General features: G+C 45.6%; 5 protein-coding genes across 11 annotated transcripts in view; 4 read left to right on the top strand and 1 right to left on the bottom strand.

Moving 5' to 3' along the window:
- LOC144096957 (uncharacterized) overlaps nucleotides 1-52,339 on the bottom strand; it is a 52,463-nt gene extending 124 nt beyond the window's left edge. The window contains exons 1-17 of the mRNA XM_077629764.1: nucleotides 52,185-52,339; nucleotides 41,893-42,184; nucleotides 40,966-41,093; nucleotides 38,738-38,844; nucleotides 36,680-36,981; nucleotides 35,889-36,001; nucleotides 31,531-31,792; nucleotides 29,666-29,853; nucleotides 27,309-27,493; nucleotides 11,471-11,760; nucleotides 9,485-9,612; nucleotides 8,343-8,449; nucleotides 7,337-7,638; nucleotides 3,755-3,867; nucleotides 3,317-3,578; nucleotides 2,254-2,441; nucleotides 1-82 (exon numbers count right to left, since the gene is read on the bottom strand). The exon at nucleotides 1-82 is cut by the window's left edge and continues 124 nt beyond it. Coding sequence (XP_077485890.1) covers nucleotides 1-82; nucleotides 2,254-2,441; nucleotides 3,317-3,578; nucleotides 3,755-3,867; nucleotides 7,337-7,638; nucleotides 8,343-8,449; nucleotides 9,485-9,612; nucleotides 11,471-11,760; nucleotides 27,309-27,493; nucleotides 29,666-29,853; nucleotides 31,531-31,792; nucleotides 35,889-36,001; nucleotides 36,680-36,981; nucleotides 38,738-38,844; nucleotides 40,966-41,093; nucleotides 41,893-42,110 — 2,975 coding nt within the window. The 5' untranslated portion in view covers nucleotides 42,111-42,184; nucleotides 52,185-52,339. The remainder of the gene's footprint in view (nucleotides 83-2,253; nucleotides 2,442-3,316; nucleotides 3,579-3,754; nucleotides 3,868-7,336; nucleotides 7,639-8,342; nucleotides 8,450-9,484; nucleotides 9,613-11,470; nucleotides 11,761-27,308; nucleotides 27,494-29,665; nucleotides 29,854-31,530; nucleotides 31,793-35,888; nucleotides 36,002-36,679; nucleotides 36,982-38,737; nucleotides 38,845-40,965; nucleotides 41,094-41,892; nucleotides 42,185-52,184) is intronic.
- Nucleotides 52,340-68,742: 16,403 nt separating this feature from the next.
- LOC144098512 (uncharacterized) lies at nucleotides 68,743-109,299 on the top strand. Of its 7 annotated transcripts, none has more exons than XM_077631211.1 (24): nucleotides 68,766-68,927; nucleotides 73,502-73,749; nucleotides 74,748-74,916; nucleotides 76,601-76,708; nucleotides 78,040-78,153; nucleotides 78,671-78,856; nucleotides 79,823-79,966; nucleotides 82,221-82,361; nucleotides 85,374-85,538; nucleotides 86,460-86,603; nucleotides 87,744-87,896; nucleotides 89,736-89,882; nucleotides 91,250-91,450; nucleotides 93,995-94,120; nucleotides 94,317-94,457; nucleotides 96,551-96,736; nucleotides 98,172-98,312; nucleotides 99,797-99,922; nucleotides 100,010-100,141; nucleotides 101,207-101,329; nucleotides 101,846-101,977; nucleotides 104,391-104,520; nucleotides 106,390-106,602; nucleotides 108,052-109,299. In XM_077631211.1, exons 1-24 carry the CDS (start codon nucleotides 68,873-68,875, stop codon nucleotides 108,254-108,256), a joined length of 3,630 nt encoding a protein of 1,209 aa, XP_077487337.1. In that variant the 5' UTR covers nucleotides 68,766-68,872; the 3' UTR covers nucleotides 108,257-109,299. The 7 variants fall into 7 exon arrangements, with proteins under 7 accessions (XP_077487339.1, XP_077487337.1, XP_077487338.1 ...); XM_077631212.1 differs by having other exon boundaries at nucleotides 68,767-68,927; nucleotides 76,604-76,708; XM_077631213.1 differs by lacking the exon at nucleotides 76,601-76,708 and having other exon boundaries at nucleotides 68,743-68,927.
- Nucleotides 109,300-112,730: 3,431 nt separating this feature from the next.
- Nucleotides 112,731-148,783, top strand: LOC144096954 (uncharacterized). The gene is made up of 34 exons (XM_077629761.1): nucleotides 112,731-112,916; nucleotides 114,105-114,123; nucleotides 115,257-115,384; nucleotides 115,838-115,867; nucleotides 116,066-116,119; nucleotides 116,200-116,241; nucleotides 119,104-119,250; nucleotides 119,877-120,094; nucleotides 120,712-120,824; nucleotides 122,041-122,314; nucleotides 123,192-123,438; nucleotides 124,595-124,633; nucleotides 124,866-124,913; nucleotides 125,515-125,652; nucleotides 126,989-127,197; nucleotides 127,967-128,079; nucleotides 130,075-130,192; nucleotides 132,467-132,619; nucleotides 133,155-133,268; nucleotides 134,320-134,446; nucleotides 135,668-135,709; nucleotides 135,781-135,915; nucleotides 140,624-140,847; nucleotides 141,148-141,257; nucleotides 141,961-142,066; nucleotides 143,379-143,522; nucleotides 144,717-144,833; nucleotides 145,150-145,279; nucleotides 146,112-146,174; nucleotides 146,919-146,951; nucleotides 147,027-147,071; nucleotides 147,496-147,537; nucleotides 147,692-147,823; nucleotides 148,749-148,783. The coding sequence occupies exons 1-34, from the start codon at nucleotides 112,871-112,873 to the stop codon at nucleotides 148,781-148,783; spliced, it is 3,735 nt and encodes a 1,244-aa protein (XP_077485887.1). The 5' UTR covers nucleotides 112,731-112,870.
- On the top strand, nucleotides 147,493-172,007 carry LOC144098511 (uncharacterized). The gene is made up of 27 exons (XM_077631210.1): nucleotides 147,493-147,537; nucleotides 147,692-147,823; nucleotides 148,912-149,117; nucleotides 150,364-150,473; nucleotides 151,777-151,903; nucleotides 153,041-153,184; nucleotides 154,618-154,734; nucleotides 156,285-156,411; nucleotides 156,863-156,892; nucleotides 157,048-157,083; nucleotides 157,160-157,204; nucleotides 157,976-158,107; nucleotides 158,688-158,914; nucleotides 160,741-160,832; nucleotides 160,950-161,058; nucleotides 162,278-162,421; nucleotides 163,278-163,548; nucleotides 163,689-163,745; nucleotides 164,620-164,745; nucleotides 165,402-165,625; nucleotides 166,251-166,348; nucleotides 167,296-167,398; nucleotides 168,658-168,813; nucleotides 169,548-169,661; nucleotides 170,284-170,416; nucleotides 171,252-171,296; nucleotides 171,882-172,007. The coding sequence occupies exons 3-27, from the start codon at nucleotides 149,097-149,099 to the stop codon at nucleotides 171,890-171,892; spliced, it is 2,799 nt and encodes a 932-aa protein (XP_077487336.1). The 5' UTR covers nucleotides 147,493-147,537; nucleotides 147,692-147,823; nucleotides 148,912-149,096; the 3' UTR covers nucleotides 171,893-172,007.
- A 4,952-nt stretch (nucleotides 172,008-176,959) lies between these two features.
- Nucleotides 176,960-249,831, top strand: LOC144098509 (uncharacterized). The gene is made up of 67 exons (XM_077631209.1): nucleotides 176,960-177,084; nucleotides 177,753-177,774; nucleotides 178,527-178,711; nucleotides 179,505-179,564; nucleotides 181,598-181,714; nucleotides 181,835-181,996; nucleotides 185,026-185,255; nucleotides 186,518-186,630; nucleotides 188,136-188,250; nucleotides 188,614-188,763; nucleotides 190,117-190,239; nucleotides 190,993-191,119; nucleotides 191,868-191,897; nucleotides 192,579-192,656; nucleotides 193,560-193,694; nucleotides 194,825-195,021; nucleotides 199,300-199,412; nucleotides 199,701-199,818; nucleotides 200,549-200,698; nucleotides 200,986-201,099; nucleotides 201,168-201,294; nucleotides 201,802-201,849; nucleotides 203,035-203,106; nucleotides 205,341-205,469; nucleotides 206,146-206,369; nucleotides 206,640-206,749; nucleotides 206,807-206,918; nucleotides 208,594-208,731; nucleotides 209,616-209,732; nucleotides 210,805-210,922; nucleotides 211,805-211,882; nucleotides 211,951-211,986; nucleotides 212,106-212,159; nucleotides 214,141-214,272; nucleotides 215,300-215,505; nucleotides 217,546-217,655; nucleotides 218,062-218,179; nucleotides 218,816-218,956; nucleotides 219,042-219,158; nucleotides 219,554-219,686; nucleotides 220,116-220,151; nucleotides 220,284-220,316; nucleotides 220,631-220,780; nucleotides 221,714-221,913; nucleotides 223,531-223,637; nucleotides 225,471-225,579; nucleotides 225,673-225,837; nucleotides 227,253-227,366; nucleotides 227,923-228,052; nucleotides 228,124-228,165; nucleotides 228,409-228,456; nucleotides 228,545-228,673; nucleotides 231,680-231,891; nucleotides 235,138-235,238; nucleotides 235,424-235,520; nucleotides 236,809-236,967; nucleotides 237,151-237,264; nucleotides 237,431-237,560; nucleotides 238,062-238,088; nucleotides 238,148-238,186; nucleotides 239,963-240,094; nucleotides 241,209-241,429; nucleotides 243,026-243,111; nucleotides 243,876-243,984; nucleotides 244,809-244,967; nucleotides 245,023-245,136; nucleotides 249,659-249,831. The coding sequence occupies exons 1-67, from the start codon at nucleotides 177,057-177,059 to the stop codon at nucleotides 249,797-249,799; spliced, it is 7,791 nt and encodes a 2,596-aa protein (XP_077487335.1). The 5' UTR covers nucleotides 176,960-177,056; the 3' UTR covers nucleotides 249,800-249,831.
- Nucleotides 249,832-251,253: the final 1,422 nt, after the last annotated feature.

Genomic DNA, 251,253 nt, shown 5'->3' with positions numbered 1-251,253 from the left:
ACGTCGAAGTTCTGCAGGATAGTTGTGAAGTAGATGAACTGTTCTATGTCGGCTATCACCACTCCAGGGCACGCGCGCTTGCCTGCAAACGTCACCAAACCCACGGCTGAGAGAGGGAGCGCTAGAACAGCGAAAAGACTAACGCGGGTTTGTGTGGTGTACATAATGGCTTTGGATTGTATCTGCAGCGTTATCAGAAGTGGGTGCCATGAGATTTGCAAAAAGGACGCGACGCACTTGTGAACCTCCCAGGCTTACGTGGGTGAAGTAATAAGCAATCAACAGAGCAGAAATAGCGCCCAGGCTGCGTGGCATCGTTTGGCGGTCGTACTACTGGTTTGGTTTCGTTTATAGGGTTTAACGTCCCAAAGCGACTCAGGCTGAGGGACGCCGTAGTGGAGGGCTCCAGAAATTTCGACCACCTGGGGTTCTTTAACGTGCGCTGACATCGCACAGTACACGGGCCTCTGGAATTTCGCCTCCATTGAAATGCGATCACCGCGGCCGGGATAGAACCCGCGTCTTTCGGGTCAGCAGCCGAGCACCGTTACCATTGAGCCACCGCGGGGGCGGTGGACGTACTACTAACATTACTTTCGCCCATTGTGGACATATCTTATTTTTATAGGCCACGTCCAACTAATGGCCATGTTCACGCCTTGTGGGCGCGATGAACGTATTCTGCCTTTTCCACCTCCGCTAGTTTACTTCCTCTATCCCCTTCCCCATATGCAAGACAGCCTACTGGACATCATGTCTGGTTGAACTCTCTGCTTTTTCCCAAACGTTTTTTTCTGTATATATGTACTGTCCATTCTGCATGCGCGCAGGCCACAATGGTTTCTGCAGTGTGCGGGAAGAGTCCACTATGAGCACAGGTGATTTCCACGCACGGCATAAACACGTACCACGCAAACTATTCCTTTCCACTTTGCCTGTCCCCTTCATCCAGTGCGCCCCTTTCTACCACATGCCAAACGGCTAAATATATGCCATGAAACTCCCTAAGCGCTGGCAAGCACTTCTCTTGAGTGAATTACACGCCAGTACTTTTGTTGCAAATTCACGGTTCTATTTTGCTTTCTTTTAAAACGATAGCGTTAGAGGTCCAGTCCGACGAAAAATCCGGGGGTGTACAAAATTCTCATTGGTCGACAGGGCAATGACGTCGCAACCACATGACCTCGGGAGGGTAAATCCAACACCCAGCAACGATCACACCTTCCGCCAGTGACGACGTCACTTCAGAATTCCTCATTGGTTGGTCTACAGGGTCGTGACGTCATGCCACCACCATTACGTAGTGCCATTGAAGAAAGAAAAGCAATTGCGCTGATAAGAAAAATGGTTGGGCCGGGACTCCCACCGGTGCGAAGCTGGCCGCGCTGCCATTTGACACCTGAGGAACGTTCGCTCAGTGCGATAGCTTAGCGGCTTTATGCGACCACTTCATACCGCATAGCAGCGCTATCGCATTACGCTCCTAAGACTACTCCAGCGTCCACAGAAATTTTAATGCGACAGCATTAGAGCAGACTTTCTGAGGTAAAGCCGTGCGTGTTGCCACAAAAATTCAGAATTGGTGATTATGGTGATTATGGATTTTTATGGTGCAAGAGTATCTATCGCCAAAGAACGCCATGGCACAAGGTATTTTTCCACTTCTCAAGGTGGGGTCAGAGACCCATCTCCCAAGCTTTTCACCCTAAATAAGCCGAGCACCAGACCAGGGGAAAGCTCGTACCCCTTTGTATCACCGGGGGTACCCGGCTGCACTGGGAATCGAACCCCGCACCTGCCGCATGCGAGGCGGGTGCTCAACCACTTGGCCACCGCTGCGGTATACAAATTCAGAATTGGTCGATAGGGTTGTGCCGCCACATTCGAGTTGTGGAATGTAAACGACTAAACATTGAGGTAAATTGCGACATAGGATGTAAATTAAATTAATTACGCTGAAAAGAAAATTGGGGTAATTAGTTGGGAATCAACAACGACCGTTGTGTTGCGAGTGGAGGCGGTGCCCATAGGCCATTGAGGCAGGTTCATTCTACTTAGTTAAAGGGATAACTTGTCTGTTTTGTGATGTATCACGTGGCTCAGTGTGCCTACTGTATTATGCTAATTAATGCGTGTAAATAAAATACCAATAATTAAGAAAGTAGCAAATAATCATTAACGCTGTCGCGTCATAGCCTAAAGGCGGAGTTTAAGTGTGCCCTAATTTTTAAAAAAGTTTCTTGGTATTATTACCGTATGAGAAGGGAATAAACCTCTCCGGCTTCCGGGGTCGTGTGCCGTCGTCCGCGAGGAAGCGCTCGGGCCGGAAGACTTCCGGGTCTCCCCAGAAGGATGCGTCATGGAAGATGGACCAGTGCGAGCTGATCACGATGCTGCCGCGAGGAATGACGTAGTTGCCCACCTTCACGTCGGCAGTCGCACTGGGGTCAAGAAAGGTCCCGGTTTGATTCGCGATAACTTCGTAGACTGTGCGCGCAGGTAGAGACAAGCTAGAAAAAGCTGAGGTGTTAACGATGTACTGGTAAGTCTGATCAAACGACGCAAAGTCCAAGGAACCGTTTGGTGCAGCACTGACGCTAATAATTTTTTCTCGCATTCTGCACCTGCGACTCTTGTGAATGATTGTGCTGTCCAATAACACGTAGCAAGGGGTGAACACCCACTATTATCACTAAACCCAGGCGTTGGTTTTCTTATTTGAATTTTTGGTTTCTGTCATTCTGCTTGACTCCGGTCACTGGTAAGCGCGTTGTAAAGGCCACCGTTTTCTTGGCATTTCGTTCGGCAGAAGGGTTCGATGATTAACCTATAGTCGACGTTATTTCCTCCGACATCAACGGATAATAGGTGGCCGCGCTCTCGAAGACAATGCATTGAAGTTCTTACGTAGCTGTGGCATATGTTGGTTTGTCCGCAACTATTTGGTTATTTGCACCAACTCAGGCGGAACGGTAGATAACGAAACCATCGCTATTGTCGCATGGTAGGCTGCCAATGGCGGAATTAAAGCCGTGTTGATTTGCAGGTGAAGCGCGAGGCACTTTTTTTTTCTTTATTTGGTCGCCGAGGCCAGGAAGCTGGATTAAGAAAAGCGACCAACTTGGAAGCCTGATCACAGCGCCCCTATTGCTGCACAGTTATTTAGAAGGTCACTACATGGGGTACCAGTCAGTACACCTGGACTACCTATGGCACATAGACTGCCGAATTGGTGCATTTATTAAAATACGCGGTCAAAGACGTGTGCGCTATCTACGCAGGGTTTGACGAGTGTACAAAGATGGAACCGACTCACCACCGCATCACATTGAGTGGAAGGCCAGGCTTGTAGCGCATCGACTCCCAGATGAAGGCTTGCGTGTACGGCAAGCGATTTCGGTCGCTCCACGACACGTGCGATTTCCGGCCGTCTTCGAGCACCGCGTCGATCTCGGCCTGGACGCGACGCTGAAGGTGGGGCTTGAGCGCGCACATGAGCAGCAGCCACTCGATGGAGGAGCGCACCGTCTCACTTCCGGCACCAAAGAAGGTCGACACGTTGCCCCGCAGAAGGTTGCCTGCGAAGGTGATTCACTGTGTTAGACAGCATTGTTCCGCGTACGCGTGTTGCTGAACACTGAACACTGAGACAGTGTGTGTAGGACAAGGTAGTAAATTTATGTTTAAAGAAGAAGTGCTCTTTGGTCTGGTTATTGTTTAAAGACAACAAATGTAATTGTGCTTGAAGACTCACGCGTAAAGGTGTTCCTGCGTCCGTTTTTCTGCTTCATCTCGCTGAGGAAGCTGTCGATGTAGTCTCGTACCACGCCGTCCTGGTACGTTTTCAGGAGCATGCTGATTTTGGAACTGGAACATATAATTAAGTGAAAGACGGATAATTTAGACGCTCGGAGGACTGCTTCGTTCAAAGAGAAGCTCCTGAGTTTGTAGAGCTGTAGTTTCCTCATTAGCTGCAGTAGCCAACAACGCGCAAGAGCCAACAACGAGCTCGTGCAAGCCAAGTACCTCAAAGGGGCTGATGTCACCGTGAAAGGATAAATATATTCTCTATTTTTGCCTTTCATGTTACGCACTTATATAAACTTTCAACCAGTTAAAACCCGTAGGTTCAGGGCAATTTTTTAGAAGTGGCTATTCCCTTCTAAGCACCACATCTGCGTTGAAATGCGTTGTATTACTGAAAATACCTTCACCTTGAAAGAACCAGATTATTCGATCGAAATTTGAATGCCCATTCTTGAACTAGACTCTGGAAATGCTGAGGCATTGAAAAACGAAGAATTCAGAAGAGGTTCATGTGACCACAAAATAGTATTGCGCTTTCTGCACGTGGTACGCTGTGTCCCGCTAAGTACGTGACGACAATTCACCTTCCTGCTCTCTCGCGGCATTTTTGCACGCATGTGCCTCGCTGTCTTTAGTGCGGAAGGCTGCATCACCATTATCATGAGCGGCTTAAATGGAAACAGTAACTCTGTGATACGCTTGTCGCTTGGATTATCCGTAACCCGCGCCATAGATATGCGTAACGACCAGAATGACAGAAGGTCGTAACCTCCCATTGCATGCGTAAAATAATCCCGACTGTGCTTAAAGCAGCGCAAAAACTGAGGCAGACGGAAGAACTTATTCTATTTCTTTTGACTCTCCCCATCTCAACTATTCCTAAAGAGCACTGCGCACGCCTTTGACGCTCACAACTTGCATTGATAACAAAGTGCATATACCTCCCATTAGCTCGTGCTCTCTTTCGCACATCCAAAGGCTTTCTGCTTCGTTCATTCGGTCGAATTGCGCTTTACGGACGAAATTTTGCACCACTGCCTGCCTAATTATTGTCAATCGTACCCAGGAAATTCAATACAGAACTGGCGTCTCTTCCAGTGACCTTCAATGAGCCGTGTCCTTCGTCAGCCGCAGCCATCCATTCCTATCGAATTTCCCAAACTGACTATCATGCCAATCATACTTATGATTGACGGTCATATCACAGTCCTCTAAATGTCGAAGCGGGACCGCTGCAAAGGCAGCCCTGAAATTCGCATTTTGTGTAGGAGTATCCGAATATTCGAAATTTTCGAATAGCGAATTGAAGTAATTGAATTTGATTCGTCGAACGAATCAAACAGTGCATGTTCAAAATTGTTTGAAACGAATTGAACATATTGTGAAGTTTTCGAATACTTTTAGAATTGACGCGCAGTTGGAATAAGACACGCTGTAATTTTTTTCGGTGGCTGCTTCAAAAACACTGCCCACTCCAACTTCGCGTAGCATGTTGCCGCGATCAGTCTGCCTGAGGTGGAGGGTCCAGCGCCGCAACATGGTCCATTTGAGTCATAGCTTTCATTATGATCATGCACGGACTCCAAGATAGAACGGCGTGCCAGTGCTCAGACAAGTTGAGGAAACACTATTTTGATTTCACAAAATAAAAATGAGAGAGAGAGAGATGCCCGATTTTGGAGGTCATGGCTCATACGCAGCACTTGCCCCCATCGTCTACTGAGATGAGGCGCTAAATTATTCGCTGTTATCATCAGTAGCAAATGGTAATTTTTTGACACGTGCAGTCAATTCCGGATATATGGAACCCGGATATATCAAATTATTATGAATATTGTTAGTGTAAAGCAGACAATTTTTCTTTGATGCCCCAGCGGCCAGTGCCGACGAAGGAGAAAAAGCAGACGGAAGACGATGATGACGAAGATCAGTTTGGCGCTCACGAACGCTTGGCTGCTGAGCTGCGCTGGGCTAACAAAGATTGTGGCCGTCTACATTTAATCCTTGATTTGCGTCTTTACGTTACAGAGAAGACGATGACGAAACCGGCAGTGGCGAGGGATGGAGCACTCGCGCTAGGAACGCATCCATTAAACCGTACTTTATTGAGCCATCATGTCAACCTGTTCTTTCACTTGCCAGCCCGTAACAATATCGAAATGTCGAAACATCGCCTGAAAAAAATCTTAAGCAAAAGTATAGCTCTACTGAACGCGTTTATTGAATTCCCGCCAACGAGAGAGGTGAGTAAATCGAACGGCGCACCAGGCCCCTGCAAGTGGCGCTTCTCCTAACAGCATCCTGCGACTACTACTCGCGCTCGGAGATGGGTTGGCAGCACCGTCTTAGGCACTTACCGGCTGATTAGGCTGAAGTGTCAGGCAGCACTAGCCGCATGAAGACACCGCAAAGCTGCGTGACGTGAGGGGTGTGGCGCGTGACTGAAATAGCATTCGGCCTCGCGACTCCATTTTTCGCGCGACACTGCTGCCTTGCAAAAAGCCAATGTTTGGTACACCGGTGCTACGCGGTGAAGCTAGCATAGCAAACAGGAGGCTACCGGCGGATTTAATCAAGCCTGCTTCACTCGCTTTGCTGGCGAAGCCACTGCAGAAAGCAACTGCTTTTTAGTCTTACCGAATCATATATGATATTTATATTGTATTGGTAACACGATTAGGCCTCTTATGTCATACGGCGGCTGGTCCCAAAACAAAGTATGCGATGGCCAGCGGGAGGCACTTCGTTATAAAAAGTGCATCCCTATCATTGGTGGACCCCATCCTTGCTTGCAGATTCCAACCAATCTTATATTGTCTTATTTTGAATTGCGACACCCATGCACAGACGAAGCCGAACACGCAGGAGACAAAGACAATGACGTAGAGGCGGCTCGTGCTCGAACTCGGCAAGCGGACTTAGCTGTCATCAGTCGCAAGTTGTGCCCTCAAAAAACCGCCTTCTTGTAACAATGTATTATATTATCGAAATATCGAACTAGTTCGCGATCCCTTTGGATTTCGGTAGATTCAGTATCTGCTGTATAGCATGGCGATCACAGGTGTTATCTGACCTAGTGCTGCATGCCTATTTGTAGAGATTATTGTTGCGTATTTTATCAGCTATATTTAAAACTCCATAATTTAGAGTGCCATACCGCAGTGCCGCCGGTAGCGATTTGCTCTTTCGCAGAGACTTTGTTTTGTGGGAATATTTGCTGAGGTCACGAATGTAAGAAAATATAGATATTCAATTCCTATTTGATTCGGTTCCATCACTATTCGATTTGTGTTCGGTTCGCTTTATAGCAGCACACTTCGGATTGTATTCGGCGGCAAAGCCACACTGTTCGTATTCGATTCGTTTTCGAAAGAGTGCCATACGCACACCCCTAATTGTAAGTCATAAAAATACCGAGTTCGTGTGTCCCGAGATCTGTTATAGGGGCATGCCGTGGGACATCATTCTCCGGACGGGCATATCTTACGTTATTTCTCATATTCAGTGACTCAATGACGCAACGACTCACTCTGCGAATTCCTCTCTGCGGGCCAGGGCATCCTTCAGCTTGTAACAGGCACCCACATGGAAAAATACAAGCAATTTGCGGAGCCAGAGAAAGAAGTTGAAGACTGACACTTGGGCTGCGAGTGCCGGGATGACCTCGATCAGCTTGTCCAGGTAGATGCGCTCTGGGTCATCGTACTCGAAGCGCCGGCCGAACACCAGCGCCGAGATGATGTTGGACATGCTGGGCGTGAGCAAGACAGTGGGCACCACGGGCTTGCCCCGGAGGGACATCAGCTCGCGCATCAAGTGTGACACTTCCTCCTGCGTGGATGGTATTGTGCGCTTGAAATTCTTTCAGCTCCCATTCTCCACAAACTCAGGCGAATATGTTCCGGAAATCGTGGCGAATCTGAAGCTGAAGACTAGAAGGAACATAAAGCCGAACTTATCCGAAACATTGCGAGGCTTTCAGTCCGAATGGTATCTTAACAGTAATATAGCCATAAAAAATCTTCACTATAGTACAGCCCCGAATGAAATTTAACCCAGAGGTGGTGCAGAGAGAGGTGCTTTGTTTCCTGCTGGCTTAGACCTCTTGTCCATAACCGCAGCCTCCTACGCAACATGTTCTACGCTACATGTAGCCCTGCCCACTGGGCTAAGAAAAAAACGTAGTTTATTACCTCCGATATAACGAACCTTAAAATGCCTCCCCAGATGTAACAAGGCTTTCGTATGTTAACCAAAGATATAGTGAACCTAAGGCATATGCCACCTCGGATATAACTAACTTTCGTGCCCGGACCTCGAATGTAACGAACTTGTGTGTTGACCATAGATATTACGAACCAAAGCGAACCACTTTGTATATAACAAACTTTAGTGTGTCAACTTCGGATATAACAAACGCTCAGCTGCTAATGTATTCAAACGATCTAGCAAGCTCCACCTAAGAGTTTTATTTTCACTATAACAAATAAGCTATTATTGCCACTGGATTCTGATTAAAGACGTATAAAGCTCACGTGTATATGATTCTCCATTGCTGGTGTAGCCACGCCTAGGTTTTTGAAAGCCTTGAGCGCGAACCGCCGCTGTTCCTTCCACAGTGGTCCATTCAGCAGGAGCAGGCCTGCACGAAGACTGAATGAGTGAGAGGCCGTTTGATGGAAAATATTAAAGATATTTGCGCGGTTCCCGCCAGATTGAACGCTCGCGCAAATCTGCGTGGCTTTCCCAGGAGAATTGCAGAGAGCATATGCTGCCGAAAGAGTGCTAAAAAAATGGTCTGTGCTGGCTTGAAGCCCGAATTAATTTTCATTTATTTTTTGTTTTCATATAGTTTTAATTTCTGTATACCCAGAGCCTGGAAGACGGGAAGGAACAGGCAATTATTGTTTCTCGCGTAAATGCAAATGTGAAACACAAAAAAGTAAAACAGCAGACCAATTCAACATTTAAAGAGGTAAACAAATAATACGTAAGGCCACTGGAAGGAAATTCGTCATACTACTCCGACTCACCACTCAGTTTATACTGAGGAGATCCCTTATAAGCTGTTCATGCAAGAAGATCCCGTTCAAGGGGTAGTTGCCATCTGCCCTCAATTTTAAATCGGCAGCCCGTAAGTGAATGAGTGTTTTGAGTGAAAGTCATCGCATGTTCCAACCGCAAAATTAAATTTCCGTGCACGGGAACAAAAAGAAATGCTCCTAAAGGGGGAAGGAAAGAACACTCCTAGAACACGTGCGGGACCATCATCTTATAGCCATACAGGATCATTGTCAGATGTGAGTAGTAATTCAAGTACTATTCTGTTGTGGAGATCATCGTGTTTTCCTACTGCTGATGACTTGCAGCTTTGTGTCGATGAAAAGTTATCGTTATTCACGTTCCCGCTGAATGTAGCCGTTAGCACCAATATTTTTTTGTTCAAAATATATTTCGCATGCATGTTAACGGCAGCTACATGTTATCAGTATACGTAAGGAAATTCTGTTAACACCCTCCTAACACCTTTGCTATCAATGATGGCAGACTACGAAAGCATACAAGTATCTACACTTTATTGAACTGCACCCCGATGAACCTGCCTGCTGCTGGTGTTTTGCTGGGAACATGTGGGAGAGTTCCCTCCTGTTCCGACGCTGATCACACTTACACTTACTTTGTGATTGCTCGTCGACGTAGAAGGGGAATTCTTCTGGCCTATTGAGCAACGCGTCTTGAGTGAAAGCTTCCTTTACGGAGCCGAAGTCGCACAGGAACACCACGTACCGTCTTCCCAGGTTAAACCTGCTCATAAATACATAGTTAGAAGTTAGAGCACAGGTGGAGCGGTAGGTCAGGGTACAGATAGAAGATATGTTCGAGTAAATGATGAAGCTTTACCTGCACTTATAGTTTTACGCACTAGTGTAGGCACTGAAGTTAGACGTTAAAGACGTTGATGATTGACTACTGTGCTCACAACGACGTGTCCTGCAACCGCTTGAAATAAATATATGTTAGTTCAGCTGCATATATTAGCGTACCAAAAACTCTCAGCATATAGGAGTTGAACAGGCATCACGCCGATGGGCGATTAATTTCCACTCACAGTTCTTGAGTTTATTATGAGCACTCATGTACGCTGTAGAGATGTGCATAACCGGCACTAGACAGTGTCTCTAAATTGTATGTGTGTTCGCCCGGAGGGCGCTTGCATGCCATGACATGAGTCTCTCAATGACGCCTTCAGCAGTTGTGCCTGTTTCTTTCCCGCCACCTCTGGCCTGCCAGGTAGTAGTACAGGTGTTCTTTGCTGAGGAGATGAATTTCAAAGCATGATCAATGAGTTAGACAGGCCGAGCATAACGGCGGGCATAGAAATTAACGTGCAGAAAACCAAAGTAATGTTCAACAGCCTAGTAAGGGAACAGCAGTTCCCAGTTGGCAGCGAGGTGCTATAAATGGTAAAGGAATACTACTTAGGGCAGGCAGTGACCGCTGTTCCGGATCATGAGAGGGAAATAACTAGAAAAATAAGAATGGGGGGAAGCGCATATGGTCCGTTCTCTAAGATCATGAATAGCAGTGTACTAATATCCCTCAAGAGAAAAGTATACAACAGCTCTACCTCACCACTACTCACCTACGGGGCAGAATAGTGGAGGCTGACGAAAAGGGTTCAGGTCAAGTTAAGAAGAACGCAGTGAGCTATGGAAAGAAAAATGATAGATGTAACGTTAAAAGACCGGAAGCGGGCAGAGTCTGTGAGGGAACAAGCGCGGGTTAATGACATCCTAGTTGAAATCAAGAGAAAAAAAAATGGGCTTGGGCAGGGCATGTAATATCAAGGCAAGATAACCGCTGGTCCTTAAGGGTAAAGAAGTGGATTCCAAGAGAAGGCAAGCGTAGCATGGGGCGGCAGTAGGTTAGGTGAGTGGATTAATTAAGTTAAGTTAGGTGGGTGGATCAAGAAATTTACGGGTATACGGTGGGCGCCGCTGGCAAAGGACAGGGTTAATTGAAGAGACATGGGAGAGGTCTTTGCCCTGCAGTGGGTATAGTCAGGCTGATGATGATGATGACGACAATGTGATTCCTAACGAAGTGCAGCTCCCAGGAGATTTTACGGAGCCCGTCCGCCTGGCCTCTAATGCCTCGGGCTATGGCACGGGCTGCCTCGTTACCTCTGGGAGGAGGGAGTAATGAGCAGGGTCTCAGCTAAGCTCGACAGGGTGAGGGTGGGCGTGGAGTGAGGACGCCATGATAGCGAGAGATGCAGAGAATATCCTACCTTTTGAGAAATTTCGAATGGCAGTTTTTTAGCCACTGATTATGTACTTGCTGCTAATGGAGGCGAGGGCCAAGGCAATGGCGGCCTGTTTAGCCTCCTGCGGCGCGGCAGTTCTGAGAGAGGTACAATTTTGTAATTTTAAGCAAACTGCTCCCAATTTTGCTGTGATGTTTGTTTCAACTATGTCTTGTACGTTCTGTTTCCAGCTTCACATTCACTATCAAAGATCAATGCTAACAATAACTTCGTTTTCTTGATCTCTATGTAGTCCATCTTGGATGAATCCGCAAAACTCAGATGCCGACACTTTGCACAGTAATGAACATGTGCTGCAAAGCTAGAAGTTTTCAAAGAAGACGAGCAAATACCCACCCGAACACGTTGCCGTACTTCTTCCTCAGGGCCTCGACGCCGCGGTGGTCCTTGGGCATGAAGGGAAGGTAGCCGAGCAGCGGTACACCGATGGGGCCAGGTGGGAGGTCCTTGCGAAGATTCCTCCTGAGCATGTTCCACAGGTACTGCAGCAGGAGTGCCCCTACTCCCGCCACCAGGCCCGCAGCGAGGCAACTCCAGAACACTGTCTGCATTGCTCCGTCCGCTGCCTTCTCGCAGCTGCTCCAGTGGCGCGATCTGCCGTACAAGAGGATCTGATGCCGCCCAGGCTGGAAAGCCGCAAGACGCGAAATGATCGGTGCGTGGAGCAAGCGGATTTTGGCGTGATGAGGTTCACTGGTCACTGACCAAGGTCAACGAAAAATGACGTTTCGGATTCCGGAGCCCTCCACTACGGCACCTCTCTCTTCCTTTCTTCCTTCACTCCCTCCAATATCCCTTCCCTTACGGCGCGGTTCAGGTGTCCAAGGATATATGAGACAGATACTGCGCCATTTCCTTTCCCCAAAAAACCAATTATTATTATTATTATTATTAAGCGCTACGGCTCCCTTGTTCACAATCTTAAACGCAGGTGCGTGGAGTAAGCAACAAGTCTTGCTGAGGTGCTTACAAAACGGCGTATTCCGGTGACGGCCGGTTGTCCATATTGATGGCGTGTTCTTGCTCACTTCTGTGTACAAAAATTTTACACAGCGCAGAAAAGTGCAAAATGCAAACGAGAGTGTTTTATGAGGAACGCAAAGGCAAAAAATCGTCGCACATTAAATGGACACCTAAGCCGCACCGCCAGCCACCGTCAGGGAGGTAATGAAGTGGAGTGTTAAAGGTGGCAGAGAGAAAGAGTCGCCGTATAGTTTATGTCGGAAGGTTCATTTTGACTGCCTGTGGTTCTTTAACATGCACTAACATCGCACAGCAGGCGGACAGTTCTGTTTTTGCCTTCATGAAGGGGTCAATGCTTTTGGTGTAGTGTGGTGTTTCTTCCGGTTGCGGCGCCTAGGGTTATTACTAGGCTTGACAAACCCACCGCAATGGCTCAGTGGTTACGGCGCTCGGCTGCTGAGCCGGAGTACTCGGGTGAAAACCCTGCCGACGCGGCTGTGTTTCGACGGAGGCGAAACGCATAAAGCGCCCGTGTGCTGTGCGTTATCAGTGCACGGTAAAAATCTCCAGGAGGTCGAAATTATTCTGAAGCGCTCCACCAGGGCACTTACTTCTCACTTTCTTCTGCGAATAGCGCATTCCCCCCTTCTCTCACGGCGTGTTTGAGCTCTTCGCCGTGAAGTGGAACAGTTACTGCGCCTTTTTCTTTCCTGGGAAACCACTTTTTTTCATGGTTTCACAACATGAAGACGGTCGCAAAAACCCAGAAAAGGGAAAAGGTACCAGCTAGCAAATAAAACCATAGGAGGAGAGCATGGCTGCAAAATTGGTACATGCGCTGCGTAAAGGCGCATGGCATTGACATCGGAAATATGGCTGTGGAAGCATAGCACAAATGCAGATAAATTTTGTACCATTCACTCTAATTAAGTTACTATAGAGCCTACCCATTACGTGTATATCGTGTCGAAGGTCAGAGATTGCCTGTTATTAGTTATTATGGCACACCGCAGAAATCGGTGACATCGCCAGTCCTCCTGAACGTCGCTTTGGCTGGCCTCCCACCGCGACTCGACGTCGTACTAGTGATAAATCGCGCGCTGTTCGCGGGCGACCTCACTTAGTAGGTCAACCGAGTGTGCCTGGGAGAGAAAATAAACAAACTCCAGAAAGCAACAAGCTGCTTTCAGCAGTACGTCAGGGAGTCCGGGTTGACCTGCTCCTCCGAGAAGTCTGAAGTCATCCGGATTCATTGCCGCAAATGCCACAAGCGAAGCCAACCCTTCAACATCACCATTTAGTCAGACCACCAGGCGAACTTCACGCTCCAGCGCCTTGCCGGAGCCACCAGCTACGGGACTAGGATGGAAGAGGGACTCAGAAAGAGACACCCTCTGCCTGAGCTCTGGTATTCAGCAAGGTCACGTATAGCTAACCCTACCACTATCGTACCCGGAGTGACATCGAGCAGACGGATGCCCTATTAACAAATGCCTATAACACGGCTCTCGACCTATCTACACGCCCCTCCACTCGGAAGTTGCTCCAATTAAGCATCCACAGTACCTTCGCCGAACACCAGGAGGGGCTCCTGATACTACCGATTGAGCACCTACTCCTCTCTGAAACGGGCAGGGCCCTGCTGACCAGGCTGGGCTATACTGACAGTATAAGAAAAAAATCAGGAAACGGGCATGATCCCAGATGTTTGGCTGCGTGGGACATTGAAAGATCCCCAATCGCAAGAGTACAGTTTCCTTGATAATATCATTGGAACAATGTACGCATTTCATATCAATCGATTCGCAGATGCAGTTGGCGGCGAATATACAAGCAGATTTTATAATCTCAAAATTCGCCTCACCTGCAGTAGCAAAGCAGACGTCAGTGTTGGCTCCGAAGTACCACTGGCAGCAACAGCTTACTAAATGAGGACGCCTAATGCAGTGTGACTGTAACTAGAGAGAGCCGCCTAGTGTCCCCTCGGGAGGCGCGCGAATGCCTAAAAACTACCGATGTTGACGCGGTTTCTGCAAGACGTTTTTTTTGTGGTTGTTTCGGGCTTTGCTGCCCGAAGAAAATAGCCTCGTTGAGATGCGCAGCCGGCCTGGAGAGATTGCTCTGTTTACGAGCTAGCTGCAGCAGCTAAGAAAGCATCAGTGGCGTCTCTAAATAGCCGCCAACTCCTGAACTCCTAACGGCGTGTCGAGAAATCGCGCCGCTGTCAACAGCTGCTGGCGCTTATCTCAGAGCCAACAGAGACGCGAAGCTGTTTCGTGGACAGTGCAGAAGGCGCGAAGCTGGCAACGCGTTATCAAGTCACGGAGGAGAGCGCTGTAGTTGCGGCGAACTCGAGCGCGTACAGCACATGGTTACGTGGTAATTTTCAAACTTCTCGGGTTTTAATTTTTAGAGAATAAAAAGGCTACCCTACGGCCATCTGGTCGAAAGCGACTGGGTCGTGCAATTTTCGTGGAGCTCGACGACTCTCCTATTTACTCTAGGCATTTAAAGGCGATTTTAACAGACTATTTTTTAAGTAAACGAATGATTCAAGAAGGCGGAGCGAGAAGGTTTCTGGCCGCCAATTTACATTGCTCTTAACGAAATTCATTTAATTTCAATTCAGCGGAACTTCTTTTTTTTTGCTTTAAAATTTTTCGCATTTTAGCTGGGACACCTCACCAGATAGTTGCCAAAAAATCAAACATTATTGGAAACAGGCACTAGCTTAAAACATGCAAAACTCGCGCAAGAAGTGAAAATAAGGGAAATACACTACTCGATTACGGAGTCGCCGCGGTGGCTGAGTGGTAATGGCGTTCGGCTGCTGGCCCGAAAGACGCGGGTTCGATCCCGGCTTCGGCGGTCACATTTCGATGGATGCGAAATGACAGAGGCTCGTTAACTGTGCGATGTCAGTGCACTTTAAAGAACCCCAGGTGGTCGAAATTTCTGGAGCCCTCCACTACGGCGTCCCTCTTAGCCTGAGTCGCTTCGGGACGTTAAACCCCCATACCCCAAACACCGTCTTCGTGGAGCCGCATACTCGGTAAAGTTTATCGCTGCTGCTTACTATTCTCTAGAAATTGCATTTGCTGCTAATTTCTATCAAAACACTGTTTCTTGGCTTTCGCAGCTCTTTTGTAATCTTTTATTTGCGCTCCTTCAGTGTCAACGAACTCGAATCAAAACAAGAATGAGAGAATTACAGCACTGTCAGGACCAAACGCACACCAGTCTTAAAAAGCTCAATTCATCCACACGCGTCATAAAATAAACCATTGCTGGACTCAACATCACGTATCTTACTATGTTTGCCTAATAAATCCTAGTCCCAGCAACTAATGCAGAGCCAGTTAGTTGAATTGTACGTCGCTTACATGCCTACCCTAGGACGGGCGCCGGAAAATTGATGCCCCTACCACCTCCGATCTCCTGCCACGAAAGTCGCTTCCTTTCTGTGGTGGTGTAGAGACCGGTCACAAACTTAACCAAAGCTGCAATTAAATTAATGTAGAAGCGTAACTACAAACTCACTCCAAGAAATCCAAATATCCTTCTGTAGTGCGTCAAAACGGTACTCGCTAAAACTTAGGCCACACCAGAAACACGAGAGCATGGCAGTCAAAGCAGATGCATGCAAACTCGTCGCGGAGCTCTTATCCGAAGTGGACCAACGATAAGGTCCTGATAGAACTTTCGCTTTTGGGTCATAACAACGAGCATTTAGGGGCGTGCGAATGCCCGAAGTTTTTGAATAGCGAATCGAATGCCCCCCTATTCGATTCGCTTAACGAATCCAATAGTAAATGACAAATTACTTGACGTAAATAAATTATGTACGCCAGCTTTAAAACACTTTTTAAAAACTGGCACGAAAGTTTGAGAACGGCACGCTTAGTTTACTTAGATAAGTGCTTCAAAAACAGCGGCCACTCTGACACCGCTATGAGTGCTGTCGCGAGCTTGCGCGCGGGATGGAGTGTTCAGCACCGTGACGAGGTCCATTCGCGTGGCGGAGTTGATAATGCCCACACGTAGCCTCCAAGGTTGGACTATGCGGCACGGTTCAGGCAGGTTTACCATATCCTGCCCTGATGCCCGATGTCTGGACCATGGCTCTATGTATAGCTCACACGCATCTAATCTGCTGTCATATGACGCCGGTTTATTCGCGTTCTTCGTAAACAGCAAATGGTTATTTTCGTATACGTACGACATGACAGTCGAAGAACTAATATACTCACTTTGTGTTGAATACATCACTTCGGCATCTTTGTCAGCTATCGTTATAACCTTATTTAAAGATTCTGCAGGCCGCGCATGTATACATGGCGCTCGTCTACTGAGCCGCAGTACCAGGGTTCGAGCCCGACCGCGCGGCGGCCACGTTTTGATGGAGGCGAAACACAAAATGCGCCCGCGTGCTGTGCGATGTCAGTGCACGTTAAAGATCCCCAGGTGGTCGAACTTATTCCGGAGACCTCCACAACGGCACCTCTTTCTTCCTTTCTTCTCTTAGTCCCTCTTTTATCCCTTCTCTTACGGCACAGTTGGGATGTCCACCAATATGAAACAGTTACTGCGTCATTTCCTTTTATGAAAACCTATTTTCAATTTTTTCACTTTTTAACAAACGACGTTGCCAGCCGTCAGGAGTCGCTCCTGGGAGCTGGAGTGTTTCTCGGGCTGCTGTGGGCATCGAGAAGGTCATAAAGCCTTTTCGTGTGCTTTCTTTCGTGAGTGAAGGCTGCTAATGAGATTTCACAGTCCAGCGATATTTGCAAGACACATGGAGCAAATTTATAGCTGCAGGTCACAATTTTCGGCCAACGGCGCGCACTCGTCTCCTAGGGTTGAATAAAAAAATTGGCAGTGGCTTAGCTCGGCTATGCCAGGATATACCTAGTGAGAAGTACGTTTCCCTGGCTGAGCTTGTTGAGGTCACTGTATGTTTAGCAATGAGAGACATTGGGCTCCATTTCGGCAGCTATGCGCCGTCTATAACGCTTGGCATTCTGGAATCTCCGTTTGGCAAGCCGTTCCTCTCTCTGTTCGGGCGTCCGCTGCTCTCTTCGCCTTCTTGCGCTCATTCTCTTTTTGTTGAGTAGCCAACTGCCAGGCGACAACCTCAGGATCGGAAGAGTTAATCTTATGTTGTTTATACCACCGTTTAGCAAAGTCTGGACTCTCCTTCTCTGCATCCATGTCAAACGTTGAGATACAGCCGCGCATTACATCTCCGCCTCTTATACACAATGCTGCACATGCGACGCGCGGTTCTGGTGATATAGCGGCGTGCGGCGATGCGGCGACGAAGCGTGCGGCGCACCTGTTGGGTCTCTTTGGCTGCCATGGTATCAGCGCATGCGCACAACTGTTCGTGACGCCACGCGCGGCTCCGACGGTGGAGCGGGCGCGCGGCCGCGGCGACGGCGAAGCGCACGGCGCACCCTGCTACTCCTCTCCGGTTGCCATGGTAACGGCGCATGCGCACAACTAGCGTCTCCCGGCCACCGCGAAATGCTTGACTGGTAGCCTAGTGTAGCTCGCGGTGCAAAAAGAAACTCCTACCCCCGCCGATCTGGACCCGGCAGGTATTCAACACGCGGCGTCAATATACCAATGCAGAACAGTGCAGGAAGCGCGTTCCTCCGGGTTGGTGGTTGACGGCCATACTTGCGCCTGCCGCCGCCAACATGACCGCCATGACCGACGAGATATACAGTGACTTGGGCACTCAAAGTTGACTACAGTCCAATGAAAAGTTTCATCAAGCTTGAAGTGTCGCTTTTTTTTAAAGAACGGGACCTAATCTTGGCTCGAAATGGCTTTGTTTTCTCAAAGAAGCGGAAGATAAATAGCACTGGAGTGGTGCAGAGCTTGTCTCGCAGTGCCCAAAGTTGCCTGTGCGCCTTTACAGCTGATGGTGATTGTGGACTTTTTGGCGCAAGGACGTATATGGCCACAGAGCGCCATTTTCGATCACAAGGTATTTTCGATTACTCAAGGTGGGGTCAAGACCCATTTTCTACTAAGCATTTCACCCCTCATGAGCTGAGCACCAGCCCAGGGGAAAGCTTGTGCCCATTGTATCACCGGTAGGTAGCCGGAGGCACTGGGAATCGAACCCCGCACCTCCCACATGCGAGGCGGAAGCACAACCTGCGGTGACCAAGAGCGGTGGGCTTTACAGCTGCTAACTTATGTAAATTTTATGACTTTTCGTGCTGATCCGCACGGCGATCTGTGCAGTGATTGTCGATTGTGCAGCTGCTGTGATTAACATTCCTGCATTTAGAAGAACTTTTTTGTTTCGCTAGATGGTGCATGTTGTAACCAAAGAACTGTAGCGCAACAAAGACGAACTCAAGAAAGGGGCACACAGGACTAGCGCTAAACTTCATCTAACTTTATTCACTCGCAGCGCCGCAAATATAAGAAAAAAACCAGAGCACGTGCTGATACCAGTTTACACACACCACTGTAAACAGAACCGTTCAAGATATGCCATCTCCGATTTGTATAGATTCACAGACGTACGGCTAACACAATAAACACCTCTCTTCCTTATATGAAATGCCTCCAGTATTCCCTTTCCCTAGTATCTTTGCTTTTACCTTAAATCTTTATCTCATGAAACCGTGGTTGGCACTTTATGCAGGACTGGCACATAGCCTGCGGCAAATGTTCTGCCGCTCGAGGGCACTCAAAACACTCAGCGCAGTGCTGAGGAAGATGTGCACCACTTAGGTCTTTCAGTGAGCGCGCGTGCTCACCTGCCCTTTCATTGATGCACCGCCCTGTTTGGCCCCCATAGACCTTCCCGCATGACAGCGGTATCTGGTAAACCACCCCGATGTAGCAATTCATGAACTTATTTGCATGTCTGACGCGGCAACCACTCTTGTCTTTGCTCGCAATGCGCGCGCAGAGCTGTACCAGCTTTGCGTGGGGCCCAGAAACCAACCGGCACGCCATGTTTGTCGCCCACTTTTTTCAAGTGGTGGGCTACCTTGTGCGCATACGGCGCTACCTCCGGTTTGAAAGCCGTTTCTCTGCTGACACATGGCTGCTGCAACTTGATGATTTTTATGTTCTGTAGGAGGGCTTCAGCAACTGCTGTCATGACTGTGCCTGGGAACCCTGCCGAAAGTAATCTTTCTACCTGCTTGTCATAGCTCCATTGCATAGTATGACAGCACGATTTCATGAGAACCGATTCAAGGCAAAGCTTGGCAATGGCGCGTTTCACAGTTTTCGACTGAGCCGAAGCATACGGTAGTAGCACCTTCTGTGCTCGCGGTGCATATTGCCAACATGCAAGACACTCACCCACAGTGATGTTTATTTCTAAAAACGGTCAAGAACCCCGCACAGGCCGTTCATGCGTGAACCTCAGTCCCCCTCCCATTTCTTTAAAGGTGTTTAACACAGTGCTCACAGCATCTGTTTACGTCAACTCATCCTGTTTTTTAAGAGCTGCCAGGAAATCGTCAACATACCCAAAAACTTTCAGAACCCGTTTCCCCGTTAAATTTAGTTCAACGGCGCGGTCAATAGATGTTAGAAAAATATTAGTAAGTACAGGCGCTACGCAGGAGCCAATGCAGATCTCTTGTCTTTTGCGATACAATTTGTTGCCTTAAGAGACAAACGTCACATTGAGGTAAAATTCAAGTATTTCTATAAAATTACCTATTGAAACTCATGAGGAGTTCTGAAATTGAACAGCACCGCTCTCTTCAATGGCAACTCTTACAGCTGCAAACAACTCACTGTGGGGCACAGAATAAAATAAATCTCCATCGACAGACAACACATAACCAATAAAAGCATTTCCTTCTAGAAAACTAATAACACCTTTTGAACTCTTAGTATGAAAAGGATCAAATCCAGGAAGAGGACTGGGGTGATTTTGCAGGTATCTGCTTACATTAAGCTGCCAAGTGTCCGTCTCGCTAACCACAGATCTAAAAAGCACTGACGGTGTATGCGTTTTTGCAGTAAAAAACACTGTAAGCGCATTATTTTTACTGTTCGTGACGCTACTCGCTAGTCTGTTCAATTTCAATTCCTTGCACATCTGGGCTGCCTTGCCTTTCACTCTTGTGGCAGTGGCTTTCACAAGAACAAAAGTTCTTCTGAACCATCTTTCAAAAGCTCAGGGCTATTTTGTATGTGACTTCTTGACTTCTTCTTCTCAGCTAGATGCCTTTGTCTCGATCATCATTGCGTCAACGTGCCGGGCAAGATACATTTCCTTTTGCCTTCGAAAGGACATCATACCTACGAAAGGGAGTGCACTTTTTGGTTACTTGCGGCCTCCGGTAGGTCTTCTGAAGCGGTTGTGCAGATTTTTGAAAGATCAGCTTTGGAGACAGATTAGAAGGTGCGAAGAGCATGTGCGCACAATGTGCTACATCATGGATTCGAGATGGCTAGCAGAGACCAAGCTCCAAGCAATTCGCCGCCTAATTGGAAGAATGACGGAGAATGGTGGGCCCAGACACTCAACCAAGTGATGCGGACCGCTGTGACGAAGAGCAAGACGCAGGAAAAGATACCGGTGACTATTGTGGGGGAAGTTGAACTTCCTAGCGAAGTAAACCAATTTTTGAGCAAAGGACCGAAGTTTAGCCATGAGCCGCATGTTGAAGCACATGAGTTCCTGGCCTTGAATAGACGTATAGCAGGAAAGACTTCTGAAGAAAACAAAGCAAGTGCCTACTGGATGAAGTTCATGCGTTAAGAAGATCTACGTGCAACAGTAGCAGAACGGCTAACAAGCATACTATGACGAAAGTAGTGTCCTACTTCAGGGAAAACAACCTCCAGCTTCTCCAAGCCAACAAGAAGGGCGGCTTTGTGGTGTTCACCGAGGAAGAGTTTGGAATCAGAACCGGTGAAGCTATTGCCAATAACTTTGTTCGTGTGAAAACCACTGCCACGAGAGTGAAAGGCAAGGCAGCCCAGATGTGCAAGGACTTGAAATTGGACAGACTAGTGAGTAGCATCACGAACAGTAAAAAGAATGCGCTTACAGTGTCTTTTACTGCGAAAACGCATAAACCGTCAGTGCCTTTTAGATCTGTGGTTAGCGAGACGGACACTTGGCAGCTTAATCTAAGCAGATACCTGCAAAATTACCTCAGTCATCTTCCTGTATTTGATCCTTTTCATACTAAGAGTTCAAAAGATATTATTAGTTTTCTAGAAGGAAATGATTTTATTGGTTATGTGTTGTCTGTCGATGTAGATTTATTTCATTCTGTGCCCCACAGTGAGTTGTTTGCAGCTGTAAGAGTTGCCATAGAAGAGAGTGGTGCTGTTCAATTTCAGAACCCCTCATGAGTTTCAATAGGTAATTTTATGGGGATACTTGAATTTTACCTCAGTGTGACGTTTGTCTCTTAAGGCAACAAATTTTATCGCAAAAGACAAGAGATCTTCATTGGATCCTGCGTAGCGCCTGTACTTACGAACATTTTTCTAACATGTATTGACCGCGCCCTTGAACTAAATTTAACGGGGAAGGGGGTTCTGAAAGTTTTTAGGTATGTTGACGATTTCCTGGTAGTTCTTAAAAAACAGGATGAGTTGACGTAAATAGAAGCTGTGAGCACTGTGTTAAATACCTTTAAAGAAATGGGAGGGGGACTGAGGTTCACGCATGAGCTGCCTGTGCGGGATTCTTTACAGTTTTTAGACATAAACATCACTGTGGGTGAGTGTCTTGCATGTTCGCAATATGCACCGCGAGCATAGAAGGTGCTACTACCGTATGCTTCTGCTCAGTCGAAAACTGTGAAACGCGCCATTGCCAAGCTTTGCCTTGAATCGGTTCTCATGAAATCGTGCTGTCATACTATGCAATGGAGCTATGACAAGCAGGTAGACAGATTACTTTCGGCAGGGTTCCCAGGCACAGTCATCACAGCGGTTGCTGAAGCCCCCTTACAGAAGATAAAAACCATCAAGTTACAGCAGCCATGTGTCAGCAGAGAAACGGCTGTCTAACCGGAGGTAGTGCCGTATGTGCACAAGGTAGCCCACCACTTGAAAAAAGTGGGCAACAAACATGGCGTGCCGGTTGCTTTCTGGGCCCCACGCAAAACTGACACAGCTCTGCGCACGCATTGCGAGCAAAGACAAGAGTGGTTGCCGCGTCAGACATACAAAGAAGTTCACGAATTGCTACATCGGGGTGGTTTACCAGATACCGCTGTTATGCGGGAAGGTCTACGTGGGCCAAACAGGGCGGTGCATCAATGAACGGGCAGGTGAGCACGCGCGCTAACTGAAAGACCTAAGTGGTGCACATCTTCCTCAGCACTGCGCTGAGTGTTCTGAGTGCCCTCGAGCGGCAAAACATTTGCCGCAGGCTAGGTGCCAGTCCTGAAAAAGTGCCAACCACGGTTTCATGAGATAAAGATTTTAGGTAAAAGCAAAGATACTACGGCAAGGGAATACTGGAGGCATTTCATATAAGGAAGAGAGGTGTTTATTGTGTTAGCCGTACGTCTGTGAATATATACAAATCGGAGATGGTATATCTTGAACGGTTCTGTTGATAGTAGTGTGTGTGAACTGGTATCTGTACGTGCTCTGGTTTTTTCCTTATATTTGCTGCGCTGCCAGTTAATAAAGGTAGATGAAGTTTAGCGCTAGTCCTGTGTGCCCCTTTCTTGTGCTAGTCTTGGTTGCGCTACAGTTCTTTGGTTACAACATTCGTGTAGTTTTTTAATATCATTATGTTGGAATATCTAGCAGAGTACGTTGTTGCCACCGATGCACAGCCAGCTCGTCTCGGTATCTGTAAGGAGCTCTTTTTTTTCGGGATCTGGACAGAGCCGAATCCTGCAAGCTTCCTTGAGGCGTTAGTATTTGGCCGTTAACAGTGAATACAGCATTAGTGAAGGTGATGTATTTAAAAACTGTATCAATGACGAGATATTCAGTGACTTGGGCACTCAAAGGTGATTACTATGCAAAGAAAAGTTTCTTCAAGCTTGGAATGTCGCTTTTAGGTCGGTTAACAGTGAATACAGCGTTAGTGAAGGAGATGTATTTACGAACTGTAGATGGCGATAGCAGATGTTAAGAAAGACTTGACAAAAACTGCATGAGCTCCACAGAATCTTTATTATCGACTATGGGCCTGTCAATGTACATGATAACTAGACTTACATGTATGATCTGGCTGTTTCATCACGCAGCTTGGATTGCCATCAAAGACTGACATCTAAACTCTGTGTGGAGTTTTCAACATTTCCATTCTGCAAGTTTGCTTTACTGCAACATTTAAAATTTTCATTTCAAGTGAAAGTGGGATCGCAGGGCTCAGATCGATGTACTGACGTCGATTTTCATTGAAGCTAGGACTATATGATATCGTCTATGAGAAAGCTGATTTTCGCCTTGACCTGAAGCGAGAATGGCAGCCGGCCTCGTACATCAGTGGAAGGCAAAACATGCTCTTATTAGAAAAAAGCAAAACGAGGCCTTTAGTTGCAGCTTAGTCATGTCAAGTTTCTTGATGTTTGTCTTTGTACAAGTTTGTCTACGCGACTGTGCTTTGCTGAATCAAGTTACTTTAGCAGAGGGTTTGAGTTTCAAGAGTCCGGTTGGTTATAGCTGGCATTGCTTTTATTTTTATTTGGAAGAAAAAGAGTCTGAAGCCGAATGATTCAAAAGAGTAGAAAGGGGTTGAATGGTTTAAATTTCCAGGAACTGTAGTCTTGCATCATCCATATGGGTGTTTTATATCTGCAGTCACCCGAATTTGAGACGGACTCCCTACTCAGCTGTGTGGTTGACGCTCGCTGTGACGTTTAGGAGAATGTGAATGATGACCACTTGTACAAGGACCAAAGTCGTGATGTAAATGAGCTTCCTATATTACATGGCAACTCTCGGCATTTCGTAAACCTTCTTGCCATTCATGGGCCCCGCTTTCTAACGAAAGCTTTGCGCTTAAAAGAAGATGGAGTACGAGGTAGTATAAAGAACAATGTCTTGAAAATCGGCTGCATGTGTGTCTGCTGCCAGAATGCAGCTTCATGCAACATTCTCGTTCGGTTTTCACTTCAAAGCTCAGAAGAGTTGGGACGAAAGTTCTCATTGTCCTAATGTTTGGAGGACTGTGGGCGTAATGTCGAGCTTTACGGCGGGGCCCGTACGCGAAAGCCGCGGCCTAGGGACATTTTAAAAGAACCTTAAGTGTCCGGTTAGTCTCATCACTGCGCTGTTCAGTGTAAGGACTTCACCTTGAGCATGCGAGCTAGAAAATTGAAAAAAAAAATAAACTAGAGCGTCCTTCCTACTTACCGGAGCACCATGTGAGTGGTGCGGAAACTTGAACTTCAATTTTTGTTTCCTAAAAATATAAACCCAGTGAAGAATATTAGAAATATTTTATTAACAACTTTTTTTTTTTAGATTAGTTTCACTTCCAGTAGCTGCTCGTCTGTGCTGAAAGTGACGTCACGTCAACCAATAACACATGCGCGATGGTGGTGGCAACGATGGTTTATGAGTGACCTGCCCACAACAAACAGTAACGTCTCAATGTATATCGTCCTAATGTCTCTGAGCGACGGCGAACGATTGTCAGCCTGGCTTTGTGGAAGCTTATTCGTTTCAATAATGAAAATGGATAACTGCATCGCACTGAAAGCCTCCAAACTGTCAGATATCGTGTTCGTGGTTGACACCAACTACGGGATGGCGATACGTCGCAGTGAAAAGCAAAATGACGAAAATCTGAGCGTGCATAGTTATGTTCGCGTTACCATTGTTCTCTGGCACGCTGCTCTCAATTTCACTCAGTTCGTGTCTTGGACGATGGACTAAAATCAAGTTATAAAGCAAGCTGTTTCCTGAAAAATATTCTTTAAACAATCTTGCGTTGCAATGCATTACTGGTGATCACGTATGTGGAAGTGTAAAAAAGAAGCTACAATAAAAATTTTGACATCTACACATCATGCTTTCATTGGCCAGGGGGAATAAAAGAAGGGAAACGAAGAAGTCACTGCAGATAAATTACAGAATAACGTACAGGCTCTAGAAAGAATCTTTTTCAAAATATTCGTAGGAGGCTTGCGTAATGCACTGTATTCTGCTTTTTCAACACGACTACGTGAAGACAGGAAAATACTTTAACTCAGCCGGCTATAGGTATTTGGGCCAAATAGCTATAAACCTTTCATATGTCTATCTATAGCCGTAGATACAGGCTGGTATATTTTTCTATAGAGAGCTAAAGAGAATGGTTCCAAAGCTATAGCGTTAGTGGCATAGATTTTTCAATAGCTAGCAATAAGCCCCTCTTTGGGTGCGTATAGACGTTCATAAAAAGCCATAGACGGACATAGCTTTTTTTATAGACGCTCATACGGCGTTTTTGTATGGGCTAGCACTACTGCCCTTCGTTCTAATTGTGCGTGCAAGCTCCTTACCTTTGTGTAAAATATGGAAAACAGCAAATTACTAAAACTTCATATTTAAATCCTGTTAAATGTGGAATATTCTATTTATTGCGGAGTTAAGTTTTCTAACTGTGTTTGGTGACATCATTTGTTTATATTTTATTGCAACTCTAGTGTCATTTGCGCTAGCGTGTAGAAAAAAAAACGAAGCGGACTGATGTCGTCACTTCCTGGGGCGTTCATTCATTCAAGCGTCATTCCCGTTCAAATTCTTTGCTTTTCAGCGGACAATGATATCAGTTATTTCTTACGGCAAGTCCTTGCTACAAATCGATGGCTGAGAGAGAGACGATCAACTAATTTGGAATGACTTAGCCATATTAACATTTCAAGCCTTGATATAAAATAAATAAGTTGGCCTAGAAATATTTACGCAATGCTTAGACGTGTTACAAGATAATGATTTATACAAAACAAATCTTTCTAAGCAATTGGACTATTAATAAACACATCGCATTTGAGGGATGATATAAACGCGTACATGCCAGATTATGCGCGGGCCCTATAAAACAGGAAAAACATTAGTAATGTTCATATTAAGTGCACACACAATATCGCACACACGATACAAGATTTGTACAAGAAAACGGGTCAATATGAAAGGAATGTACCTGCCTTAATTACTGTGTTTCCAATTTTTTCATATTTCATTCTTTTAATTTGTAGCTTTCATCCCCGTAGCTCGTAATCTGTGTATCAAAATCCAAGCAGCGCAATTAGCCATTTTTCAGGACCTACTAAATTTGCCTACGCGATCGGGCATCGGCTGTCGGCAGCATCCTATAATGCTTGCGCTGACCTGAGCGCCGTATTTGACTGCCACAGGTGCTACGACCACAACCAATCAGCGTGCCGTAGCCTGGCACGGGGACCTATTAGCTATTTTGAAACGGTAAAAGCGCAAAAAAAACACAAGAACCACCATGTAAAAAAAAGTATGGAAAGGACACTTATGCTCCGCCTTAAGGGTCACACGCGAGAATGTTAATGGGTTAATTTCCATGTACGCTGAACTGGTAATTCTCTATTTTACGTTCATAAATCGCTGGGAGTCCTCATACCGCTCCTGGAGCAGTGTTGCAGCTGTTAAGCGATGCTCACTGCCAGGCAGATGAATTTTTGATACGCGGCCACAAGTGGGGATTTGAGAACAAGTTTCTTCCCGAGGGACTTCTCGCGACCAGTCATTAATTTAACTGTCGCCTACCACGGTTGCTCACAATCTGGTGGGAAGGTTGATGTCATATGGTCACGTGACCAAGGTGGCCTACCTAGGTTGCCGGAGCGGCCGGAGTAAGCGGTTGCTAAGGCTGCGAAGCTTCAAGGGGTCACCAAACGCCGATGCCAACGCCGGGCAATTTTTTTCCGACACGGGCATGGTAACGCTCTGTCATTAAAAAAACAAAGAAAGCTGGAGTTCCCGCCTGTCGTGTTTCGTCTATGCAAGCAATAAAGTCCATCGTTTTTTGGCGCTGTTCTTTGAATCCCCGACTGGTACACTTCGCTATATCGATGCGAAATTTCACAACTGGCACAATGAAAATCAACTGTTCCGACTCGACTCTACGCACAGCACACGCTGCAGACTTGCATCTAACAGTTACAAAAAAGCACCATCAGTCGCACGTTAAGCACAATGCCACGTGTTGCTTCAGCGAGGCATGTTGAGTTGAGCTTGGGCTTTCAGACCAACAGCTCCAAATCTCTATTTATGCGCGCACTTCGCGTGGCCGGAAGAGTAGTTCCTGGGGCTTGGGACGAAGTGAGATGCCGAGCACTTCGTCCAGAACAAGGGCCGGACCGTCGGGCGGCGCTTCGACGGTGAAGTGCTGCAGGATGCTGGTGAAGTAGATGAACGTCTCCATGTTGGCGATCACTTCGCCAGGGCACGATCGCTTACCTGTAAAGCACGGGCAAGAAATCAGGCAGAGGCACTCATATTTGGCCAAACGATATGTGGGAGCACTTTCGGGCGTAATACGGCTTATTCCTGTTCCACATTAGCGTCGTTGTAATCTTTGGCTACGAATCAGTCTGTGTTGCGGGACACGCTAAGAAGCAGTCGCGGTACCTGCTTGTTTATTCGGCGCTCTGAACAACGAGGACATTTTCTCAGACAGGACCACAATTCATTCGATTCATTTCATTATCAAAAAAGGCCATATCACCGGCTGATGCAACAGTGGACGTGAAGGCACCGACGATAGGATTATATATCATCCAATATTTTGTTTTTAAAAGTTAACAGCATACTAAGCTAGATTTCACCAGCCCGAAGAATGAGGACCATAAGGCAAATCAGTTATGTTTATGGATAGAAAAATTAAGCACTTTATTAGCGGCTACAATCACAGCTACGCTTTCTGTCCCATAAGTGCATCCTGGAGCAGCATATAAGATTAGCACCCTTTCCGGAGTTGCGTACCGACCAGTTTGATCTTTAGCTTTTAAGCAACAGCGTAAGGGCCTCATCCTGCAGGAAAGCCGGCGTTGGCGTTGTTATTTTTGTTATTCAAAAATTGAAATGGGTCGAAAAGGTGGCTGTTTCATGTGGCCACAGCCACACCAGTGGCGCATCGGATCTTCAGCGATCGGAGCAACCGCAAGCAACCACGGGCACCGCGCCAAGCTCACGGGACGTCTGCCACCGTCATACAAACACAAGCGGACGACTACTGACGTTACAAGCGTCGCTTCTGAACCTGCTACGCAGCAAACCTGTCGCTGTATTCCTAGTAACCGCACCTATGTAGCCTAGAGCGCAATAAAATCTTAGTCACCGCTAGCAAAAGGAAGTCAGCTGATTAAGCCATCCTGCAAATAACAAGCACGATGCAGTGGCTACGTCACACGTAGCGCGGCGGAATTGAAAATTGATTAAAACATTAGAAAACTGGTGATTAGGAGCTCGAATGTAACATGACTCAAACGTCATTAGGACATGTAAGTACATAAAGTAAATTAATTGCGCTGAAAAACAATTTGGGGCAACCGGGAATTGAACCCCTTACCCTTGGCTTCCGTGTCAGACACGCTACCGGTAGACCCTGAATTCTTTTTTCTTTATTGTATAGGCCACTCATGCACGTTCGTACGGCTTGGTTAAACCGGACTATGTCGTGTGATATTCCACATAATGATTGTGATTGTGAAAGATAAAACAGTATCCGTGACTGCGTGGACAAGAGGAACTGCCTTCGCGTGTCATACGCTTAAAGAAGAGGCTAACTGTCCCTCCAACTTCTTGGTTTTGCGCTTGCGTTTATGTGTTGCGTTAGTGCTTGTAACTCAACAATCGCCTGTATCATCGCCCAACGAGCAGGAAGGCGACTCAAACACATACATTTAAACTCCGCGAATGTCGTCGCTTTCATAGCCAACAATGCAAAAATTGCATGGATTGCATTCGTAAATGACATATGTACAGGAAGTTTTCTGCTTTGATTTGTCGTTATTATATGTTATTGTACTAGCCGCCGCGGTTGCTCAGTGTATGGTGCTCGGCTGCTGACCCGAAAGGTGCGGGTTCGATCCCGGCTGCGGTGGTAGAATTTCGATGGAGTCGAAATTTTGCAGGCCCGTGTACTGTGCGATGTCAGTGCACGTTAAAGAACTCCTGGTGGTCGAAATTTCCGGAGCCCATCACTACGGCGTCCCTCATAGCCTGAGTCGTTTTGGGACGTTAAACACGTATAAACCTATAAACCCATTTTATCGTGCTGAGCCAGTTTCTTGAGCCTCAAGATCGAATGCCATAAGGCGAATAAATAGTGTTCGAGGATGCAAAAATTTAAGTTCTTACTATAGACTCAAAATGGGACAGTTTCGGATATGAACACCATGCGTCTCATTAAACGTGGCAAAGCATAAGCATATTAAACTTCGTAGCACCGACGATGATAACAGTGTACTATCACAAAGCCAACAACGTAGTAGCTAATGCATGTCTGAGGTGAATTTTCATTATTTATAAACGCTTTCTTAATAAAAGCAAAAAAAAAAAACATTGGTCTGCTGTTGCTTGCAGATTTTAGTCTCCGTATGATAATTATTAGTGGAGAGCTATAGATACCGTATGAGAAGGGGATGAACCGCTCCGGCTTCTGGGGGCGTGTCCCATCGTTGGCGAGGAACCTCTCGGGACGGAACACCTCCGGGTCTCCCCAGAATTCAGGGTCGTAGAAGATCGACCAGAGCGAGGCAATCACAACGCTGCCACGAGGGATGACGTAGCCGCCAACCTTCACATCCGAGGCAGCACTGCATACAAGAAAAGGAGAGTTAACTAGACAGAACCTCAGTGAACTCACGTGTTCACTCCAGTCGAGGACGATAAGGGCGAACATGAGCTGTGTATGCCTGCAGTGTTTACCTTTATCTTTTATTGCGAAAGCAATACTGCTCGAGGTTTCCGCTCTTGGCCGTCGTCCCAGAGAATCCACCATTGACCTTTAGCGTGACCTATGTGTGACGTCATACCAGCTGTGGAAAAGCGGGGTCCCAACTCGGCTCGTCGCGATCGTCCCAGCGAATCCTCCATGCTGCAGCTGCGCGCCGCTGCCGCGAGGGGCGCTCGCTCTACGTGACGTCATGCCAGCTGTGGAAAAGCGGCCCCCCAACTCGGCTCGTCGCAGTCGTCCCAGCGAATCCTCCACGGTATGTCGGATGATGTGTATAGGGTGAAGCTGCAACGATGTGCTGCAGCTAAGAAGCGGCGGCGTGCGGAAGAAACGGATGAAGAGCGGGAACAACGTTTAGCTAAACGGCATTCATATTATGCAGCCAGGCGAATGCGTTCAGCATCTCTTGATCTGGGTGCATCTACAAGTATTATGCATGCTCTCAATGCTGACGCGACTTTGGCAACACCTGATCGTTCGACAGCAAGCCTTATGGATGCTTTAAATGGCGACGAGACTGCATCTACACGTTCGATGAGCAGTATGGAACTCTACAACCTGAACAGAAGACAACGACGTGCTGAAGAAACGCCTGAACAGAGAGAGCAATGCCTTGCCAGGGAAAGAGAGCGAGATGCTGCTAGGAAAGCGAAGCTTAACTAGTCGAGGAGAAAGCGCCAAGCGGAAGAATCACCCGAAGCGAAAGTTCAACGATTGAAGAAGCGACGAGAGAAATCTCTTGCCAAGAGTTTCCCAATCCACTAGGCTTAACCAAGCTAAGCCTCAGTTTCTTTAACGACCTTCATTATTTCAGAGAAAAAATTTATACTTTCCTGGAGTGGCCCATTCGGGACGCTTGTAGATTTCAGTATTCTCATATTTGAATAATAAAATATTCTTCCCTGTCATTAGTTTCGTTGCGCTAAATCTCAAAGACGTATGTTGACGAACTAGTCCAATACGCCGTATTGTTGAAAAATTCGAGCGCACAGTATTCAAGCAAGTTTATTGGCTTCGCAACCCTATGCCTCCCGTGACTTTTTACGACCTCATGAAACAAAGGAAATCTGTTTATTGCCCCCAGATGCATGTGGCTTTAAATGTAAAAGGCACACGATGCCGGAAAAAAAGCCATGAAACATATCAATTCTCCGATACACCGTCCTACAAGTTCGCAGGGTTCAAGTGGTAGTATTTCGTGTTCTCGTCTGAAGACCACATTGGAAAACACCAGGAAAACCGGTGCGTCTACCATAACTTCGTGAATGAGTTCGCGCCATTCAACGTCACCATTTGGAGAAAATTGTACTTAACAACATGCAACGGCGCGAGTTAAACTTGGCCATGAATAATTCAGTGTGGCTAATTAGGGTATATGAGACGATAGGAATTGTGTGCCATTTTTCCCCAACAGTCGAGCACAGCTGTTTACTTGCATGCTGAGTTTGTACATATGCCACGCCGTGCCTGTTGTGCCAACCCAATAGAGATAGTAATTAGGAGCAGGAAGAAACCAAGAATGCAGTGGGACACTCACTATCGCATCAGGCTGAGCGGGTTGACCGGCTTGCAACGCATCGTCTCCCACATAAAGGCCTGCGTGTACGGCATCCGGTTGCGGTCGCTCCACGACACGTGCGAACTCTCGCCGCTCGCGAGCACCGCGTCGATCTCGGCGTGGATGCGGCGCTGCAGGTCGGGCTTCACGGCGCACATGAGCAGCAGCCACTCGATGGCGGCGCGCACCGTCTCGCTCCCGGCGCCGAAGAAGGACGCCACGTTGCCCTTGAGGAGGTTGCCTGCAGTGCGGAGAACGCACTCTAAGCCAGTATGAACTAAAAGTGCTACATGAGTCGGGTTCTTTTGTGGTCCGCGTTGATGCAGCTTTGCATCCCTGAAAAAGCAATCACTACTCCCTTGGGGACTGGCTGCAAAGGTACATCAGTCACAGTTAGTCTTGGCACAGACTGTCTCCTTAACGGGGTTAAAGTGGTGCAATCGATGCTGCTTTACTGGGTGACATTGTTTGGCTTAGAGTGTGGGCGTCACACTGCCGTATACTATGTGAATAGAAACAAGTGCATACGACCAATGCGATTGACGCGGCAGAGTATGCGTTAGCATTAGTGTTACGCCCTGACGGAACAGACGCTGCCGCTGACGGGTTCAGACCGTGCGGATGGGTGGCGCGATTTAGTCCGCCGGTCACCGTGTGACACACCGTACGCCCGCTCTCTACTCTCAGGATACAATGTAGCAATCACACTGTGACACGCGATACGCCCTCTCCACTCTACCCCATCCGCTACCTGTCACCTCACTCCTTCTTTTCCCCTTCACTCTCTCTCTCCCTCTCATCTCCTCTGAAAGTGAAGAGGGACATCTCCCTCTCTTTACTTAGCCACCCATCGCCTGCCACTCCCTATTCGTCTTCCCTCTTCTTCACCCTTTCATCTAAAAGTGCAGAGGGGAATTTCGTTCTTTCCACGTTGCCACCAGCCATCCAAGGCTTCAGACGTACGGAAGGACGGGCATATTTTTCCTACAGGAGGTTTCTAATGCTAACTGATGGAAAGTACACAACCGGGACGCAGGGAAGGAACTAACGGCAGAACACTTTTGTGCCGATCTTGCCTTACGTTCCGTCTATCATAGGGAAGTCATGATGACGTTATTCCTGACAACATAAAACAAAATGAACAAGGGGTTGTTGGAGGGGAGCTTCAGAACGTATTTCTACGTTTCCACAAGACGACTCATCGAAACACCCAGATGAAGACTAGTTCTCTCGTCGAAGCGTTGGCTAACAGACTGGGCATCCCCCTCAACCCTTGTTATTTCTTTGTGTTTCCTCTATGCAATTGTCTTGCCTTGATCATGCACCAACTTACCATAGACCTCAGCAGCTACCACTGAGACAGGGTCCACTATAGGACAAAGGGTTCTCCCCATAATCTCCTACAAACTATACCCTATCCCCTGCCTGCGCTTCCTATGCCAGCAGATTTTCTAATCTGCCTTCTTAATTCCGTTCGCCTTCCGTTGGAGTACACTCTGTTGCCCGAACGGTTCGTTGGTCATATTCATTAGAAGCACCGTGGGGTCCAAAATGCGTCGCTGCTCGCAAAAGTTTCCCTCGGTTGGCGGAAAGTGCCGTAATCAGACGGGAGCACTCCCATTGACTGGAGTGAAGTGACGTCACCAGGCAGGAGCGTTCCCATTGGCTGCAGTCTAGTTACGTCGCTGGATGGAAGCTACGCTACTTCCGGCAAAGGCACCAACACTGCTAATGCTATCGTAATGCCAACAAATAATTTAATTAATTTTTCCGGTGAATTTTTCTCCGCATTAAAAGTTTCACAAAGTCTGTTTACTGATCTAAGTTTACGCCAGGCTATCATTGACTCGAGTTGGTTCTCTAACCCAGGAAGTCTTCTTTTCTGTCTCTTAACGTTATCTCACCAATTATACAACATGTACAAAACACTACAAATCCTATTATTTTATTTTTTAAATAGGGCACCCGCAGTATAGACGCTTTACAGCGGCGTATCATGCCGGCTGCAATCATTGGTCACGTGAGCATGCCGCCATTACACGCCCCCTGACTGCTCGGTGCGCGCCTCGTCGCGACGGCTGCTGCGTCTGATGGTTCGGTTCCGACAGGAAGTGTTTCGGCTGATACGGTTGTAAAGGAGTGGGAAGACGACACTATGGTTTGTCCAAAGATTCGAAGGGCAAGTGAGAACCCTAATTTGATAGCTTATGTCGTGAAAACGTAATCGGACTTCATGTTGCGGAAAGCCGTTCAGTTCTCCGCCTCTTCGAGCCAACGGATGGATTGCCGGAATGCTTGTCTTTGCATCCGCGGACAGCTTTGGTGAATGTTTTTTTTATTGCTATTGTTTAAAACGGCAAGGTTTAATGCCCCAGCGGCAGCACCGGTCGTTGTCGTATTGTGTACATGCATGCAGACACCGCTCAAAAACGCCCACACGAACATAGTACGCATTTGTTTACAACCTGTTAAGAGTGCTTAAGAAACATCAAGTACTTTCTTTCTGCAGGTTATTCACAGAAAGGCGCCAAAAATAAATCGACACAAAATGTCAACTATCATGGTAGCAGTACCATGCATCAAGCAGCCTCCACGAGCTGTGGTGAAATCGTTTCGAAGGATTCCGCGATATAATTGTAATAACGCGCACACGGCAACGTGTTCACACGACACGAAGTTCGCAATGATGTCAGCCTCACATATAAAATTGTGGTACGCTTCACGCTCGATATGCGGAGATGATGCTCGAAGTCTCGTTGCTGGTAAGTAATCAGCTTCACCCTGAGCGCTGGCCTGTGGAGTCGCTTTTAGTGACTGTCCCTCATGGACCGCGCGGAAGTGACAGCCACCCAGCACAGCAGCCGTAATGCAAATGCTTTATTCCGAACATGGTCCACGAAAACCGCTCTACTTGAAGCGAAGTTGAACAGTAGCCACAAGGTGGCATGTAATACACGGACTTACGGTAAGCGTTGTCCGCTCGCACGGCTGTGCTCTGCGCAATCTGTATGCAATAGCGGTATGTAGGACCGTAAGTCGTCCTTCTTTTTTGTTTCTATTTCGGCCCCAGGCACTCCTGTTATTATAATGGCCGCACACCTTAACTTACGAGGAATGGGGTCTCGCTAGACACGCAGACGCAACTGCACAGCAAATGAAAGCACGAAGTGACGGTTTCAGTGGCGAAACAGCTTGTTCATGCGGCTATGTTGTCTGCTTACCCTCGCAGATTTTCCAGGATCGAAACCTTTCTCTCTATATTGGCTATCTAGCGCCGACGAATGTGTTTGTTGCATTCGCCCGTTCGGAAAGGGTGCGGAAAGGGTGCATGGCGAACGGACGCGAACAGAGGCAGTACGTCCTTGTGCAGTTTGGTTCCGTGAAGCTCTCAAACGATCGCTTCCCGCACCTTTAACTCTCTGTCGCAATTCTTGCAATCTACAACACAGCATGTATTTCCTCTGCCGTTCCCCATTTTCGCAGAAAGAACACTTTGGCAGCCACCCGCGATATTCCCATTACTGCGTCGAGGCATGCACGCCGGCGACTTGAGAGGCCCGTAATGGCGCCCTGTTCCGAGCGCGTCTGTGGCGACACCTGGTATCAAATGAAAGACCTGCACGCTGTAAACGGTCTATAAAGTACGGCGCCTAGAATCGAAGTAGGTTCCCATTTGGTACTAATTTTTTTTTTCTGACATGTGTCTGTAAGAGAAAGGGGTAAACTTAGTACCACAGGCAGTGTGCGTAAATTTGCATGGAACTGGCACATGTTCTCTTGGCAAAATTTTGTGTCTCTAAACTGTAACTTAATTACCCACCTAGGCTTCATCAATTTCTCTCCGCATCATGCGCTTGTATATAGTGTTGTGTTCGTGTTAAAGGGTCTATTCTGAAATTCCCTCAGTATGGCTGTTCATGATGATGATGATGATGATGATGGATTTTTATGGCGCAAGGGCAGCTATGGCCAAAGAGCGCCATGTCACAAGGTATTTTGCTTTTTCTCAAGGTGAGGTCAAAGACCCATTTTCCAAGCATTTCACCCTAAATAAGCCGAGCACCAGACCAGGGGAAAGCTTGTACCGATTGTATCACCGGTATGGCTGTTCAGATGCGCTTCCATGTATAATCTCATGTTTTCCATCATGCTCTCTCCCACGTCATTTACTTTTATTCACTACAGTAGCACTACGTGCCAGTCTTCTGCCCTAGTCGGACTAAGAAGAAACTAATACTAATATCTATTTTCGTAACGTAGGTCTGTTTTTGCCGATAGAGGAATGACTGGTTTTGATTATGATGGTTTCTGTGACTTATCTCAAGGTCTATACTCACGCGTAAATGTCCTGTTTCCACCATCTTGCTGCTTCATTTCGCTAAGAAAGCCGTCTATGTAATCCCGCACCAAGCCATCTTGATACGTGTCCTGGTGGAAATCGATCTTGGAGCTGAAAGAGAGAAAGACGACCGGTATGACTAAAGCTGGCTAGGGTTATATATCACAAGCGCAGAGGAAGATAGACAGCGCCTATGCTTGTAAATCAATTTTCCTTGACACTTCCCTCCTGAGTCTTGCGAGCAGACCTGCTTCACATAAAGCCTTATTGAAAAGTTACTATTCGATTTTAAAAAAAAAATCTGACATTAACGTTCTACGTGTGTTCACTTGAGTTGGTTTTATGCACGCTGTGCTTTAATTCTTGGCGTATGCGTCTCCCTCCTACCTGAAATGGCGGGGGGGGGGGGGGGGGGGGGGAGGAGTGCACCTTACCGGACAGGGTGTACTCTAAGCACACTGCATAAGCCGTAAGAAACTGCAGTCGAAACTCGTTATAACAAAACGGTTTATAACGAAATTATGCAAATAACGAAAGAATGACGATTCGCTGTGGAAGGTCGATTACCGAGGGCTATTACGAAGCTACGGTTATAACGAAGGAATCGCCGGGCCCCTTTAACTTCGTTATAACGAGATTCAACTGTATACTCTAGAAAGCGCATCACTGTTGGAGCGCTGGCGTAAATTACAATTCAGCAATTTTCTTAGCGAAATTAATGATAATAACATACTGGAAACACCTGCAGAGCTTGAAAACATGATCTGTAGGTCAATGTGCTCCACTTACTCGGCGAAATCTTCTCTGCGGACCAGGGCGTCCCTCAGCTGCTCGCAGGCACCCATGCGAAAGAACACGAACAATTTCCGAAGCCAGGGGAAGAAGTTGATGGCCGACACCTGGGCGGCCAGTGCGGGGATGACTTCGATCAGCTTGTCCAGGTAGATACGCTCGGGGTCGTCGTACTCGAAGCGCCGGCCGAACACCAGCGCCGAGATGATGTTGGACGTGCTGGGCGTCAGCACCGTCACGGGTACGATACGGCCGCTCTTAACGGACTCCAGCTCGTGGAGGAGGTACGAGAGTTCTTCCTGCAGTCGCGGTTGCATAGCAAGTTTTCGGGTTTCCACCGTTTTGAGACCTCATATGATGGCGTATATACAGGGAGTTTCACCTAAGACATTACACAATTTCTAAAAATAAGTTTTTTTTTAATTAGAAGAGCGCTTTTTTAGCACCGCATTGTCAGCAGTGTAGTACATCGGAATGCAGATAAGACGTGGTATCAGAGGCTGGCTAACTAATATTGAATAGTTGGCTTTTTACCGATTACTGTTAGGCTGCTTAATAATTAGAGGCGTGTAGCCTACCGTAATTAATATCCATATCATTTCTTTAGAATTTCGGAAACGCGGTTATTTTCGGCGTTGTGGGACAGCACATGTTGGCGATCTCGACGAGTTACGTTCACTGGAGAGGTTGCTTTGCCCGAATAGTTAAAAACTTAACTATTCATTATTAGTTGACCAGCCTGCAGTTAGCACGTCCTAGTTATATTTTAATTTACTACAGTGCTAAGAATGCTATGACAAAAATAATACGCTATTCTAACTCAAAAAGCCTATTTTTAAAAATTGTGTAAAGTCTTATGTGAAACACCTAGTAGTGTAACCAGCGATATTTTGCAGGAAGGGCTGCTGAGTTGTTAACTGTTTTAGGCATGCCGGAATCGCTGCTTCTCTTCATTGAGGGCTTTATTATGGTACATGTTATTTTTCTTTCACGACTTATCAATACAATGATGAGGAGCTAACCTTTTGCGCCTTTCTACATTCACCGAAAGCGCTGTTGTCTGTCCGAAGTTTGCGGACTTGACACAACTTAGCCTTTGCTGAACCACTGATAGGAAAAAGCATAACAAAGTGTGCGGCCTTCATCTCTAACGGCTACCAAGGAGGAAGGCTTTCCCTTGTGGCTAACTGACAACACTAGCAGCCTGAGCCTGCTTATTTATCTGAATGAAAATAGCCTCCACGATCTTCTATAGTATTTTCACTGCCCCATCTTATGCCACATGGGAAGTCCTCAAATAATAATAAAAAAAGTTTGAATGCATCGCTGAGCGCTTAGCGCGAAGTATTGGCAGTTCCTGAACCGCGCATTCCTCATGCATAAACGAAGACGTTGAACAACCGAGCTTAGGTGATGCTGAAAAAGCTTAGTTTACGGCACTGTTGCGGTGGCCGCACATACAACGCAGGCGCAGGTTGAGAACGGTGCTGCGGTTAGCCTGCGCTTCAAGTTTATTAAAGACAACAGCGCAGTGAGAGGGTTTTAGCACCAAGTATACCTTCTTACGCGCATGCGTCTGCGAATGACGAGTCCGCACATAGCGTAAAACTCAACTTTATCCTTACTCCGACTTCGGGCAAGGTTAAGCTTTAAAATGATTCGCTTTTATAGCAGATTAAGCTTTGAAGACGCCAGCTATGACTTCACATCCTGCATTATTCATTATCTCGCACATCCTCCTTTTCTTCCCTGAACCGGCTTAGCAGTAAGTTTGTACAGAATGTAAATAGGAGCAGCGAAGCTAGAAGCGCGCGAATGAGTATAGCAGAGATTTATTAGCGTTCTCAGCGCCTGCATTCGGGCTTTGAGCGTTAACACTCGCATTCCACTCAACGGCTGTCTACACTAGTACTATTTGCGGAACGTAAAGACACTCAGAATTGTGTTTCAGGGAACTGCTCAATTTTTGCTGCATCAGCTGCATCAAGTGATGTTCAGAAAGCGTTTATAGCGATGGTTGAGACAATGCTGTCTCGCTCTCTCGCTCTGACTCACGTGTATGTGCTTCTCCATGGCCGATGTGGCGATGCCTAGGTTCTTGAAAAGCTTCAGTGAAAACCGCCGCTGCTCTTTCCACAGCGGGCCATTCAGCACAATCAGACCTGCAAAAAGAAATATTTCAGAGAAAATATTGATTAGTTTTTATAACAGAGCCATTCGAGCCATTCCGGACATTCTAGCGGGGTTAGGAAGCGCGTTCCGTGAAGGTGTCGTTCCAGAAAGTATGAACATTAAGCACAAAGGAAGATTAAAGTTGCCTTTCATACTAATCTAAGACAGCATAAACTTCCCTATCGATATCTCAGTGCTGCGAGCACACACTAATTATAGCCAGTTTTAGCTGTGCGTGCGACACGGCTTAGCGTACGCAAGGAGTTTGCGGGGACGGTAGTGCGCATGCGCAGAACGCAAGCGCAAGCCCTGCGTCTTGCGTGCGTACGCTAGCCAGCGGACTTAGCGTTGCGGCGCTTGCGTGGCTTGGGTACGTTAACGTTGACAAGATGGCGGCGCCCAGCTCGCCCGCTACGGAATAAATATATGTCGCCGCTGGATTCTCCGACGCAATCGCTCGCTCAAATGGTAGCGGTTCGCTTCTATTTCGCCCAACCTTGCCCACACGTAGCGGTATAAGCGATAACTAGCCCCTGTTTTTCAGATAATTTGGCGGCTTTCAAGCTCCTAGGCCTAACCAAATGCAGTGTGTTTTCCTCGTAGCAACGACACCTGGCGAAACAGTTTTCTAGCTTTTAGTCACTTCTTACATTTTCTTCGGTTTGCATAGTTTTTCTTCATGGAACAAAAAAACGCCCCCAATGCACTCACCCTAGTTATCAGTAATAACGGATGAAATTTCCTTCAACCGAGCGTTGATGTGCTTCGACGTCTTGTCACTAGATGGTGCTACTGTTTAGCGTTCGATTGAGGGACGCTACGGCACGGCCAGCTAAAACTATACTTCGGAGCGTACAGCGTAACGCACGCAGCGCCGTAGCGTTTTGCGTACGCAAGCACTTGCGCACGCACAGCTAAAACTGTCTTATAATGTCCCGCATGCAACTCAAGCAGTCAAAACTCCTGCTAATTATATCGAACTTCCGATCTTTCTGCAAATAGACAGATATGATAGTTTAATTATATTTTCAGAATCTGTTTTCTAAGGCAATTAACGTATGGCTTCGCTGCAAGCAGCAGCCTTTGCAGCGTGTTACTTGGAAAGTACGAAAGGTGACGGATTAAAAGTATGCGCATATTTCGCTGGTTTTATGTGGAACTCTTGTAAGCGGCTATTCCTTTGCTGTTGTTAGTCCCTATATGAACTGTTCCTTCGTGACTAAGTAAATACATGCTATGATCCACACGTATAGCGCTAGTGCTTGTTACATTTTTCTAGTGCATAAGAAATATACTGCTGTACTAATTTGTCCTGTTATTATTTTAATTAGGCACTGTTTTAAGTTTAGCCACGTCTTCCGTCACTACACCTTCATCAAAAAACTTCCTCTGTACTGAAAAGTTGACGCAGTAAAAGTTTTTACGCATTCGTGAATTCATTCTTTCACAAGAAACAGAGCCAGGCGTCTTGCTTCCGGCGACAAACAGTGAGGTCGGTATGGTGACTCAGGTTATGACAAGCTACATTCCATGGCACGAAAAAGGAAAGCACAGGAAGGGCTAAAAATGTCTGTGAAAGGAGGAGAAAAGCGGAGAGAGTGCAGCGCAGAGAGAGAAAGAGAGAGTTTCTGCAAAGGCCAGAAACCGGAAAATGAAGAGTGTTGGTGAAAATTATTGACGGAAGGCTTTCTTTAGGGCCTTCAGAGTGTATACTTGTAACGTGAAAAGCAACAACGACCCTTATCGAGAGTCTGGTACTCCCTAGGCCTAGCCGCTATGCTCAGATAACCTCCTCAGACAAAGACTGATTGTCGAAGCGCACAAAACAGGCTACCGCTGTCTGCTGTCCTCGCGCAAATCGAGGGCAGAGGAGCGCAGCACGCGTTCTGTCAGGGACGCAGTCTAGACCGGCCGCAAGATAAACAAGGCGCGTATACTCGCGGCGATGTCACACTGAGCCTTGAGTGGCCCTTACGAAGTGTTCGTGCGAAAGCTGTTGCTAATGAAGGGGAATTGTTTGCATTGCAGCTTTCAAGCGCAAAGCTGCAGCAGCCCGTTGACAGTGTTTCCACACACATCTCAACTGACCCAACCCGTACCCTTTCGCTTACCTTGTGAATGCTCGTTGACTTTGAAGGGGAACTCCACGGGCCGATTGAGTAGCGAGTCCTGTGACAGGGCCTCCTTAACGGAGCAGAAGTCGCACAGGAACACCACGTAGCGGCAACCGAGGTGAACACTGCGCATATGCACCACTCTTACATGCGCTGACGCAAACAACGAAAGGAGGCAAGCACGTCCGCTACAGATGTCAGGCGTCAATCAGCGTTCAAGAATGAGGGGCTGAGTGAGTGCTTTACAGTAAATTCTGACTTCATTGTTACAGCAATGCGCCTTATCGCTGTCTCGAAGGAATTTACTGTTGTATCTTTTCGTTTGTAGTAAGCTCTTAATAAAAGCAGCAAAAACCTGGATAATTCTTTTCTTGAATTGAAAATATGTAGAGAGGAATAATGCAGCACCAATTAGCCCTGCAACATGTTTTACTAACCTGGATAAGTTTGCCGATTCAATGAAATTTGCCGGCGACAACACATCTGCACCATAAAAAGGCACACGAGGATGTTTCCGCTCTCCGTATCCATCGATATGTGGCCACTACGTCCAGGATAGAACCCGCGAGCTCGTTTTTGAAAACTGCCGCCATTGCAACTAAGCTACAGTGACGGGAATAGATTTTTCTGTCCCTATATTCTTTATGTCTATTAGAAAGGATAAATGCACATATGTTTCTTACCCTGTTCAAAGACAAATGCTTTCAAGAAATAAATCTTCGGCTGCACGGCTCAACAAAGGCGGCACTCTGAAAAAGGGACGACATGACCACCTTGCGAAGGTAGTTCTTACTGCGCTCAAACGAGGCAGTCGCAGGAACGTCACACAGATACAGGCTGTTGACTCATGTTCGGTACGTCGCGTTGTCTTTACAGTGCTACCATCGTTAAAAGCGTCAAAACGGACAATACACAATCACGTACCCGAACACGTTGCCGTACTTCTCCCTGAGAGCCTCCACGCCTCGATGGCCATCCTTGGGCATGAAGGGCAGGTAGCCGAGGAGTGGGAGGCCGAAGGGGCCGGGCGGGAGGTCTCTCCGCAGGCTCCTCTTGAGCATGTCCCACAGGTACTGCAGCAGGAGCACCCCGACTCCGGCTACCAAGCCCGTGACAATGCACTTCCAGAAGACACCCAACATGATGACACCACTGTCCAGTCCAGGATGTGGTGTATCTCAGTCTTTCACGGCGAGGCCCTTGGCCCTGTCAAGTGCTGAACACAGAGGGAGAGACGAGAAAAAAAGATTCTTTAGCATGACATTAAATCTATAAGGTGAGCAATTACTCATCAGCATCCACCAAAGTGCAGCCATGCACCTACAAAGAAAAGCTATATTTTCCTTAGCATCCGTATAGCCGCACTTGGGTGGGCGCTAATGAGTAATTGCTTCCTTATTGCAAATTTGCATCACCGTGAGGGACTCCCGTAAAACACGTAGGACTAACACAATGTCGAGTATTAATAAAGCAGAGATAGCCTTGATCTGCTTAAGAAAATATTCGTAGTATGCATGGTAGCTTGCATTGTGGAGTATGACAGTATGCCTACGAAATACAGTCGCTCTGAGCTTGACTTTGGGACTGGGATTGAATGTAGGTGTTTTGAAAGTGGAGGTAGCGCCAAAGTGTATTAGGACCATCATGACAGCCTGCAAAGTATTGGTAGTGGCGGCGGCAGGGGCTTTCCTAGATGTAGTGTATCTAGTGGTCACTGATAAGTGTTCGGACCCCCCGCCAGTATACAGGCTGTTTTACCTAAGACTTTACACAATTTTCAAAAATGGGATTTTTGAGTTAGAAGAGCGCTTTTTGCGTCGCAGCATTATCAGCTGTTTAATAGAATGAATAAGCTAACAAGGTGATTAACTAATATTGAATAGTTGACTTCTTAACTATTACGCTTGGGCTCCTTAATTATTGAGAGACATATAGCACACCGTAATTAATATCCATATCAGTTTTTAGAATTTCGACAGGCCGGTCACCCTCGGCGCTGTGGCCCAACAACACGGTGACAGCCCCAGTATTACGAGTCAGCGCCATCTCGCTGTACGAACGCTCTCATAAACAAAAAAAAAAGCTTTTAGTCGCAACGCGTGCAGCGATGAATGCCAGATCAGTCCATGCACTGTGATTACTGTTCGTTCGTCAAGCTGACAAAGAAAGAAAAGCGCCATGTTATCAACTGCGATCTGTTATCAACTTATCACACGGAACCGTAACGAAGCGAAATCAGTTGCATGCCGCCCATCGGCATCTAAGGAAGGAAGATCAGTGTGGCGCGCTTCAGGCTTCGAGTGTATGGAATATATTACCTGGAATATACTTTAAACCCGTTGTTTTTTATGCGAAGTTAAAAAAAAAACTATTGATCGTTACACAACAGCAGCTTCAGTTTTTCAATACCAAGTGCCCTAAACGAGAAATTGAAAAGTTAGCTAATGCAGATCAGTTAAATAAAGCAATAATAACAATGACTATAACAATAAATGTATAAGTGACTAGAAGCTTTATACATGGCAATTGAGTTGGTGTCACAGCTCTGTAAAAATAATTACCTAAAACGACGGTCTAATGAACTATCGCTATGAACTATCCAAAGACCATGGGGTGACTGTGCTCTGGCAGCCCCAGGTGGCCGAAATTTCCGGAGCCCTACACTACGGCGTCCCTCATAGCCTGAGTCGCTTTGGGACGTTAAACCCTATAAACCTGTGCTCGGGCAGCAACCGATTTTGACGATAACACAACTTGATCAATAAGGAAAGGCCTTTTCTTCTCTGGCAGAGACGAATAAGAACACTGAGCTAGCTTTTATCTTCGCGAAACCTCTGTGTAACACATCGAACGCAATACGGACGAGAGCAAAAACAGAACGATTATGGGAACCCTCGCTAACACATGCATCCGTAATTTCCGGTATATAGTCCGCGGGCTGTACATGTTTGAAGATCGTAATTTCACACTTTGCGTGCTCTATAGACGCTCATTTATTCATCTGCGCGTAACAAAACAGGACGGAGCATGGGGAGACACGACGACACACAAGCGCTTGTGCGTCATTGGGTGTCTCCGTTCCCCCTCCTCGTTTGCTTCGCGCTGCTGAAAAAAAAAATGATGCAACATCAGCTAGCCCATCAGCTTATCTTATTCAAATATGCAGGTGCGGACTATCAAACAGTTTTTTTTTCAATATCCCCCAAAATATCATGAAATGCCCAATGCAATTCTATCATGAAGATTTACGTTACCTGCGCTGCGCTTGTGTTGCCACCGCTTGGCTGTCCGGTTGCACGCGTGCTTGCTAGTACGAGTTGCTATCTGGATGTCGGAGAACACGAGCCTACGCAGATTTGTGCGAGTGGGTTGTGGAATCCTAGAAAGCGATCCACTTCCATGTTATCACCCCTGGCATCGCTAACGCTGGCTTGACGACGTCAGCGCCCGATAAAAAGAGCTTAGTGCAGAGGCACCCAAGACATAGCTAATGGATTACAGTGGCGGAAGAAAACAAGGCTGAGAACACAGGATGGGTGCCATTGTGTTTTGTTGACCTTGTTTTCGTGCGCCGTTGTGCACCATTAGCCATGCGTCTTCAACTAGTTCAAACCAAAGTCTTACCGAAGACAATCACGAGCCATCTTTCTGCGTGGAAGCTACATGTTTCGTGTTTTCACTGCGACAAAGCGAATCCAACAAATCAGCGCGTACGCACGCATTCGTATGCTTGGATTGCACGCCCGGGTTCCGCGTACTGTATACCGGACATTACGGCACTCTCGCGCTCCATTGCAGCACTGCGGATGTTGTCGACAATAACGCAGCGCGCCGGTGTGTTTGGACTGCCTGCTGTTGGAAACTATTCGCAGCTGAAGTGACTGCCCCTGACGGTGTCTGTACGCAACCTGCAGTGCCCAGGCGGCGCTGCAGCTGTTCTACTGCGCGATTAAAAACTGTTGCCGTCAGCCGCTTGGGTCGCGATAAACGCGAGAGCGCATTCCGAACAGTTAGAAGCACATGCTTGGCTCATGGCATTCCTTGCGTGGCTGTTCTCTACGTAGCCCAGTTAGCTGACGAACGCTGCGCGTGGCTTCGACAGGGTGCGGAAACTCACGGCCCTAAGGGCAGGCATGTGGTGTGGAAAAGAGCGCCTAAATAACTGACGGGAGGGTTAGCACTGAGTAATGCGAGATTCAACGACAGCTGTTGGAGTATTTTCATTTCGTTTCATACTGAGGTAAACAATGTCAGAGTGACAGGCATGCGTGTAAAGTTATACAGCAAATTTCCTCACCCCATTCACTACGACGTCCCTCCTAGCCTGAGTCGCTTCGGGACCTTAAACCTCCACAAACCTAAGCCATCTCTCACCTTCTATAGTCACTACCGCCGCGTTCTATCCCGTGGCAGTCAGCCGTTAACATTTGTCAGTGCTAGTCCTGCCGTGTTCTTCTCCGTCCCGTATTTTTTTCCCGCTGATATCTCTCAAAATGAATATACATCTGGCCAAACTTTCGGTTGTTTTGAACCACCCGTTGGTAACGCACTCTTTCACTCTGGCCATACCCTCCTCCTTCGAAGGTAACCACCTTCCAGGTGGTTCCTGTGGTAGCCACTACCCGGTTGCGCATTTCCCCACTATCCATATACCCTCTTCCTCCTTGCCTGTGGTTACCACCCTCCAGTTACGCCGAATACTACTACTACTACTACTACTACTACTACTACTACTACTACTACTACTACTACTACTACTACTACTACTACTACTATAATAATACTACTACTACTGCTACTACTACTGCTGCTGCTGCTGCTGCTACTACTACTACTACTACTACTACTACTACTACTACTACTACTACTACTACTACTACTACTACTACTACGACGACGACGACGACGCTGGAAACGGGCCACATCGATTCAAATATGCATGCTCCTTTCGGTAAGCTGCGGTACGACGCTACGGTTTCCACTGCAAACTTGATCAAAGGTTGCCTATTGCGATGTAGGCTTGCCGTTAGACATGGGTAGTCTTCTAGAAGCGCGCAGGACAGCTTCATTATGTGGTTATCCTGAAAGAAGCTGTAGGAAGCGACGGCCTCGGCCGTTAACCACAGCCCACTTGGTGCAAAGCGCAAGAGGGTGGTGTGCAAAGACGCTCGCGTTCGGAAGACAGCGCAGAAGCAGGAGCACAAAAAGCGTCCGTGTGAGGAAGCCGCTGCCGCCGCCTGATATTTGCCAGTAAATAAACTGCGCTGTGCTACGTGAGACAGCGCAGAAACTGTACATTGCTGAGCAGAAAACCGCTCTCAGCCAAGCTTATCCGCGTAGCGCTGTCAGGTAGCTCACGCTGATTAATGCGCTAAGCCACTAAGCTCAGCTCTGCCGATTTTCTGTCTCTCAACGATACAACAAATTTTTTTCCTTCTCATACGTCGCGCTGTCCTATACCACTAACTCGAACTTTTTAAGCAGCCAAGTATGACTGCCTTCGCAAGATTCGGAAGGGTCAGCCATAGGGCTGAACATTAAAACGATAAATCACGGACAAATATCACCCACTTGCCATCTGCTTCTGATAATTAAGGACCACTGTTAGAGTGAAGAAGGTTTGGGTGTTATCGCATTAGCAGCACTTCTTACCATCTGCTTCTGATAATTAAGGACCACTGTTAGAGTGAACAAAACTTGGGTGTTATCTCAGCGGGGCTCACACGCGCTGGCATCTGCTACTTCAGCAGTGCGTGATAATTAAGAAAGAACACATGTGACAAGGAGTCTACACCAGAGCCAATGGTTATTCCTATTTCTTCCTACGAATCAACATATCTGGTTGAACCTCAGCATCTTGTTTTTAGAGGCTCGTAAAGAAAGCGAAACGCTAACGGAGCGCCACACTGTGTAGTTATCGAGGCCGAGTAGTGACTACTCTTATAATCATCCAATGTTTGCACCAATATTCGATTGGCACAAACGGAGCGCATGGTTAAAATTTAGTCGAAAGCTTGATATTTTAGATTCGTTTGTAGTACATCATGGGCCCGAGTGCAGTTATACTGTTGCCTATTATGCTGATCATTGCACAGCTTAGAATCGGGGTTTCTTACTGGTCGGTTAGTCTTCAGACATTCTGACTTAAAAGGATGCATTAACTTACTGGTACATGCCAAATTTTTGTCCTGAAGTAACTTGCAAGGTTCCATTAACAGTGCTTGTGTGAGAGCATTGTGCGCAAAACAGCTAAAGAGGGGACGTGCACCACATGGCAAGTGTACTTTCTAATTAATTAATCTTTCAGGCATAAAATGAATACATTAATATTTAACATTGATCAACATCACAAATTAATTAGAAAAGAAAACATTGCTTCATGTTTTTCTTCATTTCTCTGATTGTTGGCTTTCTTCATGCATATCTACCTATAGTGTAAGCATTTATGGTATCTTGTTCGTTTTTTTTTGTGCTAACCTGTGTGATGCATCTCTTCAGTACCATGAATTTCTTACGTTGCCTTATGCATTATATTTGTTGCCTTCGCAATAACGACGCTGGTTGTGAGACAGCGCTCCTATGTGCAAGAATAAACCGTTCTTTCGTACTTGTCCGCTTGCGCTTATCTAACTATATAGAGGTCTAGCTTGGTTATGCCATCTATTCTAATCTTCCGTTTTCTTTTAACGTTCTATGATATACTGCAAACGTAGGGATGATCTCTAACCGTGTGATCAGTGTGGTTAATGCAAAATAATTTTATATGGCTCATCAGTAATGAAACGGGCGGCGTTTACCAGCAGCAGTGGACCGAAAACACCCCAGAGAGGTCATAATGGTCTCGCATGACGTCATCAGTAGACCATAAGATAGTGACGCCTACAGCAAAGAGAAGTAAAATTTCTTGCCAAGGTGCGGGGAACTGAACCAAGGAACTTCATACTACTAGGCGAGAACGCAACCCATAGGCCACAAAACAGCGTTGCTGCGTGCGAATAAAAGTGAGCCTTGTGTATGCGTTTCTTTACGACTGCATGCTAATGAGTAGGTGCGTCATTAGAAAGGAAGAAATCTTTAATTAAAACTAGCGACAGAGCTCACGACGAGACAATGCTTTCGTATTTGAAGCATGTGAGTAGACTTAAGTGCCCTTCGCATTTTTTTACTATTACACAGCTCTCCTGTATTCGTTAAAATTTCTCTCTCTCTGCCTCTCTCTCTCTCTCCGTAATTTTTTCTCTTTAAGGCAGCCAAGTTTATTCACAGCTTTTGGTTCGCACTGCTTCTCTGAAATATTTTTAATAATTTTCGTCTACGAGTAATATCAGTCGTGTAGTTCACGTTTTTATTAGGCCTAAAGAAATCTCCGCATACTGCGCAGAGCGACGCAGCTTCAGGGTCTTTACAAACGCACAACGTCTAGTTGCTTTTGCTTCGAGGGAAGCAGCTGGCTGACCTCCGCTCGTTGCGCAAGTGGGCAGTGTCCTCCGAGGGGCTATCTACAGGGACTGGCTTCCTGGATAACGTTCAAGGAAGCCAGCGCCGCGACCATTGTGTGCATTGCTGAATAGAGAACAATCATCGCGCTTGCAGAGAAAAGCGTGCCAAACGCCTGCATAGTAACAGGTCGCAGCTCAGAGTTGCTGCAAAGGCAAATACGGCCTGCTCCAGTTACGCTCGTTCTGCGCAAAAGAAGGCATGATAGCATCGCAGATACGGGCTCGTGTGACCTATCAGTTGAGTGCACTGATGTCGCCAGGTCACCTTAAAGCCGATCCCTTCTTCTCAGATTATTAATACACTCTCTTCTAGTATAATCATAACCATTATCATCCCGGCTAATTACACGAAGAGACAAGGGGCTTTTCTTTCACTCTGTGACAACAGACACAAATACCTTCTTCGTGAAATAAACACGGACGCAGAACAGTTGCCACCGATAAGCGTTCGGCATCGGGTGTCGCGCTTCGTGGAAAATAGAAGTCAATGAAGTGGTAGTTCTCCTGGCACTGGACGCCGCGGTGGCTCAGTGATTGTGGTACTCAGCCGCTGACCCGGAAGACGAGGCTTCGATCTCAGCCGCAGTGGCCGCGTTTTCGATGGAGGCGAAATGCTAGTGGCACATTTAGTGCGCAACGTTTGTGCATATTCAAGAACCCAAGGTGATAGAAATTATCCGGAGAAATCCACTACGGCGTCCCTGATTACCCGAGCCGCTATGGTACGTTGAACCCCATAAACCTTCTCGAACCCATTGCACTCACTGAGCTATTTTAGGGCTTTTTTTTTTCTTGAGTGACTGAAACACTGGGATCAACGGACTGGCTCGGACGAGTCAGCACTGGCGCCTGAGAACGCTGCGCACTTTGGGCGCTGAAGAGTTTTGTGTTATACTAGATTTATTTTTAGGCATTTCGTCTGTGTTACTGAACAGCGGGTGTCAGGTGCCCACGAACGCGAGCAGGGCGGCCAGTTGCGTCTAAAGTCCCAGCTCTAAGAGCAGGTGCACCGCACTCCCGGACGTCTACGCGCCCACCGGAAACAGTGCGCGTTTCCTCTGGCTAAGGGCAAGGCATGGAGGCGCACGGGGAAGTTGATCGTGAATCAGGGCCATAAGTGCCCAACTCGACACGTGGTGCAAAGCCCTGACTCCACGCTATTAAGGACTCGCAGGAAACACATCCCTTCCATGCGCGTCACCCGCCTAGACACAGTCGCTGCAGTATCAGATTTCCTTTTCTTTCCGTGATGGATTCAACAGCCCCACACAGCAGTTGGTCATCATCATCATCATCATCAGCCCTACTACACCCACTGCAGGGCAAAGGCCTCTCCCATGTCTCTCCAATTAACCCTATCCTTTGCCAGCTGCATCCACCCTTTGCCTGCAAACTTCTTAATCTCATCCGCCCATCTAACCTTCTGCCGCCCCCTGCTACGCTTACTTTCTCTTGGAACCCACTCCGTTACCCTTAAAGACCAGCGGTTATCTTGCCTTCGCATTACATGCCCTGCCCAAGCCCATTTCTTTCTCTTGATTTCGACTAGGATGTCATTAACCCGCGTTTGTTCCCTCACCCATTCTGCCCGCTTCCGATCTCTTAACGTTACACCTATCATTTTTCTTTCCATGGCTCGCTGCGTTGTCCTTAACTTCAGCTGAACTCTTTTCGTTAGCCTCCACGTTTCTGCCCCGTAGGTGAGTACCGGTAAGATCATGCTGTTGTACACTTTCCTCTTGAGGGAAATTGGTAAACTGCCACTCATGATCTGCGAGAATTTGCCATATGCGCTCCACCCCATTCTTATCCTTCTAGTTATCTCCCTCTCATGATCCAGATCAGCTGTCACTACCTGCCCTAAGTAGACGTATTCCGGCACCATTTCTAGGCTCTCGCTGCCAATTGTGAACTGTTGTTCCCTTGCTAGGCTGTTGAACATTACTGCAGTGGTGCATTGGCTGAAGCGTTCTGCTGCTAATTGATCCTGGCTGCGGCGCCTGCATTTAGACAGAGGGGAAATGCCATCGTATTTGTGTACTAAAAATCTAGGTACGCCTTATTGAAGAACCTGCAGACGGTCGTAATTAATCGGAAGCCCTGGTCGCACGCCACGTCTCACAGGTCGCAGTGCATTTTTGGGCACCTAAAAACGCATTAAACAATTGGAGATCAATCATTTGCGAGAGGTCTTTGCTAAGCTGCGTACATGACTTCCGTGTTGGAAGTGATGCTGAAGATCGATTTTACTTTTTTGCGTTCTCGCCTAAACAGCAAAGGCTCAGCGAGAAGCAGGTTGCCCCATAAGAAAAATGCGAAATTTTTATTTTACGATGTGGCTGAGGTATTACAGTTGCTTTCAGCGGCCAGGATCTGGGTTTTTGTGCACACAACTAAACCGCTTTGCTGCGTGTTGCTGCAGGCTTTGAAGCTCGCAGGGGCGGGTTCCTGGCCATACGTACGTAAATTTGCGACATTAACGATGTGCAGTTTTCTTACAGTCCTCCTGTAGAGGGACCACCGCGCAGGGCAGAGAATATATTATATGCTCTTTATTTTTTACTGTGATGAATCCACACAGCATGCTTGCACCTAGACATCCTTCCGAGAAGTTCTCCTTTTGTAGACAGAAAAAAAAAAAGAAACACGACTTCGCTTTTTCTGAAACAGTGATATGACACTGGGAGAGTAACATAGGTGAAGTTACATACTCGATTAAGCACGACTGAGCGACTAATTTAGCAACACAGTCGACAGGAACAAGTGATGCAACTACTTATCGCGCTTAATCTGTGCGCATTAGGTCTACGCAGGCGCCCAGAGTCTTCCTTGACGTAAGATCAGGGTTAAGCGGAAAGTAACTTTTTATTTTTTTCATATATTTGTGAACCGGGCGAGAGCTGCTGTAGTCCCCGCAGGGCACTCACTACACTGGGGTCTCCATCAAATCAGCAGAGAAGGCTTCGCTCAATAAATAAACATTTTTCATTCATTCATTACGCAGGCTATTTTACATATCTTAAATTCACGTGGCCATTTTTTTAGTCCACGCTGAGTTTGCACTTGACTCCGCTGAATAATTTGTTAGAGTCTCTTGGTGACAGACCCGAGCACATGAATCAGAATCAAGATTGACCTGGTAACGGATGCTTTGTGAGCGCTATGCTAATGCTGTCCACTCGACTCGCGACAACTACTCATTGAACATGAGTGTCTATTACTTATGAATATTTGCTTGCTATACAGTTCTTGTGGCAATAAAGCAGCTACTACCTACCTCGGCGCTTAACGGTTATTGCTTTCGGCAGCGGAGCTTTCGGTCGCGGGATCAGTTTTAGAGGTGAAACGCTAAAATGCCCGTGCGCTATGCAATGTGAGTGCACGTAAGATAACCACATGTAGTCGAAATTGTTCCTGATTCCTCCCCTACGGTGTCTCTTATTACACTGGGTCGTAACGTACTATACCATACCACACCGTACCGTACCATACCATAACTTACCATACCATACCGTGCCATACCATAACGTACCATACCATACCATACCATACCATACCGTACCATACAACACCATACCATACCTTACCATACCACACCGTACCATAGTAATTGGCTAGCAACTTGATTGCACACTGGTTAATAACTTCCGTAATATATTTTTTTCTCTCTAAAAATGTGCTCGTGGTCGCTACATCACATTGACACGGCTTGCTCACCGGTGCTGCTTGGTCCCAGTCTGCCCGAAGAATTAGTCTCGCGCAAGGTGGATCCGCTCGTCGGTCCAGACTCCGGCGGAGCGCAGCCGATGAGTGGTGGGCGACCGGAGCCCACACTGCCGCGTCGGAGACCGGTGCCAACGGGAAGTCCTTGGAGGTCCAGGAAGCCGACAGCGCCGCCTGCGATAGCGACACGTGCGCGCCTGTGTGCGGATAAGAATTACTGACGCGGAAGTCAGGCTGCCAGTCATTGGTCGACCACGAGACTGCGAGGTCAGGCAGGTGTAAACAGAAAATAGTAGTAAATAGAATAGTAGGCCGTTCGAAGCGCGCTCAGAGAAACGACGCTTAAATGCACGGCCGATTTGGGGCAGATTGGAGCAAAAAATAGATTTTTTTGAATAGAAATTGCATAGTGAGAAAATTCAGTTTGTAGTAACATTTACCGTAGTTAAGGAAGTTTTTGGAACCGCTTGCTGCGTTTAAATGTTGAATAGTCAAACGATTTATAGTTAATTGCTACCGTGAAAGACTCAAATTTAAACCTTAAGTCCTCAAAAATGTTTGGTTTCAATTTTGTGAAGTTTAACGTCCCAAAGCGACTCGGACTATGAGGGACGCCTTAGCAGAGAGCTCCGGTAAATTTAACCACCTGAGGTTCTTTAACGTGCACTGACATCGCACAGTACACGGGCCTCTAACATTTCGCCTTCATTGAAATGCGACAACAACAATAATAATAATAATAATAATAATAATAATAATAATAATAATAATAATAATAATAATAATAATAATAATAATAATAATAATAATAATAATAATAATAATAATAATAATAATAATAATAATAATAATAATAATAATAATAATAAGTTTGGGGGAAGCAAATGGCGCAGTATCTGTATAATACATCGGCGGACACCTGAACCGCGCCGTAAGGCAAGGGATAAAGGAGGGAATGAAAGAAGAAAGGAAGAAGGAGGTGCCGTAGTGGAGGGCTTCAGAATAATTTCGACCACCTGGTGATCGTTAACGTGCACTGACATCGCACAGCACACGGGAGACTGCCGCGGCAATTTTCACGATAATGAGGCTAATTTCAAGAGACGGAGGCAGACTGTGATAATGAATGAAGGAATTTGAAAAGAGCATTCGAAACCTAAAGACGGAAAAAGGCAGATGTCATTACCAGTCGATCATGTGCGCGTAAAGAAAGGTCAGCAGTGCACGCTTGCTAACTCATCGTTTCTACATCACTGGCTGACTTCCTCCTCCATTTCCGACTTTCTCGGCCCCCTTTTTTTCCCAAGCCGCAATAAAACACAAGAAAAATTGCACAAACACGGAGTGACATATTTCGGAAACAATTTGCCTACTTCACATAGAGACTCCATGTAACAGAATAACCCGGTTTCGACACTGCTGTAGCATGTTTCAAGCAATAATTTGCCGTAATAAAAAGCATGCGGCGCATCTCTTCTCGCCTTGTCAAAAAGCTGCTTCTGATGCAGTTATCAGACTAATGTATATTCAACAGCGAATTCTCAAGCTCTAGCAGTAAGATCGCAGCAGAACTAAATAAATACCTACTGTCGCTATATTGAAAGGAAAGACTGTACCTAAAGGAGCTACAAGATCATTTCTATCATTGCACATACAGGCGGCTTGGTATAGAAACATGCAATCCAAAATTGTAAATAAGGCTGGCAGTCAGTGTATTTGCATGCGACTCTAAGCGACCAGGTATTTCTTGCGGTGCAGTTTTGTCATCTATGCGGGAAATGAAAACCTAACCATGTTTTCTTTTTAAATTACATAGCGACATTGCGATCCGACGAAGGAAAAAATGGTGAAATAAGATTATTTGCATTCGCTTTGAACTTAAAATGAATAATAAACATCGAGATTTTTTTTACTGTCCACAATTTCAACCCAAAAGGGATGCGCCAATGTTCGAATGTCCGAATAGACGAAAATAAGTCGAAATACGAAAAGCTTCGCTGCATGCGCGAGTCGGGAAGCTGGTACGAACTTAAGAGTAAAAGAGTCTTGTGATCCCGAGTAGTCAGGATAGGGACGCTCTTCGTCTCTCAGATCTTTGGTTTGCGTATGTCTTCATCTTTTGGTAATCAGTCTGGCTCAGTTTCCTGCACGATGAACAACCAACTGGCCCTTGTTCTTGTGCTGTTCGAAAAGTGGCTGTTTTGTTTTTTGCTCTCTCAGTGACAGGTTGTCGATTGTTGAAAGAAAAAAAAAACCTTGGGTGAGAGCTTGGGAGCTGCTTCACCGGCCTTTCTTTCTTCCTAGTTTCCCTCCTTCTTCCGCTCACGGCACACATCCAGGCAGCGAGCTCATCATAGGCTCCGTATTTGCGTGCAGGTAAACGGGCCTCGCTGATAATGCCGACCGGCTTCGAGCGCACAGGTGCGTTTATTGGCATCCCCATTGCCTCACCTGTCGGGCTCGGGTCCAGGGACGCGGGGACGGCGGCTTCGCTTGAAAACGTCGCACCAAGGACGGTACGCTTTCCCACACTGCAGAGCCAAGTCCCGCGATCGGCATTTTATGACCGCTGCATTGTTTCTCTCCGGGACGAGCGCCCTGCATGAGGCTTGCTCTCACCGGGCTGCCGGCCAATTTTCTCCGTAGAAAGTGCTCTTATCTGGCCGAGGTTGTGCACACAGACAGGGTCTTTGACTCGCCACCGGGTGACTTTTATCTATCGCGGGAAGCGCCACTGCAGAGGCGACGGCTGTGAATGACACGAGCTAACGCGAGCCTTGCATTCGTAGTTAGGCTAAGTGCTGCCGTTGACTTAAAACACGTGCTCTAGGCGGAGAAAGGCTCGTGGACTAAGGATGCAGCAAAATGGTCTCACAGATGTCTCCGCCTAGTTTCTAGAGCTCATGTGATTACATCCTCGTGAGCGGGCACTCCTCGACCAGCATAAATTTGTCTTGAAATCATATCTTGATAAAATCTTGTTCTTAGTGATAAGCCGTTGAACACAGAGGTTTTGTAGTGAGCCAGGAAATAACTCTGTGATGTCTGCAAAACTTCCCTGAAGCAGTTATGGCCTAATTATCATAAGCTTACTGTTAAAACGGCTAAAACGGTTGTTAGAACAACGGTTAGATCAATGGTTGCTGGAACAATGGCTTAAGAATTCAATACCCCGTATGCGCCGTGGCAGGTAGAAGGAAAGTGACATTCAGGGAAAGTACCGGCGAAGGTCGAGTCGACATCGTCACAGGTGAAACTATCTTTTTCAAGATAACCTTGTTGTCATTCGCGAATTCCTTTTATATGCGCCTCTTGTTGCGACGTCCTGATAGCCCATGTTTTTCCTGGTACGCCTGTCATTGTTCCCGAGGCCTTGTCTTTCAGGGCGAGTTCCTGTGCCCTGTAATGTGACGTCATGATGCCACGGTGCTGCTGCCCCTTCAAAACAACCGGGAAAAGATGACGAGGCCCTTTAGAAACAGACAGGCTCACGTGTGGAGGTTTAGGCTAGCCTTATCGGAGCTACCCCAATTGCTTCGACCTCCCTTCTACTCTGAGACTCCCATAGTTTTGGTTTTTCACCTTGATTCAGGATCACATTTGGCACCCCATCATCGCAAATGTTGCTAGTTGAGCACCTCTCATCTGTGCTCGTGCGTGTTTCTCATCTCTATGAGCCACAAGTGTTGCAGTTTCTGCTGGTTTTTGTAGCCCCACTAATGCTTAGGTGCAGTCTTATGTGCAAATAAAGTGTCAGCCAGGATTGCGGATCTATTGAAGAATATTTCAACGTCGAACTGCGCACGTATTGAAGAATATTTCAACGTTGAACTGCGCACTTATTGAAAAATATTTAAACGCCGAACCGACCAAAGGTTGTCACTTGTTTACTGGGTGAAATGTCCTCTGTAATTTTTCTGCATCAGCTCGTTTTCCGTACTTCAACATGTTGTTCTCCCAGACACATTTCTTGCAGGCGCAGTAGACGTTACAAAGAAGGGGCAAAGAAGCACAGATTGCTAATAATTATTCTGTAAAATACATGACGGAGTAACCCGTTTACCGCCAAGAGAGAGAATACGGAAGGTGAGAATAACCGATATGGTAACATTTTGCACATCAATATGCAATGGCTAAAATGATGAGTTACATTAAATCAGAAGTAACGCCTATTGAATCACAATGCTATCTTTCATATTTTCCAGTCTTTCTTGAGCATCGAACACGAGAGCCTGGGAGGCAATATGCTTACAACTTTTTTATAGACCATAGTCTTTTATAGTAACAATGACCTGCATCAATTCGTGGTCCGAGCGAAAACTCTAATGGCCAGAAAAATACTAAGAATTCTTCAAAATATCTCTCCTAAACCATACCTGAAAGGAATCAATGACCACGCGCTTCCCCACTTTTCTATAGGAGTTAGCTAGGGTGGTAACGGATGTGCCCATTGTAAAATTCCGTAAAACGTTTTCCCCTTAGTTTTTCAAATTTTGCGCATGAATGTAAATTATGGTTAATAGTGACAGGTAGCCTTCTTTCGTTTTGACAGAATAAAGCTTTGTGTAAGGTTAGTTTGCCCAATGCGAAGACATCATGAAGTCGCTTTAATGAAACGTTTCTGGTTCCTGCCTGATTTGTATTCTCCTATGATAGGTTCTACAAGCAGTAGCTTAATATTGACTCCAATATTTCATTTAGGAATGTCATTAAGTTAAGAAGCCTGCTGTCACTTTTCTTTCAATGCAAGTACGCTGTTTACAGATGACACGTAACTCTGCAATGATGTTTTCTCGGCATTACGACGGATGTACAACGCTTTAGCTGTCATATTTTCAAGATTGAAAAGGTTCTCCTGTGTTGGGTGTCTACTATTGTTATATCTGTATCCTAAAATTTTCCTTCCAAGATACTTTGTGGTCCTGCCACACCCCATCTGTGAACCGGGGAATAGATAGGCACGCAGTGAAAGGATACAAAACGTGAAAATTTTATTCAGTTCATCTATGCTAAGATATTGTGAGGATATTTTGTATAAACTCACTTCAGCCCTAAAAAGTGCCGGGTCAGCTAAATGGAGCTTCCTAAGTCGCGATTTAGTAGGGATGACTACAGGTGAGGATGTCGAGGTGATTGTAATAGGCGAGTGATTGCTTCTTTGTGAATCGTCTAAAGCATGCCATTTAAAATCGGCGAAAAGATAGTGTGAACTTAGACATATCTATGCAGCTCATTTTTTCCTGCTCTCGAGGAGCAGTATATTTGTTCGCCTGCAGTCAGCAGGCAGACTAAATATTGCACAGATGAAAATCCTGTACAAACTGACCTCTTGTACCAGTTTTTTTAATTTTCCCCAAGACAAGCATGTGTGCTAAAATCTCCAGCTATCAAATACCGCTCCTATAGCTGCTATAAAAGGTAATCTAACTAATCGGGGATTACTTTGAGATGTGACTAGAGATATACCGAGCATACTGTAATGGTCCACGTAGACTGTTTTGCAGGTGGCGGAGTAGTAAGCTACATCCACCGGAGGGGTGCATAGCCCTGCCTCAGGCTCCCTGCGCAGGCCTGGGCAGGTGCCGAAAGCACGTGTGGTCCATAGACCATTGCACCACATGGAAGGAGTTCTTGTTTGCAATCAGTGAAAATGCGCCCTTGTTGAGTTCAAGTCATCTTCCCGCCTCTTAAAATACGATAATTTTTTTAGACTTCAGCGTTGTAACTAAAATATTTTCTATGGTGAACATGGCGTAAAATATGCAGGGTGCACCCCGTCACAATACCCCGGTCTGCAATGTGGGTGGTGGTGAAAACATTTATTAGGAAGGGACAGGAGGTATGTTTAGATCAGCCCGTAAGGGGCCGATCCTTGCAAGCACTAGGTCGAGGCACCTACTTTGGGACCCGCCCAGGCGCGCCCAACTGTGAATCCTCGTCGCTTTTGCATCTATTCTCGACGCCGAGATCGACTGTTGTCTTTCCTTCGCTACCGTTCTTTTTTGTGCTTGTTGAGCGGCCTTCGGCTCACATAATCAAATCACTGCTTCATCGCCGTACAAATCGTTCCGGAAGTCTGCAATCGCACCACAGGGAACATGGGCACTTGCATATAAAATGTCTCATTGTAACCGAGGTGTGCAGATGAGATATGCGTCTTTATCAACTTCTGCAGTCAAGCTATGGCACACCTTGATGTAGGCGCTGTAAAAGAGTGATAAGAAAAAGCAGACCTGGTAACGTTCGTTCTTACCGATAACGCAAGGAAATTCACAGTGTCTGATAAGATATAATCAGAGTTTCTCGGAAGCAAGCGGGCATAAGAAGTGATTGTTGCGCCCATTGAAAATTGGCTTTTGAAAGTAAATGTCCCAGTACTGTGTCACTTCTTGGTTCACACCTCAACCGTGCCGTGACGGAAGGGATGAAGGTAAGAGTGAAAAGAAGGGTGGGAAGAAAGAGAGAAAGGGGTGCCGTAGCGGAGGGGATAATGAAAATTTGTTCTGAGGAAAGGAAATGGCGCAGTAACTGTCTCAGATATCTCGGTGGACACCCGAACCACGCCGTAAGGAAGGGATGAAGGAGGAAGTGAAAGAAGAACGGAAGAAAGAGGTGCCGCAATGGAGGGCTCCGAAATTATTTCGACCACCCGGGGATCTTTAACGTGCACTGACATCGCACAGCACACGGGCGTCTCTTTGCGTTTCTCCTCCAACGAAACGCGGCCGCCGCAGCCTGGTTCGAAGCCTAGAGCTCTGGCTCAGTTGCCGAGCGTTCTAACCACTGAGCTAACACGGTGGGCATTTTTGCCAATCATTAATCGATGCAAGACAGAGGAGAAAGAGAAAGCGCTCGTTCGTTATGTTGGGACAATCCGCTGTTTTCAGAACTTTCCTGTAGCTGTCAGGGTTGACAACCCCTCGTCTCCCTTTCCACAACCCGACCCCCACCCTTAAGTGACCCAGTTCTGGTAGTCAAGAAAGTAGTTTCCTACTCTTGCCAAACACTGTTCTTCCTTCTGTCAGCCAAGTTATGGAAGTGGCTGTGACGTTGAATGCGGGCGCCACTCGGGCAAGGAAATAAAGAAAACAACAGCCATGCCTATTGACGCACGCTTAACTGAAGCCTTTACCTTTGCTGATTCTCACTTGCACACTCTAGAAGCGTCGTAGTACATGCCCATTCGAACTACCCTCTTAAATATAGCTCCAGAAAGGTTTTTATAGGTCAAGCATAATAGACTGGCTGATTCGACTCCTGAAACGCCGTGCATTATCCATTTGTTTTATTAGTGCTTTTATTTTATTTGCGTGGTTATGAAAAACCTTACGTGGAAACAAAAGTAAAGAAATAAACGACCTTTTTGTGAAATAAAATCATAAAGCTTGAGGAAGGTCGGAACGACACTAAAGGTGCAAGAGATAGCGCGTTTTGAGCCGAGCCACTATTCGCAAAGAAGATAGAATGCGCTGATGCTCCGGATATTCGTTTAATTCTGGTTGCGCATGCAAAATAACCTAAGAACAAAGCAGCAAATACCTCTCGAAGAACGCCTCCTAACCGCCGCGGCGGTTCAGTGGTTAGTGCGCTCGGCTACTGAGCCGGTGGTCTAGGGTTCGAACCAGACCGCGGCGGCCGCGTTACGATGGAGGCGAAACGCAAAGGCGCCGCCCGTGTGCAATGCGATGTCAGTGCACGCTAAATATCCCCTGGCGGTCAGAATTATTCTGGAGGTCTGCACTCCGGCACCACTTTCTTCCTTTCTTTTTTCACTCTCTCCTTTCTCTCTTCCTTTACGGCGTGGTTCGGGTGTCCACCGAGAGATGAGACAGTTACTACGCGATTTCCTTTCTTTTAAAAGCGTTTTTAGAATTTTCCAGTCATGCTAAACCGACCACCGTTTATTTGTAGTGAGAAAAGAATTTTGTGTAGTTACTACAGAGAAGTACTACAAACAGAAAAGTACAGAAAAATACTAGAAAACAACAGAAGTTGTCGTTGCGTCCAGACAACAAGACATTTTATGTTTTTGACACGGTTCTGAAAGTTTTTTTCACCTGGGTTGGGGTTGTTATCAGCACATAATCTCCCTTTTTCCTTTTTATCACCTCTCACCGCAGTCACACTGCTTCCTTGTCGCGGTAAGGGCGTTGCAAAGAGTAGAATTGTGATTGCGTCGTAATCAGCTCATGTAGCTGCACGAATGCCCTGGGGAGATGGCAGCTCTGCAGCACTTCTGCTATTATTACCGCGCAATATCGCCCCATTTTCGTCATGCTTCCAGTGAAGCTCTTATCGCCCCTTCTGTCGGGCCTTCTTTACAAGGATGTCAACTTCAGTTGCTCATGTGTGCAGTGCAAAGACAGACAAAATAGCGCTACGGCAGAACAAAATTATCTGCATGTTCAGGAAATTTCTGATTCTCTTATCTTTCCGAAAAGAACCGAGTGTTAGGTAGGTAAACTCTTTTATTGCGCCCAAAAACAGGGGACCAGTCAAAGGACCGGTTGCGCTGACTTAGAGGAGGTCGGCGGGGATCCTTTGGGATGCCGCGGCCTCCACCGCGCGCTGGATAAGCCAGCGTTGGTCTGCTGGCTTGGAAGTACACAGGAGAGACTCCCACGTCTCTGGGGTGTTTGCGTTGTCTCTGTTGTAATGTGGACATGTCCACACCATGTGTATGAGTGTGGCCGGAGTTGAGCAGTGTTTACACATGGGGGCTATCTGTTCCGGAAAGATCTTGCTGTATAAGAGGGGGTGTGGGAAGCTGCCAGTTTGTAGTTTGCGCCATTGGACGGCCTCGCGCCTTGTTAGATCGCGGTGTGCGGGAGGATATGTGCACCTTTGGAGTCTGTAGTGCTGGAGTATGTCCGTGTAAGTGGTGAGTAGAGATAGTGAAGCGCGTGGGATATTAGTGTCAGCGGAAGCAGGGTGGCTGATCATACTCTCGGCTCGGCAGCTGAGATCTCGAGCGAGTGTGTGTGCCTGTGCGTTTCCGCTGAGCGACTCGTGGGCTGGAGCCCAAAGAAGTAAGCGAGATGTGGAAGAGGGTGCTGTAGAACGTAGAATGTGTAACGCCTGGCAAGAGATACGGCCAGCATCGTAATTGCGAATAGCCTGTTGAGAGTCACTGATGACGACTTTGGTATTAGGGTCGGCTAGCGCGAGCGCAATGGCAACCTCCTCAGCTGCGGTGACTGTTTCTGTATTGCGAATGCTGCAGGCTGTGTACCAGCTGCGGTGAGGGGCGAGAGCTACCGCCACCATCGCTGGCCTCGATGGATGGTAAGAGGCGTCCGTATACGTGACGTCCGGACGTCCGCGGAAGCGTTTCTCGAACTGACGAGCCCGGTCGGCCCGTCTCTCGGCGTGGTGTTCCGGGTGCATCCGTTTGGGAATGGGAGGAATGCGGAGATTTAGGCGATATTCCGATGGAAGTTCAGCGTAACTTGGGGCCGATCTCGGCGGGGAGATCCCAACTTGCTGCAGTACCGCTCGGCCAGCGTGTGTGAGTGAGAGCCGCTCATACTGGGCGGTGAGGGTTGCTTCGATCAGTTCGCTCACGGTATTGGAGATTCCGAGAGCCATGAGCTTATGGGTAGCTGTGGACATGGGAAGACCTAGGGCCGTCTTGTATGCTTTTCGAAGTGACGCGTCTAGCCGTTCGCTTTCGGCACGAGTGAGACGTAAGTAGGGTCCAGAGTAGGTAATGCGGGAGCAGACGAAAGCTTGAACGAGGCGCAGGAGGTTGGACTCTCGCATGCCATGATGCTTGTTGGAGATTCGCTTAAGGAGGCGTCCGATCTGCACAACCGACTGGTCGATGCGTTGGATCGTGATGTTGTTGCTGCCGTTGGACTGTAGATGCAAGCCCAGGATCCTGATGTTGTCTGTTCGAGGAATCGGGTTTCCTTGCACCTGGAGGTTGATGTCCGGAAGTATCTTTGAAGGGCGTCGTCCCGGGGAAGGAATGATGATATACTCGGACTTTGTCGCCGAGCACGTGAGGCCAGTGTTACTCTCAAGGCTCGGTTACGAGGCGTGTAATTCAGAGTGTGTCGCGAAACCTAGTCTGCACTTCTGTTGCTGCCTGCTTCTATTAAAGCTAGAAATAACATTCATTTGATGTAAATGCTTTCATTTTCATAAAGATTGTTTTGAAGTTTACGCAAGTTATTATACGTTCGTGCTGACGCCCAGTTGTAAGTGTGGGGAAGAAGAGTTTGACGTTATCTATTAAATTACCTGCATGTTAAGCAATTTTCTGTTGTTACTGATTTATATACAGCGTTCCATCGGAGAGTTTATTGACGCATTGATAGTGATAAGCAATTACATAGTAATTTCTTGGAAATGGTAGAAGAGTGGCGTGTGCTATTGACCTTATATAGCCTTCATCGTGAATAAGCGCACTCTAGTAGATGTTGCTGTTTATTATTTGCCCTATTTTATTTTTATTGTACTTTTACTGCCTTTGTAATCCTTTTCATATTGGACTATGTTTTCTTCATATGCTTCCTCAGTCACTCCTTTCTAGAATGTTTTTGGGGTATGCCTAGGTTATAAAAGCAAATTAACACATGTAGTCAAAATCTGCAGCAAAAGTTTGGTCGCACATAAGCTGGCTTATTATGTCTGCAGTTATTCTCGTGACAGAGTTAAAACTCTTTCAAGTTACCGATAAGTCTGATGCAGTATAAATTTCCAATTTATATGTCCAGCAAGTTCTCTACTTTGTTCTTTGGGCACCTGGAGGGAACATCCAGCGCGCAAAAATTTAGGAGTTTCTGTAGTTACGAAGTACCTAAACAAGACCTATAGTGGTTTGAGAATCGGCCTCTCATGCTAGAGGTGCTGGGTTCGACTCTTCGTGCCACCGGCTACCCACCGGATTTGCATCAGCCACAAGCTTCCCCCAGCGCTCCGGTTTCCTGGGGTAAAATGCTTGGGAAAAGTGCAATGGACGAAAACTGTTTCCGCAGGTCATTCGTAACAAGATAATAGAGGTAATACTTTTGAGGTGATGGATAAGTACTTTGGACACTATTAACTTCGAACAGTAATTCAGCAATTTCATGGCTTTGTGCAAAGGTGCACCTTTGTAAAGGTGCAGGCAATGATGCAGCCTGCTCATCATATCCATTTTCGCTTATCACGCTGCGTTGGCACGATAGCTCTGGTCTTACGCGAGCGCCGCTGTGTCGAGACCAAGCGTTCGATGGCGTTCTGAAAACCGGCTTTTAGTAATTGCTCTTTAACAAATGGAGGGTGCGTCTATGGGTAGGAGGGGGGGGGGGGGGGTGTCATCATTGGTACTTCACGGTATATTTATAGCATCCTGTAAAAAGTAAGACAATGGCCAGCCAGCGACTTCCTTGCTAGCAAGAGTATGCAGCTTATGCCCGAATAATGCCTCCCATACCTTGCGACGCCATCGGCACGCAATTCCATGCCGTGAGTATAAATAGTCTTCCTTCGTGGGGTGAAGTGTTAAATGTCATTATCATAATCATTGCCAGCCCAACTACGCCCACTGCAGAACAATGGCCTCTCACTAACCTCCAATTAACCCCGTCTGGCACCGGCTGCGGCCAACTTATCCCCGCAAAGCTTCCTTATATCATCCACCCACCTAACTTTCTTCCGCTCCCTGTAACGCTTGCCTTCTCTTGGAATCCACTCTGTTGCCCTTAACGACCACCGGCTATCCTGCCTGCGCATTACATGGCCTGCTGAAGCCTGTCTCCTCTTCTTGATTTTGACTAGGATGTCATTAACCACGTTTGTTCCCTCACCCTCTCGGCTCTCTTCCTGTCCTCTCTTCCTGTCTTCCTGTACCTCTCTTCCTGTCCCTTCCTGTCCCTTTCCTTTCTAAACATCGTCGTGATGTACCCAATTAAAGTTCAAGCTTTTTCGTTAGCCTCCAAGCTTCTGTCCTATACGGAGTACATACTGGCAATATGCAACCATTACATACTTTCCTCTTGACAGATGCCGGATCTGTTGTCTAAAGCGCTTAATTATCTCTCTGAATGTCAGAGCATGCTGTTGCGCAGGCCACGACATCGCACAGCGTGCTGACACCAAAGGAGAGATAGCTTCCCAAAAGAGGGGACATACCTAAATGATCGGCGTGCTGCTGATTTAAGGAACAGCGGTTCGAAGCGGTACACGATCACGTGTTCACTCTAATATTTGCTTTGGCTGTACGTATACGGTGACGGTGCAAATATGCAGCGATAAAGAGCAGGCGACGCATTTTTCGTCCAAAGGAGAACAAGACAGGAGAATCAGTCGTGAAAGGTAACAAGTCTCGAGATGCAGTGGTAATTAAGGCCAAGCCCTGCGCTTCCCCAGGGGGGTGTGAAATTCTCCCGCGCAGCCCGTGTGCTGGTACAGAGTGGCCACGAATATGTCCTATGCATGGTTCCAGTGAAAACTCATGTGCAGGTGCGAATAGAAGCAAATGAATTTCCGTATTTGTGCGTTACCCAGTCAAAATGGGGAAGTATTGCATGTGCAATATACTGTTACTTCCTCGGTGTGCGTTCTCATGGCTGTATTTTTCTTAATTTCTTCAAAGAAAGTGGCCATCGACCACAGAACATTATGGCCCACACAGCTTATTGATGTCCTTACCGGTAAGTATAGGCAGATACAAAATAAAAGGCTACTCACTGTCCCCGTTCAGTCAGTGGTTGTTCCATGAGTATGAGTGAAGACCACCGGTTTTCCTTCGTTCTTGAGAGTTTTTCCGGTACATGGACAGTGCCCATGAGGCAGTTTCACTGTAAGTGTAGAAGCAACAACGGAATTCGTCCTCCTGAACGAACTGACTATTAATTCTTACATGTGCGTCACGAAAGCACTTCTCTGGGTTCTGCGGATTCGCAGAACGAGAATCCCGCGTCTGCAAAGCAGGCGCCTCTCTATCAACTCACGACCACGATATTTGTGAATTTTCTTTATTTGTAAATAGGCAGCAAATCACTGAATTACAGAAAATAATCTTCGCAATCGCGTTGTAATCAATTTCTTTGAAAGAGGGATTAACTTAAATGTTTCATCCTTCCCTACTCTATAGACGTTACCGAGTTTGCAAAGCTCTTTTTAGCGCTAACTTCGCTTGAGACATCTGGACGAGAACTACACCACTCAAGGACAGCACAGAATAAAAACAGGACACACGCACACTTGCAGATACATTTGAAAATTCAGTTTCAGGTATAGTATGCATCCTGACTTTTTCTCGATCCTTGTCTGAATTCGCGCTAGTCACGACGTTTTAGTTGCCGTTTTGGCTTGCTTTTCGCCAAACATCTACGTGAGTGCGACTGCACCATGTGAGCTTTGGTGTAGAAAGGGCTAGTTAGTATAAAAATGTTCCAGCGCGTCTATCTGCGAGTCCAACGACTCTGTCTAATGTCGAACACTTTGGGCGAAATGTCAAAAAGGCTTTGGAAATTCCTCAATTCTTTCGACTTTATTTCCAAGGTATGTTTGGTTTCCAGCTGAGGTGCTTGTCAGGAACGCTGCGCCAGCGCGTACAGGACGAGAAGCGTAGTACTCGCAGCGACAAGCTTTCGAGTGCCTGAAGGCGAACCACCGACACTGGCGGCATCTCGTAGCATACGCCGGAGACACATTCCTGCCCATCCTGCGACGGACGAGATAGGTGCCGGCGAACAGTGGCGGGAAGACTGCGCCGAGGATCCGTGTAACTAACACTTGTTGCCGTTCTATGCGAAGTTCTAGCCGACTACCCTTTAGTCAGACAACTCCGTCTTTTAGGTCCTCCACTGTCTAGCACATCGAATGCTCAATGATCCTTCCTTGATTCTTATAAAATGCGATGCGAGAGGGACTGAATACGTTTTTGCAACCTTCTTGAAACAACTCCGTTTTTTTCTTAACGCGGCAGCATTAATGTGCTGATCTTCACAAAATCTGTCCGTTTGGTATTGTGCGATGTTGCCACCCTTCAGGAGCTCTCCGGCCACTAGGCGCCCACGTTTCACCACGACCCATTTCCAACTTCCGGAATCCCACACCCACTCCTGAACAACCAACCTTAAACCGCCAGGTGCTTCACACACCATAAACCACCCACATTCACACGCCAGAAACGGGCCTGTTTTGCCACGTTTCGATCGTGGCTGCGGTTTCACACGCGTACAGACAACATGGCAGTTTGCTTATCTCGGCAACACAACATGGAGTGCAACAGCTGGGGCGCCTTTCGTGTTCGCCCTCAAAGCTTCCGCTTGAAAGAACAAAAAAAATAATAGGAAACCAGAGCAAAGAAGTTCGAGAATTTTGTTGCTCAGAATACGCGGAGCGGTTCTGTTGCGACACGCCAGAATTAGTTCTCCCGAGCAGCATGTACAAAGCGGGAAGCCGGACGATAAACTGCGAGAACACTCCGATGCACTGTAAGATAATGAAGAAGTCAAGAAGAACCTGAACAACTCTAACCGGCAGGTTTATTTGTTATCCAACCCTACAAACACCAAGAACCCGTGTTTGCTCTGCTTTTTCTAATACTTGTTTCTTTCAGGCGGCAGCTCTGAAGCCAAACTCAAAAGAAGCGCGAGCTCTCGCACGCCATGCCGGCTTGCTGAGACAAGCACAACGACACGTATTTCTGTCAGTCAGACACTGGCGAAAGACAAGACAAATCGAACTATCTTGTGAGTGGGAATCTATTGCTGCATTTCATTATTTCATTTTTATCTGATTGCAGGCTAAGCCCGCTCCAGCGGGCTTTTATTTACTTAGGCTTCATTTCATATACTTTTATCAGCGATAGCTATTTAGGTATCGCTCTGTAAGGTCGGGTTGTCGTTCATGCATGCCCTTACACTCCTTTATTGTGCATTCAGCCTGCAGAGCCGCAACACTCAAGGTCGACATGAGGCGTAAAATCCACTTATGCACCACAGAACCCCACACTCCTAATCCCCACACTCGCACCCGTTGACTTCTTATACTCTTTCCGGATACTCTTGCATTGTCAACGCGCCGCATTCCCTCATCAGCTTGTGTGTTAATACATGTATTATAGATGTATGAGTGACCGTGCTTGATGCATGCACGGCACACCCCTACCCTTTACCACAGGGTGAATATCCGGTCACTCGTCTACCCCACACACCATCTGTCCTTTAAATCCTCCCTTTTGTGGTAGCGGAGCATCGCTTAACAGCTGCGCCGGGAGTGGTATGAAGAATCCCCGTGACCTATGAATGGAAAGAAGAGACTGACTAATTCCGCATATAATGGCATGCCGGCAGAACATAGGCGGAGTGATATGCGAAGAAGACCACAGTTCGCTGAAGGGACTTATTAGCGCTATCGCCTCATACCCTTCAAACGGAGCTTAATTGTTCCTTCAAGTTTTTTGCGTCGTCACACAATCCCAATGCATCACATCTAGCATCACGACAGAGTGCACAGTGCATGTTGTTGGTAATATTTATTCTACTTTTCTCAAAACCCTCCCGCTCGTTTTTTTTTTTATCTGATTCCCGTGCCTTGTTACTTAGGGTTTGTTGATCTCTTTTGCTGTGAGCTTTCTTTTGTGCTGGCCAGGGATGCCAGGGACATACCTTTAGCTTTAGCCCCGTGCTTCGGAGTAGAGACAAGAGGAATAAAACTACATTTGCGATCTAAATATTTTCAGTCACTGAGAGACCGCCAGTGGCCGATTTTCTGACGAACGTATTAGCCAGCGTATAGTGAAAAAATGTCAAAGAACACCCTGCAACACTTAGAAAACTGCCCGATGATTGCATGCGTAGCCTGTGATGCTTGGCTCCGCCCTCGTAATTTCTAGAGGGCGAGAGGGCGACTGCACGGTCAGCGAGCAGCGTTTCAAGCACCATTTACAGCACTGCGGCAGTATTTCATGTCAACGTATACTGTGGGGACAACACGTGCAATGTTTGGTTGCAGGAAACAATATATATGATCATATCAATTTTCCTAGGGAAGTTGGAATGAAACGCTCAAATGACATGCCACTTTAATGGACATCTCCATAGCGATTTTCTCCTGCCTATGAATGAGCGCTTCCTGTTTGAGTTTGAAGAAAAGCACTTTTTTGTTATTCAGTAAGAATTCGGCTGACGTCATCATAAGGTCGTCGCCACAAAGAAGCCACCGGGGGCCCACACGTTCAGCACGTGCAGCGAGGAATGTACGCTTCGTGGCTCATTAGCATGACGTCACTACGAAGGCTCGCTCAATGGGCTTGCGTCTCGTTTTCACGGTGTCATTCACTCATCGCGCACCTGACATTGCGATAAATCCAGGTGAACTGGCGAGGGTTGCATAACGTCCGCGCCCTAGCGCGCCACATCGCCTACGCAGGACATTCCCTCCTCAGTTCGGGGGCGATAGCGCGAACGCCGACGGAGGAGTCAAAGCTCGCAGTCTTTCCTCAAGTGGGTCCGCAGCGGCGTTCCTCCTTCGAGGCGCTACGGCGGAGGCGGCGATGGTCAAAAAGACGGAGCGCTATCTGCCGAGACGGAGGCTCTTTATCGGGTGCCTCTTGTCCAAACGTTGACTGAGCGGCCCACATCTTGGCAGTGATAGCCGAAGTCTAGAAAGACAGGAACCTGGCAGTTCCAGTCGCATCACTGACGGACCACGGCCGACCCGCGGCTTGCGGATCGAAGATCATGCTCTGGTATGCGTCTCTCGCAGGCGCTTGCCTTCTCCTTCATCTCGTGGCCGGTAAGTCTGGTCGACGACGGCGCTTGGGTCGCGTGAGGAAAATGTGCGCTGCGCGAGGTAGATAACTTAAGAGCTGCACCTAGGTTTCTGCTGTTCTTCTGTGTTGTGCGAGAAACTCGGCGCGTGGCATCAGTTTTTGCGCTCAGTCCAAATGAGGCCACAGTGCACAAAACCGCGCCCCTTTTTCTTTTATCCTCCAGTTTATCACACTTGTCTGTGTGCGTTTCCTCTTTCTTATGGGGGTTCTTCAGTGACAAATTCTCTAGAAGGTGCTTCTCGATTTTCTTCTTTGGCCGTCAACCACGCCCATTGGAGAAAGGAAATTAATTGAGGAAATCATAGGCGCAGGACAAGACAGCACTGCAGGATTTGACAGTACAACCTCTACAGAAGAGCCCAAGTCTGAAGAAATATTGCTTAACAAATTTAGGTTTTGGCCCATTTGGTCCAGCATTTCAGAAATTAGAAGCGCAGGAAAAGGCAAGGAAAGAGAAAGGCTTGTCTAGACCTGTACAGTTCCTTGTCTTTTCCTTCGCTTTTAATTTGCGGAATTCTATGCCAACTGGCCCAACAGTCAACATTGTTAAGGAACTGCATTGAAAGGTTGTTCTAATGAGGAAGTTTCGTTTTCAAGTGCTTGTAACAGATTGATATCAATGACAATTTAATCAGCCACCTGCTGCATAGAACCATGCCTTACTTGTCTTACCTTTCGACTCGTATCGCAAGAACCGTTTTGATTTGTCTCCTGAAGGAAAATCTAGGAACGTTCCTTACAGGGTCACAGTTCACTAATAATATTCTTCTTCTCTGGGACCGGAAATGCGGGGCCAAAGCCAGTTCAGAACAGTCGCACCACCAGCTAAGATAACCAGGTGTCTGGCTACTCGCAGCCTAAGGATTGCTGAATATACGGCTCGTTACGTGATATATAATGGCCAACTCCAAGCTTGATGTGGAAGCTGGGCTGCTGATATATTCATTCACAGAAAGCTGAATGACTTTCGCTGTCAGTCATGTGGCTGCTTTAGGTATGCCCAAGTCGTAGTTACCCGGTAATTTAAAGCTTTAGACTGATTATTCTAACCAGTCTCACCTCAACTTGTATAACACGAGTACCTGTACAGAGAAAGTAACGTCGTGGAAATAAAAATTGGTTAACTGTCCCTCGTAATGGTTGTGAGGGCAGTATAACAAACTTTAAACGCACGCTACAAATCTAGTCCAAAGCCGCTGATTAACTACTGCTATGTTTCCCTGTCCCTATATTAATGACCTTAGGTAATGTATTCTTGACAAGTAACGGCCGAAGATAAGTGTGGCTGTCAGAGCATGGACCTGCACTCGTTAGATAGGTGTGAACTCCTGCGGAACAAAGCCTGTAGTCGTAAACGTCCCGGCTAACAGTATTGCGCAAGAAAATGCCCCCCCCCCCCCCCCCCCCCCCCGCTAACGAGCCGATGGACGACGCGGCATGTTATAGGAAGACGGCAAGGCCGAACGGAATAAAAAATATAAATTGTGCTCCCGAAAATATATACGCAGTCATGTTTCAAAAAACAATGGGATGACAAAGTCAGCAGGGTTATCAGTTTTGAAACTCGTAGATCTCTTTCATTTTTCGCTGGAGATAGCCCCTGCTAGCGCATACAGCCCTTGACTTGCCTCGAAGGCTACTCGTCGGTCGGAACGTGCGTGCGTACGTGCCACTGATAGCAGCCCCCTTTCCTTCTTTCTCTCTTAAACATGCAATCAGTAGGGTGAGGAATGGGGTAAAGCTGTAGTCTACGCCGAATTCGGGCTTCATCTAACTGTTTTGGATGACAGCTAGTGACGCATGACATGCGATACGCAATATGAGTAACACTTGTATACTTGATCGACGGCTGTGTGCATCATAATAGCATTGGTGTCGGCTACTGCATTAGTTGAAAGCAGATGATCATAGTTAAAAACTCTGACGGAGTAATTTTGCGGCTACAGGCTATAATGTGCGTGTCGTGGTTTTTTTTTTAATGCCAAGAGGTACAAACATAATTTGTCAGAGTGATGCTAAGTGACTTCAAAATGTACAGCGGGAAAGCGTTGTTGCGCAACAACCGCTGCGCTTTACAGAAGAAAATACAGTACAAGGATGAACTGATACTATGGACGATCCCAGTAAGAATTGATCCCGGCTCTTAATTTGGGTCATTATGTGTGCAAAAACCAGTTTCAAACTAGTTTTCGAAATTTATGCCATATAAGAGATCTTATCAAGGAATCGCATTTTAGTTGTACCCTGATGGGCAACTAAACTTCAATACGAGAGCTAAAGTAAATGAGAGCGTTCTAGTTTTTCTTTATTGCACATTTCACAACGTACACGAATACGGATTAAAGTGGTGCCGCCGGCGGTTAAGCGGGGATAACTTCTTTATTTTTGCAAGCCAGGCGTAAAAAAAAGAAATGAATGAATGAGTGAATGAATGAACGAAGCAATGAATGTATTAATGAATGAATGAATGAATGAATGAATGAATGAATGAATGAATGAATGAATGAATGAATTAACGTGTGCGCGCGTGCCTACAGTGCCCTAATACAACTATCAATCTAAACTTGAAGAGATCAAGACTATTGCTCAGACCAATATTTGTTTGCACTCAGTAATAAAAATAACGTTAATTAGACGTTTTTGCATACCAGAAACCTACTAACGTAGACGTATACCGGGTTACCGCCCCCTCCTGCTCATGCGCAGTGCCTCCCCCTGATGCCAACAATGTCACTGCGCATGCGTAGAAGGGATCCGGTAAACCGGTATAAGTCTCCGCTGGTACGTCTCCGGTATACTAAAAACGTCTATTACCCTTTGGGCCGCCACGGTGGCTGAGTGGTTATGACGCTCGGCTGCTGGCCCGTAAGACGCGGGTTCGATCCCGGCTGCGGCGGTCGAATTTCGATGGAGGCGAAATTCTAGAGGCCCGTGTACTGTGCGATGTCAGTGCACGTTAAAGAACCCCAGGTGGTCGAAATTTCCGGAGCCCTTCACTACGGCGTCTCTCATAGCCTGAGTCGCTTTGGAACATTAAACCCTCATAAACCAAAGTATATTATTTTTTGCGAGCATTATTTGTTTGCACAGGGAAAATATCCCTACTGATTTTCTTTTTACCTCTTGAATCCCCGCCGATCGATACAATCCCATCAGGTATTCAGTCGAATATTGAGTGTTTTTAACGGCTTGTCTTGAATGAACTTAAAATATGACGGCTGAGGAAATTTGTCCTCGCGGACTGTGTCATCGTTGAGAATGAGAGTGACATTTATTTTGAGGCGGTATAAGAGGCGCTTGATGAGACACTAGTACGAAATGTTTTTTTTTTTTGATCAGCAGGTGTGGGAAAAGTTCCCGCCATTTTTTCATGCGAGCGGCGCTCAAACGATCAGCTGTGCACGTGGCTTCTTCGACTCATACAATGCTGCTGCGAATATTGCAAATTAGGCGAATTGGTTCGACAGCCCTGTAAAAGGAGAGAGTGCGAAAATGGCAAAGGACAGGGAAGATAATATACCAGAAGCGCTGCGGTCTGTACTCAGTGCTCTATTTTTTGTCTTCAACGCGTTCCTAACTTTTACAACGCCAGCGGGCTGAAAGCTGAAAGGGCAGGCCTGGCGAATAACGAGGAAAGCACGCAATCAGTGGCTAACCAAGGGATTGCGTTGTTATTCTTTGAAGTGTGCTCATTAAGGTGCTTCGCTCTGCTCTCGCAAAAGGTCACTTGTTGACAGTGTCACTTAAATTTTATTCACACAACGCCGATCACTGATTCTAAAAATTCGCAACATTATCAACCCACCTACGTACACTGCAGGACGAAAACGTAGTATTTATCTCCAATTAATCCTATTCCGCGTCACCTACGGCCATCTTATCCCCACAAGCTTCCTAATCTTATTTCCGTACCTGCTTCGCTGCCGATTTTGCTGCGTTTGTCTTCTCTTGAAATTCACTCCGTTGTCAAACGTGCACTGACATCGCACAGCACACGAACGCTAAGGCGCCCGTGTGCTGTGCGATGTTGATGCACGTTAAAGATCCCCAGGTGGTCGAAATTATTCCGGAGCCCTCCACTACGGCACCTCCTCTTCCTTTCTTCTTTCACTCCCTCCTTTATCCCTTCCCTTACGGCGCGGTTCGGGTGTCCAACGATATATGAGACAGATACTGCGCCATTTTCTTTCCCAAAAACCAATTATTATTATTATTGTCATAAGTGACCTTTTCGTCGATTGCCTTTTCATCGCACACCGTGCTCTGCCCCTGTCCATTTCCTCTACTTAATTTCAGCTAGGATAGCCTTAACTCTAGTTTTCTTTCTCACCTGCTCTCTTCTCTTCATGTCTTGTAATATTAGCCCTGTCATTCTCTCATCTATAGCTCGCCGCGTTGTCGTGCATTTACTTTGAAGCCTTTTCATTGCGCTCTAGATTTTTTCAAGTGGAAATGCGAGCTATTGAAAGGAGTAGGCCGATGTGAGGGAAGCAGCAGAGTGCGTTTAAGCGCTACAAGCGCACCTCTGTCGCCGCAGGCAGCGCCGACATCGAGGAAGGCCTGAACACATGCTGCGAAGAAGGCAGCAACTGGGGCCAGGCCCAGTCGGGCTGCGACGGCCTCCCGCTGCCCCACCTGCCGACCACGCAGTCGTGCCGCATCGCCCAGGAGATCTGCTGCCGGTCGGCGCTGCGCGAGAGGCTGTGCGACTCGGGCAAGGCGGCCGCGCGGGGAGGCCGGCCGTGCCACGAGGCCAAGACCGAGTGCGCCGGCGACACCTACCGGGTACGGATAGATGCCCGCAGGCAGTGCGTTAACGACGCTTCGCCCTATTGGCGGGAAGAAAAAGAAGGGTGGCTTTATTAATGCCTAAGGCCTGATGAATGGTTAAGAAAAGAGAGAAAGAAAGAAAGAAAGGAAGAAAGAAAGAAAGAAAGAAAGAAAGAAAGGAATAAATAAATAAAGAAATAAATAAATAAATAAATAAATAAATAAATAAATAAAGAAAGAAAGAAAGAAAGAAAGAAAGAAAGAAAGAAAGAAAGAAAGAAAGAAAGAAAGAAAGAAAGATTTCACACGATTCCAGCTGTCTGTGTTTCACTTGGAGGCAGGTAAATACGGGACGTAAAGGGAAAGCAGGAGCGGGATGATTAAGGTGAGAATAAAACAGGTAAATACGAAGATTTATTCCAAAGGAGCAACAGTGCACCTTACAGACAGAGCCTACAGGACTTGCGTAAAAAAAGAAAACGCGAAGAGAACGGTGACTTTAAATGAAAGAGTTGCATGTGAGAACATCGTTCGTCCTGGTTTGGTTGCCTCTGTGCGCAGCAGTCTCCTTCAGTCATGTTTTACCAGCAAGCACATCAGCCACTTTTGAAGGACATCTCAAAATATTAAGGATCAATCTGCTGAATACTCCGCAGGGCGAAACAGCGTCAGTACAGCTCCACTACAACCAGACCAGTCCCGGCAAATTAAACAAAGCATAAAGGGATATAATGGGGAATGGAATTGTTTATCATTAAAATAGCGAAGCGTTCCTGGCACCGTGAACAACACAACCAAATCTTTACCGCCTGCCAAGCTTTGCATCAAGGGAAGAGCAGGTAATTGGTTAATGTTACAGCTAGCGGAGAAAAGGAGGGGGGGGGGGGGGGTACGTTCATAAAGGTGGCAGACTGTTGGTCACCCATAAGAAGAAACTGGGTTCTGATGCCACATACTCGCGGATTCCAAACGCCCGGTAATGTCTGACTACTGCGTAACACGCATGCGCGCAGGACTGCTGCGATGGCTGCCGCCTGGGTCTGGCAGCGGCCAAAGAAGGCGCACCGTGCAAGCCGCAGACGTTCTCGCTGGGCCTGCCCTGGGATGACGCTTTCTACCAGTGCTGCTCGGGCAGAGACGACCTGCCCGACGACCCTGCGCCACCGAACAACGAAAACGACGGTACGTGCTTCGGAACACATTGGGACGTTTAGGTAGTTCGCATCCCGGGTTCGAAAACATTATGCGTGAACGGCGCAGCGCTCAGCAAAAGGACGAAGTGAAAAAAATAGCTGTTTTGCGTTCCTCTAGCATGCTATCAGGCACAAAACACCCCTTTCAGAATAAAACTGTCTTTGGAAAAATCTACTGCAGCATAATTTCCGCTTGGCTATGTGAAACAGTAGCGTCTGCATTCGTAATGAAATGATATTTAAAAGTGCATATAAGCTCTAGATATCAGCATTAAGCATAGGCGAAAAAGAAGGTTGTTTAGTTGTGCAAGCGAATCCAGAGCTATATTTGACAGCATGATATGATGCCCAGGTCCAGCTCTGAAGAATAAAATGGATCAATTGGATTTTGAGCGAGACGCAAACGTTTGCAGCTTTGACGCGGAGTCGTTGCCCATTATTCACAATGCCCAATATCCAGGACCTCACAGAACTACTTCGCTTTCTACACGCCTAAACAGGACATATTTCGCTTTTTTTTCTTCCTGGAATGGCCGTCAATGCCCAGTGCTTGACAATTTAACTGAATGGAAAATCGAAAGCAGCATGAATTGCTGTAAGGCGAATGCATTGCTTTGGAAAACGTCACTACGAAACTTCTGTTTCCTGATAGTCATTGCGTTGTAATAGAAGTAAGAACATACCAAATAAAACGGCGGAACGCGTACACACCTGACATGCTAGTCTTCTACTTTGCCTATCCTCAGGAAGTAATATCTACCAGACATTCTGAACCTTTACTTTGCTCATCCCAAAGGAGTAATATCTACTCGACATGGTAGACCTTTACTTTGCCTATACTCAAGGAGTAATGTCTACCAGACATTCTGGACTTTTACATTGCCTATCCTCAAGGAGTAATATCTACCCGACATGATAGACCTTTGCTTTGCCTATCCTCAAGGAGTAATGTCTACCAGACATTCTGGACCTTTACATTGCCTATCCTCAAGGAGTAATATCTACCCGACATGGTAGACCTTTACTTTGCCTATCCTCAAGGAGTAATGTCTACCAGACATTCTGGACCTTTACTTTGCCTATCCTCAAGGAGTAATGTCTACCAGACATTCTGGACCTTTACATTGCCTATCCTCAAGGAGTAATATCTACCCGACATGGTAGACCTTTGCTTTGCCTATCCTCAAGGAGTAATGTCTACCAGGCATTTTGGACCTTTACTTTGCTCATCCCAAAGGAGTAATATCTACCCGACATGGTAGACCTTTACTTTGCCTATCCTCAAGGAGTAATGTCTACCAGACATTCTGGACCTTTACATTGCCTATCCTCAAGGAGTAATATCTACCCGACATGGTAGACCTTTGCTTTGCCTATCCTCAAGGAGTAATATCTGCCAGGCATTCTGAACCTTTACTTTGCTGATCCCAAATGAGTAATATCTACCCGACATGGTAGACCTTTACTTTGCCTATACTCAAGGAGTAATGTCTACCAGACATTCTGGACCTTTACATTGCCTATCCTCAAGGAGTAATATCTACCGACATTGTAGACCTTTACTTTGGGTAGATACTACTCCTCAAGGAGTAGTATCTACCCGACATAAACTAGACGTTTACTTTTCCTGTTCTCGAGAAGTCATGTCGGTTCCTGCGTTGTTTCTCGTCAAGTAGTGCCTCGGGAGCCGGTCGTCATGCCACCTGGCTTGCCGGCCTGTCCCGATGGTCACGAGCTGCACAACGACGGACGAACCTGCGTGCCCGTCAAGTCAGAAGAAAGTATGCATGACTTGCACCACCTCTCATCGTTTGTCTTGTGCCGTTTGCCTCTGCTGCGCAGCTTATCATTCTTGAGATAGGAAAGCACGAGCAGTCATTACGAACTAGGCGAATGTGTACCGCTCTTCACATCAACGATGTTTTCTAAACAACAAGAGTGTAGGATCCTTGCTGTTCTGCGTGGGAACAACAAAAAAATACAGTTGCCCCTCCGGTGATACGCGCTGGTTAACATGTCTCCCGCAAGATGGACATGAAAGCTTGAGCCAAGCCAGGACAGCGTGTAATTTTTTTTCGCGAATGTTTTCTTAACGTGTAATAAGCCGTATTGTCTTGTGTAAATAATTTGCAGCAGGCCGTAAAGGAAGAGATAAGGGAGGGAGTAAAAGAAGAAAGGAAGAAAGGGGTGCCGTAGTGGAGGGCTCTGGAATAATTTCGACCACCTGGGGATCTTTAACGTGCACTGACATCGCACAGCACACGGGCGCCTTAGCGTTTTTCCTCCATAAAAACGCAGCCGCCGCGGTCGGCTTCGAACCAGGGGGGTGTTCTGTGTTAATGAAACGGTTTATGTGCATTTTTTTCCTTGCAGCATACTCCCAGCTTATTTTTGGCTAATTCACCGTTCTTTTTGAAATAATTTATAATGTTAAATACTTTAAACATTAGTGTATGGGCTAACCAACCCAGCACAAAAGGACCTCGGGGCGCCCAAAAATTGTTTAAGCTACTAAAATGAAGCCAGGTAGGCGTCAGAGGCTCACCTTCAGTGTTGCTTCAGTACCTTTGCCAATTGCGAACAGCATGCGCCTTCTGTGTTATTATATCTGGGCGATGCCATCGGCAGCTTGTAGTAATATCGATGGGTGGCAAATATTTTTGACGTTTCTTTTTTTAATGTTTCACAGTGTAAGTTTTATGGCCTTCAGCAGATATCCCACAATGTTTCTAAATCAATTCCAGGTGCTATTCAGGCTCAGAGCCGTACCACCTTTCAAGCTTTAGGTTAAAACCACTTGGAAACTTCGCATCTTTATTGAACATTGCGCAGCTATTTCGCTCTCAACATTGAAGTTTACATATGGAATAAATATCATGTGACTGTTTTAGAAAACGTCCAGACTCTTGCATCTTTACAAGCGCCTTATACTTCATGGATATTTTCGAGAGACCTATATATGTCATCGCGTACTACACATTAGTATGCGGAAGGTACAAAAGTTTGTATGGGTTGTCCGCTCTTAATTCTTGGTTTTCAAGTGCTTTTGTTCCGTGACCTATATAATGTAAAGCATGCTACAAGGCGCGCAGTTTACGCACTGCCTCTGCAGGTGAATGCGAGGAGGACAACCCGTGCCAGCAGCTCTGCCGCATTGTGGGATCCGAGCAAGTCTGTGACTGCCACGAAGGGTTTCGCTTGGATGACAACGAGCTCAGCTGTACGGGTAAGGGCGATGCTGCAATTGCCTTGCGCAGTTTCAGCAATACTTTAGGCATCCAGCCTTTCAAGGCAGCCCTCGTGCTGTAAAAAGCGTATTTCAGGAATGAAAACTTCCTGAACATCGAAACTTCTCAAACATCGAAAGCATTTCTAGTTATGTTGTCTGGCGTGCATGACCGTGCGATAGCATCATATTTGTATAGTGAAGTGTAGTGCAGAATAAAGACCGCCTTCAGTGATCTTTTCCTTAGCGCAACTCTCAGTTCGGTTAGCATCCTATTTATGCAAATCCTGTCTCATCATATCCCAAAGCCGAGATGGTCCGGCACATCAGTATGAGATTCTTTCTTTCCAGTAGCTTATTTCGGCAGTTTTTGGTAGTGACAAACTACACTGCCGGAGGATTTCTTATGTACTACTATCGCCGCAATAAGAACATTCAGCACGCCGCTTAATGTGCCGACATCCAGGCTAGAGTACGCCGCTGGCTGTACACACACGGCTTTGTGTAACGCTCGCAGACATCGACGAATGCTCTGAGGGCAGCTCCAATTGCGACGAAAGCCGACAGCAATGCATGAACACGCCGGGTAGCTTCAAGTGCATCCCCAAGGCGACCAGCAACGTTGCCCTGCCCGGAAACGAAGGGGACGTGCCTCAATGTTACGCCGGTTTCAAGTACTACGCCGCCATCAGCGACTGCATAGGTATGCGAAGCAAAGTCTGGGCACTTATGTGCCAACAATATGCGCTGTGGTAGTGTACAGGTGCGGACAAAAGTAAACGGAGCACGCAGTTGCCTTCCATCGTATTTCGCACCTTGCCTAATCGAAATTATCACCTGTGTTTTGTGCGTGCTGCTAGTGAACGCTTGTGCGCGTTCTCATGCACAAGCGATAATTGTTTCTTTCCAACAGGGAAGGCTTGATTGCAGTCAGTACGGAATACCGTGCACCGTTTACTTATGTGCACATTTGTGCATTAGGCCACTCAAGGAATCAAATGTTGCACACGAATGTTCCGAACGGGCTTTTGTAGGCGCTGCTCATGTGACAGCTCAGGAATTAGTACTGTTAGTTATTGTTTATTATTAATTAATTACACATTATTGCGCCGCCCTTTACTGCGTAAAAACAAGCACTTATTATTGATTCTATTTCTCTTGAGTCTAAATTTAATAAGTCATTTCCACCGAAGGACTTCGTCTTCAATAACTTTTAATTGCATCTAATTGCTCGGGGACAGAAATGTATCGCCAGTGAGAGAAGATACGCAGCGGTGAGGATTGTATTCAAGCCGCACTACAGGGCAGGGAAGACAGTCGCATGACCAGGTAGCTCCTGAACTTAACGGTAGCTGTGATGCTCAAGCGGCTCTGCTTTTTCCTTACGCTCTTGGTTCGTTATGGCTCGTTGCGCGACATACCGAGTTTTGTGCACCGTTTTGATGCTAGCGCGCGTTAAATTTGACACTTGTTACTCACTCGCCTGTTATCACAAATATTTTTTGTGTCTTCAACGTTAAGCGGCGTTACTGTCGAAGCTCTTATCAATAACGGAGTGCGGAAGCCTCGTGAATCTTGGTTAATTCCGTTTACGAGTACTTCACGGTTAAAATTTCCCACCGCGCCGAAGTCATGTTTGACAGTGCAATTGCGGTCCCTCTTATACCAGACGTGGACGAGTGCTCGGAAGGGCTGGACGATTGCGTCCCGGAGAGCCAGACGTGCTTGAACACGCATGGCGGCTACCAGTGCCTCTCCAAGCAGAGCAAGCAGTGCCCCGACGGCTATGAGTGGAAGAACGACATGTGTTTCGGTGAGTGCAGGCGTGGGAGCGGACGGGGATTCGTGACACCGTCGCTTGAAGAATTGCATTGCGAGAATACCCAGCGCAGCAGTCGTGGAAAATATCGTGTGCTCAAGTGGCCAACTTCTTTTCAAAAGTCATTGGCTCCCTCCGCTACAGGAGAAAGGCGTTTCTCAGTGACCTACAGTCACCTTGTACCTGAATATCAGCTAATCACATCATTCCACTGGATTGTCTTCCAGCCTCCACTACGTTTCCCGTTCCTTATCATCACACTTGTGACCATGCTCCCTTCTTATGTTCTTGCCTTAGTTAGAATATCAACTAAAGTTTGTTGATTAACCAGACTGCCATTTATCTTCAGTTATGTTCCATCAGTAGTTTCCTTGTTGTGAAAGAACGCAGCGCAAATAAACGGGACAGGAGGACAGACACGCACGAGTGCTGTTGCGTGTCTGTTCTTTTGTCCCGTAAATCTTTGTCGTGTTCGTTCACAATGTTAAGTCCAGCAGTGTTAAGTCCGTTCCCATTTTATTTCTGCCTGCACCCCTCAAGAGAGCCTAAAAGATAGCTTAGTTTTGATGGCACAACAGTAAGAGCAGTGATGCATGAGCATGACGCTGTTTAGGTTCTTTACGCCTTGCTTATTTTAACTATTCACATGCTGCAGCTCGACAGAGGACAGTATAGGGTGCACTGTGCAAGAACTTTGAAAGGAGAAAGAAGTAAGGTATCCGTACTTATGACAGAACGAGAATCCAGTTCTTTATGTTGATAAACGTTTAAGTAGTTCAATTTACATTTCTAACCCCCTTTCTAGTGGATACATTTTTCGGTGTGGAATTAATTTAAACGACGAAGCCTAGTCTATAAAGCATCTACATGTAATTTCCACGTAGCATTGTTTAACCTTCGCTGTGACTATATGCTTGACGTCACTTGTTTGCTTTTGAAACTCATGCACTTGGCAATGCGTTGCGTCAGCATAAACAAGAGAAAGTGTGGTCTTAGCTAAAGCATCACCAGGGAGAAATGTCGCAGCAGCTTCGATTAAGCACCATCTATCTATTGCGTACTAGTTATGAAACGGGGCGCATGTAGCGAAGCACGTCGCAACAACAGCGCTTGGGTTTCGAGTTTATATGTCGAGCCAACCCCCGACATCGGGGCTAACCAATAGTTTATGTTCGAAGGTTTTTTAAAATTCAACGGACTTCCTTGTAATATACTGGTTACCCAAACAATCGATTTACATGATTGTTTAAACTTGCACGTGCTCAAAAAAATGTTTTCTTGATACTGCGCTTAGCGGCCGCGTCTTATCTTAGTTATAAATTTTTGACTTTTAGAATTAAAGGGAACGCCTTACATCCAGAACTGTGTGCTGTAACTAAGGGGTTCTATGTAGGTTACATGCCTAGAAAAAGGCGCCGTTGGGAACATCAGTGCCACTAAAGTTTGCAAAGAGTTGTTTTTTTTATATAGGCCAATAGCGTCTGCTTATCTTTTGTCATCACGATAAAATTTAATTTCAAGTTTGGCAAGGCGCCTGTTCTGCAGGCATGCTAAACAAAAACGCAACCGAACGCTCTAGATTTTTTGGCATTGTCTCACCATAGTTTATAGGCTGACACCACGGTAGGTTTATTCTTGCTTAAAAAAACAACAACAAATTATGAAAATAACCACATAATGCAAGTGGTATTTTTGGGGAGCTTAAGAGGCAGTTGGTGACCTCTTTCATAAAACAAAACACTTATGTTGCTCTCTTCTAATATTGACTACAAGCATACATTGCCGTCCTGCATGAAATTATTTATGTGCTTGCAGGAGAGAATGCACCGTTTTCGTAACCAACCACACGATGTCAGGGAGTATTTCACATGTTCGCAGCCCAAAAACACCAAAACAGATTATCTCACCAGCCGTTTTTTGCCTTACAGGGCCTATAATTGTCCAAGATTAGGAAAAGAGGGATCCACTACATGAGTATTAAACGAGCATACCTTCGCCCACGTAAACAACCAACAATATTAGCGGAGTCTGTTATGACACGGAGTGGTTGAAAGCCATTGTTTACAGTGCCATATATATATAGAAACGGTTTCTTTATAAGCATTCCGTGATCACTGCAGACAAGTCTGCAAAAAAAATTGCGCTTCAACTGATGGAACCCCTGCTTTATGCAGGAGCGTCATAGTAAACACAGATGAGGACATGCGTTTGCATGCCTGTATGTACGTGTGTGTGTATGTGTGTGTAGACGTAGACGAATGCGCCAAAGGCTTGGGCGCGTGCGAGGCCCAGCTCAAGGAAGAGTGCAAGAACACAGTGGGCGGCTACGTGTGCGACCCGATCTGTGACCAAGGCCTTCGCTACAACACCCTCTATGACAAGTGCCTCGGTAAGAGAACGGCCACGGCTGTGCTGACGCTACCTGCGGGCGTTTCTTGCCGACGTTGACACTTGCCTGGACGGTGGCGCGTGTTTCGTGCACGCAGTGATAACCGGGAGGGCGCACGCAGTCTAACTTCTTTGTTTTTATGCAAGGTCCATTGTGCTGATACCTCGGAAAACTAAGTGACGAGGCAATGTGACACGACGGACGTCAAGAGCTCCCGGGGAGCACGTCGACAATCTCTTGCGAATGACGAGTACTGGAGTCGATAGGTTACCCGTCGTTTGCATGCACTGAATTACACAGGCAATAGTTCCTCATTTAGTGCAATTACCCATTGGACGAATCACAGACCTATGGTAGTTAGTTCTGGTAGCGTCTTTTGAATGTTACCCCATGTTCGCAAGCAAAGAGATTAATGGTGAATTCCAATCGCAGGCCCGGAGCGGTCTGCACGCTCTGTGACAGAGCGCCTGAATCCGGCGCAGCGCGCGACCTGAAATTGCGATTGGAGTACACTTGCTCTGGCCAGAGCATGTAGGGCGCCGCTATCGCCGCTGAAAAAGAACGTCACGCAAACTTCCGGTCGGATCCGCCGATTTCGGCGGAGCAGCCCCGACTGCTCCACGGAGCAATCTCGGCTCGGCAACCGCTCCCTGTCTACGATTGGAAGACGCGATCCGTGCCTCAGATCTGCGTTTGGAATACAGTTGCTCCGAAAAGAGCAGGAAACGTTGCTCCAGAAGTGCTCCAACTCTGCGATTGGAAGTCACCATAAGAACTGTCAGGCTTTCTGCTAACCCTTGCCAGCTGCAAGCATAAGGCAGAAGATGCTTGAACTGAATTGGAGAGATAAAACTTCTTTAAAGACAAGACCTAGAACAAGAAAACTACGAAATTCAGAGCTAAAGACGAACTCGTGCACATATTGCACAGCGTTTACTTTAGGATTTGCTAGCTTTCGACTGAAGTGGTAGAGCCACTAAATATACGAGTTCTCGAGCTATTAAAGTTTACGTATAAGGCAGCAATAAAAAGCGAGTGCTCCCAAAATTTTTAACACTTAGATGTTTCGCTTAATTAACTTTTGCGGTCCGTATTAGCAAATGGGCACTTCACTGAACACTCAATTTTGCCTATAATATCAAGTGTACTTTGAAAAAAAAAAGTTCTTCGTTTGACGTCCGCGTACTTTTGTTCGCTGTTGCGTGTCATTTTTCAGAAAGGAGAACATGAAAACAGGAAATAAAACTTAAACAGAAGTTAAAATCATATATTCACTTTTGGCTAGCCCGGTCCAACTAACGTCCATAATAACAAACTACCAAAACGATGATGTCTCCTGGCCGTAATCTATCGCAAGCTTTAAGTTAAATTTACTGGCTGCTCAAATAAGATACTTGGCCTCATGACTTGCAAGCCAGTGTATTGACAAGACCAACACAGAAATTCGCCAAACGATTGTCACGGTTATGAGTGCAATGTGAAACATGTGCTTTTTCATCGCATAATCGCAACCTGTTCATGTCGCCTCTGCCGTAACTTTTCTTCCTTTATGTATTCTGCGCGACGAGCTTTATGCCAGTCAACATGATAGCCGGATGAACAATGTGCATTCGCTTCGAGGAAAACTGACGGTGCATGCCTAAAGTCAAATTTTGTGCACTTGCCACAAACACTGATACATTTTGTCTGTAAAATACAAAGATTGTTTCTTCAACAAGCATTTGAACCTTCAGTCTTTCTGCTTCATATTAAGCCCATAGTAAATGTCAGGTCATTCTTCGCCATCTGACTGCTCCGAGATGCGCGTTTATTTGGCGTTGTACGCGAAGCAGACAGCCATAGGATGGACGTACGATGACACACGGAAGGACATAGGACCTGGTATTTAAGTAACGCTACAAAAACGATACAGAAACAGATACACACAGAAGAAACGGGAGCTTCGCACACAGAGCTCACTGCTCACACTTCACGACTTTTCAAAGCCGGGGCCTGTCTACTACCTTCGACGAAGCCTGACCAAGAACCGCATAACAGCGTGCAACACGCTCTCAAATAACCAACTCCGAAACTGCTAGAAGGAAGTTTCTAGAAATTTCCAGACAGTTCTAGAAGCAGGGGGCGGCGCTGAAAGAGAGAGGAGGCGCCGCAGGACGTGTTAATCTGCGTCTCCCTACCCTCGTCTTCTCATAGGGGCTCGAGCCCTCTCGAACGCCTGTCCTCTCGCGCCGCTCAGCCAAGGTCGCAAGGAGAGGAGGGTCTGGGCCCTGCCCTCGGGAGCGCCTGTTGGAGCGCGCATCTTTGAGAGAGTTCCAGAAAAGTTTTTTTTCTTCTTTTCTTCGGAGCGCGCCCAACAAACGCCTAGCGTTAGCTATAGCGCCCTTACACCCATCTTCTGAGCAGTACATAACGTCATGAGTAATTTCACTTTAACCCAAGGCCTTACGCTCAGCCTGCTTGAAACAGACACAGAAACAAAAATAAAACGTGTAAGAGGTTGGCGCTGGTGAACACTGGCAAGGATAGGTTACACTACATATAAATATCCCCGAAAGGAGAAGATTGCACAGCCGTCGCAGTAGCTCAGTAGGTAGAGCACCGTACGCGAAATTCGGAGCACGTGGGTTTGAATCCCACGTGCGGCATGGGGTTATTTTCTTCTGCTTTCTTATCAATTATGTTTCAGCGATATAATTGCGCATTAATCTCCAGTTACTGACACCGTAAATTGAAAAAAAAAAACATCAACCATCACCTATGCTCCTTGGTTTCGGTGGATGTTTGCTTCCGTCATGTGTATACTGGAAAGGTATCCGGATTGAGTGGACACGAAAGACGCATGTTCAGTTGATCGCACAGTATTTTTCCTCGAAGCGTTTGCAATCAGCATAGTCGCAAGTGTTCGTAGCCCAAGCCTGCCTGGCATTTATGAGGAAATGTCGACCGGTATATCGCCAGAGTGTGCGGGTTCGCTGCCGTAGAGCTGACAGAGTGTCTCTCGTACGTCTCCAGACATCGACGAATGCCTGTACGGTAGCCACACGTGTGGCTCGGCAGCGCTCTGTGTGAACACGAACGGCGGTTTCCAGTGCAAGACGCCAACCACTCGGACAGCCGACCGGGACACCCAGTGCCCGCGCGGGTTCCGGTTCAACCCGCACGCTCGACAATGCCAAGGTGTGTTGACGTGCGCTCCAGCTGCTTAGTATAAACTTAGGTCTGTATCGTGCACTTGACATTCGTGGTGATTAGGTAGCGCAAACCACCAAAGAACGCAATGATGGCTGCACAACACAGCTCTTGTGTTAGGCAGTCGTTAGGACCATCGTTACTAGTTCATGTTGCAGAAATTACTATGCACCACCAAGTTGGTTTTAAAACCGTGTTTCACTTCATAGGCGTACCTGTCTAGAGGAAAGACAGAATAAAAGTATAGTAAACGTAAGTGAGAAGAAAGTGCAAGGGCATCAACTCTGTTATATCTCAGTCCGAAGCAAGCGCCCTCATTTTCTGCGTGAAAAAGAAACTCACCGGGTTACCGCAGGTTCTATTTCCCGCCCAGCTGCTTGTAGATTTGTAGCACTGCAGAGCGTTTTGTAAAGCTACTGAGGCTGATGAACGTTCTCCCATTTTCTCTTTCTCGCTTCTTCCCTTCATCGTCTTTCATCATCATTGTCCTCTTTTCATTGGTATCTTTCACTTTCTCTGTTAACACTTACACGTAAACAGACGACGTGCTTGTGAGGGAAAGCTTTTCAATGACGCGAAAAGCAGGACAGGTGGAGAAATAGCCACGCCATGGTCTGAAAGAACGACAGAGGACAGCGTGTGCTGGCTGTGACGAAGGAAAACATGTGACAGCCTGCGGAAATCTTCACACCAGTGTAACCGATTGCAAAACCTTCAGGAAAATTATCACAAATATGTGTACTCATGCCTGTTGGAAAGAAAAACAACTTCGCCTTTTCACCACAAATGGTTGGGCGCTTTGCGGATGATACCCTTAAGCCCTGTGTTCGAATTTTCTCTCTCTTCATGGCAGTAATGACAGCATATGCTTTCAATGTTCTTTTTTCTTTTCCTATCACTATGTCGCAGATGTGGACGAGTGTCGGGAAGGCACTCATAACTGCAGGCGGTCCACACAAAGGTGTGAGAACACCAATGGCGGTTACAGCTGTCGAGACAACATTCCCTGTCCATCAGGGTACCGCATGGACACATACACTCGCTCCTGCACCGGTAAGTGTACCGCAGTGTATTTCGTTAACGGCGAACTAATCTCGAAAAACTTTTAAGGCGACGTTATCGATTAACTTCTAAACAGTTTCTTTTCCCCTTCAGGAAAAAAAATTGACAACTAGAATCGACATGTGCATGCATTTTGCACAGTTTGTCTGAGTAACTCTTCATCGCAGTGCCCAAAGTGCCTTGAAGGCTCCAAATGCCCAAAATAAAGAGTTGGGCAAAAGCAATAATATTCCTCAGCAGTCAGCCTGATCTAAACCCTGAAAACAAATGCATATCGTTCCGACGTACAGCGACTGAATATGAACATTTCGCAAATCTACACGAACCGATGCAAGACTTCTGTATATTGCATACGCAACCAGCTGGAACTACTATAAGAAACCACGAAATTATAATCGGAGATTAAATAAATTGCTTTTGCCTAGTTAATCATCAAAACAATTGAGGGACGCAGGGGCCGTAATTGAGGGCCACAACAACAGCTGTACTGCGAGGAGTTGATAACTGTTTGGTGCGAAGAATAATCAGGACCGCCTCGTGAAGCCGTTCAATGCAAACATCTCAGGACCACGTTATGATCGCTGAAGAAGCAGCAGTGCGCTTCCAAATGCGACCGCCGGATTCACAGGCCATCTTTGACTTTGAGCACATGAGCATGGCGTATCCTGTCGCCGTGTTTTCCTGCCTTTTTATTCCCCTGTGTCTAGTTCATGTTGGGGAATCCCATTCGAACCTTGTAATGAGCAGCTCACCGAAGAGTATTGTTCTGTCTCTATTGACTTCACAGATGACGAGTAAATCTTATCAAGTCACTGTATAATCGGGAGAACAGAACGAAATTTTCAGTGCACTCGAAAATTGTTGCTATTAAGGTTGCTATTAAGGCCTACCAGACTCTTTCGTGCTGACTCATTAGACTAAGAACACGCGTAAGCGAATTTGTCCAAGCAGTATATTTCCTGTACTCGAATGCGTGCTTAATGGCCGGCTACTGAACTCCATTTGGGCGAATGCAAATGTTGCATGTTTAAGCGAAGAGAACTAATGTGAAAGAAAGAGAGAATGATGCGACAGACATGTCACTAAGTAAAGAGCACTCGTTGCATGAGGGTTTTAACTCTTGCGTTGCAGACATCGACGAGTGCGCTGAACGCCTGCACACGTGTCCTCAGAGGGGGACACGCTGTGTGAATACGCCGGGCAGCTACAGCTGCGCCAAGAAGTCACGTGTTCACTCCTGCCAACCCGGCTTCAGCTACGACCCGCAGATCAAAGGATGCAAAGGTGGCACTTCATTTCGCCGGCCAAGCGCGGCCAGACCCAAGCCTCGGTGCTTGTCTTGCGGGTTGGTCCGGGTGGCCCCCGCGGAGGTGACGGCGGCTGCAGCTCGGGCTTGGTGGTGCTTCTGAGCTTTTGGTACTGTGGGAGGTTTGGCTAGCAGGAAGGGCCTCTGCTGGAAGAACTGCTTTGGTGGGTCTCTGGCCGCGGGCGCGCCATTTTGCGCCAGGATGACCTAACTGCCATCTCGGTTTCGCCCCGCTAGCATCGCATGCGACTGCTACTCTGCCCCGCGGGGATTTCCTGCATGACCGGGTCACCACGCTGCAGCAACTTCCTCCCAGAATCTCCCTTTGCCGCATCGCTTTGGGAATGCGACTGGTGCCCTTCCTTCGGCGCCTGTGGCAGCAGTCGTATACGCAAGCAGGTGTCATCCGGTGAACGCCTGTGGTTAACGACGAAAGAACTCCAGGCTGCACAGTAGCGGTTAATTTCTCAACTGCACTATCCAAGACTAACGCAAGCCGGCGGTAATACTGTGCGCAGAAAACACAACCCACGAAACAAAATGCTCAAAACGACCTGCTTTTTTTGACATGCCATGATCTTGTCCTTTTGTCGTTTAACCTTGCCAGAAGCATATTAGAAAGCTCAAGGAACAACGGGTGGAGATGCATGCCACCACTGATGGCGCTGCCACTGCAGTCCTATTATTGGTTGACGACGTTAGACAAAGAGAATTCGAGCATGCGAAGCATGTGAAGCGCTGTTTTGGTTGTTTCCTTCGTGTTTAGCTTGTCACTTCTTTTTTGAAATTGACGCTTGTCACCCTTTTTAAATGACATGCTTCATTCATTTTATTATGCACTGTTTTACCAGAAATAGAGTAAATATAGAGTATAGTAAGAATATAACAAATATGGTAACACAGTATTTGATGTGCTCAGACATGTGAGTGAGTACAGAAAGCACGTTCGTGCAAAAAACCGTTGCGTACAACCACATTGCCGCTTGAAATATTGCGGCTGTTTCTAATGTTCCCATGCTCTTCTGCAAACATATATGCGAATTCTTTTTTTTTTATTTTGAGTAGCCACATCCCAATCTGTGGGTCTTTGAAACACAAAGTGCTCTTGAAAATTGATGATCAGGCTCTAGGAATGTAGTGGCGTCTTAATGTGATGACATCACAGCCTCACGAATACGTTTACATCCTACAGGTCGTCGTGTACCAGTTCTTGTCAAATAGTTATTCAAACTAGTGCTGTTTTATTTGGATTTCTTGGGCACACATAAAGCACTGCATCGAAGGAAAAGTGTTTCTTTATTATAACATCGAGGCGGGGCTGCTATCAGCCTCCCACGAGTTTTCCTATACAGCAAGAGTCCACAAGGCAAAAGAGGCCCTGCTCCATCTTGTAGAAGCGGTAACTTAGCTTTCCACCTGTTTGTACCCGCTTCACATTTTTAGGTGACGAGTATACAGGCGAACCTCGTTCTAACGAAGTAGTTTATAACGAAATATTTGTTATAACGAATGAATGACAATTCATCTTGGAAGCTCAGTCAACACGTGGCCCCTTCACCTCTGTTATAACGAGGTTCCGCTGTATTATACTTACGCAGGTAAGTGTGGCCTCTAAAATTTCTCACTTTATTTGCTTTACTGCGATGACAAAGAATGTTCTGACTTTGGTTCTGAAGATTTCGAAGAACTAGAAAAAGTCCTTTACGCTTTCATGGATCCGGTCTCCCTTCACTATCTTCCCCGGAAAGAGCTAACCCGTTAGTCGTTTGCGATTGCATCGCAGAAAGAAGAGAGCTTTGCCGCATTACCTTTCGCAGACATCAACGAGTGCACCGAAGGGCTGAGTAGCTGCGAACCGCACGAGACTTGCGTCAACGGAGTGGGTAGCTTCAGCTGCGTGCCGGCCGTGAATGGCGGCTGCTCACGCGGCTACCGAAGGGACTCAGAAACGGGCCGCTGTGAAGGCGAGTAGGCGCTCTTTCAGCGGGCTTCTTCCAAAGGCAGAGTCCGCGTTTACGATTGTGGCTTGATCATTCCTGTGACACACTCTCCGACATGAAACTTCTTTTACAGGAAGATGTATGATATAAGTCTTTCGAAAGACAACATGTCTGGAAGCCTGCACGTGGAACGATGATTTATTTATTTATTTATTTATTTATTTATTTATTTATTTCTTTATTTATTTATTTATTTAGAGCGCTCCCATTCGAAGCAGAGTTTGCCGGTGCATGCACTGGTTCCTGAATGATATATGTGGTAGTTATCAAAACAAGCGCCGCGAGCTCCACTGAAGGTTAACTTTCCTGTCTTTATCTAAATAAGCGGATGGTGGCTGAGCGCCATTAAAAGACGCGCTATAGCGTAGAAGTTTTCGTTAACGTTGACGTGTTTAACGAGTGACTGCCGCATGAAAAGCTAATCGGCTGAAGGTAGAAACTGTGCAGCAGGTTTTGTTTGTAATAAGGGAGTAATTACTCGTTGGCATCCACACAAGCGCACCCATGCGACTAAAAAAAAAAAACTTACCAGCTTAAACAAAAACCGGTAGTTACAGAAAAATTCGTCCCGGTTCGAATTACAAATCTACTCCACCTTGGGAGTGTCTCCTAAACATCTGACCGACCAGTTTTTGGGTTCTGCCAATGCTATGACTCGGTATGTGCGTTATTAGTTGCATTACTTTACAAGAAAGTACAATCCGGCAAGTCTTGGCGAAATGAAAGAGGCTGTACGGCTGGGCAATCCAGATTACTTCATCCAAAACTGCGTCTTCATTTGGACTCTTCACGGGAGTCTTCAGGGCACTTTTTGGGTGCAGTTAAACATTGGCCACACAGTCTTTCATTTTGTCAGTTTATCTCCTGATCTTCCAGAGTATGAAAGGTCCAGGAAAAGATTTACCTCCGACAACTGAAGAAGGTAGTTGTGCTAAGGAGTGCTCCTGTGAATAAGAAGGCGTTAAAAATCACGCATTTAAGATGGTAGACCACAACGATAAGCCCGCAGGACAGGGCTCGCAACATATGAAGTGACCTCACAACGAGGACCAGTCACAGTCTCTAGCAAAGGTGGACATCATGATTTACTGTTCCTTTTACTAGCTTGGATACTTTTTCCTTCTGTTTAGTGTATTCTAGAACCAGTGCATGATTTGTGTTCAGAATAGCTCACAAAGAAGAGGAGCATTATTTCAGTTCGCCTGGCCCTCTTTCATGCTTAAAATCCGCCGTGCGCTAAAAACAGGCTAAATTATACCTGTCTGCGCTGCGAGATGTAGTAGGGCAGGATGCTTACAGAGTCCCGATTGCCTCGCTTCCCGAACTTGCAGACATTGACGAGTGCGAGGAGTACGCGCACAGCTGTACGGGCCACCTGCAGTGCATCAACACGAGGGGCAGCTACCTGTGCGAGCACCGCCCCAACACCACGCACTCCAACCCTAACGGGTCCGTGATCAAGGGTGGAAATGGTGGTGGCACCACCTGCGGCTCCGGATACAGAGCCGACCCATACACGGGAGCCTGCAGAGGTCAGCATCACTTCGCCGCAGGCATCGCGTCGTCGATGTCATTTTCATCATTGTGATGTCATTTTCATCATTGGCATTTGCCAGACTTCATCCGAGAAAACTTTCTGTCGTAGAATACAGGTGCATGTGAATTATTACGCTGCTCTTTATCATTGTCGTCTTCATAATCGTCGCTATCAGCTGAGTTGGATCCACTGCACATGGAATGGAATGGAAAACTTTATTGCTCTGTATCTCAGAGAGATTGGCGGTGGGCCGGTGTCTTCATGTCGTGAGACCTGGCCGCTTCACAAGGTCGGCGCCCCTATTCCAGGGCACCACTGCACAACAAAGGCTTTTACTAATGAGCTCCAATTGTTTCTCTTCGCGCCAGCCTATTGCCTCACATTCCCAGCAAACTTTTTGGCCTCCTCGCTGCACAGGTCTTCCTTTCATCCTAGGTTTTTTTATCTTTGTATTCTTCTATTAGATCATCATTCGCTAGTTTTGCTTACTACATGCTTTGCCGATTTGCTGAATTTTTAACCTAAGTGTCGGGCACAAGGAAACAAGAGAAAAAGCTGCATTTACTTGCTTTCCTCCTCGTCCTCTGCTTGTGGGGCCTGACACTGAGGGTAGCGAAGGGTAAGGCGTGTGAGAACGTGTGGTGGAACACGCCTTTCAGTGGCGAACAATTGAGCATTTCTTTTATTTCTGAGGCCCAAAAGTTAGTGAGCAGCTCTTTTTTTTTTAAGATATATGCCGAGATATCCTTCAAATGCTTTTGTTCTGTATCTACATTGCTAAACACCTAAAATAATGTTACGGGAGTGCGTGCACAATGTAACATGCGTGGACCTCCACGAGACTTTCGTCAATTATTGCTTCTTTGCACTGTTCTTGTTGCTCAGGCGATTGCCGAAAAACATTGTATAGGTAGTTCCCATCCATTCTGTAATTTTGCTGATGCTGATGCGACCACTGCTGATGCTGTTCAGATAATAGTATCCTCGTGCATGTGGCTTCATTGTCGCCAAATAATGATGCTATTTTTCTGTTTTCCTGAAGAGCCATTTCTAAGCTGCGTTTGAATTGGTATTACGTTTACATATACGCTTTTTAATTAAACTCGTTTGCTCTGCATTCATACTGGCTGCTGCCTCTGCTTCCATCAGTGGCTTTCGCTACCTATTCACCTAATCTGAGCGCGAACGCACCTGCGGTAAAGCCGGGAGAATTTTTCTTTGATTTTCTCTGAGCCACGCAAAATCCAGTAAAGAGAGAGAGAAAAACTTCTATTATCGACAAACGTTGGAGAGAGGTCCACGGCAGATGAAGCCCTTAGTCCAGGGCTCCACTTGCCGTAGGCATCCTGAATGGCTCGCGGAATCAGGTCACGGTGGTCGTCCAGGGCTGTGCTAGACAGGGTGCCTTTCTACTGGGACAACGAGTAGCTGGGTATGGGGGTACTGAGAAAGGAGGCAGGTATTCCTACGTGGAATAGTAGGCGGTGGGATGTTAGCCACAAAAAGGCAATTTGAGGGGTGTAGGTAAGAGATGTGCCTGACAGCAAGATGAAGGAAAGTGTTAGTCTGTATTTGGCGTCAGAGGGCCGCTTCCTCCTGGCGGAGATTTCTGTGAGGTGGGGAGTACAATTTGCGGTACAGTCGGTAACGTTGGGGTATGTGCTAATAGGTGAGTGGGATGGGCTCCGGCTTCTAAGAGCTGGGATGGCCTTCCACTAGCGGCCGCAGGGTAAATTCTCGGGATGTCACATAAACTCACTCATTGCATCGTTGCCAGGGAGAGACACATGCCCAGGTGTCCAAGCAAGGTGGGTTTTTCCGGTTGTTACGGGCTTAGGTGTAATATTCTATGCGTGATAGGGGAAATACGTGCCTGTGTGTACCTGGGGCAGGCAGTTTGCAAGACAGTAATTGTATCTGTTAAATTATCCAGTTGCCATGTTCGTTTTGCGATGGCTATGGCACATTCTTCGGCATATGTGGTATTTCCAGTGCGTACTGTGGTTATGGTGACTGTGTCACCCTTCCAGTCAGCCACAGCCGCCGTCGCTATGATTGCCGTAAAATCTGTTGCGACGTCCGTGTATAGGGTTTGTTCAATGTTAAAACAGATACCGTAAAGGGATTTTACCCTTGCATTGCGTCTTCCATCGTGGAATTCGGGATACATGTTTGTCGGCACTGGGGTGACGGAGATGCTCACTATTCATCCCAGGGCGATGCCTTTACATTCACAGGATCCATGATTAGAGGTCGGGTAACCTAGTCGCTGCAGTACATATCTGCTCTTAGCGTTACGTTTGTCTTTCAATTTGATTTATTTTATGGGCTTGAATAAGGTCCTCGATTTCCTTGTGGAGACCTAATTGCAGGAGTCTGTGGCTTGGCTTGCAGAGTAGGCGGGTGTGCCGGCTGCCACTTTCGCTGCTATGCGGATGAGAATATGCAGTTGTTTGTATTCCACTGCTTGGGTTAGCGGATGGCAGAGGACCTAGATAGCGAATAGTGCATCGAGATAGCAGTGGGCTCATGCACGCAGACATCGACGAGTGCCTGGAAGGAGAGCCGTGCGCCAGCACCGAAGTGTGCCGGAACTTCCAAGGCGGCTACAACTGCACCTGCAACCATGGATACAAGCGCGACCATGTCTCGGGAACCTGCAAAGGCAAGAGCTCCTTTAATACGATCCCTTATTCTTCTTCTTCTTCTTCTCCTCAAGTATTATTGACCCGATCACTTCATCTTCTTAACGTTTTCCTGGCGTTCGGAAATGCCAGGAATCGGCATAAATCTGTACAGAGATCAGCTGCGGTGCGCAACTACGGTAAATGCTAGTGCTTTGTGTTGCGCATCCCCCACAGATGTGAACGAGTGCAATTCCGGCGGCCACAACTGCCAGATCGGGTTCCGTTGTGACAACACACCGGGGTCGTTCACCTGCGTCCGCATCTCGGGATGTGGCACCGGCTACACCGTAAATCACGCCACTGGACAATGCGAAGGTACGCGCATTCTCCTTCTTTTCATCGCACCCCGTGGAAATAAAAAAAAAAGCCTGGGCCGTACATATTCTGTATTAAAAAAAGAAACTGATGACGATGATTTGCTTAAGGCGCAGGGGCAGGTTGGCCAGAGAGCGCCATAGCAAAGTGTACTTTTTGTATGCACGAAATGAGTTCAAACACACTTCTTTCAAAAGTTTTCGCGGCTCTGGAGATCGAACCTCGCGCCTACTGCATACGAAGAAGATGATAAAATCACTTGACGACCGCAATGGTAAAAGGAAACATGGGATCACCTGTTGTGGCAGTTATACCGTTCCTATCAATAGCCGCCTCCGTAACTGTTGGAGAGGATCGTCCTTATCGTTGTGGATTGAACAGCGCGAACCTCTATAAAGAACAAGGAACGCAGAAGAGCGCAGACACAGAACTGACTTTTTTTTATTAAGAAAAGCAGATTTATGCAGAGGAGTGATGTGATTTTACAGAAGCCTGCCCATCTTGTAATGAGCAAAGATCCACAGTGAACAAATTCTGACAATCCCAGCTTCTCATCACACTTCTGAATCTGGCTGGGTTCATGTAGTCTAGCTCCAGGAGATTCGTACATCTGTGGAACTGTTCGCTAACGCATATTCAAGATATCTTTTGATGACGACAGGTGGCAATCCTCAGCTAACGTGCATTTTATGGTAACGACCGCTGCTGAAAAACGTCGTATGATGCAATAACCTCCAGAGGCTTCGCCATAGAAAGGTCATACAATTTGTATGACATTACTAGACATCTGTACGAAAAACGTATGATTTTGAAAAATTTAATGACATTTGTATGATAATTTTGAATGATTTTTACGATAATTGTATGATATTTGTATGACATACCTTATGAGTTTATTGCATCATTCAACTTTTTTCAGCAGGTGACACTTGCGAGTAGCACAACGTAGAGAGACCGTGCTTAGGGATGCTGCATGGTGAGGTAAACACAGCAGGACGTGTAGTTTGTCGTTCCTTCTTGTGTCCAGTTTTTGCGCTAAATTCACTTCATTAGCAGGAGGCGGCTAGCATCTAAACGCTCGCGCGGATTTCCTTAACTGTACCGATCCCACTCTTTCTGCCAAAGTCTCTTTGAGCATCGACTCCCTGTCCAAAGGTGTACATGATTGCTTAAGGTAACAACGTGACAAACAACTGTCAACACTACGAAAAGGACGCACTATGAAAATTGGCAACAGGTTGTAACGATGTGCCTGCCTGCTACGGTTCTGCAGATGCATGCCTCAAACGTGCCTTTTTCGACTCACCCATTTCACTCTGTTGGTACACCGTGCACAACAAGCAGTGTTGGATTGAACTCGGTGCAGCTGTCGTCTGTCTTGCCGTCTTTGTTGACCACAGTCTTCTCGTTTCATTTTCTTTTCTTCCCTCCGTCCCCTTACTCTGTTCCACGCCACCCCCCCCCCCCCCTCCAGCAAGACAGGCTGGGGAGGAGGGGCACGCTTACTGCACTCTTACTGACTTCGCATTCTGACTTTATTTTCATGGTACTCTCTTTCCTCCTTCATCTTACTATCCTCTTCTCCCTTTCCACCAGTGCAGGGTAGCAGGTAGCAAAACCGGTTTCTTCTTTCCGTTAGCCTCCATGTCTTTCCTTTTCCTCCTCCTCCCTCCTTATTTCCTTCTCTTTTCTCACCTTGAAGCCGCCGCGAGGTGGTTCAGTGGGGTAGGGGTAGGGTGGCCTGGTGTTTTGTGGCGTAAGCGTGCTTAGACATTTATTTTCGGCACTATTTCCATGCAATAAAGAAAAAAAGCCGCGAGGTGGCTCGGTGGTTATGGCGCTCGGCTGCTGACCCGAGAGACGCGGACTCGACTCCGGCCGCGGCGGTCGCATTTCGATGGAGGCGAAATTCTAGAGGCCAATGTACTGTGCGATGTCAGTGCACGTTGAAGAACCGCAGGCGGTCGAAATTCCCGGAGCCCTTCACTACGGCGTCCCTCATAGCCTGAGCCGCTTTGGGACGTTAAACCCCCGTAAACCAAACCGAACCAATCTTTTCTCACCTCGCTGTAACTGCGACCTTGTAACTGCAGACGACGATGAGTGCGTGCTGGGCATCCACAACTGCGGCGGCGACTTCGAGTGCCTCAACACTGAGGGCTCCTTCCGCTGCGTCCGGCGCACCTGTCCCCCGGGGAGCCGCCGGCAGGACGACGGCAGCTGCCTGGCCACCGAATGTCCGCCCGGACACAGGAGCGACAGCTTCGGACACTGCGCAGGTGGGACATACGCACGCGTAAGACCGCACCGTTGGCATTGAGCAGTTCAGCTGATCTAGGAGACAAGAGCTAAAACATTTAGAATTTTAACGCCGTTATACCGAGTAGATACGCGGAACCATTTCTTTAGCTTGATTCGCTCATGACTATCCCCTCACCTCTTTCGTTTCACTTCTTCAAACTGCCTGCTATTCTTTATTTCCGCTACCCCAGCTCAGGTGCCGCCGATTAGTGATGGCAGATGCCGGGGTGAGCAAACATCTTTTACCTTCCTTTTGTTATTTTAAATAAATAATCACTATATATTGCCTTGCTGGGTCGTCGGCACGTCTGGCGACGATATATGATACACCGGTTAAGATCTGATCGAGGTTAAGCTTATCTGATATGTTCGTGTCGAAAATGTGATGAAGACGACGATGTGCAATGCACAGCGCGAGAATGTGTAGCAGTTTAACATGTGCCATCGCTTATGAGGCAACAACAACACGAGGCGTCATCGTCTGCGGCAATAACATAGTGCTCTCGTGCAGCGCGCAGAAAAAGTAATTTGTTCGCGCCGCCGCGCGTTCTAATACCAGTCGAGCCAATGGTTATTTTAATAATTTATTTATTTAAGGCCAAGGCTTCAGCGATGGCCCGGCTTTTGCACCTTTGGTCGAGAAGTAGAGCTTTCGCTCTAAATATGTGATCGGTATACCTTGCCACTGAAAGAGAGAATAGAAGAAACGAGTTCTGGCTCATCGAGGAATTGCTTACGCGCGGTGTGAACAGTCACCCGCATATGCTTGAACGCGACGTGTGTTCTGCATGCACGCGAGGTTGACAACTTTGCAGACAGTGGTGCCGTAGCCCTATGAAAACTGAGATGCAGTGGCATTAAATTATGCTTGTTGCAAACTTAATGTGCTCATTTTCTGTGAGGTATAGAAGGCGCAGTTGAAAGAGCCCCAGTTTTTAACTGAATCTGGTCACACTGATCTATAAATACATGACATTGGCGAGAAGTTATTTGATGCTCCTTAATGAGATTCACCACAAAAAAACGCATTAATTAGGCCGGTTAACGATTACATCTTTCGAGTTTTTTTTTTCATTGTTCTTCATTTCCTCTTTTTGGCTGGGATAGGAATGTAGGAGTAATAATATGAACAGATAATTTTTTTTTCTTATACTGAGTCGCTTAGTGTGGCTTTTTTACCGTCGTACACTTGCATGCGCTCCTCAACAGGATCAGCAGACGAATTGGCTAGAGTTAAGTTTGATGTCATAGCTGGCTTTAAGAAATGCAGCAAAACAGTTTTGTCTAGAAAAAACTGCTATAAAATGCGCGTATAGTTGTACTAAGCTTATTTCTTTTTTGTACTATTTTTTATATTTTATATGTTGTTCAGCGTGATTTCTTTCGCCATCCCCTACCTTTGCCCATGCGCAGACATCAACGAGTGCATGCACAACCGCACCCTGTGCGGCCGCTATTACCGGTGCATCAACACCGTGGGCTCGTACCACTGCGAAAGCCTTCTCTCCTGCACTCCAGGTTACGAGCCGAGCCCCCAGGCGAACCAGTGCCTCGGTACGTCCCGCGATGTGGTTTCTGCCAGTGCAACGCTAGAACTGTTTGGTCATATCTATGCAGAAAATCTGCTTCGAAACTTGGCTGCTCCCTGGGACCACATCGTGGAGGTCACCTGAAGCAGGGGGGGAGGGGGGGGGGGGGGGGGCTAGCGCAGGAAAATATGAACTGTCGCTGCCTACGTCACTAACCGAAATGTATTGCTTGTTTCAAATTTTAATTTGTAGAGGGCGCGAAGAGGAGGAGACGCGACGCGCCGGCGCTGCGGTGGCCGCTGTATGTCAGTCACTCGTGATGCCTTCTACAACCGCGCAGCCAGTTGGTGGTAGCATGCAACCTCGCACTTCCTCGCTGCGGCACCAAACAAACGTCTAGCCACTCGGCGTTCTCTCTCTCTCGTTGCCTCCGAGCTCTCCCTTCGAGGTGGCGCTTCCTTTAGAGCGATAGCTCTATTCAGTGCAGAAATTCGAGTTTCAATTTGGGCTCTTCTAAGCCTCAAATGCCCTTCTGACTTAGCGATTCACAGCTACAGTCTTCAGACGAATGACGAAGGATGCTTTTGTTATGGCCTATGCCATGGTGTTCCCAAATTTGGCCCTGGTCATTACCAACATTGACCAACCCCACCCCCAAACTTTGGCCCACTCCCCCCTCCCAATTGGACCTTCTCGTATTTGGAACAAAATAGACAGTCAGGATAATGACTATAGCCAATACGATGGTGACTTCCCAATTTGACCCGGACCACTCTAAGATTTGGCCCACCCAAAGCCGGATTTGACCTTCTCGGATTTGGACCAAAATTGATATCCAGGCTAATTTGAATGTGCTTAATACGATGGCTCCCTTCAAATTTTACCCGAGCCATTTCCAGAACAGCAAAATTATAGTAGAATGATGAACAGTTATCGCTCGACCATTCGGTGTCACAGAATTAAACCACTTTAATTTTTTCGGGAGAATAAAAACAGTCTGCTCTGAATCATCGCGCGGTCCTGTCGTATCTAATTTGGTCTCTCGGCAGGACCTAGCTCGCTGTACAAATTCATCCCTCGGACTGTTTCATCTTTGCATTTTTGCTACTGAATCTCTTTCGCTGATTTTATCGTTACGCACCATCACGCACCATGCCCACAATTTATTTTACTGCGCATAGAGGTAGGCGGAATTACTGTAGGCGGAAAAACGCGGTTACCTCTTCTTTAATGCGCATCATCAAGACTGTTGCCATAGCGAAATTCGTAGAAAGATTTTATACCACATGGACAGTAATAAAGGAGGAGCTATTAACAGTGGCTCCAGGAACCAAACAACTTGGCTTTTTCTCAACGCCGAATCAACTTATTATGCCGTCGTTGGAAATGCACGCTAAGTGTGCAATCTCTTTTTACGTTTTTTAAAATGTTTCTACGCTCACCTGACGCAAGATGTGTTCGCTTGAATGCATACCGCGTTTCTACTATTCCTCCTCATCGCTGATGCAGACATCGACGAATGCGCCACTAACTCTCACGACTGCCGGGAGAACCAGACTTGCAATAACCTGCCCGGAAGTTACGTGTGCGAGTGCCCCATCGGGTACCGCATGAACTCTTTCAGGGACTGCGAAGGTGAGCCATTCGCTCAGGCGAGACAGCAGAGGCCTTTCACGAACAGCACTAGAGGCAGTGCATTCGTATCTCTCGTTTCGTGCGCAGACATCGACGAGTGCACGCGCTTCTCCGGTAGGGTGTGTTCCATCAACTCCAACTGCGTCAACACACCCGGGTCCTACACGTGCGACTGCAAGCCTGGATTCAAGAGGGGCTACGACGCACGCACCTGCATTGGTAAACTGACTGCCCATATGTAGGCGTTTGTCACTTCCTGGGCACACACGATTCGCGGCTCTTTATGTGGGTCGGTTCTCGAACAAGTCGGTACTGAAACGAGTGGCGCCATCTGTCATATCCGAACGAGTGAAATGTTATAGGCAGGAGGTCAGAAAGAATTAGCAGTAGTTGAACGCGGTTAAAGCAAGTTTGTCGAGCTATAGCACGGTTTTCCTTTGTTTGTCAAAGGACGAGAACATTGGTTTGCAGAGATTATCTTTTATTCTTTGTAGATAAACTCTCACAGTATCTGTCGCCGGGCTCGCTGCCATTCCGGCCGCTTGGCGTAGGTGCGCCGGTGTCCGTGAGTCCGCTGCGCGGGCGCCAACGCCATCTGTTGAAAGGCGCTGTTAGCTCCGGCAGACGTGAAAGGCGCGCCATTAGCCACACAGTTTTCTTGCTCCTTCGTACAAACCCGGACAACGGCGTAATAATAATAATAATAATAATAATAATAATAATAATAATAATAATAATAATAATAATAATAATAATAATAATAATAATTATTATTATTATTATTATTATTATTATTATTATTATTATTATTATTATTATTATTATTATTATTATTGTTATTATTATTAAATTATTATTATTATTATTATTATTATTATTATTATTATTATTATTATTATTATTATTATTATTATTATTATTATTATTATTATTATTATTATTATTATTATTATTATTATTATTATTATTATTATTATTACGCCGTTGTCCGGGTTTGTACGTCAGGAATGGAGCCTTCGCTCTAACACACAAACGCGTTTCGTGAACGAATATGGATTCAAGTACCTGACTCGTGGCTCCTTGATAGCGGTGCAAATAGATGAAAAAACATCGTTGCAAAAGCGTTAATCCAGGCGTTACGTCAGTTCCTTCTTTCTCTGCTGTGTCCTCCTGTGAACTCTAGAGCTTCACCGGTCCTTGTGCATCGAAAAGATATAAACTGTATGTTGTATTTTACTGCCGAATACTGACTGACCAGATCTTGCTCTTTCGTTTCATTGCAAGACGTCAACGAGTGCACGGACGGGCTGCACGCTTGTGACCACTCGTGCATCAACACGTGGGGCTCGTACGAGTGCGCCTGCAAGAAGGGATTCCGTCTTGCCGAGAACAAGCGGACGTGCGTGGGTACGGCTCGTAGGAAATGACCGCATGCGCACGATTAATACCGTCGATAAAGCATTCATGAAACTTATCTTGCCCGTTAGAACGCAATTCATCGTTCAGGAAAAGTGCGACCGCGGGACGCTAGAGACAGCGGTCACAATAACAAACTGCTGGACTAGAAACTAAAAGCATTTCCGTTTTCTTTGTAGCCCTACGTAAGAACTATATGAAAAGTTATCTTTGTTAACTGCAATTTTACAAATGCTGAAGCAATAACCGAAGCTTACTTGACCGCTGTTCCTTTCGTATGTGGATTTCATAGTGGATAAAGACAAAGATGCGCAGGGCCTTAGTGTAATGGCTTTCACTTGTCCAGTTTTCACAGTAGTATGAAAATTGAGTAAAAGCAATAGAAATGAACATAACGCTACACACATGCCAGATAGTTCACCTGCGCCTTTGTGATGGACCGTTAGGATTCGTGCACACGTAGATGCCAAATGTTAATGCGCTAATGTTCACACGTGGGTGCTGCAGACGTCGACGAATGCGAGATGTGGGTAGGCCGTGGCAGCCTGTGCATTGGCACGTGTGTCAACGAGCCCGGATCCTACTCATGCAAATGTCCCGAGGGCTACCTGCTTGGCAACGACAAGAGGACCTGTCATGGTACGTGCGGCATGCGCTACATAGAGGTCACTAGTGTGCCTATCGACACCTGCGCACTGCCTACAGTGCATTTGTAACCGTTGTTAACTTGAAAGCTTGCCTAATCATCGCAGTGACTCTCATGCATGGACCCTTAAAACTATTGTAGTTAAGCTCAACTTGAAAACTGAGATGACTTCTGAACACTGAATTATGAAATATGGATCTGAAATGAGCTACGTAACAACTGTTTGTGCTGTATCAATCGTGTTTCGGAAGAGACAGAGCTACAGCGACGTCCTTTTTATCTACGTGTAACGTTGCCACGAAAAGTAAAGTCACCAAAAGGGTAGTAGAGTTCTGACGTAGTTAAACCGAGTAGACGTGTGAAAACGTGTGTTCAGCCTGATTGGCTCAAGGTTTTGCTTTGCTGTTTCATCGACACATCTGGTGACGATATTAGACTTGGCTTAAGCTCTGATCGAGGTTAAGCTGACCTGATCTGTTCACGCCGCAGATGGAAGCTGATGAAGACGACGATGTGCAATGAGCAGCGAGAGAGCGTGTTGCAGTTTAACACGAGGCGTGATCGGTTGTGGTGATATAATAGTGCTCTCGTGCAGTGGCCAGCGAAGCTGTTCTTTTGGATCCGCCGCGGGTTCGAATCCCAATTGCGGCAATATTTATTTTATTTCTGTGCCCTCAATGTCAGGGACGCTACGAAATTCTTGGTTGGGTTTGACCCCATGAAGTGTGCTTTCGCACTACCTGGTGCTTTGGAACTTGGGAGACTCAGTGTGTCCTTCCATGCGGGATCGTAACTGGAGTATGCTTGCGCAGGCGTAAGCGATGCAGTCACGAGTGCTAATTGCTTTGTCCGTAGCCACCACAGATAACAATCTGAACTTTGCAAATCGGTTGCGATGGCCTGAAAACTTTCGTTTTCTTCTTGTACGGGGAGGGGGGGGGGGGGGGGGGGCGGTTACAGTGTACAGGGGTGCATCTGCGTTTTTATCAGACACGCGATTGCAGTGGCTTTAAATAGCAGCAAAATATTTTGACAAGTCAGAAGACAAGCTGAAGAGCCAATAACAACGGTTACCATCGTAGACATGCCGCAGTCAAAACTAACGCTCGGCGGTAATAGTGCGCACATAAACTGCTACCCAAAGCAAGTACTAAAAAAACAACTCTGCTCCATTGAGTTCGATGGGGCATTGCAATTTGCCCTGAAGCCAACACACTGACTGCACTTCATACAGATAAGAAAAAAATGGAATATTTCTTGCCCAAATAAAATGCAACGGCCTTTACAAAAATTTATTTAGACAGTCTTTAGACTGTCCATAGACTTCTGTCAAGAAACTCTATAAACTCTCTATAGAAAAACCCTAGAGTACAGTCTAAAGGCAATGCAAATCCTATAGTCAGTCTATAGACAATCTATAGATTTATGGCCATACACTTTTAGTACTTTTGTCTATAGAAAGTCTATAGACTATGAATATACGAAAAGAAATAGCTTTAGGAAGGCAATAGAGTCTCTAAGAAGTCTATAGATTGCCTATGGACCATTTTTATAAGGGCTAGGTTCGTCGTTCCGGTCATTGTGTCAGTTGTTTATTGTTTATTTTATTTGTTTATTGTAATACCCACAGCGCCACAAGTGGCATTACAGTGGGGGGGAATAACACATCATACAAACGAAAAGAAAGGTAACAAAGTGCAGCATATACTATGCAACCATGATGCAACAGTAATACAGCCTAAAAACAGCATTCACAGAGATGAAGAGAATAAATCACCTGACGTAATTAATACCACCTCTTCAGACAGCCGGTTCCAATCTCTTATAGACCTAGGGAAAAAAGCATATTTGTACATCTCTGATTTACAGTTAATTTCCTTAACATTTAATCTATGGTCACGACGTAGCGAAATATAGTTTGGTGAATGGATGTTGAGGTCACGATTTATGCCAGTATTGGAATAGTAAATACTATGAAAAAATTTTAACCTCTAACAATATCTACGTTTTTCAAGCGTCTTCCATCCCAGCGAGTTTTTTGCACGTGAAACGCTTAAGCTTCTGGTATAGTTGTTAGACATATCGGATACCCAAGCTTTGTACCCTCTCAAGTTTATCTATATTCGTTTTATGCCAAGGGTCCCATACTGCGCAGGCATATTCGAGAACCGAGTGAACGTTTGTCATAAAAAGTATGTATTTGCGCATGAGTGAGCGTTGCACATGTATTCGGCCGTTGTTCAAATAAATTTCTCTACAGCCTCTGTCGTCCGCTCCTGTACTTGGCGAGTGTCCTTATGAGCCGTTAACTACATCTCCTTCAGTTATGATGCCGTCGCCTGCAGCAATGACGTAAGACCGCTGAGTGACACATCTCACAGCTCGAGTGTCTCCGCTTCTGTGCAGACATTGACGAGTGCGAGCGTGGCGATGTTTGCCGAGGCGAGAACGAGGTGTGCCTGAACACCCGCGGCGGCCATCGGTGCAACGTGCTTCAGTGCCCGCCCGGCTACTACCGGGACCCCGACCACAAGACGTACGGAGCCCTTCTCGTTTTTAGTAATTTTCGAAAGCCCATTTCGATGCGGAAAGTTGTTGTTCGCCATTCCCACTTTATCTTGGCTGTCCAAGTGACGCAGTGGGACAATATATTTGATATCTGAGAAAGCACATTAGAAAAGGGGTCAAGTAAATATAGAAAAGAAGCATCTTAGTTACGTTGCCAGCTTTGCTTATGGGAAGCATTACGAAAAGCTCCAATTTCTTCAAGCAGAAATGCTTAAGCAGGCTAATTGTTTTCAAGAAAGGGGGGCTGGATTCTTTACTTCTCTTTTTTTCTTCCAGGCTGTTCACCTTGAGTTCTCTCATTAAAATTATAGAGGAAGAACTTTTTTGTAGTAATAACCGTTTTCGCCAAAAGAGGCCATGAGAACTGTCAATAATTTATAATACAAATCTCCATCACTTACAGCCTGGAAGATGTACGGAATTACACTGCTAAATGGAATCAAGAGCCACGGAGCCACTGTAATTCTAATGTGGTGATTACACTGCTGTAATAATCTCTAGACATGGTTCTTGTAAACCAGTGTAACGGCCCCAAGCCAAACAAGGGACAAAACACAGCGCTGTGGTTTGTCTCTTCCTTTTTTGGCTTGGAGCCATTGCGCTGGTTTACAAGAGCCATGTCTCACTAATTCGCCCACCAGTTCATGTTGTACATCTCTAGACACCTACACATCTAATCGCCAGCTAGAGGGCTCGAAGAGATGTCTCGTTGTGCGCATACAGACGTGTAGGGTTCCGCTAACACAACCATCAAAGAATGACAGAAAACTCGATGTAAATGCATGAACAGCTTCTAATGCTATTGCGTTGCCAACACATAATGTGATTAGGTGTCCCTGTGAATTTTTTTCTGCTCCGTTTGTGAACACTACGCCCCGAGCACCATCATCATTATGAAGATTACGTCCACTGCAAGACAAAGGCCTCGTGGTGCTCTCCACCCGCCGCTCTGGCTCAGTGGCTTTGGCGCTCGGCTATACTGACCAGAAGGTCACGGGTTCGATTCCAGTCGCGGCGGCCGCATTTAGGTATATGTACGCGAAATACAGAACACGCCCGTGTGCTGTGCTATATTAGAGCACGTTAAAGAACCCCAGGTGAACTTTATTAATTCGGAGCCCTCCACAGCGGCGGCTTCCCTTACAGCCCATGTGTCGCTTCGCCATAGTTCACAACTCAGCTTGTTCTCCAGTGACCCGTGTCTTTTGTCAGCAAATGCCACCGTATCCTGTAAAAAGTCCCTGACTTGACCGCGCCACGCAAGATCGCGCAGTATGGCGGAGATTTTCATGGTCATGCAGTCCACTTGCTGTATGTGGTAGCCTGCCAGGATCAAGGGGGGATTTGGGGTGCCTTCAAAGCAACTTCTTGGGGTCGTTTGATATACGTGAGGCGAAAGACGTTGTTTTTGTTGTTGTTGTTGTTGTTGTTGTTGTTGTTGTTGTTGTTGTTGTTGTTGTTGTTGTTGTTGTTGTTGTTGTTGTTGTTGTTGTTGTTGTTGTTGTTGTTGTCGTCGTCGTCGTCGTCGTCGTCGTCGTCGTCGTCGTCGTCGTCGTCGTCGTCGTCGTCTTAGTGATATGGCACTTACCCACGACGGGCGATTGGTTACGGTTCAGTGGGGAGGGCCAAGAGAAGAGGGTAAACTTGTGCTAAGCTAATGGTTGTGTTTTGAGTAGTAAGTCGGAGCTTAATTAAAGAAAAAAACACACGGGAGACAAGATCCGATAATTGAACGCATGAAAATTACTGAAATAGTTTTTAAATGCCGCATGACTGGTCATGAGACTCGCATCGATGATAGCGGGACCCATAACTGCCTCGTCCATCCTCCTCGCAGGCGTTGCAAGCGTGAAAAGCGCGAGTGTCCTCCGGACGACCTGGCGTGCCGCAAGGAGCCGGTATCGCTCTCTTTCAACTACTTCACGCTGCCGCACAACATGAAGATACCGGCGTCTGGCCAGCAGGACTTCTTCACTATGCGCGGGCCACGCTTCAGTTTCTCCAACGTCGACTTCGAACTGGAGTTGGTCGAGGCCCGCGCTTCGTCGAGGTGACTTGCCTTATACGTGTGACGTAAACGCTGCTACGATGCGATTGCTGTAACTGAACAGGCGTATTCGAAATACCACTTTATTCCAGTTATTTCCAGTGCCGGGCTGCACAATGCTATTGTATTCAGAGCGTCTCTTATTGCTATAATCAAACCAACACTGACACAAAAATTTTAATGCTACGGCCTCACGCAGCGGCAAAAGCCAATGGGCTCCTGGAATGAGAGCCCACCCAAACACTCTATCCATCAAACGTTTCTCTCTCTCTTTCTATATCGCAATAAGTTCTGGTGCCTATTTTTTTTTTTCATTACCATACAGCCTGCCCAGTGGAGCGTTCGTAAGGGCCGCAGCGCTAATGACGTCAGTGTTGAAGTGAATATAGCAACCTGGAGCGCTATGCAGAATGGTCAGGGTTTGGAGAAACTCGGGGTCTTCTCGAGCTCTGGTGACGACCTCAAATGAAAAAGACTAATGATATCAAGGCATCAAACTGATCCCTGGGCACGCCTCCAGTTTCACTGGGTTATCTAAAGTCCGGCTTTATCCACACTTTGGCGTCACCTCGTGGGATTCACAGGTGGTCGACAAGCCACGACTCACGTAAACCAATTGGCGGTGCCCTCTTTCTATTGTCTGTCGTTCCACTGAGTGCATTACCTGCGCAAAAAGATTTTAGAAATTATGTTTTTAGTCAATCTTTATTACTAATTTTGTGATACTCTATAAAGAATTTGTACTGCATGTGCTTCAGGATAATTTATTAAATTTTTTCTCTTTCCGCAAGGGAACGCTTGGTTGCGTCTCAGCTAGAGTTTAATTTCCACGCAGAAATTACACAGGGGGGGGGGGGGGGGGGGGGGGGGGATTCTTGTTATGTGACCTGGCTCACGGCGCGCGTGATTTGTAGCGAAACGGTAGTAGGTTAGCTTTGCGAAGTCATGTGTAAACAACAACAGTGATGCAGCGTCTACGGGGACGGCGGAGGAGCGAAGAAAAGTTTTCTGTTTCAGTGCACCTCGTTGCAGCTTCTTTCGTTTTAGCAGTAGCTATACTCAAGTTCGGCATTTTATGAAAGGTCACTTTTGCCCCCTTAAATCAGTGAGGAACAAATATAGCCCAGTCATAGTCTCCTCTATTTAGAAGGCTATGATAATAATAATTGGTTTTGGGGGAAAGGAAATGGCGCGGTATCTGTCTCATATATGACCCAGTGTACGGAATTCTAGCTTCAGCCAATGAGCGTCCCCTACCAGTTTTAGACACCTGGTCTCTCTGCCCACTGGTATGCCACCAATCCAGTAACACCGCCAAGCTTTGAACCGACCTGCCATGGCTTGAAACATGCGCCGGTACACAGGGAGCTTCTTGGACGGTGTGTCTTAAGAGCTGGCAATTCTCCTGACGTAGAGTGAAGGTAACACAGCGCGCTTTATGTCCAAACGCAGGGCCCATGGGATCGAGGTGGCGACCCGCGAGCATTTCTACCTGCGCCGTGTGGGCCACAATGAGGCCATGGTGTCCATCGTGCGACCTCTGCAGGGACCGCAGGACATCCAGCTGGAGCTGAAGACCACCATCTTCCACCACGGCCTGTACAGCGGCAGCGCGCTCGCAAAGATCTTCATCTACGTCACAGAGCACGAGTTCTAGGCCCCTTTCTAACACCTACTTGCGGAAAGAAGCCGGCGCTTTCGGGCGTCGCGTCTATCTTTGTCGTCGTTATTTGTTTTTCCTTTGCCCCATAAACCATTGCCACGCGGGCGCTGTCATCTTCAAGGCTGCGTTGTTGCTTTAGAAGCATTTTGTTCACCGTTCAGATCTCCATCCTATCTTTTCCTTATTCCGTTTACTTCTGATCGCATTTTTCATCAGTTTCAGTGCGTCCCCAACGTTCCATAAATCCTTTGCTTCCTGTTTTAAACATTTAACTCCCTGGCGAGTGGAAACAGTGAAAAGCCTGGCCTTATCTGACAAACCAAAACACAAAATAAAGATGCCAGGTAATTGCGACACCGACATGAACGATTTAGTAGGAAACCGTCCAGCACATAAGACGAGGGAAATGAGAGTTCCGAATATAACGGCAGCACTTCTCACGTCATAAAAAGCGATACCAAATGCTCCATTTTCATTTGCAAATTCTAAACACGAAGCCGAGCGTATAGGTAGGCTGTAGCACACCAGTTCAGCATACCACGCAGGCCATTCTTCCAGATCTTGAGCCGCGTTCTTACAGGCGCATTGGAGCGCTTTTTCGTAATTACTGGTAGGGCCTGTATAGCCAACGCGGTGTGCTGAGCAGTATCATGCAGTGCGTGAAAAACTGCCATCCAAGTCGAAACGTCACTTGATGCTTCGCGGCGCTGCCCCTGTAAATACTTATTTGAAAAAATTTACACCTCGATACGTTTCTTGCTGCCTGAAATTTTCACTCAAAGCTTTGATCAAATCACGTTAGACAATGCAAGCGCCTGAAAACGCTTTCGCTTCTGGTGCATTGGTAACTAGAGGTTCGCTCGCTTACAGGTTCACTCTTGCAACGGACAGTCGGTAAGAAGATACTCAGTCGTGCTGCAAATTATTTATAATATAGCAAGCCAACGTAATTATGTTTCATAAAAAATTGTAGCTCACCCTTCTCACGTCATATGGAATGTTGTTAATTAACGAATAAAATTTATTCACAAATCAAATTTTATGTTTCATTACTTCACGTACAGCTTACTCGAAGCCATAAGCGAAGCAGCTACCGCTGTGGCTTGAGTGGCTATGGAGTTCGGCTGCTGTGCTCGAGGCCGCAACCAATTCCTGTCAGCCACATTTTTACGGAGACAAAATAAAAGAACGCTCGTATGCTTTGCGATGCCGGTGCACGTCAACAAATCCTGTATGGTAGAAATTAATTGCTCGTTATCCAATATAGCGTTCCTCACAGCCGACACGCAAATTAGGGATCACATTCCACCATCAATCAAATCAATCAATGCAAAAATCTCGATCAATACAATTTCTTTACCAATTAATCATCTGATAAAATAATATTCATCACATAATGAAAGTTGGCGCCAAAATAGGCTTTCAGCTTACAGGCTACAGTTACCTGGTCAGTACAAAGTCCGAGTTGAGGAAAGTCGTTGAGGTGATGAAGAATTATACAGAAAAACTGCTTTGTACAAAATAGTTCTTGCAATAGAAGCGTAATATTTTATGTGCAATCCTGGGATTCAAAGTGCCCCATTTTAATTTTTTTTTACACAAATAGACATTTTTGCATGTCAATTTGAAGTTCTTGTTACAGTGAATTTAGTATCTCAATCGATAAATTAATATAATTTTAGCATCACGAAACTCAATACTCTAAAAGCGTGCCCTTTTAATAATTTAATATTTGAAAGCTCCTATATTATTGCGATAAAACTTGATTATGTTTAGCGTGGTGTTTAGTGCCCTAAAATCAAAATATGCTGACGCTTTAAAGCAGTCTTTCCCCTTTAGAAGGTAGGCCAAGTTTTGGAACCAAGATGAAAGCAGGACCACTGGTAATTTGTCTCATAAGTATTCCACTTTTTTCAGTGCGATATCACTAAGCCCCACTCACCGATTTAGGAGATGTTTGTCTGAAACACCGCAGCGGTGACCTCGTGGTTGAGCATCCGCCTCGCATGCGGAAGGTGCGGGGTTCGGTCCCCAGGGCCGCCTGGTACCCACCGGTGATACAATGGGTATAAGCTCCCCCTGGTCTGATGCTCGGCTTATTCAGGGTGAAATGTTTAGAAAATAGGTCTTTGACCCCACCTTGAGCTAACGAAAATGCCTTCTGTCATGGCGCTCTTTGGCCGCAGATGCCCTTGCGCCATAAAAAAGTTAAGTACCATCATCATGTTTGTCTGAAGGCTGCCTCTGCAAGCGGCCCACCTGTCCAGATATATGGCGCACCTGGAAGGTTGGGATGACGTCACAAGGTCTCGTGACATAAGTGGCAGGTTGGCCACCTGCTTTTCTGCTACAGCACCACCGAACACAGCGACAAAGCTGACGAAGCCGGGTTTTGTGCAGAACGCGAGCTGTCACTGATATGCATGCTTACAGCGACAGTAACAAACATTATGTTATGTATCCACTGTGCTTTATCCACACCATACAAGCTCACGCAACGCACAAAATAAATTTTATATACCACTTTAATCACATAGCAACATTATGCATAACAAAGCATACCCTTCATGAGCAATGCAAAACAATGGTAAACAATGCAAAACAACGGGCACGCAGTGTTAAAGCACCTATTCGCATTGGCTTAACTTCGCAAATAGACAGCCATTTTTTTATTCTTACTCATAAAGCTGAAATTATTCTTTTGCCGTTTCCACTTTTACCCGACACTGCCCCAAATAGGTGGAGACCCTGGTTCGAAACCTGAACCAGGACGAATTTTTCTTTCACTGCGAAGCTTTCGTAGAAACTGTATAGCTTCACTTTGTGGCCGTAAGGCTGCGCATGGGCGGATTCTGGTGAGGATTCTATGTTTGTAAGTCTTACTGGTAGACTGCTAGAAAGCGCACTAAAACCTTTTTAACAACGAACTACACATTCACAACTCGTATAATAAAATACGAAAAAATCATCACTGCCACCATTTTTTCTTCCGTAAATTTGCCTAGCAATATGGCATTCCGGGTAATTGGAACTAATGTGCGTATGCAACGGCTAGCTTTCACGGGCCACGCAGCCGTCCAAGTTGCGTGGGCGCGCTTCGCACGTTGCCCTGTCACCGTAATGGCGACCGTGAGAAAAATGGCGTCCGCCAGGTAGAGACGTGGGGTCCATGCACGTAGGAGGCCACTACAAGTATACATAATTTTCTTTCATTCACGAATGAGCGCGTACTCACGAAAAGGCAAAACGGACATTGCCGCGCCTGCGATGCGGCTGACGGCTGACATGTTCCCGTTCCAATCGGACCCCGGTTCAAATTCCGTGCATTTCTAAGAATCTTTTCGTGTCCTGTGAGTTCATATTATTGAAATAAAATTGCACATTATTTATTAACCTAATCTTAACACTTCCCCTGTCCAACTTTGTTCCCTGTTCTTTGGCAGCAACATTTATTATAGCCTTAAGGTCTCTAGTCGGGCATCGAAAGAAAAAGAAAACACAATAGGTTATTGAACAAATTTAAATACATCCAAAATGCACTCAAAGGCAGAAAACGACATGAAGCAGGAATATTCCTTAGAGATAACTACCCGTCTTATAAAATGACTAATTACCATTTTTCTGTTTTTGCCGTGTCCACAATGTATTCCTGGTTGTGAGCTCGAGACTAGCTAGAAAGACGGCATCTCTGGCAATTTTTTAGGCATGCAGGATGCAAAAAATATCACTAAAGGCTTTCCGCTGTAAATAAGAGTAGTTGTTCTTGTTCTCAAATGGGGGCTGCTCTCTTTCCACTCATTCATCGTCCTCCTCCGCTGAATTTGACACGTCCGCTGTAATTCAGCAGGTTTGCTGTTAATTTTTTTAACGAGATTTTTTGCCTCGGAGCATCAAAGGGTGAAGTTGTGATGATGGTTAGCGCAATACGTCCAACGACTCAAGCGCCAATTTTCGGAGCCAATAAACACACGATAGATTGCTCCTAGCGTGAAAGTTACAGTTACATATGCGAACAGGCAGCTTCAGGAACCGACCTCATGCTTGTTGTTGTTGCTTCTGAAGCAATGGCACATAACCGTGGCGGGGGATTGGCCACGTGCAGATCTAAACAGGAGAAAAATTCATACAGACTTATCTCAAACGGCTCATGCTTGTTGTTGTTGTTTGCCTCAAAAAAAAAAATTGCACACCTACAGGGGGGATTGGCCATAACCAGGTGGTGACTATTCGCGTTGCGGATTGCATGCGGCAAGCATGGGATGACCTAAAAAATTGGGCAACTCATTTTCTGTGACAGAGGTGGTTACAGATGGTTAGGGGGCCTAACAAGCTTAAATTTAGTCAAGGGAGTGAGTACAAGAATAGGAGGAAAAAAGAAAAAAAATGTAGGAATTGCGAAAAGGAACTACCCAAATACGAAAGCCACTACCACTTCTTCGTCCTCCTACCGCTAGGGGTCATTCCTGTACACAGCGCCGTGTCCCGAGCTGCGGTGCGCGTGGCCCGGCAGCCGGTGTCGCAGGAGGGCGGCGCTACACGAGCTCCGGCGGGAACCGCGCGGCCTGGTACGCTGCCTGAGGACGACGCCGAGGGCAGGCAGCAGGCAGCATGGCGGACGCCGCCGAACAGGGCCAGGACATCACCGTCGACAAGCGTGAGTGGCGCCGAAGCTACGCCGCCGAGTCTCGTTCCCTGCGCGTATGCTCCCCTTCTGCTAACCCTTCCTGCCATTCCCCTCGACGATACTGCGCTGGCATGCCAATCTCGCGGCTTTCTTCGAGAGAAGACCCAGCTAGCTTCTGGGTGCGGCCTTAAAGTCTTATAGCTCGCTAGCCAACGTTCTGGCAAAAGGACTCGTCTCGCCCAGGTAAATACAGGCCGTCTAGTCGAAACACTGCAATTTCGTCTTACCTGCCCTCTTTGTGCCATAGCTAGCATCGTGGGCAATCAACAAACGTAGCGCATAGTCTCTTGTGCTCACGTAATTTCTCGCCGGTTCCACCCATCAAGATCAGGAGCTAATGGGTGCTCTTGAGCCCGCATATAATGTTATTAAATAGGTGCGACATCTATCTGAAACAGCTCAGGAAACCCTATTCGGGGAAGTTTTATTCGTGCGGGCCGGTTACTGCACCGAGCCCATACTTGGGCCTTACTGGTAGCTTTCGCTACGCTAATGGCAGCGATTGAATTAAATGAGCGCGAAACACTGAGCCATGTTTCTGGTCTTTAATAATCGCAGCAGCGATGACGCCATTGCAAGCCACCTCGTAGTGGCACATGTTCTTACTAGGTTTCTCAGCGAAAAGCTCGGATTGCGTTGACGGCGTAGCCAACGCGTTAATATCAGCTGGGACAGCAATGGAAGAGCTCTTTCGTAATAATAGTTGCCAAGCATGGTCTTAGGTGTCATGTTCTGTACAAACAGAGGCAGTCATCACGCAAGAGATCGCATCACCTGGGTGTACGCAGGTGAAGTGTAGTAATTAACATCGAAGAAAAAAAACCTCCGGAGTCGTTTGTGTTTCTCTTTTTGTCACTCATTGACGGGCATAATTTTGATAACTCATGAAAAGCAGTCTTACGAGATGATACTATTTTCAAAGGAATTTTTCACAGCTGGCATAATTATAAGCTCTGATTAGGTGAGCGTACCCGTGGATTTTGAGGAAGCGCGTTTAATCGGTAACCGTCCGCAACCAACACGTGCAATGTGTCAACAAGTAAACTCTGACAAACGTTCGTATAGCAACCACACAAAATATGCATAGATTGCATTCTAGTCCTGCTTAATACCTCAGGAATTTTGTTAAGTGGCGTTTCTGCACATCTTATTTTGCAGAAGAGTCAGATGATGAGGGGTAAGTAATGCTCTTCAAACTTTCTTTTTGAACTCTGGTGTAATTTTAAGCATCTTTAGCCTAACTTTCCAAACAGAGCGAGCTATGTGAGTGGGCCATGCCTGAATTCTTGTAGGCCTGTACATTATTGTTTAGAAACTGATTAATTAACAAAATATATGAGGGTAAATGAGATACTGTGAATTAGGTCAGCCATGTTAGTCATCTTTATGAGTGGGCCTCGGTGATGGGCAACTTACATCTAATATCATCTTAGACATCCCCCCATCTAGTGTGAGCTCACAATCGCGCCATCCCATCACGGCAATGTATTATGCCATTACATAGAACAATAGAGCAAACTTCGTTTCGAAGTAAGCAGCTGAAGACGGCAGTTTTGATGACTGCGCTAGTTTCACACAATGTAAATTTGTTCTCTATGACAGTGACCTCGGTTAAAGTGTCAAATCTAAGCGATTGGTGTGTCCGTTAACCTGGGTCACTGTCGTGGAGAATAAATTCACAATATGTGGGACGTCAAGGGAGTTGGCATTAGTTAACAAGGGGCCGCACTCTATACGTTCTCCATTTTCCATCGTCCGTTTCGCGTCCATTTAGTCCTGTGTCACTGGTCACTCAGATATAGCCGCGGCTTTCAAGCGTCTTTGAGAAGCGACCCGGCTATTGAGTGGTTGGCGATCAAGCCTCACCATTGGCTGCCATTGGCTTTGATATGCAGCCAATGATAAAGTAATGGTGACAGAGGACCAAATAGAAGCGAAATGGATAATAGAAAATGTACAGTTTACAGAATATGGCCCCAAGAGCCCCCCCCCCCCCCTTTCAGGATGCTCTGCACACGCGGGAAAACTGTTGGTCTTTCTAGTGCTTCGGCTGTTCCGCTGTAGGTTACCATTTTTAGTTAACGCACAACTGCCGCTAAATCACGTGCCCTCCCCGGCGCGCAAAGGGCATTTCCGATTTCAGTCGCAGATTAGCCGGACTCATGCACATATTCAAAAACGTTAAACAACTTCTCTGAGGCAGATTGGTCTTTTTGAAGTATATACGCCATTCATTTTCAGTGTTATGTGGTCGGGTGCCCCAGTAGCACCGGGCAGTCTGATGCGCTGAGCTGGGTCGTATAATCGCAGGCAGTCTGGCCTGCTGTCGTGCCGGCTGTTCGCGGTCATCGCGGGCGCCGTGTTCATGGCGCTTGTCGTCCTGTTCGGCGTCCCCAAGGACGACAAGCAACAGCAACCGCACCCGTTCTCCACCGGACGTAAGTGGTGATCGAGCACTGACTTCTCACAGTCTTCTGCGGTTAATCCTGGTCGCTGACGTGGGTGGCGGCAGAGTGTGTTTGGCGCTGAATGTCTCCAATTCAGCGAAATGGCTAGGCAAGGAACGATTGTCGGGACGATGCCTACAATTATTTACCGTTTTGCCACTAAACATCCGGCAGGTTGAACTTGAAGCAGACGCTTAGTAACAGTGTGCAGTCTGATAGAGACGGCCACCGTGACGCAGACAGAAGCTTGGTCTCAAGCACTTGGCGTGTCATGCCTTTCCAACAGCCGAGAAGGTTTTAAGTATTCTAAGCTCGAAGACATTGTGAGCTTCGTGAAAGATGCCTTGGCGCAGCTGGTGCGTGTGGACCATGAGTGGCAGACAGGCAATCATGCACGCCGACGAGGGTCCCGGTTAAGCCGCTTATTCTCTTCTGTTTCTGCAGGTCCTGCGTTGCCCAACGCCCATCCGCCAGGCAAGACTTCATCCTCCGTTGCTAAGTTGAATGCATGCATGATAGTTCACGCGAACCTTGCTGCATTCGCTACTAGCGACATTTTCCGCAGCGAAAACACTACTGTACGAGTTGCATTCAATGCCGGTGTACGTTGACGCACGACTGCATGGTTCGCACTCTTCGCAAAGTTGAGACCTCCCGAAATGTTCAATGCAGGGGCCTGGTCCAATTTTTCCGGAAGCTTCTCTCTGGCAGATGGACGCCACGCAGGTAAGACGCATGACTTGCTTTTATAGCCTGTTTGATGCTCGTGTTGATCCGAATCAGCCGATCTCTTCGCTTTCCTGCAGCGGACAGAATTGACGGACTGAACACTACCGGTAGCCTACACGGTAAGAATCTCCTGTTGAGGAAGAACACGATTTGATTTTCAGATCACGTATAGTAGATGTCCATTTAGACAACGGAAATAAAATGGTTCCTCTCGACCACTAGACTAAAATTTTACCATCGTCGAGTGTTTCGACGACTTGCCCTGTTGTCCGATATCTGTCCTAGATAGATTAGAAATGGCAGACAGACTCCTGTGGTGTGACGATGGTCATATGGTCGAGCATTCGACTAGGACGCGTTCCTCTACGTAGCCATGATTACGGAGATCTAAAAAGCTGTTTTTCTTTCCTTTGAAAATGCGCGCCTGCCATCCGGCGGATGTGGACGTCAACTAGTTTCTCATTTGTCCTTAATAACAAGAGGCCTTCTCGCTTCTGTACCATAATGCTCAAAACCAGGGACCAGTATACGGTCACCCCCAGTCAGGATGCCTTTCTGTATGTTTCTAGGAAAAGAAGTAACGTTTCTAAGATTGATGCTTTGGTTTAGTGAAATAATTGCTGCTTCGTAATCGGAGACCATTACCTCAATAACTGTCTTTTTTTTCTCTATACCAGCGGCTATGCGTTTTTCATGCCTCCAGCTTTTTCTCAAATCAAAATTAGCGTCTTAGTAAACAAAATAGTTGCTTTCTTGCCTATGTGGTGGACCATTACCTCAATGACTGGCTTTTTATTTTTTTCTATACCAGCGGCTATGCATTTTTTATGCCTCCAGCTTTTTCTCAAGTCAAAATTACCGTCTTAGTAAACAAAATAATTGCTTTCTTGCATATGTGGTGTCAACGTTAAAAAAAACAAAACGCATCTTGTTCGCCCGACAGGGCAACTCTACCCACTTTCGCTCTTCTGACTGACATAAAAGTATGCTTGAATGTAGAGTGCGTGTCATGCATTCGTTTCTAGTGTATATTCCTCAGCGTTAAGCGTGGCCCGCATAGAGCGTTTTTCCGGGCGATTCGTCGACCTCGACTGCAGCGGAGCGTTTTTTTGCCGCCGGAGAGGACGTTTTTGCCAAATCATCGGGTTCTGGCGGAACAGAAAAAAACGCCGACGCCGCGCCGACGCCGAGAGAGGGCAGAGACAGTGGACCAATGAGAGCCGAAGCGGGCGTCACGTGATTCTGGCCGGAGCCACGCCGGTGCACGCCGGGCGATAGAGACGCGCTCGCGAGCATTTTGCGCGCGAGTGCCAGCGGCTTCACTTCGCTTCCTGCGCATCCGTCTGATTTCAGTTTGGATGAGGGCGCGCGCATCGCACAACTGGGCGGCAAAAAACGCCGCTCGCCTGCTGGCCATGCGGGAGTGAATTCGTCGACGCCGGCGCGGGTGTCGGGCGCGCGACGCGATTTCGCGGGCAAAAAACGCTCCTTGCGGGCCATGCTTTGCTCGAGTGCGTGCGTCGTCTTTGGAGTTGAGTCTCCTGATTTTTACGTGTTCGAGTAAATTGGCACTCATATAATCACCACATAAAGACACCGGTGGCGCAAAAAAATTCGACCCCCGATTAACCTGGCTAGGCTGAATGCGACTTAGGTGCGCTAGTATGTTTTCTCTCGTTTGGGGGCGATCAGTTTGATTGAAGCGGAGGAAATGCGAAAGCATTCCCTTCAGTCTCTACTTTCATTTTCATTCAGACTCTACTTTCATTATTTTCATTTTTGTTGAGTCATTCTTAGTCCGGCCTCTTAATACACTTTCATATAAGTGGAGTGGGGGATTTCCCTCTCTGTCTTGGCAGGTGGAGGGAGAGAAATCCCCTAAGCATCGACTGCCCTCAGCCACTGCTGGCAAGTGGAGGCTTCACCAGGACATAACGGCTTTTTCACTACTGGCCTACCTAGAGCTAGGAGAATAAAAGCCAGAGATATCGCTGCTGTACCTCCCGTAAAACTAAGGCTGCTTTGACGACTAATTCTACTTAAGGCAGTTATGAAACGCAAATTTTTGGCAGTGAAATTTATTTTCCTCTTCAGCTTCCCGTCTTTCTATCGCACTGCTAGCGTGCTAAAAGCTACGCACGAAGGCCTGGCGCAGCAGCTTCAAAAGCACAATCACAATCATTAGATAACCAAGCGCTCGGCTACTGATCCGGAGATCCCGGGTTCGAACCCGACCGTGGCGGCTGCGTTTTTATGGAGGCAAAACGCTAAGGCGCCCGTGTGCTGTGCGATGTCAGTACACGTTAAAGATCCCCAGGTGGTCGAAATCATTCCGGAGCCCTCCACTACGGCACCTCTTCCTTTCTTCTTTCACTTCCTCCTTCATCCCTTCCCTTACGGCGCGGTTCAGGTGTCCAAGGATATATGAGACAGATACTGCGCCATTTCCTATCCCCAAAAAACCAATTATTATTATTATTATTATTATTAGATGACCAATCATACGCGAACATGTTCGTCGTCTTCGACCGCCTTCATTACCGTGCAAGCGAACATGCATATGGTTTCGTTTTATGTTCATCTACTCAATGTAAGTCATTCTCGCTTAAGAAATGGCACTTAGGAAAAGAAATGTGTGAAAAGAAAGGAACTGAAATGAACCAATGGCGCAGTTTCAGGGAGCCATGTAGCAAGTCCAGAGACTGAACAAAACATACAGTTCCCTTTGCACTCTCCCACCTAGCAAGCAAACCAAGCGATGGTGTTTTATTTTTGTTTATTCAACGTAAGTCATTAATACTGAAACTAAAGCTCAAAGAAGATCGAAAATTTGAGTTAAAAACACGAAATGAGCCAAGAGCTGCGTTTTAGAGACCCAAATGAAATAGATTCGCTGCAAAATGGTCGCATGGACATTGCTGGCATTGGTGCTAAACGAGGGGCCATTAAACGAAACGAACGCCCCCGCAACCTCCTCGCAGGCCTGTCGGTGCCGCCTCGCCCGCTGCTGTGCATGGTGTCCCGGTCGCTGAACAACCCCATCCAGTACCCGCGGAAGCACTGCACGCACATCGTGTACCGTGACGTGGCCTTCAACCCCGTCACCGGAACCATCACGCCAGTCAACGGTGAGCGTCATCGTCAGCAAGCATACCCTATTGCGCAGCATTTCCGCTTGACATTCCTTTCTTTTTTTGCTTCAGCTTCCCAATTTCTGAAGCAACCTTAAGCGTTCTTTAATCGGTTCTTTCCTTTGATGATTGTGGATTTTTATGGCGCAAGGGCATCTATGGCCGAAGAGCAGCATGGCACAACATATTTTTGACTTCTCAAGGTGGGGTCAAAGACCCATTTGCCCCAAGCATTTCACCCTAAATAAGCCGAGCACCAGACGAGCGGAAAGCTTGCACCCTTTGTATCACCGGTGGGTACCCGGTGGCACTGGGGATCTAACCCCACACCTCCCGTATGCGAGGCGGATACTCAACCACTTCGCCACCGCTGCGGTCAAAGTTCTTTCTTTTTGACAATCATCTGCAAGGCCACCGTTATTAACTCCCCCTAACCACCCGCAGTGCGTTTTTTTTCTTTCTCTTTCTTTCATTCATTCGTTGTTTCTTTCCATCCTCCAATCTTTTTCTTCCTTTCCTTTCTTCCTGTCCTCCTTTTTTTCTTTCTCTGTGTCCTAATCTATTCTAACCTAATCTGACCACAGCCCTCTCGCGCTACAAACGATGGCCTCGCTTCTCTGCAGGCCCCACGTTCGTGGCCCTCCGCACGCTAGTCGAGGTGACGAAACAGCGAGTGCTGGTGGCCGTCGCCGGCCTCGAGCAGCAGCGCGCACCCGCCGACGCACGCCGCGTGGCCTCGCTGCTGCTCAAGTTCATACAGCTCTCCGGATTTCACGGCATCGCCGCTCTCGGCATCGACACCACGTCGGACAAGCTGGCCGACCTGGTCCCCGTCTTCAAGGCAAGCAGAGTGCGGATGCCGTCCACTCGACTGACGAGTGCTTTGCGAGCAGCTTGAGTAACATATGCTCCGGCTACTGTGAACAGAGCGGGCGATGTACTGCTCTGACCTCTAGGTTCGAAAAGCCAATGAGCGAGAAATTGTGCAAGAGTCTCATTACTACCGTTCATCTGAAAAAAAATATTACTTCAGATTTGCAAGAACATTTTGGCCACATCAGAATGGTGTTTGAAAGTGAAGCCCCAGGTAACAAATCGTGCCCTTCAAGTAGGGTCTCTGCATCAGCAGTTCAGACTGCCTCTTGTGCACTTGTTTCTATTAAGATTCGCCTGAACAATACTAATGTTGCCTGGCTTTCCTGCCCGAACGAATAGGCCGCGGCAACAGTGGTTCAGCTTTGTTGGTGTCCACGCTCGGACAAGAACAAAAAAATTCCTGAAATAAGGTTGCCATCAGCGCTGTTTCTTATTTTTATAAGGCTGACAATGCCTTCCATTGTTTTGCAGTAACGATTCTGCGCTTCTGTAGCGCTACACGTTGTTTCTCTTATGGCATGTGTCCGCAGCCCGCGTAGAACGTTCTTCAGCCGACGCCATTTTTCTCATGTCATTGTGCAGGAGGTGCGCGCTGCACTGTCGCCGGAGAAGTTCGAGTTGCTGGCAGCCATCTTCGTGCGCGACTGGGACGTCCCGTCCAACCTCGTTGTCGGCCGCCTGGCTGCTATCGCACCGTAAGTCGCCCTGCAGTGCCAGGATGTTCGGCATTAACATATCACCGGAATTGATACCTGCGTCACACGACCTGCTTGCACGTTGGTCTAAGTATTTCTGATCGTAATTTCTTCATGGTCCGTAAGCACACCAAACGACGAGGCGACAGGGATCCTACTAAATGTGATTGCTGGTCATGTGTTGTTCATGTTTGAGAGATGCATTTCGTATTGTAGAAACGTTGGCTATACTGGAATGAGGCTACCACCCTACCACTCATTAAATTTGTTTTGCATATTTAAAACATGACATGGTTACCGTAACTATGTATAAGGTCACTCGCTTCACCTGGCTGAACCAACATATATTGTACTGGAGGGTTCTAAAGCCAAAGCACACGGTTACTTAGATTGCCCGAAATACATTACTCAAACGCGGTTCTAACGATAAAAAACCCCAAGTATTGATACCTCTCATTTTCTTTGCGCTCCACAAGCATACTCCACTTTTCGCGTACTGGGCTTGGTAGCTAGTCTTTCGAGACCATGGTTATGGAGCCATGGTTATGAGGATGGAAGCGCACCTACGGGATCCGGGGTCTCTATTCATTCACGACAATGATTTGAATGCCTTCCTCCGAGGTGCCTTTTAATATGGGTGACAGAGAAATTGGGGAAAGTACCAGCACAGTCATTGAAGTCTTGAAATGAGCAACAGTAGCGATACCATCGTACGCATAACAGGATTCGCGTTTTGCGGGTTTCGTTTGCCGTGACGTCCACAGCGCCATTTTAGTAATGAAGTAGAAATTACTCATTAACATCGACCTAAGCTCAGCAGTACGGATACAAAGGAAAACATTGACCCTGGCCAGCACTTTTTTTTTTGGCAAGGCTAAATTGTTCTTCCCACGGAAACAGCCCAGTATTGAGAAATAGCGGATGGTGTCGAATAAAAAACAACATATTCACGAATTTTTATGCTCAAAAGTGTTTTTCTCTTTAAAGGCTGGCTCTGATGAACTGGCCATTCACTCGAGACACCGCTCTTGTTAAACAAGGACCGTTACGAGTTCATTATTCAGGTTGTATTGGTCAAGATCCCCTCTGGTCTTTCAAAACACACACAGCTTCGTGTTCTCTGCCATCGATGTATTGGCATCTGTTGTCGCTTCTATAATGCTGCGAAGTTCCAACGGAGTAGAGTATCACGAGCTTTGAGGTCGCACTCGTGCAGGCACCTCGACTACCTGGTCCTGGAGACCCACTACGAGAGCCGCAACAGCAACAGCTGCCGCTCGGGGTACTCCTCGGTGTTCTACTCGTCCGGCCTGAAGCCCTCGCCCAGCGTGCCCATCAGCCAGGCGCTGTCCTGGATGAGCAGCCTGCTCGTGGAGCACCGCCAGTACGTCACCACCTGCTTCTCGGTCAGCATGGGGGCCGTGGTGTTCCGGGACGCCGAGCACGTGCTCAGCACCTGCTCGGGCAGCGGCACCGTCTCCTACATGCAGGCACGTGGCACTCGCTCGCTTTTCTACCGCTTCATGGAGTGCTTAGGTCGGGAGGTTTAGGTGCTGTCAACACTCGTAAGACCTCGTCATTTTCTCATCTTTCCGACACCCTCCTCGTTAGTGATAGGGCCAGCGTTGCCACATGTGATTGCCACCAGCGGTGGCTTTTATTTTTCTTCAAAAAATGGCCAAAGCTTCCTAGCCTGTGTAAGACACAGTCACGACGTAGCCGATTTCACGAGTGACTGCAGTAATGATAACGAAATGCATGCAGTAAAATTGCACGTGAACACTTCTTATAACTGAGGCGCAAAAGAGTGGCAAAGCTTCGCGTTTTAACGCGCGCTGGCGTGTTCCCGACCTTTTTAGAGATGCTATGATGCACTGTTAGGCGAGAAGGTTTGAAAAGGAAGCCGGAAGAAAAGGGTACTGTTGCTACCTGTTATGTATATAGATTCAATTTAGAGAAAATGTAACCTCCATAACTGGAATCTAAAAAACTTGTTATCACTCGTAATTTCTAATCAGCTCGATTGTTTTTGCGATCTTTGATGAACTATAATCTGGGCGATTTAGTTGCTTGATTTGGTTGAAACAAATAGCACAGTAAAAATCAGGAACAAAGGATGAGGCGACACTTGAGCATAAACAGTGATTTTGTCTTTCGTCTTGTCCGTCCTTTGTTCGTGTCTTCTACTGAGCAGTTTTTTTCTATTAGATGCTTGGGGGTGCTTGGCTTGTTTATGATTACTGATTGTTGCAATTGTGCTTTCAGTCAATGATTAAGCGGGTTGAGCAGAAGGTGAAAGAGCATTATTGATTTGAGCATTAAGCAAAAATTAAGCAAATAATTAGCGAACCCGTTGGCAAATGGCAGGTGTGCAAAGGTGCCGAGTGGCGCCCCACCCCTGTGGCGAACCTCGACGCGCTCTCGGTGGTACGGCTGGGCCGAGGCCGCGTCGAGACCCACGAGGACGACCCGCTGCTGTCCAGCAAGGTGAGCCATGCGTTGGCCAACTACCCGCGGGCCTGCGTGGCCGCCTACGACGTGGACCTCGACGACTACGAGGGGCAGTGCAGTGCCGAGCCGTTCGCCAGGCTGCGGGCGCTCCGCCAGGCGGAAGGTACGTTCATGTCTCTCTCTCTCTCTCTCTCTCTTGAATCTTGCCACGTGAGCAGGTGCGAATCGCTCTCAATGATTAGTTTCGTACTGAAAGAACGCCGAGACGTCCAGCGACAGACCCTTGCCCAACGTCTTGTCTAAGCTGGCTGTTACCACCAATAAAGAGACTGCAACACGTCCTATTGCCGCTTCTCTGCAAGCGTAGCAGTTCCAAGATGTGTTCTAGTTGCTTTGCTGGTAGTAGAGCCAGCGCGCCGCCGTGAGGTATTTTGCAGCAAGTTCATGACACATTTTCTAACATCCACTCGCACAAAGTCGTTGCTACTGATGCAACGCGCTTTCACCACGGACTAAGACGTCTAAGTGCAGAGAAATGCACAAGGCGTTAACTAAACGCTGCAACGGCTGAAAATTCGCCTTGCTGCTTCAAGGTTCCCACTTCACTCGGTAGTGGCTACGCCAGCAGCCGCATCGGCCTTTCCGGCGTTTTCATGCACGTGTTATTTTCTGCCCACAGTATGCAAGCGAACAGGTATTACGAAAACAATGGTTTTCTCCACAGTCTTAGCCTGATGTTAGCTTGATTCACAAGGTGGGCCTTGTTAGGATCACTGTGGTCTGGTGTCTTCACATCTACCAACGTTCTCACTGCGTGTTTAAAAGAGGCCTTATCTTTTGTTTCTTGGCCGTTTTTATAGAGCGCAGCTCTTAGTGCGCCCGTTCGTGGATTCCGCGTCGTTAACGACGCTGTCAACGTTGTCGGCGTAGTTGGGGTAACACGCCACCTGACAACCATGTCGTGTGATAGCAGAGCGAAATGCCACCTGCCACGGGGAGAGCGGAGGAAGGAACAAGTGGCAGGTGGCTGGCCCGGGAATATCCGGGAGGGTGGCTAGAAGCTAAAATAAGGCACCTGCCAGCCGTCAAGAGCTGCCCTTAAATTTCGCGTTACCGACTATTGTAAATGTCTGCCAATTTTTTTCTTCCCTCTCGCAGACTAAATAAAAACGTGCGGCATGCTTACAAAGGGCATGCAAAAAGAATTTCTGCTATAACCTCTAGGAAATTATTGTGAGAATTTTTGTAGTTCTTGCCAAGAATTGAAAAAAATATACAGACAAAATATCAACTTCATCTCTGTTCCCTTTGGATTACAGTGCGCAATGATCCGGAAGTGGCGTCGCAGACCTCAGCAAGTAAGTCGCTGGTTTTCCGCCCAGTTCACTTGATAGTACGTATAAGCTGAACGACAGCAGTTGCCACTTTTCTTCGATACTTATTAAGAGATTCGCGCAAAACTCCAGCATTGAATGGCAGGTCACAGAAGTGAATTATTAGCAATGCTCTTAAATGGCACTGCAACTGGATTCAGTTGTCACTGCCACCTTAAGCCAAGCTTTATATTTCGCACCTGTCCTTTTTTTCCAGAATCGCCCAACGAGGAACTGAAGAAGCGTTGTATGCCTGCTGGGAAAGGTGAGGACAGCTTGACTGCCCGCATTTAGAATGGCGTGCATGGAACAACGCTACAATAACTGAGCCAGAAGCGTGATAAAGGGAGGTAAATTGAGTCCCCAGCTGCTATTCCCCCCCCCCCCCACCAAAAAAAAAATGCCCCTTAAATGCTTCAGTTCGAGCTTACGACAAGAGTTACGAGTTCTGATTCAAAGCTACCTTGTAGGCGCTCCCATTTCTTATTCTATAGAGGCACTGAAAAAAAAAATTGTCTTCGCAGTGTTGACCCAATGGCTATGGCATTCTGCCGCTGATCACGGGATCATTGTTCGACATAAGCCAATGGTGGATACAATTCGTGCATCCGCCGCAACGCAAAAATATACGTGCGCTGAAGTTTTGATAACCTGAAGCGATAGAAAGTGATGCGGCAGCTTTCACTACTGCGTAGCATGTGGCTCCCAGTAAGATTTTAAATGGAATTTTCTATCTGTGTCTCTATGACTACTGTTTTTTGTTTTTTTTTTTTTGCTAAGAGGGCATTGCAGTGCCGCCTAATGTTTCTGAGAAATACTTCTAAAGAGGTCTGTGAAAAGGAGCATGGTCATTTTACTGGACGCAGAAAACAAGCGACCGCTGGTGTGCGTGCTGTCGGACCGGATCGACATCGACCGGAACGTGTCCAAGCTGTTCTGCACCCACATCGTGCTCTCGCTGCGTCGCTACGGACGACCCGATGCCATGCAGGACATCACCAAGGGTGAGCACCTAAAGTGCGGTGCACATCAGTGCACATTTAATGTCACGTGTCGTTCGTAAAATTTTTGACCCAAGACTTCATTCTTCCAATGCTCGCTCCATATGTCCGAAGTTTATTAGTGACCCGAAATCTTCCTTAGTAATTGATGCACCTCTTCATGGCCAATGTACTCCTTCAAAAACTCTACCGGCGGCACTTGCGGCAATGGAGGCGAGTTTAGAGAGAGTGCATACTAACACTCGAGAGCATGTCCTGAGGCAGGAGAAGGCTTCTTTCGCTGTAGTGTGAATTTAAGCCCAGATCTAAATCCTGTCTGGCACACCACCTATAATTCAGTCCTGACATCTTATTACTACTTATACTTACCACGTGGCTTTCGCCCTTTGTGAAGCTAAGCTGCGCCGGAAACGAAGGTAAACACAACCCGAGGTTTATAACTTAAGACAGGCGACTTCAACTCTTTTCCGTAGACATTCCATGCATTTTATGTGATATTTTAATGCATCATGCTTTTTGCGCTACATCGGAGCACACTGTAAACAAAAAAAAATTAAGCGGCGAAGTTCCGACATTCATGTGCGAGCTATTAACTCAATGTTTCAACTGTTACTAGCAATGGTGGCAACGGAACACCAAGAAAAATACGCAGTTGTAAGCCTGACATCCGACGAAATCAACTATGCTGATGTGGTGACAGTGACCTTCTCTTGAAGAATCTGGAGAATGCAGCTGCTGACTTGCACGCAAGTGCATGCACTTTGTCGCTCCACTATATTAACTAGCGGGTTGAGAAGTTGGCGCACTGAAATTTCATGCCAGCCCGCCTCTGCAGTGCTGCTGTGGGATCGATAATAATAATAATAATAATAATAATAATAATAATAATAATAATAATAATAATAATAATAATAATAATAATAATAATAATAATAATAATAATAATAATAATAATAATAATAATAATAGGTTTTGGGGGAACGGAAATGGCGCAGTATCTGTCTCGTATATCGTTGGACACCTGAACCGCGCCGTAAAGGAAGGGATAAAGGAGAGAGCTAAAGAAGAAAGGAAGAAAGAGGTGCCGCAGTGGAGGGCTCCGGAATCATTTCGACCACCTGGGGATCTTTAACGTGCACTGACATCGCACAGCACACGGGTGCCTTAGCGTTTGTGGGATCGATCGCATGTTGTTTCGCGGTCCTTGCATAGGCTGTTTAATCGCAATCAGGTGTCCGGTACGGGCCGTGACGTCGGCGCCGTACCGTACAGTGCAAAGTCGTCGGTCGAAATGCTTCCTACAACCTAAGCTCACTCCGGTGCCTGCTCGCGCGCGCAGAGTACGTGGCGCAGCTGCGTAGCGCGGCCCCTGCGGGCGCGCGCGTGCTCGTGGCCCTGCACGAGCGGGCGCTGGAGCAGCCGAGCGACGCCATGCGGCTGGCCGAGGCGACCGCGGTGCAGCTCAAGGGAAAGCAGCTCGACGGACTCGCCTTCCTGCACGTGGCACGCACCAGCGCCGCCCTCGCCCCGCTGGGACCACCGCTGGAGGTGAGGGCTGCACGCGCTCGCCACGACAAGCACTGCACTTGCGCATGGATGCTCTGCTAGCGTTTAGAATTTCAATTTTATTTTTTTCTATTGCACAAATTAATGATAAATTGCATAGTTGCACTATGGAATACTGTTCATTCAAACTCTGTTAATTCGAACTTCCTGCTTATTCGAACAGACGCTTTAAGTGATGCCTACAACATATCATGTATCTGGTTAGTCCCATGCACAGGCTCCCTTTTAATTCAAACTCTGCATGATTCGAACTGGTTTTAGCTTTTCTTATACTTCTAATTATCCCGATTCGACTGAACAAAGGAGGATATCTCAGGGTTTATGGAACCGGTGGCAGAACCTCTTTTACTTGTGGCACAAAAGATAATTAAAGGAAGCATTAGGAGGTAAAAGCAGTTATCGGTTTTAAAGAGGAGTCTTTAATTTCAAGTAAACCATAAACAAATTATTTCAAGCACACCGCCTGCCTGCTATCTTTACGAGTACGCGCTCAAGCAATACAACACAAAGAAGGTTGGGAGATTCGAACAGCGTTTACTCCCTATTTTAAGGCGATTACGGTACGTGATACACCGTGATTTATGAGCGCTGTTGTAGCACATGAACTTAGAGATGAAGAGCCACTGCGTTCATGTTGCGTTAAATTTTAAAAAAAAGCTAAAGAAACTAGCGTGCTTACTCATGTAACAACTATAATCTTCTCAGTTCATATTTGTCCCCTACCTGCAACTAACCTTTTTCGATTTTTTAGGTTCTTCACGAAACGTACAAGGCCGCCAACCTGTGCCTCGCGATGAGTGTCCAAATTCTTGACCCTGCCACTCCTGCCGACCAAGTCGGAGCATCTCTCTCGCTTGTGGCCAAGTAAGGAGCGAAAGCATTCTCATCGGTCACGCATAAATGACGTTCATCGACAACCAATGGCAGCGCTTTTGCACATAAGAGCCTTAAAGCCGTTGGTTACGTACAGTCACTCCACGAATGGAGCATGCTACGTCACTACTTGTCTGGTTTTTGCTCGAAAATACAGACTTGCCAGTAGAGATAAAAAAATAAATCATATGTAGACAATTTAGCGTGGTTAAGCCAAATACGAATTAAATGCGCTGGTAGCTTCGTTTTCACATCGGTTTAGGTTTTGGTTCCCGGCTCCGTTTAAAAGGGCAAGGCGATGTCGGATCCATTGCCTACTGATGGAAGTTTATGAAAAGCAACGACATCCAAAGCCCAGTGTGAGAGACAGGCACTCAAACATGCGGGATGTTGAGCTGCGGCGATGACGTAGGGGTCTAATGCAGTTGCCAACGAGGCTGATCTGTTCATACCACCGTGGGTTTGAAATCCTCTCACGACCGTAGAATAAAGTGTCTGAAAATATACAGCGCGGAAGACGGGGACTTTAGGGTAGGAAACACAGGACAAGCGCTGACTCTCAACTTAAGTTTAATCACAGCAAACAGGCAAATATAAGCGGAGAGGCAACAATCAAACAGTAAAACCATAAGGCACGTACACTATGTTGGATCACGATAGGCAACCTCACTGTCACGCAGGAGCAGGGATGGTTTGATGACGCACAATCTAGATTTTTTTTCTCATCTTGTATGCTTCTACGATTTCTCTGGTCAATTGATTGGGGTGTTTGTACAATATGTCACTGTAATACAAGGCAGGAAAGCATGATTTACAATCTCGGCAATAATCAACTAAATTCGTGGAGCGGTTCGAATCAAATGAGTTTAGATGTTCTCTCATACGTGTGTTAATACACCGTCCTGTTTGACCAATGTAAATTTGACCACAGGACAGCGGTATTTTGTACACCACGCCCTCAGAGCACGGTAACAATTTCTTGTCATGCTTAATGCCACAAGACGCTACAGATTTGTTAGGATTGCGGGCCTGATTTTCAACAATTGAACAAATTTTATTGAGCTTTTTCAAATATTTCAAATATGTATCACCAATTCGCCCGCCTTGCTATCGTATTGAATAAAGTGTTTTGCATATTCGGCCATAAAAACTGCTGGCCGGTTGCCTCCAATCCAGCGAACCACCTACTAGAGGCTTCGGAGAGACTAACGTCGAATATGAGATTGAGGATTTTAATGCGAAAGCATTTCTAGGCTATGTTGACGGGGTCATGTCACCAACGCGTGCCATCAAAATGTGTCCTCAGCGATTGTTACGTTCTCAAAAGAGATGGCATCAAACAACAAATGGTTTGGATCAATAGAAGACGATGTGAGGATTATGCTCAAAAAGTTTGGTCTCAATAGAATGATTAGTTATTAATTAGAGCCAATAATGTCAAAAAATATCCAAATAGCTCAAACGTCGAACCTCGATATAATAAGTGTTATTAATTAGAGCCAATAATGTCAAAAAATATCCAAATAGCTCAAACGTCGAACCTCGATATAATAAGTGGACCTGAAAACACCCGTGGATGGCAAAATAGTGGGAAAATAGGCAAAGAACTGAAAAAATGTTTGAAATGGATTGAAGTGTCTTTTATGAGTGATAATAAGTCGAGAAAAAAGTTTAACTGACATAGATTAATTAATTAATTAGAAGCAAACGTCAATTTATTCAGAGTGGCAAGGAGAGGCGACGAGTGTCGAGGGGAGGCGTCAATGCTTTCGCATTCCTCCAATGCGGGTAGCCGCAGTGATCTCTAAAGTTTTTGGTGCTAGCGTACTGAAAGCATTTTCTTCTAAAAGATTTCGTCAAACCCTGGACTGCCTTGTTTTTCTTCATTCAGTCTTTGTTTTCTTCATGATTGCGAGTGCTTGTGACTGCGTCTACCATGTGTGGATTGTTGTGGTTTGAGTCTTCATTCTCTCTCTGCTTCGCTAGGCACGTCGATCTCCTGGTGGTGAACACGCACTATCCAGGCAGGATGGGTCCCTGTCGAGCGATGCCGCTGGCCTCGGCTGAGCCGCCGGCACGATCCTGCATTCCCGCCATTGCCGTGGTGGGTGGACAGGCATTTGCTGCAAGGCGGCAGTTTTTGGCATTTCGCCAGATTGAACCGATGGCACTCAACTAGACGGATGAACTTCGAACTGCATCCCATCGATGATTGCCCGCTATTCAACGAGTGCCTTTAAAACGTCAATACTTTCATTACTGAAGGAAAACCTCTGGTGATTGAAAGCGCTGCGTTCTTACTGTGAGAGAAGTTCATCATCATAATCATCATCATTTCATTTCATTTCATTTTATTACCTTAAAAATCCACGAGGGGTATTACATAGGAGGTGGGTACATATATTTTGGTGAGCAAGTATTAACACAACGAAGCATGACCGATAACATTATTGGCGAAGTTGGATGAGCACGTGATGGCTGCGATGTCATCGGGTAGGTCGTTCCAGTCTGCTGCAGTACGGGAAAAGATGGTGCGGCAAAGGTCGGGAAACTTGAAAAGGATGACCAGTGCGATGAGGTATGTGGCTGGAGGGACGATGTAGGGTGCGCGGCCTAGTGAACTATGGAAAAATTTATGAAACAAGCAAAGGCTGGCAATGCGGCGACGAAGTGATAAGGGCAATAAGTCGAATTCAGCTTTAAACGCTGACACACTGATGTCGCAAGAATATGATGAATGGATGAATCTGGCTGCTCTGTTTTGTACTGATTCGAGTGCATTTACAAGGTAAGCTTGGTGCGGGTTCCAAATGGGTGAGGCATATTCTAATTTTGGTCTGACAAGGGATTTGTAAGCTGATAACTTCACATGTTTAGAGGCTTGGCGGAGATGACGTCCTAGAAATCCAAGTGTTTTATTAGCGGATGAAATGATGTTCGTAACGTGCGTGCTCCAGGAATAATTATCGTAATAATCAGCCTGATGACTTCCACTATGCTCTCCATTGACAGCTGCGACCTGCCTAGCCCCCCCAAACTTCTAAATCTCATCCACCCACTTACTTTCTGCCGCCCCCTGCTACGCTTTCCTTCTCTAGGTATCTAGTCCGTTACCCTTAAGGACCAGCGGTTATCTTGCCTTCGCATTACATGCCGTGCCCATGCCCACTTCTTCCTCTTGATTTCGACTAGGGTGTCATTAACCCGTGTTTGATCCCTGACCCACTCTGCCCTCTTCCTGTCCCTTAACGTTACACCTGTCATTTTCCTTTCCATAGCTCGCTGTGCTGTCCTGAATTTAAATTCAACCATTTTGTAAGCCTCCACGTTTCTGCCCCATAGGTGAGCACAGGTAGGGTACAGCTATTGTGTACATTTTTCTTTAGGGATCACCAACCGGATAAAAATTAGTGAGGAAATAGGTTGAGTGTCGGGAGGCTTCATGTTTTCGTTTAATATTAATTTTCCTTTGTTCACGATTTTGGTGGTTGGTAACCATCTCTTTAGCTATTTTTTCTCTTTGCGAAACCACACTGAAGGCTGACACTGACGATTTATTTTTGTGTTTCGGACGCGAGAAGAAACTTAACTAATACTTCCCACCCTTTTTATTCGTTTACTTTACTCAGTGCTCTATATTGTTCGGATAGCGGCCCTACTTTTTTGAGATCGGCTACATAACTCGGTGATGATTCTCAGTAGTTATAGATAGGATCATGGTAGGCGTAATGTAAAACTGTAAGCTACAAATTGTTGGGTTTAAAATCCCGAAATGACACGTGAGCTATGAGCGACGCCGTAGTGAAGAACGCAGGATTAGTTTACAATTCTGGGGTTCTTCAACGTGTGCTGACATCACACCGCACACGTGCACCTTTTCCATTGTCTTCACCGAAACACGGCCTTCAAAGCCGTGATTGAAGATAGCTGTATAGGAAGAGAGAAGGAAGTTTAGGAACAAACGCGATATAAGGATATCATTGCTGAAACCAAGAAGAGGTTTAAAAAAACTATACAGGTGGTTAAGTCACGTCTCAAACAGTGGAATGCGATAACATTTGATTTCACATTTGTCACAGCTTCTGCTGCAAATTCTGAGTTTGCGTCAGTTTCCTCGCAGTTATCGAGCCATTATCTGCCATATTCGCAAGGCTAGCTCAATAGCAGGCATCCTTGATGCTGTGACTGTGCCGACATCTCCGTATATCATTTTTTTTTCTGAATTTTGATTTCGACCTTATAGGTTACTGTCTAGAAACTAAACTGCCCACAACCTGGTGGTGAGCAGTTTGTAAAAGCAGGCTCTAAACTTCACACGCCATCAGCCCCTCGGCATGACCACCACAAGCGCTCGCTAACGCACCGCTCCGTCTCGCAGGACACTGCAGTGAAGTGGCTCAAGGACGTGACCGAGAAAGGCCTAAGCCTGGCCTGCCTGTCCGTGGACCTGCGCGTGCTTCGCTTCACCACGTACGGCAAGGCAACTCCATTCGGCTCATGCCGCCGAGAGGAGGCGCTCGACTTCCCCAATGTACGTGAACCAGCTAATACAGGCCACCTCGTGCCTCTACTCTCATGAATGAAAGGTGCCAAAAGTGTACCTCTAACTCTTCAATATTTATCAACCGTCAGTATATCTCTACCACCCCGATCCCCAGATACAGCAGGAACGAGAAACGGCACGCTTAATTTTGATAATAATGTAGGTCATCGTGCACGCTACCTCTGAAGAGAGATAAAACTGATTTATAAAACATATTCGTCCTCAGCGGTATGCCTACAAAGCCTGTCCGTTACAGCACCTTACGTGACATTACAAGACTGCGAGCCGTTCAGCCTTTTCAGAGAAGGGTGTCGTTTGGTAAACGGGCTTCTGCCGAAGCTTAAGTGCATGTTCATGGCACTGCCACGCTAGCGGCACTTGAGACGCGTGGTGTGTCAGCAACATTTATTAAATACGCCGTTACACACTGAATGCTCGCAATGTGTTCTCCTTCACGGCGGATAGCGAGCAGCGTACAACGTGATGCTTGGCCTCAACAATTCTTTATGTTTTCCTACAACAGGCTTGTGAAGGTGGCACTTGGACCCAGGTGCACAACACCTCGCTCGACAGCCCTATGTGGCAAGACGGCTCCGTTCTCCAAACCTACGAGACGACGCGTACTCTTGCAGAGCGGGTGAGTTCGGCAGCCGGCTAGCAGCCTTTATAGGCTCGTGACTCGCCAGCGGTGATGTTCTCAGAAAAGTGTCACACTATGTCATTCAAATGTGGTTGAGGTGTCTACCGATATTTCGAGATCTGAGAGCTACTGCGCCCTTTTCTCAAAAACCTTTCCGTTCCTCAAAGCACATTCTTTCGCATTTCTCCACGTAAGCAGGCAAGTGTGCTCACAGGTAATCAATAATAAGTTAAATAGTAATAAGTGAATTGATAATTAGGTAATTGATAATTTGTGATTGGTGAATTAGTAATCAGTAGTTAGTTAATTAGTAATATTAGTGGTTGGTGTAGTATGTCGTAACTGGGAACTCAGTGTACGATAATGCACTGCGCATGCGCAAGGTGCCAGCAGGCACTTGCGCTTCAGCCTACTGCGCATGCGTGTGACGTCACTGAGTGGCGCCACCATCGTTCGAGAGGAGCGCTCCCCAGGCAATCTTGCCAGACGCCTCCTGAACGCCGATCTGGAAGGATCCCGCCTGAACGCCCCCCTGTGTCTCCAGCAACCAAGCGCGCGCGCGCTAATGAACGTCAGCAAAAGTATCGTGAAGCGAACAAAAATTGCGTAGTCTTTAATCAACATCAGCGACACACATCAGCGACACAAGCAGCAGCACCAGGCTAAAAACTTTCGCTTCACGGCACTTTAGATCAACAAACTGCCTCCCTGAATTTTTTTTTTATTATATTCCCCACATATTAGCTGCAAATCTCTGCTACACGCATTTATACTGAATATGTGTCCTGCGTATGTAATATGTACTATGCCCCGAGGATATTTGTAGGTTTTGGTCGCATCCATCATCGGGAAACTTCGTGTGAACTGTCCAGGGTTAAGTTTCTTTAGTCGCTCCTTGTGCACTGCTTAGACGCCTCCTCTTTTGTAACATGCAGAATATGCTTTTTAGGACACGCTGGTTAGTCACCTACACTGCAAAGAAATATAGTATCCGGTGTGTGTCTGCTGTGCAAACAGCTTCTCACGAGTGTGACTGTGCGCCGTGCAGGCTCGGCCGCTGCTGCCTCTACCGAACGCCGGCATCGCGGCCTTCAATCTGGACTACGAAGACTACACCGGAGTCTGTGCCGGTGGAACGCCTCAGGCTCGTCTCATGGCCCTCAGGGCAGCTCTGGGTAATGCGTAGTGCTATTATGCTGCACTTTACTGCAGACGGAAGTCAGTTTCAGTATTTTCAGTGCTCTCGCTGACGTAACGCTAGAATTGAATGAACCACATTGCTCTATATTAGCGCTAAGTAATAGCTTTAGTGAATTATTTAATCAACCACGATGTCTTCGTATTGCCCTTCCTCAAGAGTGCTACGCCTTGTTTGCTATGACTAATTTTCATAGCTTGCATCTTTTAGCTCTATGCTGTTTTCTCGGAAGCGCAATATCTAGTTTATTATTATATTTTGAACGTTTTAATTTCTTTTCGCCCAGTTGTTCAAAGTTTCTTGTGCCTTGAGCGAAGCCGCATAGTGTCCTTGCTCTCTTTTATTATTTTTGTTCATATTCTTCGTCTCGCAGCTCTCCTTTCTGAAGCAGAGAGATGTGTATTTTCTGGAGAAGCTGACATCCCCGATTTTTCCTGTGCCTCTCTTGGTATTTTCAAAACAAAAACAGGCAGTATGCATACCGCCGTTCGGCACCACTCAGGGGTTCAAACTAAAAAACAAGCTGGCCTCACACGCTCGCAAAATTTGCTTTTATTGTGCCCTGCCCCTCTCAAGTTCTCCCCTATATCACCCAGCTTTTTTTTTCGTCTGATTTCATGGAACTTCCGAACAAAAAAGGCCTTTGTCCTTGAACAAAGTGCTGAATAGCAGGGGGTTTCGGGTGATGCTTTATTCAAACATCGCAGATGTGCCTCTTATGCAAGGTGGCCTCAGAGAAATAACTGACAGTTGTTAGTTTTCCCAAATATATTTCATTTAAATTTCATTGTTTTAATTTTTCATTCCATTTACATGTTTCGCCTACCTCTCGTGCACCGCCCCCCCCCCCCCTCTCACCCGCGCGTTTGCTGAACCAAAAATAATTCCAGAGTAGTCAACGGCAATCGAGCAGATAACGCCTTAGGTTTAAACACCTTAAGAACTGAGTTATTTGTTTCCTAAGAATATTGCGTCCACTTTTCATTCAATTTTTATTTTTCATTTCATTCAAATGTTTTGTCTACCTCGAGTGCACCCCCTCCCCCCCTGTTAACCGCGGTTTTGCTCAACTAAAATAATTCACTCTGAGTATTCAACGGCAATCGAGCAGATAACAACTCCGGTTTAAACAATAGGATCTCTGATCTCTTGAGACTTTGCCATTTGTGTAAGACCGGCTCTTTCCTCCCTATTTCAGACGAAGAGAACGTCACAGCTCAGTCTGCTCTAGCCCTTTCAGGTAAGCGACGCATCTTCCATCGAATGCCCTGGCGACACTCAAGCCCTTCTTACCTATCCGGCTCTCCGTAGCCCCCGACCGCCCTCTGGTGTGCGTCCTGTCCGCTGCCGTGAGGAACGAGTCCCGCGTACCGCCCTCCCACTGCACTCACCTGGTGCACGAGGGCGCACGCTACATGGCACAGGACGAGAAGCTTATCATCCCCGGTGAGCGAATGCACTGCACTCAATTCTTAGCCGCTCTAGGAAGCAAACTCAAGCGTTCCTCACTTCGCTCTAGAAGAACGCAGGGTCATCGTAAACTGTCTCGCATTCCATGCCTTCAACGCCTTCATCATCATCATCATCAGCCTTACTACACCCACTGCAGGGCAAAGGCCTCTCCCATGTCTCTCCAATTAACCCTATCCTTTGCCAGCTGCATCCACCCTTTGCCTGCAAACTTCTTAATCTCATCCGCCCATCTAACCTTCTGCCGCCCCCTGCTACGCTTACTTTCTCTTGGTACCCACTCCGTTACCCTTAAAGACCAGCGGTTATCTTGCCTTCGCATCACATGCCCTGCCCAAGCCCATTTCTTTCTCTTGATTTCGACTAGGATGTCATTAACCCGTGTTTGTTCCCTCACCCACTCTGCCCGCTTCCGATCTCTTAACGTTACACCTATCATTTTTCTTTCCATGGCTCGCTGCGTTGTCCTTAACTTAAGCTGAACTCTTTTCGTTAGCCTCCACGTTTCTGCCCCGTAGGTGAGTACCGGTAAGATTATGCTGTTGTACACTTTCCTCTTGAGGGAAATTGGTAAACTGCCACTCATGATCTGCGAGAATTTGCCATATGCGCTCCACCCCATTCTTATCCTTCTAGTTATCTCCCTCTCATGATCCGGATCAGCTGTCACTACCTGCCCTAAGTAGACGTATTCCGGCACAATTTCTAGGCTCTCGCTGCCAATTGTGAACTGTTGTTCCCTTGCTAGACTGTTGAACATTACCTTGGTTTTCTGCATGTTAATTTTTAGACCCATCGATCTGCTCTGCCTGTCTAACTCGTTGATCATGATTTGCAGTTCACCTCCTGAGTGACTCAGCAAGGCAATGTCATCAGCAAATCTCAGATTATTTAGGTATTCTCCATTTATTCTTATTCCCAACTGTTCCCAATTCAGGCCTCGAAATACCTCCTGCAAACATGCGGTGAACAGCATTGGCGATATCGTGTCTTCTTGCCTGACGCCCTTCCTTATTGGAATTTTATTGCTGACTTTATGGAGGACTATAGTAGCTGTGCAGTTGCTATATATATCTTCCAGTATTTTGACATAAGGCTCTTCTACTCCCTGATTACGCAATGCCTGTATGACTGCTGAGGTTTCCACTGAGTCGAATGCTTTCTCGTAATCAATGAAAGCTATATATAGAGGTTGGTTATATTCTGCACATTTCTCTATCACCTGATTGATAGTGTGAATATGATCTATTGTGGAATATCCTTTACGAAAGCCTGCCTGATCATTTGGTTGATTAAAGTCTAACGTTGCCCTGACTCTATTAGCGATTACCTTAGTAAATACTTTGTAGGCAACGGATAGTAAGCTGATCGGCCTGTAATTTTTCAAGTCCTTGGCGTCTCCCTTCTTATGAATTAAGATAATGTTTGCATTCTTCCAAGCTTCTGGTACAGTCGAGGTCATAAGGCATTGCGTATACAGGGTGGCTAGTTTTTCTAGCACGATGTCCCCTCCATCCTTCAACAGATCTGCTGTTACCTGATCCTCCCCAGCTGCTTTTCCCCTTTTCATTGCTTCTAAGGCTTTCTTTACTTCATCTTTCGTTACTGGCGGGATGACGCATTGCTGTGCACTGCTGTCTTTCTCATTGGCGCTCTGATTACATTGGCTACTGTACAGCTCTGTGTAGAACTCTTCGGCTACGTTAACTATCTTATCCATATTGCTAATGACATTGCCCTGCTTGTCTCTTAATGCATACATCTGGTTTTTACCTATGCCCAGTTTCCTCTTCACTGTTTTTAGGCTACCTTTGTTCTTTATAGCATGCTCGATTCTCTCCATATTAAACTTCCTTATGTCGGCTACCTTGCGCTTATTTATTAACTTTGATAGCTCCGTTAGTTCTATTCTATTGGTAGTGTTAGATGCCTTCATGTTTTGGCGCTTCTTAATCAGATCTTTCGTCACCTGAGATAGCTTCCCGGTATCTTTTCGAACTGTCCTACCGCCTACTTCTACTGCGCACTCCGTAATTATTGATGTCAGGTCATCGTTCATTGAATGAACATCAAGATCATCTTCCTCAGTTAAAGCCGAGTATCTGTTTTGCAGCGCTATCCTAAACTCCTGTGCTTTCCCTCTTACGGCTAACTCGTTAATGGTCTTCTTCTTCGCTAGCTTCTTCCGTTCCCTCTTCAAGTCTAAGCTAATTCTAGACCTTACCATTCTATGGTCGCTGCAACGCACCCTTCCGAGGACGGCCACATCCTGAATGATGCCAGGTTTAGCGCATAGTATGAAGTCGATTTCATTTTTAATCTCACCATTGGGGCTCTTCCATGTCCACTTCCTGTTTTCTCGTTTGCGGAAGAAGGTATTCATGATCCGTAAATTATTTCTATCCGCGAATTCGACTAATAACTCTCCCCTGCTATTTCTAGAGCCTATCCCATAGTCACCTACCGCGTGGTCGTCAGCCTGCTTCTTGCCCACATTCGCATTGAAGTCGCCCATCAGTACAGTGTACTGCGATTTTACTCTATTCATTGCTGATTCTACGTCCTCATAGAAGCTTTCAACGGTCTGGTCATCATGGCTGGATGTGGGTGCGTAGGCCTGCACCACTTTCAGCTTGTACCTCCTATTCAGCCTAATTGCTATTGCTGCTAGCCTCTCGTTAATACTGTAGAACTCCTCTACGTTGCCAGCTATATCCTTATTAATGAGGAAACCCACACCTAGTTCTCGTCTATCCTTTAACCCGCGATAGCACAGTATGTGTCCGTCCTTTAGTACTGTATACGCCTCACCTGTCCTCCTAACTTCGCTAAGCCCTATCACATCCCATTTAATTCCCGCTAGTTCCTCGAACAGCACTGCTAGGCTTGCCTCACTAGCTAAAGTTCTAGCGTTAAACGTTGCCAGGTTCAGATTCCAATGGCGGCCTGTTCGTTTACTCCTAATTTGTGCCCCGTATGGGCATGGCCTATTTGACTTCTACCATCACCAAAGACCATCATAGAGATCACCATCACAAACACCTGCTCTAGATGCTCTCCTAGAGATTTTTTAATAACTTCGGAATATTGATTTTCAACAGAATGGACTAGTTGCGACAGTAAGAAGAGTTGAGACAGTGCTTTGGCGAGTTCTGAAAGCAAGCAGCTCTGTCCCGTCTAACACTTTGCGTCGTTTCATACCTTTTACGCCGTTAGCCTAGAATGGGTCGTTGTTTCTTACAGCACTAGCTGTTAGGGGTACGTCCAACGCAACATCGCCGTCGTCCGGGAAGAGTGAAGCCGTCCACACAGCGATTTCTATGTGCACCGCAATAGCGGCCGCAGGACCCATGGAGCGCTGCGTAGCTCGTAGAGCGTTGTGCATGGTTTGTGAGAGTGCCGTAATTTAGTCGTTCGCTGCCATGGCCCTGAATGTGGGCCTCCAGAAGCAGTACCCGGGAGAACTACTTCCCGAACGGCGGCGCGAACGCGATTACGTAAAGATGGCCTGCCACTGAAAGTAGTGAAAGTGACAGCGGAGAGACGATGTGCCAAGCTCGCGATTCCGACATGATGAGGCAATGGCTCCGGCGAAGCCCAAGCCACAGGAAGACACAGGCGAACCACCATAAAGGCACTCGGGAGTTGATGGCAACCCTTTCGGCTTTGCGCGTTCGGTTAACTACAGACTTTCAGAGATGCTGAGAACTGCATTAGAAGCTGTACGTTTAACCGCCTAATTCACTAGTAATATCCCGAGCAGCAAGCGCTGGCCGACCAACATCTTTGATGGCCACTGGTGATTTTTTGATCATCCTTTCACTTCGGTGCTACGCCGAACACTACAACACACGCAAGACGGCACATGCAGTAAGCGCGAACCATCAGCTGGGTTTCCAAGAAAAAATATGTCATATATATTGTCATATAATTCCGATCGCCTTATCAATTTTCGCATACATGAGATGGGCAAAAAAGACTAAATTAAAGCAACTGCCGAGCTACGTGTTCGACAAAACACATTCCGAGTGAAAAAACATCATTTATCAGTATGAATTTCAGAGTTGTGTGTCAAACTGCTTTCCACCTGTATCGGCTTTTCATCAAACAGTTGATAGTTCGCTTCATCCTTAGTGTCACACAAAGGAAAGAAATAAAATGCCTGTCTCTTGAGAGTGACGTGGATTAAAGGTTACACGTGGCAAATCGTCGTGCGGCTACGGAGAGCCCAGTGAACGGTGCACAATAAGTCCTCTTTTATTCTTCGGTGTTTGACCGTGCAGAATACAGAAAACCACAGGGAGCGCTTATTGACGGCAAAAGGTATTAAGGAAGGTACAGAAAACGCTCTGCAGCCAAGGAACAGCAGCCAGAAACCAACATTGTTTATAAAAGAAAACTACTGGAGGAAGAAATCTCAAAATATCTTATGTATACTCTCCAAGCTCAACGAACTCCAGAATTGTGTGGTTTGGCCTGTTTGGTTATTACGAAAACAGCATTGCAGCTTATTTTACCAAATTCATGTATTTCTTGCTATGCTAGCATTTAGGTCGGTGGCCTCGCTTTTCGCCTTTCAGTCGTTCACTCATTCATACAGTTCGGACGCTATATAACATTAAATCTAAACGGTTTAGAAGCTGGTGGAACCTGTCCGTTTTCTTCACTTCTTTTTGAAACCCAGACAGCACAGTGAAGCTGGCCGCCAATAGGAGCAAGCAGCGACACCTCGCGGGACTGAACGGCAACGAGCTGGTCGACCTGTTCCTCTTGGCCAAGGACAAAGAGCGACGCGAGATAGCCGCCAGGATGGCCTCCGCTGTGCTCAGTGCCAAGATGCAGGGCCTGGCCATTCTCAACTTCAACAGGACGTCGAAGACAATCGCAAGTTTCGGAAGCGTGCTCGAGGCAAGTAATGTGTCTATGTTGAAATCTGTAACATAGTTCAGGTGTTTCTTGCGCTTTTTCGAAGTTGATTGGCGGCCCTAATATCCAAACGCCAAAAATCTCGCATGCGGTTATGACTACATTAAATGAGGCTCAATGTACCGATGTTATAACGCTCGAAATCATCATTCGGAATCTGAAATATTTTCAGTATTCTTTAGCAAAGTAATTTTCTTTTAACAATCGCTTCCTACTGTTTGTTCTTAGCGTTGTCTTTAACCGTGTCGTAAACTTAGGTTGCATCTGTCATCTCCCGCTCAGGTCATACGAAGCGTCTTCGCCAAGGATCTGACCGTCATGTTTGGTGTTGAGGTTTTGGACTTCAGCTTGCCTGCCGATGTCATGGCTCAGCGCTTGACAAAAGCAGCTAAGTAAGCATAACAAATATTTTCTCTGCTTTATGGAGGATACAAGACTCGTTAACATTTCGCCTTGTTGACAATGTAGACGGTGAACGCAGACAGATGCATCGCAGTTATGTTTATTTAACCCTTGCATGCATGTCTGCTTTTTTTCGCACTGTTATAATGCACGCCTTTGCATTTGCCTTTTACTTCGTTCCAGCGATAAGCCTTCAGGCGCACAAAAGGAAATACCATTAGGTGATTCAAGAAGGTGTGCATGTTTGCTTGCATATGTTCCTCATACAACATTCAAAACACTTTCGCAGCTCTGAAACTGCCTAGTAGAATTGCTTCTAATTTCTTGTTTGATGCTGTGCAAGGCACTAAAGCCTTAATCCCAATTGCTTTGCGGCCCACAGTTAGAAAACTCTCATTCAGGTTCGGATACCGATAGATAAGACAGCGACAAACTCCTTTAGGCTTAGATACCTTGCCTTATTAGACACAACAGCATGACACTCGTTTAGGTTCAGACACTTGATACTTCAAATACGCCAGCCACAGCGCAATTGAGGACAACATAAGACGCGCCAGACATTCCAAGCTGCGTATTACTTTTGATTTGCCGTAAGCAATGCAACAACAGTCATTGTTGCCATTATCTACTGCTGGAGTGGCGCCAAATCAAGATCGCCCCCCTTAATCGCTCTCTGGGCGCGCTGCGTCGCAGGCACGTGGACATCTTCGTCGTGCAGACGCACTACCGGCGCTCTCGGGGCTACTGCCGCGTCACCTACCCGTCCACCTACAAGGGCGACACGCCGCTCGTCACTCTGGTACGTTGTCGATCCTCCAGGACGCAAACAGTATCCTCGCGCAGCGCCCAGTGTTGAGAGGAGAGCCGATCTAGGGCTCGTCGCTGCATAGCGCACAGCGCCCCGTCACGCTGAAGCCATGCACCGAAGTAGCACCTAGGGCTGGCGGCGGCTAATCTGGAACCAGCTTTACCAAAAAAAAAATACTCTATAGGCAGCCCCTGATTTGCCGACACTAGCCGTGACACCGACAGCTTGAGACGCTGCATAGTTGACCCCAACTCGTCACCGCAAGATACGATGTATTACAGAAATCTTCAGAACGACAGGCAGCGAATTCAGTAGCTAAAATCATTCTACATCAGGGATTATGAGAGCACATGTTCTCGCCCCGGTGTCATAAAGCCCGAAATAAAACAATGCAAATGCAGTCAGAGCTTAGCGCCCCTTTGTGGATTGCGCCACTGATTGTGATGTGCGCTCTTTAAACTCTTCGTTTTACTGTTGCTTCCTTAGCGATGATTGGAGGACGCGGATTGTCTGTTAATTTTTTTACTGCGACTTATACTGTCCGTTACGCGGTAAAGTATACTCTGAAGTTGGCTCTCTTTATTGCGAAGAAAGTTCGTCATGTGGTTCGGCACGGTGCACTTTCCTCGTAAAGCTCTAAATCCGCATGTTAATTAACAGGGGTGCTGAAACAGGTGGACAATCCAAACTCCGTGCAAATGGGGCCGCTATACTACATGTTATACTGCGCTCTAGTACTAATAAGCTAACATGTATTATAGCGCACTCTATACTGCATTGTAGATGAAAAAGGCCTTCAGCTAGGTATTACATGCTGAGGAAGCGTATTCTAGCCCAAAATGTAACACACGCCTATTGCACCCAAAGTGAGTACACTGAGTACATTCTGTGGCGCTGGCTTTGTGTTCTCTGCAGCGAGTGTGTGCTCTCGCTTGCACCCGAATCCCATATTGATCACTGTTGTATTAAGCAGTGTTACACTGGACTGCAATGATTTGCACCGCACTTCATGGTACTCTGTGATTCTGTACTAAATTGCAGCGTACATAGAGCAAGGTAAATGGAGGTCAATGAGAGAGGCCTTTCTGCAGCACTGAACTTCAGCTACCTCAGAATAATGATATACGATACCGTGCCCTGCCATACCGTACCGCACCATACCCTATTGTGCCGCGCAGTACCTCACTGCATAATGCTGCACTGCACTGCAATGCACTGTTCAATGAGGAATGCCTGATACACGCTGTGATCACCATCCGGTCTGGAAAAGTAGCGTAGCCTGCTAAGTGCATGCGATGCGCAGTCATCGGCTGCCGCCTGGGCAAGGGCAATGGAGGCGAAGAGCCACGTCTGCGTCTCGTACACAATGGGCGTGCTGCAGTTCGAGAAGGGCGACTCCACGGGAACTGGAGGCTGCGACAACGTCACCATCGTCGACCGGGCAGTGGTACGAGAACGCCAGAGCTGTTCTGTAAATAGCTGTGAACTCAAATCCCTCTCATTCAATTAGTTATTTATCTTGTTAGTGTAAACATCTGTCTTCGCAGTCTATGCCATATTTTCAATATTAATGAATAAATGCTATTGTGGCAATAGACTGTAACGACACTTTTCATTGATGGCACATGAATGTTTATTTATCTTGTTAGTGTAAACATCTGTCTTCGCAGTCTATGCCATATTTTCAATATTAATGAATAAATACTGTTGTGGCAATAGACTGTAACGACACTTTTCATTGATGGCACATGAATGTTTGTAAGTGTTGCCGATATCTTCATCGCTACGAAGTCGAAGTCAAATGTGCATGCATTCGTAGAGGTGATGTTTTTTTTAAGTTTACGAAGGCACGCAAGACGGTGACAAATTTACACCAGCCTTTGAACCGCTCAAGCCTCAAGTGTGCTTCATCCATACTCGACATGACGCATATAAAATCACGAGACATAAAATCGCGTTGTAAAACTATGAAAGAAGTAAGAAAGTGGGGTTCAACTTTGTTCTGTAATGTGTGAGTTCCCATCTTTTCATTTGCTTAGTGGGAGACACTTATTTCTTTTTGTGTGTTAATGTTATTTTCTTTGAAATTGTACAATGCTTTATATCCTCCTCAAAAGTCCAAAGGTGTTTCACATTTGTCTGGTCTACTAACAAGCGCTATGTGCTTAAAATGGCCAGAAGTATTTTATGTACAATTTATTGGGAATGAACATTCATTTGAATAGATTTGAAAATTTACAGCAGCTCTTAGACAAATTCGGTCGAGATGATATTTCTCTTTTAAAAACAATTTGCCGCGCACGTTTAATGGTTCTGATTCGGTTAGCGAACAATTCCTTAGCTTCCTTGCCAGTAAGCATTTACCAAACTTAAACTACGTGTTGGCATATGTAGGCGTAAATATATCTGACGAAGTATACGTTGTTTTTTTTTGTCATGTAGAAATGGCCTGTAACTTCTTGTTTCTCTTTAACGTTGATTTTAAACTTTGTGTACTGATGTCCTCCTCAGGACAGAACCCTGATGACTTATACGCGGCGTGCAGCTCAACTTCGAGCAATGCTGAAAAGCGTCTGCACATCGTCTCGAGGCTGGAGACGACTTATCGTGAATATGCTAAGCTAAAATATTCATCTTGCAGGCCTGCGACGATAAAGACTGGGAAGTCGACGCGAACAACTCCAAAATCCTTTCTGTTATTCGCAAGAAAGACAAATTCATCCAGACGTTCGAGTCAGCTGAATTTTTAGCCGAAAAGGTAAGTTAACCAAAAGCAGGTCATTTCGAGCTTGTTTGCAATGGAACAAAATGCCAGTAGGTTGCGCCTGAGACTAATGTTGCATGCAGTCACGACTCTTCACGCTTGTAACGCTTGTATATCTTCTGGTCTGTTCTAATTACGAATCGTGCGCTCAAAAAAACTTTTGAATTCGAAAGTTCGTGGTGTGGCACCTCGGTAGCGCAATAAGCAGGCGCTTGACCCGAACCTAAATTTAGTCTGATAACTAGGATTATTTTGTTCCAACAGCATGAGTGCCTCCTTCTTTCTCACTACTGCACACCCTGCAACGCAGGTCTCGAGGACATTCAGCGACAACCCGGGCAGCTGTGTGGCATTGTTCCACGTTGACCTCGAGGATTCGACGGGCACCTGCAGCAGCCCGAATACGCGAAAGTTCGCCCGTCTCGCGGCTGTGGCAGAGAGTGAGCCTTTCATTTTTCATTTTTTCTGAGTTCTCTGAGTTTCCTCATATGCTTACGCTAACAGCTACACACAGTAGACGTTCTCATTTTTTTTTGTACTTAAATGAATTAAAGTTCTCTTGAGTTAAGTATCATTTGGCCATGTTGCAGAGAGCAACGCTTACCGTAGTACTGCTTCATACGTCATTCGGCAGCTACAGGTCTGAACTTGCATCGCACTCCGTACCCAGAAATAGTAGACAAACGCATTTTTCAAAGGGAAATAGTTTATGAATGCATTTTTATGAACGCCATTTTTTTTCATATATCGTAAAATTTTGCTAACAATCAGCATATCCGCAGATCTTCCTTTGGCAGGCAAGCATTTTTTTGCTATTCACTATTTTGCTTTCGCCAAAAAACATTCACCACTGATTTTTTTATGGTAGATTTATCTACTCGATGCGAGCGATGGACAAACTTCAAAGGAAAAAATTCTACGCATCGAAAGAATGAACCATTATCTTCAATATTTTAATAAGAGTTCCTAGCAATATAGCAATATTTAAAATTGTTGTCCAAAGGTCGCGGACTAGCTTTCAGAGTAATTTCGAATTGATAAGTCGGTCACTTCAATACTCCAACGGAGGCCTAAAACGACATTTACAGAAAATGCTAGCTGAACGCACCCTGATACATTAGGATATGAATAAAATGTTTGCAGTATGTCTGCCGCCTAAGCAAAGGTACATGTAGTTATCAGGCAAACGCGGGCACTCAGCTTCTACTAACACGTGAATAGCATAAACGGCTTGGCCAGCACGACGCCTTATCAGTTTTTTTGTCTTTGCAGAGTACATAGAAATCGAGGGCAGAGTCAAGTCCAAGCATCAGCTGCTGCCTAGGCTCACGAAAGGTAGGCACCGAACAGTACACTACTGAACCCTAACTGATGGAATTCACACTGTTTGCGCCGACCTCTGTTCCGCACCAAAATTTTGCACTGGGTTCACAACGCACCTGACAACCATATTTCCCCCCTCTAGTTATATGTAAACGAACGGTTGGTGTTTCTTTGGTGTGATAATTTTTGCGGTTCTTGTCATTTATAGCCAAACGGAATGGGTCGCGCTTACTGAACGTTTCAAGCACGGCATGCAATCTAATCACCGTTGAGTTCTTAAGTGACATGTTAAGCAATTTTATTTTTTAAACTTTACGTTATATTTAACGCGTTTAGCTTATCCCATTTAAGCCAATGAAGTTTATTCCTTAATATCTGTCCATAGGTAATAATTATCATGAAATAATTATTGTGCTTTGAGCCAAGTGGCCCGAGTTGCCGCTGTTTCACCAACCCCTATATGCTAGTGCTACTACCACTATAAAGAGGAGACCAGTTCACTGCACATTAGAAACGACAGTCATTTGGCGTGGTCCAGTCATAACTGACAACACAGCACTGTTGATGATGGCCCTCATACTCTCCGCATGCCTGAGAGTTGCGTATTTTTTGGTCTATCTGAGCTGGCCATCAAAGTTATTCTCTCTTGTCGGGCATTGTGAGACTTCGTTCACTCGTAAAGAATTCATAGCCCAAAACTTCTCAGAGCTTAACAGCAATACTAAATTATTTCTTGTGTACTGTTTCTGCACGCAGCTGTGCCAAATGACACTGCAAGCAACTTAGCAGGTGAGCTTACCTGAATTTAAACTAGCACTATCTCATAAAATGTGCCGAGCACTAAAACGTGCACCTGTTATGCAGGATATCTACCGCATGTTTATCCTGTACGACTATTTGGCCTTAAAGGTAAGAAAACATAGATTTAATTTGATAGCACTCGTTAAACAAAGAGAAAGTTTTTTTCACATCTGCTGACCCGTACGAAGGTTCGAAAGAACGACACTTTTTTTATGGATCAGTATTTTCTTCTGAATGAGAATGTAATGCGCTTGAGTTAAACCTTAACGGCGCGACACTAGGCGGCACACAAGCTCATGCGATGTGGCTTTCCGCTCAAGGCAAGGTTGCAGTCGGCCTCGATACAGCTTTGACGTTGAAATTCAGTTCTGCAGAAGCGCTATAATAAGTTTCAAAAAAAATAATTCGCAGCAAAGGACTGACACCGTGCTTCTGCGTAGAATGTCCAGTTTCAAAAGAAAGCTTTCGACACTTGGCTCTGCTACTGAAAAAGCAACTGATTGAACTCTTCTGTTTATTGCATTGTTTTCAGAACGAACCACGGTATACCGCCCTGACATCCTGGAAACGCCAGGTGCGTGAAGAAAGTGCTGCTGGCTTTGTAGCGACTTCTTAGGATCGATCCTGCGAGCAGCGTTTGTTCAAGGCCCTTGTATGAGTACAAGGCGCCAAGGGCGCATCCGTCTATCATGCGCTGACACCCACCACCCCATTTCAACCTTTTTCAGAGGGAAGACCCTTCGTGTGCTTCCTCAGTTCGTCCTGGGATAACACCAGCGTCAGCCCAGTGCCATCGCAATGCACTCATGTGGTGCTCAGCGCCGAACCTCTGGGCGCCGTCAATTTCACCACCAGCTCTGGTGAGTGACTTAATTGAAGACTGAACAGTTTACGTGACATACCGCCCAAACATACTTTAATTTAAGTGCTAAAGATCTGAGATTCAGAAGCACAACTGAGGGATTTTCGGCTCGAGACAGCACAGGTCAATCGAAATTGCCGATTGGGCGAGTTGGTCAAAGCAGGTCAAAGCAATATGAAAGGAAAAACTTCATGCGACTACTCATTATGCAAGAGCGCGAATAGGAGAGCTTCTACAGAAATAACGAGCACTTATAAGACTGCAGTAGTCTTCTTTGCTTGCAGATTCTGTTGCGTGCCATTTTCCGACTCAGCGGTAAACTGCGTTTTTACCGCGATGTGTGGGCCTCAGCATCACGGAATGGTTTGCGTGTAGCCAGTAGTAGCAGCTGCAGTCGCGAACTGTTCTTTAGTGAGAGCCTCCGTAATTCGATTCCATAATGTCTGGTTGACGCAAGCTCTCCCTTTCGTAACGCTGGTTCACGGTAGTGATGAAAAATGATTATCTGACCACGTTATTTCTTAAATTGCCGGTGCTTATGCTGTGGGTTCGGTCGACAGGGGGCTGTGCCTTTATTTCTCGCACGACGTTGCTGCTGCTGCTGTGTGTGTGTCAGTTGTTTAATCCTAACAGTTACGAAACTCTGAGCAAACTGTAGAGCCGCCTATAAGCCGGGCCGCCAGTTATTGGTGACACCCTTCATATTTTATTCTTCCACCATAATCGTGTTATGGGCACCACACTGCAGTTCGCACTAAGGCCACAGGTGCCATGACCTGGTAAGTTCATAGTTTTTGACCAACCGACGTTCTGCATTTTGGTACATGTGCCTTATTGGGATTTTCTGGAGCAGGAACTGTGGGTCTTTGTTTCGTATCAATCTATTTTCCGATTCATTCCTTTTGTTCCTTTGCCATTGGCAGCTGGCGCCTGTGACGTCAGGATAGCCAGCATGTAATGTGCTTCGCTTTCTTTGGCATCAGATGCCCGACTCACCAGTGACACGGAGTCAGAGAACTGGAACGGAACGGGAAAAGAATCCTTACAAAATAGGCCCCCGATGTAGCCTCAACTCAATGTACGCAGGTGAACGCGAGGCGGCGCTCGAGTCACTTTCGCGGGGCCTAAGCCACGGCGTGAAGCTGTACGTGCGTGTGGAAGGGAATCAGGACTTCGGCGCCGCGGCGACCGCCGTGCAGGACGCCGTGCGGCTGTCCTACGCTCACGGCGTGGCACTCACCGACATCCGCATCGCCTCTACCGAAGCCGCAATGGTCGCGCTCTCAATTCAGGTGAGGTTCCAAGAAAAGCGATCGTGTGGTAAGCAGAGATTTACGCACAGTGCTAGCCCGCTATGACTGCTAGTTTCTAAGTGCTTGCACATTGTTTTCTGAGTCTATAACTTTTTTTGAAGCGGAGTACGTCAACCTATAGTTACAATTCGTGACCATGAAAGGAACAATAAACTGCAAATATACTGCAATTTTCCGGTCACTGTCTTAGTGCTAAACACCCCAAAACGTTAAACGGTAAATGTTAAACACCCCACAACGTATCTTCAGTTTTTAACGAGTAATATTTCATCATCATCAGCAGCAGCAGCAGCCTGACTACGCCCCCTGCAGGACAAAGGCCGCTTCCATGTCTTTCCAATTAAGTCTGTCGGTTGCCAGCTGCGGCCACCCTGTCCACGCAAACATCTTAACCTCGTCCACCCATATAACTTTCTGCTGCCCCCTGCTGCGCTTGCCTTCTCTCGGAATCTACTCCGTTACCCTTAAGGACCAGCGGTTATCTTGCTTTCGCATTATGTAGCCTGTTCAGTACCATTCCTTCCTCTCTGTTTCGACTAGAATGGCATTAAAACGTATTTGATCCCTCACTCACTCTGCCCTCTTCCTGTCTCTTAACGTTACTCCAATAATTTTCCTTTCCATAGCGTTGTGCGTTGCCCTCAACTTGAGTTGAACCCTTTTCGTTAGCCTCCACGTTACTGTCCAATAGGTGAGCACCGGTAAGGTACAGGTGTTATACACTTTTCTCGTGAGGGATATTGGTAAACTGCCATTCATGATATGAGAGAACCTGCCAAATGCGCCCCTCTGCATTCTTGTTCTTCTAGTTAAATCACTCTCGTGATCCCGATCTGCGGTCACTATCTGCCCTAAGTAGACGTATTCCCTTACGAAAACAAAAAAGAAAGAAAAGGGAGTGCCAATTTAAGACATTTATTGGAGCACTGTCACATGACTTGCCAGCAAGATTTGTAATCCCAACACCTAGGGTGTCACGTTTCTGTTAACGCAACACATATTGCTCATTAGTAGCAGGGCACATAGAATACAAGGATAGAATAGGAGTACGACTGAAATCTTTTTATAGTGAACCTGTCCAAACGAAAATGAACGCAGACAGGTTTGTTTGAATTTGTACGCTTATTTCGTCTTGCGTTTCATTTTGAGCGCCGCTGCTGGAAAGTAATCTGTTATTGTTGTTTGAGTGTTGTCAGCGTTACTCAAATCCTGCGCTTTGCCGCAGGCGCTCATGGAGCGACTTCCCAAAGACACGTCGCTGATTCTGGGTCTGGAACTTGTCGACTACGATGAGGCCGGTCAGCTGTTGTCGCAGAGGCTCGCTCCGCTCTACGAGTAAGTACAGTTTCCCCGTGGTTCAAGTATTATAACAACAGCAGCGACATCCCGGAGTTGCGATAGTAGTGACATCTTGATTTCACTTCATCGGGGGTTTTTTCTCGCAATAACATGCGGACCCTAGAGTCATTGGCCCGTAACATGGACATTCGCGTAACACGTCTCTGAAATGTGCCTGACACACCATAAGCCACTCAAGGTGTCTCGAAAGGTCGTTTAAAAAAATCGCAAATGTGATACCTAGTGCAGTGATACGCACGCATTTGTTGAATTGTCCGTTTATATCTTGTTTTCTTTCCACAAAGACCTTTTTGCCATGTGTCTTGTCGTCTATGAGGGATTCCACAATTATTGCAGCTTATGCAAAATTCTGTGATGTGCCTATCATGAGTAAAGAATTCGCCACGTGGGTTCACACAATGTATAGCCTCCACCTTTGACGTCTGCTTAATCGCCGTTCACTAGCCCGGCTTGACATCCTACTTTTAGCAGAAGTATTTCTATCTGTTACGGCACTGCAGAGGTATGGAGACACCTATCTGTCTCCTCCCGTGAAACACCGTTTTTATTTATAATCATCCTAAATGTGTACGGTAATAGCCACAAAAATGGCGAAAAACATGAGCATTACGGGCCTTAGAAAGGCACCTAAATTTGTCGGCCGTCTATCACGCCTGAACTGCAGAGTAAAAAGGCAAATGGCCATTTCGGCAAACACAAAATATAGGAGTTTTAGCAGCGCGCTCTCCGAATTTCCACTGTTTGGTTGACACTGAGTACTATAGAAACTCACAGTGACCTCCAAGAAAAGAAGCGAAGGTAAGGCACTCGGCCACGAGACTTCGACGATTGCTCGGCTCTCGATGTCGAACATCGTCATTCCCGCAATTCGCGCTCGTTAGCCGCAGTGCTCCTAAATTCGCTCTCAGCTGTTACTCGAGTCTGTGTTAAGCATCAGAGTTGCCATTCGTCTGACGCCTTTTACTTGTAGGCACTCGCGTCAAAGCCTATATCGCCGGATATACTATTATGAATGTCCAGGCTTGGACAAAAGTCAGAGGGCCACAAGGTGAAAGCCCCGCATAGTCGGCCACATAAGCGACCTTAGGGTTCAAGCATCTGGAGCTGTGAGGAAGCCAGTTGTACGCCGTTAAGTGCCCCACTACACGGCTCGGAGGCGTGCCCTATGTCCTGTGGTGTAATTTTGGCGAAGACCGAACATAGGAGAGTGGGAAACGGCACTTTCCAATTAATATAAATTGATAAATTTTGTGACACCTGTCATGGCCCCCTGCTGCAGGTTCGCAGATGTTGTGGTACTGCAGACGCATCTCCGGGCGGAGCACAATTGGCCCTTCTGCAGGACCACCTACGCGTCCCTCTTCGACCACCCGGCTGACGACTCTTGCCTTCAGACCACGCCGGCGGTGGGCCCTTTATCGTTGCATTTATTACTGTCCTGAGAGCTGTCGCCCCGTTAAAGCTTTGTTAGGGGGTCTCTGCTCGCTGCATGCAGAGCTCTGAGAGCTTTGCATGACGAGCTTTTTCTTCTGCACCACAGTTGTGGCATAGTGGCTTGTGCATCTACCTCGCAAGCGAGAGGTGCGGGGATCGATCCCCAGTGCCACCCGGTATCCACCGGTCATATGCGCAACCGGAGAGTGGCTGCCACATGAACCACCCGGAAAGTTGTTCCGTGGAACGATGAGAGTAGGGTGAATGCGTAATAATGTGCAACCAGATGGTGGTTAACTTGGAAGGAAGAGAAGGGTATGACCACAGCGGAGGATTGCACAACCCGGAGAAAAGTTACCATAGGAACCACCCGTAGTGTGGCTACCATAAATGGAGGATGATTTAGTGAGAGCGAAGAATGCGCAAGTGCATGGTGGCTGCTGTGGGAAATATAGTACGATCCGCCTGCGCCGGCTACTGTAAAACGTGACGTCCTAGGAGAAGCCCAGCATTGGTGGCGCCGTACGCCTGGAACGGCGAACTGGAGAGGAGCGCTAGTCGAAGAGCGAGTATTTCTGGAAAGTGCTCTATAACTATAGATGTATGGATGTCACGCTCAAATCGTTTACGCAAATACATTGTGAAATGGAAATACCTGAACAGCTGTCATTGAGTCTAGCGCTACGCAGTGCTAACTGTCCTGTCAGTATTTCTTTTTTTCGCGATGAGTGTCTGTACTTTATATGCATGACACGCCGCAGACCGCGAAGGCTGCGTCGTATTGTTACTTAATGCTTCGGTAATGCAGTACTGTTGCACTTAATTACGCATTAACTCGCTGAAATAACTGCTTATGCAATGGTCTCTGGCTTACCACGAAGACCGTCTACCGTATAGCTGTTAGGCCTATGACAAATGCGCTAAACATTGTTGCTTGATACGTGGCTATCACTAAGTTTTACAGCTGCTTATTTGTTTCGGCTAATATGCGTCATGAATTTGTGTACAAGTCACAAGTCTGAGTGAGGCATTCACGGCTCTAATGAGTAGCACAAGCTTTTGTCATAAGCTCCCTTATTTTGTTACGAGAATTTTCCTTGGCGGTGCAGGTGACCGCCTTGAGCTGGATCAAGCTTCTGCAGCCGTTCTCAGTGCCGACTTGCTTCTCGCTAAACATGGCAGCCATAAAGTTCACGGCATCGACGAATGCGACGGCCGAGGCTTCTTGCGAGGATGCCCAGGAGATCGCAGATGTAAGAACGCCCGCGATGGTCCCCAGGTGTAAAGCTATTAATTTTCTCACCATGATATATTTAGAAAACTGGTCCTGAATTAAACACGGCTTTTACACACACTGGCGATCATTTTTAGAAGGAACGTACGCCTAAGCTTAGTATTTTTGTGAAATTCGCTTGCCATCGTCTTTAATTTCTCGCTTATAATCCCAGGTCGACTGACACCAAAGCAAAATCCCAGTTTCAGGATTTCATACATGGTGATCATGTCCAGCCTACATGATATCTGGTAAAGGTTGTATTTTTTTTTTTGATGTCGCGCTCCATCCAGCATCACTCGGTACCTCAGAAAACATAATAAATGTTCTGTGGTAGATTAACACCTATGATGGTGATGATTAACACCTACGATGTTGTTTACTATAGAGGGATTTCTATTAGGTGAAAATGATTACTGAAATAAGGCTAAGCAGAAGATAAGTAGACCATGCGAAACCAAAGATGAAGGGTAAGATAAGCTAAGTTCTTTATATCCACGGTTCGTTTTTTCCTGTTGGGTTATGGGCTCTGGTTGCCCACCAGGTTATGCTTTATCAATTAAGTCCTCTATTACGGCGTCGCTCATAATGCTCATTTACGTTTGAGACAGAACTTGAATTTTTTTTTACATGAGTATATAGAATTTATGCAAACGTACCCCTTTTTTCTTTGTCTTTTTTTCTTTCTGACTGCAAAGAGACTAGGAGCAAGGGAACCGATTTATATGCCAGTACATTTGTACTACCTAACAGCGCTACTTCCTTCTGCTAATGGTGCTGAAATAAATTGCAGAGAGGAGGTGGGGAGAGCTACTTTAAAGAATTAGCATTGACAGAACATGTAATGCGCCTAATAGGCGTTTTGAAATACGGTTCTCTGTTTGAATGTCAGATTTGATACCAAGATAAAGAAAGCGCGATCAGAGAAAGCCAAGAGTGGGGTGGAGAGACGACATAGAAAAAAAATTCTTGAAAAACGCGACTGCGGTTAGCGAGGGTGCCCCGCCGCGGTGGCTCAGTGGTTAGGGCGCTCGACTACTGATCCGGAGTTCCCGGGCTCGAACCCGACCGCGGCGGCTGCGTTTTTATGGCGGAAAAACGCTAAGGCGCCCGTGTGCTGTGCGATGTCAGTGCACGTTAAAGATCCCCAGGTGGTCGAAATTATTCCGGAGCCCTCCACTACGGCACCTCTCTCTTCCTTTCTCCTTTCACTCCCTCCTTTATCCCTTCCCTTACGGCGCGGTTCAGGTGTCCAAAGATATATGAGACAAATACTGCGCCATTTCCTTTCCCCAAAAAACCAATTATTATTATTATTAGCGAGGGCCTGCAGTGAAGTCAACTCGTCTGAAGATCATTTTCCAAATAATGTACATAACTTATTCAGTGCACAACACACATTATTACGCGCAGGTCTGCAGCAGCGAGACATGGCCGAGGGCTGCGGAGTCGAGCGGTGTGCTCTCTACCTTCCGCTCCAAGGACGGTGTCTCTGTAACCATGGAGACGGCCGAGTTGCTCCGCGAAAAGGTTCGTCTTATTTCGCCTGGAAACGCCGACGGCGTGCTGTCACTTCTGACAGTACATTTATGCACCTGCTGCGGCCTTCAAAAACAAATCTAGAGCTGGCAGTGCAAAACACCGTCTCGCAAATCGCTATTGCTGCGAGATGATTTGAGAGCTGAGGAGTCTTGATAGCCAAATAACTTTATTATAACCTAAACATGAACTCAGTATATCACCCATGGCATCAAATTAAATCCCAGTATTAATATTACAAGCACTATTGCATACAACCTGCGTAACACTAATTTCTATAAGGGTTTGTTTTAATCATTTGATACTTATGTGTACTGTTTAATGGCTGTTTAACGACTACTTTCGCTTTGGGGAAGAATGGCTGATTGGTCACTAATGCTACATTACGAAATTTGTTTTCTGGATACGAAACATGTGGACGTTCTCATCTGGCCTTCTTTTGTATAAATTCTCATATGTTAGCAACAGACACTGCCGTGCATTCGCTGATAATTGCCATGCGATTAAAGCATGCACTGAATCAGATGGGTGCTCTCTGCTCCTTGGATACCGTGCCGTTGGCCGTCCATCCAAAGTTCACGCAAGCTTGTTATCATGCCTTTGTTTCAACAAATGTTACGTCACAGAGACGTTTTGGAGGCGAATGAAGCACAACGAACTTGAAAACCTTTGCATTGGGCCTACTTTTTCTTTACAAGATATAAAAACGCACAAGTGGCGTTAGGGATGTGTGCGGTCGAAACTTGCCATCGAGCGCACGGGTATTCTGCGTTTCTTTACAGATTATAAATTTATCTCGTCCGACAACAAAACTCTTCGAGAAAAGGCCGCGGCATTACTACCTGAAAATGAGCCGTTATTGCCAGCGCGTCTTGAGCCGGAACAGAGCCATAAGCAGGGCGCCTGCAACTAAGCGAAAGGCGTGTGGCAATATGTCCACAGAGACTGTACTTACCTCAGCGCCACCCCTATCGCAATGTACCATGTATAGGCACTAAAAGTGGCGAATCTTTGATACTGTTTACTGCTCAAGCCTCTTAATCTGTCGCAAAGCTTTCCATCGTCTTTTGGCTACATACTGAACTACCGTTTGGGTCTGTTAACCCCTTCTACAAGTTGCTTGTAAAGCGTAATCTGCCGCATAGAAACCATTATAAAGGTGAAGTCGCTCTCCTCTCTGCTGAGGTTGAGTGCGCCGCCGCGGTACCCCAGGTGCGTGTGTTGACGGCTGATCGGGGCCCTTGGCTCGCGCGATGCCCGAACCCGCGGTGGTTAGTGGCCTGTGCCCGCTGATAAACCCTCGTGCCTTATGGTTGGCGCGCCATACATGTTAGCTACATAAATGCTCTTCATGCACTAGCTTGAACATTTTAAACCACGTGTAGAAACCATAATGCTATTTTTTGCCATTTTGAACTAGAACTTGCAAATGTCGACATAGCATTCTCATGTAAGGCCTGCCAACTTTAGAAAGGCCTGCGCACACTACTCTGTGTGGTGTGCATGCCTGCAACGCTAAGCATGCGCCTGTGTATTGGCAGCTGTCTCGTGCCCATCGCCTCTACCCACGCTTTTGCGTGGCACTCTACAACGTCGACGCGGATGCTCAGCCGTGTCAAGGATCCGACGTGTCCTTCGCGCGCGTCGCACAGGTCGCCGAGGCTGCCAGTAAGAGGCTCGCTTTCTGTTTCAAAAATTTCATGATCCCAGTTGCTACTTTCAGCCTGAGAGGCTACAGGAGTGGCTACATACTGTAGCGTACAAAATGAATAAGTGCTCCTGTGTCATGCTCTTTGTGTAAATCTAAGGAGAAAATTAACTTAATGCACCGTGAATAAAGGCAATAGACGGCCTACCAATTAATATCTGCAACTCAGTCCGAACTGAAGCAGCACCTGCTGTTCTTTTCCTTCACTGCGAGAAGTTTTATTCGGGTAGTGCATTAAACTTTAAATTATTTTCACACAACCAGCCTTGGCGCAATCACATTTCAAAAGCAACAGATCACTTACAAAAAGCTTGTATATAACTGTCAAGCCGGAAATCTTAACTTGAAAATAAAGCAACACTGTTCATTCTTAGCATCAGCTGTGCTGAGAAAGATACAAAACCATTACAGAGTACAAGCGTGAGAAGCCGACCACAGTGCGTAAGTAGCGAACTCTACAGCTTGCCGCCTGAATTAAGAGAAGACATATTGCAAGGATGGTGCTATTTTACTTGATAACAGTTATCTTTATTTAACCTATCGTGCTACTAAGTGGTATCAAAAGAGCCTTAAATTTATGACTGGTCGTATTTCAGCACCCGAGGACTCGGACGTAGACGACAGTCTAGATGGTAAGAGGCAGCGTAGGCATAATAAATGCCGTTTACCGAAAATCCAAACCATTTTGCTGTTTTATATTTCTATCAGACGGGTCCCTGGCAAGGACAACCGTGCAAAACGCGACCTCCAGCCGTAAGTAGAGGCGATGGCAAGCTTCGCGCCATCCCGAAGATATTATGTATACATGGCGCTTGCTTATTAGGCATGAGCGCTAAGCGGCAGAACAGGCTGACTTGTTTATGGTCATGCAGCCTACTTGGCTTGCAAGCTCGAAGCCTGCTGGAAATCTCTTCAGCCGTGTATAACGACCGCAATATTTGTCAGGCTTATCTAGAGCGCTCGAGCTGTGTTCCGCGGAGCCAAGGCTGAGAGGCGTTGATGAACTTCCATGTATGGCTCTCGTGTTTGCGCTGCCTGTATGTCAGCTGTCTCCAGGCGCGTAAAATCTCATTCGCTAAAACCCAATAGCAGCTTTTAGCAACTTTTATTTGACAACGCATGGCTCATGCTGGTATCGCGATGCTTCATGCGTCCTATTTTTGGAGACATTGAACAGTCCCCACGTTGGCTAGCACCCGGATTGAACAAGTTCACAGTCAGTGAACCGCCAACAGATGGTCACAGTGCACAACACAAAAGCCGAGAAAGGCGACAGGACAGCAAGGTGTCCTTCCTCTCATTACAGTGTTCAACGAGTTAGCCACAGAAAAAGTTACATCACGAGTCAGCTTCTTTGCCGGCAGCCTGTATAGCGTATTGAACACAGAAGGAACCCTACGGCACAGCTGGCCGAACGTTGCAGCCATGCACTAATTGACCTGAGAACATCTGAAAAGCGCAGCACTGACTGAGCAGCTCCTTAGCGGAGTAAATACAGGTTTTTCCTATTTACACCCTGCCCAGATGCACTTGTGTGTATTCTGTCCGCATCGGCGCTGAACGTGGAGACCTTCCCGATGCGGCTCTGTTCCTACATGGTCTACACACGCCGAGTGACACCCGGTGCTCCGCCGCAACCCTTTGTGCCCCATAACGGTGAGCAGCTCACAGGTCCACGGCTACGTTGCGAGCAGTAGCAGTCATGATCTCACTGACCAATTTCGCTCAATGCTCGAAGGGTACGTTGGAGGTGCTATGTGACAGTTTTCCTTGCATCTTTTCAGTCTGTTTTTTTTTGTCCTTATGTGTTTCCGTATGGCTGCAATGTGAAGGGAACATATTGTCAGCATTCAAAAAATTACGTGAGAGGTGTATTTTTCTATTTTTTTTTTCTGGACGAGTAATGCCTGTAAGATATCTTCAACTTCGATGCAGAAATAATGAAATTCGGCCTTGTGGGCAAATTGAGTGCCTCCTTGTACATTTTTTCTAATTGTGCATGCATATTTTCTACGCTTGTACTTGTTTTCCGACATTACCTTTTGTTTTGTTTGAGCATTCACGTGTTTTCTTCTTTCCTGCGTCCTTTAAGGCATACCCTTTGTAATACTTTTACACGCTTAGGAAAATAAGCGAATACATGAACCAACAGTCAACCCAGAAGTTAAAATGCAGCTCTCCGACAAAAAATTCCTTTGGCTAAAACCATTTGACACTGGACGATAATTCGGCGCAGATCCCAAGTTCTCCAAGTTCGTCCGCCGGTGCGAGCAGACGGAGAGCAGTGGTCTCGTCGCCGTCACGCCCTCTATGCTGGCCACGCTCTTCAACAAAAACGCCTCCACTATTGTTCCCGAGACTATGGCTGGAGTGACGCGCAGGATCGCCGAGAGCGGGTTGTCTGGCATCGCAATTTTTGCCACTCTCAGCGCTAACCTTTCAAAAGTGGCGAAAATGAACCAGGTAGGCCCGACGGCACAACCTGCCCAAAGCTCGCTGGGTTCAGCTATAGGATGGGGGGTTGCTGTGTTTTTAAACTTTCCTTCCCTGGTCCATTCATTGTAGTCCTTCATTCTGTCGCCATCGCCTGGAAAGTCAGTGTTAAGGCTCACATTTTGATTTGTTTCTCTAAAACCGTACTCGCTACTGAAGATAACGAACGCTAGCATCAGCTGATGAACGGCCGACTACACTAAACTATTCTCGTGCTAGAACAGCGTGTCATGGGCCGGCGCCTTGGACGTTTGCCTTGATCTTTAGACTCATGTATGTGGGACAGTCGCGAGCGCGGTTCTTGCTTCCGAAGCACTTTGTGAATACCGCCTCCTGACCGAATAACCCGAGTTGTACTCCTTAAACGCTGCAGCAAAAATTAATCCTCAGACCTCCCCTACGACAGCTCTTTTCATTCCCTCCATCAGTTCTCTCACGGCATGGTAAAGGTGTGCAACTAAAGCAATACAGTTACTTCGTGTTTGCTTTCCTGTCAACTAATTGCTTTGTTTACTTGGTGAGGCAGAGTAGTTTCCTATGTCGCCAGATAATACACAAGCAGCGGCCAGAATCGACGAAGGTGAAAGACTCTTATAAAGTTTAAATGTAACGACATGCGACGCAAAAATTCCTCCTTCGAAATTTCTTTATTCTCCAGCGAGACAAACACGTGGCTCGATTCGCGTCACAAAACTAGCGTCTTATAACATTTCGCGCTGCTTGTAGCCAAGTGTCAGTTTGAGAGCTCTTGCTTTGATTCTTATTCGCACGATGTTTAAAATGTTTCTCCAGGCACAAGGACTACCGATTTTCTTACTACTTTCTGATGTAAATCATGAGCCACTTAACACCCCTTTGGTGGACTGGATGCAAGACAAGAATAGCTTCTAGGAAGCATAACAATGAAGAAAAAAATTAAATGAGAGGCAGTTCTCACTGGAACATTCGTGTATGTTGTAGCAAATACGGCTGCATAACGTTAAAGTTTATCCGTGTGGTTATTACGTGCATATTACACCGCACAGCAGAAACAGTTGACAAGTATTCTGCTTTGACATCGAATTGGTGACGTCATTTAATGTCCTAATCGTCATTTGTAGTGTCAATTCAATTCAAAAAAAGAAACAGCAGTTACGCCTAGTTATTGGCTATTTCCTCAAGACATTTGGCTCATTTAGCCTGCCTTTGTTAGAGAGACTTGTAGCATTATCACTCCTCCACCCAAAAGACCTAAAACACAGTATACGTACTGTATTCGTCCTATTACAAAACAAGGCTACAAAGCTTTGTGTAGACAAGTCTAGCTAAAAACCGAATTGAATGCGTATCGAATAGTGAAAGAATGGAATCGATTACGAAACAAATATTCCTTCGAAACAGCGTAGTGTTAACACCGGCGTTATAAGTCACAAATTTAAAGCTGTGGCTGTCGGAGCACCGATTTCTACTCGGGGGACACCACTATATGGTGCGCCATCGACTGCAGGAATCAGCTATTAAAGGTCCCCGTTTCTGAAACGCTCGTCAAAAAAAAAAAAAGATAGAACGTGCCCTATTTGGGCTTTCTTCCAATTATTCGAAAATTTGAGAACGGGTTCTATTCGTTTCGAATACTTTTTGGACATGTACTATTGATTCGCTCAGGGAATCAAATAGATAGGTATTCGATTCGCTGTTCAAAAATTTCAAATATTCGCACACCCCTACTTTTGAGGCATGTGCCCTGATCGCAATAGTCTAGAAAAGCCTAAACCGCCCAGCTATCTGTATGGATTTCACTTCATTTTCTCATTCAGGAGGTGTTCAAGTATCTGGCAGACAACTTCACAATGATTGTCGGGGTTCACGTCACTAAATTCGACGACCCAGTGCTGAAGGAGCTTAGCAGGTGAGTATTTGTAGAATCGTTTGCTTGCTTGCCTGCCTCGCACTCTCCCCCGCTCACCAATGAGACTTTTCACACGGCTTCCCTCTTTTAATCCTGATTGACACGTTTCCTCCACAGGAGCAGTCACCTATTGGTGCTGTTCACGCACAGCATGCTCCGTGGCAGCAACTGCACCGTGACGGCTCCGAATTCATTAACCCTAACACCGCCGCACTACGAACTCATGGTGAGTGTCACCCAACACAGCAGAACACCTTGTTTCCTACACTACGCGAGAATTTACTGCACTCAAGCAAGCGCACCCAGAAAAGCGGAGCAAGGGGTAGTCACAAAGGCGGATACATGTTAAACGCAAAACACTGGATGTAAGCAAACGTAAGCAAAGACATAAGCAGTCTTGCGTCCCGTCTTCTGCGCCTAGTATCAGCAAAGTGCGCCGCTCGACTAGTTGTACATCTATATCACCACATGTGCTACGAAAAAGGAGAACGATGTCGTTGTAATAGTATTATAAGTATGTTTCGTTGTACTAGTATTAATATCGATTGACAGCAGTAACATTGACCCTATTGCCTTCTGGCCAGTGAGAGTAGTTTTTATTCACTGCTGGCCAATGGGGGTGCACTGTTACGTGAACCAAGTCGGTATTCTGTAGACATCTGCAGGCCAGGACTCGCCATACTTGTCATTTTTACAGCAGTGAATGAACATTACGAGGTCTAGAAAATGTTTTTCCTCCGAGGTTAATACATTTCAGTTTCAGTGCAGATATTCTCGCGTTACCATATCGTTCTTCCTTCGGGATATTCCCCTATTTTGAACTGTTGGCTTAAACGTATGCGATTACGCCCGATGGATGCAGTCCTGATTTGTGTAAGCCGAGAAACTAAATCGACGACTTAATATGCGTGTCAGCAGCGCCACATCCGGGTTCCTTTAGTTTTGTGAGCCCGAGTTCTACCTCACAAACCACTTTTTACGAGTTCAGTGTGTCTCGGCGACGACATTCAGACAGTTAGCACGCACTTGTGAGAACAGTACCAGAAAGGCGAGGCTGGTGACGTTGCTTGCTGAGTTGAGTACCGGATATACGTAACTGCACAGAAGGCCTACTGTGAAAATAAAATGTGGCCGGATAGGACTCATCGGTGAGCTAGACTGGAGTGAAGCTATACAGGAACCTCTCAGTATGCTTCGACGAACATTTGTGCACATTCTTAAGGGGATTGCGCTTTTCTAAACAAAAACCGCATGCATGCCATCCTGCGCCGGTGCATAACGTGTGACTGCACTATATTTCTCGTCCTCATCGCAGCGGTCCTGAAAAACCCATCTGCGACTTCATGCTCCAGCTTTTTGTATAGAAATCGCTGTTCTTATATGTCGAAGTGTTTCGAGTGGGTTGCCTCTGACCAATTATTCCTGTTTTGTTTTCTTGTTTTTAGAAACAAATAGCGTCGCCAGAAGGGGATCGACGATCTTCCACGTGTGTCGCTGTAAATTTCGCCGTCCTCGGGTTCAAGACACGCTCTTCAAACGCCTCGCTGGGAGACACCTGCCTCAACAGAAGGCTGGAGGCTTACGATCACGTGCGTAGCGTTCGTTGTCAGAGAGCGTGCAATGCCACAATTCACGCACGCGTCTCTAATTCATTGTGCGACCGTAATTCCACTCAATTTCGCGGATGTGGCGCTTTTTTCTTCTTCGAGAGAATTTGTTTTAGATAAGTCTTCCCCAAGTTTTACGTCAGTTCCGTTCAGTTCAGTTTATTTCCTTAAAGAGCCCTATTCAGGAGTATTGCATAAGTGGTGGGACTACGGATATAACATGAGGTTTTAATCTAACATCAGCTGCGTTAACTCTTGGTGGAATCTTGAAGGACAGAACGCGAACGGTAGTTTCACAAATCGTTGTTTTGCTGTAATGTGCCGCGAAGTGCTAAACGGCGCAGTTGCGTGTGTATGTGTGTTGAGGTGCCAGCGCAAAGCTTTAGTACCGAAGCACCTGCGGCGGGAAAAAGGCAAACAAGAAATCTATACTGACTCTCCAGCAATTATCACCACGCCTCCGTAAGGCTTCGCCAAGATTGGAACATGTGTCTTGTCCTTCGACCGCATGTACACAGCCGCCCACGACGGACATGAAAGCTGCACGCCCACAGATTTCAAAACGTACCAGTTGCGGTACTCTTGCGACGAAGGACCTCTAGATTTAAAACGTAGACTCCATATTCCAAAATCCGTTTCGCTACTTTGTCCATATTTTTTTGTCCATAATCGCCTCACGAGGATTCCTCTAGAGTAGCACCACACCGCCGACAGCAGAGTACAGAGCTCGCAGGTGCTAATCCGCATTATATATCAGTGAAACTGGCCGTTTTGTAACCGGCGAGACTTGTACTGCGACACGCACTTGTGTCACGTAGTCTCCTTGCGACGCGTGCAGACCTGCTGGGCGGCGGGCGACACGTGGGAGGAGGTCCCTCGGGCCGTGCACCGGCGCAACAGCAGCTGGGTGCAGACGTTCGAGACGGAGCGATCGGTGGGCGCCACGGTGCGGCCCTTCCTGCAGGCCTACCCGGGTGGCTGTGCCGCGGTCGTGTACGCCGACTTCGAGGACGCCACGGGCTCCTGCCGGCCGCGCTACTCGCGCCTGAGGGCGCTCTCCGCGCTCATGACCGCCAGGGCAGCTGCCTCCTCCGCATCACCGGATGCAGGCGAGTCCTTCCATTCAGCTTATGCTCCCATGATGAATTAAATGGCGATTAAGTGACACATAAAACCCCATTTTGCTCCTTGAAGGATAGTTAGTATGTTATATTGATACCATGGCATTGCTTTCTTTTTATTTTTACAGGTTCACAACCGACAGCTTCACCCCAGGAAACTACCCAGGCTCGCATCAGCAGGAAGAGTAAGACACGTGTTCAGCTGCTGCATTGCTAAACTGAATTTCTTGGAGTGACTAAATTGACTTCACTGTCATGGTTATACTGGTGTATAGCTTTCTATGCACGTGTAGCACTGAGAAAAAGTTTTCTTAAACTGTCACGGACTACAATACTGCACATTCCTTTAATATAATAAAAGAATATGCAGTTAAGTGGACGACCTGCAAACTTCGATAGCTCACAAAAATAAAAAAAGGTGTGTTCCCGGCCTGAATGCCTACAGGCGAAATATATTTAACAAAATAAGGGCCGGATTCCTGATAGAGCACGATAATTTCTTATATTCTACTTGCAAAGTAGATGATTCTGTTTGGGGTCTGCATTCCATTCGTCTCACATAGAGGCAGTACTAAAGCTGAGTTCAAGCATCTATGCACACAAGTGAAAATGGTGAGCATATATCAGTAGATACATAATATGTAAATAGATGGATTAAAAAAAGTCACGGTCACAAATTTTTTCAATATGTAATGCATGAACAGACTGGCGGTAGTCCACTGCAGATATGTGCCACTGGTAAGATTTTCTCTTTTTGCAATTAATGCATAGCAGTAAAGAGAGAACGGAGTTGGTCCCATTTTTCTGGCCCTCGAATCTAGTTCAGGACGTAAGCCTCTTTCTCTAGTGCCCTTCACCCTATGCAAAATTATTATAGTCAAAGGCATAGGCGCAAGGATAGGCAAAGGCTTCTATACTTACTACCCAGGTGAGACAAATCTGGGACAGAAAGGATACACATGCGAAGAAGTTATGATATGCGCAAATATTTCGGTAGGACTAACTGAACCGAATTCGTTTTCCTTCAAATTCAAAAGAACGAATTCTCTCGCTACGCAGACAAGATGGTGTGCTTCGTCAAGCCGTCCTCGCAAGTCTTGTCTGACGTGCCTGCCGAATCATGCGACTACCTGGTCCTATCGACGCAGAACTTTACCGCCATCGAGAATGTCACCGTTCTTTTCAGTAAGCATTCTCATCCACAATGCCGAAAAATGAAGCGCCTATTCTCGCAGCAGCGATTTAATTCTTACGCTGTAGAATCACCATCACGCTGCTCTTAGGTCCGCAGCATTCACATAGCTATTAAGGTATAATGGGAATACCCGCATATGCAGGGCTATATGCAGTGCACTAGTGTTAGGCTTTCCAATGTTCGGGTAATGGCTACAGTTGTGGTCCCCGCAAAGCATGCGCATGCTGAGACCACTTGCATAACCGCATTATAACATTCGGCGCAACCAGACCACAGCCGCACAATTACAATACAACTGCATTCCCGTATATTGCGGTTGTCAGTGGGGGCCCCAACATATTTGCCACCAGCAAAGTCCTCTCCCGTAATGCCCTGCAAAACGCACTGAACTATATTTTGTTCCCCATTTCCCTTTCTTTATTAATTCGGTCTTCAACCAGTCTTTGATAATTAGTCTCGCTGGCAAAGCAACTGCAACAGCGCGACGTCAGTCATCGTTTCGGGTCTCAAACCAGGACAACACTTCCTCCTGCTTGTTAGGTTTGAGGAAGCTTCACAGCTTTCCATTGTAGCCATGGGGGTGCACAACGACACCTTGGCCAATGTTCCCCGCCACTCATGATCGCATGCGTGCACGACCGCGCAGGCCACTGGAAGGAGCTGATGACCCAGCTGTCGCCCAAGACCAAGCTGGCACTGGGAATGAATGCGCGCACGCTGGTATCTCTGTACAAGGGCGACTACGCGGCAGGCGTTCTGCTCGTTGAGTCCGTACCCTCCTGGCTGAGGCCCAACGGCGGACGAGCCCTGGCTCTGCTCGCTGGCTCGCTCACCTCGCAGGACGAACTGCTCTTCTTCCGCATCCTGAGGGTGCGCTTGTCTTCTTTCGCGCTCTGCTTCTGCGAGCTCTGAGGGACGCTGAAACAAGCGTGCTTCTGCCTCGTTCTGTGCTTCGAAACTAATTTGCCCAAGACTTTTTAGCGCGAAAGCACTAACCAAGAATCTTGTCTAAAGCCTCGGAGTAACTCGGGTAAGCTATAGGGTAAGTTCGGAGGAGCATCGCGCCAGCTGCAGCCACTGGGATGAGGGCGTCGCGCCAGCTGCAGCCGAGTGGAGAGAGGGTGAGAAGATGGAGAGCGAGAAACGCGGCTGCGTGCACATGCAGATGTCAGAAAAAAAAAAAGAGGTCAAGAATGAACACATGCTTTGGCACGTGTCTACTCAGTTTAACTACGTTAAAACCCTACCACTTTTTACGAGGCGTCCCGTATGTGCGCGCCGAGGGGGGGGGGGGGGGGGGGCAAATAATCAAAAACCTCCACTGTAGCTTATTATGTTACCAAGTTGCCATGAGTGTCTTGAAAGTCTGCTGTATGTCGACGTATTTGGCGTCGACATATCCTTCTCTGAGGCAGGCGATAACAGTTGTACATGCATTATTTCCGACTGATGGGACGTTGCCTAAAAGTGTGTCGTCACTTCCTCGGTCATGCAGGACCTGCGAGCCGCTCTCAGCCAGGCCAGTGGCCCGGCGCCTGAAGTCATCCTGGCCGTGTCCTCTGACAGCGAACTCTTCCACAAAGAGCTCATTGAGTGAGTCACAGTTCCACTGCAATTTCTGAGCTGCTTATATCGATTGCGAAACTGAAAATGAGGGTTAGATGTTTGCGTTGCTGCGCCTCTGTGCCTCCTGCTGTCTGCACCTACTGATAAGAAGCCATTCTGCTTCCCTTACGTTCGGTTTTAAACTTTCTCATCCGCACGGATAAAAGTTACAGGTGCGAGAATTGGGCCTAGTTAGTTGTTCATAATAGCAGCACACTATACTTTTTACGGACAAAAGAGAAACGAAGAAACAACACAAAGCGCACTAACTGTGTGTTTAACACGTTGCTATCATCCGCATGGATAGCCGACCAAATGCAGTCAATGCACGACACCACTCTCCTTTACCGCGTTCGTGGATCTCTCAGACAAGCTACCAAACTTGTCCACAGATCTAGGGTCATCACCTAGTGGGCTGCTGGTCACTCTACGTGTTGGGAGAAATAACTGATATGTCTTCACGTGCCATACTATATATGTCTGGGCTTTCCGGATATCAGTCATCCGCAAACATGCTCCTCTGAGAGCTGTCAACGAATCAGCGCACCTTACCTGCATCTCCAGGACATCACGAACGTTAATGCGACGGGCACAAACGCAGTCATAGCTAACCGGATGCTGTTTACACAGGGTACTATAGTTCATTAGTGGACACTTGCTGTAAATAACCAGACTAACAATGGTGGTAAGGTGAAACTAACCAGTGCTCTAAATTTATTCATCCCCAATGTTCGGCTCGCTGGCGTCACCTTAAGTATTTCTGAATGCAGGCAACCCTGCACAAGGACTGCCGGTAACGGTATATGTGATTTACGCAGAGCATGCTTGATTTGAGTTTCGCGCAAACCAGAACCGCGCGTGCATTTTCTTTGCCATATCGCCATTCTATTTTTCTTTTCATTTGACTCGGGCTTATGTCGCGTTTTTTTCCGCAGGCTGTCCGACGTGTTCGTACTCGTGGATCACCACATTCCTCGGGAAGCCGGCTCGCCGTGCAAAGTCGCCTTCCCTTCTGTTTCACCCAGGACATCGTCAATAGTGAGCCGTAGCATGCACACATCCGTGCTGCCCAAAGCACGGACTATATAATCGGTGTTGCATTTGGGTTGCAAGCCCCAAGGGTAGCGTTGGCCTGGCGGCCTGGGGCAAAGCTGGAAACATCCGAAGGTCCCGGCAAAGGATGAGTCGACTGGCAACAGAACAACTTGTTTATTCTGGCATCGCAAAAGAGCAGCCGGTCAGGGCGACCACGTTACTCGAAGGAAGGAATCGGAGTCTCTCGCTCGCGTCCGGCGCAGCTGTCAGGGCGACCACGTTACTCGCAGGAAGAAATCGAAGTCTCTCGCTCGCGTCCGGCGCAGCTGTCTTTTTTTATACCCTCGGAGTCGAGGGCAAGAGGGAACGGCTTGGGAAGAGTCATCCGATACGGCGACGCTTGAACATGTTCAGGCGTGACGGGCGCGTCCGCCAGGCCGGCGCCGGTCAGACCTCCTCGCCTCCCAGTTGAGGAGCTCCTCTCCCCGGCTGCCGCGCTTTGACAAGCGTGGGCAAAACAAGCACACACACACACACGCACGCACGACGACACGTGGCACTGAAACCTGCCTGGACGCGCTTGGCGGGAGGCGTTGCGGCAGCGATGAACGAAGCCGCGGCATCCGGTGCATCCGCGCCGGCTATACCGCGCGCTGTAGGCGAGACGTAACATCGGCCTACCTGCTCCTGGCCGACTGGACAAAACGTGCAAACATCAACCATTTACTGTCACTTTAAATTTGACATCTGCTTCACTCTGTCAGATGCTCTGATCTTTCGCAGCATACCTTCCTCTGTCGGTATAATCTGTAACATTTGTACCCGGCTTATTCCAGAGTGTAAGCCTGTTTTGGAAACACTTGCGCTCATGTTAAGACAAGGGCTGTATTAGGTTTTTCTCCATCCCGATTTTTTTTTACGTTTCTCGCCGATTCGGCGTGGTGGGTTATGTAATGGAATGTATTCGAAGAATCGCTCTGAACAGTTGCCTGTTCTGCGGTAAAGACCGAGGCTACAACTGCGAATCTAACCCCCGCATATCCGAAAGCCAACGGTCATGATGACCGTGAGGAGACAGCACAGTGTTCCGGCGAAAACTGTAGTGGTTTGACATAGGTTCGATGCTGTCTTTTATGTGTTTGACGCCGTGAGCATACATGGCTTCGTTTCCACTACCGTTCATTGCTATGGAGAACAATGTTTTGAAAACATAAAACGAATGCTGAGAGTTGAACCTTGTCCGGGACTCATGCTGTCCGCAGACGTCACCCATGCTGATCACCAAGGACCTGATGCACAGGAGTACGGAGAACAAGACTTTCTGCATCAGCATCAACCTGGCTGTGCTCAAATTCGCCACCGACGCTGGCAACCCTGGCAGCCGCTGTGACTCTGAGGATGAGGTCGCCTACTCAGAGGTGGGCGAATTTTCAGCGCGCGCGCACAAGTACCTAGCAATACCGCTAACCTGATCGCACAGGATTTCATTGGCGCCACCAAGTTTTAATCGCTTTGTACGCTCTGCTCCAATAACGCGTTAAAGCTTCGACAGCTGTCATGACAACTGAACATCCCAAATACTTGACAGCTATCCTTGCGACAGGTGTAGTCAAAAGTAAGCAGCAACCTTTTTTTTTTTTACAAATATTACCCGTTGTAGTCTGTCAATGACAATGAGGAGAGGGACGTTCGCGTGACGTGTTGTCGTCAACGAAGATACGCAGCAAGGCTTAAAACAAGGAGACTTGGTCGCGTCTTGTAGCCCTCTTTTTTTTTTTTGGAACTTCATTGTATAAAACAATGGCTTACAGGTAAAGCATTCTTTTAATGCTTGTAAACATTTGAAACTTGACATTGCTTTTGCATACAACTTTCCGTCAACATTGAAATACTCAAAACACCTTTTTTACATTACATATACTAGTCTTTCCATAAACGTCATCTTAATCAGAACCTTGCGTGAAATATTTTGTCTTAGCGAGGCAAGAACGATCAAGCAGGATGTGGAAGTGAACAAAAACAAAAAAAAAGGTTTAAAGCTTGTTTGCAATGGTCATGCACCATTCAGTGCCTCATACCGTTTAGTCACTGCTTAGCAGCGCCCTCAAAGCATCTTTCATGTCCTCTTTTTTTGTTCCTTTCGTGTACGCAGGTGTGCCAGTTGAACAGTGCGGTCCCCGTGTACGACATGAATTGGATGACCGCGTCGCTCAGTAACAGCAGGCAGTTCTACACCTTCGAGAAGGCCGAGATGCTACTCTCTAAGGTACCCCATTAAACGGGGATCACACGCTGAACTCGGCCCGCGGTCATGCATTGCGCTATTTACGATAAAAGTAAAGCTGCCAAACCTGAACTTCCAATGACATGCTCTTTTGTAGAATCTGAAGGGGATTGCTGTTTTTCTGTATTTTTTCTGTAAGACAAATTATATTTAGCAGCGCAAGGCAAGAGCGTCGACAAATAGCGTGTTCAGGAGGAACTTAACAAAAAGAACTTTGGCGGATGATTCGAGAGAACAAATGTTGCTCAAAAGCGCACCTCGCGATACCAGTTGTCTGCCTTTGATGAACAACTAGCTCGCCTTGTCCGCCCTGAATAATAACTGCGTCGATTTAAAGCACTCCTAATTGCAACATATATAGATACGCGCCTTGCTTGAACACAGTCGCTCAAATCGCTCAAGTCGCACAGTCGCTAGAACACAGTCGCTCGCAGTCGAGCGACTGATCGCGCGAACAATCACACCCACCTTGTGTGCGAGCGACATGGATTTCATGCTGCGGCCTTAATTTCTTGCAAAAAAACTCCGCAGCGAGCCAGAGATGACCATTTCAGCACCAACTGATGTCCCCGCTTCGCGCTATACGCGGCGCTCGGCTGTGCAGGTCCTTTTCCTCAAGGCTTGGTTCCCGTCGCTCTGCGTCGCCGCCTTCCACGCCGAGCTGGACGCTGTCGACAGAGAGGCCTGCCCGCAGTCGGAGCAGTACGCCAGGCTGCTCAGCGTTCGCAAGGGGCTCGGTGGGTCACTGTTTTAGCACATCAAAGGCTTCGCTTGTAATGGGTGCAAAAAGAAAACAACACATGAATGACTTGAGGACGTTAATGATAGAGAGCAGTTAGATGGACTTATTTACAACTTAAAGTGAACAAGGGAGATGTGGTCCTCAGGGTCGCCAGCGTTTCGACAAGGAGATTTGTCGGCTTACATCGAGTTGTTGAGGACGACAGGTTTACCTGTGAAGGCCCGACATCTCTGTACTCGGCGTCGGCTTCTTCCTTATTTCTTACTATTGCAGACTAACCCCTCGGCTTCAAAGTACAGGGGCCAAATCAACTACTGAGTGTTCGCAGACACAAAGACAAAAAATAAAAGCAGGTCTAGAGAGGGAGATGTGGAGTATAGATTACCTCCACGGTACCAACTGTCTTAAAACTGAAGGCTCCTTCCCAAATGTCATCGTTGGCCAAAATCTGAAATTGAACTCTGTACGTAAGTCGGTACACTTAGCTATCTTGTATTTTATACATTACACTGATCAAATGAGCGCGATGTTTTTGTCATGTCATGAACGCTGCCAGTTGGTGACGAATAGCATCATATCTGATGTATGCTGCGCTAAAGAAAGATTACCTGTTAAGTTCCAATCAAAATTTTTCGCTTTCAAAACTTTTTCAAACTTGTTCCACCTCAATGTTAGGCCTTTGCATGAATTAGCCTTGGGTAGAATTATTTCGGCCGCTTTAACTGTGAAGCTATAACCGCCCTGTTCATTGCTGCGTCATTGCATACCTTGCTCTTCGCATAGACAGCTGGCCAACCAGTCATCCTGCCATGTCTCTCGCTCTTTTACAGACTCTGCCGTGCACGGAGAGAACAACTGGCGAAGAAACACCGCAGGTCAGTGGCAAAGAAATCCACGGCCTATTTAGTGGCATCCAAAGGAGCCGAAATCGGCGTCGTTTACGTCTAATTACAAAGATTTTGCCGCCCTCAACGCACATATGTGCGGTCATTAGGGTGGCCGCTATGTTTGTACCTCTTGCTGACTGGCAGCAATGCTGAGGTTTTTGGCGACATGTGCCTTTTCCTTAAGGGTGGCTTTTGCCGACCGGATTTTTGTGACGTATGAATTGCTGTATGTTCGAAAAGATAGCTCATCATCTACTTGACTGCAATACGATGGGAGAAGAAGTTGCACTTTTTAACTATGGCACTTTAAATGCTCGCACTCTATAGAGCTATCCGAATCCCCTGTGACGTCGGTGGCGTGGTTGCTGTGCATTTCCGCTCTTCAGCGGATACGCAACTGCTGTAAGCTACTCCAACCTTCTCTCCACTTCGAGTGCTCTTACCAACGAACCCTACAGTTGCTCCCTCATCTAAAACACGCTGCGGCGGGCTGTGCCTGTTCCAGCGTCGAACGATGTCGCATGTTCAGCCAACTTGTTCTGGATCATGATTTCGGCTTTTTTTCTCTTCCAGATATTGCCTGACCAACGTCCAGACGCAGAACCCGTCCGTCCCTAGGTTTGTCAAAGGAGCCCGCATCGACACCGTCCTCTTGCACTTGATTAGATTTACTTGGCAAGCACAATGGATTCCCATAGTACTCTTGTCTTCTTTCATTCTCAACAACATCGAGAAAGCAGCTAAACCCGTTCACAACGCAGCCTTTAGATTACATGTCGCCTCCATCACGGTCAATAGCGACATTCTTATGCTGTCGAGATGGAAAGGAACACGAACAACGCGGCGCCTACGCGCTCTGCTGATCGAATTTCTTTCGACCGCGCTTTTACTTGGGTGGTAAAAAGACCTTACAGAAGTACTAGATTGCATCATTGACGACTCTAGCGTATTTATGCTGCCACCGAAGTAAAAGCGTGATGAAAAGAAATGCGAACAGGTGAGCGCCCAGGTTCCGCTTTTTTCGTGTTTCCTTCTATCCCGATAGTACACTTACAAAGCTGAGCAGTGTATCTGCGCAGAATTTAGCGGAATGCTAATATCAAGCTTCTGTAAACCTGAACAAAACCCGCCTTCTGCTGGGTGCGTTACTCGTAGTTTTAACCCTCGATCTAGGCGCTGCTGCACGAAAACGTTTACATACACGCCGTATAACTTTAAACGCGCTGCGACCTAGCTGTTTTCGATGAGGCCGAAAGCATGCGCTGCAGCATTGGCGTTGAAGGGGGTAAGTAATCCTGAACAGCGTTGAATAGTGCCTTTCCTTGTGTCATTACCAGTCCTCTGAAAAGCCGATTCCTCTCGCCTCGGGCACATCTGTTAACTTCCCGACGAGGACATTCTTCTGCTTCCCTCTGCAAGGAAGAATGGCGGCGCATGACGACTGGTGTCTGCTGTTCGTTACCGATTGTGGATGTGCAATAAAAAAAAAATGAGGCAACCTGCTCGAATAGTTTGGGACCTGTTCACGTGGCTCCGTCGTTTACATCAGGCTGGCCGCTGACTGCGCATTCAACCACGCAAATAAAAACTGGTGCAGATCTAACAAGTAGTAGTGGGTTTAGAATTTTGTCTTGAAAGTATAGACTGGTTTCATTGGGCCGCCGCAGCCCCAGAAAATTCCAGTAGTTCTCCGTTCCGCTGACAACAATGAATGCTTGGAGGAAGTGGTTATGTGATTTTCCGCACCAGTCTCTCTGAAAGTATCTTTCAAATAAAACTTTAAACTTCTCCAACGTGGTTGGTCTGCTGTGTAAAAGTGAGTCTTCGCACGGATTTTTTAACGTAATTTTTTTAACCTCTGAGTGCGTCAACACTGAGTGCGGCAGGAAAAACTCCCGGCGGGCGAAATTTTAAAAGTCCCAGGGTAGCTAGATGAGGTACTGATTTCAAAGCTTGAAAGCAGCGGCTAACGAACGTTTTTTTTTTGTGCGACCTATGTTCGTGCCGCAGTCTTAAGACCCAGAGCTATGGCTAGTGCTTAGTGCTGTGTGGTTTCCAAACATGTGGCTGATGTGTGCAAAGAGCTATGGCCACAGTATCGAGCTCAGCGCAGCAGCAGGAGGAGTGACTCGTGCAGCTGTCTCGGAAGCATACGGCACGTGCAGGCGCGGAAGGGGGGGGGGGGGGTAGTATTTGCGTTGGAAGCAGTTTGGTGACTGCGGGGCATAGACAGATTCAGTATGTCTGATAAACTTGTGTCGAATACAGGCGTCAGGGCTTCTGTACAAGCTGTCAGTCCGAGCTGCAGCTGTGCGCGTGGGCAGTGAGCGTGGGGAAATACTGCAAAATTTTGGAGTAGCTGATAGCTTGACTTTGCCTATGGCGTCACTTATAAGAGACACGGTTAAGCACGCAGCTGAAACTTAAATTGGCGTCATCTTTGAGAAGACCGAACACGAACCAGACGGGTTGCCCCTGAATTGAAGATCAAACGCCCGAGTGGCAACATTGTGATCCAAATCTCTGCTGTGTATGGCTATGAGGACGCGCATTTCCCAATTCCGGCACTTTTGCCTCATTCTGACATCTGGAGCTCGCACGGCAGGATTCTCTCGCCGATGAAGCTTTCGTCCCATTTCATGGGCGACACTCTGCGTCTTCACGCCGTTGTCGCTTACACTCGCGTTGATGTTGACGTTCGCGAAGTTCTTTCAATTACTGCCTGAAGTGACCCAACATCTGTGCCATGGCAGTGGGTGACCAGTGACTGTGCGTTCACGAGCCACGCAGCACTCGAGTAAGGCGGCAATACTATGTGGGCGGCTTCACTTTCACCCGAAGACTACGAGGTTGCGACTGAATTTAAACCAAGAGCTAGTGCTGTGAAAGTGTGTTTTCCCTGATACCAACTTAACAATCGGGAATCAAGATGAGATCGTACAAAGCGACGAAGGGGGAGAGTGCTGGTCGTAAAGGGACTACATCGAGTAGAACCTGAACCACAGCAGCCTCCAAAAGAATGGCGCCTAATGGCACGTCAAGTTCCGAATGCCAGAACTGAAGGGTCCAGAAAAAGGTTTATGGTTTATGGGGGTTTAACGTACCAAAGCGACTCAGGCTATGAGCGATGCCGTAGTGGAGGGCTCCGGATCAATTCCACCATCTGAAGTTCTTTAACGTGCACTGACATCGCACAGTACACGGGCCTCTAGAATTTCGCCTCCATCGAAATTCGGCCACCACGGCCGAGATCGAACCCGTGTCTTCCGGGTCAGCAGCCCGCGTGCCATAACCACTGAGCCGCTGCGGCGGTTAGGGGTCCAGGAAAAGGCAACGCGGTCCTGGATTGCAAATTTGAACTTCCTCGTTGGCTGTGGCAGGCAGAGGACGATCGACATCGTCCCGCACTCATGTACCCATTAAGCCTTGTATAATAAAGAGGAAGAGCATGTGCAAGCTCTACGAAACTGAGTCCACGGTGTACAGCACTCTCAAAGTGGTCCTCAACAGAGAGATAAATTAACGAAGAAAAGTATTTGCTGTTAATATCTACATCTACTATCTACAGTAATGTTACCAAAAAAGCTGTGGGGTTACTTTGTTACCGCCATTGGCATGTTCAATGTTACAAGCCGTCATTTAGTAGTTTTGTCCTTAGTAAGCACAAGACAGCACGATTCTTATTACTATAATGCTTATATTTCAAACTCTCGTAGAAAGAATATTCAGTCACTGACTGCTCAGCCGGTTCTTCATCTTGGACAAGGAACCAGTACGGGTTCTGAAACCTACTAACTTTTTTGATTTTATCAGAGACCGAAAATTCATTCTATTATGTTACTACTTGACCTGACGGCATTCCGTCAAACCCTGCGTTGTTTCAATCTCTCGCTGTTCACTATTTAAAACCCCGTACTCAGTCGCACTTAAAAGCTGTTCGGTTACAGCAAAGTTCTTTTCCCGTATCTCATGTACTTCGTTTTTCAAAAGCGCGCACGTTACTTCGTTAAGAGCAGTTTGCGAGCCACAAGCTGTAAACCACGAGTTTCCGCGGGGCTCAAGGTGCTTCATGACTCGAAAGGACCACGAGGACCTCCTCCTCACCTCTCCATTACTGGAGCGGCAACAGCTTTCGGACAGACTGACAGTAAGGGCAGGCCGCTGCTATACGAACTAGTGGTAACGAGACTGGAAGTACTACGCTTAACGAAGGACTTACCGTCGTGCTAGTCATTGGCTACAACATGCAACGAGTGTTCGCAGCTTACTTCACGAAGCAGCGAGCGCTCGGCAGTGCATAAATCGGCATTTCTGTGCATATCGAAGTAGTACAGTGCCTCCGCATGTTTACTGTTGTGTATCATGACACATTCAATCGCACTCAATAGGGGGACTAACGGGCTTCTCATATATCTTCCTCCGTGCTAAACTGGTTCATAAATAGTGACGGCTGAGTTCTAGTTTCTAATGCAAGCGATCAGAGAGCATCTTTAGAACTCAGAACATATCACAAATTACCGTCATCATCACATCCAATCACACTGCGGGTTTTCCTTTCTACTTCCGTTATTTTCTTGCTACTTTGAAGTTCAGGCTATGATTGCTTTTGTTTTGGTAGTGTAATCCTGCACGGTAACAGCAGGTTTCCTTTCCTATGTGGCCAGTCTCCCTCTTTGGTATGCGCCATTCTCCAAGGGCACAACAACGGTAAAGGTGAGGGTGACGACCTTGAATTGTGCAATTTAACCATGAGCCGTAACGCTAAAAATAGAAAAGTTGCTCAGCTAATTTTTGTTAATTATTAGCCTTTCATTGCACCCTATCTCGTAAATAATGCACACCTTAGCGTAAAATCAAACTACAGAAACAGCAACTAAGTATCTCTCACGGCTTTTAAAAGAAAAATTTGTATTGAACAATTTAGAAACCCGGTACATTTTTTTCCTTCAGGGAGACTGGTAAACTGCCTTTCATGACCTAAGAGTGCCTGCGAATGCACTCCACGTCATTCCTTTCCTCCTTGTGATTTCACCCTCGAGGTCCGGATCTGCGGTCACTATCTGCCCTTGGTAGATGTATCCCCTACCACTTCCACCGCCTGGCTACCCATTGTAAATTGCTGTTCCCTTTCGAGACTGTTGAACATTACTTTAGTTTTCTGTGCGTTAATTTTCAGGCCAACAGTTGTGCTTTGCCTTTCTAGGCCCTATGCAGTCATGCTCTACAATTCGTCACCATGCCACTGGCGGCTTTTATATAATATTTAAAGAAATCTAACATTTGACGAAAACTCGTCTGGTCGGGTAGAAGATGCATGTATTAAGAAAGAAACGCCAACCACAGGTTGTTAATACGAAGACGTTTAGGCTTCCGTATGGAAGCCGGAACGTCTTCGTCACCTTTGGTCGGCGTTCCTTTCTTAATACATGAAGTATATAATATTTATCCGAAGGTTCACTGCGAGGCGGAGCAACTGCATGCCAGCCGTTAGCTTAAGGCTAGTCACACCACCATAGTTAGCAACAAACTGCACCTAAATATGCCATTTATTTTATGCAAAACGCAGTTTAATGTCAGTCTACGCCGAGGGAAGAAGAGGAAGAAAAGGAAGCGGTGCGCGAGCCGCAGAAGACGCCGAAGTCAGCTCGGGCTGTCGGCGAGCGCGTGCGTTGGAGGCTGGCTAGCCTCGTCGGCGAGCCCTAGGCCGCGGCTCTCTTCTCCCTTTGCAGAGATCGACGTCCGGGAGCCATGGACGCACCCCCGGAACAGCCCAAAGGTAGGCTCGCCGCCGCATGACCACCGTACTCTTTCCGCCCGTGTGCGCGCGATGGGGCAGTGACGCATCCTTCGGTGGTCTTGCCTCGTCGAGGGCACAACCACGGCATCAGCGATGCCTGCGACCTGCAATGCATTTCAGAAAAGCGCGATGCCTGACCGTAGCGTGGTCGTGTGAGCTCAGGATTAAGATAGAGGACGAGATGGTGTTCAGCGCCTCCTGCTCGCACCTACGACCTAGCTGCGCCAACTGCGGTACGCTGACCATCGGCAATGCAGAACCACTGTGTACTGGTATTTATGTTTCTTCGTATATTGATGTCGGTGCTGTATGTGAAACGCTAAGATGTAGCAATACGTTACCCTGCTCCCCACGTAGCATGCTCGAAACTATGAAACATGCCGACGCTATGAACCGAGCCCACGACATCAGTGCACAATGGCATGCGCTGCTGCTTTCCGACAGCTACAGCAGCGTCTTGTTCCTATCTTTATTTGTGTTTAATTTGTAGGAATATGTAACGTTGGCTTGAGCGCAAACATGTTAAAGCGTAGAATATAAATTCTGTTATCTTCACTTGCTGTGCACCGGCTGCTATACGTGACACAATTTTTTTTTTAAACCGCAACTGCGCATATCACCCTCATGTGCTGTCTTTATCCATACAGATTCACCTGAGGCCGAACAGCCGTAAGTATAAGCTTGGGCCTTGTTCTGTCAGTGCTCTTTAGTACTGTTAGATAAGCACACGACACATGCTATTATGAAAAAGCAACTACATCATGCTTATCAGATAAGTAAGCACGCTCCAAGCAACATCTGGTGTTTTATTGTCTGAGTTCAAAATGGCCACAACTGTGCAGAGTGATTAGTGGAACTTAGGAATCGGCGACAGGTAACTACTTCTTCATTTCAAAGGACTCTTCAAGCAAGAAATAAAGGGAAGTGGCTCTCGAAGCCTCGGTTCACTGACCAATATTTCGACACAGTGACTAGTGTTGTGTGGTTTGACCTTCTAAAGAGTCACGTGGTTTATGATGGCCGTCGTAGAGGAGGACTCCGAATTAGTTTGGACCACCTGAGGTCCATTTATCTGCGTTGACTTCATACAACACACAACCTTCATCGAAATGCGGCCGCCGCAGCATATATCGACCGCGGTACCAGCAGCTGAATGTCAAAGCCGCTTGGCATAAAACGACGTCTTCATCCTATGTCGAAGTATTGGTCAGCCGTCTGAGGTTTCCGTTTCCCCTTCTTAAAATTCGTTCTTTGCAAGCAAGTGATCCTTGAGAAAGCCTTTTGTTGTCCTCATTTTCTAGCGGTGTAGTTGAGAGAAGTGACCTTCCAGAGAACGTGAAATATATAGGTCAGGGACAGGAGCTGACGGGGGTGACGAAAGGGTTACAATGGCCGGATGCGACCTCCGTGTGCTTCGTCAGTGAGCCAGGACCTGGCCAGGGGCGGCGATCGAGCTTCAAGGTTTGGGCGATTATGTTCTGCGTGGTCCTGGGCCTGGCAGTGGCGTTCGCACTGGGAAGCCGCCCTTCCTCGCCGCACGACGAAGGCGACGATGGTGCCAGACCGAACTTCGCCGCTGTCGTCGACAAGCAGCCTCGGCCCGCCGGTGAGAGCCAAAGCTATTTGACAACTTCAGCTGTGAAACTCTCCACTCAGAGTCCATGAATAAAAGCGAAACACCCAGATTGGTTGAAAATACAGCTTAGGTGATTGCGGCGCTCCCAGCAGCATTCAGATAAATGTAATTTCTTTTTTCCCCGAAACATCCCCTGCTAGGTGTTTTTCTATTACATGTAATGATTGTGTGAGCGAGGGAAGGTGCGCATGATCACTTCTCCTACCTCTTATAACTGTCCAACACACTTTCAATATAACGTGTCTTCTACTCTTATACACCACCGTTCCCACCCGATTTATTGTAGCCCCTTCTGTTTTCTGTAGCCGGTACTATATGACTAGGCGGAAAAACTGGGATATATAGTTCACTCATACATCTAGTCCGGATGCCGCAAGTTGACTGACTTTTTTTTATTAAATTGACTCCCTTTTATCGTACGCGTTTGTCCTGTCTTTCATACTTCTATACTGGAGGGTCTCTTGAACATTGTAGACATCGGTAGCCGCACAAAGTAATGATGAGCTTTCAATTTGGGTACGAAATCTATTATATGGCGTTAGCTCCAGATCGAGGTGTAATATTATACTAGACTCACGGTCTGGAACAGTTTGTTGATGCTAAGAAATTCGTACGCAAAAAGAAGACAGTGAACACGAAAAAAAGCACTGGTAGCGCTTTGCGTGTCCTCTGTTCTGCATTCTCGCTTATTTTTCTTAATATGAATGATCGCCTGACTTTCCACAAAACTGCCTTCATTAATTACCTTATGATGCTTGCGCAGCGTCAGCCATAAAGCCGGAGCAGCCAGCCGCCCCTGCTGGCCGGCAGGCGGCGCAAGGAGGTAAGTTTCAGAGCTTGCATCTCTACAGTTCCACAGTCCGTACATCTACCTTGCCCGCGATTTTCATTCAGAAGTAGTTACCCTCTTCTGTGTAGTATACAGAGCTTTTCACGAACGGCTTGACCTGTCTGTTTTCTTGCGCAAATATATTACCGAGCAAAACACGCGCTGCATTATCAGCGCCTTTCCTTAAAGCGCGTACTATGGCCGATAAGCTTTCTGCACTTCGTTTGAGCTTTCAAGTGATCGAAAGGCACGCACTGAAGCACACAGAGCTCATTTCTTCATACTGAAATCGCGGCACAAAATCAGGGATACGACATACGAACGACAAGGACTAGCGCAAATATTGCCCGTTCCAAGTCAGAGGGGTATGCGCGGCTAAGAACTAGCGGTGAGGTGCCGCCCTAATCAGTTGCGGGCAGCATTTAAAAAAAAATATTTGCAAATTATAGGGTCGAAGCAGAGTTTTTTAATTTCTCTCGAGTACTCGTAAAGTCCTCCTCTACAGATCTGTTGTATTAGAATGTGACCATCAAAATCAGTTCAGAGATCCTTTAACGTCCCGAAGCTTCGCGAGGGGTATAACCCACCGCGGTGGCTCAGTGGCTCTGGCGTTCTCAGCTGATCTTTAGGTAGCGGGTGCGATACCGGTTGCGGCGGCCGTATTTCGATAGAGGTGAAATGCACAAACGCTCGTGTGCTGTACGATGTCAGCGCACATTATAGAACTCCAGGTGGTCTAAATTAATCCGGAACCCTCCACTACGGCGTCTCTCATGGCGTGAGTCTCTTCGGGACGTTAAAACCCCACAATTAAAGACCCCTAAACTTAAGGCAGCACATGTATTGTCAAACTTTTTTTTTCCACATGTACTCTGGCTGTTGACTGCAATGAATATGTGTGTGTACAGATTGAGTGTGTAATAGTTTGAAAGGTACCGTTTTGTTCCCTCCTCTTCATCTCCCCTTATGTAATGCCCACTTAGGGCATCTAAGGTACGTAAATAAATAAATCCGAAACTCCTTCGTGGGGCAATGAGGAACATCTTAGCGGAGAACGCCGGGTTAGTTTAGAACACCTGCGCTTCCTTAACGCGCACTGCCGCCACCGCCTTCAACGAATTGCGGTCGCCCCGGCAAGAATATCGCGAAACTGCGCCGGATCTCATGTACACTGGCATCCTGAACTTCCGCCCCTGGAAGCGCATCGCTGGCGCCGTTAGTGTACACCTCAACGGGGGCTGAGAAGTTCCTCGGAAAGATATGCTAAACTCAACCGTTTAAGTACTGCCTATGACACTTCACGTTTTCCTGCTGTAAACAATACATAACTGATCTTATCATGATAAGTGGTAACGGTTACTTGAGTGTGTCATTCCGACGCTCGCATGGTCATTGCCTGGCCAGCGGGATGACGCTGCTGACCTCGCTTTTTTTTTTGCCGACCGCGCTGTTTGTTCGACACTTACGCGGACGGCAGGCCGACCAGAGTCACTGACATCACGCCGAACCAGCCATAGCTAGCACTGTCATGTCGGGTTTATTCAGTCGTCGAAGCTGCATCAGTGCACCGAAAGATAACCCGATCGACAGGAGATAAAGGTAGCGTCACTCCGCTCGCCCCGGCCCGTGGACACACGGCTCGTTAGCAGGGCGAGGTACACGCTTGCAGCACAGCGGGCGGAGCACGAGGCATGTCTCATGAAGGCATACATGTTGTGCATGAAGAAGGGCGAAAGGCTGCAGCCATATCTGATCGGGTTGCCACCTGCTCCGGCTCGCATAGCTGAAGCTACGTGCTGTACCACAAAATGCGCCCGTGACGTCACGTGAATACCTAATATACTCTCTCAAGAAGAAAGCCAGCAGTGAGTGTTAACAGCATCTTTCAGAAGAGAGCATCTGCTTTCAGAGGACTAGTGAGATCGGATGAATCCGAAGTTGTAATGAACTCCTAATAACAAAGAGCAAAAAGTGTGATGGGGGGGGGGGGGGGTATTTTATTCACGAGGCTTTCTTCTCACTCGCAGCGGCGGGTAACGTGAATTTCAACAAAGCAGCCTTTGTGAATGTCTCCGTGGTCCAGTCAGCACCTGTACGCTCTCCAGCTAATGGCCACCTCCCACAGTCTGCAGACCACTCCGAAGGTACGCGGACACGATGGTCGAGCCGAGGTTTCTACTTGCGTCTCCGATCTCTGTGCCGTCTCCGAAATCTTTCGTCTCTCTTTTCAAGCGTCTCTCTGCCTCGCGGCGGCGCATGCGCAGACCCTCCGGCTGCCTCGGAGGAGCCCGGCGGTGGCCCGTTGTTCTGCGTGGTGTCCAGCAGCGCCACCCACGCGGCCCAGTTCCCGCGAGACGTGTGCACACACCTCATCTACTCGGACGTGTACTATCTGGCCAACGAGGGAAAGTTCGCGCCTGTCAACGGTGAGCGAGAGAAGATTCAGCAGATGTATTCAGTGTTATCCCACAACAAATTAAATCAAGAAGCGGTTTACTGGAGGAAGCTGCAAACCGGAACCTTCCCCAATTTACACATCCTTAGCAAAATGTTCCCGAACCAATACAGGGACATCTGCCCATGGTGCGGTGCAGCACCCACCCTATACCATATTACTTGGGAATGTGACAGAAATAAAGCATTCCATGGCTCAGAAAATCCGATTGCGGAGCAGTGGGAGAGAGTGCTCTCCAGCGGCAACCCAACCCAATCCTCCGAAGAGGATTGGTCATCCATGCCCAGCGAGCGGCCAAACTCAGCGGTGCCCTGGAATAGGGGCGCCAACCTCTGCAATACGGAGGGAGACATCTGCTTGAAGATGAAGACCTCTGTCTGAGCGAAAGACCTTGTTAGAGCAATAAAGTGTATCCTATCCTATCCTATCTGACGACGCCTGCCTGTTGTCGTGAAAACGCAGGGCGCGCTCTCTAATATGCTTGCCTGTCCAACAACGCACTTTAGTTGGACACGGTTTTTCGGAAGGAAAGTCGTAAGAGAGCGCTCTCTTCCTTCCCGTTGGGAAAGGCTACTTGGGCGATCGAGTTAGCGCGAGCGAACCGTTTTATCGGCCACTCTCTTTCACTCTTTCGCAAGTCGCTGTCGGGGCACTACTTTGGGCGTAAGTTTAGCATTCCGTCTAAGCAGCGCACGGCTTCCACTCGACGGTCGTCATTCCCACGTGAGCATGCTGCAGAGTAGACTGAAAGCTCAAGTAGCCAGTTTGTCGGGCTGAGCTGTGTCTCCTGCAAAAATGTCGCCGCCTGTGCCAGGTCAGCAGAAGGCTACGCATCGCTGGTGGTGGTGGTGGTGGAAATATTTATTGCCAAATACCGAGGGGGGCAAACGCTCTTACATGGCACGAGGCAACCCTTAGGGGGCTGCCCTTACAGGGCAAAGGACAGCCCTTGGAGGGCTATCCGCTTCAGGGCGTCGGTAATTATCCGGCGCTGGTCAGCAGCAGCTCCGCTGGCCAGGAGAGTCTCCCAGTATGACTCCGCCGTGGTGGGGGATGGAGTGTGTGGGAAGGCAGGACATGAAGGAAGTCTCCCGGTTTCCCGCAGAGCTTACAAGAAGAAAGGAATTGATCGGGTAGCTGAGCTCAGCTTGCAAGTTGTTACACAGCACGAAATTTTCGCCACACTGGGAGTTCATGAAATGCGGTGAACCGGATTATTTGCGCAGAAAAAAAAAAAAAGCCTTAGCGCAAAGTTGTTCCACGCCGCGCGCTAACTCCCTCGCCCAGACTATAGCTACCCGCCACCGCGGCGGTGAAGAGCGCTCCCTTGAGACGTCACTTTCAAAACAGCCGTGCCCAACTGAACTGCCTATGCGAATAGGCCAGCATATATAAGCGAGTACGCACTGCACATAACTCGACAACAGGGACACGCTGTCAGATAGCGTCGACAAACAGTTCTGCCACCGCTCCCGTGGTCTCTCCACTTTTGCTTATGCCTGTACACTTCCCTAGTTAAACTCAACAACAACGTTCCGTTGAACGCATCGCTCGCGCACACGTTTGAACACGTGTTTCTCGGCCGCTTCACTCATCGTCTTTTGGCCACACGGGCGCTATTCTGATTACTGTCAAGTTGACACTCGCGCACTTTGAAACACATAAATAATGCACACACAAGAGACGCACGCGTTCACTAACTCCCCATCCAAGAATTGCCGTCCCACGTCCGCGCTTCGGTTGTCCCGAGAAAATCGGGCGCACTGCTCGCCGAAACTCGCCTCCCGACTCTCGCGCAAAAAAATAAAAAAATAATAATGACATGACTATATAGTCATGGTCATCAACTAATGCATCCAATGTTGGACAAAGGCCTCTCACAGCTTCTTCAATTACCCCTTCCTTTCCTGCGGCAGCTACGGCAGCCATATCTGCGCTCATTGCCTAATCTCATCCGCCACCTCACTCTGCCACCCCCTACTATTTCTACCTTCCTCCTGTGTGTTGACATACCGGGTGTTTCGACCAAGATATTTAGAAATTTTTAAAAGTAGGCTATTTCAGTTATAAGAGCGTTTATTTTTCGGCATTATTTTGCCAGCGATGTAGCGCCATAGAAAACGCAGCTAGGCCATGTTTACTATTAAGCTGGTTAACTAATATTAAATAGTTAACTTTTTAGCTATTACTGTTAGTCTCCTTGTTTTTCCAGAGGCGTGTAGCCCACCGTAAGTAATATTCATATCAGTTTTAGAATTTCTAAAACGCAGTTACCATCGGCGCTGTGGCCCAGCAAACTCAGCTTACATATTGCAGGAAAAGAAACCCCCGCAGTGCACGCAACACGTCGAAATAGCCAAAATTTATGGGGCCGCAGTGCCGAGGGTAACTGCGTTTTTGAAATTATAAAAACTTATATGGATTATACTAGCGGTGGGCTACACGACTTTGAATAAATAAGAAGACAAACAGTAATAGTTAAAAAGTTACCTATTCAATATTAGTTAACCACTTTGCACCGTTTAGCTGTATTCTGATGCGCTACACTGCTGACAGTGCTATGCCAAAAAAAAAAGCGTCCCAACCCAAAAAGCCTGTTTTGAAAAACTGCAGAACCCGCCGCGGTGGCTCAGTGGTTAGGCGCTCGGCTACTTATCCGGAGTTCCCGGTTTCGAACCCGTCCGCAGCGGCTGCGTTTTTATGGAGGCAAAACGCTAAGGCGCCCGTGTGCTGTGCGATGTCAGTGCACGTTAAAGATACCCAGGTGGTCGAAATTATTCCGGAGCCCTCCACTACGACACCTCTTCTTCCTTTCGTCTTTCACTCCCTCCTTTATCCCTTCCCTTACGGCGCGGTTCAGGTGTCCAACGATATATGAGACAGATACTGCGCCATTTCCTTTTCCCCAAAAAACTGCAGAACATCTTTGGTGTTCACACGGTATGGGACTGCCCGTGAGGCGTATACGACTTTCCCCCAATGTTCGTTTTGTGGCCACAGACCAGACGTTCTCGTCGCTGCTTCTGCTGGCTGGCACCAGTCAGGGGCTACAGCTGATGGTGAGCGTGGCCGGCCCCAGCCTGGACGACCTGGAGCGCTCCCCGGCGCTGCTGACCCGCTTCGCCCGGAACGCCGCGAGCTGGCTGACGGCCCGCAGTTTTACTGGTCTGGCGTTCCTCGAGTACGCCGCTTCGTCCGGTCGCGTCCCCGAATACGCACCGCCGCTAAAGGCACGTGTATACCTTACACTTTTTTAGCGATAAAGTTGTGCACAAGTCTCTAAGAACTCGTCCTGGTCTTAGTACGTCATAGCCAAAACCTGCCGATGAGAGCCTCATTTCCATGATTCTGGTGCATCGTCGAGATCTATGAGAGCATGGGGCAATAGGCACTCTGGAGAATGTCCCCATGTGGTCATACGGTTAAAAGTGAATGTTCTAGTTTTTCAGGCTCAAGGTGCGCTAGCGCTGTTTGTTAATAATTGTCAGCTTCATTCCACTGGAGCACCCGTACAGACAACTACTTTGTGGTGAATACACGAGCTGAGAACATGCGGTACATATACGAACTAGAGACGATTCTTCTCTGTGCTTATGCAGAGGCCGACAGCTCGGTGCCAGGTCAAAAAACTGTCCTCTAGTCGTCAAAAACTGCCAAAACATTTCATCGTCGAATTCAATTCTGCATTTTTTAAAAGGCTAGCCCTGCTTGTAGCTAGCACCAGACAGCCTCAATTGCACACAGCGCACGAATTGCATGCAAAGCAAGACCGCATTGGCTCGTGCCGGTGTGTCATCCTTTCCTCGTCCGCCGCCACTTGCTGTGTTCCTTGGAAGGGCAACGCAGTTTAGAGCCTTTAGATATTGCCGTACTTCTGCTGAGCCCCACACATCCCACATATCCACCAGGACGCGAAGCTCTTCTACACTTACTAATTACAAGTGAGTGTAGATCGAGCTAATCCCGGAGCCGTGTTTGTAAAAATATTTTTATTTAGTTATGTTCCCTTTATCTTTCGAACTGCCCCTTTTGCGTCAGGGCTGACTCGGGCAATAAGCAATGTCTCTAACGCATCTGGCTCCGGTATCCAAGGGCGTGGTTCTAGCAAAGAAAATTGACTTATCAAAGGAAACATAAAAATGAAGTTTCATTTCGACGGGTCCGGCATATATATATATTTGTAAGAATATATTTGTACACACAACGCATTTTTTTAGTTGCTCTGTATAATGTTTACGCCGAAAGAGTTTAAAGCAAGGTGTGGTGACCCTTCTTTTTGCCCATAGCCTTCGTGAATTCTGCTAATTCAATGCATGCATGTAAGTCGTGGAAGCACGTATTGTCGCAATCTGCCTGCCGAGCCAATACACGCTGTACGATAATGAGCTGGTTATAAGAGCAGAGACAGGACTGTGTTGTTTCGCCCGTAGGCACGATCCAACCTCTGACCATGGTTCCCTTTTTTCTCTTTTTCGCACGTTCCCCTCTGCAGTACCTGCGGGACAAACTCTCCGTGATGGGCCTCAAACTTGCGATCGGCATCCTGATCGAGGACTGGAACACGCCACCGAATGACGTCGCGAGCAAGCTGGCCTCCTTAGCGGAGTAAGACTGATTTGGGCAACTTTCACCAGCATGGCAGTAAACTAACCAAAAGTGAGGGCGGTGAGGGGCGAGAGAGACAGACTGCACTCCACACACTGGGGGTGGTATGGATGAAACAGCCCATTCAGCACCCCAAAATTGTCTTCCGCGACAAGCTTTACTCCCTTTTCTTTGCGATCCCAGTACACCAGGCAATGAACGAAGGAGTCAGTGGACCAAAGCAGTGTAATTGCTCAAAAACGTGTCCCTAGACCGGAGATGCCGGAGCAGTCGCCAGGGCAAACTCCGCTCGTTCAGCAAGGCAAAGAGAAGACGCAGCACTGTTGTACAGGAAATGAGCAGGAACCACAAATTCTGAGAGAACTCGTACGTATTATTAGTGGTTTGTTAATCAAAAGCTTCGAATACGAATTGAATGTTCTACGTTTATTACCCGCAATCGACTCGGACGCTCAGTAACCTATGTATTTCGAATGTTCAAAAAGACGTTAATATTATTTATAAATATAAAATCCTGGAGTACTTTAGAAGCATTAGATTGCTAGTGCTCGAAGAGGACGCCTTCCAAGTATTATACTGCATATAGAGCAATTTTACATGAGCGTGTGATGTTTCCATGCCTTTTTTACCGAGGACATAAGTATGCTGATGCTCAGACTTGGTTATTGTGTGTTCGTAAACGTACTATGCGTCAGCTTGTGGTCTTACTAATCCGATCCATTCTTTCAGCACCAAGGTCCGTTTTTCAACAAAGTTAGTGGTACGGCGTGAGCAAAGAAATAAATTATAAGATGAACAAATACATCTATTATTCATTATACGATATTCAGTTCGATATCCGAAGCTGAATATTCGTATTGGTTTCTTATTCGAAGAATTTGATATTCGTACACCCATACATAACTCATAAGGCTACCTATCCTCCAGAGTTACATGTTTTTTTTTTGTTTTTTGTTTTTTTTTTGGGGGGGGGGCGCAGATGGTGCTTGCTTTCAAATAAATGTGCAAATTTAGACCACACACGTGAAAAGAGAGACAGGAAGTTGTGAATAGCACTTGTTCCTAGCTTTTCTTTACACATGTCTGAATTCCCTGTACGTTTAGTCGCAAGAGTGCGCCGGCGACACGGCAACGCGTGGCCACTGCGCTTCGCGAAGAGCTGCCGCCGACAACCGGCGAGAATCGGTGGCAAATGCGCATGCGCAGTAAGCAGCGCCGGCTGTTTTTTTTTTTTTTTTGCGCATGCGCCTGGTGCTTCCTTTCTGGCCTGCAGCGCTTTGCGAAGCGCGGCGGCTCCGCGTTGCCGTGTTCCCTCTAAGTATGACGCAAACTGTACCTATCCACGCACGATCTGACAGGTGTGATCTGCAGTAGACGATTACCTCGTAGTTCATCTTTTGTCCTAAAGTCAATTCCTTTACTGGCTCCCTGTGAAACGCCGGAATAATATACCAGTTCGTGACAAAAGTCGGGCTCTCTCGTGATTACTTCTCATTGTTCGACAGGCACGTCGACTACACGCTCCTGCAGACGCACTACGAGAAGGACGGAAGAAGCTGCCGCGTAGCTTTGCCCTCCGTGTACGCCGTGGTCGACAATAGGACTGCCTCCGTCCCTATCGTGAGTAGACTGCGGGCTGTTTTCCTATACTCTACCCTGCGCATGTGAAGTCTAATCGGCTACGAAGCGTTTTCCTTTACATCTTCATGTCGGCTACTTCCTTTTGATCGGCACCACACAGCGTACTAAACCAAAGAACTTTTAAAACAGTTGTTAAAGAGTGGTCTCACTCCTTTTAAAGAGCATAGCTAATAATGGCGTGCGCCCTGCTTACATCTTTGTTTGTGCGTGAGCATATTCTTCGCGCAGGCTAGCGAGTTTCAAGATAACTGACTCTATCGAAGTGGGATTCATTTAGTTTCTTCAATCCATGCAAATCGCCGATTGGAAAAGGCCATTAGTTTCTCGGTGTCATCTGTGCAGTCTGTGGTCGTGAGCTGGATGGAGGCGATGTCGGCGTCCCAAAAACATGGCACTCTGTGTTTCACCGTGAGCCTGGCGGCCTTGCTCTTCAGCTCGCGCAAGGGTTCAAGCACCGAATGCGATGACGTAAACCCCGTCAGCTATATGCAGGCAAGTAGCCAACGCCCTTTTAATGCTATAGCATTTCAAACCTTATCGGGGAAAGATGTGTCACCGTTCGTATAGAATTCGCCCATTGGCTGGAGGGGAGTGATGTCACCACAGCGGCTCATTCCCATTTGCTGAAAGTGACGCAATCAGTCCAAAAGTGGCGTCACTTCCTGTAAATGCATCAACCCTTTCTATGCTATCCTATTGCCAACACATAGGGTGAATAGATGTCCCTGTGAATGTTGGTCACGTTGCACTGTTGGCGGCATTGGACATGACGCTGTGAAAGATTGTGACACGCTACATGACGAGTCATGCCACCTGGCTGTGACACATAAACGGCATGAGCTCGCACGCCGTCATACTTGCGCTGCGAAACTGCTGTGTCAACATGCGAAGGAAGTCGTTTACTCATGGTGCGCAAATGCGCACCAATGATGGTTAGGGCATGGTAGCTTGGCTATAGGCATGCAGGCATAGTTGGGCATGGTGACATGAAGGCTTGTTTTCAATTCGTAGAACAACAGCAGTAGACGCGCAGCTGGCCCTGAGCGGCAGGCATATTAGAGAGTTATAGCATAGGGTGATCTGCGATCCGCTATCGTAATCCGTTTCCGCGGGCACCACTGACTCAGTGACACGTGACCACTGAGTACGCGGTGATTGGTCTGGACGCGGCAGGCGCACACGCAGATGACTAGGGTGCCTCGATGCCAGCGCAGCCGGGGTGGAGACAACTTCAGCGGCGCCGCCATATTGAATCACACGGGAGCAGCGGCGCTAGCGTTCGTAACGGCGCCGTTCATGCTCTCGGCGCGCTTCAAAGTGCTCTAACTTGAACGGCCTTTTGCCGCGAGAGCTACACTGGGCTACCAGTCGAGCATTTCGCGGTACATGGGAGAGGCCAGTTGTGATTCAATATGGCGGCGTCGCTTAAGTTGTCTGCACCCGGCGCTGGCATCGAGACACCCTACAGATGACGGGCACGTGGCGCCATCTGGCGCCCTCAGGGCGTTCTGAGCACGCTCAGTGGCACCTCACGGAAGCGGTTCACGGTAGCGGATCACGCTATGCTATAACTCTATTTTGGTTTTGCCTCTCATTTTGTACTGACTAGAAAGAAGGGCTTGCTTTGGACCCGCGCCAGGACAATGAAGCAGGAGCTCTTACCAATGAGTGATAATTCCAGGGTCTAATACTGTCTTCTTTTCTGCAGGGGAGAGAAATTTCCCCCGGAAGTCGGTTCTAGATATTTCTCCTTTCCAATGGAAAACCGCTTTCAAATCCGTGATGGCCACTTAGGTGCCTCTGTTTTACCCCTTACTCCAATCATGCCGCATGGCGGCGACGCAGATCTGCGACCAGCCTGCCTGGCCGGCTGTGACTACTGGCGAGGGCCAGAGCTCGCTGGCGTACATGGGATCCCAGGGCGAGCACACCGAGAGCCACGAGACAGCTGACCTCCTGGCCGTCAAAGTGAGCCGAAATTTCGCGCGTGTGGATGGATGACGCCGGCAGTGCGAGTGTATTTGCTCGGCCACTTTGCTCTGGCACCCTCCAGAATGCTTGAGCAGTTTGCGAGGCCAGGTCCATGACGCTACCTGCGGAAAACGATAGACACCTTTAGCATACCGTGTACCGTGCTACCGTTACCGTTGCCGGAGTACCGAGAGCCCGCCCACCGCCAGTGAGCGCGCTCTGATTGGACCCGATGCTGCAGGCGCACGCACATCTGCCGAGTACCTGGCGCCATCTGGCGCCGTCAAGATTATTTGCGCATGCGCATTGACTGCGCGCGGGCTCCCGGTACTGCTGTACCGGTAACGATAACACCGTGTGCTAAATGTGTCTAATAGTCGTTTTGGATATAAAATGCCTCACTCTTTAACCAGGAAGCCTAGCATCAACAAATGAAGTTCGACCTTAAGCTTAGTCGAACGCTAATTAGCTGTTTCCTTTCTTACTGGACCTTGCTGCACATGCCAACTAGCTCAGTTTCTTGAAGGAAGGGAACGGCCAGTTTGCGCAAAAAGACGAATAGTGTTATTTCTCTGCTAATGTTGAGAATGACTTCTGCATATGATAGGCCAAGAGGAAAATTAGTTGGAAAACAGGAAAAAAGTCTCCTTCTCACGCATAATTATCGGGTAATCACGCATGGATGCCAAAAAGTTCCCGCCAAAGTGCGCTCGTGCCACCGGTCGCACTAAGGGCTTTACCCCAACGCAGGTGTCCCGCGCCATCTCGCGGCTGCCGCACGCGTGTGTGGCCGTGTTCGACGTGGACCGAGACGACTACGAGGGCGTGTGCGGCGAGCCATTCGGACGCCTGAGCGCTGTCCGCCAGGCGCAGCACGGTGAGGCCCTACTGGCACTATAGGTCGGCTTCAGATTGCCAGGCACTCGAGGTGTCCTGCATCCACAAAGCCAGACGGCTTGATTACCATGCTCATTGTTTCAGCCCAGTACTCTAGCAAACGTGTGTGTGCGCTCTCAGCTCAAGATGCATAGAGGCCTTGATCTGTTCCTCTTGCAAAATTAGTAGAGGAAAGGTTAACGCGAGCAATAGGTCGGTATTAAAATGTTGTGAGAACAGCACATACCCTAAGTTTGGCACCTGCTCGCGTGATGTAGATCCCACTGAACGGGGCAGCAGGTACAATACGGTATATTGAATGCGCAAAAGTGAAGGACCGGCAGTGAGGAAGCAGAGGCAGAATCGCTATCTCTCCATCCATCGATGTCAAATCGTTCACTTGTAAGAGTAATACCGTGTAGTCGTAATTGGTGGATCGATGTACACAACCCGGGGCCTACGACAACACCAGCGGAACGCTGTGACTCCTGAAGTGCTTCTCCCTAACTGAACGCAACTCACAACAAAGTAGGAAGTTATCCCTAAAAGTATGATAGACGATGTTTGCAAGCCAGATATTGACCGAGCACGAACCTCCTGGCGAAATGTACTTTTAATGCGAGAAATAATTGAACTAAGTATACCTGTTGTGTTTAAGGCTGCGGCTCTGCGAATGCCTTTTATATAAGAAATACTGCGAGAAAATATTATTTAATGCAACATTTCACTGCGCACTGCTCTACCTCCAGATGGAAAACTGAAAGAGAAGAATGCTGAAGGTAAGACGGCTCTCCTATTCCTCTTGCTACCGTCGACATTGTCTCTACCTGCTTCCAGAAGAGTTGCTAATATTGTTTTCATTGTTGCAGAAGGTAGTACTGTGGCGAAATCTGTCACCATAAGATAGTCAGGTGTGAAAAAGAAAAGTTTATTGATATTCTTTACTTTTTCTTATTTTTCTAGAGGCGAGTGACAACAAAAGAAAAGCAATATTACTTCAACTTAGGAAGCATTGGAAAGCAAACGTCATTCTAACTACTGTTTATCAAACGTGAGGGTGGTGCTGGAGAACACTGCCTAGGTTATGTTACACTACACACAAATACCCCCGAAACCAGAAGATTGGACAGCCGTTGCTGTACAGGTCAGTTGGTAGAGCACCGGACGCGAAATTCGGAGGTTTTGGGTTCGGATGCCACCGGTGGCATGTGGCTTTTTGCTTGCTTCTGCTTTCTAATCAACTGTCTTTAAATAATTGCCTTATTAATCTCCCACTGATTAAAGCGACAAATTTTTAAAAATCCCCTCTGCGCATTGGTTTCGGCGACTGTTAACTTCTGTCATGTATGTCATAACGAGTCCCTCTTTTCCCTTCCCTTGTCTGCTGTTCATCAACTGTGGCCGATTCTCTCGCGCGAAGCCTAAAGAAATGTCCTGAATGCTTGGGAACCCGCTTGCAGGTCGTTCGCTGACTGAAAAGAAGAAGCCTGCTGACAACGGGAGCGAAGCCATCAAGCGATGCATGCCTCGTGGCAAAGGTTTGTGCAACACGTTGCAGCGGAGGCACGCTAGCAAGCTCGCTGTCACAGGAGGCGCTACAATCGCTAGGACTTGAAAAGTCTAATACAGACACTCCTTTTTTAACAGTTGACGTATATTAAGAATTCTCAAACTATATAATCGTTACTGGCTGCCGCTTCACACATAGACGACGAGAGCTTGGCGAGTATTGAAATCCTGAGCAGTTTACGTGTTCATACTAATTCTTCACGGAGAGCACGTGTTTGTTTTCAAACAGGCTTCAGGAAAAATGCGTTGTATGCAAGAATAAAAGTGTTGTCCACAATATCCCGTCACTCAAGAGTATGAAGCATGCTTACTACACCCGCGCAGCTTAGAAACAGTAAAAAACAAGTCGGCTGTTTCATGTCGCTAGCTTGCATATAATGTTAACAGAGTATATTGGTGATTTTTTAGCGAATATGCACACGAGTTATAATGACCAAGGCATATATTTTAGGTTAATGTAGGAAGTCGATGCATTCGTTAGAGAAAGGAGGAGGAGGAAAAGCTTATTTGAGGTCAGCACTAAGGCCCCGTGAAGAGCGTTTGAAGAGTGCATCTGTATCAAAATAGTTATGTCAAAATTAATCTCCCCCTGGGTAAACTAATCTCGTTTGCTTAATTAAATTTTCTTAATATTGTATCCATATATTGCCTCTTTTTCATTATTAAATCATCTCGCATCTCTGATGTCCTCGTGTAATGTGGGTTTGAAGGACTCTACTCCGGATGAGAATGTACACTATCATCTCCATGTGTTTTATAGAAAATTAAATATCGTCAATAAAGTAAAAAATTTTTTGCCATTGACTTTTTTTCCGGGCCTTAATCTCCCCGCCCTAGCCTCGAAAAACAAGACACTTTCTTTTGAATTTCAGAGGACGAGAGCCCTCTGGTGTGCGTGCTTTCTGAACGCACGGAGAGCGCGCGGACCGTTACGACCAGCTACTGCACACACGTGGTCTTTTCCCTGCGACATTTCGACAATGCAGACCTCAGCGTTCTCCCCGAAGGTATACGCGATTTTACTGACCTTATTTCCCTTTTAACGGAAGCCAAAGTCGGTCGCAAGAACGGTGCTCCAATAAACACGAGCGTGTCGTTACAAAGCGCTCAAAAGCCACGAAAGCCATCGAACAAATCGGCATCCTGAACAAGGCGAGGTGTAAAAGAAGTTTCCGCAATGCACTAATCCGGGCTACCCTTCATCTCTATCCAAGCTGTGTGTTCCCTTACATTGTCGTACCATACACTCAAGCCTCATTTCTTACGTTTGGCGTTCGTCGGCGATGCGAATAGCAAACTCAGACGTTACTTTTTCGTCCTGTTTAAACGACTAGACAATGGAACATGATGAGTGGTACTTCACCTTTATCATGATGATGTCAGAACGACTAGAATAGCCAGTGCCAATGGCTGACAGCAGGAGCTTATGTGTGAACAGTATTCGGTTAGTATATCCTGGCAGTTCCCGCGGTCCCGCCAAGGGGACTTTTTGGTCTGCCAAGCAGCTTCACTACGGACACTTTACGCACTTTTCTCGAGACGCACACGGAATCTTCTAATTTACATACAAGTTATTTTACAGCGATATCGAATTTAAAAAAAAAATCGGGCTGTTACGTGGTGTTTCGGTGAGAGATGTGTCGCGCAAATGATATTAGGCTGGCGCGTGCACCCGGAATTTAAAATAGGACTTATTCATAGGACCCATGTCTGGAGCGTACGTGTGCCATCCCCAGTGCACTTTTACGAATGATATAGCATTTTAAAGCCGCAACGCTGCGAACGGCAGTGGCAAAGCACCCCACTCACCGATGCGGTTGAGAGCCTTTGCATAAAGGCGCTGCGAGTGGCTTGCCTTCATCCGGAAAGCCGAAACCTGTAACCACGTTCCTCTATAGTTGTACTTCAACGACGTCCCGATACTCGTATCTACCTGGTAAACAGCTTATGATGAAGCTCGGGGGAAAGGGGGGTGGGAGGTTTGGCGCACCTATCGACCTATCTGTACACGCTGTGTCGTGCGGTACCCTCGTGATCACTTGCCGATGTTCTCAGTATAGGAGGTGCACAACACGCGGGAAGAGAACAATGGCTTTTCGTTGGAACACATATCCCGGCCTGGCCTTCCGTGGCGCAGGCTACCTGGCCCAGCTGCAGGAGAGTGGCGTGCGCGTGCTGGTCGCTGTGCACGAGCGACTTCTGCAGCTGTCCTCGTTGCGTGAGAGCGCTGAGACAACTGCTGGGCAGCTCCGGAACCGAAAGCTGGACGGCCTGGCCCTCCTCTATGTCAGCCGCTCCACCCGGCAGTTGCCGCTGCTCGCGCGCAAGATGAAGGTGTGTGTACGACTGCACTACATACGCCATTCCACTTTTTGATGGCGGGCGACAAAAATTTAGAAGCCTCTTTATCTATCGAGGTTAGTGAATTACTTATTTGAAATTGTGGGCAGATATTAGATCTGGGCGCATACAGCAGCGCTTGAATAGTAGTTCTGCATTCTATATGCACTATGGAATAGTATGCAAGGAGGTCGTTCAGACTGTCACGTCCCTTATGCATCAACTGAGATGCATTCTGCCATCAGGGCGCCAGGCTCTGTATGCGAAGTTGAAAAATTACGGCGACTGTACAGCCCCATCTACCACTTCTGCCAACAAATGTATATTCATTCATTCTTTCTCACATAAACAGACGCTAATTACAGCTGGGAAATCACTTTTCTAGTCGAAAGTGAAAGTGGTTCTACTTGGGGCTAGCTGGAAGTAGGAGGATTCCAGCTGGAGATAGCTGGATGTAGAGACGATTCCTGCTGGAACAGACTGGGAGTCGAGGAGATTTCATTTGGAAATGGCTGGAAGTAGAGATACTCTAGATGGAGATTGCTGGAACTAGAAATTTCCTAGCTAGTAGCAACAAACCTTGCTGGACAAGATTTCTTGTTCCATAACTAGAAATGCCATTTTACAGCTGGAAGCAGATGTTCCAGCTGGGACTGAATGGTGTCCAACTGTAAGGGCACCGTATCTGGTCCATAATCCAGCTTGAAATGGAAACTCTTTTTCTGCTGCGGCGCTTCAGACTCCTTACAGCCGGGTCCTCGTGCCGTCAAACATATGGCTGTTCCCCCCACTTGTGAATGGCACGCGCTTGGCGTACGACGAAGAGGTCATGAGTTTTGTGCACCGCTGGTGTTGACAACAGCATCCTTTATTCTATCCTGCGTTAGAATATGCTGGGACAAATGCACTCTGATGGCAACTGTATCAGAAAATCATGTAGCCCTCGATATGACATTCCAAGGTTTCGTTTTAGCATAATATCTTTCAGCACCATCGCTTAATGAAAAAGATGCGGCGCAGGAGGCAAGATTTATTGAACATCTCTCATAGTAGCAGTTTGTAGCTTGTATGTGGCTTTGCCAGAACCAGAGAGTAACGCATTACGCACGGACCACGTGGTCACACGTCTTGGGCTCTTTTTGTTGAAGACTACAAAGAATGTGAACGATAAACACACACACAGTACGTATGCGCGTACATACATTAAGAACAGGTGTAGCGCATTCTAGGACGGCTCACAGATGGTGGTAGCCGCACTCGTGTCTTGCAACCTTTGTCATCAGCCACTTTTAACGTGATAGCTTTAAGGCTTACGTTGTGCACAAAACCTGGCGTCGTCGGCGTCGTGAGGGAAAAATCATCGAAGAAGCAACCTATGTGGCTTACATAGTTCACGTTACCTTGCGGCGTCGTCAAAATCTGCCCGCCGGATTATGAAAACTAAAAAAAAATGACAAGGTCGACAATTGGTGCATTATGTTATCAAAAATAGCAACTCTGCCTTTGTCAGGCAAACAGAAAGCGAGCTATCCCAATAATTCAGACTAGATATCTCCGCTGCTTCCACAGTCTCCTTCCAGGATGCTTGCTGACCACGGAACAGCTAGCGAAATCCGACGCGCACCGCCTTTTGACTCCTGAATTTTGGTCTTCTTTACAATCACGGCAATGAAGCGCCATGCCATGACAATGTAGCCTCGATGCTATTTTCCCCGCAAACGAAAGCTCATGAAATGGGTCGCGCTGTACTGCTGATTTTTGCCAGGTGCAATTCGCGGAAATTATAGCGCGGAGCGGCTGCTCCGTCTTGGGTCTTCACGGTAAAGAAAAGTTCGGGCTTCTCACTGTTCTCCATCGTGCGGACCAAGCTGTTCAAATTCATTTCTTTGCATAGCTTCTTGGTTTTCGTCTTCGATCATCCCTCATATCATGGTGCGGTTTGTCATGTTGAAGAGGGCGTTAAGAGCAACCGACTGTTTTGACAACAGATTTTTGGGAAGCACAACGAACCCATCCTCTTTATCTGCTTTTGTGTGTGTTGTCTCTGCGTCAATTTTTTTTCTTTAACGTTTTGCTCCAGTACTGTTGGGTTTAGAGTTAAGACGCAGTGTCATGGCTGGCAAACACGCTGATAATAATAATAATAATAATAATAATAGTAATAATAATAATAATAATTGGTTTTTGGAGAAAGGAAATGGCGCAGTATCTGTCTCATATATCGTTGGACACCTGAACCGCGCCGTAAGGGAAGGGTTAAAGGAGGGAGTGAAAGAAGAAAGGAAGAATAGGTGCCGTAGTGGAGGGCTGCGGAGTAATTTCGACCACCTGGGGATCTTTAACGTGCACTGACATCGCACAGCACACGGGCGCCTTATCGTTTTGCCTCCATAAAAACGCAGCCGCCGCGGTCGGGTTCGAACCCGGGAACTCCGGATCAGTAGTCGAGCGCCCTAACCACTGAGCCACCGCGGCGGGTCAGCAAACACGCTGCTCACGCGGCAGTTGAGACATTTTAAATTTACCGCTCCGATGCACTGTCGGAGAGATAGAAAGGAAAACGCGCAATGGCGCAAGTCAGCCGCATCGTCACCGACCAACATACGTTCGCGTGGTTCACGTGCTCCTAGCGCTTTTCGCGAAAAACGAAACTTGTACTGTGCTGTAAGCGCCGAAAATGTTACAAAATCTCTATGAACAGAGTTCTCTTAAGCGCAGATAACGAAGTTAGTTACGGGACAGATGCCGATGAAGGAATCGTAATGCGCTGCTCTATGTGACCTGCAGCGGCAGCTGTACGTCGCGAACCCTGCATGGGCCCTTGAACAACTTCTAACATTCAGGCCGTTTTACATTGGCCCATTGATCTCTGGCCTGCGGAACAGTGCGTGTTTTCGCTCTTGCAGGCACATGCAACTTTTCGGTCGCCTTAGTCACCCTTAATAGTCCAGTCGGGGACAAAACTCTGTGGACCACGTGTTTCTGAAACGAAGCCGATAACATCTATTATTAGGCAGCGGCTGGAGACCACATTTGTGGAGATGAAAGAACAAAATTATGACTTTCACTTCCATAAGTGTGGTCTCCAGCCACCGGCTAATAGCAGAGCTGCTTCGTTCGAGGAATACGTGGACCACAGACTTTTGTCTCTGACTGTACATTCTGTACGAACGGGCACTCTTGTGCAGGAGCTCGCGCCTGGCGATTTCCTCGGGGAGAGTGATACAGGCATACGTGCACGCATGTTCTGAGGTGAACAAGGAGTTAAGGTGGTTAAGGTGACGCTTCGCCACATGCTGCCATGACCAGGTGACACCTTGATACCACTCTGGCGAAGTCGTGTAAGATGACAAATTTGCTGTTTTTTCGAAGCCGGCCTGCAGGTAGCTGTGTTGATGTTTGCCAAATGGTGCAGGAAGTGTGTAAATAGAATCGGAGCGTATTTAGATTGGGTACTTCGCTTATTAAAAAAATTCTGAGGGCACTTAAGTCTGCTTGCGTGGAGGAATCCGAAAGCATGTGCTTTGAGGAAAGGAAAGGACGCAGCAGAGCTCAGGTCTCCACATCTCTGTGGACACCTCAACCGCGCCTTAAAGCATGCAACTGAAGGTGCATATGTCATTGGTCCGAACCCCTTTCGCAAGCTAGCCTCCAACTTGACTAAAGCATGTTCCAAAGTTTATTTCCCATCTAACAATAAGCTATATATGCAAAGAGAAATGCCATGACATGCCCAGAGTGCTGTACGGTAAACAGTCGCTCAAAATTTTTGGAGAATGTATTCGGGAATACTGCCACCACATTAAGGTCAACCACTGATGACATCGCTGGGATTTTGTTTGCAGCTGCGATATTTGTTGCTCAAACCAGCGTGGAGCTTTGGCGAACAACAGTAACGCCATTTTGGGCCACACGTCTCTTTTCATCATTAATTAGTGATGATGTCATCGTTTTTCATTTCGTTATTTTACTAATTAACCCATTTTCGCAAATTATACTAGTTCCTTAATTGTTTTTACTTATTAACAGTGACATCATTCTCCATCACAGCAATAAAACCATTAATTTATTACTCATTATCATTAAACTTTACACATTCATTCATCTGGAGTGACGTTATCTTGTGGACATATTTGTCATCATGTTGCAGACAAGTTTTGCTGACAAGATTTGTGGACACAATTGAGCTATATAATGCTTTCGCATTAATATGATCAGTTTACGGATAATGCAGACTATACGTATAAATGTGTACTGCTTGGTTCTCTGCAGGAATTGCACGACGTGTACCAAAGCAATGGCTTATGTGTGCTGCTCAGCCTTCAGATGGTGGACTATGATAAGCCAGCGTCTCATACGGCTACCCAATTAAGTGCTCTTTATGAGTAAGTGCTTTACTAGTGCTGTTTTTTGGGGTGCCTGATTCTTGTGGCATTGTGTTGATAATGAAAACTGTTTGGAATGCATAGTTGAGCATCATGCTTTCATCAGCTACATGAGCTTTATCTGCCACTTGCATGACATAGGGTGACTCTACAGGCACATGTCATCAAAGGGAACTATCCACCCATGAAACCCTTCTTGTCCTCTTTTATGGCATTGTTAATGCATGCTCTCTGGGCTTGATTGTGGTGAACAGGAGCTGCACTCACTGCGGTCTCTCACTCTTTCAGGAACGTAGATTTTCTTGTGGTGAACACACATTACAGTGGGGATTATGGCCCTTGCCGCGCCACTCCAGCGTCAACCTTCAACCAACCATTGTCCACATGTATACCCCAAGTGCCCGTGGTAGGACACTCTTCTCTACTCATTACTGGACATTAAGCTGCATTGCTGCTTTGATGTACGGAGTTCTCATAGCTCTATGCCATGTAATATCGTGTTCAGTGAGTCTCTAAACAAGGGCGATGGCCAGAGATCACCATACCGTGGTGCTGACATACAGCAACAGGCATCAAAATGGCAAGTAGTTATTTCCATTGCAGAACTGCTCATGGTTGCCTAAACGCCTGGCTCAGGACTCTGCATAGCCTTCTTTGCTGCACCTTTTTCAGATTCGCTCATATATGTGCCCCCAGTTCTGTTTGTGTGAAGCACAAGTGACAGGAGTGCAAAAACTTTTCAGAGTAAAGCGACAGAAAACAAACAGTAGACAATGCGCACCTTTGAATTGGCCGGACTAGATTTTGTTTTGGAGTGTGTTATGGTAGTGCTATCAGCTTGCCCGTATTTCACTCCGGCCACTGCTCACAAGGTGGAAGTGATTCTGTGTGCAACAGTCTAGGCAGTTGCGATGTGTACTTAAGGGGAATAGTTTTGTAGTAATTTCATAACTTCCTTGAGGCTAGATAACAAAATGGGTTCAATAGAAAACAATTCTTACTCATACTGCTGCTTTGACAGGCCCTCTTGATAAGTTTTTTCCAAAATCACTGTGAGATCTGATCATTTGAGCTGTGTGAGTGTCGGTCATGGGAACAAAGGCTCAGTGAGATTGCTTTGCATTGGTTTTGTGCAGAACCTTGCTCTAGGCTGGATGCAGAACATGACTGGTGGCTCTTCGTACCTATGCTTTTCTGTGGACATGCGGGCCTTCGCCTATCAGATGTATGGACCTATGGTTGTGGATGAGGCATGCTACAGCGAGGAACACTTGCATTATGAACAGGCAAGCATCGAAAATGTTCATATGTACATTAAAGTCAGCTCTTTGCACGTCCATGAGCCTCACGATGCTATATATAGTTATTCTTTATACATTTATTCTTGATGTGTACTTTTTCTGTTAGTAGCTGTGTTTTGTGCTTGTCAGCAATCTTGTGTGGTCGTAATAGTGTGCATGTAGTGCTGTGCTTATTGTTGGTCAGTGCACTAGGATATTAAAATGAAACTGATATCATTCAGGAGTTTTTGTGCTGTGATAAACACACTATTCAACCTTTTGAATATTTTCAGGTTTGTAACAAAGATGAATGGACATACAAGCAAGATGACTACACTTTAACCAACATAGGCCAGCTAAGCAATGTTCTTCACTCCTTTGAAACACCAGCAACTCTGAAGGGCAAGGTAACAAATTACAACACTATTAATAATATTTCCGATTTGCTTAAGTAAATTAACTGCTTTCGATGTAGGTGCTTGCTGCTTCAAGAAGTGTACGGGCGCCTTGTGTTGCTGCTTTCAACTACGACTATGAGGACTCTTCTGGACGTTGCCACGGGACTCCCTATGCCCGCATGAAGTCGTTGCGGCAGTGGCTAGGTGAGCTGTGTGCATTTTAGCCGTGTATATGGTAGTGAGGTGCAGTGGAAACCTTTTTTTGCTTCATTAGTTTGGCAAATTGTAATGACAGTGGCAAGATTTCTGTGAAACATTAAGATATATATTGTGAATTGTAGAGTAACTGCTGTACTCTCTTGTGGCCAGCATTCTCTCCCAGTTTGAAAACATCTTTTAAAAAACTGGGTGCAGTTTTATCGGTTTTTACATGTCACCATCGGAATGTGACATGCGATTCATTAGAAAGCATCTGTAGCATTGTGCATCTTGATAGCTGAAGAAACAAGCATGATGTATCTTTGCATTTTCAAAAAAGTTTGCGAATGCCATGTAATGCAAGTGCGTGTTCAGAGTGCACTTTGTTATCCTGATGCACATGCAAGCTTTAGGCAGTCGCAAATTATTGTTAAAGTTCAAAATTCAGGTGCAGAATTTCACTCTGTATTAACGGGTTTCTGGTTTTGTGTGGCCGCATTTATTTTGTTCTAGATGAAGCTGCACCAGCTGGAAAGAAGGGTTATGCAAGCGTTCAGAAAGGTAAACTACGGTTCAGTGACATAGATGGTCTTCTTTGTCTTTTGCATCATACACTGTTTTAATTATACATAGCGCAATGTGCACTTGCATAGTCGCAAGAAGCTATTTTTCATGTCTGTCTGCCAGTCCTGTATATAGTAGAAGTGTAGTTCACCCTTTTTGAGACTGTTGTCTTCACGGCACTCATTAGTGCGCTAATTTTTCCTTGTTATTCTCAACCAATAACTAGTTCCTCATAATCTGAATTCTGGTATATGAGAGACATTCCGCAAGTTTAAGCCAGCACAGAAATTACACATAAGTCTGCTAGCTAAAACAGTACTCTTTTCCAGCCCAATTTTTCATCTTAAAGACCTTGTAGATGTTTGTTTGAAAGATGAAGCAGGCAAACTTCACCTGGCACAAGGTTTAGAGAATAAACGCGGTGATTGGCAAAATCAAAGCTATATATCTTTACTCTGCCTGTGATAAATTTTATCAAAGGGAATCAGCATCTTTATGCTTACATGCAGATCATTGCCCCATTATTGTCCATTAATCAAGACACCATTTTAACTAGTACACAGTTGTGTACAAAGCAAATGCAGCTTTTTTCTGACAATGTGCAACACCTACCGCTGATATGTTCCAGGCGAATATATCATCCTTCATGTCGCAAATAAGGTGGTGTTTTATTTCATCTAGTGAACTCTGTAAATAACATTTCACAGAACAGTGAGTGGAGTAGCACATCCTTTACTGTGCAGACAAATTTTGCCGCAGTAATGACATCAATTTTTGTTTTGAAATTTCAAGCGCAATGTGCATTTTTGAAAGAGGAATTGATTCCACAATACTTCGGGTGTTTACTTGACAAGTGCTGGCATTTTGATGTTGCTAATTTCCATCAGTTATGACACTTTGTACAAAATGTTGCACATTGCTGTAAAAAATTGACTGCTTGTACTTTGCTCTGGTAAGCTAAATTAACTTTCCTGAGGCCTGAATGTACTATTTAGGCAGAAAAATTGTTTTCAATGGAAACAAAAATGGCGCCATAAAGGGGTAATTTCTGAGGCAACTGCTGTTGGCTACAGTGAGCACCAGCACCTTGCAATTCTGGCAGCATGACTCCTCTGCAGGCTCCTGCTGTAGCGTTTTCCTTTCAGTACTGTAGTCTGACTGCACTTTGCCTGCACCTTGCAGGCTTTCTTGAGCCTCATGAGACTGAAGACAGTACCACCACAACAAGCAGCAGTTTCGAAGATTACCCTTCTGGTAAGTTTCACATACCTTCACCAAAATGGAAACTTCCCTAGTATTATAGTGCAAAAGCTAGGTGTCACATGATACATGAGAAAGAGTACTCTTTGAGGAAAAGTGAAATGCAGTTTGAAATTGCATTTACAAAGATGCAGGGTGTTGAGGGTTGTGTGTTATGAGCAGTGGATGTTGCTTTCTGAGGCATGTTCTCAAAGTAAATTTCAGTTGACTGCCAAGTCAGACAGGAATGTCAGAGAAACATGCACATTTCTGTAGTTTGACATGTCCACCACTTTGTCAGACGTATGCCATAGTGCAGCTTTGAGCTTTGTGTGCCTGTGGTGAAACCTCGGCAGTCATACAAGCATTTTGGAATGAGGGTGTAGATGAGCCTTATGTAAAAATACTGGAAGATATCTGTCGCAGCTGCACAGCCGCCATAGTCCTACATAAAGACAGCTCTAAAATTTCAATAAAGAGAGGTCTCAGGCAGGGAGACATGATTTCTCCTATTTTATTCATTGCTTGTTTATAGGAGGTATTCAGCGGCCTGGATTGGGAACAGTTGGGAATAAGTGTCAGTGGAGAATAGTTCAATAATCTGTGATTCGCCGATGACATTGCCTTGCTAAGTTACTCATGATGAATTGCAAAGCATGATCAATGACATTGACAAAGCAAGATGGTTTACTATTTGCAGCGAGGCACTAGAAGTGGTAATAGAATACATCTACTTAAGGCAGATAGTGACTGCAGATTCGGATCACAAGAGTGAAATAACTACAATAAGAATGGGGTGGCAGAAAGTTAGGTGGTACTATGAGATTTAGAAGTTTGCGGGGATAAGGTGGCCGTTACTGGCACAGAACAGGGTTAATCGGAGGGATTTGGGAGAGGTCTTCATCCTGCAGTAGGCGCAGTCAGGCTGATGATGATGTCGTGTACAAGTCTGCCACCAAAGGATATTGCTTGTGTGCAAAGCAAAGCATTGCTGTGAAAACATTCTTCCAGTAGAAACTGCCTCATGTGAAAGGAAGATGTGAAAGTCGCTAGGCGATGTTGGGTTGGTTTTGAGATAGATTAATTGGTGCCCTGCTTGAATGGTCACAGAAGCACCCACATGCGCACTGCTGTATGGGGCTGTGCATAACTGAGCAGGGATGTGATTTCTGCTGTGAGCTTTGTTTTCGTGTGTTTCATATTACCTGCCTTAGCCTCTACACATAAAAACGCTTCTAGTATATCTACTGGTAGATCTGGTAGCGTCTACTACTTACTGCACAAAAACCAGATTACAGTATACAGGCCTAAGAGGGAAAGGGAAGCTTTTTGAAAGCAGCCATTTTTTACTTGACACTGCTGTATAAAAACTGCCTCTACAGAGCACTTCAAAAACAAGATTACATCAGCATATATTACTTTCATGCATGTTGCTAGTGTGTCGTGCTTGAGCATGAACATTGAATTTTGGCACTTTTTTGTGTGCTTTATAACACTTTGCAAACATGCTTCATAACATGCATCTCAGTTTTCATGGGCACTCTTATGATGTTCTCATGATGTGTTGTTTGCTTTTTTGTTTGTTATTTTCATATATTCTTAGTTTATCGTGGGTAGCACGCTGCCTTTTGTGCAACCAGGACTCACTGAAAAAATCATTACATGCATCTGTTTCCATATTGTTTGAGATTTTTGTCGGAGTTAGCGGCTGTCTTAAATCGACTGCAGCTGAGAGTAAAAGGCATTCCAATATTCAGTAACTGCACAGCCCACTTGCTGCTATCGTTGCTGCAGAGTTGTTTCTTTTGCGGGCTCAAGTTGAGTTCACCCAGTGAATAGTTAGGGTTTCATACTAGTCTTCTGTCTGCCGTTCATGCCTGTGTCTGTACAGCCATCCCCGCCATGTGACAATTAATAGTAGTTATTGGCTCCAATTGCAAATTTACTACAGTTATGCATCAAACTTGAAAATTTTAGAATTTAACTCTTTGAAGTAACTTATCAGGTGTGTAGAACATCACTAGAGGACGGAGAAGCCAGAATGTTTTTAAGGACCATAGCCCCCCACATGTGCATTCAGTACTTTGCCCAGAATGGGAAGTGTACTGCATCCAGCCTTGTAAAAATCTTGCCAGCAGGTCACTTGATAACCCAGCCTGCATGTTAAGGGTTATCGTTGGAGAATGAAGGTCACAGGCTTTAAAGAGCTCTTAAAAGTCTGTAAACAGTTCTTGCTGCTTGTCTTGCAGAGCGGCCATTGGTTTGTGTGGTCTCCAAGACAGTTCATGATGAGGCTGCTGTTCCCCAGGGATACTGCACGCATCTGGTCTTCTCTGGAGCACTCTTCAATCAAGTAACAAAGACTGTTGTTGTTCCAAGTACGTGTTGGATGTACATGTTTGATGCACCCCCTTTTATTCCTATGAACCAGACATTCTGCACAGTTTACTTAAGCCAAGAGCATATATAAGCCAGTCTTTGCATCCAACTGGCAATGTATATTGCATTGCATGCTTGGATTGGCTAAAGGCTGCATCACAAGCCTTTGAAATTTAACTGTTGTGGACTGGTAGCTGTTGATACTGGAGAGCACTTGAAATGGGATGTTTCATTGAGTGCACGGAGAGCACAAATGTTAACGCTATGCACCAAATCATGCTCAACTGTTAATGCTATGTACCAAATCATGCAGCCCATTTCTCTGTACATAACTTCGCAATTTTCGCGAACATACTCACTGCATCTTCTTGAATTTCTTTTTGACGAGCAACATGTAACCATTAGTAGCTGCACTTGTATTGAATATTTATTTGCATAAAAGCATAAGATCACCAGATTATATAGACCTCAGCCACTACTTGGCTTACGGTGCTTTAAAACACTTAAGTTCCTTATATTTTCAGAATGCCCTGTCCTAATAGAATTATGCTTTACTTCATTCTACTATATGGACAATATGGCACCTTGGCAGTCATTCTTTTTTTTTGTCTTTGTGAGGATAATCTTGCATTGAGGGAGTTGATAGTAAAAGCTTTTTTTTCTTTTTGTTTCCAGGAGGAATATGGCACTGGCGAGAGCTTCGTCATGACATGGCCCTTTTCCTGGGTTTTGATGATGACAAGCTCATTGACTACTTGATTAAATCCGGATCCGAAGCTGGCATGGCCTTTGGCACACTGGCAGCAAAAGTGCTGAGGGGACAGGGCTTCAATGGAATTGCATTGCTGAATGTGAACCGAACATCCCATGGCATTGAGAAATTGTCAAGTGCCCTGCCGGTAAATATTGCTCTTAAAATGTGTGATACTAGCTTGGTATTATTGTCCATTTTGGTGAAAGGTGTAAGGTATTTGAACCTGCAGTAATATAATATGTCTTTGCTAATAGATTCGTGCTAGCAATTAAGCACTGTTGCAGTAATTAGTCCCATGGCTTTGCCAAGCTAGAAAGCCACCTTTGCCCTGTCAGCTAATCAAAAGTCTGGGACTTTTCATTTTTCTTTTTCTCTTTTCTTACAATATATAATTGATGCATGTCTTCTTCTGCAGGTCATTCGTGAATTGTTCGCTAACGACCTGCAGATTGTGATCAGCTTGGATGTTGTTGACATCTCTGCACCTCCGACCATGATGGCTCTTCGCCTGAATGACATCTTCAAGTAATCTTGCACTGGATTAATTTTGTGCCAAGTGTTTAACCTGCGCATATCTTGCAGGTTCAGTCACCTGGTGGTGTTCCAGACCCACTACAGGCACTCACTTGGCTACTGTGAAGTGGCCTTGCCATCGACCTTTGATGTTCCTAATCACTCACCTACAGTTCCTGTGGTAAGGCAAATGAGGCTTCTCAGCTCTCTAAATGATGCAGCAAAAACAGACTGAAGGCAACCTTAATTTAGTGGCTTGTCATTATGATTTAGTGGTTGACTACACCATCATAACAGTTTTACATCACATCACAGAGCACATTGTTTTTCTTGTTTGGGTCATTAGCTCTGGCATGGTCCATTTACAGCAGCAGTTCACAAATTATGTTTATAGATGTTAGCACTTTTGTAATCCGGAGAAGGGCTGAATAGTATGGACAGGGGATATATTTTTACATCTCTTTGATATTGCTTTTGGTGGAAAAAAAAGGCTATCAAGGCATCTTGTAAGAATTGTCACTGCTATAAAAGTAATTTATTGCGGTATCAGTTCTGAAGCTTCTGAAGCTTCCTAGCATCTGTATTTCAAATGTAATTGTTATTTTCAGAGACATATTTTAGTTTCATGCAGCATATTCAGTGGTAACCACTAAAGTGGAGTAAATTTTAATTAAAGGAGCGAATGACTCATTAGCATCCACCTTAGCAAAGCCAAGGCTTTTTTTTTTTTTGACAATGTTTATTCATAATATAAGCAGTACATCAATACCTGTTGGGCCCATACCTGAAGCTAGTTGAGGCTCACAGTCATACACGTTTGACAGCAGAACAATACGCTGGTAAAACAAAATATTACGCAAAATTATAGCAGTCTGACTCAAAAGGGATGACTGAGAACAATGCATGTAACTGCATATTATCAAGAAAAACCTTCTCAGAATACTCAGGTTTCTGGATGTTTAACTTTAAGTGGAATATTATTCCATATTTCTGCACCATAGAACTGAAATAAGCATTGTCCATAAACATTTCGCTTTATGGGGGGATTAGAATTCAGGTTAAAAACATTCATGGTGTTACTAGTAGTTGGCAGAGTAAACATATATATTGTGAGGGGATAATTGTTCCATGTAATGTTATTGCTTGTAACAAACACCTTTTGAACACAAGCATAAATGGGAGTATTTAAATTTGTTAAAAGAGTGGACGACTTGGCTGGTTCAGATTTTCACTGTAATAATTAGAATAAATCCTGAGAATATAATGGTCTCCTAAAGTGGCTGTAGACAAATGAGATGGTATGATTTAATGCTTTCATTATTCATGTGGAGTAGCTCCTCAACCCTCAAGGTTGAAACATATTGTGGGTAGCATGTTAGCGGACAAAGATTGGAAATTTAGGAGCTCATGATATCAAACTTCAAACCAGATATTGACTGTCAGAGTTGAGCCACTCTCATATGAGGAATAAAAAGAAAAAAGCATTCTGATTAATATCATATGCAACTAATCAGAATATTTAAACTATCATAACAAAGTAAGATGCCACTCAATACTTGCGGCATGGACATCTGAAGAGAGATGCTGCACTTTGATTAATATCACAAACAACTAGCCATACCTGAGCAACTAAACATAACTATAGCATAGCAAAGTAGGATTTCAACCAATGCTTAGGACATGAGCATGTTGGAACTCTGATGCTGCACTATTATTTGGTGTTAGAAATCCAGATTCAGTGTAGTCAGGTTTGGCTGTTTGCAGAGAGTAAATGAAAAAGCATGAAAATGATGCAAAACTTTGAGCATGCACTGCAGAGAAGAGACCAAGTGGTTCATTTCTGGACTGGTATGTAGGAAACTGCACTGCGCTGGCTTGGACGCATGGGTGCTGGAAAGCAAGCTTGCTTTTCTGTGAACTTGGCTGTGATCGAATTCCTGGAATCGGATGACTCGTACCTTTGCCGGAAGAAGAACCTTCTGAACTATGTGGAAGTAAGCATAGGCTTTGCTGTGAGCCTGTAGACCGTTTTAATCTTGTTTGATGAATGAAGCCATGTTTGGAATTCTGAACTGTTAATGCAGAGATTTTATCATTGCTTCGCTACTCTTGGCGACTACTTTTTTTATAGTGTAGAGAAAGCTAAAGGGTGGATCATCTGTAACCATGTCGCTCCACCAATAGATCAGTTGCAAGAGGGTCCTTGTCTCATTGCTTTCTGCATGGTTGATTCTCTGGGTTAAGGGTGTAGCTGGTGATATCTATGAAAGGTTCTTGAAAAGTTTTTGTTGCGACTCTCTAACGTTTAAAATGTGCAATTACGTTAGAAATATGCCTTGAGTACTGCTATCAATATGCCATGTTACAAAGGAAACTATATAAAACCACATTTTGCTGCTTAAGAAGATAGGGCGTGTTTTGGTCCTGTGACTTTTATTCCATTCCCACAAAAAGTTGTTGTTGCGGAGTGTAATTCATGTTGACTAAAAAAATTTTACATGCTGGTTTCTCCAAAAATACTGTTCGAGCAGAATTTTCCTGCAAAGATATATTTGAATTGTCCTGGAAGGATATCATCATGTTACCCCACATTACATAGCATTACCTTAGCAATACACTAATCATGCTAACTTACCTATCACAAAATAGGATGACATGACAGTTAACTAAATTGTTCAAGGCTATAACATCATGAATTTTCTACCTAACGAAATATCAGCTGAAACTGTGTTCTTCAACAACCCCCATGGCTCCAACTGCAATGCAGTTTGGATAATTATCTGCATGTGCACTATATGCTGAATTTGCTCATTGAAGATGTTGCAAACTCAAGATTACTGTGCCTGTGTGAAGGGTGAAAATTGCCACTTCTTTGCAGGCATGTGACACCAAGAACTGGGTTGAGGTAGGCCAGCCACGTGGTGCGCTGTGCACTCTCCGGCAAAAGGGCAAGCTTTGGCAGGCGTATGAAACTGAAGATCAACTTTCTGCCAAGGTCAGAGCCTTTGTCTTTTTTATGACTCCTGAGTCTTCATGTAGCCTGCTTGAGCACAAATCCAGGTGCAGCATTGAAGCAGTAGCATAGGCACTGCTACTGCATATTAAAATGTATGTTAAAGTTATAAATAGTAAGGGATTTTTTTATATGACTACCTGTATGTAGTAGGTACTGCGCAACAACAGTTCACCTCTAAACTTGTATGCCTTTAGGGGAGTGGCATTTTTGTGATGTCACAGCTACATCTGCATAATGCAAACTGTTTTTCAGCGTGTAGTCTTTCTGCTATGCATTAACTCGTAAACGTGTAATGAATTTTGCTGTCGGAAATGGTTGTTTTTTTTCTCTTGCTGTGTTGAGGTGTTGTTTATTCAGTTAGGTCAGCTGTATATTATACAGCTACAACTTGAAATAAGGCATCATAGTAAATGGACACCACTTGGAGTAGTCTTTCTTTTGTACTTTAACTCTTAAAGCTGTGATAAGTATTGTTTCCTAGAAATTATTTGTTTTTCACTTAATAGATTGAATCAGTGAACAGCTGTAGTTTATGCAGCTACAACTTGAAACAAGGCATTATATTGAATGAATACTGCTTACGCTATGTTCTTTGTCATTCTGTTTGTGTACTTAGTAGCCTGCTAAGTAGACTCACTTCATCCAGCAGAGGCTTGCATAGTTTCTTCTGTTTATGTGTAGGTTAAAACAGCAGCAGATGTTTTCTATGGTGCCAGATGACCTAAACCTGACACATTTAATGTGCTCTTTTGGTCAGATATACGTACCTATATACAGGCTGTCGGCCCTTTTAATGAGCTGCATTGTGGGGAATTTATAGCTCTCGTAGGCTGTGAATGGGTGAAGATGTTTGTTTCCCTCACTCCCGAAATATTTAGAGGGTTGAAATTATAAAATAAACCATGCTGCACAGCCTGGAGACAGGTCTGATGGCCGGCATATTCTTGATCAATACTGCTCATAGAGGCTAAAGCATTATTGTTAATAAGGACTTACTTGACATAATACTAGTACTTTAGAAGGGTGCTAATGGGGTCGTTACTTCTTACAGATCAGTAAAGCCTTTGAACTCAGCACTGGTGCATGTGTTGCTCTGTTCAATGTGGACTATGAGAACTACAACAGTGCCTGCTTCCAAAAATTTGGCCGAATGACTTCAGTGGTGCAGAGTAAGTGTTTTATGTTTGGAACAGTAAGGACACCTCATGTGTAGAAGTGCTGTTGTGTACCATAGTAAGCTACTGCTTTGACTATACAGGTAGGTTTTTATGTGTCACATGTCTAAAGGAAAACCACATGCATGCTTATCGAACAAAATTTTCTAGTTTATATCTTTTGTTAGTTGCGCTCGTTTTTTTGGCCTCTGCTCTCATTTTTTTTGTCCCATTTAGGGGCTTGGAAAGCAAAGCAGAATTTTGTGATTTTGTCAAATTTACTTGCTCTTAACTTTCTTTGTCCTAGTGAAATAGCATGCAAAAAACGGGGACATAAACACAGCACCTGTGTCTGTCTTTCTTTAGTCTGTGCGCCATTTTTTGCGCACTGTTTCGCTACAATCGTGTACCAACTGGCATGACTACTTTCCATTATACACTTTCCTGGTTTTGTGCAGTGTTTGTACCTGCAGTACTGCTGACCCTGCTAGTCAGTGATATGTGATGATTAGCGGTAGATGCTCAGATTTGAGCCATAGTGGTGGCTGAATAAATTAAATCAAGTGAATTTTGGTGATGTTCTACAAATGTCGTGCCTTTTGTCACGTGTTTGCTTTCAAATGTAGCTTCTATCTTTCATTTCTAAATGGCACTTTTGTCATACCTTGAGCAGTTTAAAAGTTAATAATCGAATAATGAGGTTAGTATGGAGTGAGATAATGGTCCCGTTTGCATTCGGACACTGTTAACAGTTATCATTCTTAAGGCAAATACTAATTATTTTGAACCACTGATTTGCATTCCTTCAACGACCCTTGCATGTGGAACAGTGTAATTCAAGGTGCACAATTACATCCTTGGAATGTGCAGTACACTAACCTTTGCAGTAAATTCCAGGTTACCTCAGCTACCAACACCAGAGACCAAGGCCGACAAGACGAAGAGGCTTGTTGAAGCTTCCTTTCAATAGGACAAGTATATATTGTTCACCTTGCATTTCAGCTATAGGATTAATTATTTATATACTGTGTTATTTTTTCCAGAGTCATCATCCGAGCATAATCATGAAGGCCTCATCAGTAAGTCACTGGGTTATTTTATTAGTTTATATGTTTAGGAGATGGCTTCATAGTGTCTTGTAACTAAACCTGCCTGCCAAGAAAGAGCTTAGTCATAACAGTCGCCTTTTCTCGCGCAGGAAACACTGGGATAACACACCCTAAACTTCCCCGTGGCAACCTCATGTCCTTACGTAAGTAAACATATGCAAAAATGTCTGTGTAATTGTGTAAGTAAAAATAAGAAAGCCTAGTAACATTTCATTGCAATGATGCTGAAAAGTATGGCCCACAAGAATATTGCACATTATTGAACAGTGATCTCCCAGCTATGTTTTAGATATAGCTGATTCTCATTTGATAACATGCCCATTTCAGGTCCTTGGAATGTCTAAAAGATTATGACACAGCTATAGGATAAGTCGTTTTTAAATGGAGAGTCATCTTGTGTTGAATTTTTTTTATCTATTGAAAGGCTTAGTGCAGGACCTTATGCAAGAGATTAAGGTGTCAAAGATGAGTGAGAAGTTCTGTTATGGTTTGTCATGATCTGTGTGTTTTTATTTTAACAGCAAAATGGAGAATTTTGAGGAATGTTCTACCATGTACGGCAGCTGAAGTATGCCTCTGAGTATTATATATATTGCTGTGTGGGTTTTAACGAATATATATAGGAGGAGCACATGTTGCACAACAATTGCAAAGAAATATTTGAAAGAATACCTACAGAGGTTGTATACCTACAAATAGATGGTTTTTTCACAAAAGTCTAGATTAAGATAGCTCAAGCAAGTGCACTATTTCATCTTTTTAATGTACCCTACAGCTTCTTTGGTGCAAAATTACTGTCCCCAACAGTGTGATCTGACCTTTGACACCTGGATTGCAATTGAAATGGTGCGGCCACTAGTTCTGTATGGAGCTCTTTAATCATAACAGCTGCAAAACTCAGTTTCAAATCGCAAAGGTTGGGAGTTGGAGGTGCCAGATAAGAGCGGAAAATGTAAGCTGTCGTCTGTCACCATAAGCTTCAGAGATGCTGAAAATGTATCGCATGTTCTAGCTCTTAATTTATCTCTGCGGTTGTTATATCTATGCATTCTTTTTACTGCATTTGTTTCATTGATATTCAATGACCTCAGAGTCACTGCCCCCGGGCATCACAACAGTCTGCCAACCTGCAAGTTCTGACCCAATCAGACTGCCAAATTTCGATACATGGGCCCTATGGAAGGTTTTCGTAGTCGTTATGGTTAAAGAGCTCTGGTTCAGTGAACATAGTGGACATAAATTTAGTGATAATAGAATTGCATTGCTTCTACAGTCCATCTTATGTGAAGTTCCCCGTCGAAGTGAATATTATTATTCAGGCCCCTAATTTTCTGTTCTGAAAAATATTAAATTTTGCCTTCACCTTCAAAATTTTAAATTCAGCAGAGCAAAAAGAATGTATCTTCAGTATTCGGCGGGAAGCCTTCCACACGTTAACACATGCAGCATTTCGTGCAGAAGTGGCCGCTCACTTCGCCTCAAAGGCCTATGGTCGTTGAGAAGTTGGATTTTTCTCGCAGCTCATGACCCTGGTGGGTGAGCTTGCTGTTGGCATCTCAAAGAACAGCTAAAAAAAAAACTTCGCTCTATATTCGTAGTTTGTTCCCAAATATAATGTTAGGCGCTTTCCGAATATACAAAAAAAAAAAACTCTCGTTATATTTGTGCAGATACGACCATACTGCTTTCGACATGTGCCAGTACAGCAAAATTTCATAGAAGCACACGGGCACGTTGCTGCCAGAACCACAGCGCTTGACGTGCTAGCTTGCTTGAGTGGGTGAGGGAGCAACAATTTCTAGGCACTGCAGAACTTCGTTTAAATTTTAAATTAAATTGATCACATTCCTATTCCTCCACAAATACAATGTCATCAAAAAAGTGTTTGGCTGCTAACATCATTTCTGCGAAAAGTACTAAAATCTGGAATTTTTCACTTGATTGCTGGAATTTATAGGCTTTAATTATTAGTGTCCAGATGACCCTTTAATCTTCTGTTTGAGATCAGACACAGAGCAGTTATTAGTATGTGCATGGCATTGCTTTATCTATAGCTTCTTATATAGTTTGTACATTCTCTTGCACATCTGTGTGCCCCCCCCCCCCCCACCTTTTTTTTTTCAGGTGTGCCTGCTACTAGTCGTCCACTTCTTTGCATTCTCAGTGAACAGTGGAGTGAAATTGCTGATGTTCCAGATGCCTACTGTTCTCACTTTGTTCTTGATGTTGCACACCTGAACTTCAAGACAGGCATGAGTAAGTAGATGTGCTCTCAAACAGCTGTGCAAACACAAAAATGGATAGTGATCACTTCCCATGCGGTCAGGCGCTGTTGACCAACTCACGCGGACAAAGAGAGAGAGGGAGACATTTTAATGATTACAGGAGAGATATGCATGGTAGTTAACCACTGGTTTGGAACAGAAGCTATGAGTGTGAGGCAATGGCCACTACACCTGCGTGGTTAGATTGCAATTGTGTGAGAAGGCTGCACTCATAAGTTGCACAGAAGTATGTCGCCTTGTATAAGCTCTCTAGCTCCTGATCTCTTTTGCTGTTGACTAATGACTTGACTCGAGTCTAGGTTCATGCTATATTTTTGTTTGTTTCGATTCGGGCCTCTTGCTGTTCACTGGTGAAATATTTCACTTCGGGTCTTTGCAGCAGATAACAAAACCTCGGTAATTCTGATTTCAGGGGACCGGTAGAAATTAATTATCTGAGGGTTGATTTATAGAATGTCCCCCCAAAACATACAAAAAATCATTCTGGTCATCGTAATTTTATTTCTCAAAAGACCAGGGAATAGTTGTTCGTCGTTGAGATGAAAACTTCATGGCAGCAACGATTTTCAAAATTCAAAGTTTGCCCAGTAAAAGTTTCACATTCTTGCAACAAAATCTTTTGGCTAGGTCCCATTTTTTTTGTTGTGTTTTGTTAATTCAAAAACCTGATTAATTTCACTTTTCACGGTTCTGATGATTTCGATTTGACGAGGTTTAATGAGTGTCAAAACTGAGTGGTGGGTTCATCTATGCACACATTACCACTTTGCATTCACATTTTTGGCATCGACGTGTCCTTCAGGTGCAGATTTAAACTTATGCGGTACCTTTGAGAGTAACATATTGTGACATATGAAACACTGTTCTGTTTTTAATTTTTGAAGTGCTGAATGCTGAGCTTCTCCAATACGGGCAGTGTGCAGTAGTCAAATTGTTTCATTCTATTAGCTTCAGTTTCTTGCATGTAATGCTTCTTTTTTTCTTTCTTTCTTTTGCAGGTAAAGACCCCGTAACCTTGCTCAAGGAGAAATTTGGCAAAAGGCGCCAGTATTTGGTAAAAATTTCAAAGCTACCACTACGGAACCTTACACAATATGCCCAGGAGCTGTCGACATCTATCGTGAAACTCCAGTTGCATGGCATTGCAATAGTCAACCAGCATGTGCCCTCACCCCTCTTATCAACCTTCAACGAGCGGTTACAGGTGAGTAGCCTTGCATTCAGTACGATTGCTGTGATGTTTCCTTCTACTGGGAGCCAAAGGCAGCAATGTTTGCACAGACATCTGATGTGGGAAAAAAAATTCATTTTTAAAGTCTTTAGGTCCGGTACCTCTCACAGCATAGGCAACTATTTCATGTTAACCCACGCCACACACATGCAGTCAATTTCATTTTCCATCAAGTGCACAGATTTCTTGTTATTTTGTACTTAAATATAGAGCTGCGGCAAAAGAATAATAAAACCATGACAGTATTGAGCAAGTATAACAGCTGTTGTCAGCGTGTGTTATTTAATCTATGTATTAAAAACATCCACGCTACAATAAGAACATTAGTCAACTTGCATTGATCCTATAGTTTCAGGATTTAGCTGAAAGTGATGGGGTGCTAATAAGGCATTGTAATGCTGTTTTCTATTGTGTGATTACTGTAAGTTTAAGATCGAAATGTTCAGCAAAAATGTATGCAATTGCATCCTCATTTCTACTCTAGAAGAATAAAAATGAATTGTGAATAAAAATATTGCCCTAGGGTTACCTGGTTAAGCAAACGAAACTTAAATATTGCATAAATGGCACGTTTGCTCTTGTTTAGCTTTGCTTATCATTGTTAACCTTTTTATAAGCCTGGAATATTGAGTTGCACCCAAATTTTCTTGGAGTTTTTTTCTTTGCTTTCCTCTTGCCATAAGCTGTTTGAGCTACTCGTTGCGATCCATGTCGCCATTCCCTCTGTTCAGCGGTCTTGGAATCCACTTGACTTCATCTCTCTACGGCAAGCTCCCCTGATGACTTAACCATGTGCTTTGCTCTCCTCCGCGTTTCTCACTCTTCATCTGTTTCCGCATCCCGTTAAGCACGGTTATGCTGTCTTCACCACTCTGCTTTGGCTTTCCACCCTGCCAAGCCCACTGGATCAGTTAGCTCACATTAGCACTGTCTTTTCTTGTGTTGCTGTTCAGCTTCGGAATCTGTCGAAAGACCAGCTTCATCCATGATTTACCATTTGCTGCACTGTGTGTTCCTCCGGTGACTTCATCCTTCGCCTCTTCTCTCTGACATCTTCATGTGCACGCAACTGCGTTTCTCACTCATAGTCTTCACACTCTCTCTCCACTTGGCTGTAGCTAGTGTGATGCCCTCCTTCCATTGGCTGTAGCTGGATTGATGCTCCGAGCTTACCTGAGCTTCCTGCCATTGTCTGCATAAAATCAGTTGCTGGGCGAGTTGGTACTTCATGCTAACATTCACAGCGCAAGACGAACACGGACACGAGGGGAGACACCACAAAGCGCCGACTTCAACAAAAGTTTATTGCTGTGCGAGCGACTATATATGGTGTACAGCGGACATGCGCAGCAACGAAAAGGTACAATATGGTGTACTTGCTGTACACCATATATAGTCGCTCGCACAGCAATAAACTTTTGTTGAAGTCGGCGCTTTGTGGTGTCTCCCCTCGTGTCCGTGTTCGTCTTGCGCTGTGAATGTTAGCATTGTCTGCAGCTGGCGTGACGCCCCTCCGAGCTTACCCAAGCTTACCCGAGTTACTCGAAGGCTTCACCCACAGACAGGATGGCTTTTTTGTTAACGAGGAATCTAGTGCTAGGACATTAAGAAATGAACAATTTGCTTCAGCTTTCTGGAAACAAGCTTTCTAGAAAGCAGACTGTCCCGTTAGTTATAGTAATATGGTAAGGTTTTTGATTGCACCAATATTTTGCAGTAAATTACATACCACATTGCGTGCTTTACTTATACAATGGGAAGTGATACACTGCAATATTTTTTATTTAAGGAAGTAATTTTGTTTGCATTTTGCTGTGGCAAAAACACCTCTTCTTCTTGCAGGTAATTTTGGTTGCCATTTTCGCTGAGAAACTCATTTCATATAAAAGCCTGGTTTCTACTTATTTCTTTTTTGTTGTTTGCCATTTATAGTGTCTTCATGTCAGAATTTGACTGAAGCCTGGAATTTGCAACCATTTTGTGAATGAAGGTTTTTTGTTTTGTTATATGTAGCTGTTCAGAAGCTCATTGAAAAAGGAGCTGATCTTGGCCTTGGGTTTGGAGATACCAGATTTTGACCAGAAGCCAAGTGATGTTGCAGCTAGGCTAGCACCTTTGACAAGGTAAGGCCAATGCATGCATGAATCAGTAATTAAATATATAACGCAGAGAGAGCAGGCATTCTTTGGCCAGTAATTGGCGATGATGGCCAGAGACCAGGAATCCTGAATTGATTTTACAACTCACTGTATGTACTGTCTATGCTGCCTGGCTGAATCAATTAGGAAATATGGAGAATTTAAAAGGTGTGGATTGCATTACAAGGAAGACTTGAGTCTTGCAGAATTTTAATGAAAAAAAGGCACTGGGAATGTTCTCTCTGTTAGTACGTACATAAACATTTTATGCCTGGCCTTCAACTTTGCAAACAACATGGAATTAAGATGACTGGTGACCAGATGAAAATACCATATACTAGCTGATTGTACAAGACTACACAGCTGCTATTTTTTTTCTTGTTCTTTTAAGGACTGCCGATATAGTCATCTTGCAAACGCACTTTCGGCGCCTTTGGAAGTTTTGTCGCACAGCCTATCCGTCTATTGTTCAAGAGAGCAATGACACATGTCAGCAGTCTGTGCCTATGGTGAGTGGCCATATTCTTACGGGTATGACTACTTGAATAGCTTGCTCTATTTGCATGACAAGTTGTAATAGCTTTGGAATTCTGAAATATCTAAGTGAGTGACTACTTATTCACCGCCTGCCTGTATGCAGTATGACATTCGTATGGTTTGATTTTGGTTTTGTGGGGCTTAACGCCCCAAAGCAGCTCGCGCAATGAGGAACAATGTAGTTAAGGGCTCCTGATAATTTGGACCACCTGAGGTTCTTTAACATGAGACTTTCATATGGTTCACTGCTGTGTATGTATGAAGTAACTTTCTGCATGCAGTTAAAATTGTAGTATATTTTGCCACTTGTCTTTGCACTTTATTGAGAACTCAGTGTTTTGTATATATGCAGACATCAACATATACATATAATACTTAATACTCAGAGTGTGTGGCCATAAGTGAATCTGGTGCTCTGTGTCTGTTAAGAAACTCTTCAACCTGCAGTGATTTAAGGTGCCACGATACTGACGCCTTTTGCTTGTGGACGACTTCTGAAGTGTGTAACTTAGTTGTCTTTAAATTGAAAATTATACCTTGTTTAGCTTGAGTACACAAAATAGCATGTCGTGACTTAGCATAGCATGATTATGGCTTCTCTTTTGCAGATGAATGCACTAAAGTGGATCAAACTAGTGGAGGCGAACAGGCACGTGTGTCTCTCTGTGAACTTGGCTACCCTGCGTTTCCATTATGTGGATGCTCCAGGCCCTGGTTCCTCTTGCACCAAGTCTCGAGAGATAATTAATGTGAGTGGTCTTAAGGCTTAACCAGGAATGCTCTTAGGTTATGCACTGCTTCTTTCTTTCTCTCTCTCTTTGTTTCCCCATGCAGTACTGTGACAGTGGCCCATGGAATGAGTCGACTGATACTGCATACTCCATGAGTGCCCACCGACACAAGGAAGGACTGTGGGACACATTTGAGGAAGAAGAGTTGATAAAAGCCAAGGCAAGTGTCACCGAATTAGTTTGTTGCTTACACATATTTAGCGCCAAGGAAACCAAACTACCTGCGGGGAATCATTAGATTTAAATGCTTTTGACAGTTCTACTAGTTTATTACTGAGGTTACAGGCAGAGCCCAAGGAAATGTAGTAGGTTAGCTAGGTTAGCGCCAAGGAAGGCAAACCTTGTTCAGTGGGGAGTCTTTAGATTGAATGCTTTGAAGATTTCACTAGTTTATTCTTCACAGGTTAGAGGTAGAGCCTAAGGGAAAAAAAAGTTGTAGGTTTTGCATCCCATTATGAAATTTTCTAGGAAGGCATAATATTTTTTCTTTGTTATCAACTGGGGCTTTATCTTACATCTGCTGAGGTGTGCTGTCATCTCTTTTTGTTTGGCTAGGTGAAAAAAATTGAGGTCGCCCGTCCCAAGAGCTGCTGGGCTGTTTTCAACGTTGATTATGACCGAGACACAGTTCCTTGCAGCATGCATAAGGAGAGCTTTGCTCGGCTCAAAGCACTGGGCAAAGCAGCTGGTGAGTTTTCTTCTTTAATAGCAGTGTGAATTCAGCGCCTATGTGTTTTGTTTTAGTGCAGTGAAATGTTTGGGCCTCTCACTTCTTATTGTTTTCCAGCATGAAAAGTCGCTTTTATTTTGATGGGTCAACTTCGGAGCAGAAAAATACATGGTGACCCACCATGAGCATTTGATGTTACCATGATTTTCTCATTTAGAAAACCTCTGGTTGTGAAAAAATATCCATATTTGACATCTGTGAAAAGCATTTTATCAAGTTAAACTCAGTTAAGTTGGGGTTAAGCAATGTTAGCTAAGTCCCTTTAATCGCTACTACTACCTTAATTGATGAGTGCGTGCATGAAAATATTGAGGTGGTGCTGTCTTGCATGACAGTTATCCATTTTTGCCTTGGACTCACATGTACTGACAGCATTTCCTCTTTCAGGTTATAGCACTGAATGGACTGAAGGCATTCAGCCAGGTGGGCATCCCTTTAATTTGCAATGTATTTTTTAGTCTACAGTACTGGACCTATCAGCAATGGCTGCTTTAAAAGCAGACTCCACAACCTCTAGTCCAAAAATGTGCCTTACATAATACTTGCTGGTTCCAGACAAGGACAGTTCGAAGCGAAACAGGATTGGAGGTGGACCATACAAGGGAACACAGACCGGAGGGGAGTGGTCTTCTGTTAGAACTTGAATAATAGCTCTTTTGGAATTGTACAGTCCCTAACATGTGTAAATTGTCTGGTATTAGCCGTTTCATTTCACCAACTGCTGTCTAGTTTCGTGCACCATCAAGCTGGCACGCATTATGAAGCAGCTGACATTGGCAGACTCACAGATACAGGTTAAAACTAGTTGCTTTCGTCGATTTTTTTTTCATAAATGGCACAGCACAACACACTGGTTGCTGAATTTTTTTGTTTTAGCATCATTTGGTGACTGGTGTTCTCAGTGGAGACTACTCTTGTTCCAGGGTCACTTGTATGTGTGTTTGGTGGCACTGTGTCTGAAAGCCTGCTGCCACCAGCAGGCTTCTGCTCAGTTGCCATCTACACCAGCGTCTTATACGATGAAGCCAAGAGAACCTTGGTTGCCAAAGATGGTGAGTGTTATGTTTGTGTTATCATTGAAAGAGCAGGTGAAGAAGATGCACATGTGTTGAGAGGACTGACCTATTACATCTGCACTGCTGCGTGTAAAGAAACTCTGCAGTATGTTGTCACCTCTGCTGCCAGCAGCGTGAGCTCGCTGCATGCATTTTACGCCATTTATCACAGGAATGTAGCTTGGTGGGTAGTTGTGTTGATGGCACATGTCAGTTGCTTCTATTTTTTTTGTGTTGCTGGAGACCTGTGTTTAAAAAATATATGATGGCACCAACTTATTTGTTCATTCTGCCATGTTGGTGTTTCATTTGGTAAATTGTCTAGATGCTGGTACTAGTGGGTTAGATTCAAGCACGAACGCCCTGTGCATTATTTCTCAGGTGTGTAGTGCATTGCCATTGTGTACCCAGAAGGTGTATGTACATTAGAAAGACTTATTATATAGAAACATGAATCATGTTGGTTGCTCACTGTAGCTGACCAAATAAATGGAAAATTATGCTGTGTTCATGGTCAGTGTTTGTGTTTGATTCTTGCCAAATACTGCATTGGATTGGTGAATAGTATTGATAGTATAGATGGGAAGGGCAGTAGGATGGCAGTTATGATAGTAAAGGAGGTTTGCAAAATTTTGAAGAAATGATAATACTAACCCTTAGTTATCCGTTACGATGCCAGTAAAGCTTATGACTATTGTTATGAAAATTTAGGTTTGGTGCTGTTGATGTTGTCTAATTTTTGGCAAATCAAGATACAACTGTTGCAGTTGCATTTTGATAAGTATGACAGTATTCCAAGAATATGCATTGTGCAAATTGGGTTTACACTAACATTTATCTCAGCATTCTGCTTGAATGAGGCTGTCTTAAAAATTTTTGTAGTCAGATTTGCCTAAAACTCCTGTGGTGTAATTTTCTTGTCTTCTACAGCTGACTCTCTGCACCACTTCTCGACACTTGCTAAACACACGAGTTTGGTAGGTGCCGGAGTGGCACCTAACATTCTCGCGGCCAACAAGACACGAGATTTTGCACTCGAAAGCGCTGCCTGGCTCCGTGTGAAGGGCTTCAACACCTTGGCTCTCCTGACCAGCAAATGGCCTCGCGAAGACATATTCGCTGCATTCAAGGTCTGTGCCGACAGTTTCAAGGCCAGTTATTTGGTAGTGCTGCAAATTGTGAAGCATATTAGTGAAATTGTGGTCTTGGCATGTTGGAGTAAGAGTTAGGGACTTTCAGTCAATTGTGTGGGCTGTGTTTAGAGCCTGCCATACTACTACAACCCATAAGGATGCTTTTGGTAAAGGAAACTTTCTGAAAATTGCTAGTCATTTGTATGTAAGAACCAGGAAAAATTTGTTAAATCACGCATTGTTATCATTAATTTATTCATATGAATAGCGGGCTCTGATGTTTCAGTACCATGGCAACTGGACTTTAGCACATTTTAGGTTTTGGGTGTATTAAAATCGAGGTCTTAGAACCAATGCCATTTTATTGCTCGCAATTAGCTGTTTGGAAGAAATTATCTCATGTGGCATAAGCATGGGGCATTTGAGGAATGATAATTCTCATATCTCGTGAAAGCAGGGTTGGTGACGAGAAATGAATAATTCGATTACAATGATTTTAATTCCAAGTACAAGGACTCTAGCACAGGCCAGCAGCTGTAGTATCAGTGGTGCTTGACACATTGGATGCTATCCACAGGGATGTGGAGTAGCATTTTAAGCAAATTAACTTTGACCAAATTATGATCTGTGAAATACAGAAGATCATGCTGTTGGGATCTGCACATATTATTCACTGATACATATTAACAGTATCATGGGTTCTAGAGTAGGATCCAATCTGATAATGTATGGTTACTATATGATATAGTTGTCATTTTTTTAATGTTAATACTAATAATACTAAATCAACAAGACTGAACAGAGGCCTGGTGCACAATTCTTTGTTTCTATGAGCAAAGTGCAAGGAATTGGTTGCTAGGCAAGTAGCTCTTTTAAAGGCACTGTGATATACCTCAGAGCTATCTGGTTTTGCAATGGCATGCTTTTCTCAAATTGTGGTTTGAGGTAAGTGCCAACTCTAACCTCGCTTCAGATTCAGCAGGTGTGCAATTTCAGAATTCTTACATGTGGTAAACGCCTGACGTGGGGCACTTATTTACTTCATATTAAATGTGCAATGTGTCATTATGATGATAAACAGATATTGGGAATAGTAAGGGCACACCTAAGTAGGCCAAGTAGCATACCCAGACCACAAAAAATTACCTGGAGAATAAAATGGGGCTGGAGTGCATTCTTAACTGCACCTTACTAGTATCCCTCAAAAGAAAAGTATAGAACAGTATTCACCATCGAAGATGAAGCTTGAAGGGTAACAAAAAAGCTTGAAAATTATTTTGCTTTGGCATGTGCAAACGAAAATGGCCAGAGTAAATTTTAGAGACCAGACGAGAGCAAAAGCAAATGGGCTTTCACCAAGACACTATTAGTGGTGGAACTGAATTTTGCAGGCACAACCAAATTACATTGTCCTGTGCTCACCTGTCTGACATGCCACCAGGTCCGGACTTTCCTTTCATTTTTAATACCTTTTATTTGTTTCAGATTCCTTTTAGAGTTTAGGGTTTGTTCTGCCTGTAATTATTCATCTGTGGTTTTTTCACTGTGGCATCAGGGGCAGCCTTCCTTGACTCACTGTAAAGCTCGTTTTGGCACTCTGCTTCCATCATGCAGGAACTGCGCAGCGTGCTCAAAATGTCTGAAGGCTTTGGAAAAGTCTCGATCATTCTTGGAATACCACCACAAAAGAATATAAAAGACTTACTTTTTCTGCAGAAAGAGTGAGTTGTTCCTTATGTTGTAACTCATGTAACATTCGTGCTGTTAATCCACATCACATGGTTTTCTTCATGCATTAAGACAGGTAGTGTTACAGTAATATGTCCATTTGAGTTCCTGCAGAACAACGCATAGTTTTCTTTTTAATATATTATTTGAATGCCCATTTTGAATAGTGAGGAAAACCTACTCATTGTGATACCTTCTGAATTTCATATGTCAGAGTGAGAAATGGGTATTTAGCCAATACCACACAGAGCTCGAGAATGTAGCAACTAAGTCAGTCACTTTTGCTGCCCTTTGGCTGTACCAGCACTGAGACAAGTAACGCAGGGTTGCCTCTAAGAAATTACTTACTTTATAGCTAAACTTGTTAAGGAAGAGCAGTTGACAGAAGAAAATTCAGCTTTGCAGCTAGGCACAAAGGACTGTTTTTAGGTTCGTTAGCTTTGTATACTTGCTAGCTCTTCCCTTATAAGAAAATGTTTTTGATGAACAGGAATGTAGGAATTGAGTTTAGTTGCTCATCGATTCTCATTAGTTGTAAAATGGCAACATCTACTTGTGAACTCATATCCATGTCAAGTGCTCACTTTCCTGCTCTCCATGCAAGGGTTCACTACTAAAATAATGACTAAATATTTTGTGCGGAAAGTAAAAGTACTTCTGTTAGACACTATATAATGGTTCTTGTGAACACATGAAAATGTATTCTTTGATGTACTATTTTTGTGATATCGAAGTGGCGGACATCTTTATAGGCACATCATCCAGTGCTCAAACCATAGGCCATGCTGCTGAGAATTGTTGCACTGTCAAAATTGAGGGAATGGTGTGAACATGTCCTTGCTATACAAGACCAGTGTTTAGAAGCATGAGAAATGTTAGCTATGAGATGAGTGTCATAACTGGCTGTTGTTCATGCTTTAATTATATGTAGTTTAATACACAGCTCATAATATAAGCCCATAAGAAATATTTTTTTGCTAGAAAAGTGATGCGATTGAGCTCTTTGGACGCACATTATATTTTAGTTCTTGTACAGTTATTTTCACTCGAAAAATTGAAATAGAAGAAATTAGATGAATAAATTTGCTATCAAGTAAGTTGTCATGAGAGCAGTGGTACATTATGGTGCTCAGCTTTCTTCTGAGCACGCTTCACAGCTCAGTACAACCTTAAAATATTGTATGTGACATGAATCCTCGGTGTCACAAGCTGTCATTTTGTTGCAGTGGCAATAGCCAGTTGCAGTTCTTACATCAGTTTGCATATTTTAGTGTTTACTTCAATGCAAAGGTTGCAACTAAGTAATGTGACAACACTTTGAGTGTATTTCTGTTGCTGAGCTGCCGAGGAAAAGCTTAATGGTGGAATTGCTTCTATACTGTGTGTTACAACTTGTGAGAAAAGGGTTTGTTTAGTTCTTGCAGCCCTGGCACGTTTTGGCTTTTTTTTTATTGGTAAGAATTGTATTCCTAATTAGAACGTTCATTTCAATGGCATGAAACAATATTTTAACTGTGGTAGCAATTTTATTCTGGATGGCTGTCTAATGCAGTTATATTGGGCTTCTTTGCTAAGGTTCTTGCTAAGGTTCTTTGCTAGGTCAAGGTCTTCATTTATCCTTTTTATTGTTACACGCACTCATTCATTTACTCATGTAAAAATACTGCCTATCCTATGCGAGTTCAGTGCACAAAAAGCCTTGATGAGTTGTGATAATAGCATGACCAAAAGAAAATAGTTTGCACAGATTGTAAGTTACAATTCATTGCATGATATTCAAAATAAGCACTGTAATCAATGCTTCCATTTATTGTTACCTCTTCTAGGCATGTGGACAAAGTAATATTTATGAATCATTATGAGCCAGGCAGTGGGCCATGTCATGTAATGCACCCTTCAAGTTCTTCGAAAACCATGAGTGCAATGCCTGGCCTGGTAAGATAAAACTACTTTTGTGTTAGAACGAAATAATGGCTGTTGTGCCTTAGTTAGTAACCTGCAGTTTAATCGTTCAAAATCTCTGTGCAGGTTGAAAATGCTGAGATCATAAAGGCAGTTTCCAGCCAGCCGAACATTACGACAGAAATATGTGTGTCCATGAATTTGGCTGTGCTGACTTTCACTCTCAGTAGGCAAAATAAGTTCCGGTTAGGCAGCCAGTGCACGCACGAGACCATGACCAGTTACTCTGAGGTGAGTCATTGATGCGACCTGAAAAGATTGTAAGATTTAATTTGATCTAGCTGTTGTATTAGAATTATCTATGCATTTACTATAACTTATCACACGTTTTGCTTGACTCTGTTCTTACTCTGAGGTGAGTCATTGATGCGACCTGAAAAGATTGTAAGATTTAATTTGATCTAGCTGTTGTATTAGAATTATCTATGCATTTACTATAACTTATCACACGTTTTGCTTGACTCTGTTCTTTGCTCAGAATACAGTAAAACCTCGTTGATATGTTCGCGGTTCATACAATTTCTCAGTTTGTGCGCTCAAAATCGCGATCATTAAAAATGTCCAGTTGAGTTGCACAATATTTCTCCCGGTTAATATGTTCCCGGATAACACTGTTTCCCGGCTAGTACATTTAAAATTTCAACAAATTGTGGTCACGTTGACCAACGGAGCAAAGTGCGCCGAACGTGGGAGCACGCGACATCAAGAGCTAAAGTGCAGTGGGAGTCAACGGTCATAGTGGCTTCTCTGCAGTGCCTAAGTGCATGAAGAAGAAGCACCACCACCAACATCATCAGCAGCAGCAGCAAAACGGCGCGCTAGCATTCGAGAGAGCCTTTTTTGCGTGGACGCGACATCAAGAGGATAAACGCTGAAGTTTCTTCGCGGTGCATAATGGCAAGGGGGCGAAGCATCTATGAACTACAGCGATGCGCCCACACAGGAACTGGCCGGGTCTTGGGAATGCAGCTTAAGAAATAGAAACGCTGCGACAGTCAACCATTGCGGTGGCTTTGTCAGGTTACTTAGATGTGAAGGGGCGAAGCATCTTTAAAATGGCGCCGAATACTAGGTTTTGCTCTGGATGCATTACGAAGTTCCTTCCACTCTTAAGACAGTGCTAATGCGCACTAGATTCTACGAGCACTAGAAAAGGAGCTTGTCAGATCTTGTTCCACGAATTGCTAATCAACACTTTTATGAAGGGAAATCGTTAATACATGTCCTTGTACTTCATTCAGCAGTTATATTTTCCAAAATTAGGTCGTTTGGATCATAGGTTTTCGTCGATAATGTTTTTTCCAGCAATTTTTTTAAGCATATAAACAAAGGTTTACTGTACATGGATCTGCTGTCTTCAGGAAAATAGCTTTTAGTTAGGAGCAGAGTTGTCATTGCATTCAGTATCTTTTTTTAATGCACTGATCTGCACATATAAAAAAAACTTATGGTAAATGTTGAATTCAATTGAATAAAAGTTCTTAGAATGATGACCTCATCATGCAAGTGATTTTCTGTTGATAATAGTTATTCTTTCCAAGGACAGCTTCATTTGGTACAATGTTTCGTGTCATGTTCTTACCAGCTTCATTTTAATTTGAGCATTCCTAGTGAATTTACACCCGAATGTTAATGTTTTTTTCCAGGTCTGCCCATCGCATAGTGGTGAAGATATCTTGTATGACAGTGCTCTGTCATGTTACAAGCAAAATTCAACACATGTGCAGACATTTGAGAATGAGGGAACATTAGAGATGAAGGTATGTTATTCACTGGTTGTATCACTAAGCTGTACTTGCAAAAATTTACACTGTGGCATACAAGCATGGAACAGTAATTGAGATGTATTGCAATGTGCTTACTTTCTTAAGAGTGTTCTCTTAGAGGCCTGGAGCATATAAATTATGAGGTACACGATGAGTATAAGAGAAGTTTTTCTTACATAAGGATGAAAACGCTACGTGGTGCCCCTTGCAGCACCTAATGCATGATGAAAAATGTTAAACTTATGTAGGTTTGTCTCACTGTGGGAGCCACCTTGCCCAGTTAATCTTTTGAGCAGCAATGTTCTCACTAATGTATTTTGGCATTCTGGAGAGGTACGGGAAGTAAGAATAATAAGAACCACACTAGCTCAATATGGTGGTGCGCATCTTTTGGGCTTCTTAAAAGGAGATGCCAAATCTTCTCCTACCCTTCTCCTTCCTTCATGTTTTTCAGGTGCTCTTTTATTGTTGTTGGTAATTCTAATTAGTGGTGTCAACCAGCGGTTATTTTATAGGGGATGTTTTGGGTGGCCATTTTTCTTCTTTTCAGGTGGAGTTTCTCAAGAAGCAGCTGCACTCTCCATGCGTGGCAGCCTTCCATGCTGAGTATGAGGACACCGAAGGAGTTTGCGAGAATAGAACAGCTTTCTCACGCATTGCTGCCATTCGATATAGCTTGGGTAGGTTTGACACACAGTTGGCATTGCTGCTGTTTCCAGCCTGCCCTTATGCTTGCTTTTCTGTCACCCAGATGGTGCTTCATCACACAAAGAAAGCAGTGGCAAGACTGAGGGTAAATATATATGCATTTTTTGTGAGGTGAAATTGTGCATAATTTGCAAAAAAAAAAAATGAAATTCAGCTACACATGGTGCATCTTTGCTAAAAGGCCAGCTCCTTGTGGATGTTGTGCAGTTATTGCTTGATAAAGTGAAATGTTAAGAAATTTAGCTGCTTGTCATGTAAGCTGTCATGCAGCGAGTATGACTTTGGACTGGAGGAGAAAAAGTAATTGCTTGTTATTTTTTCATCACAGCCACAAAGCGGAATGTTTCCTCCATCCCTGGTACTCCCGAGCCATCAGGTAACTTTATTCAGTGACATGTAAATTGGTTCCATTCTGTGAATGTACTGTGACAAGGAAATACCTTCTTTTTTAATTTTTAATTCAGAAATTCTACTGTGCGTGTTCTCTGAAGATTCTATGGGGCTGAGTGCCCTTCCAGTTGGGCTTTGCACTCATGTCATCTACACGGGATTAAGTTACGTACCTAAAAGCAAGGAGCTTGTGCCTTTTGATGGTGAGTACTTCTGTCCATAGATGCACTTTGGCCTAGGAGTTCATGGCATGGCTTTAAATTGTTATATATCAGGCTAAATACTGCATTTGCTAAATGCTTGGCTTTTTTTTTTTTTTTGAATAGCTGCACTTTGGTCCAGGAGTCGGCAACATGGCCTTGAAGTGCCTAGGACTGCATATGCCTGATAATCTGCATATTTTTCACATATGGGTTGTCATGTGTCTACTAAAGATGGGGACAAGCACTTGTCCAGGTCTCTCTTCATTTGTGCCGCATCTGTCCTCCTTGCACTATTGTTAATCATGAACCTTCATCTTGCCCAACTATCAGCATTAAGGCAACATACCCAGGCTATGGCGCACTTGGCCACTGAATTGCGCTCTGCCGATAACATTTGTAGCACATTGTCACAGTCATTTTTAACACGACACTAGTGCACTATACTTGCAGTGGTCCCACCTGTTAGATATGTACACACCGTTTTTGTGGTGAGGAGAAAAATAGGCTTCCGCTGCGCCCTCCTGCTGGTTTTTTCCTTATAACTAGTGAATCTATGCTTCTAAGCTGGGTTACCTTGCTACCTCAACTGTGCTCATATGGCCTGAGCAGATCTTGATTAATAAGATCATCGCCAATGACTCCCTACACGCTGTACACCGTCTGTAAATGGCTTACCGGCTCTTGCTCAGATTATAGGACAATGTAGATGTTATGAGGTACTCATACTGCAGCTGTTTGTCTGTACTGCAGTGTACTGCAGCCTAGTTTGCCATTTCTCAGACTTCCACAATCGGTACGACAACCTTGTCTCTAAGCATGGCGTTCCCGCTGATGGTGATGGTTAATGTACTGACCAGAGCTGAAGCTAATGGCATTTGCGAAGATATTGGCAGATATGCCAAGTGGCCTTCACAGAGCAGTCAAGAGGGCAAGACTTGACCACCCAAAGCTTCCCCCATGGATGTAATGGGTCTCTACTTCTCCCTTCCTTAACAATTCAGTTTTCCCAGCAGATGCCATTGAGCCTCCCTTTCTAATTATTAAACAGTTCACTCGCTCTTTCACTCACATACTCACTCCCCTAGTCACTCACCCATTCAGTCTGTGGGTGGGTGGGTCGGTCGATGTGTCGGGTCTGTAGGGTCTGTCAGGTCTGTCTGTCTGTATACAGTGCCTGGTAAAATTTCACTCATGAGGGGCTCTCAGCTGCTAAAATGGTAGTTGGGCACTTCAGGAACTTAACTGTGATGCTGAACGAATTTTTTGCTTCAGAATTTAATGAATCAGAAATGAATTACATTAGAACTCAGAAAGTGTTCATGATAAAAGTTACAGTACTACTGTTCTGTCCAGTGGGATATCATATGCTTTTAAGCCATTGCTTTTTACAGATGCTTCTGAAGCATTTAATGATAGCAGCATAAAAGTATAGTAAGTGGGAACAAAACTTTATTGTTACTGAGAGTTTTATATTTATGTAATTTAAATTTAAAATTGGGCATTGTATCCATACATGCTTATTCAGTGTAAGCATCATAGGGATTCTGTTTTGCTTTTGTGTATTGCATGGTGTTGTGAACCCAACATGCAGGAACAAACTTTACCGACAATTTCGGTACTCCCTAGTGCAGAAATTGAGCACAGCTTGATTTTGTGATATATAGAGGCAAACAACTTGAACGATGCTTAAGCTACCCCTAAGAGTACAGTGCGAAGCTTTGCCGTTTTGTCGATCGCACTGAACGAGCGCTCCTTGGTGGTGGACAGCAGCATGGTGCAACCATTGACCGGTTTCAGCTTCTCTCCAGCGTTTGGCGCTCCCTGCGAGAGAATTCATTGCAGCTTGCTTTTCTCATTGCTTCAAAGAGGAATGCTGAAGCCACAAAGGATGCATCTTCGTTTGGAGTGAGCCACATGCTCTGCACATTCAGAGTAGTGTGCATGTGCCCTTTCCCACATGCTAAAAAGCGTGGTCTCCAGAAATGGCCCCATAGACGCCCATGCCTGTACTGGTAGACAGTTTGACCTCAGATCCATGGCCGACTTAAGCAGTCTTCTTATTTAGCAATGCAGAGATTTGGACATAATCAGCCACACTTGTGTGACGATTTCATAAAGCAATGATGGCCGAAAAAAAAATGTGGCTTTTGTGACTAGCACTTTTGTGGTAGATCTTGTATCTATTTGGACATAATCAGCCACGCACTTGTGCGACAATTAAGGGGCCCATAACCATTGCACAAGGAATTGCCTCCCTTGGGCAAGGAAGCGTGTCATTTTTCACAAAGCCTTCACGGTGTGCCTCGTGAACCGGAAAACTTGATGGAGTATCTGCTTGCTACCGCCACACACTGCAGGCGCTTTTGCGCAGGTGGTTGCGGTGCATGCTGTAAGCATGACTGCTATCTAAACATGTTTAGCCGGCGCACGCACACTGAGCACGTCCCCTCTCGCCTGCCTCTGCTGTACCCTCCTCCTCCACTTTCCATATTATCCTTTTTCTCTTCCATCACTACCCCCACCACCATTTTATTCTTGCCCTACTTTCATCCTTCACTATGCTCTTCACTTTGCAATAGCTCTTCCAACCATTGACTCTAGAAATGATGGCTTGCATTATCAATAAGCCGTCTTCTTTTTTTAGCAATGTAGAGATTGAGTGAAGGGTGCTTGTTTTTTTTAAGCAGTGTATTGCTGCCATGTTTGTGCCCCATTCTTTTCTAATGGCCTGGAAAATTTCATAAAGCATAAAGCATTGATGGTCAAAAAAAAAAATGTGGCTTTTATTCTCGTGCCAAAGTAGAATTTAATGAAAGATTTCTATTCCTGTGCCTAAGCCAACGAATAGGTTTCTGCAAGTTCTTGTGTACATATTTTTACTTTAATGTTGCTGTGACAAATGTTGCTGCAAATTCATGGGGTTAATGTAAAGGTGCATGTGCTTCTAGAAACAGTCTTGTCCAGAGAAATTAGAAGTGGGGATGATGTTTTTTTGCTCTCTTGCAGAGTCTGCCTTCAAGCATTTTCTGAACCTAAGAATAGATGCAAGGCTACTGGCTGCTGTTCCATTTGCTGCAATATTGGCTCTGCAGAAGCCCAGGGACATTGAGTCTTTCTCAAGTGCTGTTCGTTCATGGCTAATCAAACATGATCTCGCAGGCCTTGCTTTGATTGCAACCCGCAATGCAGATTTTGATCAAGTGTATGCTGTTACCAAGGTATGTTCACCTTCTACATATAATGGTTAACTTGAGCAGTTTTAAGCTGTTAGAATGGGGATTGCTTTGCTGTTCCTCACTGATAAATTTCTGGCACTCATCATGCTAGGTAAGTTTATTACTTTTGTGACCGCACTTAAGACAGCAAACCTTAAAAACATGGCTTGCTTACCAGATCACCTAAGCATGTCATTGTCTGACATACTGTACTCTGCGACAACTTTTCTTGGCAATGCAGCCAGAGCTGCCAAGCTGAAACAATCCCTCTCATCCTGTGCAATGAATATATATAGTCTCTGGTTGAAGTTAATAGTTTCCTCTTAAAATATAGTATATTGCAGTACTTGCAATTTAAGGTATTATTCTAACATAGGTGCAAATTTTCAATGTTAGTGGGTCACAGAAAAAAGTTTCTTTGACTACAACAAGTTGTTTAGGTCACGGCCGGTCTCAAGGGGAGTGCGCGCTCTTTTGTACGGCTTCCGCACTGAGCGCGCGGAAAATGGGGCTCGTCTATGCGAGTCACGCTCTGTGCCGCCGCTAGCGGCGCGGTGACCCTACCGTTCGCGGGCCACTCGCGTCTGTGGTGGCTGGTGGCTGGTGGCGCGCGCCCAGTTCCATACTTCTGAGCGCTAGTTAACGACAATCGGCTCTTCGGAACAAATAAAAAAAATCACAAGCAGAGGCACAACGCAGGCATGTACATTATGGAGATAGAACCACAGAGGATAATTGTTCAAATAGCGCAGGCTGTTAAAAAATACCGACAAATCACCCTCCCATTTCAGGAATCAAAACGACTAAGAGCAGGCATTGCGTAGATCAATGCACGATTTATACTGTGATAAATTTTGTTCCCATGGTAATCAACTGTCGCATATACTCAGTAGTGGCTAACCACAGGTGATGGTTCCAGCCAAAGTAAACAAGCTTTGAAAGTATGCACACAATATAAATGGTTGTTTAATCAAATCGGTAGAAATCGTGGGCTCTTAGTGAATCATATGCGTATATCACCTTTCCAAAACAGTATGTAGCGTCAATACCTTCAAGTATTACTGACGCACGTCTAAACAAAACACTAATTTCACTACATAACGTATTTGGCGCAGCAGATCGGCCCTTAAATAATTTCTTCAAGGGGGCAATTTCTATAGGCTGATGATGTCAGGTCAGTGATGTCACGTTCAAGTTCCAGAAAACAAAACTAGTACAGTGTAAATATTGCAGGGATTAATTGGTTAAACCCGCGATTCGCACTCTGACAAATTTATTTCACACGGTTATCACTTGTCGCGCATTTTCAATGAAAGGGTACTGCAGATGGTGGTTTATGGTGGAGCGGATGTAAGCACGCGATAATTGGTGGATGGACACTCATCATGGCGAAATTCTAGGTTCCTCTCCAGCTGAATCACACGTACAACATTTCTCAAAAAGTATGTGGCGTCGGAAGCTATTAACAATGAATGTGGTAGAAAGCAATGAATTCAAGTTGTACATGTGGCATAGGTGAGACTGGCACGTAAAATGTACGTAGGTGTATGCTATAAACCACCAAGGATTTAACCGAACTTGAATTTTCTTTCTCCTCGTATATTCAGTTTGCAGTTCATTTTAAGCCTATTCGGTTAAATTGGCAATTACCTAAATGCGATACTGATTGCTTTTTTTTCTAAATGCTGATGAAACTATTCAACAGCAGTCTATACTTCCATACTTTCTCAAAATTTGTTAAACGGCACCTTCAATATTTCCTTACCTTCGATATTTCCAGAAATTTGTACCTTACCATTTTCCAATATTCAAAATTTTTGTTCGGTAATGTTGGACATGGATGTTTGTGCATAATGTTAACTAACATAATTTTATATTCAAGGAAGAAAGGACGGGTGTGGGCTGTGAAACTGATTCCAGCTACGTGCATTATTGTCTTTTTCTGTAAAACAAATAGTTTATTGAGGTTTTTTTTGATGTTGTTCCCAAAACCAGATGGCAGCAGTTTAATTAGTAATTTAGGTTGGAATTAAGTAGGAGTGCATTCCTAGGAGCCAAGTTTAAGTAGAGTGAAATAAATGGTTAGTTTTAAGCTAAGGTTGCTCAAATGCAGGTGAATTTATAGCACTTGGGAAGGCATATTTGTTCCATCTCGAAGTCTCTCAGCCAATATAACTGTATGATAACAGAGCTAATTTTCTTGTTTGAGTCGTGTTTATGGTTGCATCTCACTCTGCCAGCCAGCTTAAATTAGTAGTCGAACAGACAGTGTACAACCTTTGTGAACAGTGACTATGGGCTGTTGTGAACATAAAAAGGAGTATAGTTGGGATATGTGGCAGAGTATTACTATACGGTACAGATTCACATCACCTTTGTTCATAAACAATATGCAACTGGAATACATCAATGCACTAAGCATGTGCAGGCCTGCGGATTGAGTATATGCTAGCCTGAATAGATTCAAAATAGTTTGCAGCGTTTCAAAAGTGCCATCAGTGAGCGAAAACACCCACACGGCGCAGAATTTAACATGCGAGCGGCCAGTCCGCCGGCTGAGGAGCGGTAGGGTCGCAGCGCCACGATCGCGCAGCGGAGGCAGACAGGAAACACCCACAGCGCGCAAGCCGTACAAAGCGCGCGCCGCCGCCGCTACTCGAGCCCGGCTGTGTTTAGGTATGTCCAGTTCAAAGAAACTTTCATTGATGGCATCAGCTGCCACAGCAATGGAGCGAAGCAATCTCGTAGCGAGAAGCATGTGAGGTGGCTATCCTCACAGTTAGTCCCTGCCTCTGTACCTTTCCCTTCATTGCCAAGAAAAGCTGTCATCAAATATAGGCAGCTGTTGCTTGCCCTGCTTGTTCGTTGATTTATGTCTTGAATAAATGGTATAGGAGGAGTAAGGCGCACAATTGTGTGCTTGCCAGACTGGTGAACCAAGTAAAACAGATGCATGCAATGATATTTTTATTGTACTCTTCCCTCCTAATGCTGTCACATGGCTGCCTGTAGTGATATTAGGATTTTAACTCTGCTCAGGCAGTATCTCGGGTGTCTTGTTTTTTTCTCATTGTTGTCTGTATACAGTCCAGAAATTTATCATGTGGTCTTTTTTTCTAGTGGCAGTTTCTGTGGCTGCCAGATATATTTTATCTCCATGTTTGTTAATATTTTTAAATAAAAAAAAATGCCATTCAACACCATCACTTTGAGGACAGTTGATAACTGGTAACACTGTTTTCTTTGAAGGTGCTTCGTTGGCAATTCATGAACTCAAAGTCCAGGCACCTGCAACTGGTCTTTGGTGCACCCATTCATGTTGTCACCCCAGCACTGATCCACATTGCAGAGTGAGTAATATACTTATTGATTGTCCTGTGCAATGGCAGGATGTTGTTGGGCTCGTCATGTGTCAAGGGTCCCTTTCCTCATACTCTGCAGTCTTTTGATGCATGTATAACTGTACTGTCTGTTCCAGCCAATTTCTAATTTCTTGGATTATAACTTTTGGTGGCTTTGGTTCTTGTAATTTCAGCACTGTCAACTATTTCATTATCACCCACCATGATGCAATGGAACAGTCCTGCCAGCTTGAGACCATGCCGGCCAAGCAGTTTGGGAAACGTGACATGGTATGGTTTATGAAGGGTTAAGTGCCCTTTTGAGTAGCAAGTATGATAGAACTTTTTGATAAATTAAACAAGGCTTGCTTCTACTTCTGTTGGATTAGCTAGAAATGCCCTTTCGAATCTTTCCTATAAAGCAAAGCTGCAGTAACATATTGTTATTGTTGTGTACATACTTTAGTGTATAGTTAGGGTCCTTCGTTTTCAGGCTTCATTTTTTTCTTTAGTTTCAGGAGGTAGAAATTGGCTGATTTTTTTAAGCTTAATTTACAGTAAGACTTTGGTTATTGAGAAAAAGTTCAATAAGTAGAGTTTCTTTGGGTCTTTTTTTGCAGAAAAAGTCATTTTACAATAAGCGCTCATTTTTTTATGGGGGGCATAAAAGGGGTCTGTTTATTGTTCATTATTTCATTAAATATAGGAAAACAGTAGGTTGCACTAAAAACTAATTAATCAGATATTTACTCTTCTCATTTACCGCAATTATATTGCCATGTGTTAGCATCTCCTGTGTAGTACTTCCATGTCCGTGCAAAACCTGAACGGCCTGTTCACTGCAAAAACTTTAATGCAACATCATGATGATAATTTAATATGCACTATAGCCTTCTAGATGAATGTCATTAACTTGAGTAGTGCTTGGTACAGTAATGTCAATGAGATATCTGCTCAGTATCTGCGTTCTAACTTATACTGAAATGAAGCCACATCTTGAATTAAGCGTGTTAAGTGGTTTAAAATCATCAGTAAGCACCCTTTTAGAATAAGTGCTAGATATCTGCTAATTCTCGTGCAGTGTCTTCAGCTATGTGCACTGTGATGTATGTGCTATGTGTGTATGTGCTATGTTTGTATGTGCTATGTGTGTATGTGCTATGTGCATTTTCGGATAGAAATCAGGTTTAGCCCATATTTTAAGAAATCTGCTTGGAATGTACGAATCTAGTAAAATCAGGTTTTACCAGAAAATGAAAGGCCCTGTGTATAATATGGAGACCCACTCTGAAAAACTGTTTACATGTTCTTTTATAATATAGGAAGCTGAATATAGCCACATGGATTGGAGTTAAACCCTCAACAGTAGTCATCACAATGCTTGTTTGAGAGAGGCTTGAAGTTCTTCTTATAAAAGTAACTTGTAGCCAGCTGGGCTTTTGTGCCGCAGCAAATTTTTAATCAGCATGGTTAAGAAATGGACCATTATTGGCTTTGCAATAACGAGCAGGGAATATGGGGAAATGAAATGGTTGCAGGCATCATCTTGTCACCTTTCAATCTCTCTATGTCTTTTCAGGTGGAGACAATAAATCTTGCGAACAAAATGGCACTGGAGGTGCCATCGGCCATATTCTGCATGTCACTAAGCCTTGCTGTGGTGAATGTGCCATTGATCTCTGTTAGCCAGCAGGGACTGGTTTCATGCAGCAACAGGACACTCACTACTTATGACAAGGTTAGCATAAAAGCTGGAATTGCCCTTTACAACGGATTACAATACAGAATCGGCCAGTTTCATTTTTTTGTATTAATTGTGGCATGCCTGTGATTTAGAGTTCTTACTCACTCACAAAATAGAAAAACTACCTCGAGTTCACAGCTGTTCTCATGCTGCATGATTGTTGCGTGGCTTTTGCAGGTGTGCCCTCACAGCCAAGTGGGCACAGTTGTGGAGAAAGATTTTGCTGGTGTGTATCAGCGAAACGACAATGCAACATTCTATTTTGAAAATGAAGAATCTCTTCTTGAAAAGGTAGTGTGATCCATTAAAGCTGACAGTTTGCAGTACAGAATACTCTAATCAGCAAAAAAGACAGCAGATGCAATTCGTTTTGCTTCGCTTCTTTTGCACTGTGCCTTCAGTAAATCAACGCTTCTATTATTGAAGGGCATAACTGTTATCCTGTACTTCCTTGCAGGTTCACGTAGCGCAGAAGATTTATCCACTGAAATGCATTGCAACATTTTATACCGACTATGAAGATGTAGCAGGAGTTTGCAAGATAAGAGCACCATTCTCCCGACTGAAACAAATTTCAAAGGCATTAGGTGAGCAAACGCTGTTTGTCTATTTTGGTGAAATTTAGGTTTGTCCATTTACGGCCCATCCATGGCACTCTTTCCAATAGACGTGTTAAACTGACCAGCCCACATTTTCTTTTTCTAACTAAGAAAAGTAGTGTGTGCCTGTTATATGCCTTAGGATTGTATGCCTGCCTAATGTCAAAAGTATTGGTCAGTGTGTAATGAAACAAGTCCCAGTCAAGTGAAATGCAAACATTAAAATGAGATAGCAACTGCGAGAGAACAGTTCGTAGCGTAGCAGGTTTTCAGTTTTAAGTTGTGATGACTGCTTCTTTGAGTAGTAGTTACCAAACCAAGCTTGTACTCCTTCAACAGTCAATATTAATGTTTCTATGTTCACATTTCATTTTATGTTGACAGTACATTATTAATGCAACAGTAGTAGCTAAATGGCTTCTGTATTCCAGATAAATTAGTTAATTATGTATTAAGTTATTGAGTCAATTGCTTTTTTTTTTCTTTCAGGTTACCATGAAACAAAAAAAGAACCTGGTAAGCTTTGAACTCTATTTGATTTCCTGAGCATTGAGTGACACAGCCTCTCTTTACAGTTCCTGTGCTTGAAACTCGAAACACATCAAGTTCCTCCCGTGAGTATTGAAACTTTACTGGATATCAGTGGATTTTTCTACTTAATGAAGAACCGCATGTTGCATAACGAAATGAGACGCATAGTACTTTAGACCATATTGAGTACTTCATGTGATCTTTTGGTGTGTAGTAGCATACCATTTTTCAAAGTGTGGGATGAAGCTTGATTTTGCAGTTTTCATCGGCTCCATGAGTGCAGCATCTTTTAGGTTACAAAACATCATGTGGATTGCTTGCAGATGTGTTGCTGCATTTAGTCATCCTGATTGCAATGCCCAACCCCATCTTCTGGCCCACTTTGTTGTTGTTGTCAAGTTTCCTTGTTTGCTTTGTTTGTTCATTTATTCACTTGCTGTATTTATCACTCTCGGCAAAGATTCACAGTTAAATACAGGTATTATTAGCAGTGTGGCACTTCTCAAGGCAAAAATACTTTCAGCAGCAAATTATTTTTATAACTGACATAGTTATCAAACATCTGTCGACTGAAAGAGAAGGACCGTCACCCCTTTTCATGCAGGTGGTTCATGGCATCCAAAATATTCCTTGTTCATGAAACACTGTTCTCCCAAGATGTGTCCTTATATCAATGCAAGTCTGGGCTACTTTTGCGGAAAAGTTGTTTGAAGGGAAGAGCACTAGAAGCAGTAGAAGAAGTGGCACCTTAGTGCCACTTTTGATGTCATTGTATTTGTTCAGTTTTGTTTTTGTTGTAGAATGGGACATTGACAAGGGTATCGGACATGCTTTTTGGGTATACGCTGAGTATGTCTAATTTTTTTTGTGTGCATTGGTACAGAATGCTAATTGTGGGCTATTAATGTTGCATATAGCTGGAGTCTAAGACTGCTTCATGAGTAGCAGTGCGGCAGCACTTGCTACACTCACCAAAAGAGCACAGATTTGTGGTTCTGGATTAGAATTTTCCTTTCTGATCTCAATAAAGTGTGTTTGATGCCATCTTATACTTTTTTCCACGACATGCATGTAAGCAGATATGTAGAGCGTGTGGAAAAGCGGAGAGCCCCTGGTTGGGCAGGTATGTTGCGGAGATGATGAGGATTCATGTCCTCTGCCTGTCACTGTTGTTTCGGTGGCATTTTGCATGCACTGTATAAAGTACATGTACTTTATCCTACACACTTTACACACCTATTCTGCGTTACTGCATTGAAAGTGGGAGATGTGATGCGTGAATATCCTTCAGCTTTGCTTTAAACACTATTGCATTAAGCATTCCTGTCAGAATGGAGGCCAATCTTGAAGCTGATTGTAACGTACCATATTTACTTGAATAACAATTACATTAATTATTTTGTTGTCTGAATAAGTTTTGCTGATGTATTGTTTCATGAAATTAATGCTCTTCCAATTTCTGTAATTTTTTTAAAAAGTGAATTTATTATATACGTAAATGTGGTAGTTTGCCAACTGGGAGCTTTTTAAGCGTATGAACAAGAGGTTCAGGTCATCCCAAAACTGCGTTCATGACAGAACGTGCAATGCATCGTGTGAAACTACTGCTCTGATAAACTGCTAAAGTGTGATCTACACATGTAGTCTATCAAATGGCTGCACTAATGATTGTATGTGTGCATAAACATTTATCACTACATTTATCATAATTCCAACTCATTGCAGGGTTAAATATCTACCCATTGTTTAGGTATCAAGTGTGCTGTATATGCTCTGGCCCAACCTGGTGGAATGCCATTGAAGTATTTATGCCTGTTCAGTATGTCTGAAAATTAATTGAATGCTTGTTTATTTTACAGGGCCATTAGTTTGTGTGATTGCTGACCACTACCCAGACTTCGACAAATTTCCTGTGCAGTATTGTGATTACCTACTGTATGTTGACCCTCACGTGCGAATCAGGAGGAATTCTTTCCATGATTTCATGGGCGGTATGTTTTCACTCATCTGGAAGCTTTCCGAAAGGCTGTCTCTTATATTTAGAGAGATTGTGTAAGAGAAGATGCCCAATCTAGTGTAACCATGGCTTCGTGTGGCACCTTCATAAGACTTTGTTCGAACAAAGTGCTTTCTGCTGCATCTTTAGCTGATGCAGCTGATGATCTTTAGCTAGACCTAGATTAGAGTCTCAAGGTTGCAAATGTGTCAGTTTTACTGAGAACAGAGCTTGGACTTGCCAGAAAATCTTGTAAAAGCAAAAGACATAGTAGCAATGTTCCTCAAATTCCCGTAACTGCACCCATTCAAGTGAATGCTTCACTTACCATGACTGGTTCATTGCTCTCATGTTTTCAGTTCAACAGCCAGGTATTATCCTGTCCAAGTAAGGAAAGGCAGTGCTGCTGAGAGAAGAGGTGTGAAGTGGTGCTCTGTTTTTATGCATACCATTTTGCTTGTGTGAAGGCGTCGTGCACAGCAACACAGAGGCGCAAACCAAGCCCAAGCTATCGGAGTCATTTATGCTTTTTCAAATGGGGGGGCCACTATATATCATAGCATATATATAATGAAAGGTAAACAGCATGGTGGTGCCATCTGTCATTGTATATTGTAACAAAGGGGCCGTTTAGTTGGCAGACTGGGTGGCAGTTTCGCTTGTTTTTTTTTTTTTTCTGAGAGTTTGGAAGGTTACACTGCATAAAAATGATTTAACATGCCCTGTGTTTGTGAAGGTGTACTGCAGGAGAAAATGGGGGCTTTATTTGTGATTTTCTCACCTATGCAGTCATGCAGTCAACTAAATTGTTGCGCAGAGAAAACATTGGTACTGTTTTTGAGGAGCCATCTATCAATAGCTTCTTATTTTTGTTACTATTCTCTTATATTGTCTTAAACTATGGCTTCTTGGGAAACATTGTTTCGGCTGCGGCCTAGACAGAGTAGTCAGGCTTTGTAATTTAATGCGCAAATATATGACAACTGTAATTGTTTTTCTGTTTATAATATTGATTATTATATGTACTGAAATGACAATGCTGATATTCTGTGCCAGCTCTGTTGGGAAGGAGTATATAATTTTTCTGTGTATGACTTCTCTTTTGCCAGGCACGTTCCAAACTTTTCTGCGCTACAGCTCACAACCGAACCTGCTGGCAGTTTTAGGATTCCTTGTAACAGATGAAACCTGGAAACTTCAACTCTCAGACAGCATTAGTTATGCCACCAGCTTGACTGCTTGGCTTAAAGAAAAGAAACTGAAGAGCTTGGCTTTCATCATGCCTGTTGTGACTGAGGCCATTGCAGAACATCTGCTTGTCTTTGTAAATGTGAGTTGCATACCTGTGCTTTATTGGCAGGTGCAGTGTGCCCTTGCTTTATTTGTAATATTTCATTGCTGCTTTCTGATTATATTGCAATGGTAAATATAAACCAGGAACAAAAGTGAATGAAGTACTGCACTGTCTTTTGCGTGACATATTTGATCTGATCTATGTTTTACAGTGCACACAAAGAAACGTTACTTGTTGATTTGTGGTTGTTGTCGATCCGATTGTCTGAGAGTTTGCTGGCACATTTACTAAATCAATGCTGAGGGAAGGATAAAATAAATAATAAATAATAATAATAAATAATAGGCATAATTCGCATGGAAATGTTTATAATAAAGTACCCTGAAAAAAAAAAAATCTATCTCGCATAGTACCTGTAGTCAACCACTTAGTTTTCTTAAGTTTCACCCTTTTCTGCGATAAGTTCTCTTTTGTCGCATATTAGGGCATCTGCGTAATATCTCCTGAAGTACGTCTGCTCGCAGCCTTTGTGGTTTTGAAAGAATTATTTATGTGGTAACTGTGCCAAAGCAGAATGTGCTGTGTCATTTGCCACATGTGCAAGGCTATCAATTCAAGACTGTTCTTGCTGCACTTGAGGAGCATTCCTGCCTGAAAATTTGTTGAGTTATTTGCACCGCTGCCAGGAGTTCACGTTGTCAGTGAATGTGCACAGGGTTAGCAGTTCATCTTAGCTAGACTTCATATTTTATTTCATTGTGTTTATGGGCAACTGAACAGCCTCCAAACCATTCAGCTTATAGAATTCAGCCTAACAGTGTGTGCCTGCAAATGACTTTACTGTACCTCCTTTGTCAAAAATATACAGCCCACGAGATGTACATCTGGGCCTTTCAGTACAGCTCATATCGCTGCATCGCTATTTCAAATGCTGAAGTTGAGCGACATTTCCATCCTTGACCCTTATGGAGCTTAGGAATACCAGAGGCACTAAAGCAAACCTCATGGCCCGTGTTTTTTTTTTTTTTTGCAAAGGCTGTACAGCATGCTTTTTTTTTATTTGGTCAGGTAAGCAGCATATCTACAAATGGCTGCAATTATAATAATTTGGTTCATTATTGCGAAATGAGAAGGAATGAGCTTCGTGTTGTCTTGACACTTTCAAGCATGAAACGCTTTTAGCCGTACTGCTGACGTTCTTTTTTAGACTTAGCTTCGAAATATTTTTCACTCTGTATTTAAAATCCTTTAACCTTGCACTAAAACCTCTTCTGGCGTCTATATCTGCCTAGGTACGTAGTTTCAAGATAGTGCTGATATGGCTGTTTTACAAATTCTGGATGAAAAAAAGCTAACTCAGGCCTATTTTTTTGCATTTTGTAAAGTTCCTGCTGAATGTAGTTTTGCACACCAGCTGATGTCTTTGCTTTATCCAAAAGCACATGGAGGTAGAGACCTGCATTGATTAGTGATGAGTAGTGTGGAAGCAGAACTTGTGTATCGTCAGGTTTGATTATGAATGCATACAAGGCGCTTCAGTCACTGACAGTTGAAGGCACTGCCAAGGGAAAATAGCTTGTGCTTAGCCATTTCTTACACGATAAAGAAACAGCCTTTCGTTTTCTTTTTTAGCTGTTGAAGAAGAGTAACCCGGATCTGAAACTTGTACTTGCTTGTCCTGTGACTGAAAAGCCCACTGCCTTGATTCCATTTGTCGAGTAAGTTGACATATCGGCGAAAATTGGAACAAAGAGATATTTTCACTGTGAGCTGTTTGGTATAGGTCAACTGATAGAAGATTTCAGGGTGCAGACAAAATAGTGATAGCACAGGTCTTTCTTTATCTTTTCTGCCTGGGGTGCTGCTCTGTCTCATCAGTGTGCTGTTTTCTTTTATTGTGATACATAAGGTTATCGAACTAGCACAGGGTAGAGACCGAGTGCTTATAAAAATAAGGACCATGTATACTGATGATTTCTAGTAATTAGCGGTGTCACAAAATAATATGCTCCAGGCTAGCTTTGATTCTTCAAACATTATATATTTATCTAAATTTGCACACTTTGGTCAGCAGTGCATAGCACATGTTCTCAAAATGGGTTCTGCAGAACTGCTGGGTTGCTTGGAGTGCTTTTTGATTCCCCGAGCACCTATATATATGTATTCTTCAGTCTCTTCTTTACTCTGTGTCTTCTGGAACTATAATCAATTTGTAATTGCTTATATAGAAGACTGTTTCATGACATAGCTGATTATTAATAAAATGCAGGCATTTTGTGAAGGGTCAAGTGTCTGCAAGCTCAATTTTGCGTGCATGTAAAGCAGAAAGATGCAGATACCAAGACATTAGACTTCCTCGGGTTTGAATGTTGTTGGAGCTCCCGATGGATAAAAAGATTGAGAGCACCTGCTGTATAGCAAGTCAAGAGCACTCTTGCAATTTGTGCTGGTGTAAGTATGTGCAAATTGATTTTTTCTGTAGGAGTGTGGACATGCTAATATTTATGACGCACCGCAAGGCACCAGAATCCCCATGCCGGATAACACTGCCATCGACACGGTCTATATTGCAAGATGAGAACAATGACTTGGTGAGTGAGATATTTAAGCATTCTGAAGTGTTCATTTATTTTTAGGCATGCCTTCATGACTAATTCTCTTGGTTCCTAACCTAGCTATACAACGCAATTATAATTGAAAAAAAGCACTGGCATTAAAAATCTTGCTGTTGCTTGCCAGGAAAAAAATATTGTTAATAGAGAAATCGGCATTTGAAGAGCTGGATCTCCTTTATTTTTCTCGCATGCCAAGTGTTGCAATGAGGTTGTTATTGTTGTGTTCTCAAATTCAGTTTATCTTTGTGAATGAGAAGGCACCTAAGTTTCTCAGACACACCCACCCAAGTGCTGTGCAGCAAGAAGCACTAAGAGAACACATAAGCACTTTGCACTCACGATGCATTTTACCTCTGCCTGCATAGACCCAGTTAAAGTGAAGCAGTGGCCAGTGCCAGAAATGAAACCAAGCTTTGGTTTCATCTTGGCCATCTAGCTTTGTGTGCAATTTTGTTTAGCTGAAAGTCAGTGCACGGATAATTTAGCTGCAGTTTGTGCATTCATTTTCAAGTCTGTGCTATTTTTTTTGTCTTAATGAAGTTCTGTGAAAGTGACCGCTCTTGCTTTCTAAGAAGTCAGAAAAGGTGTAGCCTAACTTGGAGTTTCTTTTGCAAAGACCTCTAGTGCATAGATATTTGAGGAGGGTAAAGGTGTCCTAATTATTAAATAACTTGTTGTATAATATCTCACTGTGACTGGGGTCTGGCTGATTACCGGGGCGTTATTTCCTCTGTATTCTCTAGAAGAGTTGTACAAGGATGACGGTCTTAGTGACTGAATGGTCACCTGTATTGTTCTAGGCGGGATCATCTCTCTTTATGCAAGCCTTTGGTGACAAAAAGCATCAGCCATTGATGTGTTTTTCGCTCAACTTTGCAACACTGAAGTTTACCGTGAAAGACAACAGAACTGAATTTGGTGCACCATGTGAACAGGAAACCTGGGTCAACTACTACGAGGTAAGGAGGTGATGTAAGGTTCAATATGGGTCACTCAAAGGCTCTTTCCTTTCAGACTTGTCCTCGACCTGGAGTGTTTGAGGGCTTCTTCACTGGATTCAAGACCATGGTGCAGTTTTCAGAGAAGGATATTTGGACTTACGAAGATGAGCACACAGTTTCCTGGAAAGTAAGTGCACAGACCTTTGCGGAGCTGGGCTTGGCCACAGCCTCTGACAAAGTTAGTGAACCCCATGCAGGATATCCTGTATTTGGTGCTGCAATGGCACCGCTGTATATACATGTACAGTAGAAGCTCGATACGATCCCTATTGATATGAATTTCGGGTTGATATGAATTTGCCCCGGCCAGAGTGCATTGTGTGTAATGGGCAGAAATTCAGATGTTACGAACAACCCCCTACCCCTAACGAATGATACGAATGCGTGAGCCGTGACCGCCTCCTCAAACACCAGGTACTTGCGGCTTGTACATCGCAGACACTGCAATCACCACTCCGCGGCGCGGACCCCTAGCAGTGGGCAGCAGCATGCGACTAACCCACAGTGTCGACGTCACGAGTCAATGGTAGCGTGTGGCTTTATGTAAACCCAGTCAGCTAAAAGCAGATATTTATAAATCCTGCATACGAATCTTGGTTGATACGAATATTTTTCATGACGGTGTGTGATTTGTATGATCGATTCTACTATATATGGGTGTGTTCAGATAAGAACGGTACGTAATCGAGGTCCCATGACTATTTTTTAATGTGATAGCATTATAGGCCCCATTCACAGAAATTCCAGTGTCGGTGTTATCGGTGTCAACGTTGTGCACAAAAAGTCCTGGGCATGATTCTGGCAGTTGGTCCCTAGACAGGAATCTAGGAGGTAGGTGGGCCACTTAGGTTACATGGCCTTGTGGCATCATAACAACCTGCCCACCGGATTGTGAGCAAACTGCACACCATGGCAGGCGGCAGTTAAAGATTGGTTGCTTGGGAAGCGCAACCTGGGCCACACAAGGCCCACTGCTGGGAGCACCTGCCATTGCAAGACAGTGGCGAATCACTTAACCACCACTCCTCCAGGAAGGGTGTGAGGACTTCCAGGGATCTATGAATGGAGAGAATGACCAGTTCAGCATACATGGGAATTAACTCACTATGCTATAGTTTCATACTCTAGAAAACAAAAAAACACATAAAAACACTTTTGCAAAAAATAGCAAACATGGTCTCAGCACAATGCTCTTGCCCACGCTGCTGGACACCATGTGCGGAGTTGTGCGATGCATGTGCAATGGATTGTGACCACTGTGATTGCGACTTTGCAAATTTTCCGCTGTAACACTTCACTAGCGGACGTTTTGCATATTTCGCGAATGCATCATCCATCATGGAGCACTACATATCCTGGAGGAATGCTGCATTGCTACATGTGCGAGCATGCATATGACCTATCAAAATAAACAAAATGACATAGTCAAGGCAAGCCACCGTCAAGCACCTAGTTTGAGAGTGTAGTGCAGTCGCTACGATTAAACATAACTAACTGATCTGGAATGCTTATTTTATGCTAGAAAAACTTTTGAAGAAAACATTATTTACTTACTCAAGAGTAAGGCACATTGGGAATGAGAGCACCCCCTTCACCCTTCGAGGGAGATGAATGATGTTCTTTCGCTAGGAACTTCTTTCAACTTTCTTCCCTTAAGGACTGCTGTGTGACACAACATGTGCCTCACTCGAGGTAAGACTATCTTGGTTGAAGGGAGTTGAAAGTTGAAAGGAGCTCAGCAATGCCTGTGGGACAGGGGTATTAAACCTCTAATTTTATATCTTGCAACAATGTAATGCAACACTCCAGAAGAGCATGTTGTCGGGCAAGTTGGCTTTGCATGATATAGAAGAAGTTAGCGCAAAACTTAGACGAAGACAGAGAAGAAACACACAAGACGACAGACGAGCGCTACTACCAACTGTTTATTGGGTCTTAACACCCGGAATATATATCCGAAAAGACAAGCATGCGCAGACAGTTGGAGGCACACACGTCATACACCAGCGCCGTGACGAGGCGAAAGGGAATCCAGAAAATCACATTCAGAAGTATAAATCTGTAAGGAAGGATCACTCGCGCAGCGATCAGATAGCCTTTTAATGTGGAAGGCCTCCAGCACAAGCCTCGCTGTGACAAAAACAGCGATCAGGTATGCTCTGCCTTTTCTATCGACATTGAAGATTTGTTTTATTCGATACCACATGCTGAGTTGTTGGCCTCTGTTAGAGAATGTATCGAAAGCTCGGGGGCGGTGGCGTTCCAGAACAATGCCGGCATTTCAACTGATAATTTTCTAAAGCTTTTAGAGTATTACTTGAATGTTACCTTTATCTTACATGACAATCAGTTTTATCTGCAGCGCAAAGGTATTTGCATTGGTTCTTGTGTAGCGCCAATTTTATGTGATATTTTTTTAGCTTTTATCGACCGCTCTTTGGAAATTGCCTTACGTGATGGTCTGGTTTTAAAAGTTTTTAGATATGTAGATGATTTTTTAATCCTTTTAAGGGCTGGGACCTTTACATCCCTTGACCCGGTTGTTTCTCAGATTTTAGCTGTTTTTAATTAATTAGGACGAGGGTTGGTTTTTACGCATGAATTGCCTGATAATCAACAGTTACGGTTCCTGGACTTAAAGCTTAGGTTCTGTAATGGCCACGTGTGCTGGATGTACTCCCCCCGTGCCAACAAAGGGTTGTTGAGATACGACTCTTCACACTCAAAAGTTGTGAAAAGAGCTATTGCGTCACTCTGCCTGGAGTCTGCCCTTCTTAAATCGTGCCCTCATAGCATTCAGGAGAGTGTCAATAATCAGGTTTCCCGCCTCTTGGCGGTAGGCTTCCCTGGTCCGGTTATTTCTGCTATTGCTGAAACCCTCCTGCAAAAACAAAAAGGCGCTCAAAAAAGAAGACCGGATTTCTCGACATCAAAGCCGGTGGTTGTTCCATATGTGCACCGAGTGTCACACAACCTCAAGAAGGTGGCCGGCAGGCACCACGTGCCCTTAGTCTTCTCAGCCCCCAACAAGCTTTCAAAGCTTTGCCGACGCATTTCTGGCCCTTGTGAGAGTGGCTGCAAAAAGAAACATGGCATTTCTTATGTCAAATGCGCTACAGGGGTGGTGTACAGCATACCATTTTCTTGTGGGTCTTCTTATGTAGGTCAAACTGGCCGTTGCATTAATGACCGGCTACGGGAGCATGATAGAAATTTAAAAAACAACGACAGAACCGCTAATATTGTGCGGCATATTTCTTCCTGTGACAGCACGTGTAGGGCACGATTTGAGAAAACAAAGATTCTGGGCAGGAGCGCCAATGTCACAGCGAGGCTTGTGCTGGAGGCCTTCCACATTAAAAGGCTATCTGATCGCTGCGCGAGTGATCCTTCCTTACAGATTTATACTTCTGAATGTGATTTTCTGGATTCCCTTTCGCCTCGTCACGGCGCTGGTGTATGACGTGTATGCCTCCAACTGTCTGCGCATGCTTGTCTTTTCGGATTTATATTCCGGGTGTTAAGACCCAATAAACAGTTGGTAGTAGCGCTCGTCTGTCATCTTGTGTGTTTCTTCTCTGTCTTCGTCTAAGTTTTGCGCTAACTTCTTCTATATAATGCAACACTTTTTTCTTGATCTAGAATTACCAAGTGCTAAAGGTCTTTCGGAGAAGTTTTAAAGAAAATAAGCAATGATGTTGTTTTTTAATTCTAGATGATTTCAATGCCGAATTAAAAACCATCTGACTGGTCTAGAAGTGCAAATTTTATCCAAAAGTAGTAAGTGTGTTTGATACTGAGAAAAAACTTCAGCCTCAAGTTCTCACTCTTTCTCGTCCCATTATTGTCCTAAAAACTGCCCTTACTAGAATGCATTACTTTTTCAACAATGTGGTTTTCTTGCTGTGAAATTATAGGAGCCAAAAAATGTTTTTACACTGTTTGCTTCCAACAGATATGTTTGCATAAATTACTGAAAAAAATATTCTTGTTTCATGAAATTTTATTTTTTTTTCTCCAGGGATCCAAAGATGTAATTTTGCAAAATCTCAAAAGCAATGTTTCCCACCTCTTGTGATACATGACTAAAAAAACAGAAAAACTACAGCGTTTCTTGCAGAGATAAGCACCATTCCTTTGTGTCGATATATTCCCCTGTTCATTTGTGGTAGCCATTCTCCTAGAGCACTTCTGTATCACCAGACGATGTGCATGTCATGGGCTGGGAGGTATTCAGGTTTTATCGTTTCTACACAAGGAAGGTCTCCATATATTGAGGGCCCGAGATTCACAATTTTAGCTTATTTCTTGGCGTCAGACTCTTGCTACAAAGCATGAGGAAGGCGCTTCTCAAAACCTGTTTTAAGGCCATTCCTATTAGTAGTATTATTAGCTCCTTGTTGCTGTTATTATCCTTTCCAGGAAACACCATCTTTCATTTTGTGACATGTTCTGGCAATGAATGATGCAGATGAGGTGGCTTAGGGTAAACTGTACAGGCTGACAGTACTTTCTTGCATGAAAAATTGACTGTGCCCATCACATCCAATTTTTGTAAATCTAATGTTAGGAGGGAAGTCAAGTTGTTTCTCATGTTGCAAGATGTGGGCTCCTGACTATTTTTTTCATTGTATGTTTTGCTTTTGCAGCTGCTGTCCTATTTGCAGTCCAACCCACTGACATGCGTAGCTGCCTTCAACCTCGACTATGAAGACCGGAGGGGCGTTTGTCGGCAGCCTTACTCCAGGCTTGCAAGGCTCAGCAATGCTCTTGGTAGGGTTGATCTGTAAACAAGCTTAGAATATGGAAAATATAAAAAGCTTTGCCATTCCCAACCTTGTGTTTTTTGCTTGTTCTTGGAGTTGCGTGCTAGCTTCCATAATTCTATTGTTTATTAAAGCCCATGCTATACTGCAAGCAAAAATCTGTTGTTGCTTTTAGACAAAGTCCACACTGAAGACTCATATAAAGGTAAACTCATTTCCCAGAATTTGTATAGCCTCTTGGTGTCGCACTATGAACGAAAGTCAAAATTCCTTTTGCTTGTTGTCATTCTAGCTTTCAAATACAACAAGAATACACATGGTAAGGTACCTTCTTTTTCTTATTGTAGGTTTCAGTATAACTATGGGACTAGAGTCTTGATTTGGGCTTGTTGGTCAGCGCCAGTTCTGTTGTCTTGCATTCATTCTTGCCTATTGGCGCTGCTTCTTATTATTAACTATGGGAGCCCACATCGTTAATTCAGCTCAGTGATTATTTTACTTAAAGTCTTAGATGGAACATTCACATTAGTGGATAATGCCTGGACTTTTGTGTCTAGGCTGCTTTAGCAGAACTAACATATTTTGAGAGTAGCCACTGTATGCGGAGTGAAACTTGCAGTCAAGCCTACTGCACCTGAGATCACGGCTAAGCCTGGCGGTCCTGTGGCAAGAACTGAACTGGCTAGCCCAAGTCCTACAAAGCCTGCTGACCGAGGACGTGCTGGTAGCCCATCTAAGAATGGTGAGCTTAGTAACATTTATGAGAACATTTTATTTTACATGACTGGCTTGTTAATGAAGAGCACTAGCTGTTGAAACCACGGGAACAGTACTATATGTAAAAATTCAGTTTCAAGGGCACAGACAACATAGAGCTGTAGTTAAAAAGATGCTAGCAACAGCCTTGGGACATTAAACCCCCATAAACCATAAACTAGCAGCAGTTTTAAGACTTCTGTGTGGTACTCAGTTTCTGTTTGGTGCAGTTTTCTTCAGGTGCTGGTAACAGCTTGCCTCTTCTGTCTGCTCACTTCAAATGATTATGTGGATACCATGCTAGTTTTCAAATGAAACATTGCAGTGTCTAACTGAATGTCATGTAAATTTAATGAACTAGTTTTAAGTGTTCCTGAAGGAATACTGCTGGGAGCCTGCCATTATTTATTTATTTTTCTATTTATTTCTTCATACAATACTACAGGCCTTATTATGGCTCAAGCAGGAAGGGCATACAATTAATTCATGCGTATGTTCCCCTGATTTCTCTTGAGTTAATTCTGCAGTAGTGGTCGTTTCACAATGCTTTGTTTTCCTTCCAGGCTCCTTGGTCTGCATTGTGTCAACTGCTCCTGAAAGATTCCCATATGACCTTTGCACACATCTAATCTTCAGTGCAATCTCTTATGATACAAAAAAGAACATTATCAAAGCTGTGAAAGGTGAGTTTTTTTCACAAAACTACTCTTGCTGCATAACAG

Source organism: Amblyomma americanum, chromosome 7 (assembly GCF_052857255.1).
Source record: "Amblyomma americanum isolate KBUSLIRL-KWMA chromosome 7, ASM5285725v1, whole genome shotgun sequence".
NCBI classification, from domain to species: domain Eukaryota; kingdom Metazoa; phylum Arthropoda; class Arachnida; order Ixodida; family Ixodidae; genus Amblyomma; species Amblyomma americanum.
Note: the sequence above shows the minus strand (reverse complement) of the source record. Positions and strands in the feature narration are given on the sequence as shown.

Excerpts from the sequence above, each read along its gene's own strand:
- LOC144098511 (XM_077631210.1), top strand. The coding sequence starts at position 149,097 with ATGGTCGCGCTCTCAATTCAG. Across the intron at positions 151,904-153,040 it reads GCCTTCAGACCACGCCGGCG|GTGACCGCCTTGAGCTGGAT; the intron begins GTGGGCCCTTTA and ends TTGGCGGTGCAG. Across the intron at positions 156,412-156,862 it reads ACAGGTCGCCGAGGCTGCCA|AGTACAAGCGTGAGAAGCCG; the intron begins GTAAGAGGCTCG and ends AAACCATTACAG.
- LOC144098512 (XM_077631211.1), top strand. The coding sequence starts at position 68,873 with ATGCTCTGGTATGCGTCTCTCGCAGGCGCTTGCCTTCTCCTTCATCTC. Across the intron at positions 73,750-74,747 it reads GCGCCGGCGACACCTACCGG|GACTGCTGCGATGGCTGCCG; the intron begins GTACGGATAGAT and ends GCATGCGCGCAG. Across the intron at positions 76,709-78,039 it reads GCCCGTCAAGTCAGAAGAAA|GTGAATGCGAGGAGGACAAC; the intron begins GTATGCATGACT and ends CTGCCTCTGCAG.
- LOC144098509 (XM_077631209.1), top strand. The coding sequence starts at position 177,057 with ATGGACGCACCCCCGGAACAGCCCAAAG. Across the intron at positions 228,457-228,544 it reads TGGTACTCCCGAGCCATCAG|AAATTCTACTGTGCGTGTTC; the intron begins GTAACTTTATTC and ends TTTTTAATTCAG. Across the intron at positions 243,985-244,808 it reads AAGATGAGAACAATGACTTG|GCGGGATCATCTCTCTTTAT; the intron begins GTGAGTGAGATA and ends GTATTGTTCTAG.
- LOC144096954 (XM_077629761.1), top strand. The coding sequence starts at position 112,871 with ATGGCGGACGCCGCCGAACAGGGCCAGGACATCACCGTCGACAAGC. Across the intron at positions 116,120-116,199 it reads GGCAGATGGACGCCACGCAG|CGGACAGAATTGACGGACTG; the intron begins GTAAGACGCATG and ends GCTTTCCTGCAG. Across the intron at positions 120,825-122,040 it reads CGCCTGGCTGCTATCGCACC|GCACCTCGACTACCTGGTCC; the intron begins GTAAGTCGCCCT and ends GCACTCGTGCAG.